The following is a 288,358-nucleotide window of genomic DNA, read 5'->3' as shown; positions in this document are numbered from 1 at the left end:
GGATGAATGCAGCTACAACTGCAACAGCACCAGGATCTTTGTTGAAGTGTTTTGATGGTCATCTTCTGGAATGACTCTTCCAGAGGATGTTGATGTTGGAAGTTCTTCTTCATATCGAATCTTAATTCATTTACTGGGTAGCCAAATTAGGCTTTGATCCTCTGTATAAACACAAACAAACCCTTTGCCCACACTTTGATATGACCTTTATACAATTGTGAAGAACCTATTGGAGATCACCACACAGGAACTGTTTTTTTTTTTTTAAGAGAAAGGAATATTATCAGAAAAATGTACTTCCATAGCTGATCATCTGACACCCTTTAAAAGATCAAAATTAAGGATATATAAAGCATGCATTAATCGTAGACTTGCAGTTAGTTTTATCCTATCAGGGAGTAATCCCCCTTTTCTTTCTCTTTTTTTTTGTTATCATTAATCTACAATTACATGAAGAATATTATGTTTACTATGCTCTCATCTATACCAAGTACCCCACACACACCCCATTACAGTCACTGTCCATCAGCATAACAAAATGTTGTAGAATCACAACTTGTCTTCTCTGTGTTGCACAGCCCTCCCCTTCTCCCACCACCCCATTATGCATGCTAATCATAATACCCCCTTTCTTCTTCCCCCCACTATCCCTCCATACCCACCCATCCTCCCCAGGCCCTTTCCCTTTGGTAACTGTTAGTCCATTCTTGGGTTCTGTGATTCTGCTGCTGTTTTGTTCCTTCAGTTTTTCCTTTGTTCTTATATTCCACAGATGAGTGAAATCATTTGGTATTTCTCTTTCTCCACTTGGCTTATTTCACTGAGCATAATACCCTCCAGCTCCATCCATGTTGTTGCAAATGGTAGGATTTGTTTTCTTCTTATGGCTGAATAATATTCCATTGTGTATTTGTATCACATCTTCTTTATACATTCATCTACAGATGGACACTTAGGTTGCTTCCAATTCTTGGCTATTGTAAATAGTGCAGTGATAAACATAGGGGTGCATCTGTCTTTTTCAAACTAGAGTGCTGCATTCTTAGGGTAAATTAATAGGAGTGGAATTCCTCGGTCAAATGGTAAGTCTATTTTGAGCATTTGGAGGAACCTCCATACTGCTTTCCACAATGGTTGAACTAATTTACATTCCCACCAGCAGTGTAGGAGGGTTCCCCTTTCTCTAGAACCTCGCCAACATTTGTTGTTGTTTGTCTTTTGGATGGTAGCCATCTTTATTGGTGTGAGGTGATATCTCATTGTGGTTTTAATTTGCATTTCTCTGATAATTAGCGATTTGGAGCATCTTTTCATGTGTCTGTTGGCCATCTGAATTTCTTCTTTGGAGAACTGTCTGTTCAGCTCCTCTGCCCATTTTTTAATTGGATTATTTGCTTTTTGTTTGTTGAGGTGCGTGAGCTCTTTATATATTTTGGATATCAAGCCTTTATCAGATCTGTCATTTATGAAAATATTCTCCCATACTGTAGGGTACCTTTTTGTTCTATTGATGGTGTCCTTTGTTGTACAGAAGCTTTTCAGCTTGATATAGTCCCACATGTTCATTTTCGCTTTTGTTTTCGTTGCCCGGCGAGATATGTTCAAGAAGACGTCACTCGTGTTTATGTCTAAGTGATTTTTGCCTATGTTTTTTTCTAAGAGTTTTATGTTTTCATGACTTACATTCAGGTCTTCGATCAATTTCAAATTTACTTTTGTGTATGGGGTTAGACAATGGTCCAGTTTCATTCTCTTACATGTAGCTGCCCATTTCTGCCAGCACCATCTGTTGAAGAGACTGTCATTTCGCCATTGTATGTCCATGGCTCCTTTATCAAATATTAATTGACCATATATGTTTGAGTTAATGTCTGGAGTCTCTAATCTGTTCCACTGGTTGTGGCTCTGTTCTTGTGCCTGTACCAAATTGTCTTGATTACTATGGCTTTGTAGTAGAACTTGAAGTTGGGGAGTGATATCCCCACCACTTTATTCTTCTTTCTCAGGATTGCTTTGGCTATTCGGGGTCTTTGGTGTTTCCATATGAATTTTTGAACTATTTGTTCCAGTTCATTGAAGAATGTTGCTGGTAGTTTCATAGGGATTGCATCAAATCTGTATATTGCTTTGGGAAGGATGGCCATTTTGATGATATTTATTCTTCCTAGCCAAGAGCATGGGATGAGTTTCCATTTGTTAGTGTCCTCTTTAATTTCTTGTAAGAGTGTCTTATAGTTTTCAGGGTATAGGTTTTTCACTTCCTTGGTTAGGTTTATTCCTAGGTATTTTATTCTTTTAGATACTATTGTGAATGGAATTGTTTTCCTGATTTCTTTTTCTATTAGTTCATTGTTAGTGTATAGGAAAGCCACAGATTTCTGTGTGTTAATTTTGTATTCTGCAACTTTGCTCAATTCTGATATTACTTTTAGTAGTTTTGGAGTGGAGTCTTTAGGGTTTTTTATGTACAATATCATGTCATCCGCAAATAGTGACAGTTTAACTTCTTCTTTACCAATCTGGATTCCTTGTATTTCTTTGTTTTGTCTAATTGCCATGGTTAGGACCTCCAGTACTACGTTGAATAACACTGGGGAGAGTGGGCGTCCCTGTCTTGTTCCCGATCTCAGAGTAAAATCTTTCAGCCTGTCGCTGTTCAGTATGATGTTAGCTGTGGATTTGTCATATACCTTTATTATGTTGAGGTACTTGCCCTGTATGCCCATTTTGTTGAGAGTTTTTATCATGAATGGATGTTGAATTTTGTCGAATGCTTTTTCTGCATCTATGGAGATGATCAGGTGGATTTTGTCCTTCTTTTTGTTGATGTGGTGGATGATGTTGATGGATTTTCGAATATTGTACCATCCTTGCATCCCTGGGATGAATCCCACTTGGTCATGGTGTATGATCCTTTTGATATATTTTTGAGTTCGGTTTGCTAATATTTTATTGAATATTTTTGCATCTACATTCATCAGGGATATTGGTCTGTAGTTTTCTTTTTTGGTGGTGTCTTTGCCTGGTTTTGGTATTAGGGTGATGTTGGCTTCATAGAATGAGTTTGGGAGTATTCCCTCCTCTTCTATTTTTTGGAAAACTTTAAGGAGAATAGGTATTATGTCTTCTCTGCATGTCTGATAAAATTCCGAGGTAAATCCGTCTGGCCCAGGGGTTTTGTTCTTGGGTAGTTTTTTGATTACCATTTCAATTTCTTTGCTCGTAATTGGTTTGTTTAACTTTTGTGTTTCTTCCTTGGTCAGTCTTGGAAGGTTGTATTTTTCTACTAATTTGTCCATTTCTTCTAGGTTTTCCAGCTTGTTGGCATATAGGTTTTCATAGTAGTCTTTAATAATTCTTTGTATTTCTGTGGAGTCTGTCATGACATTTCCTTTCTCGTTTCTGATTCTGTTGATGTGTGTTGATTCTCTTTTTCTCTTAATAAGTTTGGCTATAGGCTTATCTATTTTGTTTATTTTCACAAGGAACCAGCTCTTGGTTTCATTGATTTTTTTCTATTGTTTTATTCTTCTCATATTTGTTTATTTCTTCTCTGATCTTTATTATGTCCCTCCTTCTGCTGACTTTAGGCCTCATTTGTTCTTCTTTTTCCAGTTTTGATAATTGTGGTGTTAGACTGTTCATTTGAGATTGTTCTTCCTTCTTTAAGTGTGCCTGGATCGCTATAAACTTGCCTCTTAATACTGCTTTTGCTGCGTCCCACAGAAGTTGGGGCTTTGTGCTGTTGTTGTCATTTGTTTCCATATATTCCTTGATCTCTATTTTAATTTGTTCGTTAATCCACTGATTATTGAGGATCATGTTATTAAGCCTACATGTTTTTGTGAGCCTTTTTGTTTTCTTTGTAGAATTTATTTCTAGTTTTATACCTTTGTGGTCTGAAAAGTTGGTTGGTAGAATTTCAATCTTTTGGAATTTACTGAGGCTCATTTTGTGAGCTAGTATGTGGTCTATTCTGGAGAATGTTCCATGTGCACTTGAGAAGAATGTATATCCTGTTGCTTTTGGATGTAGAGTTCTGTAGATGTCTATTAGGTCCATCTGTTCTAGTGTGTTGTTCAGTGCCTCTGTATCCTTACTTATTTTCTGTCTGGTGGATCTGTCCTTTGGAGTGAGTGGTGTGTTGAAGTCTCCTAAAATTAATGCATTGCACTCTATTTCCTCCTTTAGTTCTGTTAGTATTTGTTTCACATATGCTGGTGCTCCTGTGTTGGGTGCATATATATTTATACTGGTTATATCCTCTTGTTGGACTGAGCCCTTTATCATTATGTAATGTCCTTCTTTATCTCTTTTTACTTTCTTTGCTTTGAAGTCTATTTTGTCTGATACTAGCACTGCAACCCCTGCTTTCTTCTCTCTGTTGTTTGCCTGAAATATCTTTTCCATCCCTTGATTTTTATTCTGTGCATATCATTGGGCTTGAGGTGAGTCTCTTGTAAGCAGCATATAGATGGGTCTTGCTTTTTTATCCATTCTGTTACTCTGTGTCTTTTGATTGGTGCATTCAGTCCATTTACATTTAGGGTGACTATTGAAAGATATGTACTTATTGCCATTGCAGGCTTTAGATTCCTGGTTACCAAATGTTCAAGGTTAGCCTCTTTAGGATCTTACTGCCTAACTTAGGTCGCTTATTGAGCTGTTATGTACACTGTCCAGAGATTCATTTCTTCTCTCCCTTCTTATTTCTCCTACTCCATTCTTCATATGTTGGTTGTTTAATTCTGTGCTCTTTCGTGTTTCCTTTAACTGCTTTTAGTGGGTAGTTGATTTTATTTTTTGCCTTTAGTTAGTATTTGGTTGGTCTGCTTTCTTTGCTGTGATTTTATTTTCTCTGGTGACATCTGTTTAGTTTTAGGAGTTCTCCCATCTAGAACAGTCCCTCTAAAATACCCTGTAGAGGTGGTTTGTGGGAGGCAAATTCCCTCAACTTTTGCTTGGCTCGGAATTGTTTAATCCCTCCTTCATATTTAAACGATAATCGTGCTGGATACAGTATCCTTGGTTCAAGACCCTTCTGTTTCATTGCATTAAATATATCATGCCATTCTCTTCTGGCCTGTAAGTTTTCTGTTGAGAAGTCTGATGATAGCCTGATGGGTTTTCCTTTATAGGTGACCTTTTTCTCTCTAGCTGCCTTTAAAACTCTTTCCTTGTCCTTGATCTTTGCCATTTTAGTAATTATGTCTCTTGGTGTTGTCCTCCTTGGGTCCTTTCTGTTGGAAGTTCTGTGTATTTCCATGGTCTGTTTGATTATTTCCTCCCTGAGTTTGGGGAAGTTTTCAGCAATTATTTCTTCAAAGACACTTTCTATCCCTTTTTCTCTCTCTTCTTCTTCTGGTACCCCTATAATATGGTTATTGTTCCTTTTGATTGGTCACACAGTTCTCTTAATATTGCTTCATTCCTGGAAATCCTTTCATCTCTCTCTGTGTCAGCTTCTATGTGTTCCTGTTCTCTGGTTTCTATTTCATCAATGGCCTCTTGCATCTTATCCATTCTGCTTATACATCCTTCCAGAGTTTGTTTCACTTCTGTGATCTCCTTCCGGATGTCTGTAATCTCCCTCTGGACTTCATCCCTTAGCTCTTATATATTTCTCTGCATCTCCGTCAGCGTGTTTATGATTTTTACTTTGAATTCTTTTTCAGGAAGTCTCATTAGGTCTGTCTCCTTCTCAGGTGTTGTCTCTGTTATCTTGGTCTAATTGAAATTTTGCCTTTTCATGGCAGTAGAGATAGTTTGCAGAGCTGGTACGAGTGATGGCTGGAAGAACTTCCCTTCTTGTTGGTTTGTGGCCCTCCTCTCCTGGGAGAACAGCGCCCTCTAGTGGCTTGTGCTGGGCAGCTCCATGCAGACGGGGCTTCTGATTCTTGCCCGGCAGCTATTGGGTTTATCTCCGCTGTTGCTGTGGGCGTGTCCTGGCTCGGGCTGCTAATCCAATATGGTGGAGTCGCGTTGGAGGGGGAACGGCCGGGAGGCTATTTATCTCCATGAGAGTCCTCCATGCTCCCTGCTGCCAAGGGGGTTAGAGTGTCCAGTGTTCCCCAGATTCCCTGCTGCTGGACTAATTGTCCCAGGATGCTTCCGTCAGGCAGTGGGGTCTCTGGCCCTTTAAGACTTCCAAAAAGCACTCGCTTTTCTTTGTCCCCAGGGCACCGGCTGCAGGGATCTGCTCATAGGTCTTACTGTCCTGTTTCCCTAGTATCCAGGACCCCACACATGCACTGTGTCTCTGCTCCGGTCCGGATGGCTGTGGCTGGGTGTTCAGCAGTCCTTGGCTCCCTCTCCCTCTCTGCTCTGACTCCTCTCCTCCCACCGGGAGCTGGGGTGTGGGGCGCTCAGGTCCCACCAGGCCGGGGCTCGTATCTTACCCCCTTCACGAGGCGCTGTGTTCTCGCAGGTTTGGATGTGGTCTGGATGTTGTCCTTTGTCTTCTGGTCTCTCTTTTAGGAAGAGATGTCTTTGTTGTATTTTCAAAAATATATGTGGTTTTGGGAGGAGATTTTCGCTGCTCTACTCATGCCGCCATCTTGGCTCCACCTCTTGTGAAGGAATTCTTGCAAAATGACAAGTTTCATAGGCCTGCAAAAGTCTTACACTATGTCACATGAAAAAGTTGAAATTTATTTTAGAAATGCCCCTAGATATTTCTTAGGACAAAGGAAGGGAATGAAGCATACTCTTGGAGTGTTGAAGGAAGGGGAACTATCTAGGTGTGTTATGTTTGATTCTTGGAGTAAGAACCAAAGTAAACCTTGGAGCAAGCCACATAGTAAAATAATTTTAGACATTTAAAAAACATGGTGAGTAGGGATATACCTTAATTATAGATGAAGCTACATTTTAAAAAATTCTTTTTGGCCTTAAATATGGTACAGAAATAATAAAGGCAGTCAGAAAATCACAGGGCTTCGCCACCTTCAATAAGGAAGTTTTAGGTTGACTGGAGGAAAGATGCCTTTTTTCCCTTCACAGTTAAAGGATTATACCACATAAATGATCTTTATATGGGTAGAATCCTAAGAAAAAAAACCATATGACCACCTCATTTGATGCAGAAAATGCATCTGACATAATTTTACATGCATTTAGATAAAAATTATCAGAAAACTAGAAAAGAGTATGACTTCTGTGACAAAAGACATCTATGAAAAAGCTATAAATAATGTCATAGTCAATGGTGAAAACTGAATAACTTCCCTCTATCCATATGAAGGCAAGTTTTTCTGCTTGTACCATTCCAACTTAATACCACGCAGAAGACCCTAGCCAAACCAAAAATACAAGATATATCAATTCTTCCAATTTCAAACAGTTCAGTAACAACCCAGTAGGATACTTCGACATTAACAAGGTGATTGATTAATTTTATATGGAAAAGGAAAGTACTAAGAAAGCCAAAGCAGTATTGAAAAACATACAGCAAAGTTGGAAAGCTCACATTTCCTGATTTCAAGAATCAATATAAAGTTAATACAAAAGATAGTAGTTTTGTACAGTTTTGTACAGATGTTTTGTACACATAAATCAGTGAAAAAACAAAAATCAGAAATAGTCATTTTTTTTCCACAAAGTTGTAAAGACAGCTCAAAGGAGAAAGGATAGTCTTTTCAACAAATGGTGCTGGAAAAATTGCATATCCATATGTGTAAAAAAAGGTAAAGAAAAGGAAAAAAAACTAAAACCATATCTTGCATCATATACAAAACTTTAGGTAGAAATAAATCAGAGATAAATGTAAATCCTAAAACCATAAAACTGCTGGAAGAAAAATGAGAAAAAGTGTTTGCTATCCTGTATTTTTCAAAGATGTTTTACATAGGACACAAAAAGCATAAAGCCTAAAAAATATTAAACTTCAACAAAATTAACACTATTGATCTTCAAAAGAATCTTTAAAGAAATGAAAGGACTAGACAAAGATTGAGAAAAATGTTTTTAAAATAAATATTTGATGTAAGACTGGTATCCACAATGCACAGATTACTCTCATAACAAAAATAACAAAAATAACACAAGGCAATCCAATTTTTGAAACAGGCAAAAATTTTGTATACTTAAAAAGAAGCTTTACATATAGCAGAGAAAGACATGAAAAACTGTGTAACATCATTAGCCATGAGGAAAGTATAATTTACAACCATACAGAAATAGCAGTACACACACATTAGGATCAATAAATTTACCAAAAAGAAGTGACAATATCAATTGATGCAACGAATATGAAGCATCTGAAACTCTCAAACCTTCTTGGTCAGAATACAGAATGATAGATCGACGTCTGGCAAAATATTTGGCAGTTTCTTAAAATTTTACAAATCCAGTTACTGTACAACTAATCATATACACTCCTAGATATTTACTCTAGAGAAATGAAACAAATATTCACAACAAAAACCTGTGTGTGAATGGTTATCACTTTTACGTAATTATCAAAACCTGGAATGCCCGTCAGCTGATGAATGAACTGTGGTTCTTACATAACATTATATTCTACTCAGCAACACAAAGGAATGGACTAATGATACATGTAACAACATGGAAGAATATTAAATTAGTTATGTTGTGTGAAAGACAGAACACAAATAACTATTGTCTGATTCTATTTATGTAACATTCTGGAAAGGCAAAACTATAGAGATAGAACACAATGGTTGCAAAGGCAGAGAGTGGGAGCAGAGACTAAAAGCAATGAAAAGTTATAACATTTAAATACTATGCATGACTGAAATATTCAGTGGTATAATCACCTCTGCTAATTTTAGTAAAGGATCATGGCATGAATTACAAGACAGTGGTAGAAATAATTTTTTTAATTAAAAACACTGGTGATGATACCTGATATTTATGTCAAAATATCAAATATAGGTTTCTTGAATAGACCCAAAATAAATAAGTTCAAGGTAAGTATTATTTTATTTATGTTTTGAAATGTCATCATTGCCTCCTGCGAACTGAAGGGGAAAAAAAAGAATATATATATATATATATACACACAAAGTTGTATATAGGGACAAAAATATGATCATGGATAGAAATTATTACAGTAGACCAGGCCAGCAACCATGATGACTTCAAAGAGAGTGAAGCAAAGAGGCCAGATGCAATATTTGTTCTCAGAAGTAGAACTTAAAGATTTACAGATGGATTCTCTGTAAGACCAAAGGACAGGTTTGGATGAAGAATAAATCTGAGATTATAGCTTGAAAACTGGTATATGGTGAAACAACTTATTCATAGTGGTAAAGGTATTGATATTTGTTTTCATGTGTTTCTAGTTTTCTATCTATCTATCTATCTATCTATCTATCTATCTATCTATCTATCTATCTATCTATCTATCTATCTATCTATTGGAGTAGAGGAGTGTGTGGGGAAGAGTATTTCGACAGTTTCATTTTGGACATTATAAATTTGAGATACCAATGGGAAGTGCAGATGCAAATGGAAGTATGCAACATAAAAGGTTCAATTTCAGGTTCAGATTGAAGATGTTTATTTGAAGATCATAAATATAAAGATGTTACTTTAAACTTGATTATGCAAAATATCAATTTAAAAGGTGTAGAAAGAAAAATAGGAGCACTCTGAAATGTGCATATTTAGTAAAACAGAGCAGAAAACCAAAAAAACAGAGAAGCAGGCAAAAGAATATGAGGAACATTGGAAAGATATAGTATTAAAGAATATAAGAAAGAAAAGTGTCAAAAGCCCCTGAGAAATCAAATAATATAACATTAAAAGGGACTTTGCTAGATTAATGATGGCCACAAACCCTTCAGCACTTCCCTGTAAAATAGGCTGATTTCCCATCTGCTGGAATGTGAATGTGCTATTTTAGTGCTGTGACAAAATATTGGTAGAAGCAACATTGTTCCAGTATCTGAGGCTCAAGTCTTTAGGGCCTGGAAAATTCTGCTTCTTATCTTGTAGAACATTTATCCTAAATAAACCAATCATCAGGAAAAAAATGGCAAAAATCTAATTACCCTGCAGCCACCATACTGCGAGGAACCCCAATCTAGCTTTATGAAAGACCACATTAAGAGAAACAGGTTAGTGTAGAAGCCTATCAAATATTCATCTTTCCTGCCATACACTGCAACCATATCAGCAAACCTCAGCAAGAACAGCCCAGAAATATTAAATTATAATAAATTGTTATTTTATGCCACTAAATTATTGACTTAAGAATTAACCCAGTATAGAAGGCAAATTCTCTGTATCTTAATAAGCTTTATAAAAACCATCTTTTTAAACTTAATTTTCTCTATTGGTTGTCAGATTATTTATTTTTTATTAGGAAACTTTATTTTTACTTCTCCCATACTCTGTGGTTAACATCAGAGCATAGGTTATTATCAGATTATTTTTAAGATATATTTTGTCCTAATTTCAATGACATTATGAAGTACTATGCAATTTCTTATTTGATAACATTTATTTTCAAATTTTTCAGTTTCAAACTATTTCCTAACTGTAAAATTGCATTTTATTTCCAACTGTTTGAAATCCTCTGCCTCATATGTTATCTTTTATTTTATAGTCAATATTAAATACAATATAGTATATATTTCTTGCTTATTTTATTTCCTTCTTTATTTCATTATTAATTGCCTATTTGTTAAACTACATACTTTATATGTTCTTTCTGGAAAGGCTGGTGAAAAATCTACCTGGTATGTATTTTTTTTTAATTTGACAACATTACTAAACAAGATTAGTGGATACAAAATTCAAGGCAAAACATGTTACGATTTTCTAAGGCCTTTTTAATCTAGAAATTTGTTTAGGTTTTCTTTTTTTCTAATGAACATTTTCTTGTCTGCTTGTTGGTTATTCTTTTAGATACTATTCTTTGCTTCTTGTAGTTGCTCTCATTTATATTTGAAGTCCTACAGTTTCAGGGTAATGCAATTAGTTATAGGTATGTTTATTTCTGATGTAGGTCAGAGACATGGGACAAGCATCATGATTAACTTTTTCCTGCCTGTAATGAAAAAGGCTGAGATATAAATTGCATAGTAAATAAGAACAAGGGGGACTCCATCTTGAGGCCAAGATTCCATTTTAAAAAGCAGAGCATTCAGAAGTAAGATTCTTAACATATTCTTTTGGTAATTACCAAACAACCTATCTTAAGGCAAGGCCAGCAGTCTTAACTCACCTTTTCCCAGTGCTTGGGAGTAACCACTCTCTTGGAGAGGAATAGCATCAACAAATTTGTCTTGTTAAGTTTATCTTACAGAATTATCTAGAAGACTGCCTGTCCATGAGACATAGCATTCTTCACTGGAGGTAGACATCATGAGATCACATGACAAGCCTACACCCCCGGGCCCTTTACCCTATTCTTGAATATCCTTGAAAGACAGAATCCCCAGCCTTTTAAGTGTGCCTCCTCTCTGAGGTTGCCAGTACTCCCCTTTCTTTAAATGCATACTTTTAAATAAAGCCTTCTCATTGCTTAACTTACTGTGTTTTGTTTCTGTGCTCTTCCAGTAGTAAGCAATTTTGTTACTTCATTATTTCATTCTATTTTCTAGACTTTAGCACAGGGCTTCTCTGTCTCTGTCCTACATCAGCTTCCTTGCTCTCTGCTGCCTGCAAGGCAGCTGCCATTCCCTGCTACTCTCACTTTAATGAATTCCTTCCCTACCTACACTCATCCAACCTGCTTGAGAATTCTTTCTCATTCAGAGTCAAGAACACTCCCCTGTTCAGGTTGAAGTTTCACCTAGTGTACAGGGAGAGACTTCCCCAGATGCAGCTATCCAGCAACATTTCCTATGATTGAAGATCTCATCCAAATTCACTTATTGTTTTTACTTCCCTTTTTTTATAATTTTAAATTTTCCTTAATCTGGAGCAGTTCTTCAACACTTTCATGGCATTACACTTTCATATTTACACTTCAGAAAAGTCGAAGCCACTTGTTAAGTAAATTATCTTTTTAGTTTAGCTTTGACTAATATCTCCTTGTGACTAAGTTCCCATTGTTCATTTTTGGCAGAAATACTATTTTTATAACGTCATGTCTTCACATCAAGAGACAGCACAGGATATTAGTTTGTCCATATTGATTATGTAATTATGATTGCATACTTATAATGGAAGTTCAACCTTATGCCAATATTTCCCCTTGTATGTTTCTATTATCTTATATTGAGATTCTGATTCCATAAGTTTATTTACTCATTTGCTTAATCCTACAACAAAAATTAGTGACTAAACTACTATAACTCATACCACTGTGAAAACAAACCCAAGATGCTAAAAACAAAGAAGTGGCATTTTTTTCTGGATGGAATCTCATGTATGTTGAAAATTATCAGTGTTGCCTCTTATATCCATAGTTGTTTTAAATTACTTGGGTTGCACACAATTAACATTTAAAATAAGCATAGTTTGGAAAAGATGTGCAGAAATGATGAAGAATCTCAGCCAGAACAGTAATCAGGAGTTAATGCCAAACATGACCCATAGTGTTTGGGGACTGTATCTAGTCTCAGAGGTTAATTATTATTTATTTATTTTTTTTTTAATAATTATTTTTTATTGAAGGGTAGTTGACACACAGTATTACATTACATGAGTTTCAAGTGTACAACACAGTGGTAGAACATTTATATACATAATTCTAGGTTCCAGCTATCACCCTACCAGGCTGTTACAATATCTTGACTATATTCCTTATGCTATACATTACATCCTGGTTACTAATTTATTTTACCATTGGAAGTCTGTCCTTTTTTTTTTTTTTTTTTTTTTTTTTGTGAGGGCATCTCTCATATTTATTGATCAAATGGTTGTTAACGACAATAAAATTCTGTATAGGGGAGTCAATGCTCAATGCACAATCATTAATCCACCCCAAGCCTAATTTTTGTCAGTCTCCAATCTTCTGAGGCATAACAAACAAGTTTTTACATGTAGAACAAATTCTTACATAATGAATAAGTTACATAGTGAACAGTACAAGGGCAGTCATCACAGAAACTTTCGGTTTTGCTCATGCATTATGAACTCTAAACAGTCAGTTCAAATATGAATACTCATTTGGTTTTTATACTTGATTTATATGTGGATACCACATTTCTCTCTTTATTATTATTATTTTTAATAAAATGCTGAAGTGGTAGGTAGATACAAGATAAAGGTAGAAAACATAGTTTAGTGTTGTAAGAGAGCACATGTAGATGATCAGGTGTGTGCCTGTAGACTATGTGTTAATCCAAGCTAGACAAGGGCAATAAAACATCCACGTATGCAGACCATTTCTCTCAGAACGGGGGGGTGAGGTTCTAAGCCTCACCTCTGTTGATCCCCAATTTCTCACCTGATGGCCCCCCTGCGACTGTGCCTGTCTTAGCTTGTTCCTCCCTTGAGGAATCTTACCCGTCTCTGGCTAACCAGTCATCTTCCGGGGCCATACAGGGAAATGTGAAGTTGGTAAGTGAGAGAGAAGCCTTATTGTTTGAAAAAGTTAGCTTTTTACTTCTTTGCATATTTATGCCCTGTGGCTTCTATGCCCAGCATTTGTCTTGAGGTATCTTTACCACTTGGAAGAATTATGATACTCGGTAAATTTGATATGAGGCACGAATTCTATTTAAGGGTTGTAATTAGGAAGGAAGAAGAAAAGCTATAGAAGTAGCAGGCGGAAGAAAACATGGGAAGATTGATTATTTCTTTGATATATTTCTTGTAGAGTAACTTCAGCATGTACAGGTTTTAAGCTACTACTTAGATTGCACACACACATTAACATAATAGGAGTATAGTTACATAACCAAAGCATATCTGTAATTACCAGCCATCTCCAGTGAAACCAAGAAAACCAGTTAGGCACCTTAGGCATTTGTGAAAACTTATCTATGATATGGTGGATATTGTCCAACTGAACTTGAACAGTCTGAGAGAAATCAGACAAATTAAAACAACCCATTCCTGGGGACTGTTCACATGCCATATGTTCTTTTAACAGTAAATAGTTTGTAGTTGTAAGACTTTGGAGCGCTACAATTTGCACTTCTCCAAATTCTTGGTTGAGTTCCAACAGTATAGATCCAGTCAAATTTGTTGTTTTACTGTAATCACAGGCCAGCTTAGATATCTCCTTCCTCATTCCCATGGCAAGTCCAGGAACTGGTGGGATGAGTGCATCTACAGCTGTAGCAGTGCGTGGATCTTTGTTGGGGTTTTTTGATGATCATCTTCTGGCATGAGTCTTCCAGAGAGTGCAGATGTTGGAAGTTCTTTTTCATATCGTATCTTAGTTCATTTTCGGGGTAGCCCAATTAGGCTTTGATCCTCTGTATAAACACAAACAGACCCTTTGCCTACACTTTTATATGCCCTTTATACCCTTGTGTAGAACTCGTTGGAGGTTACCACACAGAAACTGCCCTTTTTTTTTTTTCTATCACTAATCTACACTTACATGACGAATATTATGTTTACTAGGCTCTCCCCTATAAACCCCTTTACAGACACTGTCCATCAGCATAGCAAAATGTTGTAGAATCACTACTTGCCTTCTCTGTGTTGTACAGCCCTCCCTTTTCTCCTACCCCCCCATGCATGTTAATCTTAATACCCCCCTACTTCTCCCCCCCTTATCCCTCCCTACCCACCCATCCTCCCCAGTCCCTTTCCCTTTGGTACCTGTTAGTCCATTCTTGAGTTCTGTGATTCTGCTGCTGTTTTGTTCCTTCAGTTTTTCCTTTGTTCTTATATTCCACAGATAAGTGAAATCATTTGGTATTTCTCTTTCTCCGCTTGGCTTGTTTCACTGAGCATAATACCCTCCAGCTCCATCCATGTTGCTGCAAATGATTGGATTTGCCCTTTTCTTATGGCTGAGTAGTATTCCATTGTGTATATGTACCACATCTTCTTTATCCATTCATCTATTGATGGACATTTAGGTTGCTTCCAATTCTTGGCTATTGTAAATAGTGCTGCAATAAACATAGGGGTGCATCTGTCTTTCTCAAACTTGATTGCTGCGTTCTTAGAGTAAATTCCTAGGAGTGGAATTCCTGGGTCAAATGGTAAGTCTGTTTTGAGCATTTTGATGTACCTCCATACAGCTTTCCACAATGGTTGAACTAACTTACATTCCCACCAGCAGTGTACGAGGGTTCCCCTTTCTCCACAGCCTCGCCAACATTTGTTGTTGTTTGTCTTTTGGATGGCAGCCATCCTTACTGGTGTGAGGTGATACCTCATTGTAGTTTTAATTTGCATTTCTTTGATAATTAGCGATGTGGAGCATCTTTTCATGTGTCTGTTGGCCATCTGTATTTCTTTTTTGGAGAACTGTCTCTTCAGTTCCTCTGCCTATTTTTTAATTGGGTAATTTGTTTTTTGTTTGTTGAGGCATGAGAGCTCCTTATATATTCTGGACGTCAAGCCTTTATCGGATGTGTCATTTTCAAATATATTCTCCCATACTGTAGGGATCCTTTTTGTTCTATTGATGGTGTCTTTTGCTGTACAGAAGCTTTTCAGCTTAATATAGTCCCACTTACTCATTTTTGCTGTTGTTTTCCTTGCCCGGGGAGATATGTTCAAGAAGAGGTCACTCATGTTTATGTCTAAGAGGTTTGTGCCTATGTTTTCTTCCAAGAGTTTAATGGTTTCATGGCTTACATTCAGGTCTTTGATCCATTTTGAGTTTACTTTTGTATATGGGGTTAGACAATGGTCCAGTTTCTTCTCCTACATGTAGCTGTCCAGTTTTGCCAGCACCACCTGTTGAAGAGACTGTCATTTTGCCATTGTATGTCCATGGCTCCTTTATCAAATATTAATTGACCATATATGTCTGGGTTAATGTCTGGATTCTCTAGTCTGTTCCATTGGTCTGTGGCTCTGCTCTTGTGCCAGTACCAAATTGTCTTGATTACTATGGCTTTATAGTAGAGCTTGAAGTTGGGGAGTGAGATCCCCCCTACTTTATTCTTCTTTCTCAGGATTGCTTTGGCTATTCGGGGTCTTTGGTGTTTCCATATGAATTTTTGAATTATTTGTTCCAGTTCATTGAAGAATGTTGCTGGTAGTTTCATAGGGATTGCATCAAATCTGTATATTGCTTTGGGCAGGATGGCCATTTTAATGATATTAATTCTTCCTAGCCACGAGCATGGGATGAGTTTCCATCTGTTAGTGTCCCCTTTAATATCTCTTAAGAGTGACTTGTAGTTTTCAGAGTATAAGTCTTTCACTTCTTTGGTTAGGTTTATTCCTAGGTATTTTATTTTTTTTGATGCAATTGTGAATGGAGTTGTTTTCCTGATTTCTCTTTCTGTTGGTTCATTGTTAGTATATAGGAAAGCCACAGATTTCTGTGTGTTGATTTTGTATCCTGCAACTTTGCTGTATTCTGATATCAGTTCTAGTAGTTTTGGGGTGGAGTATTTAGGGTTTTTTATGTACAGTATCATGTCATCTGCAAATAGTGACAGTTTAACTTCTTCTTTACCAATCTGGATTCCTTGTATTTCTTTATTGTGTCTGATTGCCGTAGCTAGGACCTCCAGTACTATGTTAAATAACAGTGGAGAGAGTGGGCATCCCTGTCTAGTTCCCGATCTCAGCGGAAATGCTTTCAGCTTCTCGCTGTTCAATATAATGTTGGCTGTGGGTTTATCATAGATGGCCTTTATTATGTTGAGGTACTTGCCCTCTATTCCCATTTTGCTGAGAGTTTTTATCATGAATGGATGTTGAACTTTGTCAAATGCTTTTTCAGCATCTATGGAGATGATCATGTGGTTTTTGTCTTTCTTTTTGTTGATGTGGTGGATGATGTTGATGGACTTTCGAATGTTGTACCATCCTTGCATCCCTGGGATGAATCCCACTTGGTCATGGTGTATGATCCTTTTGATGTATTTTTGAATTTGGTTTGCTAATATTTTGTTGAGTATTTTTGCATCTACGTTCATCAGGGATATTGGTCTGTAGTTTTCTTTTTTGGTGGGGTCTTTGCCTGGTTTTGGTATTAGAGTGATGTTAGCTTCATAGAATGAGTTTAGGAGTATCCCCTCCTCCTCTATTTTTTGGAAAACTTTAAGGAGAATGGGTATTATGTCTTCCCTGTATGTCTGATAAAATTCCGAGGTAAATCCATCTGGCCCGGGGGTTTTGTTCTTTGGTAGTTTTTTGATTACCTCTTCAATTTCGTTGCTGGTAATTGGTCTGTTTAGATTTTCTGATTCTTCCTGGGTCAATCTTGGAAGGTTATATTTTTCTAGGAAGTTGTCCATTTCTCCTAGGTTTCCCAGCTTGTTAGCATATAGGTTTTCATAGTATTCTCCAATAATTCTTTGCATTTCCGTGGGGTCTGTCATGATTTTTCCTTTCTCGTTTCTGATACTGTTGATTTGTGTTGACTCTCTTTTCTTCTTAAAAAGTCTGGCTAGAGGCTTATCTATTTTGTTTATTTTCTCGAAGAACCAGCTCTTGGTTTCATTGATTTTTGCTATTGTTTTATTCTTCTCAATTTTATTTATTTCTTCTCTGATCTTTATTATGTCCCTCCTTCTGCTGACCTTAGGCCTCATCTGTTCTTCTTTTTCCAATTTCGATAATTGTGACATTAGACCATTCATTTGGGATTGCTCTTCCTTTTCTAAATATGCTTGGATTGCTATATACTTTCCTCTTAAGACTGCTTTTGCTGTGTCCCACAGAAGTTGGGGCTTAGTGTTGTTGTTGTCATTTGTTTCCATATATTGCTGGATCTCCATTTTGATTTGGTCATTGATCCATTGATTATTTAGGAGCGTGTTGTTAAGCCTCCATGTGTTTGTGAGCCTCTTTGCTTTCTTTGTACAGTTTATTTCTAGTTTTATGCCTTTGTGGTCTGAAAAGTTGGTTGGTAGGATTTCAATTTTTTGGAATTTTCTGAGGCTCTTTTTGTGGCCTAGTATGTGGTCTATTCTGGAGAATGTTCCATGTGCACTTGAGAAGAATGTATATCCCGCTGCTTTTGGATGTAGAGTTCTATAGATGTCTATTAGGTCCATCTGCTCTACTGTGTTGTTCAGTGCTTCCGTGTCCTTACTTATTTTCTGCCCAGTGGATCTATCCTTTGGGGTGAGTGGTGTGTTGAAGTCTCCTAGAATGAATGCATTGCAGTCTATATCCCCCTTTAGCTCTGTTAGTATTTGTTTCACATATGCTGGTCCTCCTGTGTTGGGTGCATATATATTTAGAATGGTTATATCCTCTTGTTTGACTGAGCCCTTTATCATTATGTAGTGTCCTTCTTTATCTCTTGTTACTTTCTTTGTTTTGAAGTCTATTTTGTCTGATATTAGTACTGCAACCCCTGCTTTCTTCTCACTGTTGTTTGCTTGAAATATGTTTTTCCATCCCTTGACTTTTAGTCTGTACATGTCTTTGGGTTTGAGGTGAGTTTCTTGTAAGCAGCATATAGATGCGTCTTGCTTTTTTATCCATTCTGTTACTCTGTGTCTTTTGATTGGTGCATTCAACCCATTAACATTTAGGGTGACTATTGAAAGATATGTACTTATTGCCATTGCAGGCTTTAAATTCGTGGTTACCAAAGGTTCAAGGTTAGCCTCTTTAGTATCTTACTGCCTAACTTAGCTCGCTTATTGAGCTGTTATATACACTGTCTGGAGATTATTTTCTTCTCTCCCTTCTTGTTCCTCCTCCTCGATTCTTCATATGTTGGGTGTTTTGTGCTGTGCTCCTTCTAGGAGTGCTCCCATCTAGAGAAGTCCCTGTAAGATGTTCTGTAGAGGTGGTTTGTGGAAAGCAAATTCCCTCAGCTTTTGTTTGTCTGGGAATTGTTTAATCCCACCGTCATATTTGAATGATAGTCGTGCTGGATACAGTATCCTTGGTTCAAGGCCCTTCTGTTTCATTGTATTAAATATATCATGCCATTCTCTTCTGGCCTGTAGGGTTTCTGTTGAGAAATCTGACGTTAGCCTGATGGGTTTCCCTTTATAGGTGACCTTTTTCTCTCTAGCTGCCTTTAACACTCTTTCCTTGTCCTTGATCTTTGCCATTTTAATTATTATGTGTCTTGGTGTTGCCCTTCTTGGATCCTTTCTGTTGGGGGTTCTGTGTATTTCCGTGGTCTGTTTGATTACTTCCTCCCCCAGTGTGGGGAAGTTTTCAGCAATTATTTCTTCTAAGATACTTTCCATCTCTTTGCCTCTCTCTTCTTCTTCTGGGACCCCTATAATACGGATATTGTTCCTTTTAGATTGGTCACACAGTTCTCTTAATATTGTTTCTTTCCTGGAGATCTTTTTGTCTCTCTCTATGTCAGCTTCTATGCGTTCCTGTTCTCTGATTTCAATTCCATCAATGGCCTCTTGCATTCTATCCATTCTGCTTATAAACCCTTCCAGAGTTTGTTTCATTTCTGCGATCTCCTTTCTGGCATCTGTGATCTCTTTCCGGACTTCATCCCACTTTTCTTGCGTATTTCTCTGCATCTCTGTCAGCATGTTTATGATTCTTATTTTGAATTCTTTGTCAGGAAGACTGGTTAGGTCTGTCTCCTTCTCTGGTGTTGTCTCTGTGATCTTTGTCTGCCTGTAGCTTTGCCTTTTCATGGTGATAGGAATAGTCTGCAGAACTGGGACGAGTGACGGCTGGAAGGACTTCCTTTCTTGTTGGTTTGTGGCCCTCCTCTCCTGGGAGAACAGCGGCCTCTAGTGGCTTGTGCTGCGCAGCTGCGCGCAGACAGGGTTTCTGCTTCCTGCCCGGCTGCTATGGAGTTAATCTCCGCTGTTGCTGTGGGCGTGGCCTGGCTCGGGCAGCTACTCCAAAATGGTGGAGTCCCGTTGGAGCAGGAGCTGCTGGGAGGCTATTTATCTCCGTAAGGGGCCTCCCTGCTCCCTGCAGCCCAGGGGTTAGAGTGCCCAGAGATCCCGGATTCCCTACCTCTGGATTAAGTGACCCGCCCTGCCCCTTTAAGACTTCCAAAAAGCACCCGCCAAAACAAAACAACGACCACAAAAAAAAAAAAAGAAAAAACAAGAAAAAAAATTTTTTTAATTAAAAAAAAAAAAAATTTTTAATTAAAAAAAAAAAAGGTGGTCGTTCGTTTTTCTTTATTCTGCGGTGCCAGCCTCAGGCCTCTGCTCACCGGTCTTTCTGCCCTGTTTCCCTAGTATTGGGGTCCCTGTCCCTTTAAGACTTCCAAAAAGCACTCGCCAAAACAAAGCAGCAAAAAAGCAAAAAAAAAAAAAAATGGTCGCGCGCTTTTCTTATGCCCTCTGTCGCCCAGCCTCCAGTGCCTGCTCACTGTTCTTGCTGCCCTGTTTTCCCAGTATCGAGGGCCCTGCACTCTGGCCCGGATGGCTGGGGCTGGGTGTTCGGCAGTCCTGGGCTCCGTCTCCCTCCCGCTCTGCCTGCTCTTCTCCCGCCGGGAGCTGGGGGGAGGGGCGCTCGGCTCCCGCGGGGCCGGGGCTTGTATCTTACCCCCTTCGCGAGGCGCTGGGTTCTCTCAGGTGCGGATGTGGTCTGGATATTGTCCTGTGTCCTCTGGTCTTTATTCTGGGAAGGGTTGTCTTTGTTGTATTTTCATAGATATATGTTGTTTTGGGAGGAGATTTCCGCTGCTCTACTCACGCCGCCATCTTCCGCCCCCAACCTCAGAGGTTAATTTTTTATAATCATGTCTATAAGCACCAGGACATCAAGGTACCCCAAACAAGCTTATTATATAAAGCTAAGAGGAAACTTAGTTCTATTTATCAAACTAGAAAAACAAATCCTACACAATTGCATAGAGATTCAGCATAAAAGCTGGTCATGTACCCCAATTTATGAGTGAATAATGAAGCCATTCACTTGAAAACTAAATTTGAATCATGAACGCTGTAGGACAGAGTTTAAATTCTACAACCCAATCAGGTTGAAAACCGCTGATATGTTAGTGTGAAAATTGGTCTTAAACTGACTGTATATGTAGAAAACTGGCAGAAGCAAAGGAAAAAAAAAAAAAAACCCCAAAACTTCCCTAAAGGGACACTTCCACAGACTAGGGCAAGTGTTACTCTCATAATATACTTCTAAAGATGAGTTCACTCCCAATAATACAGATACGTGAAGAAATAAACTCTTACTTAATAAGTCAGCAGTTGCAACAAACAGGAATATTTCACACCATGAACTAGTGTATAAATAAAATAAATATCATAATCACAAAGCAGTAGGAAAGCATGATTTTTATTGAAACCATGTGGCAGAAGACTGAATTATCAAATAAAAGCTGAGTTCAAGCCCTGTCTTGGTTGTATAAATCACACAGTTTTATACTATGAAGAGGAACAAAACAAAAAGTTTCAGATTTCAAAATATCAGTTATCACATGAATTTGTGTGATATTGCTAGTATTCTGGTTAAAGAGTGGAAAACTTATTTTATTGCCTTTGGGGGAAAAATTATGATAAAAGAGCTTTTGGTATCAACTCAATCGACATGTTTGGATATATAGTATTTTAAAGCAGAGTAAAAGAATTCATTGAATAAAAATTGTGATTTTCTGTTAGAAAGGGCTTTCCTATTTCACTCTGATTTCCATATTCATAGCTTTATTTGCATAAAATATAACTTGTTTACTTTCTCTTATTTGTGGATGCATTTGAAGCTCTTATCAAACTATTTCTACAGAAGCTTTAAGGCAACATTTATTATCAAAAAGAAGGAAATAATAAATATAAAATCACCAGAGTAACCCTGGATCTCCTTAAAGATTTCTCTCTCTAAGTTATCATGTGCATTCCAAGTATGGAACTGACTAGGGCAATATCCAAATATTTGTTGGCCAACTGAAATGTTTTTATATTAGTTTCAATATACAGTAAATGGCCACTCAATTTTGTGTGCTGTTAAAATAAAAAAACAGATGGAGGCCAGCCTTAAAAATTCTCTGAGTAGACAAAACCAGTTTAGTCAAACAAGTAAACTTAATTTAACTTATTTTGCAAGACTAACTTGACCTGGGCCATTTCTTGCTTATGTCTCTGGAAATCATAAGTAGATCTTACATTGTTTCCCAGAATGGATAGGAAGTAACCACTAACCAATTTTCTATCATTTAAGAAAACTCTAATATTATAACAAATCACTCTGAAGAATAAATGCTCACTGCCTCCTCACTATATATGCTGCATTATAAAAATATGCCCCTGAATCTCATTCCATGTTTTGGTTTGAGGGCTCCCAGTTCACAGTTTTTTTGGTGAATACATAATAAACTTTTTCTAATTTCAAATTCAGTGATTCATTGGTTTTATTCCTGGCATTTCTGAGCTTTTGACATTGTTTATGCCAGTCATGCTTCAAAGTTCTACTTAAAATCTAAAACAGTCTCTGGATAAAATTACTAACTTTTCAGATTAACTGGGATAAAACTGATAGTAACTTTTTTCCAATTTGTTTAACTCTAATACTGACATCAGAAATCACAGAGGAAATGGGAGAAAGTGGAGGAAAGTATTTGGAAATCATGTATCTAATTAGCAGTTAATATCCAAAATATATAAAGAATGTATACAACTCAAAAGCCAAAAAAAAAAATTAGAAAATGAGCAGAGGATCTGAATAGACTCTTTTTTCTGTAGACAACATACAGATGGCAAACAGGAGCTGAAAGATGTTCAACATCAAGGAAATACAAATTAAAATCACAATGAGCTATCGCTTCCTACCTGTTAAAATGGCTATTATAAAAAACATACAAGATAACAAGTGTTGGTGAGGATGTGGAGAAAAAGGAGCCCTCCTTCATTGTTTGTGGGAATGTAAATTGGTACAGCCACTATGGACAACAGTATGGAGGTTCCTCAAAATATTAAAAATAGGATTATCATGTGATCCAGCAAACCTACTTCTGGGTACTTAAGAAAATGAAAACACTAATTTTAAAAGATATGTGCACCCCCCTGTTCATTGTAGCATTATTTACAATAGCCAAGATATGGAAACAACCTAAGTGCTATCATGGATGAATGGGTAACGATATGGTATATATACACAACACAATACTATTCAACCAGAAAAAAGAATGAAATCTTACCATTTGCAACAACACAGATGGCCTTGGGGGCATTATGTTATGTGAATTAAATTACACAAAGACAAATACAGTATGATTTCCCCTTATGTGGAATTAAGAAAACAATAACAACACACTCACAGAAAAAGAGAACAGTATTTTGGTGGTTGCTAGAGGCAGGGAGTGGAGGGTGGGTGAAATGAATGAATGGAGTCAAAAGGTTCCAACTCCCAGTTATAAAATAAGTCATGGGGATGTAATGTGCCAAAAGGACCAAAAGAAATCACAGACAGATGAAAGTTAAAATTTTTTAAAAATTTCTTCTGGATCTCTGAAATGGTTATAGTATATGTGATTGTTCTCAATGACTTTTTATATAATGCAAAAATCTCATTCCAATTTTACTTTTCAATATAAGGATAGGATTTTATGAGACCAGTTGTTATAGTCTTACAAAGCCTGATTACATGGACTGCGGAAGAATACGTAGGGATTGCAGTATTTTCCTAATATGAAGGGGAAATCTGTCTTGAATGAAAATGTATTGACACCGAGCAGATGTTAGTAAGTAGCTGCATACAGGGTATATAGTAAAAATCCATTTATTAGATATGGAGATAAGTCCATTCTCATATTTCAGATTTTAGGAGTTGGAATTCAGAAAAAATATTTTTCCCAGTAAAAATGTCTTCATGTTTGTTATCTGAGTAATCTAAGACCTGATTATGTTAGTGAGGTTGCCTTCCCAGAAACTTACCTATGGGTGTTATTATTGCATACACACAGTGGTTTCCAACTATAGGACCAAATTTCTACTTTTCAGTGGTCATATTTTACTGCTTAGTTGTTTATCTCCTTGCCCTAATCCCAGATAATATCTTTTTGTTTTCTTAAAAGTTTTATTTTTGCTATATGTAGTTTCTCCAGTGAGAGTAATAATGGAAACCATACCTTGATGCATACTGATAAATCCATGTACACATATTTAGCACCCAGATCAATTTCCTACAGTGGAAAAAGTCATTTTCTAAATCCATTCAGTAGTGAGCATGCATTTAAGATATAAAACCTGAATGGATTATTTATTTAACTGTATTTAATTTGTGAGGTGACACTGTATTCAAATCATGTAAATTAATCCTATTCCCCAGGAAAAATGAATGAGGATATTTGCTAGCTTGATTTTCTAAAGAGCCACCGAATGAAATTTTAGAATGTCTACTCAGATGGTGTCTCCAAAAGCAGAATATAGCTGCTAAAGACAAAATGAGCAGGTCAGTGTTCTGAGTAGCAATCAGCTCTGCAAGTTCAATGTGTGCAATACATGGGGGTGCAAACCCATTCTGGGCCAGTCAATATCCTTTTCATAAACTTGGAAGACATTAACCTGAGAAATTCAACTTGACTGGAAGGGCCATGATACAGCAGCATAATGTCTCCTACAAAAAGTAAAGTGACTTATCATGGAAACATTTATTGTAAATAACAGAAAAACTTGCAGATTCCAGGATGTAGAGGAAATGTTGGTCTGTGGCATCATTGTCTGGTGCTGATACCTTCTTGAAATGAGATGCACATCTTATATCTTAAATCCTCACATTTTATACTGGTGGGAGTGATTAGAAAAACTTGGGAAGCTCACTTACAATGTGAATCCAGAAAAGTTTTCTTTGTTTTTTAATCTATGCTGAGTCATCAGAAAGTGACTGGTGTCAAGAGTTTTTTAGAGGAGTTGTGGAATGCTCTGCAGACCTTTAAAAGGTAAGATCTCTCCCAATTATGTCTTGAAGTAAGTTTAGGAATCTTTTTAGTAGAGTCTCACTGATGCTTTTTGAGCTGATATGTAGGTTTTCTATTAAGCATTTCACCAACTCTCAGAACAGATTTTTGTTTTCATGTGTCAGTGTTTCATGAGGCTCCAAAGATTTTAGCTTACTTTTTTTTCCCCTAAGAATTCCATTTCTTTTTCTATTGCTCTTGCAATCTGGGATTAAGAAAGACAGCGAGAACTATGTTCTATCAGGAGAAATTTAAGACATCTTGAATAACTTTATAGTATATAAGTGGTATGTCCTCCTCCTGTCCTCAGGGGAGAGATTCAAGGAAACCTAATAAAAAGCTGGATTTTGTATTAACAAGTGAGGCATGGTTAAAATATACCTACAGAATAATTCAGTGTGATGTGTTGTATGTCTGGGATCCTGTTATGTCTGGATAATATTATTAGCCACATAGAAGATACTGACAAAAGAGATCATATCCTTGGTACTCTGACCAGGGTGGCAACAGTTGGAACTTGCCTAACTGATTTGCAGACTTGCTTTATGAAGCAGTCACAAATAGAGAATCATCTCTGGGGTGATCAACAGAAACAGAACAGAATATGAGATTATCAGTATACAGAATTCATATGAACCCAGGGATAAAAACATCAAGTCAAATTTACTTCATGGTCAGAGAGAACAAACAAAACAATGATGGAGAGTTACAAAAGCCCCCTGTAATATGGTCCAAAAAAGTGTTTCCCTTAGCTAAAGGCAGAGAGACATGCTAGCTGTCAATGTCAATAGTCACACACACATGCACAAACTGAAAATTTTTTGAAAAAACAAAAGTATCAGTAAGGATAGAGGCTTGGTTATTGACTTCAGAAATATAGGGGAATACGACCTTAATTATACCTAAGAGATTCTGGAAAAAAATAGATACAACTGCCTCCCAATTTTTTTAATTATGAAAATTATGGCTTTGTAAACACTGGTTCAAATACTACAATGCCCTTTTGTAAAAGTGAATCATTGAAGGTAAAACAACAACTTCCCTCAGAGTGGGTACTGAGGATACTGAGGGTGACAAGTCAGAGGATGTTATGGGACTTATTCCATGAAAACTATTACATCACATAAACAAGAACATTTGAAACAAAATTGATGATAAGCTCAATTGTTTTTTTTCTTCTGCAAGACTATATCTGGAGTTCCAATGGGAAAGTGAATAAATTCTGAGGTACCTCTTCAGTGAAGAAAGGTTTAGATATCACCTCATAATCTAAAAATGACACATTTCAAATGGGTTAAGTGATCACACTAATGTGAATTAGATCACTATGTGAATAAGAAGACATATGTGATGAAATGAATTTAAATGCATTTAGAAGTTTGCAGGTGGAAAAATAAACTATATGGTTAGAAAACATCAGCATGAACAATTTTGGATAAGGGAATTGCAGCATTTTTTATTTTCACAAAAATATAACATTGCTAGCTTCACCATCCTTGAGAAAATAGATTTGATGAGCTACACTTTCACAATGGAAATAGGGCCTTTCTGCTCTAGAAACATGAGTGGCTAAACTGAAGCTTGACTTCTTCAGGCTGCCTTCGCATATATCTAATGATAATAGCATGATTGGCAGTTCTTGTTCATCGTATTTTTGAGAAGTTCTTCAGTAAGAATATTGGCACCCTTGACTTTGTTGTCCTTGCTGCTCAGTGGAAGGACACGATGCAGGAGGAACTGAAAAACCTATTAACTCTTTGATTTTCCTCGCCTCTTTATATCAAACCTCCCTTGTTCTTGGAAGTCCTATATCATCTTCCTCAATGATTTAAGTAGAAATGAGAATTTCACCTATCATTAACTTAGCCTCTTTCTCTTCCATTTGGTAGCATCCTTCACAATGATCTGCTAATTTTGCCGATTTGTCCATGAACTTTGCTAGTCACCTTCTTGGACTATTCCAATAATCTTAAATTGCTTTTGAAATTTGAATAAATGACTGTGGAACAACGGGACCCCTAAATCTCAATCTTTTCAGAATAAAACATTTTGTTGATGACTTCATTAACCTGTCAATTTTTTCTATTTGCTTTCTTAAACAAGTTACTATTTGGGGAGCAGAGTGTAAAGAATTTCTTTATCAATTTATCTTTGTTTCTAGAAATTTCTATACTTCCAAGGGATTAGTTTATTGCTCAATGTACATTGTAAGTACTTTGCAGAATTTGTCTGCTGTTAAAATAACTTTGATTTATTATGATCTGGTCAGTGAGATTTGTAACAAGTCATATGGTTTACCATTCTTCTTGAAAATGTTCAAGGCAGGGTTGTAGGAAATTTGGAGAAAATTTCAGACATGGAGTTTTATAAGTTTGTGGCAGATCATTAATCTGCTGTTAATCTATTGCAGAAAAGTGCATATACCCCTGGGTGTTCATAATGGCTTACCTGAGAGGAGCCTGACTCTTGGCTACAAAGTCTTCCACTAAATAAGCTTTACATTTACTTCTATGTCTGAGGCAAAAACTATTGCACACCCTTTCATGACATACCAGGTGAAGGTAGATTTTGGTGGCCCTGTTTCATCTGTTTCAGAAAATACAAAGCATTAATGTCTGAGTCTTGGAATGAGTCTAGAGCAAATCTTGCAGAGGGTGAGGGCGTCATAAGAAGGAGACCCTCAGATCTCTGAGTGCAGAAATGAAATTGACAGTCCCAGCTGCTACCTGCTGGATGACCATAATTGCATTTCTGCTGAGTCCTTATTTCTTACAGGTTCTTCCCACCCGTGATGGAGACTGGCAGAGATAGTAAAGCCGTCCTGTTCCTAGGAGATGGTAGGCTCATCTAGTAGAACGTTGACTCAAGGATTCCTTACTGGCTTTGCCAAAATTTCCCTTAGAATTGCACAGCAGTCAACCATGAATTCAACCAACCTTACTTTCCTCTCACCTTAAGTCAAGGTCAGATCTTCATGGTCTACTAACAGCTCTCCCAGCCACTCCAAGCTCCTTCTCTACTTTCTCTCAAAGGCAGCCCTCTAATAAATGGATTGTGTATCAAATAGTATTTTGGCATTTGCTTCTCAGAGAACTTGAGCTAAAAAAATGTGTTGGGTAAACCTTTGGGGACATTGTTTTAGAGAAGTGTGGCCCTAACCCAGTTTGTGTGTGTGTGTGTGTGTGTGTGTGTGTGTGTGTGTGTGTGTGTGTGTTGGTTGGTTGTTTTTCCCTTTTCAGGCTAGATCAGCATTTTATATGTAGGGATTAGACTTCTAGCTGGCATGAAATTTTCTTTTCTCCCAAATTCTTTTTTTCTTTTTTTTATGATTTTTTTAGAATCTCCTTTTTTGTTTTTACTTCTGATTCCTTAATTGGAATGTTTATAACAATTCATACAGTTCATACAGTATGACTGATGAAAAACTGGAGTTTTGTCAATAGTTTTCTAATTTATCATGGAGTGGAAACAAACTGTCAAAAATATAAGAACAACAACAGAGGGCACAGCTGGGTTCCAAATACCAATCATCTGTGATGGACCACTGACCAAAATGAGTATGATCTATAATATTCAAAAGCCCCATGAGGCTGACAAGTATTTTTTAATCAATAGGACAGCAAAGAATAGAGCTGCTGGTACTTATTATTTCAGTTATTCAAATCCAAGTTTTTTTAAAAAGTAAAGGTCATTTCTATAGTTATTAAATATGAATCAAGATTAGGAAACTTTACAAGAAATTGTGTTTTTTAAAAATAGTGTATGTTACCCACAATTCAGGCTATAGTATTATTTGCTTATTTATTTTCCCTACATTCTTGAAAAAACACAATTAAAAGCCTCTAGTGGGCAAAAACAAAACATGATTGAGTTTTAGTTATCACTAAAAGGAATTTTAACTGAAGTATGTCCCTTATTTTTGCTTGTTAAAGTCATTGGATCTTTCTTCTGTCAGTTAGAGTTTTTGAAAAGTTGCGTGGTGACTTGATAGCACATCAACCCTGTTATTTAAATGGATAATCACCTATGTTGACACACAATATAAATGAAGGCAATTTCTCATAGTTGTAGCAAAATTACGAATATTCTCACTATCTGTAATAGCTGGCAAGTGTATAGAATAAGGATGGAGGTCAGTCATCAGGTTAAAACAGGTCATGTTCTCTGCTTTTGATTTATGCAATGCAGTTGAATTCATTTAGAAAATAAACAACTTCTAGTTTCATATAACTCAGGATTTAGCAGAAATTTTATATTCTACATTTAGTACATGTGTATATATATATATATATATATATATATATATTAGTATACGCAAATTAATAGAATGGATAGGTAGGTAGAAAAAAAAGAGAGGGAGCGTGAGGGAGGGAAGGAAGATGGAAGGAAGGAAGATGGAAGGAAGGAAGGAAGAAGGAAGGAAGGAAGGAAGGAAGGAAGGGAGGAAGGGAGGAAGGGAGGAAGGGAGGAACGAAGGAAGGAAGGAAGGAAGGAAGGAAGGAGGGAAGGAGGGAAGGAGGGAAGGAGGGAGGGAAGGGAGGAAGGGAGGAAGGGAGGGAGGGAGGGAGGGAGGAAGGAAGGAAGGAAGGAAGGAAGGAAGGAAGGAAGGAAGGAAGGAAGGAAGGAAGGAAGGAAGGAAGGAAGGAAGGAGGGAAGGAGGGAAGGAAGGAAGGAAGGGAGGAAGGAAGGAAGAAGGAAGGAAGGAAGGAAGGAAGGAAGGAAGGAAGGAAGGAAGGGAGGAAGGGAGGGAGGAAGGAAGGAAGGAAGGAAGGAAGGAAGGAAGGAAGGAAGGAAGGAAGGGTATAGTTTTCCACTGTTCAGATTTTCAAAGACTGATAAGGTCATATTGTAATGAGGTAAATAAAAAGATGTTCTGACCAATTCTTCCTAAGCTACCTCCAGGTTTTTTGTTGTTGTTCATACATAGTTTATTAAAAGTTTATCTACATTTACTATTAAATAGATACTGAGGTAAGCTCTGGAGATAAAAAGGTAGATAGGAGTTCCCTTCCCTGGAAGAGCTCATAGGCCAGAAGAGGGGAACATACAAGCACATTCTTGCAATGAATTATAATAACTCTGTGTTTAGAAAGTCTTGATAAACATTTTAGCTATCTCTTTAAATTATTCAAGGCTTAAAGAAATTCAGTAATTCTTTAAGAGTAATTGGCTAAACCTATCTATTCACTTGTGTATTTATCTACTATTTATTTTGTGTATATTTCATACCAGGTACTATGTTTGATGCTATAGATACTCTGGTGCATAAGGCAGAAATTATATCTGCAAAAAGAGGGCACAGAGACCAGAACAGGAAATTGTAATTAATTATAATGACATCTACTGAGAGATTCAGGGAATTACTCGGTATAATGGAGGACACACTGGGAATATCTACTTTAGTTTGGGAATTCATGAAAGAACTCCCAAATTAAAGACTGGAACAATTCCAAGTTTTTCCTACATTGTCGCTTTTATATCATTACTTCAGTGTGATTTATACTATGTGACTTCAACAGACATGTGCCAGAAATTGTGATTCTTAATAGGGACAGCCTTGATTCTATGGATGAGTTTATATGTATACATAACTGATCAGTGTGACCACATTTCTCCATGGTGTTACTTTTGCTTTATTTGAGTTTTAGAATAGCAGCAAATTGTCCAAAATAATTATTCTTGATGATTAATTAAATTTACCAAAAAAAGTTTGGATGTACTAAAATAATGAATAAAGCTTTGATATTTTTTTATTTATATGATTTTCTATTTGCTTGTTTCATGACTGTCAGTGTATGTTAACTACTGTTTCTATATTTTGTTTCTGTATGGAATGGCATTCTTTCAATGCTAATCATTTAACCTTTTTAGGTATCTTTATTTCTTGCCTGTTTTAAAATGTCTCTAGCCCAAAGCATAGTATGTATAACTCAAAAGTACTACAAAGCTATTTTAATACTGAAGAAAATAAGCAATTGATGCTACTATAAACTGTGTAATCTAAAGTCAATGTATTTTAAAAGAGAAGAAGCTTCAACTGTTGAAAAGTTAAATGAAAGTTAGTAACAATTAGAAAATGTTAAGTCTTAAAATGTCCCTTTAGAGAGCAAGCACACTTTTAAAATTACAATTATTAGGTACATATTTGCCTGCATTACCCATGCAGTCCTATCTGGAAAATTAGTTTTCTTAAAGTTGTTAATTTACAATAGAGCTTCTAATTACCTTAATGGTTTTGCTGAATATTGTTTTCAATTAGAACAGTGTAACACATTTAGTGGATAGATGTTATCGCTTCATAAGGTTCATGCTCAACACTATATGCTGCTTTTTATTAGTATAGTGTTAAAGGATCAAAAGAGAAGGGAAAATTGCCTCAAAATCAAATTCAATCTTTTAAAAAAGTTTCTGTTTAAGTTGGATAGGAGCTTACCAAGGCTTTTGTTTTATGTCACTACTTTGTTAGTTTATTTATGGAAACTGAGGAAAAAATAATAGAGTGTGTATTGAAAATGTATTTCTACCAACAATATGGAAACATAATTAAATTAAGCTAAACAATGTGAATCTTATATTTGACTTAATATTTATTAAATATTTAAGGAGCCAATTCTGTAACATATCTTCCCAGGTACAATGGATAAAACCATAATAAAAACATCCTGGCCTATAAGTGGGTACATGTTCTAGCATGGGAGAAAGTACATAAATAAGACAACCTTAGAATATATCTTTTTAATACAGTTTATCAAGACTTTTTAAATTGGGAGTTTTTTTTCTTCATCTTGGTAAAAAGCTAAACAATTTAAAACAAAACCATAAGCTAAAATAAACACTGCAATTATTCACTATGCTATACATTTTAACAATAAAACAGACATATCCATACATGAATTCTTGGTAGAGATAGTTTCTACTTTTTATCCTATCCTTGTATTTGGCATGATAACATTATGTTGAAATGGTACTTGCTGATTTGCAGTTATAAAAAATACAGATTTTAACTTCATTTGCTAAAATACAAATTACTCTCTACTCCCGAAACAATTAGTCTTCCCTACTCTTTTCATAAAAGTCTGTGCTAACTCACGTGTGTGCATGTGCAAACATACACAAGAGAAAGAGTAAAGGAGAGAAAGAGACAAAGAGAGAAACAGAGACAGAAAGACACAGAGCAAGAGACAGAGAGATCGAGAAGGAGAGATCTTTATGACATATATTCTTCACCAGAACTGTGTGTTAAATACAGCTAAGTTGGTGATGTCAATTAGATTTGGGCTTAAAACTGGCCTTGCCTGTGGCTGTACTATTTTTTTTCAAATTTATTACTTAATCAATGGAGCAAAAATATCTCAAAGTGTATGTAGGTATAAGGTATAAGTTATAAAAACCAAGCACCTAGAAGAGTGCCTGGCATACTGGAACTGCACACAGTACATTGTTTATTTAACAAAAGTGCCATTTGGCTACAAGTCTCTTTAAATGATTCAACAAATCATAAAACAGGAAACAGTCTACAATTGTTTTGTGACAAATACAAATTTGTTTTGAAATATTAGAAAGAGTTATTTGAAACAGGAAAACTGGAAATCTTTGTTAAAGAAGATATGATGCAGATTGGAATGTGATGTGAATAGGCTGAGCATTTTCTAGTGGAGAGAGAATCCATTGTAAAAATGGAGTACTGTACAGGCTAATGGCCATTCAAACGATACAGAGACAACTATCAATGGGAAGAAAGATGGCAGAGCCCAAAGTCAAGGGAAGAATAACCAAGAAAACATGTCAGATACAGGAGTGCCCTTTCTCCCTCAGCATCCCCATATCAGATTAAAACAGGTTCTGAAAATGACAGAAAGTGGTATGATGGATTAACTACAAAATTTAGTTGATATTGATAGTTAGAAAAGAAAGAAAAGAGCATTTCTAAGGAATATAGGAATAAAGAGTAAACTACCTTCATGAGAAAACCAAAGGAAGCACCAAATTATTAGTAAAATACCACAGCATTTCCATTAATGCCAAGCAAATAGAAATGAGGTACCCATATTGCAAAAAAAAGTCATTATTTACAGAAATAATTGATGAAAACCAATATGATAAATTATTGCACTGTTGGGTAAGTTAGTGAATCAATAATCTGGCATTAGAGTTCAGCGTAAAAAAAAAATTCAAAATATTTCCAGGCCAATAATAATAAATTGTTAATGTAATGACAAGAAAAACCTTAAAATAACAATAAAACATAAAATACAGTGTATGATAATGTTTTAATCCTACGTTAAAAAAACACGAAATTTTCAGATGATATTTTTTTGTTTTAAAAAATATTTTTTAATTAATTAATTTTATTTTTCTGATTATTAGTTACTTAAAGTGTCATTCCAAAGTTTATTGTCTACATGCATTTTATTTTCTAGGATTTACCTTTTAGAGAAGATATTTTTTTTTTTCCCAGTAGAACTTATCCATTTTGGAGCGTTTTCTTTCAAATGACAGAATAATTTAATGATTTTATTTTTAAGATTTGTAATAATATGAAATAAAATCCAAGTAATTTTTCCTTCTAATATTTTTTCTGAAATGAACTTGGAATTGAGAAGATCAACTGTGCTGCAAAAAATAGGTGTGACTATATGGTAACAAAATATAAAAAATTTAAATGCCATGATTGTACAATTATGAAGGAAGAACACCTTGTTACATAATATATGAGATGCCATCTGCATAGTAGACCAATATTCCCCTCTGGCTTTGTGTAGCACACAAATAAACATAAACAGTGCATATGGCATTTCCTTACAACACATCCATGAGCTTGCATTATGTATTGTATTGGATTGAAAAATTATTAATTATGAAAATGATTGCACTAATCCAGTTTAATATTTTATTTACTTAGGTACACATTTCATTTACCCTGAGTAGCTATTCCTTTACGAGTATTGAGAGTGTCAAATGAATCACACATAATTGTTGCAAATAAAGTCTAAATGAAAATATAATGTTTTTCAGATGTTATATCTTCCAGTTAATAGAAAAATAAGCAGATATTTTAAACTAAATTATGTGCTAAATAGATCTTAGTCCACAAGAGATTCAATTAATCACTTTTATCCTTATTTAATAAAAGTACAATCACCTAAATTTACCAAAATTAAGTTACCTGCTTGATTATTGTCAACATGTAACAAGATTATTGTAAAAGTGTTTTAACAGCAAGGTACCGTAAGTTTATGAAGGTAACAGAATTAAAGAATAAATGATTCTGTGATTTCTGTAATTTATGCTCACAATATTAATAAAAGGCACATCTCTTTATTAATTATTCTACATATTTATAGTAAGGTTTGAACCCAGTAATCTGAAGTATATTATTACAGGCTTATCACCATTCTTTTGTAATTTAATAACATATCACCGATGAGCTATTAAAAATGGATGCACTCTGCACTGAACTACAGAACAACAACTTCTTAGGCACCAAGTTTTTGTGTGAATCAAATTTTAAGGTTGTTAGTATTTCCCAAATTTACAAGTACAAATTATAGTTTAAAAGTATATTACAGCTTTGACAAATATATGAAAGTTTAACAAGGTCCAGATTAGAGACCTTAATTATAGATTACATTCTTTGTCATATTAAGTGGCCATATCTGTTTCAATTAATTGCCATCAGTTCATAGTTGTTTGAAATTAAATTCATAATGCCTACTTTTTTGGTGATTGTTTTAAACCATTTGCCAGATTTGTTATAGCCCATTCGATTTTTTTTTTTTTTTTTTAATAATTATTTTTTATTGAAGGGTAGTTGACACACAGTATTACATTACATGAGTTTCAAGTGTACAACACAGTGGTAGAACATTTATATACATAATTCTAGGTTCCAGCTATCACCCTATCAGGCTGTTACAATATCTTGACTATATTCCTTATGCTATACCATTCGATTTTTAAAAAAAGATTTTCTATTTTTAGAAAGCATTTAAAATAGATTATTTTGACATTTACATCTATTGATATGACACAAATTTAATTTTTGATATAACTGTATTTCATGTTATTGTTAAGTGTGTTTTTTATCATTTATTTATTGCTTTTCTTTTTATATTTTGATCTATACATGATTTTCAAATTTTTGGAAAATGTGTACTTTTTGTCTTATGTTTACTAATATAATATTTTTGTATATTTGGGCAAAAAGTAATCCCTGGTTATATGAGAGTCTCTCTTATAGCTTCTGAAGCCTGAGCTATAAATATTCTGCTCTCATGGAGACAAAAACCATTATACAAATTCACATTCCATCCTACACATTCTTACACATTTTAAAAATTGATTTGAGTTTATACAGAAATAGAAAGCATATAATGTGGAAGAGATTGAGGGGGGTGTTATTTTAGATAGGAGGGCTTCTAAAGAAGACTCATTTAGGAGAGATGAGACAAAGTGGTAAGCGAGTCACAAAACCATCTGTAAGGACAGTGTTGTAGGGAGAGGTAACAGTAAATACATGGGCCTTGAAACACACACACACACACACACACACACACACACACACACACACACACGTTTTCCTCTCCCTTGGGGCAACATGTTCAAGACTAATGAGGGTGGTTTCAAGACCGGAGTAGAGTGAGCTAATGCAAACATGAGAGGAGTTGGGTCAGAATGGTAAATTGGATCCCTATGATGAAGGGGCAAAATATAAAGGCTATTTTAGAGAACTGAGCTTAACTTTAAGGATAACAGAAGGACTTTGGAGAAATTTGATTCTGAAAGTGACAAAATTAAATTCATGATTTAAGACAGACATTCGACTGTTGTGTGGCTAGTAGATCTGGAAGCTGCATTGATAATATGGAAACTATTAGCCACATGTACCTATTTAAGTTTAAATTCCTTTAATTAAAACTAAATAAAATAACAAGTTCACTCCCTTAGTCTCACTAACCACATTTCAAATACTCACAAGGCTTGTAGCTACCATATTGGAGAGTACAGATATATTCATCATTTTCAACATTTTTATCATTACACACAGGTTTATAGGACAACACTATTTCAGAAGGAGAAAATGAAAGTAGAGAAGGTGGTCAAGAGGCTACTACAATAGCTCCATTGAGAGATGATGGTGGATTAATCTAGGGTATTAATGGGAAAAGTGGTGAGAACTGAGGTACAGGTAAGAAATTTAAGAGTTTCCCTTTGAATATAAAAGGTGCGAGTTCCCTACTACATACGTATAAGGTGATTTCTGTGTCAGTTTTATCTACAAATCTGGAACATGGGAAACCAGATGGGGCTGGAGAAATAGTTTGGAGAATCAGAAAAATTATAGCCATGGAATTAGGTGTGAGCCCAGGGAGTGAAGTTAAACAGAAGAAAAGATCTCCATCGAAGAACTATCACTTGTGAACATCAAAGAAGTTCAAGAACTTCAAGAAGCTTCAGAAAGATGTTAGTCATTCTGCTGGAGAGTTAAAAAGCAGCAGCTAGAAATAGAAAAAAAATGGGAAAGTACATATGACACCTTGAAAGCACAAGTTTCATAAAGGAGAGAGGTTACACCTGTTTTAAACGCTGCTTGGATGTGGCCCAGTGGAGACTAAAGGTCACGAAACAAGAGGTGTTTGAAAGGAATAGTACTGCACAAAGTTGATTCCAAAGAGAATGGAGAAGCAGAATTTATGAGTGGAGACAAGGTTCCTCAGCAACAATTCTGAATGTGAAGAAAAGTAGATAAATGAATATAAATGAAGATGCTGAGTGCAGGATCTTTAGACTTTTAAAAATTTTTTTACATATTTCAGTTCAAAGATATTGCAATATTTTTATAAGATGATTAGAATGATCTAACAAAAATGGAATATTGATTGATAATAATGGGAGAAGCAAAGCCCTTGGGTAGGTGAGAGGAAAAGGAAATCAGTGCCTAAAATAAGGAAATAGCAAAAAGGGACAGCACTGGGGTATGGATGCCACAGATTGAAATATTCAGTGATGGGAAATGAACAAATCATACAAGTTTTGCCTTTCAAGTCTTACACAGAACCCAGCTTTAATAACAATTAGCAAAGGATATGAGAGATGTTCTTTAGAAACTCACCTCAATACCTGGGCAGCACCAATGCTAGCACATTCATATCCTGGAACCCCTTTCTCTCACTGGACAGTGTTCCAGATTCAGATATACAAGAACTATGTGCAGGATAAGTTAACTAAGGGAAGCTGCTAAGTTTTAGTGTCTTTAAGTTTATAAATCTCACTAGTCATGTGTTTATAGCACATTAATTACAGGTTTATCCTCAATAAATAACATCAAGGGACTAGGCTTCACCTTTTAAAGCATTCCTAGATCAGTAATTAGTACTTGCTAAGCCCTGTGGGGCACTCATTTATCTTACAGCTACTAAGTTCCATTGGTCAATACTGACAAGGAATTCTGGTGAAGATCAGACTGCCTGGTGTACCTGCCTACTGCTTCCCCATTCCACCCCAGGGCACACTCAGACCCTGTGCAGTATCACTTTGATTCATGTGTCTTGAACATTTTCCTTAACTTGTATTAAAATATTTATGCATTATTTTATAGAAAGCAGTAAACTTTCTACCACGTCAGTGGTCATGAGTATTTGAATTATGTGATAGATGGTGAGAATTCCTTCCAAAAAAAAAAGAGCTGTGAATATTTCTTACTTCACAGGTCTTTTGATAATCTCTTATATTGGAATATTGTTGCATTTATATTAAGAGATACTAGTACATTTTAACATGTTTTCATTGAAGTGTTCTATCCCATGGTAATTTTACTAAGACAATTTGATCTCTTTTTCTGGCTAATTGAGTTCCATGGGTATCACCAGTTGAGAGTTCCAATTCAGTCTTTCCAAGTATTTTCTCAGCCTGGATTTTATCATCTCCATTTATTTGCCTCTGTGAGTAAAATTGCAATATTTCCAGAATCTCTTGCCTGACTTTAGTGCATCTCCATATCAACAGGTGTTTCCAAGGGGCGGAGAGAAGTAGTTCATCTCCATATCAATGGGTAATTACATGGGCCTCGAGGGAGGGCTTATCTGGAAGGGAGAGGTTGGGGGGGGATTTTGCTCACTTCTGCTGCAACAGGAGAGACAGAGACGTGGGATAACTGCTTGTAAACAATAAACGGGTTTTAAACTTTATTTCTCACTTTGACTGATTTTGGTTTCAAAGGTATTTTGCCCCGGGATTTCCCCTCTCTGGAGTTATAGCCGGTAGCAGTTGGCAGGACCTCTAAACCTGAAATATGTCTACATGAGTGCGACCCCTCTGGCAGGCTGCTCTTAGAGAAGGTGGGGAGATGCCCAGAACCCCTGCTGTGGATAGTGGGGAGGCCCTGGTGGCTACAGCGGCAGAGGGTGCATCTTTACCCAGGAGCCCCCTATCTGTGGGGCTTCTAATTTGGGAACCCCTAGTGGGGAACTGGTCTAGGGTAAAGCACCTCCTAGAAGAGTGAAGACATGGGAAGCTGCATAATTAGCCATTCATGAGATAGAAGACTGCTTACAGGCCTTGAGTGGCTGTGTAGCAGCTGGCATTACAGGGACTCTTCCTCGAGATAGTCAAAAATGTTATAGAGGAGAAAGAGAGGGTTATCAAGGAGAAAGAGAGGGTTATCAAGGAGAGAGAGGGACTTTGGCAGGAGAGAGACACACTTCAGCATTGCTTGGAGGGGCTGGGAAATGAACTATGGGATGCCCTTAAGGAAGAGGGACAGTTATTGAGAAAATGGGTCACACTCCTGGAAGATTCCTTAACAGCAGTTAAAAGCTGCACTGCAGGAGGCTGTGGGGGAGGGGGAGGAAAGGGTGGTGCCTTCAGCACTGGAGATGGGGGGGAACTGAGGTGGGAAGATGGGGAGGCAAGGCCATGGGCCATTCTGCTGCCAAAGCCACCACTCAAGGCACCAGACTCTCCTGTATTAAAGGCCCCCCTGGCTGTAATTAAGAAAATAAAAATGAAACAACCATGGGCTCTTCGGGGGTAAGAGCTACCCCCTCCTAGCTTGTGGAGCACTTCATGCTTCACCCCTATACCCAGGATGAACTGGTGGACATGAGCATCTGGTATAGACAGAAGCCATCAGAATCTCTTCGTACATGACTTTTATGTCTCTGGGATATGGGGGAGGAACACATTGTTATGTCAGGTCCTAAAATGAGTAGACTGGCTTCCCTGATGACTCACCCTTCCCTCTGGCAGCAGTTGCAAAGTGCCTGACAAGCTAAAAGAAATCGGGTGCTCCTGGAATGGCTAACTGCTGCCATCAGGGCAGTTTGGCCTAATTAGGGTGATTTACTATATTTACCCACTAGCTGGAAAACATATGTAGAGATCCAACAGGTACTCTGGGAATGGGGCATGAAAAACATCACCTATAATATGGACACCAGGGTCCCGGTGAGGAGTTGTTCACTGTAGGAATGAGAAATCTGGTGCTGCATACAGCCTTCCCCATCTCTCTTTGGGCCCCTAGTGACTGTTCTTGCCTCCCACAGAGAACAACCCATAAGTGAAGCTATGGGTACTTTAGCAGATCTGGGGGAGGGTGAAATAATAAGGGCATGGAAGGAAGTATGGGCCATGACTGAAAGGAGAGGTACAAAAGGCTCCATGAGATCTTGAGGATCCAGATGTGGGTTGATTTGATAAAGGCTGGGGTAGTGAAAGAAAAACTTGATGGGCAGCCCAATAGAATATTGTTAGAACTGTGGCACCAACAAAGCCAAAGCAGCAGTTCCAGCCGCTGAGGTTCAGGACACGGAAGCTTGAGACAAAGTCTCATGCCCTGCCTGTGTCCCTGAAAAACTTCCTGGGGGACAGTACTCAGGATTCACCTGGGACCTCACACCCATAGGAGGATGATTGGGCATTGCGGTTCGACTGAGGGGAGGCTCAAAGCCCCCATCTTGGGGGACATGTCATGGTGGGGACAGGAGGCCACATGTAGAATTAGCAATTCATTGGTCCCTTGTGAATGTACAATGTGTCCTAACGCTGGTGGACACAGGAGCTGAGTGTTCTCTGATTTATGGCAACCCTGAGCATTTTCCTGGGACCCCTGCTGTGATAGATGGCTAACGGGGGAGGGCGAGTAGAGTTAAGTAAGCCCAAATCCTATTGGGGATAGGGTGTTTATCCCCAAAGGAGTATATTGTGTACATTTCTCCCATCCCTGAACATATTTTGGGGGTAGATATCCTGCAGGGCCTGTGGTTACAGACTGCTGCAGGTGAGTTCCAACTGAGGGTATGTGTGGTAAAGGCAGTTCTGAGGGGACATGCTAAGCACCCACCTGTACCTCTGCCTGTACCTCAGTGGGTGACAAATACTAAGCAGTATAAATTACCAGGTGGTACAAGGAAATTGGAGAAACTCTACCAGAGTTGGAGAAGGTAGGCATCAGAAAGCCCACTTTTAATCCTTTTAATTCCCCAGTGTAGTCAATGAAAAAGCCAGATGGCTACTGGCATGTGACCGTGGACTACAGGGAACTGAATAAAGTCACACCCCCCTTGCATGCTGCTCTTTCCTCTATAGCACCCCTATTGACACACTAAGTCATGAATTAGGAGCATGTCATTATGTTGTAGACCTTGCTAATGTTTTCTTCTCTATTGACGTAGCACAGGAAAGTCAGGAATGGTTTGCCTTCAGGTGGGAAGGCCGGCAGTGGATTCACTGTTCTTCCACAGGAATATCTTCACAGTCCCACCATTTGTCACAGAGTTGTAGCCCAGGACTTGGCTCCATAGAAGAAACCACAAGCAGTGCAATTGTATCACTACATTGATGATGATATGCTCACATCTGATTTTCTTTCAGGTTTAGAACTATTGAAAAGATCAGATGTCTGGTACACCCTGATAGAGAAGCAACTGGCTGCTGTGTACCACACCTTGATGGCTACAGAGCCCATCACGGGAACAGCTCTGACCAAGGTAATAACCACCTACCCTACTGCAGGTGGGTGCAATACTGGACCCAAAGGTCATGGAGCGGTGTGGCACAGATACCTACACTGGCCAAATGAGGTGCATATTTACAGCAGTTTAGCACCTTTCTACTAGCCCCTTAAGTTGAGAACTCCAATGCTTATTAGAGCCAGTGACCTATACCAGTGGAAAGAAGGAAGAAGTTGCTTTTGAGCCATTGGTAGCCAAGAGTCCTTATCAGGAGGGAGAAGCCCCTATACCTGGAGATACTTGATATACAAATGGCTCCTGTCAAGGGCAGCTCCCGATGTGGAGGGTTGTGACTTTTTATCCTAAGACAGAGACAATATGGATTGAGGATGGAGAGGGGAAGGGGGCTAAGTTGTGGGCAGGATGGCTTTTGATCACCCAGGAGCCCGCCCCTATAGTTGTCTGCATTGACAGTTGGGTCATCTATTGGGGCTTGACCTTGTGGCTACCGACATGGTCCCATGCACAATGGATGGTTGGTCACCAGCCCGTTTGGGGGCAAGAGTTGTGGAAATACCTATGGGCCTCTAGTCAGACTAAGACCATTACCATATATCATGTGACTGGCCATTTGCCTTTGGTATCCCCAGGGAAGGATGAAGCAGACACATTGGCCCAGGTACATTGGTTAGAATGAAAGCCTGCCTCTGATTTAACACAATGGCCACATCAGCCTTTGTTGCATGCAGGGCAAAAGACAACGTGGGCTGTTGCCATCGTTGGGGCTTGCCATTGACATTTGAAGAAGTCAGCACAGCCCAAGAATGCATTGTGTGTTCTCATAGGAACTTACACTGAGTCCCACAGCAATATGGGACAATAGTAAAGGGGCTGATAACCCTTGTCAGGTGGCAGATAGCCTATATTGGGCCTCTGCCCATATCAGAAGGGTATTGGTATGCCATGACTTGCATGGACACAGCTACTAGACTATTGGTTGCTTTTCTTGTATGTTGTGCAGATCAGCAAACCAGCAAGGGGGTCTAGAGCCTCTCTTTGTAGCCTATGGCCAGCTACAGGTGATTGAGAGCAATCAAGTCATGCACTTTACTGGACATGCATTACATGGATAGGTGCAGCATTAGGAATAAAGTAGAAGTTTCATATACCATATAACCCTACTGTGGCAGGCATTATAGAGAAGTAAAACAGTTTGTTGAAATCTGGCCTGAAGACTGACACCAACAGTCTATGGGGCTGGTCAGTTCTCTTATGGATGCTACGGCATTTGAATGAGGAGCCCAAAAAAGGAGCCTTGAGCCCTGTGGATATGCTAACACAAATTGCTGCCTCTCATATACTACTGTATGTTCAAACCAAAGAGGAGTTATTGAAGTCAGGATATGGCCAGCAGAGCAACATCCTGCTGCCAGCCCCAAATGCATTAAACCCTGGAGACACTGTTGAGTGGATATGGCCTTGAACATTTTGACACATGGACCGGTAATGGCTGGCCCTTCTGGAACCTTGGGGAAAAAGTCTGGAAGCCGGCCTCTGTATATTCCTGGAGTAACAGCAGAATGGTCCCCAAGGTCACGGTAGTGTACCCAAGGTGTCTGGGAGGTAAGAGGATCTTACAGTGAAGTTTTGTCTTTATGGCCAGTGCATGTACCTCCTGTAGCCCTATATATTGACCCATCTGTAACTCCCACAGGGAGGAGGGTGAAAATCTGGTATACTAGACCAGGACGAGAAACCATTCCTTCCACTGTTCTATCACAGGACCACGCTTTTGCATGTATTCTACCTGATGGACAAGATTTGCCTATGCTGGTGTCATTAAAACATGTATCTTATCGCCCTTAAGTTAATTTTCTTCTACAGTCCTTGTGGCCTGGATGTGCCCCCCTAACTGCAGCTGTCTCATGATGCAGCTACTGCCTGCCTGTGAAGTGGGTGAGCTATGGACTTACTCTGCATAGGACTCTGAACCTAGATGAATCCTCTGGCCTGAGGAATATCATGATTTTATTGCTGTTGCTATTCTGTGTCATTAGTCTGGTTACAATGCTCCAGTTTCCTTGCCCAGGGACCATTGCAGAAGATGGAGATCGAGTAGACGGTAGGCAAGGTTTCTGGAGGGGTGGCCTGTGAGTAAAATTGCAATATTTCCAGAATCTCTCACCTAGCTTTAGCACATCTCCATATCAACAGATGTTTCCAAGGGGTGGAGAGAAGTAGTCCATCTCCTATCAATGGGTAACTACATGGGCAAGAGAGGGCTTATCTGGACCGGAGAGATTGGGGGGAGTTTTTCACTCACTTCTGCTGCAGCAGGAGAGAGAGAAAGATGCAGGATGACTACTTGTAAGGAATAAACAGGTTTTAACCTTTATTTCTCCCTTTGACTAATTTCAGTTTCAAAGGTGTTTTGCCCTGGGATTTCCTCTCCCCAGAGTTACAGCTTCTTATTTAATTTTACTAATTAACCTACAAAACCTTTGTTACACTGTGTAGCTATATAAGAGAGATTAATGTTTGACACACAAAAGATTTAAAATCAAAGTATCATTTTTAATTCCTACCCAACAGGAATAACACAATGTCTTTATGGCCACTGCATGTACCTCCTGTAGCCCTATATATTGACCCATCTGTAACTCCCACAGGGAGGAAGGTGAAAATCTGGTATACTAGACCAGGACAAGAAACCTTTCCTACCACTGTTCTATCACAGGACCACTCTCTTGCATGAATCCTACCTAAAGGACAAGATTTGCCTATGCTGGTGTCATTAAAACCTGTATCTTATTGCCCTTAAGTTTATTTTCTTCTACAGTCCTTGTGACCTGGATGTGCCCCCTAGCTGCAGCTTGTGTATTCCTGGAGTAACAGCAGAATGGTCCCCAAAGGTCACGGTAGTATACCCAAGATGTCTGGGAGGTAAGAGCATCTCACAGTGAAGTTTTACCCATTAACTACATAATTACAGTGTTCGGGTTAGTAATTAGAAGATAAGATTCAGTATATTATAGACTTCATCTGGGTGGCAGTCATAAGAATATTCTGGCTAACATAATATAGGTTTTCACCAACAGAAACTTCCAGATATTACTGCAAAACCGTGTCAACTGATTTCACCTAAGGATGCAACCATACTGGCCCAATTTCAACTATTTGAAAGGTAAATTCCCTTTCAAACCATTATGTTATGTCCATTAAAAACATTAATAAAAGCTATACTGCCATAGTTTAATCTTACTATAGGATTTCTATAAACCCTGCTTACCCCACCCCACTCCAATCTCTATATTGCATGGTCACATTAAAATTTCAGTTTCTTTAGTGGTATAGATATTTCTAATACAAGGTAAGGGTGCAAACCCTCGATTTGTTTTGCTGTCTGAAGAGATGTTCCTGAGTGGTGTAATAATCTATCCAATCCACACAAAATTCTTTAGTTACCTTTCCAAACAGTTTTTCAGGCATGACAAGCCTCCTTGAAGAGCTCTGCCTCTAATGTCCATATTTCCATTAGCAAGTCATTTTCATCACAATGCCAAGCTGCTAGAATTGCTACTTTGCCTTTATCTCTATTCCAAGACCAGCCCCAAAGTTCCCTGGTTTGTGTGGCCTATTGAGTCCAGTGCTGTCCAAGTTCCCTTATATATTGCTGCCCTCAGATGCTGATAGCAGGTGTGTAGTTTGTGTAAACAATATTCCACCCAAAGTATATGAAATGTAGGTAGCCACACAAAAATGTCATTTGGCCATATTATATTTCTAAGAATTTGAGTCTGTGTGGGTCAGAAGCCTTTCTATAAGCTGCCTTTTGCAAGTTCCAAGGAATGATTACTAGTGTTGTGCTGCCAAAATACCACCACACTCCTTAGGCAATCCAAGCTCTGCTTTCTGTACATTTGAGCTGTTCACATTCACACTTCATGCAATCAGAAGAGCAGAGTGGATTCTTCCCTACTGCTCAAGTGGCACAAATCTGCTTTCAACTATACTCAGGCAGCTGTCTCAGCAAAGCTTCACCCTGATTCACAGTCAGGAGGATACAGATGTTTGACTCTTCAGCATCTTCTATCCTGAGTGATATAAAGATAATATCTTTCTCAAGTTCCCTGAAAAATAATCATAATGCCAAATATATCCCCAAACTGTGATATAAGTATAGAATAAATTTCCTATCCTCATGCTCCATATGCCAGGAGGTTTCTGATTTCTAAAGTCTGCACTCAAGGATGTCTCTGCTTTAGGACTGAGGACATTAGATACATGCAAACAATCCTTTCTCTTATGACCTACCATCAGCCAATTTCTCATGGGGTCTAACTTTAGAAATTCAAGATGTTCATTTGAGAAGCTTTTTTTTTTTTGAGTTTCCTATTATGCTCTAAAAAATTAACCACCAACTCCATGGCTTAAAAACAACATAAATTAATTTTCATACAGTTCTGAAGATCAGAAGTCTGAAATAAATGTGTCTTACAGGGCTAACACAGTGTTGACAGAGCTGCCTTCCCTCTGGAGGTTCTTACTGCTAGAGGCCGACTTTATTCCTGGACTTATGGTCCTGCTGCCTTCAAAGTCGACAATCACATCACTCCAAAATATGCTTCAGCCATTACATCTTCCTTTCTGGCTCTAACTCTTCCTCTTCATGCCTCCCACTTCTAAAGAACTGTGTGATTAAGAGTAGGCCCCATTTTAAAATCCTTAATTTGATCCCATCTACAAAGGGTCCTTTGCCATGAAACGTAACATATTCACAGGTTCTAAGGATTAGCACATAGAATCTTTAGAGAGACACTATTCTGCCTACCAAAAAAGGTATATTAAAACAATAGGGAAATCCTCATGAGAAGAATTTCTGCCTATCTGTCTCAAAGACAGTTTAATTTAGGACATCTCTTCCCTTCTTTCTAATCATATGGTCTTCACGGAAATGTCAGGGACCTGAGTTACTGCTTACAGTGGCTATTGCTCCTCTCTCTAAACCTGATTGTGTTTCAAAAGGCATTTCCTGAATTTAAACCTTGCTCATTTTTGAAAATAGAAGACAGTATCTGTCTTTAGCTATACCCTTATCGCTGATTTTTTTAATTATTCTTTTGTCTTTTTTCCTAGTTATGAAAATTTAAAGATTAACTTATTTTATTTTACAAGTTGTTTATTTGCATATGTTCTCATTCTGGAAATACCTAGTCAAGTAAAAGTTAAGGTAATAAAAAGAAAAAAAAACTAATGCTTTAAATTTGAGTAAGTAACATTCTGTTTTTGTTTTTCCAAAACTGCAATTGAGAAGTAAATTTAAATATGGCTTTGTTATTAGAATACTAGATAAGGCAAAAAGGCATTGCTCACAAAATAAAAAACATAAACATGATGTAAAAGTCTTTAAAAGACAGAGATATAAGATTAAGAAGTTTATGTAATATACCCGTCATGGTAAATCTTTGATTTAGTTACACCGACACAGTAATTTTCACTTAAAAAAAGTTCCTTTTTCCTGATTTTTACCACGTATAAAAATTATGTCATACTATAATTAGTTTTGTTTTCTTTTACAAGATTAGGATTTTACTTCTCAATATTTATTTTTATAATTTTTTCATTGGCTTTATAATTAATATCCAGATCCTTAGCTAACTTTAAAATACTAGATCTTGATCCAATTGAATTAAGTAAGTATTAATCTGAGGAAATCTGAGTATTTCTGAAGAAGAAAAAACACAAAAAGTTGATCATTTACATTTCTTTAATTTACCCTTCTTGTTCTTACATTGTAGAGTGACTACATATTCATAGGAAATGAAAATATCTTTAGATGATGTTAATATTTCTGTTTATTTTTTACTCAAATTTTATAAATTAATATGAAATATCTGCTCATTGGGAAGAACATTTCAACAGTTCTTGGTTTTCCATCTTCTGTTTTTTTCTTGTGACTGTTATAAATTAAAATTGGTTGCTTTGGTTAAGATGATATATAATATAATGTTGGACATTCTACTAGATGCAATACCTATGAAATCCATAGAGAACATAAATTGGGTCTTTCTGTTTTGTAAAGGAAATATTTCAGTTCGCTGAGATAAAAATACATAATATATAATCTCTACATATTATGCTGATAAAGCTATATTTAAAAGTATAATATTTTAAATGTATCATCTACATTTATAATTATGTACCAGTATACATCTAACCACATATATTTAGAGATATGTTTAGATTAGTAAAAAATAAGAACAACAACTAAAAACCTTGCATACCTTTACATTAATGATACACAGAGGAAACAAAGTAGAATTTGAGTTTCATTCTACATAATGGCTAAGTTATCCTCTGCCAAGAAGACAGTTTGTATTTTATCATGGAACTATTAGGTTAAATGCTTATACTATAGTTACAAAAATTTTAATAGGAATTCCTCAAAACTATTATTTATTGTTCTACATTTTGAAAATATTTATCTATAGATTATCTTTTGCCTCTAAAAGTGTGTTCATCTCTTCTCTTCTCTGCTAACTGTTCCTAATTTTTTGCCTCTCCCAAAAAGTTTTGAAATATAAAATAGCAAAACTGGTAAGATGTATTTTACATATAAATTCTTTATGAGTTCACTGGAATGGCCACGTGACAACATCAAAATTTGTTTGTCATTAATGAAAATACAGAAACTAAAAATAAATACATTTATTTGGTAAACATTTTATGAATAAAATAAAAATAAATTATTTATTATATTATTAAATAAATTTAATTAACTCAATACTATTCTAAGCACTTTTTCACTCCTTTTTAACAAATTTCAGATTAAAATACACTGATTTGACTTCTTGGCTAACTAAGATGGAGTGAATCTACACCAACTTATCTCTCCCTCTGATTACATCTACAAGTCTGGACAGAAAAAAAGCAACAAGAAAGACTCTGAAAACTAAAGAAAAACAGGCAGAGAGGGAGAGAAATCAAAACTGGAGAAACTATATTGTGGTAAATTTATCACTGTTTTTTTTTTTCTTTTTCTTCTTTTCCCCTTGTTTATCTACTGACTCTCACTGTTGAATGGAACAAATCCTGGAACTGACCAGGGAATGCAAATAGCAAAAAATTAGAGAGAAAACTACTTTTGAGCCAGAGGAATAGAAACACGAGTGTATGCATGCATTAGAGTGTGGAAGAGAAATCTTTGTTCTCAGACCAGCATCAAAGCCAGGCCCAAAGGCAAAGGCAGTGTTACTGCATTAATTAAGACTCAGATGTTAAAGGGTACAAACTTGCAGCTAATAGATACGCTCTGGAGATTTACTGTACAACATAATGACTATAGCTAACAATACTGTATTACATACTTCAAAACTGCTAAGAGACAAGATCTTAAACACTCTTACTACAAAAAAGAAATCATAATCATGTGATCTGATAGAATTGTTAGCTATGGTGGTAATATGTTGCAACATATAAATGTATCAAATCAAAATGCTATTAACCTTAAACTCCACAGTGTTATATGGTAATTATGTCTCTCTTAATTTAAGGGGTAAAAAAATACTCAGAGCCTAGCTTTCTAAAAGACAGGGAGACAGGGGCCCCTGTGGTCCCAAAAGTGTGGAGGAAATTGCTGTTTATTTTTTTTCCTTTATTTTCTCCAACTACCTCACCACAGGTCTTTCCACCCAGCCCCCTACCTTCCCACTCCCTTTGCATGCAGCTGCAGACAGTAGCAAGGTGGGGATTGATAAAATTCTGAGAGAACCCTAACTTTCTAGCCAGTAGACCAGGAAAAGGGCCCACAGGCACTAAACATAGAGTCACTGGAGTGAAGACATTAAACTCAAAGAAAACTGACCAGTAACATCATAATCAAACTGTGCAGTCAGGGAACTGATAACTTAGGATTTTATGAAGAGTTATCATATTCATAAGGAATAAAAGTGAAATAAAGACCTTTGGAGACTAAGGAATACAATAAAAATCTGTGTCCAATACAAAAGGAAAGTTTTTTAGGCTGAAGGCAAAACATTCTAGATAGAAATTCAGAACATCAGGACAAAAGGGAAGAACAGAAAAATTGGTAAATATCTGGATAAATATAATAGACTAGATTAGGAAGCAAAAATTATATCATTGTCAAAAGAACTGTAATATATGAAGGTATAGAACATGTGACAACAGTAACAATATTAACTGTTAATGATAATAGAGAAGTGTAAGGGAGGTATATGATTGTAAAGCCTCTAAATTTAGTTTAAGTGGTAAAATATTACCTTTTCAAATAGCCTGTGAAAAATTGGGGATGTAAGCTGTAATTTCAAAGCAAAGGCAATAATAAAAATACAAAAATAGAGATATTCAAAAAACAAATAAATTAAAAATAGAATTAAAAATAATGTAAATTGCCAAAATACACCGATTACAAAACACAGATTATTTATGAGACCAGTTAAAAATACGAGAATTAATTATATGCTACCTACAGGAAATAAAATTTAGTCATAAATTTATCAATAAATTAAAAACTAAAGATGGGAAAGATATACAAAGAAAATAATAAGCAAAATAAAGCTGAAATGGGGTATATTAATGTCATAAAAAATGCACTTCAGAATCAGGAAAAATACCAAGGATAATGAGAGATGTTACACAAATACTAGCAATTCATTTTTGAAAAAAGTGCAAAAGCAAAAATACTATCTTCATTTAGTTACTCATGCATGAAATATGAACCTCAACTTATATTTCCACATTGCACAAAAACTGAACTACAGCATTAAAAGTACCAAATAAAAATATTAAAGATTAGAAGAAAATATAGGGAAAAATTACCCATTCTGCTTAAAGATTTCCAAAAAGTAGAAGAGGAGGGAATACTCCCAAACTCCTTCAGAGGCCAGCATCACTCTAATAACAAAACCAGGTAAAGACACCACAAAAAAAGAAAATTACAAACCAATATTCCTGATGAACATAGATGCAAAAATACTCAACAAAATATTAGCAAACTGAATTCAAAAATACATCAAAAAGATTATCCATCATGCTCAAGTAGGATTTCTTCCAGGGAAGCAAGGATGGTACAACATTCTAAAATCCATAAACATCATCCACCACATCAACAAAAAGAAGGGTGAAAACTATACGATCATCTCTATAGATGCTGAAAAACTATTTGACAAAATTCAAAATCCATTCATGATAAAAACTCTCAACAAAATGGGTATAGAGGGCAAGTACCTCAACATAATAAAGGCCATATATGACAAACCCACAGCCAACATCTTACTTAACAGTGAGAAGCTGAAAGCTTTTTCTCTATTATTGGAAACAAGACAAGAATGCCCACTCTCCCCACATTTATTCAACATAGTACTGGAGGTCCTAGCCTTGGCAATCAGAAAACACAAAGAAATGAAAGGCATCCAGATTGACAAGGAAGAAGTTAAACTGTCCTTGTTTGTGGATGACATGATATTGTATTTAAAAAAGATGAAAGAGTCCACTCCAAAACTATGGGATTTAATATCTGAATTCAGCAAAGTTGCAGGGTAAAAAATTAATATGTAGATATCTATTGCATTCCAATAAACAAATGATGAAACAGCAGAAACAGAAATCAGGAAAACAATTCCATTCACAATTGCAACAAAAAGAATAAAAATACCTAGGAATAAACCTAACCAAGTTTTATATAGGAAGTGAAAGACCTATACTCTGAAAACTACAAGACACTCCTGAGAGAAATTAAAGAAGATACCAACAAATGGAAACACATCCTGTGCCCATGGATAGGAAGAATTAAATTGTCAAAATGGCCATCCTGCCTAAAGCAATGCAGATTCAATGCAATCACTATCAAAATACCAATAGCAATCTTCAATGAACTAGAGAAAATAGTTCTAAAATTCATATGGAAACACAAAAGACCCCAAATAGCCAAAGCAATCCTGAGAAGGAAGAATAAAGCAGGGGGGATTATGCTCCCCAATGTCAAGCTCTACTACAAAGCCACGGTAATCAAGACAATTTGGTACTGGCACAAGAACAGACCCATAGACCAATGGAACAGACTAGAGAGCCCACATATAAACCCAAGCATATATGGTCAATTAATATACAATAAAGGAGCTATGGATATACAGTTGGGAAATAACAGCCTCTTCAACAACTGGTGTTGGCAAAACTGGACAGCTACATGTAAGAGAATGAAACTGGATTATTGTCTAACCCCGTATACAAAAGTAAACTCAAAATGCATCAAAGACATGAATGTAAGTGATGAAATGAAAAACTCTTAGAAGAAAACATAGGCAAAAATCTCTTGAATATAAACATGAGCAACTTTTTCCTGAACACCTCTCCTCAGGCAATGGAAACAAAATAAAAAACGAACAAATGGGACTACATCATGCTAAAAAGCTTCTGTACAGAAAAGAACACCATCAGCAGAACAAAAAGGCATCCTACAGTATGGGAGAATATATTTGTAAATGACCTATCCAACAAGGGGTTAACATCTAAAATATATAAAGACCTTACATGCCTTAACACACAAAAAGCAAAGAACCCTATTAAAAAATGAACAGAGAATATGAACAGACACTTGTCCAAAGAAGGAATTCTGATAGCCAACAGGCACATGAAAAGATCCTCCACATCACTAATTATTAGGGAAATGAAAATTAAAACCACAATGAGATATCACCTCACACCAGTTAGGATGGCCAACATAGAAAAGAATAGGAACAACAAATGCTGGTGAGGATGTGGAGAAAGGGGAACCCTCCTACACTGCTGGTGGTAATGTAAACTAGTTCAAGCATTGTGGAAAGCAGTATGGAGGTTCCTCAAAAAACTAAAAATAGAAATGCCATTTGAACCATGAATTCCACTCCTAGGAATTTACCATAAGAATGAAGCGTCCCAGTTTCAAAAAGACATATGCACGTCTATGTTTATTGCAGCACTATTTACAATAGCCAAGAAATGGAAGCAACCTAAGTGTCCATCAGTAGTAGATGAATGGATATAGAAGATGTGATACATATACACAATGGAATATTATTCAGTGATATGAAGAAAAGAAATCCTACCATTTTCAATAACATGGATGGACCCAGAGTATATTATGCTCAGTGAAATAAGCCAGGCGGAGAAAGACAAGTACCAAATGATTTCACTCATCTTTGGAGCATAAGAACAAAGCCAACCTGAAGGAACAAAATAGTAGCAGACTCACAGAACCCAAGAATGGACTAACAGTTGCCAAAGGGAAAAGGACTGGGGAGGATTGGTAGGAAGGGAGGTATAAGGGGAATAAGGGGCATTATGATTAGGAGATATAACGTGGGTAGTGGGGCACAGGGAAGGCAGTATAGCACAGAAAAGACAAGTAGTGAATCTATAGCATCTTACTATGCTGATGGACAGTGACTGTAATGGGGTATGTGGGGGGCACTTGATAATGGGTGGAATCTAGTAACCACAATGTTGCTCATGTGATTATACATTAATAATGCCAAAATTTAAAAAATGGCACTAAATAAAGAAAATACGTGTCAAAACTAAAGAAAACAAGAAAATATAGGGAATAGCATTAAAGACTTCCTTTAGCAATAAATTCTTAGGTATAACACCAAAATGCTTTAAAAGGAAAAAAAATTATATATCACATTTCATCATCATTTCGGTTTTGCTCTGAAAAACACAAAGCTAAGAGAATGTGAAGACAAGGTAAGAAATAGGAGAAAATGTTTTCAAATGACCTAATGACAAAGGATTTATAGCCCAACTATACAAAGAAAATTCATGATGCAACAATACTAAAACAGCCAATCATACAAAAATGGGGGAAAAAACTGAACTGATATTACATAAAAGAGGACATACAGATAGCAAATATGTCCATGAAAAGATGTTCATCATCACTTATTCAGGAAAGGTAAAATAACACCATAATGAGATATCACTAGGTACTATTAGAAAGGAGAAAGAAAACTTATAATGTTAATTATAATGATGAGGACATAGATTAATAGGAATACTCACACATTGCTAGTGGAAATATAAAAAAGGTATATCAAATTTAGAAAATAGTTTGGAAGTTTCTTATAAACATGTATTATATGCATTATAAACTGCAACTCCAACTCCAGGTATTTACCCAAGTGACATAAAAGTCTCTTTACCCACCACCACACACACAAAATTGGAGTTTACACTGCTTTATTCATAATTACAAAAACTTGAAAAAAAATGAAATGTTCTAAGAAGGGGATAAGTAAAGAGTAGAGGAGATTTGGATTACAAAGATGGAAGCATGACAGTGTCATTGTTATAATTATTGAAATGTTCTCTTTCTTGAAAGTGGTGATGGTTACATTTGTCAAAACTCATGGAACTGTTTACTAAGAGTGAATTTTGAAGTATGTGATTTAAAAATAAACAACTTAAACAATTAAACATACATTTATGTATTTATGTATGATATATATATATATATATACACACACAATTACAAATAAATATATACACAAGTCACAAAAATATATGTCCCCAAAACTACTATAAAAGAATACAGAGACATAGACAAATAAGCTAATGTCTAAATTGAAGTGGAACACTACAAATTTTCAAATAATCCCAAAGGAAGGTGAGAAAGGGGACACAAAAGATCAAAAACAAAGCAGAAAAAATGCAAAACAAAATGATAAACCAAAATCCAACCATATTAAAAGTATTTTAATGAAAATGATCTAAACACACAAGTTAAAAGATTTTCAGTCTAACTATAGGATGTGAATAAGATTAATATTGTAAGAATGAAAATTTTAGTGATAAAAGAACTGAAAGTGATATACTACACAAATATAATGCAAAGAAACCTAGAATGGCTCTATTATATCAACAATGTACTGTCAGTAGAACAAGGAAAATTACCATGAATAAAAAATGATACTAAAAAATAATTTAAAACAGTCAGTTTACCAAGAAGATAAAACAATTTTAAAGATGTATGCAGTGCACTAAGTAAAAACTGCTAGAACTTTGAAAGGAGAAATAGATCTACAAGATAAGCATCTCTTAATAATTAACAGAACGAGTAGAAAGAAGGACAAATAAGATCTCAAAATCTCCAAACAACTTGATCTAAGTGACATGTAACAGCAGTAGCAACTTACCTTTGTTCATTGCATGTTTACAGTACCCCATAGAGAAGATACAAAGCATAGGCTGAAGAAGGCTTTACTGCAATCTGGTCTCGAGGACTAATGGTTATAGCTACATTAGACAGGAGAACAAAGTGTTCTGAGATGCATGTCTTACCAGTATGTGAAAGAAAGTCCTTTTTCTTAGTCCAAGTTCTGAGGTCAGCGATTAGTGCTTTTCCTAGTGTATTCTAAAGGACACACTCAAAGCCAACTGTAAGGACTAGCTGACTAAGTGACTAGCTTAATGGAAATGGAAGATGATTAAAAGTAATAGATAGAAAAAAGTCAGGAAAAACTTACATAACCCAGTTGTGCATAATTTAGAACTGGTCTTGAGTAGATTTTAGAAGCTCTTTCTCTAATGATAGAAACAACAGAGATTCACAATTTTAAATAAAAAAAGAAGGAATTGTGTGTGGAGGGGTGGAGCCAAGATGGCACCATGAGTAGGACAGTGGGAATCTCCTCACAAAAACATATATATTTTTGAAAATACAACAAATACAACTAATCCTAAAAGAGAGACCAGAAGACACAGGACAACAGCCAGACTACATCCACACCTGCGAGAACCCAGTGCCTGGTGAAAGGGGTAAGATACAAGCCGCTGCCCGGCGGGACCCAAAGCGCCCCACCCCAGCTCCCAGCGGGAGAAGAGGAGTCAGAGCGGGCAGGGAGAGGGAGCCCAGGATTGCTAAACACCAAGCCCTAGCCATCTGCACCGGAGCGCAGACACACAGAGCATATGTGGGGTGCTGGAAACTAGGGAAGCAGGACAGTAGGACCTGTGAGTGGGTCCTGCAGCCGGTGCCCCTGAGACAAAGAAAAGCGAGTGCTTTTTGAAAGTCTTAAAGGGACAGGGAATGGCACAGCTGGATAGAAGCATCAAGGGTCACAATCTAGCAGCTGGAAATTCCAGGGAAATCCGGGTGCACTAACCCCCTGGGCAACAGCTCTGAGACCCCTCACGGAGGTAAACAGCCAAACAGCAACCCGTCCATTAACCCTCCAGGGCCCCACCACAGCAGAGCAGTAGCCTGAGGCTGGCCACACCCACTGCAAGGGAGCTGCCTCCATACCCGCCGGGCAAGATACAGAGACACAGTCTACACGTAATTGCCCAACACAAGCCACTAAGGGTCACAGTTGTCCCAGTAAAGAAAGGCCAGGAGCAAGTGGAAAGAGGCTTGGCTGTCCCAGCTAACAGATGAGTCAATAGCATACCACTGCACCTATCAACATGAAAAGGCTAAAAAATTTGATCCAGACAAGACTAACCCAGACAGCTTGGACAACTTCTACATCTTGCCCTGAGAAGGAACCTGGGGAGATAGACTTAACCAGTCTTCCTGAAAAAGAATTCAAAACAAAAGTCATAACGATGCTGACGGACTTGCAGAGAAATATGGAAGAACTAAGGATGGAGAATACAGAAATAAAACAATCTCTGGAAGGACTTCAAAACAGAATGGATGAGCTGCAAGAGACCATTAATGGACTAGAAAACAGAGAACAGGAATGCAGAGAAGCTGATGCAGAGAGAGATAAAAGGATCTCCAGGAAAAAAGAATTTTAAGAGAACTGTGTGACCAATTGAAACAGAACAATATCTGCATTATAGGGGTAACAGAAGAAGAAGAGAGAGAAAAAGGGATAGAAAGTGTCTTTAAAGAAATAATTGCTGAAAACTTCCCCAAACTAGGGGAGGAAATGGCCTCTCAAACCACAGAGGTACAGAGAACTCCCATGACAAGGGATCCAAGGAGGGCAACACCAAGACACATAATAATTAAAATGGCAAAGATCAAAGACAAGGACAAAGTATTAAAGGCAGCCAGAGAGAAAAAAAGGTCACCTACAAAGGAAAACCCATCAGGCTATCATCAGACTTCTCAACAGAAACCCTACAGGCCAGAAGAGAATGGCATGATATACTTAATGCAATGAAAGAAAAGAGCCTCGAACCAAGAATACTGTATCCAGCATGATTATCACTTAAATATGAAGGAGGGATTAAACAATTCCCAGACAAGCAAAAGTTGAAGGAATTTGCCACCCACAAACCACCTCTACAGGGCATCTTACAGGGACTGCTCTAGATCAGAGCACTCCTAAAAAGAGCACAGAACAAAACACCCAACATATGAAAAAGGGAGGAGGAGGAATAAGAAGGGAGAGAAATGAAGAATCATCAGACCGTGTTTATAATAGCTCAATAAGCAAGTTAAGTTACACAGTAAGATAGTAAAGAAGCTAACCTTGAACCTTTGGTAACCACAAACTTAAAGCCTGCAATGGCAATAAGTACATACCTTTCAATAATCACCCTAAATGTAAATGGACTGAATGCACCAATCAAAAGACACAGAGTAATAGAACGGATAAAAAAGCAAGATCCATCCATACACTACTTACAAGAGACTCACCTCAAACCCAAAGACACGCACATACTAAAAGTCCAGGGATGGAAAAAGATATTTCATGAAAACAACAGAGAGAAAAAAGCAGGTGTTTCAATACAAGTATCAGGCAAAACAGACTTCAAAATAAAGAAAGTAACAAATGATAAAGAAGGATATTACATAATGATAAAAGGATCAGTCCAACAAGATGATATAACCATTATAAATATATATGCACCCAATACAGGAGCACCAACATATGTGAAACAAATACTAAGAGAATTAAAGGAGGAAATAGAATGCAATGCATTCATTTTGGGAGACTTCAACACACCACTCACTCCAAAGGACGGATCCACCAGACAGAAAATGAGGACACAGAGGTACTGAACAACACACTGGAACAGATGGATGTACTAGATATCTACAGAACTCTATATCCAAAAGCAACAGGATACACATTCTTCTCAAGTGCACATGGAACATTCTCCAGAATAGACCACATACTAGGCCACAAAAAGAGCCTCAGTAAATTCCAAAAGATTGAAATCCTACCAACAAACTTTTCAGACCACAAAGGCATAAAACTAGAAATAAACTGTACAAAGAAAGCACAAAGGCTCACAAACACATGGAGGCTTAACAACATGCTCCTAAGTAATCAATGGATCAATGACCAAATCAAAATGGAGATCCAGCAATATATGGAAACAAACGACAACAACAACACAAAGCCCCAACTATTGTGGGACACAGCAAAAGCAGTATTAAGAGGAAAGTATATAGCAATCCAGGCATATTTAAAGAAGGAAGAACAATCCCAAATGAATGGTCTAATGTCACAATTACCGAAATTGGAAAAAGAAGAACAAATGAGGCCTAAGGTCAGCAGAAGGAGGGACATAATAAAGATCAGAGAAGAAATAAATAAAATTGAGAAGAATAAAACAATAGCAAAAATCAATGAAACCAAGAGCTGGTTCTTTGAGAAAATAAACAAAATAGATAAGCCTCTAGCCAGACTTATTAAGAGGAAAAGAGAGTCAACACAAATCAACAGAATCAGAAATGAGAAAGAGAAAATCACAACGGACCCCACAGAAATACAAAGAACTATTAGAGGGTACTATGAAAACCTATATGCTAACAAGCTGGGAAACCTAGTAGAAATGGACAACTTCCTAGAAAAATACAACCTTCCAAGACTGACCCAGACAGAAACAGAAAATCTAAACAGACCGATTACCAGCAATGAAATTGAAACGGTAATAGAACAAAACCCCCAGGCCAGATGGATTTACCTCAGAATTTTATCAGACATACAGAGAAGACATAATACCCATTCTCCTTAAAGTTTTCCAAAAAATAGAAGAGGAGGGGATACCCCAAACTCATTCTATGAAGCTAACATCACCCTAATACCAAAACCAGGCAAAGACCCCACCAAAAAAAAAAAACTACAGACCAATATCCCTGATGAATGTAGATGCAAAAATACTCAACAAAATATTAGCAAACCGAATTCAAAAATACATCAAGAGGACCATACACCATGACCAAGTGGGATACATCTAAGGGATGCAAGGATGGTACAACATCCGAAAATCCATCAACATCATTAAACACATCAACAAAAAGAAGGACAAATACCACATGATCATGTCCATAGATGCTGAAAAAGCATTCGACAAAATTCAACATCCATTCATGATAAAAACTCTCAACAAAATGGGCATAGAGTGCAAGTACCTCAACATAATAAAGGCCATATATGATAAACCCACAGGCAACATCATACTGAACAGCGAGAAGCTGAAAGCTTTTCCTCTGCGATCGGGGACATGACAGGGATGCCCACTCTCCCCACTGTTATTCAACGTGGTACTGGAGGTCCTAGCCACGGCAATCAGACAAAACAAAGGAATACAAGGAATCCAGACTGGTAAAGGTGAAGTCAAACTGTCACTATTTGCAGATGACATGATATGGTACATAAAAAACCCTAAAGACTCCACTGCAAAACTACTAGAACTAATATCGGAATTCAGCAAAGTTGCAGGATACAAAATTAACACACAGAAAACTGTGGCTTTCCTATACACTAACAATAAACTAATAGAAAGAGAAATCAGGAAGACAATTCCATTCACAATAGCATCAAAAAGAATAAGATACCTAGGAATAAACCTCGCCAAGGTAGTGAAAAACCTATACCCTGAAAACTGTAAGACACTCTTAAGAGAAATTAAAGAGGTCACTAACAAATGGAAACTCATCCCATGCTCCTGGCTAGGAAGAATTAATATCGTCAAAATGACCATCCTGCCCAAAGCAATATACAGATTCGATGCAATCCCTATCAAATTACCAACAGCTTTCTTCAATGAACTGGAACAAATAGTTAAAAAATTCATATGGAACCATCAAAGACCCCGAATAGCCATGCAATCCTGAGAAGGAAGAATAAAGTGGGGGGGATTTCGCTTCCCAACTTCAAGCTCTACTACAAAGCCATAACAATCAAGACAATTTGGTACTGGCACAAGAACAGAGCCACAGACCAGTGGAACAGAATAGAGACTCCAGACATTAACCCAAACATATATGGCCAATTAATATTTGATAAAGGAGCCATGGACATACAATGGGGAAATGACAGTCTCTTCAACAGATGGTGCTGGCAGAACTGGACAGCTACATGTAGGAGAATGAAACTGGATCACTGTCTAACCCCATACACAAAAGTAAACTCCAAATGGATCAAAGACCTGAATGTAAGTCAAGAAACCATAAAACTCTTAGAAAAAAAATAGGCAAAAATCTCATGGACATAAACATGAGTTACTTCTTCATAAACATATCTCCCCGGGCAAGGGAAACAAAGGCAAAAATGAACAAGCGGGACTATATCAAGCTAAAAAGCTTCTGTACAGCAAAGGACACCATCAACAGAACAAAAAGGTATCCTACAGTATGGGAGAACATATTCATAAATGACAGATCCGATAAAGGATTGACATCTAAAATATATAAAGAGCTCACATGCTTCAACAAACAAAAAGCAAATAATCCAATTAAAAAATGGGCAGAGGAGCTGAATAGACAGTTCTCTAAAGAAGAAATCCAGATGGCCAACAGGCACATGAAAAGATGCTCCACGTCGCTAATTATCAGAGAAATGCAAATTAAAACCACAATGAGGTATCACCTCACACCAGTAAGGATGGCTACCATCCAAAAGACAAACAACAACAAATGTTGGCAAGGTTGTGGAGAAAGGGGAACCCTCCTACACTGCTGGTGGGAATGTAAATTAGTTCAACCACTGTGGATAGCATTATGGAGATTCCTCAAAATGCTCAAAATAGAAACACCATTTGACCCAGGAATTCCACTCCTAGGAATTTACCCTAAGAATGCAGCACTCCAGTTTGAAAAAGACAGATGCACCCCTATGTTTATCGCTGCACTGTTTACAATAGCCAAGATATGGAAACAACCTAAGTGTCCATCAGTAGATGAATGCATAAAGAAGAAGTGGTACATATACACAATGGAATATCATGCAGACATAAGAGAAAAACAGATCCTTCCTTTCACAACAACATGGATGGAGCTCGAGGGTATTATGCTCAGTGAAATAAGCCAAGCGGAGAAGGACAAGTACCAAATGATTTCACTCATATGTGGAGTATAAGAACAAAGGAAAACTGAAGGAACAAAACAGCAGCAGAATCACAGAACCCACGAATGGACTAATAGTTAATAAAGGGAAAGGGACTGGGGAGGATGGGTGGGAGGGGAGGGATAAGGGCGGGGAAGAAGAAAGAGGGCATTAGGATTAGCATGTATAGTGTGTGGGGGACACAGGGAGGGCTGCGCAACACAGAGAAGACAAGTAGTGATTTTATAGCATCTTACTACGCTGATGGACAGTGACTGTAATGGGGTATGTGGGGGGGACTTGGTGAAGGGGGGAGCCTAGTAAACATAATGTCCTTCATGTAATTGTAGATTAATGATACCAAAAAAAAATTAAAAAGAAAAAAGAAGGAATTGATATAATTGTTATGAGACAAAAATTTCCATGTTACGGGGTAATTACAGCAGCAGTATCAAAGAGAGCCTTGCTTTTTATTTTTATTTGTTTAAATCGGACTTACACTTGACACAGACTTAGAAAAAAACAGGATAATAAAACCAATTTAGAAATCTTCTGTATGTGATTGGGCATTTTTTTTTAAAAGCCTTAGAAAGTAAATAAACAAAGTACAAAAGCAAAATTTCCTTTGTGCTTTAAGAATCAGGGACTTGAAGATAAAGACAGTAGTCAATATTACAAATGGGGTCCATTACATGAACTCATGCCAGTTAAAGATAAAAAGGACAGATGTCCAAATGTGTCCAATAATATTTAAGAAAATCATAGGACAAAAACCAAAGCATTGTTTATGAAAACATATGGACAAATGAAGCACTTTCTTTTTATACATACCACTATCATAATCTTGGAAAAATCATACACCTTGGAGTACAAAAACTACTCAAGTAGTGAGAAATTTTAGCAATCCTTGGTCCTTGTCCATGTTCCAACTGTTACTTTGTGGTCATTATTACAGAAATACTTTCTTTTTTATCCTGTGAGAGCCAACCTATGCAATGTAATAGACAGAAATCTATACTGGGAAAGGAATTGCCAGATAAAATCTAATGCAAAATGATTACTTTTCCAAGTGCAAGAAAATTTTCATTGCCATCACAGAGGTGGCCCCATCTCCAACCCTGTCTCTGTAACCCAAACTGATTTTCTTAAGAATTCTTTAAATCTGTACTAAAGCGATACAGCTACAAATTAATAATCCTCTTTTTTGATGCTGTTCTGACTTAATGACTCATAATAAGTAGGTTTCTACTTATTTCTGAAACAAAGCTGATTTTGGTTGCATCACTCTCTACCATATTATATCCTTTTTCTTGATAAAATATCCAATATGCTTACATCATATAATTCATTATTATACTCGAAGACACCATTTCTTCCAGGATTAAAGTCTGGCCTCAGAAACTTTATTCCTGTATCTGGAATCTTAATTCTAAATTCTTGCTTCCTTGATTACATTAGACCATTCTCCCATTGTTATATCCTATTGACTTTTTGTTTTGCCATAACTATTTCAAAACTATTTTATTAACTGTTTGAAGTTGGGTTCTGTCCTCTGCTCTCTGATTTATGGTTTATATTAATAAATTTGGCCCAGACCTATCCCAATTCCAAAATTAAAATGTTACATTCTTCCAATTTTCCTTACCCCATCATAACTACCCCTTATGTGCTGCATAAAATTGAAAAATGTACCTAAGCATTCAAAAGCTTAAAAGGCTAGTTAAATGTAGACATTTTAATTCTAGAAATACATCAACCAAAATAAAGTGTATTTTAAAAATTTCAATCAAGTTTGTAATTTAGAATAAAGGGAGATACCTATAATTCCAAAGGCACAATAAAATTTTGATGTCTGTTTCAAATACGAGTGAAATATTTTCTTCTTTAGGAGAGCTAACTTAACTGAAATCTGTAGATGTGTTAAATAAATAACATCCCCATGTTTTCCCGCTTCTTCTGGTGCTATTGTTTATCTCTTATTTTGAGTGATTGTCATATATCATAAAGCTGTCTGTGACATGTTTCAGTTTTAAGTGAGTAGAATTCTGATTATAAAGATACTTCATATTTGTTTCAATGGATTAGTAAAATGAATTATGCATTCTTTCTTTATTATTCATTGAGAAGTTTGGGTAGAATCACAGATATTCAGACACACTGGTCAAACATTTAATGAAGAGAAGAAATAAATGGCAAGACCTATGCCATCTTTTACTTTTTTCCTCTTGTTAAAGGCAGTAAAACTGGAAATGACTCATTACATTTAGATATAGTTTGGGTAATAAGCAAAAAAAAGAAGTGTTCTATTTTTTTTAATGTTAACTTGAGATTTTCCTTCCATACTAAGATTTCTTGACAAATGTAATTTTTCATGTGTTTCAAATAAAATTTGGATTAAATACACTTCTAATATGTGAACTATGAAATTAAAAGGGAGTTTATTTTAGGAGACAAAGGTATAAATTTGAGATTTGCACCACATGAAAAACCATCATTCTATTTAACCACTGCAATTTACTAAACCTCTGCAAGTTTCAATTTGTTAATCTGTAAAAAGTGATTATTAATAATATAATTCATTATATAGTTATTTTGAGGATTATATCAGCTAATATATGTAAGTTGTTCAATAAAATGCATGGAACTATATCTGAAAGAATATATGTATTATATGGTATTTAGGATGCATTTGATTCCAAGTAAGAAAACACATCATGAAAAAAACCTTTCATAAAAATGAATAAATTATTATCTTATATGACAGGTATACCACAAAATTAAATCAATAATCTAAATAAATGGGGAACTTCGGATAAATCCTATCAGGGAGCAGAGCCCGGGTTCACGTAAATCAAAGGACAAACCTGGTCAACAGATCTAACCTTGGGGCAGGGGAGGAAATTACCTTCATCTGAATCACACAGAGGACAGGAGACCTGAAAGAAAGGAAGGTCTGCTAGCAAGACAGGAGAAGCGGAAATGTATGTCAGACAGGTGAACACCAGTGGTTTCTATATTAAATAAATGGTATTTTGCACATATTTTATTTGATGATATTTCACATCTAATTTAAGTTGCAGAAATACATCTTGATTTCTAATTCAAGTACTTATATCTGTACATATTTACTATATCCTGTCCTAGTGGTATGATTTACCCTGTGTGTACTTTTTATTGCAGACATTTTATTATTAGTACAACAATTGTTTACCTTCTCTAGTGTTTAGCTCTTTCACAGAATTAGGACTCTAAAGTAGATTAAGAAGTATTTCAGAGGGAGAAAATGGAGAGCACTATATCCTTTAAGCTTCATAATACAAGACAAATCTTCCCAATTACTCATGGGTTATGAAAAGTTGATAATCAAAGGTCAAAGCCCTTATGTTTACAAAGGCCCACAGGAAGGAATGAATTGAAACACACAGAGCAAATGGAAAAGCATAGATCTTTTGGCAAGTTGTAATTTGCATATAATTTTTAGACACAAACTTGATTTAATGAATCTCTACAGATTAAGAACTTTCAATACAATATTTAATTTAGATATTCATTAACTTTAAATGATAAATTGTGAAATAAATGCTAATATATTATTTTCCCTATACAGAGAAGAGCTTATCTCTGAAGAAACAACTGAGGGAAAATAAATAAGAATACCAGTATAATTCTCAACTATGTTGCTTGACATGCTTTATTACTTTACATAGAATTTTCCCAAATGAGTTAAGTATATATTATTATTTGTGGAAGTGAACTAATGTATGGTCTAAATTAAGTGAAAGATAAAAATAATACATATAATACAGCTATCATGATATACAGACTAGTTAGTAGAAATCAAATAAAATTTAAGAAAAGTTGCATTATAAAAATTGTCAAAAAAAATCTTCATACTACCACCTCCCACACACTGTCTTTTGTTGTTCAAAGTATTTTTAAAGCAAACCTCAAATATTATGTCATTTCACTCATAAATATTTCAGTGTGGAGCTCTATTTAAAAATGATTTTTTTCATATAACGTTAATGCCATAATCACACTGATATTAATATACTAGTCTTCACTTCTGAATACATACTTTTACATTTTCTCTAATATGTCTTTTCACAGGTGTTTTTTTTTTCAGGGCCATGCTTTGGGTTGGGGTATTCTGTCATTTATTTAAGTTTTCTTTGTTCTATAAGAGTCCTACTTCCTCACTGCTGTATCATAGTATTTGTGCCATTGATTCATTAAGAAAATGATCATATCTCTACAGACTTGTATGGCTGGTAATTTTTCTTACTGTCTTGCAAATTGTTCTTCTACGCTCCATGTTTTTTTTTTGTAATTTGGTAATGAAATACAGAGTTTAATTGGATTAGAGAATAAGTATTGATGCAAAAACATTTTTTAGATTATGCCTTGTATTTCCTAGTTTATTGACTTAGGAGCTAATAACAACTGCTCTTGTTGCCTTTAGTGATGAAAAGATCTTAGTTCCTAATAACATTAATATAGCTAGGGTATATACCAGTTTGCTTTAACTTAAATTATTTCTACAATATATACAAAATATAAACACCAGTATTACTATATTTATAATTCTGCTGAATCTAGTTTCATATTTCTTACTGTCTTTTTTAGTAATGTGTTTTTTTCTTTCCTTTATAAAAAATCATTGTCTTCTACTCTGTCTCATATTGTTTTATCATTTCAGTGTTCATTTTTGAAAATATAAGCAAGTACATTTATATAGTACAGGATCTTTCCTATCATTATTAGTGTTTTTCCACATTCTCTTTTACAGATGCAGAGTGGTGTGTTAGGATCTTACTGTTTATCCAAACTGTCCCCTCAAGATTTACATTTGGGTTGTAGCCTTTACACAAATAATTCCACAATTAATAACACTATGCATATTCATTTTGTATTTTGCCAGTGTATTTTTGGAATACATTTCCTAGAATAGATCATAGGCAAATATATATGTAATTTTAATAGAAGTTGAATATAATCTCTTTTCCTGTAAACTAGCTCTTAATTTCTTTTGCTCATTATTATACTGGAACCTTCTTTTCCCTTCTCAATTTGCTGAAGTTTTTAGATATTAGAGATATTAATCTTCTTTTGTGATATAATGAAGACATGTTTATTTTAGTTTAACATTTTTCTTTGAGAAATTTTTCAACACCCCTAGGTTGAAAATAAATTACCCATGCTTCCTTTAGAACTCATGGGTACATATATGCACACACACACACTCATACACATGTGTGTATGTGTATTTGTTCTTTATATATATGTATGAATATATGTAATACTGGTTTTGAATAAATGTCCTTATATATACATTATGCAATAAATAATTTATTTTTTCTATATAGTTATCCTGGAGTCTCATTGGCATTTATTAAAAATAACATCTCTTCCCTGAAATAAAGATGACAAGGTTATAATATATTTCCAAATATATATAGTTTTAAATTTCTGGGTCTTCTACTCTGTGTCATTTGTTTGTCTTCCTAATAATGCAAGTAATAATATTAATTTTACTCTTTATAATATGTTTTAATATCTGGTAGCTCTAGACCTCCCAAAATGATTTGATTTGATAATGAAAACTATTAAAAACTTTCATAAGTAGTCTACTTTTGGTACATTCAAGAGTAATTTATAGTATTTCCTTCCCCACATTTCTTACATTTATTGATTTGGCAACTATAAATAGATTTTGCCTTCACAGTATACCTGGTTATTGTTTAAATGTATGAAGACTTTTTTATGGTGTTTTAATTTTATATCTTGATCTTAACTAAATTCTCTTATTTTGTAGTAGTTGATTTTGATTCTTAAATGTTTTCCACATATAATCTGCAGATAAAGAATATATGACTTCTTCCAATCCATTACCTTTTTATTATGTCACTAATTTCTTTATTTTGCCCAAGTATTTGATTAATACTGCCAATAAAAAAATTGAATCATGATGGAAAAGAGTGGGTTTTTCATTTCCTATATTTGAAGGAATGCCTCCAGAAAGTAGTATCATATAAGAAAAATGTAAATTACCAATTTATTGATTTCATTTTAAAGCATGAATAGAAGTTAAATTTTGTTAAATAACATAGCATGTGTGAAGATAAACATTTGATATTCCTCAATAGATCTATTGTTATGATGAATGTTGAATTTTCTAATAGCAAATAACTATTTGTTTCCTAGAATAAGTCACACTAAGCAAGGATGCACTTTTTAATAACACTTTACACATTTTCAATTTTCTTAAATATTATGACTAGTAATTTTAATTTGAAAATCACTTCCATGTTTAATTATCAAAATTTTAATTATTTTATATCCAAACTTTTTAAAAAGTTCTTTAAAACAATGTTAGTAACTTAAAGAGATACTTCATTTCAAGTTATTTAACTTTGACACTGTATGTGACATTTAGTACGGTCTTTAAAATTTACTGATTACCTATATTATCTGAGAGGGTTTGTTATCTTTTGGGGGTCTTTTTGGTTTGTTTTTCTTTGTTTTTGGTATGTTTTCTTTTTTTACTACAGATTCTAGGAACCAACTCCAGACTTATTCAATCAAAAAGCATTATTATGAGATTTAAGAGAAACGCTGACCAGAAACACCATTTAGTTTATGTTTTCTGCTGTTCAGTGTACAAGTATCAAGGCAAAGTCAAAAGCTTAAATCAAGATAACATAATGAAAAAAAGCAAGAAAATGTTATTCTAATAATTTATAGAGTGAACAATTTGGGCAGAAATCATCTCTCCTGGGACACTTCATTCTTAACTTAAAAGAAAGTATTATAACTTCATCAGTCTGTGTATGTTTGTGTGTAGGTATGGGTGTTTAATATAAAATTATTTTTCATATAGTTTTCTGAAGTAAATTATCTTTGGTCTTACTTTTCCTCTCCTGTATTGTAAAAATTGAATTTAAAATCAGTTCTAGTAAATTAAAATATCCCCAGTTTCATAGTGTTTGGAATTTTGGGGAAAGAAATAGAAATTACTAAGTCAATTGATTATATTCCATACTTTTCATCATTAAATATAATTTCAGAGCATTTTTCTTTTCTTAAAAATAACATTTAAAAAATATTTTTAAATTCATGACATAGTTTAACGTGTGTTTTAATAAGCCTGTCATTTTACTCTAAGAAGAAAAACAGCTATATTAAGAATTTTGTTTCTACAGAAGAACATAGAATTTTTTACTCAGAAATCCAGTGCTTGGACCACTAAGCTCCTTTTTACACTCAATTCCTTTTCATCATATAATTTCAGTCTATTTAACAGCCTCAATAGATTGTTTCAGTTGTATTTAAAAGAGAATTTAAAACCTCAGGGTTAATGATGAACAAGAACAGAAGCAAAATGACATCCTTTATGCTTTGCTTTGTTAGGTAAGTGGTATACATATTTAAATTAAGTTAAATGTATCTAAATTTGATTTAAACTTATTGATATTTAAATAAAATAAAATTTAAATTATATTTTCAGATTTATCTACATTAAACATTTGAAATTTATTTTATTCTAAATGATCCATTAAACTCTTCTTAGATAATACATTTAATTATAAAATTGAGCTTTTTAAAACACACCTTTATTTTACATTATTATAAAGAAATTTATTTTAAAGCTATCAAATCCTATAAACAATATAGTGCTAAAATGCCATTAACTTTGAACTTCATGCTTTCAGACATGTTGTCTTTTTCAGAGATGTCTCAGACATGTGAAACTTATCTCAAAATGTACAAAATATCGTGTGTATCCATTGATTCATATAACTAACAACACAAAGTTCGAATACCAGTGTATTCGAAGTCCTTTTTTTAATGCATATGTGGGAAAAATTGGAACATTTCCAGAATATCTTACCTGGCTTTAGTATATCTGCATATCAATAGGCATTCAGAAGTGGAAAGAAGTATGGCTTTAGTGCATTTGCATCTTTCCTCAGGGGTGGAGAAGTTCATCTGCATATCAATGGGTGACTACCTGGGCAACAGAGGGATTATCTGTACCTGAGAGGTAAGGCGGAAGGCCGGTGTTGTGGAGAAGAGATGGGGGACTGCAGTTTGTGAGCAATAAATGGGTTTAAACTTTATTTCTCCCTTTGCCTGATTTTGGTTTTTAGAGGTATTTTGCCCTGGGATTTCCTTTTCCCGGACTTACAGTTGGCATAGTATTGGCAGGATTCCTATGAACCCGAAATCTGTCATAATGAGTGTGACCTTTGGGAAGGCCGCCCCTAGAAATGATGGGGAGAAGCAGCGCTCATGCCGAGGGACACATGTCTACACTTGTGTGGTCGTGGAGGCGCCACCACCACTGCTGGCCAATGCTGACCCTGGCCTGTGGCCCAAGCCTAAGGCTACTGCTTCTGCCACTGCTGCTGCTCTTGCTGCCGACCGGAGCCTGGCCACAACCATGGAAAGGAGCAGAGGTCCAGGTCACCTTGATAGAGAAGCAACTGGCTGCTGTATACCAAGCCTTGCTGGCTACAGAGCCCATCACTGGAACAGCTCCGACCAAGGTAATAACCTCCTATCCCATCGCGGGGTGGGTGCAAGACTGGACCCAAAGGCTACAGAGTGGCATGGCACAGACACCTCAAGAGACAATGTGGGCCCATTGGTTTGGATTGTCTTTCACCTTTTGAAGAAGTCAGCTGAGCCTGGAAGGAGTGCCCTGCATGTTGTGCAGATCAGCAAACCACCAAGAGGGGCCTAGAGTGTCTCTCTGCAGCCTATGGTTGGTTGCCAGTTACTGAGAGTGATAGAGGGTCCCATTTTATTGGACATGTATTGCAAGGATGGGTGCAGCAATTAGGAGTAAAATGGACGTGGTCCTGGACATTTCAACACATGGATCGGCGATGGCTGGCTCTTCTGACACCTTGGGGAAAAGGCCTGGAAGCTGGCCTTCTGGGTATTCCTGTAATAACAGCAAATTGGCCCTTGACAATCACGATTATTTGCTTCTATGGTCTTTGTGTCCTGGATGCACCCCCTGGCTGCAGCTGCTGCATGATGGCTGGAATGGACAAGCTTTAGACTTAATCTGCATGGGACTTTGAACCTAGCTGAATCCTATGGCTTGAGAATTATGATTGTGTTGCTGTTGTCAAGAAAATAACATTTAAAGAGAGGCTTGACTTTGTCTAATGTTTGGTAAAAGTTTTGTGAGCAATCTAGCATGATTGTTAGGTGAAGGGCCCCCACCCATAAGATGGCAAAATTCCTGCTTCTCTTCCGGGTCCTCAGTTCCCGCCGGCGCCACCTGAACCCCAACCACCCCTTGCCCCCCTAATCCCAACACCTAGCCAATAGCCACCAGCCCTGTAGAAGTAACACCACAATCACCCAATGCCCCTTCCTATATAACCCAGCACCTTTCCCTAATAAAGCGGAATTCTCCGGTGAATTGCTACTGTGTGTCGCTCCTTTCCTTTCATTGGTGCCGAAACCCGGGAGACAGGGCACCCCAACTGGGCCCCATCTTCCCCCGACACCAGCAGCAGCTTGCCCTCGTCCTCTCTTTCCGGCGCTGGCTCCTCACACTCACCACTCCTCTCAGGCCTTTGGGTAAGTTTTCCCCCGGAGCGGGCCGCTCTTCCCCGAGCTATCGCAGCGCCATTGACCGTGATCGTCCAGCAAGGCCCTGACGCTCGGGGACGAGGAGGGAGGTCTCCCCGCCTCAGGCCTTCACGGCTGCGGCGGACCCTCAGGCCCCTCCTCCAACAGCCATAAACGAGGTGACTCCTTTGCGGACGAGAACGCTCCCTCCCCCCCCCTCCTTCCATTCCTTCCGCCGAAAACTCCTAGTACCAGGTACCTCGGACTCTGGCACTCTGCCTTCTTGGAGAAGTCTGGGTGACGACCCACACTTCCTAAGAAACCGACTCGTATACGAGTTTCCACAGACCACCAAGGGTCATCGGGGACGCCCTTTGTCTCCTTGCCGTCTGCTCCCATTCCGAGGATCTCCGTTCGTCTTCCCCTGTTTGTCTCCTTCTCTGTCCTTTAGCCATGGGTGCCTCCTCATCCCTCCCTGGAAGCTCACCTCTTGAATGCCTGCTCAAGCATCTAGCCACCCTCTCCCTGACGCCTGATATAAAACCAAAACTTCTCCGTAAATACTGCTCCCTAGATTGGCCGACATGCCCCCTAGACAATAACAACCAATGGCCCGCAGGGGGAGCTCTTGATCCTAACATCACTCGCAATCTCTTTAACTACTGCCAGCGCCTGAAAAAATGGAAGGAGATTCCCTATATCGAAGCTTTTTGCCTCCTAGCTCAAAATCCCAGCCTCTGCACAACCTGTTCCCCGCCCCAAGTTCTCCTAGCCTGCAAGCCGTCTCCCTCCCCTCCACACACTCCCAGTCCCTCCTCGATTACCTTTGACCCAGCCAACGAACCCATGCCATACAGGCCTCCCCCTTCAGCCCCTCCCCTCCTACAACCCCTCCGCCCTCTTCCGCCGTCACCGCTGCCTCCCCCTCCTATCCCACAACAGCCCCTCCCCCTTCCTCCACCACCATCTCCTCCCCCACCTCAACCCCCTTGCAGTTCAAGCCTGAGCCTTTCAGCCCCCCTCCAACTAATTTCCAGGAGCCTCCTCTGTCTTTGCCCCCATCACCTGCTACTCCCCCACAGACTGAGCCTGAACCCTTCAGTTCCCCTCAGACTCGGTCCCAAAAGCCTCCCAAAATTATTGCTTCTTTGCCCCCATCACCTGTTTCTCCCCTGCAGACTGAGCCAGAACCCTTCAGTCCTCCTCAGACTCGGTCCCGAGGGCCTCCCAAAATTATTGCCCCCCTCCGAGAAGTAGCAGGATCCGAAGGCATCATGCGCGTTCACGTCCCTTTCTCCTTGGGAGATTTAGCCCAACTTGAGAAACGCCTAGGTTCCTTTTCCACTGATCCCACGACATATATCAGGGAGTTTCAATGGACCCTCTAGTCATACAGCCTCACACATCATGACATTTTCATGCTCCTGGCCAATACCTTCCTTCCTGAAGAGCACAGACGAGTTTGGGACTTCACCCAAACGCACGCCACCGAAACCCACAGGACTGACCCCACCTATCCCCCTGGCCCCACCGCTGTCCCCGAACAAGACCCACACTGGGATTATAACACCACCGTGGGTCTCCGCTCTAGAGATATTTTTGCCTCCTGCTTAATAGCAGGTCTGAAAAAGGCAGCTCGTAAAGTAGTCAATTTTCAAAAGCTCCAAGACATAATTCAAAGGAGGGAGGAAACTCCCTCCGAGTTCTTAGACAGACTCACCCAAGCCCTATCACAGTTACCAGCCTGGACCCAGAAACGCCTGACGGGAGACATGTCCTTATGACATACTTCCTGGCTCAAAGCTACCCCGACATTAAAGCTAAACTCAAAAAGTTATAACAGGGCCCTGCTACCCCACAGACTGAGATCCTAACAGTGGCCTTTAAAGTCTCCCATAACCGGGAGGAGGAGAAAGAACGCCATAAACAAAAGGCTGATCAGGCCAATTTCCAAATGTTGGCCCAGCTGATAAAACCACAACCTGGGCGCCCCTCTACAAACAAGACCTCCCAGGAGCTTGCTTCAAGTGCGGACAAGAAGGACATTGGTCAAGGGTGTGCCCCTCCCCCAGATCTCCTACCACCCCATGCCCCAGATGCCACAAAAAGGGCCACTGGGGGTCTGATTGCCCAGCCACCCGAAGGGGAGGCAGGACGAACAACCCCCATCCTAAGCCCGCCGTAGTGGGGCTGGCAGAAGAAGACTGATGGGGCCCGGGGGCTTCTCACCCGATAATTTCCATCACCAAACGGGACCCCAGGGTTACTTTAATAGTAGACGGTCGCCCCCACCTCCTTCCTCCTAGACACAGGAACCACCTTCTCAGTCTTGCGGGAATACCGGGGCCCTACCACGCCTGCCATTACTCCTATAGTCGGGGTAGGAGGTAAAAAGATTTTCCCATTAAAACCCCCCCTCTTTTATGCACAAACCAAGACAATCCCATACCTTTCTCCCACTTCTTCCTGGTTATGCCCCAGTGTCCCATCCCCTTACTAGTACGAGACTTCCTTTCTCTCCTCCATGTTTCCATAACTATATCCACTCCCACAGCCCCCAGTACTCCCTTTCTGATGGCCCTCATAGCCGACGACCCCCCTCTACCCAATGAAAGCTCCAGTTCTGCCCTCATACACACTGTAAATCCCAAAGTTTGGGACATTACAAGCCCCTCCATGGCTCTATGTCCTCCTGCCTCTATCAAATTACGTGACCCCTCTCAGTTTATCTGTCAGGCCCAATACCCACTAAGCACTTCGGCCCTCATAGGCCTCCAACCCATCATTCAAGATCTTTTAAACAAAAGGAACCTCAGACCCACTCACTCCCTGTTTAATACCCCCATATTAGCTGTTAATAAAACCAAAAAATCTTTCCGCCTTGTCCAAGACCTTCACCTCATTAACATGGCCATTGTCCCTATCCATCCCTTAGTCCCAAATCCATACACCCTTTTATCGCAGATCCCTGCCTCGGCCTCCCACTTCTCAGTCCTAGATCTCAAGGACGCATTTTTTTCTATCCCTCTGGACCCCTCCTCCCAAGATTTTTTTGCTTTCACCTGGACAGACCCATACACAAGACATTCTGAACAACTCACTTGGACAGTTTTGCCATAAGGCTTCCAAGATAGTCCCCATATTTTTGGACAGGTCCTAGCTCAAGACCTCAAACAGTTTCATCATGATCACTCTGAGTCCACCTTATTACAATATGTGGACGATCTTCTACTCTGCAGTCCCTCATGGGAACAGTCTCAACTTGACACTGCCTCCCTACTTAACCTTCTAGCTTCCAGAGCTTACCAAGTATCCCCTGTCAAAGCTCAAATTTCTTCCCCTTCTGTCACTTACCTCGGATGTCTTCTATCTCAACAAAGAAAGTCCATTACCTTAGACAGAAAACGGCTCCTCTCTGATCTCCCCGTTCCCAAAACAAAGACAAAAATCCTTTCCTTTCTAGGCCTGGCTGGGTATTTTAGAGCGTGGATCCCTAACTTCTCCCTGTTGGCAAGACCCCTATACGACCTCAGCAAGGGCCCCCCTGAAGAACCATTATCCTCTTCACCCCAACACTCCTTCATTAAGCTCCGTCAAGCCCTTGTAGAACCCCAGCTCTCCATCTTCCTGATTTGTTGAAGCCCTTCTCATTATACATTCATGAAAGGTCCAGTCAAGCTCTAGGAGTCCTAGGCCAATATTATGGCCCATCCTTTGCCCCAGTAGCTTATCTTTCCAAGCAATTAGACCCCACAGTTCGGGGATGGGCCCCCTGCCTACGGGCATTAGCCGCTGGACAGCTCTTGCAGAAGGAAGCTCATAAACTGACATTCGGGGCGCCCCTTACCATTCTGTCCCCACATCACCTAAAGGATCTCTTAACCTACAAAAGTTTACAGACTCTCCCTCCCTCCAGACTCCTGACCTTACTGTCCTCTTTCCTCCAAAATCCAGACATTTCTTTCCTCCCCTGCCCACCCCTGAATCCGGCCACTCTTCTTCCTCTAGCCTACTCTCCTCATACTCCCTCGCATGATTGCCTGGAAGCCCTTCATAACTTCCTTCTGTGCCACTGCATGATCTCCAAAGAAGCCCTCTCACACTCCGACCTCATCTGGTTTACTGATGGATCCTCCTCTAAACATGAGGGCACCCATTATGCAGGATACGCAGTAGTCTCCCTCGAAGACATCATCGAGGCATGAGCCCTACCCCCCGGTACAACCAATCAACAGGCCGAACTCATTGCAGCCACCAGAGCTTGTACTCTGGCCTGGGACACATCTCTCACACTGTACACTGACTCCAAATATGTATTCCACATTCTCTTGTCTCATGAGGCAGTATGGAAAGAATGAGGCCTCCTCACCACAAAAAGGAATTCCATCACTAATTCAGCCTTGATTACTAAACTTCTAGAGGCTTCACAACTCCCACACTGACTGGGCATAGTCCACTGCAAATCACATCAAAAGGACGACTCCCCCATTAGAAGAGGTAACAATAAAGGTGACAGAGTAGCCCGGTCGATTGCCCTATCAGAAGAAGCACCAGACAGCGATCCGTCTACCCCTGTGGTTTTAGCCTTATCACAAGACACCCTCTGTTCCCAGGACAGAGAGTCTCTCTTCTGCCTCTTACGCGATCTGTTCCATCCTAGCCCCCAATCCTTAATCCATTTTTTACAATCCTTTTTTTCTCTCTCTCCTGAAGACAAAACCCTACTTGACCAAATCACCCGCAGGTGCACCATTTACCAATGCACTAACCCTAATAACCCCCTCAAGGCCCGACCCTTTCTGGCTTATCAAGCACGGGGTAATGTCCCCACCGCAGATTGGCAAATAGACTTCACTAACATGCCCCCCGTACAGCACACCAGATACCTACTCGTGTTAGTAGATACATTTTCAGGATGGGTCGAGGCTTTCCCCACCACTATCAAATGAGCATCTGCAGTTGCCTCTATCCTCCTCACCCAGATCTTTCCTAGGTTCGGGATGCCCACTTCCCTCCAATCAGATAACGGCCCTGAGTTCACTGCCCAAATTATTCAGAACCTCTCCAAGTCGCTCTCACTCTCCTGGCATCTACACTGTCCTTATTGACCACAGGCTTTGGGAAAAGTAGAAAGAGCCAATAGGACTCTAAAAGACATCCTGACCAAACTATCTCTAGAACTACACCTTGACTGGATTCACCTACTTCCCTTAGCTCTACTCCGCATTCGGTCCCTCCCAAAGAAACCTTCCTTCTTGTCACCCTTTGAGATCATGTACAGCTGCCCAATTCTACCCCCAGGGCTCCCTTCCCACAAAGGACCGATTCCTCCCAATATGGCCCTTCTGCTACTCTCTCTCCTCCGCACCGAACTGTGGAAATATCAAGATTGGCTCCTTCCTGATCCATCTGCCTCCCAAAATCCTCCTGTCTTACAGCCTGGCCAACTAGTGTTTTATAAGCTGCCAGAGGATTGGCCCTCTCTCACCCCAAAATGGGAAGGTCCACACCCAGTTATTCTCTGCACCCCCTCAGCCGCCAAGCTCTTACTGCCTGATAACTCTGTCACCCCTTGGATTCATATGTCCAGGTTGAAACCAAACACCCAGGAACCACCTTCTCTGGACACTCAAGACCCATCAGTCACTATCCAAAGTCCTTCGGATACAGCCCAAGACGCTGTCTACTCTACCATGCCTCATCCCTCTGATCCCTTGAAACTCCGCATCTCCCGTTCACCCCGTTTGCCATCCATACCCGAATCATGACTTTTTCCTCCTTTACTGCTCTCTCGCTTTTTTTCCTCATTCCTATTGCCTTCCCAGACACCCCAGCCTCCTTTGTATGGCGATTCAAAGTCAGACAGACTTACACACAGCATCAAACAAAACTTACTACCCTCATTGCCACATCAGACTGCCCTCTGAAAGGCTGCTCCAAACCTTTATACCTCCACTTTCCTCCCTCCACCGAAGTGTTCACTAGCAGCTACCTTTATTCTCCCTACCTCTGCTTCCTCTATGACCAAAAACAAGCCTATTGCAGGTGATGGCCAGACACCTAAGGGGGATGTCCCTACAGGTCTTTCATCATTCACTACATGGGTAACTCCCGGTATGCACAGTATTACTCCTCCAACCGTCTCATAAAATATCCCAACAGCTCATTCTCCTTATTAATCCCAGATCCCTGGAACTCTCGATGGGCCACCGGAGTCACAGCCTCAGTTTACTATGGGGGTTCCTCGACCCCCCACGGTACCCTTCATATCTCTCGAGAGTACGTTCCCTCTCATTCCCGATCTCCAAGTTGCATCCGACATCGGACATTCCGAAAAAGTTATTGTCCAAACTCTTGACGGCGCCTCTTCATCTTCTTACCCCCGCTCCTATTCTTGGTTACAGCTCATCCAAGACACCACCATCTTTCTCAACTACACCCTCAACACCGCCAATTGTTTCTTGTGCGCATCACTACAGCACCCACTGCTGGCCGCCATGCCCCTTAATATTTCCAATTACTCCTTCCATGCAGAAGGACAACCCTTCCGTCCCCTGGCAGACATACCCCTATGGGAACCAGAATACGTAGATAATCTCACCATCCACTACTGTGTAAGCCCAACCCCTCCCCCCTCCAGCGCACTTCACTGTCTCTCTATCTACACCCCTACCTCTGGCTCTAAGACTTTTACACAATCAGGTCACTTCTTTTGGTGCAATGGCAGTCTTTTTAACTCACTGCCTCCCAACTCGAATATACCCTGCATTCTCGTCACCCTAATCCCACAGCTCACACTTTACAGCATGGCAGAATTTCTTGAGCTCCAACCTCCCTTGCCCTCGCGCACAAAAAGGGCTGCTTTCCTTCCCATCATGGTCGGTATCTCTTTGACCACCTCAGCCATTGGGGCAGGGTTTTCGGGAGGGGCCTTGGGTCACTCTCTGTGGGCAATTAGAGATCTCAACGCCAAACTTGAGGGAGCCCTGACATCCACTGCTGATTCCCTGGCCTCTCTCCAAAGACAGGTCACTTCGCTAGCTAAGGTCACCCTTCAAAACCGGCGGGCCTTAGATCTGCTTACAGCCGAGAAGGGCAGCACCTGCATCTTCCTTCGAGAAGAGTGCTGCTATTACATCAACGAATCCGGCATTGTAGAAACTGACATTACCAAACTCACCGACCTTGCCTCCAGCCTCCACTCTGCTTCCAATTCCAACCCATTCTCTTCAATACCAACAAACCCCTCCTTACCTGCCTGTGGCCCATTGCAGGCCCCATAATAATCATTCTCCTCGCCTGTCTCTTTTTGCCTTGCATAATAAAGTTTATCAAATCCCAAGTCAGTAAAATCTCTAATCAAACTTTCAACCAGCTTTTACTTAGGAACTACCAGCTTTTAGCCACAGAAGATCCCTCACCCTCACGTGACCTCCTCACCACACGTTGAGATGGACCCCTCTCTCTGCTGGAAACTGTTCCTGGAAACAATGGCCGAAGACGCCTGGCTTCTGGCACCCATATCCTCTTGGCACCATTGGAATCAACAAGTCCTCGACCTATGGTTATAGGGAACCTTCATTGATTTCCAACCTGAAGAAGTCCACATCTACTCGTCCTTACTGTGGGGAGTCCTATCAACCCTTTCCTCCCGGTCCTCAAGCCCTCACTCCCTTCTCCGCCCCCGTTCAGCAGGAAGCAGTCAGAGAGAAAGCAACGTCCACAACCCCATAGAGGAGAAAGGGGGGAATGAAGGGCCCCCACCCATAAGATGGCGAACCTCCTGCTTCTCTTCTGAGTCCTCAGTTCCCGACGGCGCCACCTGAAGCCCAATCACCCCTCGCCCCCCTCCCACTCCCAGCACCTAGTCAATAGCCACCAGCCCCATAGAAGTAACACCACAATCACCCCATGCCCCTTCCTATATAACCCAGCACCTTTCCCTAATAAAGCGGAATTCTCCGGTGAATTGCTGCTGTGTGTCGCTTCTTTCCTTTCATTAGGAATGAGTAAACAAGTGTAGAAATGTATTTTGTGCTTAGAGATTGTGCTGTAAAGTACATTTACTTGATCTGCATAGGCTTAATCTTCTGGCTTGAGGATTATCAAGATTTTATTGCTCTTGCTATTGCATGTTACTAGATTGGTCAGAAGAGGGGCATCAAGTAAATTTTAAGGCGAGATTTCTGGAAGGGTGGATTGTCAGTAAAATTGAAACATTTCCAGAATATCTCACCTGGCTTTAGTGTACCTGCATATCAATAGGCGTTCAAAAGTGGAAAGAAGTATGGCTTTAGTGCATTTGCATCTTTCCTCAGGGGTGGAGAAGTTCATCTCCATATAAATGGGTGATTACCTGGGCAACAAAGGGCTTATCTGTACCTGAGAGGTGAGGGGAAGGGCCAGTGTTGTGGCTGCTTGAGCAGGAGAAGAGATGGGCCACACTGCAGTTTGTGAGCAATAAACGGATTTTAAACTTTATTTCTCTCTTTGCCTGATTTTGGTTTTTAGGGGTATTTTGCCCGGGATTTCCTTTCCCTGGACTTATATCATACTTCATATATTTGGATTTCTCTTAAACACAGAAATTAGCATGGATGGAATTCTAAAGTCAACATCTCAATGTCTCATTGACTTTTGTTATATAATACAACTTAAGAAAGATTGACTGGAATTTATTATGTGTTTATCTCTATGTTGAGGCATGTCTTACATGTACTGTAATTTAGATAATTACTCCACTGAAAAATTCCCTCTCCATCCAGGAAATATGCATTATGCTCTTTTATCAACTTTTAAGTGTAGCAATTTCAAAAAATTTCAGGTAGTTCTGATATCATCAATACCTCTTTGTGTTTTCAGAATTAATATTTCCTTTGCAATATATTAATGTAAATGTGCATAAAATTATAACCAGACTTGAAAGACACTTAAATACATGGTATTTAATTACAGTCCATATATTATAAGATATATTAAAGGTTATTACTTTTAAACATCAAGCCCTTCACTTTACTAAAATCCCATTATCTTTAACTTTCATCTTCTTGCAGCACTTTAAAATGTATTTTATAAGAATGGTGCAGATCTCTTTCCAAGTCTTCTGTTTTCACTAATCATCATCTCTAGGCTTGTGCTGCATTTTCTGCAAAGTTTTGATCTATGGTTCTTTTCTCCTCTATTTTTTTTCCTGATGCATTCTTACTCATTCACATTCAATTTGTTAGATAATTCCTCTTCTTTACATCTTTTATTTTGAGGACAATGCATTCTCCTTGCAACTGCATTGTCTGCATGTTATCCTCCTGAACATTTTTGATCAGCACTACCTTGTTATGCTGCTTATTGTTTAAATTTACATTTCAAATGAAAGGTTATTTATTAACACTTGTTACATTTGTCTTATAGATAAAGAGATTTAGAAAGGGTGTTTTTCAGACTGCATGCTACTGGAAATTCCAGTCCCCTATGGAAAAAAAAATTCCCTTATACAGTCCTTCCTATTTCTTCACTATCATCCTCCCCCTCCCACCTTTAAACAGGCTTTCTTCAAAGTCTGTTAGAAATCAGACAAATGCTACTTGAGCATGTTCACTTTTTAAAATTTATTGACTAAAAAGATAGGTTACACTTGATGTTAAGCATAATTTATAAGTCTCCACATCTGGCATATTAAAATATTAGTAAACAATAGTTAATATAAGAATCTAATAAGTATTACAGATGGATGGTGGTTTATGTTCTCAAATCCATGCATTTTCAAACATTATGTTTTGTCTGAGTTGGCAAGTCTATAATGTGTAAAAATGGATGAGTCCAGCAAATATATTTACAGAGATTATTTTCACTACTATTAGAACTAATTTCTGCTGATGTGAAAATATTATTTGCTTGATCTAGCAAGTGTGAGAATTTAATGGACTTAGCCAAGCTAAGGCTGTGAACTGGTTATTTGAGTCCTAAACCTCAGAGCTTGGCTAATTCACTGATAGATGTAGCCAGCTCATTTTGCCATTTTATGCCCAAGTACATTGTTAATAAATCGTAACTAATGACACTGGTCTTGCTACATAATAGCCTAGGAAGAAATAGCTAATCAATAGATGCTTCTTGATATTATAAAATGCTATAAATTAACACCCAAACTGCCCCATTCAGAGTCATAAAATTCAGTTATTTATTCCAGCATTTCAGCATTCCAAATGTTAAAAAAAGTGGAGCATTATTTGTTATAAAGGAATCTTAGAAGAAGTAAAGCAGGTGCTATGGTTAATGGTGCTGTAATTCAGCAGATTCCTGTTGGTTCCATCTCAATATATCAGCATAACATTGAATTTATGATTTTTAGAGTCTATTATAAAGCTATGATTTCACAATAAACCTTGGTATAAAGGTTACCCCACCTTCCCACAAACTGTGTGGAGTCAAGCTACTTTCAATCTCTTAAGCAAATAATAAGGCACATTGCTTTTAAATTTAATTGAAAATATATCACTTAAATTAAAATTTTCTTAGAATTGGCAAGATTGACAAATTTCCACTGTAAATTATTTCTAATATTAAGTAAAATAAAATCTAAAATTCTATTCCAAGATCTTATAGTGCAAATATATTGCATTCAGTGAATTTTAATCTAAAAGTGCATTAAGATAGAAATTAGAAAATGTCACAGATGAGTGTTATACTATTTTGAAATAACAAAAAATTAATTCTGAATAAGTTTAACTAAAAAAAATTATTTTAAGTCTACATTTTAAAAGCATTTGCTTCCTTGAAATTGTTATAAACATTTTTTCTCAGATCCATTTTGGAATGATTAAGATCTGATGATTTTTGCTTAATGTTCCTTTTAACTGCAAAACAAATAGAAATGCCAGTGAACATATATCAATTTTCTACTAGAAGGGTATTGTAATATTCTAGTGAGTAAATGAAGAAACATCTATTAATCCATCTAACATTTTATACACACACACTAACACACATATGCACCCATGGAAGGAAATCCCTTATTGTGAAGGAGCTTAGAACAAGCCTCCCCAAAATACACCACTTTGGCATGTGGACTATTCTGAGCTGAAGGCAATTGGGAACTTGCAGGCTCAAGAGAAAATTCCTCCCCTCCTTTAGTGACCTAGAAAAAATTTAAATTGGGGTCTTCCCCCAGTAAGGGTTATTACAAGAACTAAATTTCATCAGAGTGATACAACTGTATGGTGGGCAAACAACTAATTACCAAACATCTGTTTTGCTTATTGCCTTGTGAACTACCCTCCTCCCATCTGAGGCCCCAGGCCCCTATCCTACTCCTTAGCTCAAAATGTGGGAATGTAAATTGGTGCAACAACTATGGAAAACAGTATGGAAATTTCAAAAAACTAAAAATAGAAATACCATACAAACCAGTAATTTCACTTCTGGGCATTTACCTCAAGAAAAAACAAAATCACTAATTCAAAAAGACATACGCATCTCTATGTTTACTGCAGCATTATTTACAACAGCCAATATATGGAAGTGACCCAAATGTCCATCAATATATGAATGGATAAAAAAGATGTGGTATATATATGTATATTTGTGTATGTATATATATATGTACTAGAATATTATTCAGCCATAATAAAGAATGAAATCGTGGCAATTGCCAAAATATGGGTAGACCTACAGTATATTATGCTAAGTGAATAATTTTTCTATATTGTTTGTTGTTTTATTGAAATAGAATGCTTGACTGAGGTGAGTTTTACAAAAAGTACTTATTAAATGTGCAAGGTAGCCATCTAGAAAAATAAAGAGCAAATATGGGCAACATCCTTACTGGAAACTTTGAGGAACATTAAAAAAACTCATATGGCTGGAACATATGAGTAACCCAAAGGGTATTGTTGTCCTACAAGAAGTAATAGGGGCAAGGCAGGGTGGGGGTGCCATGTAATGCTTTCCACCTGAGTGAAGTGAGAAGCTAGTAGAGTGCCTTTGAGTGGAGAAGTACCAAGATCTAATTTATGTTTTAAGAAGATGAATATGGCTGTTTTGCTGAGAAGTTGAAGACAGGCTGAGTGAGAAAAGGAAGAACGATCATAACATGATTAGGGAAGAAGGTGGTGGTTTAAGTAAGGGTAATAGCCAGTGGAATTTTTAAGAAATAGTCAAATCGTGGGTATAGTAAAAGGATGACCACTTCAGGACTTGCTGACAGACAAGATGTATGGAAAACAGAAAAATCAAGGGTAAGTAAAACCCAGGAGTAGGTGTATTTATTAGAAGAATGATGTCACCACTAGCTGTGATGATTGAAGGCTGCAGGAGGAGCAGGGTTGGAGAGATACCACAGAATCTCAGATGGGCACGGTATGTTTGAGATTCCTACTGAGTATCCAAATAGAAATGTCAAGTAGGTAGACACCGATCTGAAGTGCAAAGGAGTTCAGAAGGTTGAAGTCATCCGCACATCAATGCTGTTTAAAACCGGGAGACTGTATAAGGCAAACTAAAAGTGAGTGCAGATAGAAAAATGATCAAAGGGTTGATTGCTAGGGTGATGCAAACATTTATAGTTAGGAAAAATGAGAGGAAACAGAAAGGCCACTAAAGTGGTCATAAATGTAGACAGAAAATGAGCTTCCCAGGAAGTCAAGGGTATGCATTATTCACAAAGGAAAAATAATTGGCTATTCCAGGTGCTTACAGATAGTTTAAGAAGGATGATGGCAGAGCAATTACCATTCCTTTTAGCTAAGTGGAGGTAATTGGTGGCCTTGATCAGAGTGGTTTGGATAGAAAGTTGAAGATGAGATATGTTTTAATGAAGACTAGTTTAGACAAGCCTTTCAAGTAGGAATAACAGAAATAAGAGAGTAGTTGGATGAAGCAAAGACAAAAGATATTTTTATCTTTGTGCACTAATGCTTGTAATTCAGTTTAGAAAGAAAAACATATATATAAGATATTCAGCAGATATGGGAGATTTTCTGGGGGGAAAAGCAAGAGGAGAATCAAATAAAGAACTGCAGAGTTGGGCCCTGTCTAGGATCTCAGAGCTGTAATCTATAATAGGAAAAAGGAAGGGAAAGCACATTTATAACTACAGATGCAAATTGATACCACCAATATATTAATTTTTCTGTAAATTAGGAAGCAAGGTTGTCAGCTGAAACTGAAAGTAGGAGAGATTTCAGAATTTGAAGAAGAAACAACATTCAAACAATGAAAAAGCTAATGGACTAATAAAATTGAGTACGAATATTGGGCAGCCAAAAGACCCACTTAAGATTATTGATCACAATGTGAAGTGAAAACTGTCCACAGGATGATGTGTATGTGTATGTGTGTTTTAACTTTTTTTGTTCTTTGCTTTTGGTAGCCATGAACATCTGTATTAGGCCAGGCACAGGATTAGAAGAGAGGTGAATTTAAACCAGATTATGCTTTATCTAATAAGTACAATCACAAATAATATTTTTTTCTATAAATGAATTCTGTATGTGACTGTTATAGACTCAATTTATTTTTTTTCCCACCCAAATTCATATGTGGAAGACCTAATAAGTCTGTATTTAGAGATAAGGTCTTTAAGGAGAAATTAGGCTTGAATGAAATCATAAGGGTATGACGTTGATACAACAGGACTGGTACTTATAAGAAGAGGAAGAGACACCAGAGAGTTCTCTCTGCCCCCATGCACTCAGAAGCAAGCCAAGGCGAGGACAGAGTGAGAAGGTGGCATCTGTAAGCCTGGAGGAACGGCCTCTCCTGAAACCAATGCTGACAGCACTTTGATGGGGGACTTCCAGCCTGCAGAACTGTGAGAAAATTAATTTCTGTTGTTTAAGCCACGCCATCTGCAGTATTTAACTAGTGTATACTTATATAGGATAATGTATACTTTATTATCTTATATTTAGATCTGGATATTTATATCTAGAGAAGCACAGCTATAGTAAACAATCATTTGTATGTACTTTCAGGTTCAGATGGCTGTACACTGGTATTCTACAAAGGAACATCTGGTTTTGATCCATTCAAAGCTCTACACTGATTTTACTTTGGGGAACTTTTAACTCAGCAGCCATAATTATACTGTCTTTATTTATATATTTTGGATGTTATCCCCTTGTCAGATATGTCATTTACAAATATATTCTCCCATACTGTAGGATGCCTTCTTATTCTGCTGATAATGTCTTTTGCTGTGAAGAAGCTTTTTAGCATGATGTAGTCCATTTGCTCATTTTTAATTTTGTTTCCCTTGCCTGAGGAGATGCGTTCCAGAAAAAGTTGCTCATGTTTATATTCAGGAGATTTTTGCCTATGTTGTCTTCTAAGAGTTTTATCATTTATGACTGACATTCAAGTCTTTGGATCCATTTTGAGATTACTTTTGTGTATGGGGTTAGACAATAATCCAGTTTCATTCTCTTACATGCAGCTGTCCAGTTTTGCCAACACCAGCTGTTGAAGAGGCTGTCATTTCCCCATTGTATGTCCATGGCTCCTTTATCGTATACTAATTGACCATACATGCTTGGGTTAATATATGGACTCTATTATGTTCCAGTGGTCAGTGAGTCTGTTCTTGTGCCAGTACCAAATTGTCTTGATTACTGTGGCTTTGTAGTAGAGCTTGAAATTAGGGAGAATGTATCCTGTTGCTTTTGGATGGAGTGTTCTGTAGATGTCTGTTAGGTCCATCTGTTCTAATACATTGTTCAGTGCCTCTTTCTCTTTACTTATTTTCTGTCTGGTTGATCTGTCCTTTGGAGTGAGTGGTGTGTTGAAGTCTCCTAAAATGAATGCATTGTATTCTATTTCTTCCTTTAGTTCTGTTAGTATTTGTTTCACATATGTAGGTGATCCTGTGTTGGGTGCATAGATATTTATAATAGTTATATCCTCTTGTTGGACTGAGCCCTTTATCATTATGTAATGTCCTTCTTTGTCTCTTGTGACTTTCTTTGTTTTGAAGTCTATTTTGTCTGATACAAGTACTGCAACACCTGTTTTTTTCTCCCTATTAGTTGCATGAAATATATTTTTCCATCCCTTTACTTTCAGTCTGTGTATGTCTTTAGGTTTGAAGTGAGTCTCTTGTAGGCAGCATATAGATGGGTCTTGTTTCCTTATCCATTCAGTAACTCTATATCTTTTGATTGTTGCATCCAGACCATTTACATTTAGGGTGATTATCGATAGGTATGTACTTATTGCCACTGCAGGCTTTAGATTCATGGTTACCAAAGGTTCAAGGGTAATTTAACTCACTTGGTATGCTATTACAAACACAACGTAAAGGTTCTTTTTTTTTTTCCCTTTTTCTTCCTCCCCCATTCTTTATACGTTAGGTATCATATTCTGTACTCTTTGTCTATCCCTTGATTGACTTTGGGGGTAGTTGATTTGATTTTGCATCTGCTTAGTAATTAATTGTTCTACTTTGCTTTGGTTTTCTCTCCCCTATTGACAGCTATTTAACCTTAGGAATACTTGCATCTATAGCAGTTTCTGAAAAATGCACTGTAGAGGTGGTTTGGGGGAGGTTAATTCTCTCAGCTTTTCTTATCTGAAAATTGTTTAATCCCTCCTTCAAATTTAAATGATAACCTTACCGGGTAGACTATTATTAGTTCAAGGCTCTTCTGCTTCATTGCATTAAATATATCATGCCACTCCCTTCTGGCCTGTAAGGTTAATGTTAAGAAATCTGATGATAGCCTCATGGGTATTCCTTTCTATGTGATCTTTTTCTCTCTACAGCTACTTTTAAAAGTCTGTCTTTATCCTTGATCTTTGCCATTTTAGTTATTATATGTCTTGATGCCTTCCTTGGGTCCCTTGTGTTGGGATATCTGTGAACCTTCATGCCTTGAGAGTCTATCTCCTTCCCCAGATTGGGGAAGTTTTCAGCAATTACCTCCTCAATGACACTTTCTATCCATTTTTTCTCTCCTTCTTCTGGTACCCCTATAATGTGAATATTGTTCTGTTTGGATTGGCCCCACATTTCTCTCAATATTCTTTCATTCTTAGAGATCATTTTTCCTCTCTGTGCCTCCTCTTCTTTGTATTCCTCTTCTCTAATTTCTATTCCATTTACCTCTCTTTTACTATATCTAATCTGTTTTTAAATCCTTCAATTGTATGTTTCATTTCAGATATGGAATTTATTAATGATTATAAATCTGTCTTAAATTCATTCCTGAGCTCTTGAATAAATTTCTGTACCTCCATGAGCATGTTTATGATTTTTATTTTGAATTCTCTGTATGGAAGATTGGTGAGTTCAGTTTCATTTGGTCCCTTTTCTGGGATTTGTGAGATTTTGTTCTGGACCAGGTTCCTTTGATGTTTCATATTTCTATATTGTGCCCTCTAGTGCCCAGAAGCTCTAGTCTCTGGAGCTGCTCAGTCCCTGGAGTGAGGTTTGGGATTGCAGGGGAGAGGCACTAGTGCCTGGGGGGAGGAAAGACCTGTTTCCTGCTTTCCAGCTGCAACGCCTGTCTCCACCATCAGAGCCAGTGGGCTAAGCACACAGCTGTAAGCCTCTGTGCTTTCCGTCTCTAGCAGTTGTAGGTGGGGCCTCCATCTGGCTGGCGTGATGCCAGCCCAGTGACTGCTGGTTTGTGAGCTGTGCCAGCAGGCCAGGAGGAAGGCACAATAGGCTGCAAGTCATAGTGGGGGGCCTCAGAGATGGGCAGGCAGCCAGGGGGATTGAGCACCTGAAGTTTCTCAAAGTTCCCAACCTGCTGGGCTGAGTGCACCCAGACAACCTTGTCCACCTATCCCTTCTCCTGCGCAGCAAGCTCTGTGCAAACCCTGCCCCTTTAGCAGCCCTCTAACTGCTAGGAAGCCTCTCAGACTGCCAGCCTTTCCTTTGTCCCAGAGCTGCCAGATGTGGATCCTTGTCCTTCACAAATGACTGGAATCTCAGTCTCTCAAGCACTCCACCTATCTCAGCTCCCCAAGCCCATCAACCTCCAGAGCTCCATACAATGTAGGTTTGTGTTTCAAAGCAGATCTCCAGAGCTGGGTGTTCAGCAGTCCTAGGCTTCTACACCCTCCCACTCTGTTTCTCTTCCTCCCACTGGTGAGCTGGGGTGGGGGAAGGGCCCAGGTCCCGCTGGATCAAAGCTTTGGTATGTTGCCCTGTTTTGTAAGGTCTACTCTGTTCTCCAGGTGTATGCAGTCTGGCGCAGCCTTCTTTCCTGTTGCTCTTTTAGGATTAGTTGTATTAACTATGTTTTCATATTATATGTGGTTTTGGGAGGAGTTCTCTGTCTTACCTCTCATGCTGCCATCTTGAATTGATCTCTCTAGTCACATGTATTATTAACTATAGTCACCATGTCATATGTAAGGTCCCCAGAACTTATCCATCTTATAACTCAAAGTTTGTACCCTTTGTCTAATATCTCCTCATTTCTCTCTCCCTGGGGCATGCTGGCAACCACCATTCTACTCTCTTGTTTTGTGAGTTTGATATTTTTTTATATTCCACATATAAGTGAGATCATGTATTATTTGTCTCTCTGTGTCTGGCTTATTTCACTTAGCATAATGTCCTCCAGACTCATTCATGTCATCACAATAGGCGGGGTTTCCTTCATTTTCATGAATGAGTAATATATATTCATGTATAATATAATATATGTATATACATACATATAACATGTTTTCCTTACCCATTCATCCACTAGCAGGGACTTAGGTTGTGTATATTATTTGACTGGGACTACTGCTTCAATGAATATTGAAGGTGTAGATATCACTTCAAGATCCTGATTTCATTTCCTTTGGATATATACCTGGAAGTGGGACTGCTAAATTGTATGGTAGCTCTATTTCAAAAATTTTAAGGAGCCTCTTTACTGTTTTCCATAAAGGCTATACCAATTTACATTTCCACCAATGTTCAAAGGTTTCCTTTTCTCCACACCTTCACCAACACTTATCTCTTGTCATTTTTATAATAACCATCAACAATATAATGAATTATAAGAAATATATATTTGGTCATTCATGTGACCAAATATATATTTCCCAGGTACATTTGGTCTTCATCCACAGTTTCTGAAAACACTTTGATGAAATGAATGTTCTGTCATGTTAATGAGAGACTCTTGGAACCCCTCCCAAGGGCAGGGGCTGGAGGCTGAATCAGTCAATGGTCAATAATGTAGTCAATCATGACTATACAATGAAGCCCTAAGTGCCTGAGAAGAGCTGATCTTTTCCTGCTGCTCTGCTCTGCTCTGCCTGCTGTGCTCATTGGATCCTGCTTCTTTGTTGGAGGGAGCTTCTGTGCTTCAGGAACCAGAATGCCTTCTTGTGCCACGAGCCAGGTCCCAAGCTCCACGAGGATAGAAGCTCCTTAACTGGGACCTTGCCCTCTGTCTCTCTTCATCTGGCCATTAACTTGTATCCTTTATAAAACTGGTAAACATAATTGTTTTCCTGGGTTCTGTGAACTGCTCTGGCAAAGTAGTCAACCTAAACGGGAGGTTGTGGGAACCTCCAGTCTGTAGCCAGTAGGTCAGAAGCAGAGAACTGCCTGGGGCTTGCAACCTATACCTGGAGTGGGAGCTGGTTGGCAGTCCTCTAGGACAGAGCCCTTAACCTGGGGATCTGGTGCTGTCTCTGGGCAGATAGCATCAGAATTGAGTTGAGTTCTCAGGCAACCTTCTGATGTTCAAGAATAGTTTGGTGTTAGTATGTGTGGGAAGACCTCCCCTCCCACATACTCACCCACATTGGAATCAAATCTGGGAAACAGAATGGAGTTATACTACTATTACTGCTGTGTATAATGTTGTTATTGTTATACATATATGTAGGGAAAAAGACCATCGCATTTGGTGTTGGAGGAGAGGGAATAACACTATCCTAACAAAGCAAGGTGCTATTTCATGGTGGTACTGATTTGCATTTCCCTGCTGAGTGGTGATATTGAGCACCTTTTCTCATAGCCATTAAACAGGCCTGTGTTCTTAACTGAATTCATTAACTCACTGTCTTTAGATACCTAAACTCCACAACGTTTAAGATCACTCCTCAATGCTGTGATCAGTATGTGATCAGACAGGAGTTAAAGCTGATCAACATTTAGGCAGTTGACATAGCAGCATATTTGTGGAGAGAATACTTAAGGAGATCAGCATCTCTGAAAGAAATGGTACACAATGCTGAACTGATCTGGCTGTGCAAAGTCTAATGATATAAGCAGCTTGAAAGATGCCTGTGGCTAACCTAAGGTCAAAGCCACTACTGTGAGCTGAAATCATCAATAAATGAGATTTTTGTATGATATTTTAATTAAGCTCATTCTGTCACAATAAAAATTGTGAAATTGACCTTTAGAATCAGACCAACTTATTATATGTTTTGACATTTCTTCCATGTAAATTTTAAAACACAAATTTAAAGCTGTATACCTCATTCTTTCAAAAGTAGGGTCTTAATTTAGATAGGAAGTTTTGATTTTTATGTATTTTCTTTAAATAGATGAAACTGGAATACTCACTAGAGCATATATAATATGATTTAGAATATGTCCACTATGAGAAATTAAGACAGTAACAAAAATATTTTCCATTTAGAGTTTTAAGTAGTATTCTTCTATCTTATAAAGGAAAAGTGAAGTAACTAGAGACCATTCCTGTAGATACTTGATTCTATATGTGTGTGTGTGTATGTGTGTATAAAAACCATGGAAAGACAATGGAATCTTCAGTGTTCTAAGGAATTTTCTTTTTCTCTACCCTTTAAACCACAGACTTCACTGATCTCTAAAAATATTGAGAGAAAAAAATTATTTGGAATTCTTACCAAGGAGAAAACTCTGTATGTTTTTTTAATGACCAAGAAGCCCCCAGAGATTGTATCATCTGTCCTACCATATATTTTTTTGATGAGGCAAATAAATATTGTTACATAGTGAAGCTAGAATTTCTCTGTAGGAAATCCCCATCTGTTAACTGTATCATTAACATGATGTTGTAGCCAGTTTTAAAATTAATAACCACAGAAAATAATCACATGACTGATGACTATTAAAACCTGTTCATTTTTTGTTTGTCTTCATACTTACTATGTTTTTATAATATAACTACACTTTAAAGAAAATTTCACATTTATTACATTGATATTTTGTTCAAAACTAATAAATTAATTCAGTCAAAATGATGAGACTGCTTATAATATTCATCAGTTCACATTCCTTCCTGGATACTCAGTTTGTTCAATCATGCTTTCATCCATATCCTACATAGTTTATAGAAAAATGAGCCTAGAGCACATTCCTGGAATTCTATCACAATTTGTATTTATTTTTATTGTATCCAAGAACATTTCTTAAATAAGTGTTTCAAACCATGGAGATATCATTATTTTTATTGTATTTCTCTTTATGAGCGCTCCCCCTGTCTAATGGGAACTTTTACAGAATTTATAATTATCAAGCTAACTAATGGAAGCTGAAGAGACAATATATATCATGTCGTGGTAACTTACATACTTCTCGAAACAATTCTACAATATCTAGGTAAAATATATATAAAGTAGGGTTTAAGCACCATCACAAATGCATAGCTGAATCCTCCTTTTCTTGACTATTGTCTTTCCTCCAGTTTTCTCCAACAGACAGTTGGGCTAAATTCATGATGCCTCACAAAAATGTTTTTTTGGCATCAGTTAGTACATTTTTTTTTATTGACTACCTGAGATCTTTATAATGTTCCGTAATTGGTCTACCTGTTCAACTCTACCTTCTTCCTACCAAACCTGTGGCAACCATTGACTTTTTTCTTGTCTCCATAATTTTGCATTCTCCAGAACACTCTGTAGCTGGGATTATAAAGTATATACCTTCTTTTTTTGTATCAGCTTATTTTACTCAGCAATATGCATTTAGACTCCTTTGTCTTCTCATGGCTAGAAAGTTTAAAAAAATTTTATCACTGAATAATTATTTGTTTTATGCATGTACCACATTTTGTTTACTCATTCACCTATTGAGGAACATCTTGGTTGCTTATAACTTTGGCAATTACAAATAAATCTACTACAAAAACAATTTTGGAAGATTTTGTGTGGAAATAAGTTTTAAATGAATTTGGGTAAATACAAAGGAGCATAATTACTGGGTTATATGATAAGAGCATGATTAGTTTTGTAAGAAACTGCCAAACTATTTTGTGATGTAGTTTTTTGGGGTTTTTTTTTTTTTTGTACTCCTACCAGCAGTGAGTAAGAGTTCCTGGTGCTGCACATTCTCACCAGTATTTTGTGTTGTCACTGTTTGGGATTGCAGCAAATCTAATAGGTTAACAGTGGTATCTCTATGTTTTTTTTTATTTGCAAGATATATGGCATTGAGCATCTTTTCATATGCTTATTTGCTAACTATGTACCATCTTGGTAAGGTGTCTATTCAGATTTTTGCACATTTTTTTTACCCAATCTAATTAGTTCTTTTAATGTAAATTTTGGAAAAATAATATTTTTCTGTGAGAAAGGTACTCAGAACAATTACATTTAATTATGACACTATGAGCTGAAAAAGAAGAGATGGGAAATAATTTTAATTTGTGTAACTATTTTGACCTTCACTTATTTCTAATATACATTATCACTTTGTCCCACTCCGTAACCTCCTTTTATTGTCATTGACTTACTTAAAAATCAGAGTTTGTTATTCTAATTTGGTCTTAAGCTATTTTTAATGATACAATCTATTTTCTTGTTTTAGCATGCTAAAATAAAAAGTGACCCACTCAAGCAGCAACAAACTTTGATGAAATTGTTTTAAGTGGCAATCTTTCCTTTCAATATCTAATTTTAACAGTAAATATGTTTCATGATGGCTTTACTAATATGTTTCTACCTGACATATCTGAAACAGTTATGTCGTGGATGACTTCATTGTTCACTGTATTGATATTAACAGTAACACAAAAGCAACAGTCACAGTAGTCAGGCACCATCATATGAGTAAATGTATGGGTTCCAGTGCCACATTGTGTAGATCTGAATCTTAGACATATCATTAAAATTATACATTAAAATACAAACATTGAGTTTGTATTTTAGACATACATTAAAATACAAACATTGAGTGCACAGCTTATGAGAAAATAATTATATCCCTGGCACTGAAAGAAGAGTCGAGTTAAGTATTTTGGGGATTAAAGTTATTGCTGACTTTGATTTCCCCACCATGTAGTAATGATGGCTTATCAAATAGAAAACATGGGTTCTTACTCTGAATTCGCTGACTCTATTAAGCTTTAGTGCTTTTTGTGGGTACTTCACTAGCCTGTAAGACTGGAGTCAGACATACAGAAAAGGCTCTGTAGCAGCAGTAGCCAAAACCACTTTATAAAATTGCTCAACATTTCTCTCATCATAGTCTCAGGAAAACCAAATATGCAGAACAAATAATCCACTCGATTAGAATTCATTATTAAAGAATCTCAGGCAGCACTTCTGCTGAGATGGCACAGAGCCACCTGCCCCAGTGTCTCATCATGGTTTGGAGGGTTTCTTTCTAGCTGTGATGTGGGCCTGTGAAAAGAAGAGGGAATAGTGTACCCTGCAGCGTTTTGACATAAAGAATGCCTGCTATAATGAAGTTTGGAGAAAATCATACTCTATTGTTTATTGCACTAACTATACTGTGAAACACTGGAAAATTCCCAGCACTTGAGAATATCTCAAATACTTCTCCCTCAAACTGACTCAGAGTGACCAGGAGCAGGATGAGTCCTATTAAAGTTACCTGTCCAACAAACCCCTGTGAAACTGCAATGTATACTGACAACAATCGATGTTCAAAATCTATTTCAGCCAACAATTTTCTTTAGAAATACTAATAAGTCACTATTGCTTTATTCTCCTAGTCTTAAGGAGTTCACTCTTTTTTTCTAACACATGGTTGTGTGAAGTTCACTCTGCCATGTCACATTTAGGAAAAAAAGTTTTCTTCAAGAGGGTTTATTATTATCAAAACCTTTCAGATTTACTGTTACAAAATCCATGATGATGTATTACCTGACGTTCATTTAGGTCTAAAGTTGGTCAGAATTTTAGGTACTCTTTGTGTTTTTATAGCTGAAAGTATTTATAATACATTCCCAGATAGATCTTTTACCATCCAAGTGGTATTTTTATATAAAGTCACTTTTATCTCACTTGCCCACTTACATTCCCAGTAGGTCTCACATCAAGATACCCTATCCAATCTGTAGGAAAGTTATGTCCATAATGTGTAGTTTCTGTGCTCATAGGTTTTTCTTCACATCATAGTTTGGCAGTAGGATTATGCAGCCCACAGAGGGCATGAGCAATTGCTTTTCTTTGTGGTACTATAAAAGGGGCCATTTCTGCAGCTACTACAATCTTTCATACACAGTTCTAGGGAAAAAAATAAGCAAAAACAAAACACATAGGACTTAGAAGATATAACTTACTGGAATCAGCAGGGGAAACAAGGATGGATCCTTTCCTTGTTTGGGGATGGACACTGCCAGACACAACTGTGAGACACAGCACACTATGGAAATTAGAGTGGATAACAGTTTTAAAATGTGGAATATATTCTTATTCCAACACATTTGTTTTTGATCTGATACTAAAATTATTATGCATCTATTTTTTCTTTTTTTCCTATACTATTCTGAAATCTGAATATTCTAATTTTAATGATAACCTGCTGTCACAGTGCAACAAATATTCTTAGAAGAAATCACAATTTAGACTGAGGATGCTTACATCATTATGGATTATGTAAATATTGATTATTATAATGATTATGCAACACTTTGCTTTTCATAATTAATAATTACTTTTTATTTGCATAGATTTTATATAAGTAAAAGTATTTTATATCCACTTGCTCCAAAAACCTATCTAATACAGTCATTCTCAGTCTGTGGTCCCTGACCACTAGCATCAGCATGACTTTAGGTTATTTAATAGCATGAAGAAAATGTGATTGTAATGTGTACAGGACAAGTTACCATATTATAGAAATTAACAATTTATCATGTAGGCATTCATGTGAAATAATGCTTTGGAACGGTCATTTTTAAATGTTTCCTCCAAAACCATTGATTTAACTTATATATAGATACAGATGCATATATATGCAAGTATATGTGTCAATCATATTTAATTATTTTGTTAATTAAGCTAAAGAAAGAAAATTTACAAGACAGTAATAAAGGAGAAAAAGGCAACACTTGATGTGTGAAAGTAAAATGTTCCTATTATTACTCAGGTCATGTTCTACCTGGTAAATTCAGTCTCGGACATGTCTTTAAGAATATAAAATAGGAAGGAAAAAAAGTAATAGCAGTTTCTGAATCTGATCATGACCAGAATAGAAGGAAGTTTAAAGAATAAAAGTAGAGGGTAAAAAATCAATAATATCACTCCACTTCTAATGAAATTTTTAATCCCTTAAAGCTTCTCTACTTAATTATGTATTCTTTAACAGTTTTTTTTTAAAATTTTCCTCCTTCCTAACATATTGATCTTGAAGTTTTTCCCTATGTGACTTGGTGTTCACTTTATCAGACTACGCACATATATATATATGTGCGTAGTCTGATAAAGTCTGATAAACATACATACACACACACACACACATATATATAGTTATATCTTTCTATATATTTATATGTGCTGTATCAGAGACCTGTTATTGTTTGATAAATGACCCCAAAACTAGTGACTTAAAATTATAAATATTAATTATATTTCCCACAATTTTGTGGGTTGGCTGCATATCTGGTGATCTTGCCTGGACTCATTACTCTGGCTGCTCAGCTTGGCTGGAGCTAGATATCTAAGATGGTTTGATGCATGTGCCCACGTGTTTGGAGCCTCAGCTAAGATGACTGAGTCTCTTTTTCTATGTGTTCCTTCATTCTGGGTTTCATCATAGCATAATAGCGTCAGAGTTCTGAAAGAAAATGAGGGAGGGGTAGAAGTTTTCCTGACCATGAGACTTAGAAATCACCCAATGTCCTTTCATTGTATTTATCAGAGTGACAGCTCAGATCCAAGAGAGGGAAATAGAGCCTACCAATTAATGCAAGAACCAGCAAAGAATTTGTGGCCATTTTTAATCCACTTCAGTATCTAATTTTTATTATTTATATCTTTTTAAATAAAATTATAATAAAAATGACTATAATCCAAGTTTATTTTTTGTTTTATATAACATATCCATAGTAGTACTAAAAAATATCAGGAATTGATTTTTGTCACATATGGGCTTTATATAAACTATGTTCCAATAAGATTATCTTGTTCAATGTTAGTTTAATTTATTTTGGAAGAGAATCACTGTTTCTATTTAAATCATATGTTGTTTTGATGAAGCTATGAACATTATATAGGCAGGAATATTAGATTTCCCTTTAATCAGATTTATCTATATACACAGTCCTAATGAAGAAGTATCTTATTTTGAATGTGACTAAAAAAAGGTACAGTATATGCACCCTGATAATCTACTTGTAATCAAAGCTAAGAGCAAGATCCAATTTGAAAAAGATAATTAAAATGTAAATTATTGAGAGCTTCTTTTATTTCATTTTCTTTTCTTCTTTCAAATATCATATATGAGTCTTGCCTAGCTAGTAAAGACCACATTAGCACAAATTTAAGTATACTCATTATATATGGGATGATACTTGGAATAACAGAATGACCGTTGTAAGAGACCCTAGTAAAATTAACTTATTCAAAATTAGGTACTATTTAAGTCAACTTTAATTTTTCATGCCCAAATATTTCAAAACAATCTATACCAATAAATGCAGATTTTTTAAATGGCAGTTTCTTAAATGAAGTAATTAATAACAAAACACAGGTCTTTATTTTGTGGTTAACAAGAATTATTTCTTAGCTGTGAATAAGAGTCTCCTACTTTATTCCTAGATTAACTTATGGAGGTTAGCACTAGGAAAATTAGATTGGATGAAGGAAGTGACAGGTTATTTTGATTGTTGAAGGGTTATAAGTAAATATTTAAAGTGAATAATAATTTCATTTATGCACCATAGATACTGCTGACTGGTAGTCTTATGTTATCATTTAAAAATATATTGAACTCTGTTATCACATATGGATATATGAGAAAAGTAAATTTTCATAATCTCCTAAAATATATCACTATATTAATATTTTTTGAGTGCCTAAAATGTACTCTGTATTGTTTTGAGCACTAAGGATATGAAAGAAATGGAGAGAGAAAGATGTTTATATAGTTAAATTTATGATGAATTCATCTTTTTTAGCTATATAAATTAAAACTCAATTTTACTGGTCAAGGAATATAATATAAAGCTATTTCAATAAATGTGGCATAATCTTATCTCCATCATTCACTTACTGGAGATCATGATTCAATTCATAGACATGAAACACCATTAAATGTTCATAGAGAGGGCAGAAAAGTGGAAAGAACATAAATGTTAAAGCAGAAGACTAAGACACAAGTTTTATTCCTAAGTTTCAAAATTTGTCTCAATTCTTGCTATAGACCTAGAGTTTGGATTTAGTGGCACCAAACATTAGCTGCAGAAATCTTAATGGTGACCTTTAAGGAATTTATATCCCATACTTTTATTCAGCAGTTATGAGTACCTACAATGTTCCAGACACTGTATTAGTGTTAGACAGAAAAATAGATATGAGCAGGTGGAGGGAGAATAAGGCCAGTAAAGCCCACTAAATGGGACTCAAAGAGTCAGCCAGATAAAACCAGAGAGCCAGAAAAGACTCAGAGTCAGTGTCCTTTGTAATGTGAGTTCAATCTACATGCTCTGAATCTGGGCTGACCTTGAGATTTGCCCTAGCTAATGCAGGTGAAATAGGGCAGAGACATGAGACAAGCATAACATCATGATAAATTTTTCCTGTTTATGATGAAGAATTGAGACGTGAATAGCATAGTGGGAACAAGAAGGACTTATCTTGAGGCTAAGAGTTGAGAGCTGGGGTGTCAGATTCCTACTATAGTCTTTGGTAATCAGCCAATGACTTATCTTAAAGCAGGTTAAGTAGTCTTAACTGATGTGTTCCTAGTACTTGGGAGTAGCCACTATTTTGGAGAGGAACAAAAAGTTCTACAGAATTATCTAGAGGACTGGCTACAGATAGTGACATATTACCTCTCACTGGAGGCAGACATCATAAGACTGCCTTACAACCCTATGTTCCCCAACCCTTTACCTTCATCCTATTTCTGAAAGCCTTAGAAGACAGAATCCCTGCTTTTGGATGCACCTCGTCCTCTCTGAGGTTGCCCACACTTGCCTTTCTTTGAGTGTGCCACTCTCTGTCCTACTCCAGATAAGTAGGGAGGGGCTGCTGAGAGCTCCGATTTGGGCTTGAAAGTTCCCATTGCCTGGTGATCCAGATGGAACTGCAGCTAAATGATCATGCTCCTTAGTAGCCTGCCTGAAAATCTCCTTTCTTTGCCTTTAGGAAGTTCTCAGAATATAATCTCACCCCATCCAGTACTCTATAGCTGTACCAAATTCTGGGGTGGTAAGGACTTAGTTCCCACACCATACAGATTCAAGTGGACCCTGGATGCCAAGTGACACTGGCTTTAGGAGTTGGCAAGGGATTATGCCCTATGCCGAGCAGCAGTTCAATGAGCTTCCCTTGCTTCCCTCTGTTTTTCCTTCCTATCTGCTTTATTCAAGTAAACCTGCCTTTGTCTATCTTGACTCTAGTCCACTCCTCCCTTGGAGTGTAGTCAAATAAAAATTTCATTCTGCTTCACTACTGTGTCTCTGCCCTTCAATTCTTTGTTGCAGCCGGAACAAGAGCCTAGGAGAACAAATTCAATCCCCTAGGATTAGGAGTTGGAGATACAAAGACAACCAATTCAGTTAATAATCTTTAAGATCTAGTAACATAGTGGGGGAGAGATACAGGTACCACACCTACATACTGATTAGCTCAGACTTTAGAATGAGAAACAAGTGGCATCAAATCTTAGGATTGCCTTGTTTGCCTTTTTCTCTAGTCTTTTGCCTGACCCTTCTGTTACCTGCTTTCAATGAGCCCTTCCCCATACCTCTGTCAGAGTGCTGAGCTTTTCAAATGCAAAAGAGTGGGAGCACAACTCAAGTTCCTGCCCTTCTAAGTGGAATAGTGTCCCTTTCACCTCTTGGCATTAATAACCCTTAAATATCAATCATAAGTAAGCTAAATTATTTCCTCAAGCCAAACGTGACATCTCTGACTTAATTGAATACAACTAACCTAGAACATCTTTAACTAGTTAATCAAATACAACTAACCTAGAACATCTTGAACTTGGTAATGATTGCATGTGGTGATTATTAATATCTTTCTTCTGTATAAGGCTGACTATTGAAGGGCAATAGCTTGAACACAGTACTTTAAACAGACACTAGTGAAATACTTCTGAATTAAGACTCTCCCTATCACTGCTTATTAGTCTTCTCTCACATTAACTGTTCATACCACACAAAAATAATTAAAGGGACATAAAGAAACTCTGAGAAGTTTTGGAATTATCTTTCATCTTGATTGTGGTAAAAGTATCAGGAGTGTTTTCATGTTTCCAAACTCATCAAATTGTACGTACTAAATATATGCAGTTCTTTCGTATCAACTGTACCTCAATAAAGCTATAAAAATGGGCATATGCATACCATACCTTAAATGAATGAGTACTACATTTATTTATTCACTCAAAAATATATATTGTCTCCTATATGTCCAGTGTTCTTATTTTGTTTTGGGCCCTTGGGCTAGAGGAGTTAATGAAATAGACAAAGAACTTGCCCTCACAGAGTACACAACAGAGTACACAACCTGGTGAAGAAGACACACATTAAATAAGCCATCAATGTGAAGTGGTTATAAATGTTTTGAATTCAAATAGTACAGGACCACAAGCTAGTTATGGGAACATGATTTAAAAATGCTCTGTGATTATAATTCTGATGACAGAAATATAATGAATACATATTTTAGTCTGAATAACATAAATAAGTAAATGAAGGTCAGAATCCCCTTGATTTCTTTTGAGAGCTCAATCCTAGAAAATTTGTTTGTATGCTTTTCACTTTTCCAGACACAAATTCTCTCTGGGTTTTTTTTGCCTTGGGAAAGAATGAATCTAACTGGAAATAGCCATGTCAGATTACCATATGCAATCATGACTCATTTCCAGAAAATAGCAAATGCATAGAAACATTCCACATTACAGTCTATAGAATTTTCTCAACAAAATTGGTTTAATTGTTTTTCCTTTTAATTTAAATTCATGATGTTACAAACAACATAGACTTTGAAAAAGACAGTATCCCTTTCGCATTACATGTCAATGTGACAAATCTACATATTATGGGCGAAGAAATTATAGAAAATTGAGAGGGCATGCCAGGAGATGATTTGGATGAGAGACATCATTTACACTCCACTTCCTTCACAACCACTGTTGTTTACTCTTCACTTCCAGAATTAACAATGGAGAGCAGTCTTTCTATGGATGATGGTGGATCTTTAATTAGGGCAAGGCTAAGGTTAAAAGCTCTAAGAAACATTCTAAGTCTGGTTTAATCTTCCTTCCATCCAGGTATACAAATTTCATCAAAATCCATTTATCATGGAAAAGAGTAAGAATACACCCAAATGTTTTGTTTTTTTTTAATCACTAGTCTCCTTGAAAAAAATATATTTTTATAAGGCAATTCTACTGTCAACTATTTTTAACAGAGTTAAAAAGAGAAAGGCATTTTAGAAGTTTGCAATGAATCATCCCTAGTAAAAGAACAACTGATTTCATTTCATTTTTCATAGTTCTTTCTAGCTGTGCAACTAAAACTGCCTCGTGTAAATTAGTATGAGATTTTGGTTGGGAGAAGCACAGCTTGAGGTTATAGAAAACCTCTAACACTTATGTCTTATCAGCAATATGCTTTTCTGTTTTGTGATCACAAGTTTTCTCTCTGTCTCCTTTTTACTGAAAAGTCCTGCTGTTTCTTCCCCACACATAGCTAGTGTTATGTCCCCCTGGGCTACAATACTGAGCATACTGACACACTTGTTTCTGTTCCCTTGATGGTGATTTAGACTGAAGGGAGTTTATTGGATTTTTTTTCCCCCAAGCTTTCCCAGCATAATGTGTTAAGCTTTTAAACATAACAGTATAATTAACATCTATTTAAAAAATACTGAATAATGTGAGAAACAAAATGTTTTTTAACTTTTATTCATACAATTTGTTTAAATTAAATGAGAATTCAACATAACTTTAGCTGCTATTTTGTGATCATAGTTGAAGGAAAATATTGTTCTTAGGATATATACTCAAATATCATAATTTTATAGAACTTTCCAACTAAATGTAATATCAATGTTATTTAAATTAAAATATATTTACATAGTCTCCTTAAAATGTAACTTAAAAGCTTGGATATGACTTACTAAAAATTTTACATAAAAGGAATTTTTTTTATTTCTAGCAAAGGAAACATTTCAATATATGCCAATATATAGCTATAATGTTAAGAAGCATCTAAATTTAGTGATTTTAAATATCTATTTTCACATAAAATATTTTCTTAACACTAATATTTTGTTACCATCCTTAATAATAATATTCATGTGCCTTTATCTTTTTAAATGTAAATTGGTACTAATCGACCTTCACTTAAAGATGGAAAAATTATTTGCAAAAACCTAAACATCCAAAACTTACAGGATTGTACTCAATAATTTAAAGATAAAAATGTAAGGTCTATGAATCTTTTGCACATTGATAATGTTTATAAATGACAACTAAGACTTTTTTTGACCAGTAATCTAAAATATAGTTTCAGATAAAATGATCAGTATTTAGTAATACGAGTTTTATTGACTAAATGGTGATCATTCCACCTGAAAAGCAACATTTCCATAGTAATTTTTTTTAACTAAAATGAAGCAATAGCATGAGAAGACTGAGTTGGTCAACATCAAAAATGTCTGTGGTGTTGGAATTAAAGTTTAACCAGCTTTATCTGTAGTAGTAAAGGGTCAATGGATCTTGTAAAGAATTAGTAGAGTATAATGGTTAAGATCACAGAGCAAAGTGACAGATTGACTGGGTTCAGTCGTCAGCTTCACTGCTGATTATATGGGTATCCTTGGCAGTTTTGCTTAACTTTTTACCTATAAAATGTACTTGCTTCAGAAAGATATTATGAGATTTACATGAGTCCTTAAGACAAAAAGAATGTGCTATGCAAATGTTAGCTATTATTAGTATTTTTATTTAAGAAATATTCCTTTTAAACCAAGAGAACATTTTTTGTTTGCTGTTTTGTTTAATATATATTACTTTTTTAACAGATATGAAATTTGAGATATTAACCCAGGCCAGCCAACTACACCATGGGCCAAATCAGGCTCGCAATCTGTGAAATAAAGTTTTATTGGAACATCCATGCTCACTCATTTATGCATTACGTATGACTGCTCTTGCACTGTAACAGAACTGAGAAGTTATAAAAGAGACTATGTAGCCTACAAAGCATAAAATATTTACTCTCTGGCCCTTCACAGAAAAAGTTTGCAACATCAACAACTAGTATTTATCATTTCCTAGGAAATTTTAGTTTCATTTTTCCTTTATCTTCATAAAACATATGCTTATATTTGATGTTATATAATACCTTGTATTATTTCATTGGGTGTCAGGTACCCAGGTGGAAATGGCTTGGACTTTAGAATCTATGTCCCTTAGTAGATATATGACTTGGATAATCATTGGTCCTCTAAATTTCACTTCTTAATCTGTTAAAGAACCTAATAAGGTGTCTGCAATACACTGGGCTTATTATTGTTTTTTTTGCCTCACATTTATTCTCATAACATATTTATTTGTTAGGCAAGGAAGGAAAGTTTGATGTGTTTGTTTTAAAGGTAAAGAACAAAAGATTGCATATCAAATTAAATTAAATATCATATTAAATTACTTGTTAATTTAGGAAGAAAGAAAAAGAGATGAATAGAGAGATCAGATAGATAGATAAAGGACCTATCATGCAAGTCATTTAAGTAATTTGCTCAAGTTCCCACAGCAAAATTGGCAGATCTGGAATTCACATCAAGGTCTGTCTGCTCCACAATGAAAATCCAGTCTCTCCAATATTTGGTACTCCTATTCCAGTACTCAGAGCCAAGATTCTTTCAACCATACCAGTGTCTATTTGTCTCTGAAGGGTGCTCTATCACTGTCATGTTCCTGCTTCTCTTAGTGTAGCTGTATTTAGACAAGTCAGTGGATAAGAGGAAAGTATATTTAAGCATGAAATACATGTTATATGTCTTTTGTTGTTGAGCTTTATAACATGTCTTTGAAGTAGGTAATTACAGAGAGTTAAAAGTTTTGCCAAAGTCACACACTAAGTGTGGTTTCCAGGCTTTTAAATCCAAGTTGCATGCTTTTTCCAAAAATGCCCTTATATCCTTAAAGCTTACTCTCTATCTTTGAAAAAGAGTCATTTCCCCACACAAATACATGTACATTATATTTTGTATTATATCATATATTTGCACACATAATAAATGTAACATATACTATTAAGGTCTGAAATGCAATGCTTATATACAAGACACATATTTATATATCATAATGCTGATATACACGTGTGTGTGTGTGTGTGTGTGTGTGTGTATATATGTATATATTTATACTTATGTATTATCAGACTATGATAGGCAAAATTACAGCACATCAAAGATGTCCATGTTCTACTCACCAAAACCTGTAATATGTAACCTTGCATGACAAAAGCAACTTTGCAGATGTGATAATCAAACATCAATTATCCTGGATTATCCAAATGGGCCTAATGTAATCACAAGGGTCCTCACAAAAGGAAGTAAGAATCAGATAGAGAAAGTTGAAGATGCTACCCTTTTGTCTTCGAAGGTGGAGGAAGTGGATAAGAGCCAAGGAATACAGGCAACATCTAGAAGCTGGAATAACAGCGGATTCTCCCCTACAGCCTTCAGAAGGAACAGACCCTCTGGATCCATTTTGGAATTCTGGTTTCAGGAATACGTGTTGCTTAAATACAACTAAGTGTTGCTTAAACCCACAAGGTTTGCGGTAACTTGTTAAAACAGCAAAAGGGATCGCAAACAGTTACAGATAATCAAAAACATACAGTTGCTGTTTAGGAAATTTCAGTTAAGAAACTAAACAGATAGTTGAACAAAAAATTTAATGTAATGGGGCAAGTGCTGTGATCATTGTATTATCCTATTTCTTCCCTACCTACTTAACTTCCCCACATAGCATGTATCACCACCTGATACAGTCTGTATTTATATGTTTTTCACTGACAAGAATGGATGCTCCATGGAGGTGAGACATATTTCGCTTTCTTAAGTGTTACATCCCCAACCCAATGTCTAGAACAGTGTGTGACACATGGTAATTTTTCAAAGATTATTTCTTAAATGAATTTTTTTTTGTTTAGATTTATTTAATTTTAAATTCATTAAAAGTTTAATTATTTGTTAAATGAACCTAGTTTATGTGATTATAGCTAAAAGGCACTAAGTGTAGAGAAACCATGAAGAATAGGATCAGGTAATTTCTTATTTGCTAATAAGTTTTTTATCTTCCTGCATCTGTGCTCATGAGGCATTTTGATGAAATACTAAAAAGAGCTGTACTAAGCAGTGATGACTCCATTTTCATTAAGGAAGTGACACTAGTGCTAAACCTTTAGTAGTTAGTTCATTAGTCCATTTGGGCTGCTCTAACAAAATACCATAGACTGGTGAGGACCCAAGATGGTGGCGTGACTAGAGCAGTGGAAATCTCCTCCCAAAAACATATATATTTTTGAAAATGCAACAAATACAACTATCCCTAAAAGAGAGACCAGAAGACACAGGACGACAGCCAGGCTACATCTACACCTGTGAGAACTCAGCGCCTCGTGAAGGGGGTAAGATACAAGCCAAGGCCAGGTGGGACCCGAGTGCACCTCACCTCAGCTCCTGGTGGGAGGAGAGGAGTCAGAGCGGGAGGGAGAGGGAGCCCAGGACTGCTGAACACCCAGCCCTAGCCATCCGGGCCAGGAGCACGGATACACACTGCATGGTGTGCTGGATACAAGGGAAACGGAACAGTAAAACCTGCAAGCGGGTCCCCGCAGCTGGTGCCCCTGGGACAAAGAAAAGCAAGTGCTTTTTGAAAGTCTTAATGGGACAGGGACCCCATAGCTGGACAGAGGTGTCGCGGGACACCCAGCCCAGCAGCTGGGAATCCCGGGGAACTCTGGGCGCACAACCCCCTCTGTGGCAGCACAGCTCTGAGATCCCTCACGGCAATCAACAGCCTCCCACCCATTCCCCCTTCAATGCAGCTCAGCCATAGCGGCGTAGCAGCCTGAGAGCGGCCATGCCCACAGCAACTGCAGAGCTTTCACAGAGGCCGGGCAAGAATTAGAGACCCCATCTGCGCCCAGCACAACCTGCTAGGGGTCGCCAGTCTCCCAGGAGAGGAAGGCCACAAACTGCAAGAAGGGACATTCTCCCAGATGACACACTCACCAGCTCCCCACAACTACCTCTATCGCCATGAAAAGGCAGAAGAATTTGATCCAGACCAAAATCACAGAGACAATTCCTAGAAGGAGCTTGAAGAGATAGGCTTAACCAATCTCCCTGAAAAACAATTCAAAATATAGGTCATTACCATGCTGATGGAGCTGCAGAATTAATGGACATAGTAGGGAGGGAGACTACAGAAATAAAACCATCTCTGGAAGGATTTAAAAGCAGAATGGATGAGATGCAAGAGGCCATTGATGGAATAGATACTAGAGAACAGGAACACACAGAAGCTGATGCAGAGAGAGATAAAAGGATCTCCAGGAATGAAACAATATTAAGAGAACTGTGTGACAAATCCAAAGGGAACACTATCTGCATTATAGGGGTACCAGAAGAAGAAGAGAGAGAAAAAGGGATATAAAGAATATTTGAAGAAATAATTGCTGGAAACTTCCCCAAACTGGGGGAAGAAATAGTCGCTCAGACCACAGAAGTACACAGAACTCCCAACAGAAGGGACCAAGGAGGACAACACCAAGAAACATAAGAATTAAAATGGCAAAGATCAAGGAAAAGGACACAGTTTTAAAGGCACCTAGAGAGAGGAAAAACATCACCTAAAAAGGACAACCATTCAGGCTATCATCAGACTTCTCAACAGAAACCTTACAGGCCAGAAGTGAATGGCATGATATATTCAATGCAATGAAACAGAAGGGCCTTGAACCAAAAATACTGTATCCAGCACGAATATCATTTAAATATGAAGGAGGGATTAAACAACTCCATAACAAGCAAAAGTTGAGGGAATATGCCTCCCACAAACCAACTGTACAGTATATTTTAGAGGGACTGCTCTAGATGGGAACATTCCTAAGGGTAAATAGATGTTACCAGAGAAAAAAATCACAACAATGAAAGCAGACCAAACAAATACTAAATAAAGACAAAAAATAAAATCAAATACCCACAAAAACAGTCAAAGGAAACACAAAACAGCACAAAATAAAATGCTCAACATATAAAGAATGGAGGAGGAGGAATAAGAAGGGAGAGAAATAAAGAATCATCAGACAGTATTTATAATAGCTCAGTAAGTGAGATAAGTTAGACAGTAAGATAGAAAAGAAGGTAAACTTTAATCTTTGGTAACCATGAATTTAAAGCCTGCAATGGCAATTAAGTACTTATCTTTCAATAATCACCCTAAATGTAAATGGACTGAATACACCAATGAAAAGACACAGAGTAACAGAATGGATAAAAAAGCAAGACCCATCTATTTGCTGCTTACAAGAGACACAACTCAAACCCAAAGACATGAACAGACTAAAAGTCAAGGGATGGAAAAGATATTTCATGCAAACAAGGATAAAAAAGCAGGTGTTCTGGTACTAGTATCAGACAAAATAGACTTCAAAACAAAGAAAGTAACAAGAGATAAAGAAGGACATTACATAATGATAAAGGGGTCAGTCCAACAACAGGATATAACCATTTTAAATATATATGCACCCAACACAGGAGCAACAGCATATGTGAAACAAATACTAACAGAACTAAAGGAGGAAAAAGAATGCAATGCATTCATTTTAGGAGACTTCAACATACCACTCACTCCAAAGGATAGATCCACCAGACAGAAAATAAGTAAGGACACAGAGGCACTGAACAACACACTAGAACAGATGGACCTAATAGACATCTATAGAACTCTACATCCAAAAGCAACAGGATACACATTCTTCTCAAGTGCACACGGAACTTTCTCCAGAATAGACCACATACTAGGACATAAAAAGAGCCTCAGTAAATTCAAAAACATTGAAATTCTACCAACAAACTTTTCAGACCACAAAGGTATAACTAGAAATAATTTGTACAAAGAATGCAAAAAGGCTCACAAACACATGGAGGCTTAACAACATGCTCCTAAATAATCAATGGATCAATGACCAAATTAAAATAGAGATCAAGCGACACATGGAAACAAATGACAACAACAACACAAAGCCCCAAGGTCTGTGGGACGCAGTGAAAGCAGTCTTAAAAGGAAAGTGTATAATAATCCAGGCATATTTAAAGAAAGAAGAACACTCCCAAATGAATAGTCTAGCAACACAATTATCAAAATTGGAAAAAGAATAACAAATGAGGCCTTAAGTTAGCAGAAGGAGGGACATAATAAAGATCAGAGAAGAAATAAATAAAATTGAGAAGAATAAAACAATAGAAAAAAATGAAGCTAAGAGCTGGTTCTTTGAGAAAATAAACAAAATAGATAAGCCTCTAGCCAGACTTACTAAGAGAAAAAGAGAATCAACACACATCAACAAAATCAGAAATGAGAAAGGAAAAATCATGACAGACCCCACAGAAATACAAAGAATTATTAGAGAATACTATGAAAACCTATATGCTAATGAGCTGGAAAACCTAGAAGAAATAGACAACTTTTTAGAAAAATACAACCTTCCAGGACTGACCAAGGAAGAAACAGAAAATCTAAACAATCCCATTACCAGCAAAGAAATTGAATCAATAATCAAAACTTACCCAAGAACAAAACCCATGGGCCAGATGGACTTACCTCAGAATTTTATCAAACATACAGAGAAGATATAATACCCATTCTCTTCAAATTTCTCCAAAAAATAGAAGAGGGGGAAATACTCCCAAACTCATTCTCTGAAGCCAACATCACCCTAATACCAAAACCAGGCAAAGACCCAGCCATAAAAGAAAACTATAGACCAATATTCCTGATGAACATAGATGCAAAAATACTCAACAAAATATTAGCAAACCAAATTCAAAAATACATCAAAAGGATCATACACCATGACCAAGTGGGATTCATCCCAGGGATGCAAGGATGGTACAACATTCGAAAATCCATCAACATCGTTCACCACATAAATAAAAAGAATGACAATAACCACATAATCATCTCCATAGATGCTGAAAAAGCATTTGACAAAATTCAACATCGATTCAAGATAAAAACTCTCAACAAAATGGGCATAGAGGGCAAGTACCTCAACATAATAAAGGCCATATATGATAAACCCACAGCTAACATCATACTGAACAGCGAAAGGCTGAAAGCTTTTCCTCTGAGTTTGGGTACAAGACAGGGATGCCCACTCTCCCCACTGTTACTTAACATAGCACTGGAGGTCCTAGCCATGGAAATTAGACAAAACAAAGAAATAAAAGGTCTCCAGATTGGTAAAGAAGAAGTCAAACTGTCACTGTTTGAAGATGACAGGATATTGTACCTAAAAATCCCTAAAGACTCCACTCCAAAACTACTAGGTCTAATATCGGAATACAGCAAAGTTTCAGGATACAAAATTAACACACAGAAATCTGTGACTTTCCTATACACTAACAATGAACTGATAGAAAGAGAAATCAGGAAAACAATTCCTTTCACAATTGCATCAAGAAAAATCAAATACCTAGGAATAAACCTAACCAAGGAAGTGAAAGACCTATACCATGAAAACTATAAGACACTCTTAAGAGAAATTAAAGAGGTCACTAACAGATGGAAACTCATCCCATGCTCGTGGCTAGGAAGAATTAATATCATCAAAATGACCATCCTGCCCAAAGCAACATACAGATTTGATGCAATCCCTACCAAATTACCAACAGCATTCCTCAACGAACTGGAACAAATAGTTCAAAAATTCATATGGAAACACCAAAGACCCCAAATAGCCAAAGCAATCCTGAGAAGGAAGAATAAAGTGGGGGGGATTTTGCTCCCCAACTTCAAGCTCTATTACAAAGCCACAGTAATCAAGACGATTTGGTACTGGAATAAGAACCGTGCCACAGACCAGTGGAATAGAATAGAGACTCCAGACATTAACCCAAACATATATGGCCAATTAATATATGATAAAGGAGCCATGGACATACAATGGGGAAATGACAGCCTCTTCAACAGATGGTGCTGGAAAAACTGGACAGCTACATGTAAGAGAATGAAACTGCATCACTGTCTAACCCCATACACAAAAGTAAATTTGAAATGGATCAAAGACCTGAATGTAAGTCATGAAACCATAAAATTCTTAGAAAAAAACAGAGGCAAAAATCTCTTGGACATAAACATTAGCGACTTCGTCATGAACATATCTCCCTGGGCAAGGGAAACAAAAGCAAAAATGAACAAGTGGGACTATATCAAGCTGAAAACCTTCTGTACAGCAAAGGACACAATCAATAGAACAAAAAGGTACCCTACAGTATGGGAGAATATATTCATAAATGACAGAGACGATAAAGGGATGACATCCAAAATATATAAAGAGCTCACACACCTCAACAAACAAAAAGCAAATAATCCAATTAAAAGTGGGCAGAGGAGCTGAACACTTCTCCAAAGAAGATATTCAGATAGCCAACAGACACATGAAAAGATGCTCCACATCACTTGTCATCAGAGAAATGCAAATTAAAACCACAATGAGATATCACCTCACACCAGTAAGGATCGCCACCATCCAAAAGACAAACAACAACAAATACTGGTGAGTTTGTGGAGAAAGGGGAACCCTCCTACACTGCTGGTGGGAATGTAAATTAGTTCAACCATTGTGGAAAGCAGTATGGAGGTTCCTCAAAATGCTCAAAATAGAAATACCATTTGACCCAGGAATTCCACTTCTAGGAATCTACCCCAAGAATGCAGCACTCCAGTTTGAAAAAGACAGATGCACCCCTATGTTTATCGCTGCACTATTTACAATAGCCAAGATATGGAAGCAACCTAAATGTCCTTCAGTAGATGAATGGATAAAGAAGATGTGATACATATACACAATGGAATATTACTCAGCGATCAAAAAAAAACAGATCCTACCATTCGCAACAACATGGATGGAGCTAGAGGGTATTATGCTCAGTGAAATAAGCCAGTTGGAGAAAGACAAGTACCAAATGATTTCACTCATATGTGGAGTATAAGAAGAAAGCAAAACTGAAGGAACAAAACAGCAGCAGAATCACAGAACCCAAGAAAGGACTATCAGTTACCAAAGGGAAAGGGCCGGGGGAGGATGGGTGGGAAGGGAGGGATAAGGTTGGGAAAAAGAAAGGGGGCATTACGATTAGCTTGTATAATGTGAGGGAGGGTATGGGGAGGGCTGTACAACACAGAGAAGACAAGTAGTGATTCTACAGCATCTTACTGTGCTGATTGACAGTGACTGTAATCGTGTTTGTTGATGGAACTTGGTGAAGGGGGGAGCCTAGTAAACATAATGTTCTTCATGTAATTGTAGATTAATGATAACAAAATAAAAAAATACCATAGACTGGGTGTCTTTCCAGCAACCGAAATTCATTTCTCATTGTTTCTAGAAGCTGGGAAGTCAAAGATCCTGCGTAAGAAGTTGCTCTTTTTGATGATAGCCCACTTCCTAGAGAGCCATCTTTTCACTGTACCTGCCATGGCAGAAACAGGCTGTGGAGCTGCATGTGGACTCTTTTCTAATAGCATTATTCCCATCATGAGGGCTCCATCCTAATGACATAGGCATTGTCCGAAGTCCCCAGCCTCCTAAAACTACAACACAGTTCATTAGGTTTCAAAATATGAATGTTAGAGGAGTACACAAATACTCAATCTGTAGCAGTGAGCATAGGCCCTAATATTTAAGAAGAAAAATACACAGCCGAAAGGGAAAAATAATTCAGAATAGACAAGATGCAGTATTGAATGCTTAGTGCAACAATATCATTAAGGTTCATGCCTGGAGAGTAGAAAATCACTTTTGATAGATATTGTTAGGCCATAGTAAAATAACAAAGGAAAGAATGACATGGAATATGCATATTAAGATAATTATTTGGGATAAAATACCAATGTCATATAACAGGGCTGTATGAGCTTTAGTCAAAATAGACCTATGTTTAACTTGCTGAACTACCACTTGCTATCAAACTATTTTAGTTATTTAAACTCCATCTCATTATTCATCCCTTATAGAATCATTGTGAGGAAAACAAAATACATTAAGCAACGAGGAGATATGTCAAGTGTGTATAAAATGATAATTAATGTCTCCTATACCATTTTGTTTAAACTTTACATCTTATTTTAGAAACCATAACCATGTCCTATATTTGGAAGATGGAGAAATAGTTAATTTCATTGGCATGTGAGGTTAGTGCCTCAAAGGAATGTAAAGCAAAAGGAAATTGCGTAAATTTATCTTTGATCCCTACCCACTTTTTTTTTTCCTACCTCTATCTAATAACCAGTCACCCTCTCTTCTTTCCCTTCCAAGTGATAATGGTCCTGTTTGATACCTGCAATAGTACATTTAGGCATATTATCACACTGGGTCATATTGTGTAGAAACATATGCCTAATCACAGTGCCCTTTACAGAGATGATCAAGAGTATAAAAGCATATGTAGTGGAATGCAACCTATGAAGGATCACTTGCAAATTCAGTATAGTAGAGTAAGTAACAGAAGGCCTCAGGAATGAGCAACACCTCAGAAATGACAACATTATCTTTTATTTTTTTTATTAAGGTATCACTAATATACACTCTTATGAGGGTTTCACAAGAAAAACAATGTGGTTATTACATTCACCCTTATTATCGAGTCCTCCCACCACACCCCATTGCAGTCACTGTCCATCAGTGTAATATATTATTTTTTGTTTAAAATGCACTAAAATATATAAAGAAATAAAATAACTTTTTCCCCAGTTTTTTACAGTGTATCTCCATAGCCCAATTAAATTGTTTTTTATTTCTACCCAATGGCCCCATGACTAACATGCTATAGCAGGTTTTGACTTCTTGGAAGTTGTATTGATTCTGACCCATTTTAACACCTTTCTTTGTAATAAGTTTGCTTCTTCTGGAGATGAATCAAATGTGTTGCTGCCCTGACTAGTTCCCTTCACTGTATGAAAACACCACAGGAAACTGATGTCCCACAAACTTTATACAGCTCTTCTGTGTTCATGTCAAAACCATCTGCTACTACTTTCTACTTCCCATATATCTATTAGAGGGACAGAAACAATGTAATCTGTTGGTGACATTTATTATGAAAAGTGCAACAAATAAATTAAAAAAGGACACAAATGTTGCTTAAATATTTATTATTATTTCTACCCCCACTTTTAACTATTGAATTCAATAAATATGTGTTGAGAGCCTATTATATATACAGGCAGAATGTTGGGTATGTCAGGGAGGAAGAGAATGGTTAAGTTACAGCATGTTTTGAAAAAATCATCCAAATTATTGAAAAAAAGTATTTTAAACCTTTTTCAGGGGCACTGTCTTTGTCATGTCCCTCCACTGCATAATGGGAAAAGGCATAATTATAGGGAGAAAAAGAAATACAATCCATTGTAGTCCAACAGAACTACATAACAATGTCTTTGTGCTATATATTATGTGCTACCAAAGGGATAAAACATTGATAGTTGACAAATGAATGTATACTAATTAATGAAATGCCTTAATTTTGTCATGTCATATCAACACCTCTCTGTACAAAGGAGAGAATCTTTATTTTCTCAGGATTGTTAGAGTTTTATATTTGTATGACATCAGTTGGATATATTAAAAACATATCTTTGTATTGCTAAATGATACACATGAGCATTCTATTTGACCCACAAATCAGTATTCTTTTAGGGGGACTCAAACCAACAGGCTATATTGGAAAAGGTTTAGCAAGTTGTGGCTTAATCTTGATGTTTGAGTCCTGACGTCCGAAAGACACCTTTGATCTCTAAGATCTGGTAACTAAGTTTTGCCAACTCAAGTGTTTGACAAAGGGATATTCAGATAGCCAAAAGACACATGAAAAGATGCTCTTTTCTACCTGGATGCCCTTCTTCTATCTGGAGTCTACCTGACCCTCTACTAGATATATTCCTTGGCATTTGTATTCCCCTTCTTTCACATGGTAGACTTGTGCTGACTGGAGTTGGGTGTGCAGATAAAACCCTAGTACATTAGGCTCTGTGTGACTAGCCTGAGGACAGGCCTCATTAAGAGGCTCCTGCATATTTTTAAATGCTTTCTTTTTCCCTCTCCCTGCTGAAAGCAAGATGGGACTTTTCCCCAATATTTATTGTGAGAATCTGTTGAGTTCCTAAAGGTAAATTTCACAATATTGTTGGGGCCTCCCTTATGACTGGGTACTCCTGAACTTTTAACTCTCAGACTTGTGCACAATCAACCTCCAGCAATTTGTGACTTACAGTTCAAATATTCCTCCCCAGCTCTGGTTCCCATGGTGGTTTTCAGTTGTGGGTCTCTGCTTAGGTAAACCATGATTCCCTGCATTAGATCCCCTGAGTGTCTGTCTCTTCAATCTTGAGGGCAGGTGTTTGCCCTGTGTCATTCCCTCTCTTATGTATCTAAGAAAAATTTTTGATACTTTTACCTGCTAGTATGGAGTGGCAAATTCCAAGCTCCTTACATGCAAAACTGGAAAGTAGAAATTTTGATTAACCTCTTTGGAAAAGAAGTGATGACTTATACTGGATTTCTGTACAAACTAAACATCTGACCCATGGATGTCATATGATTCTCCAGTATGATAGTTCCATGTTGGTGTGGGGTCAAGTCAGACTCAATGACTAACAGGGTAATAAAGAGCCAAGAATCTTCATTTGTCAAATATAAATGTCAAATAAAAAAAATCTAACCTAGGCCCAGTGATGTCTTGGCTTTACATGAAAAAGTGGCAACTATTCTTCAGAGTGTAGTGTGACTCTTCTCCCCAGTCTAAACCTTTAAGCAAATACATTGATTCAACAAAGCTCTCAATTCACAAACGTTCCTCTAAATAGCGAGGATTTGTTCACTGATGACTCAACTAAGTTAAAATCCAACTTAGTGTGTGTGCACTGGGATGCTGTTTATTTTTAATCTCAGTGGTAGCTACGTAGAACTGAAAACAGAGGTGATTGGTCCACTCACTGGGCAAAAATCTCTTAGCTTACTTCAACACTTTGTGAGACGGATTTTTTATATTTTTTGCAGACCTTTGGTTCCTGCCAATGAGCTGTCTGTTCGGTCTGCCACTTGGAAAACCACTGAATGGCAGAGTAAAGGTATCACTCTTTGGGTCTATGAACTCTGCAAACAAGGCATGGATGCCAATCCAATTGTCTGGGTCACTCTGGTAGATCCACAGTAAAGGCTCATTCTCTGATGAGATTGAATAGAACCAAGCTGATGATGGAACTTAAATTTCCTAGAATGTTACCAATGACTATATGGCCCCATAATTGTACCGGACATAGCAAGAGTCAACCATCTCAGACCAGGCACAAAGTAAAGGGCTCTGTGTTTCTGATATGGAAGTTATAACTGAATGCCAAACTTGTAAATCTTGACAGAAGTTGACCCAGTTTTCTTGATAACAGAGATCATATTTCATGATGTATTGCTGTACTCACTCTTGGTAGATCAACTAAAATTTTTGATCCCCTTCTCAAAGTTATTGGTGGTTCCCATAATACCCTTGGTATTGTTGATATTCAAGTTTAATCAGCCATTTGAGGTCCTTGAAACTAATCAATATCATGTGTTTAGCATTCAAGACCATTCTTAGTGTGACACTGATGTACCTTTCAGTACAAGTGTCACTCAACAATGAGATGACAGTCAAGGCATCACCTGGATCTTCCATATACAATGTCTTCTGCAGGCATCTGAATTTCTTGAGCATCCTACCTACTTCCTCAGACATCAACATCACTTATCGTCAGGTAAATATAAATCAAAGCCACAATGAGATATCACCTCACACCTATTAGAATGGCTATTATGACAAAGACAAGAGATAACAAGTATTAGGAAGGATGTGAAAAGGGAACCTTAGTGAGCTGTTGGTGGGAATGTAAATTGGTACAATCACTATGAAAAAAAGTACAGAGGTTCTTGGAAAAAATTTTTTAAAAACTACTATGTAATCCAGCAATTCTACATCTTGATATATAGCTAAAGGCAATAAAATCACTATCTTGAAGAGATATCTGTACCCTCATAGCATTATAGTATCATTTATAATAGTCAAGACATGGAAACAACCTAAGTTCTATGAATGGATGAATGGGTAAAGAAAATGTTTAAACACACACACACACACACACACACACACACACACACACACACACACACAGAGTTGACTCAGGAACAAGTCAAGCATAGGTGTGCCCACCCCCTTGCATGCAAAAATCCATATGTAACTTTTGACTACCCAAAAGCTTAACTACTAATAGTCTACTGTTGATCAGAAGCCTTTACCAGTAACATGAAACAGTCAATTAACACATATTTTGTATGTTATATGTACTATATACTATATTCTTATTCAAGTATGATAGAGAAAAGGAAATGTTAAGAAAATAATAGGGAAGAGAAAATATATTTATAGTACTGTACAGTACTTATTGAAAAAAATCCACATATAAGTGGACCCACACAGTTCAACTCATGCTGTTCAGGGCTCAACTATATATATGTATGTGTATATAAATATATATATATATATATATATATATATATATATATATATATATGTTTACACACACATAAATATTATTCAGCCATAAAAAAGAAGGAAAACTTGCCAATTGTGACAACATGGATGGACCTTGAAGGTGTTATGCTAAGTGAAATAAGTCAAATAGAGAAAGAAAATACGGCATGATTTTTCTCATATGTATAATCTAAAAAAGCCAAACTCAGAGAAACAGAGTAATATGATGGCTGCCAGAGGTTAGGGGATGGGGGAAATGAGGAGATGTTGATCAAAGGGTATCAACTTCCAGTGATAAGATGAGTAAGTTCTGGAAATCTAATATTCAGCATAGTAACTATGGTTAACATTACTTTACTATATACTTGACATTTTCTAAGAGTAATCTTAAATGTTTTCACCAAAAAAAAACAATTGTAATTTTGTGAGGTGATGGATGGATTAACTACCTTATTGTGGTAATCATTTTCCAATATATGCATGTATGAAATCATCACTGTTGTATACCTTAAATTCATACAATATTATCTGTCAAATAGGCATCAAAGAAACTTAAAAAGATCAATTCAAAATGATTTTTATCTCCCTCTCTCAATCCTCAAACCTTTTTAAGGCATTTTGTTCATTGATTGCGTCTGTACCAGAAAGGAATCTTATCCTATCAACATAATAATCTTACTTTGAGTTTCTGTTTAATCAAATTTCATTAACAGGTTATGTGCCCTATGATCTGTCACAGAGCTTTAGACACTTCAAATCATGCATGGGTTGACAACTATTTAGATATCAAATCCTCATTGCATCTATTTTGATCTCTTATTTCTCCCAATGAATCCTGTAGATACTATGTCATTACGTACTTGGGTCTGCAAGACTCTCTCTCTCTGGCTCAACAGTTTAAAGTCTACTTTTTCAATCAGACTCACAAAATTTCAATCTTAGTGAGCACAAAGGTTTGCTAATGATTGGTGAAGCACACTAGAAAAGTACAACCCCATATGCCATGTTGAGAGACTCTTAATCCATCAGGATCGGCTTCCTGAGTCTCCATTTCAATACCAGGATATGTTTTAGGCATGGGGAGACTTAAGTAGTAACTGAGTGCTGAAGGAGTTAGCAAAGAGCTGTGGGATATCTGTTTTATATCTAAATGCTCTACTGTTGATGCATCCTATCACTCCACAAATTGCAATTTATTTACAATAAATAATTTAGACAGAGGAAGTATATTCAGCTAAAACAGTTCCTGGTTTGACATTAAGTAAATGCAAACCTTCCAAACATTCTGACTAGTAAATTTTATCATAATTGTTTGCAAAATATTCTGATTAGAGTCAACACCACCTCAGGCATCTGGGTGAGGGTTAAAGGTCATACATATATGTAAAATTTCATCAATTAATACACTTTAGACCTGTGTCTTTTGTAGGATGTATGCTGTACTTCAGTAAAAAGTAAGCAAGTAGGTAAGTAGGTATAGATAGATGATAGATAGAGAGAGAGATAGACATTCCAACTGTGCCCTATGATCTGTCACAGAGCTTTAGACACTTCAAATCGGTGTGAAAGATGGAAGGCAGGGAAAGAAACGAAGAGAGAAAGAGAAAATGTAAAGCATGGAGACAGAAAAAGAAAATCAGACTTTTCAAAAGGAGACTTTATAGAAAGTTGAAGAATTCCCTGAGCCAAAAGGAGTAACAGCAGCACCTCCCCTCTCCTCCTTCCTCTCCCTATTCTCTATCTATCCTTCTCCCTTTCTTTCTCCCTCTCCCCTCTCTTCTTGCTCCAAAAGTGTTCACAGAGTGTGTGTTTGTGTTTTTCCTATACAACAATAGTATATTATAGCAATAATAATATACAGCAGTATAGCAGTATTATAACTCCTTTTGGGTTCCTGGACCTGATTCCAATGTGTGTAAGTATGTGGGAGGGGGTCTTCCCACACACACACCACCAAGCAGTTCTTGAACACCAGCAGGGTATCCAGAGCTCACCTCAGTTCTGATGCTATCTACCCAGAGACAGCACCAGATTCCCCAGGTTAAGGGCTCCATTCTACAAGACTGCCCTCCACCCACCACTCCAGACACTGGTGGCAAGCCTGAGGCAGTTAACCTGCGCTTCTGACCTACAAGCTACAGATCAGAGGTTCCCACGACCTCCCCATTAGGTACCATTAATTTGCTAGAGCTGCTCACAGAACTCAGAAAAACACATTTATCAGTTGTAGCTCTGGGGGGAAGGGTGTTCCTGGTCTAGGGTGAATCCCCCTATGAAACCAATGAAACCAAAATAAGTCAAGGGGAAGGATAGGTTGGAAGAAACTGTTTTAATTGCTCTCAGTTTGCTCAAATTCGCTAGGTGGGCCCACCCCACCCAGATTCTCCTCCAGCCACCATTTGAGCTCTGCAGTCACTGTGCACTCTACCTTCCACCCACTCCTTTTGGGAGGAACTCCATTGATAGCTCACTGGTGACTGGCAATTATGTACCAGGAATGGAGGGGAGGAGAGAATGGCCCTGATCTCCCCACCCCTTGCCAGGAAGGGTGTGAGAGGCTGCAGCTGCAAACACCTATTGATATGTAAATGACTAAGGCCAGGCAGGAGACTGCAAATTCTGCCATTTAACCACACTAGTTTAATAAAGGACACCATAAAGGATACAAGTTTAACAGCCAGATACAGAGATACATAGGGCAAGTTCCCAAATAAAGGAGTTTCTATCCTCGTGGAGCTTGGGGCCTGGCTCAGTGACATGTAGGAGTGTTCTGGTTCCCCAGGCATGGAAGTTCTCTGACATCCAAGAAAGCAGTAAGCTCTTCTCAATGTTTTTGTGAGGGCTTCATTGCATGGTCATGATTGACTAATTTATTGGCCATTGATTAGCTGATTCAACCTCCACCCCAAAAGTATCTCATTAACATAACAAAACACCCATTTCATCTTTAAGACTCTGCAGTGTCTTCAGGAACTGTGGATAAAAACTAAATGTACCTGGGAAATATACATTTGTTATCTGACCAAATATGTATTTCTTATGACTCATATCACACAGAGTATATAAACTTTTTGAAGACTTGTATTACTGATAATATATTTTTTCCTTCACACTTTAATGTATTTTCACTATAAATAAATTATCTTCTTAAATATTTAAAAGCATTATTTCATGAACAACTTGGGTAGAAGGACAGAGCAAATAACCTAGCTAAAAAGCTTTCCTTATCCCACTACATTTCTCTAGTTTCCATCACTTCAGCTCTGGGAAAAACAAATATCTTCTTTCTCAAGAATCCCACTAAGTTTTACATTAGTTTTTCATATTCTTCCACACACAATCCTTTTCTTATAAGTTATCTTCAGTTTATAGTTCATGGCAGGCATTCAGCAATTCACATTGCTTTTTCTTTTTTCTTTTGGTCAGAAAGTGGAAACATGTTACTTCATTAAAATATCTGAAATGCATGTGGTAAAATGTTAATTTTGGTTTAGACTTAGGAGGAGATATACAGGTATTTCATTTTATTTTTTAACATTTTGTTTTGTTTTAATTATTCTGTCATTTTAAATAAAAATACAAAAATAACTATGCCAATAAGAATGGCAGTGTTTATAAAAACCTGCATATGAGATATAGGTTGGGGAACCAATCAACAAAATATCTTATTGGCTAGATATGGAGGGCAAGAAAAAAAAAAGATAGTTATACATTATATTTTATTTATAAGGGAAACTTATAAGGCTGCTGGCTATACCATTAATCGAATTAGATAATAAAAGAGAAAGGAGAGTCTAAAAATGAGAAAATGACCTCCAATTTTGACATATTTAATATGTGATGCCTGTTGAATATTAAGAATCTCATTTTTGATGGGCAATTAAAATGCTGAATGAAAGCTCTAAAATGGGTAAATGTCAGATGCACAGGCTTTTGGGGTTTTCTTCCCATAAGTTACAGCTAAATTTATCAAGGACAGGTTTTATAGCAAAAGACAAATAACAGAACTTCCCAGTTAAAACTTCAAGTATTTGAGTGAATAACTTTTCTTTTATGCTTATTCTATATTCAGTGTGTCCAGATTGGCAAAACAGCACTGTCATGTCTAGTTTCTTATTTAGATGTAATTTGAGCTGGGTAAGATGCCCAGCTCCTTTTTAAGAGTTTCCTCATTCTCTATTTGTAGTTTGAGGGAAATTCTCTTTTGACTATGATTTCTTTGGAATAATATATAGCTCACTAGAATTCTACACTGAAATAAAGGGGCAAAATTTCCAGCTTGTATCAAAATAGCAATTCTATTTGCTTTTTTCTCCATGTATATTTCTGTTTTAGGAATTTCAGGAGCAAACATAAAATAAAAAGAATAGGAGATGGGCGGAAGACGGCAGCGTGAGTAGAGCAGCGGAAATCTCCTCCCAAAAACACATATATCTATGAAAATATAACAAAGACAACCCTTCCTAGAATAAAGACCAGAGGACACAGGACAATATCTAGACCACATCTGCACCTGAGAGAACCCAGCACCTCACGAAGGGGGTAAGATACACGCCCCGGACCCGCGGGAGATCAGCGCCCATCCCCCCAACTCCGGGTGGGAGAAGAATAGGCAGAGCGGGAGGGAGACGGAACATAGGACTGCCGAACACCCAGCCCCAGCCATCCGGGACAGAGTGCAGGGCCCTAGATACTAGGAAAAAAGGGTAGCAAGAACAGTGAGCGGGCACCGGAGGCCGGGTGCTGGAGGACATAAGAAAAGCGAGCGACCAATTTTTTTTTTCTGTTTTGTTTTGGCGAGCGCTTTTTGGAAGTCTTAAAGGGATAGGGACCCCAATACTAGGGAAACAGGGCAGCAAGAACAGTGAGCGGGCACCGGAGGCCTGGCGCCGGAGGACACCAGAAAAGCGAGTGACCAATTAATTTTATTTTTTATTTTTTTGCAGTTGTTTTGGTGAGCGCTTTTGGGAAGTCTTAAAGGGATAGGGACCCCAATACTAGGGAAACAGGGCAGCAAGACCGGTGAGCAGATGCCTGAGGCTGGCGCTGGAGTAAAAAGAAAAACGAACAGCCACTTTTTCTTTGGTTGTTGTTTGGTTTTGGCGGGTGCTTTTTGGAAGTCTTAAAGGGGCAGGGCGGGACACTTAATCCAGAGGTAGGGAATCCGGGGATCTCTGGGCACCTTAACACCAGGGGTTCAGGGAGCAGGTAGGCCCCTTATGGAGATAAATAGCCTCCAGGCCGCTCACCCTCCAATGCCACTCCACCACTTTGGAGCAGAAGCCCGAGCCAGGCCACGTCCACAGCAACAGTGGAGATAAACTCCATAGCAGCCGGGCAGGAAGCAGAAACCCTGTCTGCGCGCAGCTGCCCAGCACAAGCCACTAGAGGTCGCTGTTCTCCAAGGAGAAGAGGGCCACAAACCAACAAGAAAGGAAGTTCTTCCAGCCGTCACTCGTCCCAGCTCTGCAAACTATTCCTATCACCATGAAAAGGCAAAGCTACAGGCAGACAAAGATCACAGAGACAACACCAGAGAATGAGACAGACCTAACCAGTCTTCCTGACAAAGAATTCAAAATAAGAATCATAAACATGCTGACAGAGATGCAGAGAAATATGCAAGAGAAATGGGATGACGTCCGGGGGGAGATCACAGATGCCAGAGAGGAGATTGCAGAAATGAAACAAACTCTGGAAGGGTTTATAAGCAGAATGGATAGGATGCAAGAGGCCATTGATGGAATTGAAACCAGAGAACAGGAACGCATAGAAGCTGACATAGAGAGAGACAAAAGGATCTCCAGGAATGAAACAATATTAAGAGAACTGTGTGACCAATCCAAAAGGAACAATATCCGTATTATAGGGGTTCCAGAAGAAGAAGAGAGAGGAAAAGAGATGGAAAGTATCTTAGAAGAAATAATTGCTGAAAACTTCCCCAAACTGGGGGAGGAAATAATCGAACAGACCACGGAAACACACAGAACCCCCAACAGAAAGGATCCAAGGAGGACAACACCAAGACACATAATAATTAAAATGGCAAAGATCAAGGACAAGGACAGAGTTTTAAAGGCAGCTAGAGAGAAAAAGGTCACCTATAAAGGAAAACCCATCAGGCTAACATCAGACTTCTCGACAGAAACCCTACAGGCCAGAAGAGAATGGCATGATGTATTTAATACAGTGAAACAGAAGGGCCTTGAACCAAGGATACTGTATCCAGCACGACTATCATTCAAATATGATGGTGGGATTAAACAATTCCCAGACAAACAAAAGATGAGGGAATTTGCTTCCCACAAACCACCTCTACAGAACATCTTACAGGGACTGCTCTAGATGGGAGCATTCCTAGAAAGAGCACAGCACAAAACACCCAACATATGAAGAATCGAAGAGGAGGAATAAGAAGGGAGAGAAGAAAAGAATCTCCAGACAGTGTATATAACAGCTCAATAAGCAAGCTAAGTTAGGCAGTAAGAAACTAAGGAGGCTAACCTTGAACCTTTGGTAACCACGAATTTAAAGCTTGCAATGGCAATAAGTACATATCTTTCAATAGTCACCCTAAATGTTAATGGGTTGAATGCACCAATCAAAAGACATAGAGTAACAGAATGGATAAAAAAGCAATACCCATCTATATGCTGCTTACAAGAAACTCACCTCAAACCCAAAGACATGTACAGACTAAAAGTCAAGGGATGGAAAAACATATTTCAAGCAAACAACAACGAGAAGAAAGCAGGAGTTGCAGTACTAATATCAGACAAAACAGACTTCAAAACAAAGAAAGTAACAAGACATAAAGAAGGACACTACATAATGATAAAGTGCTCAATCCAACAAGAGGATAAAACCACTCTAAATATGTATGCACCCAACACAGGAGCACCAGTATATGTGAAACAAATACTGACAGAACTAAAGGGGGAAATAGACCGCAATGCATTCATTCTAGGAGACTTCAACACACCACTCACCCCAAAGGATAGATCCACCAGGCAGAAAATAAGTAAGGACACGGAAGCACTGAACAACACAGTAGAGCAGATGGACCTAATAGACATCTATAGAACTCTACATCCAAAAGCAACAGAATATACATTCTTCTCAAGTGCACATGGAACATTCTCCAGAATACACCACATACTAGGCCACAAAAAGAGCCTCAGAAAATTCCAAAAGATTGAAATCCTACAAACCAACTTTTCAGACCAAAAAGGCATAAAACGAGAAATAAACCATACAAAGAAAGCAAAAAGGCTCACAAACACAAGGAGGCTTAACAACATGCTCCTAAATAATCAAAGGATCAATGACCAAATCAAAATGGAGATCCAGCAATATATGGAAACAAATGACGACAACAACACTAAGCCCCAGCTTCTGTGGGACACAGCAAAAGCAGTCTTAAGAGGAAAGTATATAGCAATCCAAGCATATTTAAAAAAGGAAGAACAATCCCAAATGAATGGTCTAATGTCACAATTATCGAAATTGGAAAAAGAAGAACAAATGAGGCCTAAGGTCAGCAGAAGGAGGGACATAATAAAGATCAGAGAAGAAATAAATAAAATTGAGAAGAATAAAACAATAGCAAAAATCAATGAAACCAAGAGCTGGTTCTTCGAGAAAATAAACAAATAAGATAAGCCTCTAGCCAGACTTATTAAGAGGAAAAGAGAGTCAACACAAATCAACAGTATCAGAAACGAGAAACGAAAAATCACGACGGGCCCCACAGAAATACAAAGAATTATTAGAGACTACTATGAAAACCTATATGCTAACAAGCTGGGAAACCTAGGAGAAATGTACAACTTCCTAGAAAAATACAACCTTCCAAGACTGACCCAGAAAGAAACAGAAAATCTAAACAGACCAATTACCAGCAACGAAATTGAAATGGTAATCAAAAACTACCAAAGAACAAAACCCCCGGGCCAGATGGATTTACCTCGGAATTTTATCAGACATACAGGGAAGACATAATACCCATTCTCCTTAAAGTTTTCCAAAAAATAGAGGAGGAGGGGATACTCCCAAACTCATTCTATGAAGCTAACATCACCCTAATACCAAAACCAGGCAAAGAACCCACCAAAAAAGAAAACTACAGACCAATATCCCTGATGAATGTAGATGCAAAAATACTCAACAAAATATTAGTAAACCGAATTCAAAAATACATCAAAAGTATCATACACCATGACCAAGTGGGATTCATCCCAGGGATGCAAGGATGGTACAACATTCGAAAGTCCATCAACATCATCCACCACATCAACAAAAAGAAAGACAAAAACCACATGATCATCTCCATAGATGCTGAAAAAGCATTTGACAAAATTCAACATTCATTCATGATAAAAACTCTCAGCAAAATGGGAATAGAGGGCAAGTACCTCAACATAATAAAGGCCATCTATGATAAACCCACAGCCAACATTATATTGAACAGTGAGAAGCTGAAAGCATTTCCTCTGAGATCGGGAACTAGACAGGGATGCCCACTCTCCCCACTGTTATTTAACCTAGTACTGGAGGTCCTAGCCACAGCAATGAGACAAAACAAAGAAATACAAGGAATCCAGATTGGTAAAGAAGAAGTTAAACTGTCACTATTTGCAGATGACATGATACTGTACATAAAAAACCCTAAAGACTCCAACCCAAAACTACCAAAACTGATATCGGAATACAGCAAAGTTGCAGGATACAAAATCAACACACAGAAATCTGTGGCTTTCCTATACACTAACAATGAACCAACAGAAAGAGAAAGCAGGAAAAACAATTCCATTCACAAGTTCATCAAAAAAAATAAAATACCTAGGAACAAACCTAACCAAAGAAGTGAAAGACTTATACTCTGAAAACTACAAGTCACTCTTAAGAGAAATTAAAGGGGACACTAACAGATGGAAACTCATCCCATGCTCGTGGCTAGGAAGAATCAATATCATCAAAATGGCCATCATGCCCAAAGCAATATACAGATTTGATGCAATCCCTATGAAACTACCAGCAACATTCTTCAATGAACTGGAACAAATAATTCAAAAATTCATTTGGAAACACCAAAGACCCTGAATAGCCAAAGCAATCCTGAGAAAGAAGAATAAAGTAGGGGGGATCTCACTCCCCAACTTCAAGCTCTACTATAAAGCCATAGTAATCAAGACAATTTCGTACTAGTACAAGAGCAGAGCCACAGACCAATGGAACAGACTAGAGAATCCAGACGTTAACCCAGACATATATGGTCAATTAATATTTGATAAAGGAGCCATGGACATACAATGGCGAAATGACAGTCTCTTCAACAGATGGTGCTGGCAAAACTGGACAGCTACATGTAGGAGAATGAAACTGGACCATTGTCTAACCACATATACAAAAGTAAACTCAAAATGGATCAAAGACCTGAATGTAAGTCATGAACCTATTAAACTCTTGGAAGAAAACATAGGCAAAACCCTCTTAGACATAAACATGAGTGACCTCTTCTTGAACATATCTCCCCGTGCAAGGAAAACAACATCAAAAATGAGTAAGTGGGACTATATTAAGATGAAAAGCTTCTGTACAGCAAAAGACACCATCAATAGAACAAAAAGGAACCTTACAGTATGGGAGAATATATTTGAAAATGACACATCCGATAAAGGCTTGACATCCCGAATATATAAAGAGCTCACACTCCTCAACAAACAAAAAACAAATAACCCAATTAAAATATGGGCAGAGGAACTGAACAGACAGTTCTCCAAAAAAGAAATACAGATGGCCAACAGACACATGAAAAGATTCTCCACATCGCTAATTGTCAGAGAAATGCAAATTAAAGCTACAATGAGGTATCACCTCACACCAGTAAGGATGGCTGCCATCCAAAAGGCAGAGAACAACAAATGTTGGCGAGGCTGTGGAGAAAGGGGAACCCTCCTACACTGCCGGTGGGAATGTAAGTTAGTTCAACCATTGTGGAAAGCAGTATGGAGGTACATCAAAATGCTCAAAACAGACCTACCATTTGACCCAGGAATTGCACTACTAGGAATTTACCCTAAGAACGCAGCAATCAAGTTTGAGAAAGACAGATGCACCCCTATGTTTATTGCAGCACTATTTACAATAGCCAAGAATTGGAAGCAACCTAAATGTCCATCGATAGATGAATGGATAAAGAAGAAGTGGTACATATACACAATGGAATACTACTCAGCCATAAGAAAAGGGCAAATCCAACCATTTGCAGCAACATGGATGGAGCTGGAGGGTATTATGCTCAGTGAAAGAAGCCAAGCGGAGAAAGAGAAATACCAAATGATTTCACTCATCTGTGGAATATAAGAACAAAGGAAAAACTGAAGGAACAAAACAGCAGCAGAATCACAGAACTCAAGAATGGACTAACAGTTACCAAAGGGAAAGGGACTGGGGAGGATGGGTGGGTAGGGAGGGATAAGGGGGTGGAGAAGTAGGGGAGTATTAAGATTAGCATGCATGGGGGTAGGAGAAAAGGGAGGGCTGTACAACACAGAGAAGGCAAGTAGTGATTCTACAACATTTTGCTATGCTGATGGACAGTGACTGTAAAGGGGTTTATAGGGGGGACCTGGTATAGGGGAGAGCCTAGTAAACATAATATTCGTCATGTAAGTGGAGATTAGTAATACCAAAAAAAAAAAAAAGGGGGGATTTCCTGTGTGGTGACCTCCAATGAGTTCTACACAAGGGTATAAAGGGCATATAAAAGTGTAGGCAAAGGGTCTGTTTGTGTTTATACAGAGGATCAAAGCCTAATTGGGCTACCCAGAAAATGAACTAAGATAGAATATGAAAAAGTACTTCCAACATCAGCACTCTCTGGAAGACTCATGCCAGAAGATGATCATCAAAAAACCCCAACAAAGATCCACACACTGTTACCGCTGTAGATGCACTCTTCCCACCAGTTCCTGGACTTGCCATGGGAATGAAGGAGATATCTAAGCTGGCCTGTGCATACAGTGAAACAACAAATTTGACTGGATCTATACTGTTGGAACTCAACCAAGAATTAGGAGAAGTGCAAATTGTAGCGCTCCAAAATCTTACAACTACAGACTATTTACTGTTAAAAGAACATAAGGGATGTGAACATTCCCCAGGAATGGGTTGTGTTAATTTGCCTGATTTCTCTCAGACTGTTCAAGTTCAGTTGGACAATATCCACCATATCATAGATAAGTTTTCACAAATGTCTAAGGTGCCTAACTGGTTTTCTTGGTTTCACTGGAGATGGCTGGTAATTACAGGTATGCTTTGGTTATGTAACTATACTCCTGTTATGTTAATGTGTGTGTGCAATTTAAGTAGTAGCTTAAATCCTATACATGCTAAAGTTACTCTACAAGAAGATATGTCAAAGAAATAATCAGTCTTCCCATGTTTTCTTCCGCCTGCTACTTCTATAGCTTTTTTTCTTCCTTCCTAATTACAACCCTTAAATAGAATTCTTGCCTCATATCAAATTTACTGAGTATCATAATTCTTCCAAGTGGTAAAGATACCTCAAGACAAATGCTGGGCATAGAAGCTACAGGGCATAAATATGCAAAGAAATAAAAAGCTAACCATTTCAAACAATAAGGCTTCTCTCTCACTTACCAACTTTACGTTTCCCTGTATGGCCCCGGAAGATGACTGGTTAGCCAGAGACGGGTAAGATTCAAGGGAGGAACAACCTAAGACAGGCACAGTTGCAGGGGGGCCATCAGGTGAGATAAAGGGGAATCAACAGAGGTGAGGCTTAGAACCTCCCCCCACCCCGTTCTGAGAGAAATCTTCTGCATACGTGGATGTTTTATTGCCCTTGTCTAGCTTGGATTAACACATAGTCTACAGGCACACACCTGATCATCTACATTTGTTCTCTTACAACTCTAAACTATGTTTTCTACCTTTATCTTGTATCTACCTACCACTTCAGCATTTTATTAAAAATAATAATAATAAAGAGAGAAATGTGGTATCCACATATAAATCAAGTATAAAAATCAAATGAGTATTCATATTTGAACTGACTGTTTATAGTTCATAATGCATGAGCAAAACCAAAGGTTTTTGTGATGGCTGCCCTTGTACTGTTCACCATGTAAGAACTTATTCACTATGTAAGAATTTGTTCCCCATGTAAGAACTTGTTTGTTATGCCTCAGAAGACTGGAGACTGACGAAAATTAGGCTTGGGGTGGATTAATGATTGTGCATTGAGCATTGACTCCCCTATACAGAATTTTATTGTTGTTAACAACCATTTGATCGATAAATATGAGAGATGCCCTCACAAACAAAAAAAAACACAAAAAAACAAAAAACAAAAACAAAAAAAGTACACACTTCCAATGGTAAAATAGTAAGTAACTGGGATGTAATGAATATAGTCAAGATATTGTAACAGCTTGGTATGGTGATAGCTGGTACCTAGAATTGTCATGTATATAAATGTTGAATCACTATGTTGTACACCTGAAACTAATGTAATGTAATACTGTGTGTCAACTACCCTTCAATAAAAAGTAATTATCTACAAAAAAAAATTTTTTTTAATAAAAATAAAAAGCATATACATATTGCCTGATTCTTGCCTCCAAAATGCTCATTGCAGCCTCTTAATATCATCCTAGTTCATTGAAGTTTAATAAATAACAATTATTATTCTGAAGATAATTCAAAAGCTTTTTTATGAAATAAATGAGAGCAAGTAAAGAGAATTGAGCTTATCAGTATACAACCTAGGAAAAGTTGCATCAATGGCTTCACACTGAGCTAGTATTTTCAACTCTAAAAATGAAATATTTATTTCCTGTTTTCAAAACGAGAGAGTAATTTTCTCCAAGTCAACTTTTATTTTCAACTGATCCTAGAACATTGAGGCTATTTAACCACAGACATAGAACTGCAAGTTAATATCCCACTTAATATTTTTGGGAACATAAAGCAATCTATAATGGGAAAGTCCTAGTATTGGGATGTTTCTTTATTAGAAGATATATTTAAAGTCCATCCTACAATATCATTAACACTTTATTACTATGTATAACTGGAGTTTGTACCTTTTGATCACATACTCAATTCCCCAACTTCCCAGGTACACCTCTAGCAACCACAATTTTTTTCTATTTGTGTTTCTATAAGTTTAGTGTTTGAAGATTCCACATATAGTGTGATCATGTTTGTATGAATGAAATAAGTCAGATACAGAGGCAAACATTAAATAACACCACTTATATATGAAATCTAACATAGTCTAACAGTCAATAGTGTTTTGTGGATATTTTTTGGTCTAATTTTTATCATTGGTTGGCCACAGCTATTTACATTTTGTGGTACAAAAACCTGTTGGATACAACCTGAAAACTAGGCAGGGATTATGTTACCTTGCAATCTCATGTCTACTTTCAGGAAATTATATCACCCGGTTTCCCCTTTTGCAAAAGAGATTTGTATAGGACTTAATTCACAAAGCTAAAAAAGTTGACAATAATTTTAGATAAAAAAAATTAAGAACTCATTCCATTTTTTGAACTGCTCTCTTCCATTCTCAAGTTTATTTATTTTCTGCAAGAGAACAGCAAGTTGTGGAATATATTTCATATAGTATAGTTAATAAATCAACATAGGACTAAGTAAGGTTCATAGAGCTGCATGCCCAATGAATTTATGAAATTGGCTTAAATGTACAGAAATTTCTCACTATATGTTTTATGTACTTTCAATGCAGAAGAAAATTACCCAGTAATTGTTGATCATCTATTCATTGATTCTAAGTATTTTCTATTTTTGAAGATTTAGTAGTGTTGATGACTTCTGAGCAGAAAACAAGACATGTGCAAAGAACACTTAGAGAAAAATAGATATTTGAGAAGAATTTTTAATATCTGTGGGCTGTGGCCCCTTTGACAATACTTTAAATACTATGAGTTCCTCAAGCTATTCAGCAATCATTTCTAGTCAAGATGGAATATTAAAATGTAACAATTGCTGTTCAACTTTAACTTCTTATGGTAATTTCCCACAGCTATACTATGTTAATTCTAGTTAATTTAGGAGTTTAAGAGACACTGTGCTACCTTCAAAATAAATAGAATCTTGGTTTTCTTATTTTCATATCAAATATATACTTTAATTAGAAGTCACTGATGATATACTGATTAGATCTGAATATATTTTAAATGACTAGCATATTGTAAATTAAAAAACACAATACACTTTTGAAGTGTAATTTTAAGGTTCTAAAAATGATGCATGTTGTTGTAGATAATATAGTTCAATAAGGAAGTCAATACAAAAGAGAAATCAGCACGATGTTACATAGACTAAATCATTAGTGACAATATTTCGGTCTCATTCCTTCCAATTTTTTTCTATGAAACCTGACCATTCCATTATTAAAATGTGACTACTTCATGCATATGTACATCTTAAAAAAATGTTTGATGACATATAACTGACATATATTTTATTAGTTTTAGATGTGTAACATGATTTAATATATCTACATACTGCAAAATGACTACCACAATAAGCCCAGTTACATCCATCACTATACATAGTTACAAATTGTATATCTTTTTAATAATTTATTATAAACATAGCATTGATTATGATTTATAATAGTTAATTGTATACTAGTTACATGTTATCATGTAACTATCAGCATACTTATACATACCTTTAATGTTGATCATTTTAATTTTTTTTCTAAAATTAACAAATACTTATCAAAATACATATTTAAAGAGTTAAAAAAAAAGCTATGTCTTTTAAGACACTATGTTGGAACTACACATTTTATTCAACTTCAACAGTAAATTTCCTTTTTTCAGTTAACCGTTTTGGCACACAAGAAGTAGGTGTTAAGTATGGCATAGTCCAGGGAAGACAGTATTAAGTTTGGTCTGTCAGTATTGTTAGGCAAAATAACATGGAACTTTCAACCAATAAATTCTGACATATGTTGGTTAGGCAACCATCTTTGTTGGCAGGACAGTGTCTCTTAAACAAAATGAAACATACAAAGATGATTAAAATTTCTTTAAATATATGCTTTATATTAACAAAAAGATAAATTACATGAAGAGCAAGATGTAAATGAGAATAATATTTAATAAACTTGTACTCTGTCAGATTGTGACTTAAGTGACTGTTTTAGAAACATCTCTTTTTAAATAACCACAACACTATTTTATAAATCCTATAATACCATAATTTTCATGAGGAAATTTAATCATAAAAGGATGACTTTATGTCTCATTGTTACACAGCAACTGAGACACTGTCTCAGTGTTACACAGCAATAATTCTAACTCCACAAGTAAAGAACACAAGCAGGAAGGAATATAATGGAGCTAGCAAACAATTGGGCGTAATTTGAAAGTATACAAGATGAGAAAATATATTAGTGTAAACAGAGACTATGAATATTATAGCATACATAAAGAACTGAGACTCACCTATTTGAACTTTTTGCAATAATTTTTTTTTTTTAAATGGAACTGAAACAATATTCAATATTATAATTGGAGAAAGAAAAATAGAAACAATCTTCCTGAAAAGTGAATGAAAATATCTTATCATGTACTGCATAAAACACATAGCACAGACAATGATTTAAAATCACAGCCATAGCAAAATCTCTTGTGTGATGTATCAAGGAGATCTATGATGTTATGTACAAATGGACAAAGACCTTTCTGCTGGTTGCAGACATCCCTTCAGAACTGGGAAAAAAAATTCATTCTCAGAGTTTTCACCAATGGAGAAAGAAATCAAATTCCAAATTAAATGTCATCATACATTAAAATAGCATATAAGATTTTGTTAGATGCTCAGGAAGTTAGAAAGCATACCATTCATTTGCACATATTAATTAAGATTTTTTCTTTTTTTAAGTAACCAACTAATAAATCAAAATATATTCCTCAAAGAAGTAGGTTTTCAGTAATGAAGAACAGGTTGAATGCATTTCAATTGCTAAACATATAATTAAATCTAAATTATTATAAAAATACATTTAGGGGACTCTCTTGTCCCCTCCTGGCCTGAGCCAGGAGCTCTGTCCTCTCACTTTCTTTCTAAATAAAAGCCTCTCCCTGGCTCTCCTACCTCGAGTGTTTGCAAAGTTCATTCTTTGACTCTATGAACAAGAACCCTGACATCATTTTTGGGGGATCATCTGGGATAACTTCAGAGGTAAGTACCGGCATCCAAGCCTGCTTTTTCTTTCACTGTCCTTATAGAAGAAAGCCGTCTATGGCACACAACATCGGGCACTCGTCAGCCCCTTAAATGGGACTAGCCTGGCTGCCAATCTCAAACTCTCCAGCGACAGGTTCCCCTGCATCTTCCTCAGTGAATCCCCCATCTCCCTTGGGAGCTGGTAAAGTCAACTGAGTGAAGGCCAGGATTCCCTTTCCGAGGCATCTCCTTGGATGCGAGGGACTGAGGAAAACCATGGGCAACTGCGAGAGTCTAGGCTGAGGCTGCACTTCGGCAGCTTCTCAAAGGTCCATGTGTCTGGAATCAGACCCCGACAGCCTGACTGGGTAGCCATGAGGAGTGTCTCTCGGACTTCCAGCCTGCTTCTTCAGGATGTCCTGGCCTCTGAGTGAGGCAGGGGCACTCTACTTTCTTTCCATGCTCTGTGTGTGCCTCTAACTTCATCAATTTCATGGAACCTGATGTTCACCACTGCAAGTTAGGAGATCTATGCTTCACTCTTATTCTTGACTAATGCTGTACTTTTTATCTCACAAAAATGTATCTGGGCACCTGTTAGCCACTTGAAAGACAATTAACATCAGCTACCAGTCTTAAGTCTCAAGTGAAAAGTTTCCCATTGTCTGCCACTCCTTGATCTCCAACCTCTGGGTGGGAATGTCAGGGAGTGGCTGAGCCAATTTCCTACTTTCTTATCCTAATTTGCAGACTCTGAGGGCAGACCGGACTAGTGGACAGTGCTCCTTGGATCTCGGCTCCAGGCAACTGATCTGATGGTGCTGAGTTAACTTCTACCTAGGCTGCTGCCTATGCGAGAGTCGCAGATGACCTCCGACCTCTTTGTCTGACAGGTCATATTTCTTATAGTGGGTGACTAGTAGGATAATTCCCAGGCAGTGGCAGAAACTGGTATTTGAGAGTATAGACCAACCCCTTCTTCATAACTGTTCATAGCAGCCTCTGTCTGAATTTTATCATCAGCCTTAGAAAAAGTTCCCCTGCTCCTCATTTGAAGCAGTCTCACTAAATCCAGAGCTCTAAGGAGAAGCCCTAACAGATAAAAGGCCAGATGGGAGCTTCCTCTTCAAGTTTAAAGTCAGACACCCCTCTGGTATGAAAGGAAGAGCACACTGGTAAGGTTCCACTAAATCCAGAGGTCTGAGGCAACACTTGCTTAGTGGGAAAGCGAGAGGAAAATGAAGGAAAGGTACAGGACATGCGATAAGGAGTGTTTAAGTCCAGGTGGCCTGGCAGAGGAGGTGATTGACCACATCACCCAGGCTCCAAGGTGAAGGGACACCCTCACAAAATAAGGCCGACCAGGTGTCACACACCTCTCTTTCTCTCTTCCAAATGGGAGCATCCTCTTCAAGTTTAAAGCCAGACACACCTCTGGCATGCATTCTGAAGAATTGGGAGCAATTTGATCCCCAAACCCTGAAAGAAGTGCCTTATCTTCTGCACACAAGCCTGACCTCAATACAAACTCTCTGATTAGAGAGGCTTGGCCCCTGAGAGAAGTATACAATATAATGAGGTTATACAGCTACATTTATTTTGCCACAAGGAAGGAAAATGGTAAAAAGCCCCATGAACTATTACCAATAAAAAACTGGTTTTCTAAATCCTTTAAGTGGAAACCTATTCTACTTATTGGGTTCATCATTATCCTCAGAAATTGGGAGGTTTTTAAACTAGACTCCCTGAGACAAATTATTATTCTGCAATACAGCCTGGCTTAAATCTTTCAAAAGAAAAAATGTGTAAAGAGAGGCTTAGCTTTGTCATGTTTAGTGAAGGTTTTGTAAATAATCTGCCATGGTTGTTAAAAACAAGTGAACTAAATAAGTGTAGCAACTGAACTTCTTGGTTGCAAGGATGTTGGGTTAAAAACATCCCCCACCCTGCAAACTTCCCAAGCCTCCAACATCGATGGACTAGGAGTGTTTTTCATTGATATGATTACCTAGTCTCCATTTTTATACCATCTCTTGGTTTAGAAGATGTAATTTGGTATATCAAATCTTAACCAATTTTACTCAAAAGGCCTTAATACTAGAGTTAAACTAATGCACCAAGCAGGTATTCAAAATGGAATGGTGCTACACAACTTAACAGCAGCACAGGGTGGGACCTGTCCTATACTTAAAGTTGTGTATTGTGTGTATATTCCAAATTATTCACAAAATGTCTTTTATTCACTCCTGGACCTCCAAAAGCAAGTCCAAGCTATGTCAGGCCCTGAAGTCCCATAGACTACTAAAATATGGAGCTGGTTTTCTAAATCCTTTTGAAGCAATAAAACTGCAAATGGTGATAGAAATGGAACCCAAAATAGAAGTGCCCATCTTCCGAGGCCCTCTCAACTGACCAGTGATAGAGACCTAGCTGCACTCTTTACTGCGCCCCCACTCAGCATGAAGTAGCCAGGCTGGTCATTGTCCCCTTTCCCTAGCAGCAGCTAGGGTCTCCATCTGTAGAGGGGGGAATGAGACAGGGACCATGGGCTTAGACAGAGTAGGGTGAGGGTCTCCAGGGGAAAAAAAAAGCAAGATAATCAATCCATTGTGAGATTTGCTTTGGCCTGCTGGGGTGCCCAGCTTATTTTTCTAAGTTTACCCAGGTGTTGCTTTTCTTCCTCAAGCCCTAAACAAATAATTTGCAACCTGGACGATATAGCAAGCAAGCCCAAAACAATGTATTAAAAACAGGAAGGATGCCATCTTGAAAATCAGATTGCATTTTAAAACCCAATTTGTTAAAAAGTAACTTTCTTAACATACTATTTAACAAACAGACAATAACTCAGTCCACCTTGGGAGCAAAGCAGGCAGTCTTGAGTGATATGCTCCCAGACCAGGAAGCTGCTATCCTGGGAAGAAATCAGAGCAGTAAAATTCTTGTAAATAACCAGGAAGACTAATAACAAACTTAATGTCTCTGTACAGAAACATTTTGGGACCACTTAGCAGGTGTACATGCCCAGCCCTTTATCTCTCAACTGCCAATTAAATGCCTAGACAACACACCACCCCAGGACTGTCTTGTCTCCCTCCTGGTCTGAGCCAGGAGCTCTGTCCTCTCCCTTTCTCTCTAAATAAAAGCCTCTGCCTTGCTCTCCTAAAAAAAAAAGAAATACACTTAACATATGACAAATGAATCTTACTCTTAGATATTACCTAAGAGAAATGAAGACATATAGTCACACAAAGATCTGTAAGTGAATCTTTATAGTAGCTTTGTTTTGAACAGGCCAAAACTAGAAACAAACTAAATGTCCTTCAACTGAGAACAGATAAATAAATGATAGTGCATTTATACAATAAATTATATTTAATAATAATTTAACAAATTAAAGGCTACCAAAACATGTGACAACATAAATGACTCTCCAAAGCACTATACTAAAGTTTTATAAGAGTCTAAATATTTATGTGACATCCTGTACAAGTAAAACTATAAGGAAAAACACACAGGTCATTGCTAACTATGGGCTGGAGTAATTATGAGGAGCACTGAAAGCAAAGGGCATGAAAGTGTTTGGGGAGCCACAGAAATGTCCCATACCTTGGTTTTGGTTATATGACCCTACACATCTGTCAAGATGCATGAAATGTATACCAAAAATGTCAATTTTATTGTAATAAACTTATAACAATAAATATGACTTTAATACAGAAAGACAATTCAAAAAGCAAGAAATAAAAACAACAAGCTAATTTTAAGAAACCACAGGTTTTGAAATCCCGTTAAGAAACAAGTTTCTGTAGGGATTTAGAATTTGTATATATTAGAAAATTAACTGTGGTATTTTTCCAAATACCTGTTACTTCCAAGTCTTCCCCATATCAATAAAAGCATTTCCATCCACACAAGTGGTCCTTCCAGAAATCCAGAATTTACCCTTAGCAACTCATTCTCCTACCCACAAATATGCAACGAACCTTGTCTACTTGATTTCCTAAAGTTATTTTTTTCAGCACCCAAGCCACAGCCACCAGATTGGCTGCATACCACTTCTATTCTACATAGTACTGGAACTCCTAACCAGAGCAATTAGGAAAGAAAAAGAATTAAAATACATCCAAAGAGGAAAGTATGAAGTAAAAATATCTGTTTGTGATGACATGATCTTATATATAGAAAACACTAAAGACTCCATACAACAAAAGCATTAGAACTAATAAATTCAACAAAGTTGCAGGATACAAAACCAACATACAAAAATTAATTTTGCTTCTATACATTAAAAATGAACTTTGTAAAGTGGAAATTGAGAAACAATTCCATTTTCAATAGCAACTAAAAGAAGAAACACCTAGGAATAAATTTAGCCAAGGATGTTAAAGATTTGTATAATGAAAACTAAAAAACTGATTAAAGGAATTAAAGCAGATCAAATAAAAAGGCATCCCATGTTTACGGATTGGCAGAATTGATGTGGTTAAAATATCTTTACTCCCTAAAGGATGTTGTGTGATAGTGATGCGTCAATGAAGTTTCATCAAATGTTAGCGCACATTGCACTCTAGTGAGTGATACTGATAATGGGGAAGGCTATGCCTAAGTGGAGGCAGGACATTAAAGGGAATTCCCTATTCCTTCTTTTCAATTTTGCTGTGAACCTAAAACTGCTCTAAAAATTAGTCTTTTAAAAGAACTCACATGGAACCACAAAAGTCCCCAAATAGCCAAAACAATTCTGAATAAGAACAAAGCTGGAGACATCCCATTTCCTGATTTCAAAATATATTACAAAGCTACAGTAATCATCATAGTATGATACTAGAATAAAAACAGACATATAGAAGAAGGAAACAGAATACAGAGCCTAGAAATAATCCCACAGATATACTGTCAACTGATCTTCAACACAAAAGCTCTGGTATACAATGGAGAAAGGGTGGTTTCTTCAGTATATAGTTTTAGGAAAACTGAATATCCATGTTTTCTTTCTATGCAAAACAATGAAATTGGACCCTTATCTACTACCATTAACAAAAATCAACTCAAAATGGAATCTGAAATGTAAGACCTGAAACTATAAAATTCCAAGAAAACCATGGAGTGTTTCTTGACATCAGCCTTGGCAATGATTTACTGGCTATAAAATCAAAAGCACAGGGAACAAAAGCAAAATGGACAAGTGAGATTACATCAAACTAAAAAGCTTCTGCACAGCAAATGAGATCATCAACAAATGAAAAGCATCCTACAGACATGGAGAAAATATTTTAACACTATCTATTTACTCATTTGCTTCAAGTGTTTTTTAATTGTTCTTTGCACATTATTACCATGGCTGATTTAAAATATTTTTCTAGTAATTGTAACAACTCAGTGATATCGATATTGGTATATTGACTGTCTCTTTTTCACTCCTTTTGGAAATATTCCTGATTATTCATATAACAAGTGATTTTCCGTTGAAGCCTGTACATTTTCAGTTGCTATGAAATTCTGGATTTTATTAAACTTTCTGCTTTAGTTGGCTTTTTTTGATAATGCTCCAGCAGGGGAAAGATGTTTCATTACTGTCAGGTAGAGGTCAAATTCTAGTGTGGTAGAATAGAATAATACCCTCTCCCTCAGGATGCATATGTCGTAAAACCTGGAGCCTGTAAATATGTGTGTTACAAGTCAAGGGGGTATTAAGGGTGTAGGTATAATTAAGGTTTCTAATAGACCACAAGACACTGAGATTACTATGGATAACCTGAGTGTGCCCAAGGTAATCACAAGGGTCCTTATACATGAAGAAGGAGGAGAAATGCTTGAATCAGTGATCTCAAGGTGCTATATTTCTGAATTTGAAGATGGATTAAAGTGCCATGAGCCAAGAAATGTAGGCAGCCCCAGAAGCTGGAGAAGACAAAGAAACAGATTTTCCCACAGAGACTACAGAAGAAATTCAGGCCTGAAAACACCTTGATTTTAGCCCAGCAAGGCCCATTTTACCTTCTGACCTTACAGACTTACCTAATAAACTTGTTTTAAGCCACTATGTTTGTGTTACTTTGCTACATCAGCTATGAGAAACTGATACATCTAAGTTCCCCACTTGGCCCCTATTAGTACATGACGTGACCTTGGTTCCTATTTACTCCTGGGTGGACTTGGGAGTTCCAGCTTCTCAGATGATCTCTAACTAACACTGGGGCTGACCTCATTACTGTGGAGAAATGGTGCAAGTTCTGACTCTCTACTGGTCTCCTCTGATACCACCAAAGTGTGGATGAAGGAGGATGCTTTTTTATAGCCATGTGTGGGTAGAAATCCAGGTTCCCCAAGTGGTCTCCAGTAAAATATATGGGTGCAGTTCATTATGGTGGTAGGCAAGAAAGTCCTGGCTACTTACCTGAATTTCTCTGACACCAGTCCAGCAGGGGTGCTGGGAATTGCAATGGCGTAGGTTTCGGTTATCCATTCAGTTTATCTGGCATTGATGGGGCAAAGCTACCATTATTTATTTGACTGGATTAAAGTAGTCATAGTATGAAACTTTTTCATCTTGTTAGGCTTTCCTTCACTGGTTCTTTAGAAAAAGCAGGCTTTTGTTGAACCCTTTTTTCCCTGTGTTCAAATGATGTTCCCAGTTTTCCAGCTTCTCCACTCCAAGTCTGGGATATGTGAGGCAAAGAGAAGACCCACTGAACCCTCCACCAGTCATTCCTTGTGTTCTGATGGACCCCGCACTGCCAGCCCAGGCTTTAAGAGTCTTCCTTCATTTGTTTTATATATAATAGCTAGAGTTTATAGCTGAAAATAAGTAATAGAGAAAAGTACCTTTACTCCATCTTTCTAGAAACAGAAGCCATCTTCAATTAATTTTTAACTACTGATAGTTAACTTCAAAGCTTAGTAGGCTGCAATCCTGTCCACCAATTCTTTCATAGCAGTACTTCTCAACTTTTTTAATGTAAAATTCTAAATGATGGAATGTATTCAAGAAATCACTAGGGAAGAGGGAGGTTACCCACACAATATAAATGATAAAATTCCACCAAAATGCAATTCTGAATATAAAAATATATATACTCAAAATATATAGATAAAAATTAAACAATGAGAAACTGAAAAAAAAAGCATCATGAGAGATATTAACACACTTCTCTTGATTATTGAAGATCAAGCAGACAAAAACTTTTAAGTATTGAAAAACAATTAATGAAATTCATCAAGTAAGCCTATATAGAATGTTTTTATCCATCTGTTAGAGAACATGCATATTTCTCAAGCACACAGTGGGCACTATGAAACTTGATCATAAAAGTAGTCAATAGTACAATTCTTAGTAAATTAAAAAATTATTATTATGCTGAACATATTACATACGCTGTGATAAAAACACAATTTTATTGAAGTTAAAAAGAAAAACATTTTTTTAAGCCCCCATCTACTTGGAAATTAAGTAAGGCAATTTTATATATCTATGGATCAAAAAGAAATCATAATAAACATTTTAACAATACTTAAAGCTGAATGAAGATTTAAAAACTGTATCCAAAACTTGTAGGATGCAGCAAAATCAGCATTTTGAGGGAAATTTATTACCTTAAACACTTATGTTATAAAAAAAAGTTATTTAAATATACATTGAAAAAGGTACAAAAACAAAAACGCATTCATAGATAATTGGGAAAATGAGAAAAAAATAATTTCAATAGTAAAGAAAGTATTAAATACAGAGAAACAAATGATAATGTTTGATTCTTTGAAGCAGCTAATATATTAGACATTGTAGAAAGAGAAAATAAGGCAGAGAAAGAAGGAGAGAGAGAAAGGGATACATGCATTCTTACAAATGAAGGGAAACAAAGATAAGGAAGAGACTTAAAATAGAGAAATGCTATCTACATCTTCATGCAAATAAATGCTAAAACATGATGTAATAAGAACAATCCTAGGAATGTATAGCCTTCAAAAAGCTTATTGGACCAAAAGCTTATTGGACATTTTTTTCTATGGAAAAATTCAAACTAGTATAATTATTAAGTAATAGTTGATATGCTTCTTAAAGAAACAGCAACACTAAATCGTTTTACAAGTGAATACTGCCATAAATTCTATTCTTAAAACATGGAGTTCTAATCTTAAGGAAAAAATCATTAGAGGAATATAAAATGGAGAAATACTCCAAAATAGGTTAGTATTAGCTGTACTACCAAAATTCAACAAAAATAGAAAGAAAATTACAATCCTACTAATAAATATAGATGAAAAATTCCAAGTAAAATAATAGCAAACCTAATCCAAAATTTATTAAAGAGGAAATTCTTCATGAAAAATGTGAGGTTAGTTCAGGAATACAAGGACAATTTACTATTGGACAATTCATAAAGATTATTCACTGCATTAAAAAAAAAAGAAGAAAAGACATGGCCTATGCATGCTTTTCCACCTGAAAAAATTCACAGTAGGCTGCCCTGTGGAATAACATCAAGACAATGCTCCATCACAACTATCATTCTTCTTGCCCCTCTTAATTAGTCTTCTGAATCATATAGATAACTTTTTAATCTTTGTTTTATAACATATTATCATAATTTTTCCATGTATTGCTGTGGGTAAAATTGCAATATTTCCAGAATCTTTCTCCCGGCCTTAGTGCATCTCTATACCAATAGGTGTTTCCAAGGGGTGGAGAGAAGTAGTCCATCTCTATATAAATAAGTAATTACAAGGGGAGAGAGGGCATATCTGGACCAGGGAGGTTGGGCGGGGTCCCTTTGTGCAGCCAGGTCACGGGAGCCATGGGTGAGCAGAAGTGGACGACTACTTGGAAGCAATAAATGGGTTTCTACCACTTTACTTTTCCCTTTGACTGATTTCAGTTTCAGAGGTAATTTGCCCTGGGCTGGGAAAATATTTCCCACCACCTCAAAGTTACAATGGCCTTTGTTTCATCCCCATACCACTCCTAGAGTAGTAATCAATGAAAATCTTCTGTTAGGAATGCATTTACATACACAGACACACACAAATGTATACATAGTTTTATCAAACAAATAATGTTTCCTTGGCTTGTTTTTCCCTCTTCTCTAGCTCTTGCCACCCATTAACCTTTATTGCTGGAAGAGCTCCCAGAACTCCAGAGTTCTGGTAGAGAGAGGCTTTAAGTCTTTATTGGGAAGAATGCCCACCTTTCCTTCACTGCAGACAATAGACAACAATAGACACACTCACTGTCAGGGCAGGAGAGCAGTTTCAGCTGGTACTTCTTTTCCAGAGCAGGTGGTATGAAACAACCCCCCATGTAGTGGTAGTGACAGATAAACTGAATGGCAGAATTTTGGGGTACCATCAGGGAGATGAACAAGTCTGACTGGATCCCTCCAGAGTTTCCCTTCTTTACATCCCATCCTGAGGGAATGTCAGTGCTGGCAATTGGCTCAGCAAGCGACTCAGGACACTCGGAATGCTACACAAAAGCTCCTGAACATCATCTTTGAATCTGAAGCCAAATATGGAATCCACCACCAGCTCATACAGCATTTTTCTGGGTTCTGTCTTATTTTTTCACCAAATATTAAATTACTGTGAGGTAATACAAAATATCTGTTGCAAATTATTCTTAGAATCTAGTTATTGTAGCTTAGTGTTTAATGTTAACCATTTAAAATTTTTACTGTGACTACATAACTATCACAATAAATGTTTGTGAGAAGCCATGTCACAGTTTATTAGCCAGATGGCTTTTTAATTTGGAAGTAATAATGAAATACTTGAGATGACACAGATTTTAAGGAGCATATGTGAATTAGTTTTAGCCACAAACCACTACTGCAAGCATACCCAGGTCAGAGGGCATGAACTCACTGAAGTCAGTCTACTGGTTAGGACTTAACTCCACGTCTGGCTAATCCCAGAAATAGGAGTTGGCTGATTACATGATAAGCAGTAATGAATGCTCAAAACTGGCTCACATAAAATTTTGAAAGTATAGCGATATTGAGTACATGATAGAGTACAAACATGAAGAAAGATAGTAATGCCAGAATTTTATAAACTAAAATATAAAAGTTAAGTAATTTGAGTAAAGGAGTAAGATCTATCATGAGAAACAAGGCATATGTAAATTTAGTGGTGAGTCAGATATTGAAGCCAATTAATTCTTTGAAAATAAATTATGGAGTTCAGGCAAAGAAAATGTATCTGGTAAATGAATGCTACAAGATGTTGATGTACTCTGTAAAAGAGGAAAGGATGTTTAATCAAGTATTCATTCATTTACAAAATGTAAAGTGAACAACAACCATACACTAGCTTTACAGGTGAATAAATTAGATGAGGTCTGCTTTCCTGATTAGGACACTAGATGAGTAAAGCAACAATACATATACATGTAATAATAACTAAGAATAGGGTGTGTGAGACATTGTAAAGAAAAGGAAAGTTTGTATGAGTGAAGTAGAATACAATTTCTTGAAAAAGTGCTATTTCAGCAGGGCAAAGATAAAGAGAAGAAATGAATCAGAACAGCATTTCAGGCAGAGAGTAAACATAGGTGCAAAGACCTTGAGTCTGGGAAGAGTACAACCTATTGAAAACCACTCTGTATGGAGGATAACAAGAGAAGGGAGAGAGTTGGACAGGATGAGGTTGATGAGACAGAGCTCAGCTCATAAAGTGCTCTAAAGTTAACTTTAAGAAAATCAAGTTTTGCCCCAGGTCCAATGGGAGCCTTGAAAGATTATGATCAGCAAGTGGCATTTGGAGTTCAGCATGTTAGGAAAATGCTCCTGGTTGGTGTGGGGGTAAACAGATTGAAGTGAAGAGACCAATTAGGAAGTTGTTACATTACTTTCCTCTTTAGCAAGACATAGTGACTTGGAGCAAGGTGATGATAATGCTGGTATAGTAAAGATGTGACTAGGATCAGGATGTTTTTGCAAATATATTAAACACCATTTGCTTATGGGCTAGGATATGAAGGGTAAAGCAAGATGATATTAAAAGTGACTTGACGGATTTTATCTTCAGCTGTAGGTGAACTACGTGAAAGAAGTGAGGTCAAGAATGAGAAGGGCATTAAGTACAATTTTGAAAATGTTGCATTTAAGATACCTAAAGATGTCTAGTTGAAGTTTCAAATAAACAGTGATAGATGTCTGAAGAGATGACTAGATCCAATTTCAATTAAACAGTAATTGCTATATGAAAGAAATTTAAGAGCTTGATAATAAACAGAAAAAAATCTTAGGAAAGGAACTAGAAGAGAAGGATTTAGTAAATTAGGAGAAATAGCAGAAAGAGGGAAAAAAAAACAAAAATACAGTGTCCAGGAAGCTATTTGACAAATGGAAGCAGTCATAATAAGGTTGCAGCCAAATGACATGAACTAATCCATGCCAGAGTCAGTGGAAGAGTAAATGTGAGCTGAAGTGGCACTTAGGCACAACAGGCTAGTATCACGCTGAGTGAGATAAGCCAGACAAATAAGACAAATCCTGTATGATCTCACTTCCATGTGGAAATCTAAAAACTGTAACCTTGTAAAAGCAGAGAATAAAATAGTGATTACCAGAGGTTGGGGGTCTGTAGGGGAGATGTTTAAAGGAACAAACTTTCAACAAGGAGTGAATAAATCCTAGAAATCTAATGCACAGTCTAGTGAATACAGACATTATATTACAACCATTAAACTTGCTAAGAGATTAGATCTCAATTATTCCCACCACAAAGAAAAGTGATAATTATGTGACATGACAGAGGTTCTAATTATCGTTACAATGATAATGGTATTACAATATATAAATGTATCAAATCAACTTGTACACCTTAAATTTACAATGTTGTATGTCAAATATATTTTAATGTGACAAAAACATGCTTTAGTGTACCAGATGTATACTAGGTAGAAGGGGATGAGGTCTCTAACAAAAAACCTTAGAAGAGATTTCCTATGGCATATTTATATTTGTGAAAATGTCACAATAGAACAGAAACAATGGAATATTGAGGAAAGAAAGAATGAGAGGTTAAGGCACCATAGTCTATCTTACAGTGACAGTGAATGATGAGTTAATAAGTGAATATTAGAACATGAAATACGCCATCCTTCTCTGCTCAGTTGCTGAAAAATTGTCTTTAAGGAACACTAAAGTTTTAATAAAAATGAGAAGGTTGAAAAAAATTGCAAATAATAAAGGGACTTTGAGAAGTGTACTTAAAGTTGAATTTGGATATCATGGAACCATATAAAAGTTTACATCAAATTAATAGCCTTTATAAAATTGTACTTCTTGTGCCTTATACTATTAATTTATGCTCATTTAATATAATAAATTTAATAAATATAAGATGATTAAATTTGTAAAAACTACAAGGTTCTCAATTCATGGCAAGAATTTAGACAACATATATATATATATTCAGTCTGAAACACACTGACCTCAAAAAGACAGATAAAATTTAGTATTTTGAAGCTCATATTTACAAATATCAAATTTTCTAAAATATTCTAATAAATTGCTATAGAAAGGCCTATATTTGGAATAGTGAGAAATAAGAGTTTATATTGAAACCATTTTTGAAAGACTTAGATTAAATATGGGAAATACTATATGTACTGCTAAACATATTTTAGAACTTTTAATATTCTGAAGAAAGTATTAAGAGAATAGATGAATACAATTTATGAAAGATTGAGAAGTGTTATAAAATGTCACTTATAAATAGTTTATGATATACTTTGCATTATTAAGAAACATTTTTAAAAATTCAGTATTTTGGTATAAATAGAGCATGCATAATACACTTTAAGAAATAACACGGGAGGGAAAGGAGGGATAAGGGCGGGAAAAAAGAAAGGGGGCATTACGATTAACATGTATAGTGGGGGGGGCACGGGGAGGGCTGTGCAACACAGAGAAGACAAGTAGTGATTCTACAGCATCTTACTACGTTGATGGACAGTGACTGTGAACGGGTATGTGGGGGGGACTTGGTGAAGGGGGGAGCCTAGTAAACATAATGTCCTTCATGTAATTGTAGACTAATGATACCAAAATAAAATTAAACAAAAAAAAGAAAAAAGAAATAACTTAACATTTTGTGTCTCTGCATCTATTTGTTGTCTCTGCAGAAACCAAAACACGCTAAATTTCTCCAGAAAATTTTCATATAATTTCTGGTATGGTTCCAAAGGGAATGATATCTATCTTTCCCAAGTATGTAGGAATTTAATTTTAATTTGGAATTATTTGGAATAAGACAATGAAGAGGATATTAAAATTAAACCAATTCAGGTAGGTAATGTTATTATAAATAAGTCTCTCCCTGAGATCTACATTGTATGGTAACTAATCAATAGTTTAGCTAGTGTTCAGGACAGGAATAGAGAGGCAAGTCCAGAAAATTAATGCTATGAAATACTACAAATGAAGAAAAACTATCAACAGGGAACAAGATAATTCAAAAGTAATAACATAAAATTTTTAAAGTTTAAAATTGATTTAGAGGTGAAAATATCATGGCTTTTTTTTTTTAAAGGTAAGTTCTATATTGTATGAACCTTGAAGGACATGCAGCAAACTGCTGGTTCCTACTGTATACTATTCTGGATAGCTACAGTTATGTTGAGGCTTAAAATCAACAACAAAAAAGCCACAGCAAAGCTGCATGGCATTACTTATAAAAAGATTTATTTCTATACTAAGCAAAGTAGGTTGTGACTCCAGATAACTTTCCAGGGCACTTAAAGGATACAGGTTTTTGGCTCTATCTTCTCATTAAGAGGCATCTTACATGATTATTCTAGAGAGACGGGAAGCTTCACATAGGAAAACAGATACTTTGGCCCGGAAATTGTTTGCACTCATAAATAATTAGCCAGAATTTATCATGCAGCCCCACCCAACTGCATTGGTCCTGAGAAACGCAGTGTCCTATATATCCAGCAGGGAAAGAGAATCAGATATTGTAAACAACACAATACCTACAACATACATGAACCAGGTGGATAAGGAGATTTGCTCTCTGTATTCACTCTCTCTGTGAGCACCATACTGTAGTGCATTTTCAAGTGCTTTTGTTCTTTCTCAATCTGGCCTGAAAAAATGTTACCACGATAATAATGATCTTTAATGTAAAGCGAATGGCTGAATAGTATTCTAGCTTATTATACATTGTTTAATTTATTTTACTAATCCCATATTTTGGAGTACAAGTTCCATTTGGAAGTTTCCTATTTTAAACACTGCCATGGTGATCATCTTTACATATGGTGGTTTGCTAGAAATACTTAATTATAAATATGACATTACTAGTTATCTGCAACAAAGCATTTTTTCTATCAATTTAATATCCAAATAAATTGATCTAAGCCTCTATTCTCTCTATTGCAGAAAGTCTAGTGCTCTTACCAGAGTCAATCACTTCTGGCCCAACGTTCCCCACCTCTGAATTCACTGCAATGCTCTTCTCAACTGTTCTACTATCATATTTACACACTGACCCCACCCTAAAGAAATCAAGAATTCAAGCCTGTTATGTGTAATAGAACTTTAAAGTTTTTTGTTCATGACAAAAGTTCCATCATTTTACTGCCTGACACAAAATTGAAGTCACAAAGTTGTCATCTTTACCACTGGAAGGTTTTTTGGACACCCTGATACTGATTGCTGGTTATTCACTGAGCGTATTACTCTCTCTAGAACTTGACCTTGTCACTATAGTTCTAGAGTTTCCCTTCTCATTCCTTCCTACCTATCCACCTTTCCTTTATCCACTTTTAAATTTCTTGTCCTTCAAACTATGCCTGACAGTCATCACTTCTGTACATGCAAAATCATTGCTTCCTAGGTGAATGCATGCAGTGCTCTGAAATTGAGGTTGATTTTTCTTTCTCTTAGGTTCATTTGCCTTCCTTAGAAGTTAGTTCTGGTTTAAAACTATGATTTTGATTAAAAGCAACAATATGTTACAATGTTGGGAGATTTAATTTTGTTCCTAAATAAAAAATGTTTAAGCAGACCCTGGAATAAAACTACACGTTTCATGCTAGTTATTGTTGTTATAAACAAAGAGAATTTCCCCCACACTTGCATTATGTTTTAACTCTTATTCAACCTTTTATCATCTATGAAATTTGTCAAAATGAAATGGTATCTTTTCTCAGATTTAAATGTTTTTATAACAGATTGTATCTTAAGATTCAAAACATCTTATTTTTTTATAATTATCTTAGCACCATTTTTATTAAACTTTCTGTAAATGTTACTATAGTTATTGATATTCTATATTTTATAATTCTTTTCCCCACTGCTGCTGATTCATATCCTGAGGTCTTTAATGATTTCCTAAAGAGATATAGAAATAGCATACTTTCTGACTCTGCATGTCAACAAATGCCCTTCTCTCGTCTTCCTATGTGAAAGACAGGCTGATGGGTTATGTCAAAGAGGGCAAGAAAACTTTTTTTCACATAATGCTGATAATGAGCCCTTGTCTTCTGACATTTAATGTTGCAGAACAGTCTAACGTCAACCTCATTATTTCCCCATTTCTGTCTGCTTGATTGTAGGGTTTCTTCTTTATTCTTTCTTTCTTTTTTTTTTAAAGCGCCAACACCCACCTAATTACAAATTTATCGTCATCAGTGTTACCTATTACCATTAATTTATTGGATCCCTGCACTAAAATCATTTTTCAGATAGGGAACTTACTCTTTCTTAATTTTTCCATCTTCCTTTGTTTTGCTGATTATTGTTTGGTTACCTCTCTTAACACCCTCTCTGTATTTCCATCTGTATCAAACTATTTGATTGTTTCTTGAACACTGCAAACCCATCTTTACCTGAAGGTTCTACATTTACTTTTGCTTTTGTGTGGAACACTGCTCTGTCTGATAGTATGTCCATTTTTCTATCAGTCTTTGCTACAATGCCATTTTCACAAATAACAGATACTTCAGCAAAACTAGCAGATCAACATCCATTCACAGAAACCCCCAGTGCTCTTTACAACCTTGCCTTTCTTAATTTCACAGTACTTCTCACTACCTACTATGTTATATATTTAATTTTAGTTTTTTAACATATTTATCCTCAGATCATCCCTGCCATTGCACACCCAGTATGAACTCCTTAAGAACAGATTTTTTTCCTCAAACTTATTTCACTCTATTTCCAACTCTAAGAGAGGTGTCTGGAATATATAAATATTGTTTGAGAATAAACAGATGGATGAAAGAATGATGGATGGGTGAATAAATTACTTCTTATTTACACCTGACAAATACCTAGCATGACTTTAAGGTCTCTCATCTTTATTCTTCATGTTTCTTTATTTTACTGTCATTAAAAAATGTACTTTTTCTTTTGTGCTTTTGGAGAATAACTCTAACTGGACTTTCTCACTCATTTTTATTCTTCAATTTATGCTATTGCATTTTCATATTTGTATGTTTTTATCTATAAGAAGTTACTGATTATTTAGTCTTAATACTTTTATTCTATTAAATCAATATCTCCTTGAATAAAGTTGAAAATGTTAATGAGATTAAAAGTGAATTCAAGTAGTAAAATGTACAAATTGTTGTTAAACTTTTGCTTTTAGTTTATGGTCTGGCTTTTAGAGGCAGCCACAGTTAATTTACTCAATAAACTTTTCAATATTTCACAAGAATATTCTCAACAACTCACCATGTATTTTGTGCATCAGCAGTGTCATGTTTAAAGTCACAGACACCACACTGACATTCTAATTTTCATAAACTCCAGCATCACGAGCACTTTTAGAAAATTTGATTCATCATTTCAAACAAATTTGACTGTTAACTGCTAATCTGACTATTAAGAATTGTCACTAGTTTCCAATCGATGAATTTCTAAATTTAGCGATTTTGGTGAGCCTCTCAAAGAACTAAAATAGACTTCTCCTGTTGATATGGTACATCATTAGTTGGTTTGAAATTTCCTTACTCTGATCTTGTCATTTTTTTCAAATTGGCAACATAGCCAGATTTAAAATGGAATATGAATGTAAAACTTTTGTAATTAAGAAATGTAATAATTACCATATGTCCGCAACATAACTGGTCAACTTTTAAAGTAGTGGCTGTGGATAAAATAGTAATAATTTTAACAATTATAACAACTAATATGTGTTGGTTCCTAATTAAGTTATGAGCTTTATATATAAGATGAAGTTCACATTTATTTTTGCCTTAAATACTCATAATTCTGAGGAGTGTTTTCTTTTTCTCTATTTTTTTACCTTACAGAAGAGGATAGGTAGGATCATCAAATATAAGTAATGGGTACAAAGCAATATTATATCTGGCAGCACCATACTGTGAATCCCAGTCTGAGAGCAGAGCCCATGCTTTTATTTACTTTTAATTACCCAATTATATCTACTATACTGTTCTATATAATTATTTATTTTGCTTGAGCAAGAATTGCTTCAATATTGATGATATAAAATGATAATTTAAATTTGAATGATTTTCTACCTATGGAGTAGAAAAAAAAATGTAGAATGTGAAAGATTGTTAAAAAAAAAAAAAAGGAATTTAAGTTCCCAAATAGTATGAAGGAGTACTCAGGAAATACAAATAAGTTTCTCAACTGTGTTTCATGTATAAATAACAACAATAACAGCAATAATAGTGATGATGTTTTTTATAGAGAATTCATTATGTGCTACACTTAATCAGTTATTCTATAAACCTTAAATATATTTCCTCTTTTATATAACATACCCTCACAAGGAATTTAACACTTTATAGATCAAGAAATTCAGACACAAATGTGTGCACATGTGTATGTGTGAATTTACATTCACACATGCTCTTGTACTGATTTAAGGGACATATTGAATTTTCTGTTTAAGTTTGCACATGTGTGTGCCAACACTTAGGTGCATGAACTATGAACAACTCAGCAGTTAGTGGAGCGACACATTTTGATGAATGTTTTCTGTTTGCTTTGGCTACAACTAAGAATACATACTGACATAGAGGTACATCAGGGATAGTACTGCACTGACCAGATTGTGTAAAGTGATATACAGTGTAATAAAACTATAAAGCTCATGGCCAGGAACAATGAAATAATGTATGTTATGTAGGACACAGAAAATTTTGTCTGACATAACATCAGGAAGTATAGGCAGGGCAGTATGAAGCTCCAATGTGTGATCACACAAGACTAAAGTACACTTAAACTAAGACTATAATAACCATGAATGTTTTTTAAAATCTATCAATATCATAGTGATTATTACATGTACAGGTTGTTTTTAATATTGTTCTGCATTGTTGTACTCTATTTATAAATGTTTTATTATCTTTGAATATTATGCTAAATTTGTAGCACTCAGGTCAAAAATGATAAAGAAGCTAAAAATGATCATAGTATATAAACCATTCTTGATGAGCTTTGAAGGGGCTCATCAATCTAACAACATGTTAGGTTTGCAAGGAAGTGTCTTAATCCAGAAATTTATAAATTACATCTTAATATTATTAAATTTGTTCATTTTTCTTCAAAGCATTGGATTGGTCCAGAACAGTTACCCTCCTACCGCTTGACTTTCATACTCATATTCCTTACAGAAAATAGAAATGATTTCTTTTGTTATCAACAGAGCCTATAGATTTCATGATCTTTAAATTGTTAAATTCCTTGTGATGATATGCTCATATTAAAGAGGAAATATATTTAAGACTTATAGAATAACTGATGAAGTATAGCATATAATGAATTCTCTATAAGAAACCATCATCACTATTATTGCTGTTATTGTTTTTATTTATATATGATATGTGAGAATGGTGACCAAAGAAATAAAACCATAAATCTGTAACACATTATCTGACTGATGGGCATTACCAAATGATTGAGATAGACCCATACCAGAGACCAATCATATTTGAAAACATGTTGCAACATTCACTTTCTTTCCAACTTAGGGTTCAATGATTAATTCCCACCCACCCAAAAATAATTTCATTTGTTAGGCTTTTACTTTGGATTCTTCCCTGAGTAATCTATTGCCATTCAAACAAATAGAATAGCCAGAAAAATATTTGAAGATATGTTAATGTTCACCTGTGTTGAAATAAGTAATACTCTTTAGAAATTATAGCCTATTAGTCACCTGAGACAACTGCTTTATACATCTGACAACAAAATTAGACTTGTGTATATGAGAAATTTTATCTGAAGAACATGACATGCGATTTTACAACAACTGCTAATAGTAGATCTAGGATGAGTCATCCAAAGTTAATATAATTTCTTGTGAATATTAGTTTTATAAAAGGTATATCTCTAAAATTATAAACTATTTTTTTCTTGAAGGATATTAGTTGATTTCAAGCACATAACATTCTATAATATAAAATACTAGAAATCTTACATTGCATTGGAGAAAAGAGCTAACATTTGGGTAAATGGAATAATATGAGCAGTTTTTATGTACTGATTAAAATCCCAGGATTTGAATTTAAAAAGATTTTGGTTTAATGTGAAGCCATATCATTTTTAATGTCCACATTTAATTCAATTCAGTAATTGAATCTTGTCTCATATCTTCCTGGACTTATAGACAGTCCTTCAGTTTGGCTCAAGTAAAACTTTGTTTTTATTTCAAGGTGATTTTAATTAATTTTTTCATCAACAAATTGTTATTACAGTAATACATTACTAAATTAAACATACACATCCTATACAATATTCATATATGTATTCATTTCCTATTGCTGTTGTACAAATTGCCACAAACTTGTGGCTTAAAACAATGCAATTCTGTTATTTTATAGTTCTGGTGGTCAGGAGTCAAAAATGGGCTTCACTGGCCTAAATCAAGGTGTTAGTAGGGCTATGTTCCTTTCCAGAAGTTATCGATTTGCTTTAGTTTCTAAAGGCCACCTGCATTACTTGATTTGTGGTCCCCTTTCATGGTCACAGTCAGCCATGACAGGCTGAGTCTTTCACACATTGTATCACACTGATACATTGACTCTCTTGCCTCCTTTCACTTATAAGAACTCTTGTGATTACAATTGGGCTCACATGGAATCCAAGTTAATCTCCCCATATCAAGATCAGGTGATTAGCAACCTTAATTCTACCTTTAAGTCTAGTATGTATGATATTATAGGAATATTTCATTATATCTACCTATTTTTAAGATGTAAATAATATATATATTTATATATACTAATATATATAAATAACAGAACACATATATATGTGTTTTAATAACAATAAACAAATCATTCCCTCATTTGTGGAGTATAACAATGAAGCAAATCTGAAAGAACAAAGCAGTAGCAGACTCACAGACTCTAAGAAGGGACTAGCGTTACCAAAGGGGAGGGGTCGGGGGGGAGGGAGAAGGAGATTGAGGGGCATTATGGTTTGTACACATGGTGTGTGGGGGGTCACAGGGAAGACAGTGTAGCACAGAGAAGACAAGTAGTGACTCTGTGGTATCTTACTACACTAATGGACAGTGACTTCAATGGGTTATGTTGGAGACTTGATAATATGGGTGAATGTAGCAACCACAATTTTTTCATGTGAAACCTTCATGAGAGTGTATATCAATGATGCCTTAATAAAAAAAGATTAACAAAAAAAAACAATTAAGTAGCATAGCATAGAAAAAATAATTCAGCTACAAATCCCAGAATCATCAAAAATAAGAACCTAAGTTTTCTCATATCTAACACAGTTGCCAACAGAGCTCTGCTGCTCTTGCTTAAGCTTACTCACATGCTATCAGTGAACTATTTCTGGTCCAATCTAAGAAAGCTTTGGCTGAGACCACTGGGACCACATGTCTATTCTTCACATGCTTTTATTCTCCTTCCAGCTAACCGAAGGAGATGCTTGTAGAGATTCCTAATAAGGAGTAGTGAAAGCAAATCTAATCATGTATATGTCCTCTCTTTATGTCCTGTTTGCTAATATCTCACTGGCCAAAAAAGTCACATAACTGTACCTAGGATCAGATTGAAATGTACTATGAAGTACTATGGCAAGTGGTGGAGAAAAAAAAGGAAGGAAGAATTAGGGTCATTTTGCAATCTATTACTAGGCATTTAGTTATATTAAAGTCTTACTATTAACTTAAAAAGGTAACATACTTAATGCATATATATATATGTGGTAGTAGAGAATCAACTGGGATCTACTTTATCAATATTACTTTATCCACTTTATCAATATTACTTTACTTGGATGATTAAACCATTAGTTTATTAGTGTTCATCTTTTCAAAAGACCAATTTTTGAGCTGGTTGATTTTCTCTATTATATAAAAATGACTTTATTATTCATGGCACAGCAGAGAACATGAGCTTCATGTTATCTTTGTTTTGTTCTGTCCCCAAGTACCTTCAAGGCAATAAAGAAACAGGCCTGGGTGGATATTGAGTACACAGTAGTTTTACATCACAGCTGAGGACTACTCCTTTGTCTAGAAGGAAAACATCTTTACTATGCTTAACTGGAAAACTACAGGAAACAAATCAAATTTCTGCACCCATAGAGAAAAATTATTTTAATTGACCTTCAAAAGTAGAATGCATGAACTATGATATGATCATACAGTAGGATATTATACATTTATGCAAATAAAATAATAAAATATGATGAAACACATTCTTGAAGCTAAGTTAAGGAACATGTCACAAGAGAATATTAGTTTATCAACTATGCCACACATTTTATGTTAAAATAGGCAGAAGTCCAAGCTGTTTACTATCCAAATAAACAAATGGATAGTCCAGAACAAAAACTGATATAAGATATATAGACATACCATGCAGAATTTTCTTCCAACAAAGTGACTGCTCCAATCTTTTATACATTTTTATATTGAGATTCATGTGTTTATATATAGATTTATAATAGTTCCTAGTGTATTATGAATTATTGTACTTTGAAAATTTTGTTGATTTTTTAAATTCCTTTTATGTTTTCCTCTCAAAAAATAAATCCTTGAAGAAAATCTAAGTGAAAACTTTCAGTTATACAGTACCCATTGGGAAGTACATACATTTTTTCATTCAAAGCCCTGGATTTAAATTCTACCTATTATTTTAGAATTTATGGCATATATTTAAAAGCTTTAAGTACTATTTGACAAATTAGACTAGCAACACCTATCTATCAATATTCTTGTTAGGATAAAAGAAGGTAAAATTCAAAAATGCCCCAAACTTTTAAAAAAGTGTTTTAAATACAATTAGAGTCTAGAAAAATTTAGTTTCATTTTTGTAGTTGATTGTTACACATATGGAAGTTGCTACTGTTACACATATAGAACAAATGCCAGAAAACTGCTAGGCACAGATTTGCATAAATGACAACAAATAAGCATCCAGGGTTATTTACAACAATTGATATGTCTAATATCAAATGTGAAATTTTAAAAGAGGGTACTAAATGGAATTTCAGCTCACTTGCTGTTATATTCCTTTTTCTCCTTCATTTCAGACTTTTGTCATGATTAATTTTACACTATCATATTTTTAATTGGAAAATAAAATGATGTTATTTCTGACTCAACCATATACTTGGAATATTATATTCTTTGTTATAAAATTCAGTATTTGTCTCAACATTGTTAAAATTATAAAGGTAGGAAGCTTTATGTACATAATACAATCACAAATTTTTCATGAAAAAACTAGTGGATTTTTATTCATGATTTGTTAAAATGTTTGTGAATGGCAAATATCAAAATTAATCAGTAACTTTGTCTTTTGATAGAGCCATTCCATTTCACCATTTCTTGATAAATATGTAAAGTTCAATAATGTTAACATTTTACTTAGAATAGTTAAACCACTCAGGCTGAAAAAGGGTGAAATGAGCTAGTTTACTTCTGCGCTGAAGGTATGACTATTTTGATTACTTGGCCTTAGAGTAATAATAAACATTTCCAGGAGATAGTGATACATTTTAAAAGTTAAAGTCTTCAGTCATTAACCCACACATCTTGTATTTTAATATAGGTATTGGCTTAATTCAGACATATTAATATCATTGACGGTAGAGGGCCAAATTTAAGTTTAGATAAATAAAAATGTAAAGTAAAATTTAGATATCTGCCATTTCTTGATTTCTTGTTTGAGCTTTTGATTCCAACATGTAGTTACATGTGTTTCCTTTGTATTAGGGGGATGTTTGCAGTAACTCAAACTACAGCCACTTATAAAATATATAATAATGATTATTTGTAGACTTCAATATTATGGGTTTTATTATACTTAATATGGAATTATTATTATACTTTTTTAAAAGATATATCTTTGTTTTGGGTATACCATAAGCTCAAAAACAAAGCTGAAAACATTTTTAGCATCATGGATCAATAACTATGATAAAATTGTAATATAAAATATATATAGCATTCAATACATTTTATAAAGTTGTATTTTAAATCCAGAGAGCAGTGAATTTGCTTTTGAAGGAAACATTTTCTAGATTTTGATGGAATCAGCAACATGCATTCCAACACAAAATGCTAGAATACAGTATCAAAATACAAGTTATATTTCTTCTAACTTTCCAGTATTGAAAAAGTATCTTATAAGAGCACCAAAATGGAATAATAATGTAATACATTTTGAGAATATCCCTGTTTATCTATTTCTACATACATAGATAAAATGATAGCATATGGATACATTTGTATTAAAAATATAATATTTAAAATGATTTAGATTGAAATGATTTCATTTGGAATATATATTATTATAAATCATTATCATGAAATCTTTATAAATTACCTTTAAACTATGTATAATTATCCATGTATTGCTTCCTAGCCAGCAGAACCTCAAAACAACTCTGTAGAGTTTTATGAATACCTAAGACTTGCAAATGATATTAAATGTATTCATCAATTACTTATGATAATTAGCAGATATTATTATTACCTTGTTTGTTCAATGTAACATTAAAATTAATCTGTAACTTAAAAAACCTCAAGTAAACAAACATATGTGCTACTATGGTATTACAAAAATGGACTATAAAAGTTTTCACTATAAAATAATGAAAATGACTGATGAACTAATTAAAATAACTTAGTTTATTAAAATAAAATTTATTCCTTTCAACTTTTGTTATTTCTCTGTGAAAGTAGGAAGCAGTTGATGTAGAACAATAAAAATATAACAATTACTTTACATTTCTAAAATGCATTTACTGCAAATTAAGAGGTCTTCTGATTTTGTTAAAGAAAATGTTTCCTGTATTTTCTTTTTGGTTATATTTATATTATTGTAATTAAATGTGTTAACAAAACTGTTCAGGTCACTTAGTAGTAAGTTTCAACAAAGCAGGAAGAATTTGTGACAGTATCAGAACCCAGTTTGCCTTATTAGATGTGGCCTTCCAGCAATTTCTTTTTTTTTAGATATATCTTCACCCAAAAACAGTTCAAAAGTTAAAAAAAAATACCATTAGCAATGGGACACATGTTATATCATACTTGGGATTTTTCACAGTGATAACTTGGTTAGGACACAGGGCAAAAGACTCAAATTTATTAATTTTGAAGTCTTTATTGGAATACCGTAGAAGCACTGGTACACTGGGGTCCTAGTTCATCAGATTAAAGTTACCTTTAAAGTAAGCCACTCTTCCATCAAAATAATATTTATTGTGGGAAGATGGCAGAGTAGTAAGGATTAGGAATCTGTCTCCCTTCCTAGAAAACACTTGTTCTGGTAGAATCTAAGTAATATAACTACTATGAAACTCTGGAGTCTACTGGAGGCTTGGAACTTCCAGAAAAAGGCTTGGGAGATAAACTGTGGTTAATTTCAATATCATCTCTTAGCACAACAGCAATTACTCATACCCCATCAACAGCCTTGAGACAGGCAGCTGAGCAAATGGTCCTGGAATACACTGCACACAGCTTATGGAAGTGAATGTGAGCAAAAAAGTACCCTGTTCTCCAAATACTGAGGATAAGTGTTATGATCTCTGCTGCTTCTGATCACAAAGGTACAGATGAAATAGTGGACATTTTTGTTGCACCTCCCTCCATTGCTGTAAGTGCTTTCATTCCTGCTGAAGTGGCTTCCAGGGGATTTAAAGAGCTGGTGCCTTGTCCTCCCAATGCAACAATTCAATTATACCTTTTCTCTCTTTTAAAAGTCATACATTAGAAACTAGAACTAGAGAACTGCCTATATAGAGAAATGTAGAAAGTGACTATGCATGCACAGAGAAAGGTACAGGATCAGAAAAAGACTTCCAAATACCTTAAGTTTACACTTCAGGTTGATGTTTTGCATAGAGACAGCTTATAACAATCAATGAAACAAAATCAATAACAAAAAACAGCAAGCCCTGGGGAAATCAGAGAATCTGATTTCCAAAGTTACCATATTATTAGTTTCAAATGCTAAGATTTAGACAAACAAATAAACAAAATAATCACAAGGTATACAAAGAAACAGGAAAGTATGTTATTTAAAGAAATTGTCCCTGTAGGAGACCTGATGGCAAATCTACCAAACACTGAAAAGCAAAGCAAAACAAAACAAAAGCCTGCTTTAAAGATGATTAGAGAACTAAATGAAGAGGTGGATAATGTCAAAGAAATGATGCATGAACAAAATAGAAATATCAATAAAGAGATAGGACACCTAAGGAAACTAAAAAGAAATTCTGTAGCTGAAAAGAATAATCACCAGTGAAAAATTCACTAGATCAAATCAATGGCAGGTTTGACCAGGTAGAAAGAAGAGTCAGCAAACTTGTAGATAGGAAAACAGAAATTATTGAGTCTGAAAACAGAAAGAAAAAAGACTGAACTGAACAGAGATTAAGGGATCTGTGGGAAATCATCAATTGGAGATACATATATTATAGGAGTCCCATTGGAAAAGAGTGAGAAAAAGAGGAAGAGAGAATATTTGAAGAAATAATGAGAGAAAAATTCCCAAATTTTGATCATAAATATCCAAGAAGCTCAGCAAAATCCAACTAAAATTCACCCACACCAAAACACATTATAATCACATTCTCTAAGGCAAACACAAAGAGAATCTTAAAAGCAGCAAGAGAAGCACCCAGCGATTTTCAATAAGGAAATTAGCAGATTTTTCATCAGAAACTTTGGAGACAGAAGGCAGTAGGCCTTGATATATTCAAAATGCTAAAAGAAAAAAATGCAATCAAGATTCCTATGTCTAGGAAAACTGTCCTTTATAAGTGAGGACAAAATTAAGTAATTCTTAGATAAGCAAAAGCTGAGAGTGTTTCTTACCAGTAGAACTGACCTGTAAGAAATGCTTAAGGGAGTCTTGTGGATTGAGATGAAAGGACACTGTACAGTAATTCAAAGCCATGTGAATAATATCGCAATAAAGGTAAATACAGCGGCAATTATGAGAGTATTTTTTAAATGGTTTATAATTGTACTTTTTATTTTCTATATGATTTGAGACATACTTTAAAAAATTATCAATCTAAACACTAGTTTGTAACACTACATTTTGTTCTCAACATTATTGAAGAGTGATGCACCTAAAAGAGTTATTAGTTTATATCTTGGAGCACAAAATGTATAAAAATACAACTTTATGATATCAATAACTGAAGAAGTGGGGATTAATCTGTAAAGGAGCAGAGTTTTAGTGGGTTACTGAAGTTAAACTGGCAATAGCTTAGAGTGTTGTAACTTTAGAATGCTACACATATATCCACTGTAACCACAAATAAAATAGCTATAGGATATACTATACTATACAAAAAGAATTGAGGAATTAAACATTTCACATCAAAAATTCAACTAAGCACAAAAGATTGTAATACATAAAATAAGGGACAAAAAGCTATAAGACAGTTAGAAAACGAATAGCAAAAGACAAAAGTGTAAATGGATTAAACTCTCTAATCAAGACACAGATTAGAAGAATGGATAAAAACACAAAATCCAACTGTACGTCATCTACAAACAACTCACTTCTGAACCAAGAGTACAAACAGATTAAAAGTGAAAGGATGGTAACTGGCATTTCATCCAAATAAAAACTAAAATAGAGCATGGATCAATATACTAATATCAGATGAAACAGATTTTAAATAAAAAATTATTTCAAGAGACAAAGAGGGACATTATATATTAATATAAGGTTTAATACAAGAAGATGAAACAATTATAAATATGACACACCTAATGTCAGACCAATTCATACAAAAGGAAAAACTCACAGAACTGAGGGGAGAAATAAGCAACTCTACAGTATTAGTTAGAGACATCAATATCTCACTTTCAATAATGGATAAAACAACCAGAAAGAAGATGAGTATGATATAGATGACAAAACAAGACAATAAACCAACTAGATCAAACAGACATATAAAGAACACTCTATACAACAATAGATATACATTTTTCTCAAGTGTACATGGGCCATTTTCCAAAATACACCATTATTTAGGCCATAGATTCTCAATAAAATTTTTCCTTAAAAGAGATACCATACAGAGATTCAAGATGGTGGCATGAGAGGTGAGATGGAGAATTCCTCCCAAAACCACAGATAGTATGAAAATGTAGTTAATTGATACAACTAACCCAAAAACAACAACAAGAAAGAAGGCTGAATCAGACTGCATACAGACCTCATGAATAGAGCAGACCTCACAAAACAGGGAAACGTATGAAAGCCTTAATCAGGTGTGACCGAAGCCCTTCTCCCACCCCAGCTCACCAGTGGGAGGAAGAGAAATGGAGCGGGGGAGGGGTGGAAGCCTACAACTCCTAAACACCCAATCCTGGAGGTCTGCTTTCAGAGCAGAAACCTACACTGTATGGTGGTCTGGATGTTGGGCAGCTCAGACAGGTGGAGTGCTTGAGAGACAGATTCCAGCCATTTGTGGAGAAGGGGATTCACAACCGGCCACTTTGAGACAAGGGAAAGGCAGGAGGTCTAAGAGGCTTCCTAGCAGTGAGAGGGATGCTGAAGGAGTCAGGTTTGCACGGAGCTTGTTGCGCACGAAAGGGGAGAGATGGACAAGGTTGTCTGGGTACACTTAACTAGCTGGTTAAGAACTTGGAGGAACTCCAGGTGCCCCATCCCCCTGGCTGCCTGCTCAGCTCTGAGGCCCCCCTCTACTGTGATATGTAGCCTGCTGCGCCTTCCTCCTGGCCTGCCAACACTGGGTCACAAACCGGCAGTCACTGTGCTGGCATCAGGCCAGCCAGACGGAGTCCCTGCCTACAAGAGCTAGAGATGCAAAGCACAGAGGCTTACACCTGTGTGCTTGGCCCACTGGCTCTGACACCGGAGACAGGCACAGCAGACAGGAATCAGGAAACAGATCATTCCTCCCCCCAGGCACCAGCTCTGCTCCCCTATGAACCCCAACCTCACTCTATGGGCTGAGCAGCTATAGAAACTGGAGTTTCTGGGCACTAGTGGGCATCACACAGAAAAATGAAACGTCAAAAGAACATGGTTCAGACCAAAATCTCACAAACCCCAGAAAAAGGGTCAAATGAAACTGAACTCACCAATCTGCCTAAAAGAGAGTTCAAAATAAAAATCATAAACATCACTTTGGAGGTACAAAAAAATATTCAAGAACTCAGGAACAAATGTAAGTCAGAGATTCAATGATTAAGAAATTCCATATCTGAAATGAAACATACAATGGAGGGATTTAAAAGCAGATTAGATTAGTAGAAGAGATGGTAAATGGAATAGAAATTAAGAAGCTGAGGCACAAAGAGAAAAAACAATCTCTAAGAATGAAAGAATATTGAGAGAACTGTGTGACCAATCCAAACTGAACAATATTCATATTATAGGGGTGCCAGAAGAAGAAGAGAGATAAAAAGGAATAGGAAGTGTCATTGAGGAGACAATTACTGAAAACTTCCCCAATCTGGGGAAGGAAATAGTCTCTTAGATCATGGAGATGCACAGACCCCCCAACACAAGGCAAAGAAGACAACATCAAGACATATAATAATTAAAATAGCAAAGATCAAGGATAAAGACAGACTTTTAAAGGCAGCTACAGAGAGAAGAAAGATCACATACAAAGGAAAACCCATCAGGCTATCATCAGACTTCTCAACAGAAACCTTACAGGCCAGAAGGGAGTGGCAAGATATATTTAATGCAATGAAGCAGAAGGGCCTGGAACCAAGAATACTATACCCTGCAAGGTTATCATTTAAATTTGAAGGAGGGATTAAACAATTTTCAGATAAGTAAAAGCTGAGAGAATTTACCTCCAAACCAGCTCTACAGTGGATTTTGGAGGACTCCCATAGATGGAAGTATTCCTAAGGCTAAATACATGTCACCCAAGGTATAGACAAAGAGTACAGAATATGATTCATAACATACAAAGAATGGAGGAGGAAGAAAAAAGAGGAAAAAAAAGAGAACCTTTAGGTTGTGTTTGCAATAGCATACCAAATGAGTTAAATTAGAATGGTAGATAGTAAGGGAATTACCCTTGAAACTTTGGTAACTATGAATCTAAAGCCTGCAGTGACAGTAAGTACATACCGTTCGATAATCACCCTAAATGTAAATGGTCTGAATGCACCAATCAAAAGACATAGAGTCAATGAATGGATTAAAAAAAAAGATCTGTCTATATGCTGCCTACAAGAGACTCATTTCAAATCCAAAGACATAAACTGATGGAAAGTAAAGGGATGGAAAAGATATTTCATGCACCTAACAGGGAGAGAAAAGCAGGAGTTGCAGTACTTCCATCAGACAAAATATACTTCAAAACAAAGAAAGTAACAACAGACAAAGAAGGACATTACATAATGATAAAAGGGTCAGTCCAACAAGAGGATATAACTGTTATAAATATATATGCACCCATCACAGGGTCACCTACATATGTGAAACAACTACTAACAGAATTAAAGGGGGAAATAGAATGCAATGCATCATTTTCGGAGATTTCAACACATCACTCACTTCAAAGGACAGATCAACCAGACAGAAAATAAGTAAAGAGACAGAGGCACTGAACAATGTATTAGAACAGATGGACCTAAGGGACATCTACAGAACACTCCATCCAAAAGCAACAGGATACACATTCTTCTCAAGTGCACATGGAACATTTTCAAGAATACATCATATACTAGGCCACATAAAGAACCTCAATAAATTTAAAAAAGACTGAAATTGTATCAACCAGCTTCTCAGATCACAAAGGTATGAAACTAGAAATAAATTACACAAAGAAAATGAAAAAGTCAACAAACACATGGAGGCTAAATAACATGCTCCTAAATAATCAATGGATCAATGACCAAATAAAAACAAAGATCAAGCAACATATGGAGACAAATGACAGCAATGATTCAACAACACAATATCTGTGGGGTGCAGCAAAGAGGGAAATATACTGCAATACAGACCTACTTCAAGAAAGAAGAACAATCCCAAATGAGCAGTCTAAACACACAATTAATGAAACTACAAAAGGAAGAACAAATGAGGCCCAAAGTCAGTAGAAGAAGGGACATAATAAAGACTAAATCAGAAAGAAAGAAATAAAATTGAGAAGAATAAAATAATAGAAAGAATTAATGAAAGCAGGAGCTGGTTCTTTGAGAAAACAAACAAAATAGATAAACCACTAGCCAGATTTATCAAGAAAAAAAGAGAGTTTGCACATTATTGTCTAACCCCTCACACAAAAGTAAACTCAAAATGGATCAAAGACCTGAATGTAAGTCATGAAACCATAAAACTTTTAGAAAAAAACACAGGCAAAATCTCTTGGACATAAACATGACCAACTTCTTCATGAACATATCTCCCTGGGCAAGGAACACAAAAGCAAAAATGAACGCATGGGATTATATCAAACTAAAAAGCTTCTGTACAGCAAAGGATACCATCAGTAGAACAAAAAGACATCCTACAGTATGGGAGAATATACTCATAAATGACATATCTGATAAGGGGTTGACACCTAAATTATATAAAGAGAACATGCACCTCAACAAACAGAAAACAAATAAGCCAATTAAAAAATGGGCAGAGGAACTGAACAGACAGTTCTCCAAAGAAGAAATTCAGATGGCCAACAGGCACATGAAAAGATGCTCCACATCACTAATCATCAGAGAAATGCAAATTAAAACCACAATGAGATATCACCTCACACCAGTTAGGATGGACAATATCCAGAAGACAAACAACAAATGTTGGCGAGGTTGTGGAGAAAGGGGAACCCTCCTACACTCCTGGTGGGAATGTAAACTAGTTCAACCATTGTGGAAAGCAGTATGGAGGTTCATCAAAAAACTAAAAATAGAAATACCATTTGACCCATGAATTCCACTCCTAGGCATTTACCCTAAGAATGAAGAATCCCAGTTTCAAAAAGACATATGCACTCTTATGTTTATTGTAGCACTATTTATAATAGCCAAGAAATGGAAGCAACCTAGGTGTCCATCAGTAGATGAATGGATAAAGAAGATGTGGTACATATACACAGTGGAATATTATTCAGCCATACAAAGATAAGAAATCCTACCATTTGCAATAACATGGATGGACCTAGAGTGTATTATGCTCAGTGAAATAAGCCAAGCAGAGAAAGACAAGTATTAAATGATTTCACTTATCTGTGGAGTATAACAACAAAGCAAAAATTGAAGGAACAAAATAGCAGCAGACTCCCAGAACCGAAGAATGGACTAACAGTTACCAAAGGGAAAGGGACTGGGGAGGGTGGGTGGGAAGGGAGAGATAAGGGGTAAAATGGGGCATTACGATTAGCACACATAATGGTGGGGGGCGGACATGGGAAAGGCAGTATATACAGAGAAAACAAGTAGTGACTCTATAGCATCTTACTATGCTGATGGACAGTGACTGTAATGGGGTATGTGGGCAGGACTTGAAAATGGGGGAGTCTAGTAAGTATAATGTTGTTCAAGTAATTTGTACATTAATGATATCAAAAAAAAAAAAAACATTCCAGGTAGGATCGGATCCACCTCTACACCAGAGCAAAAGCCATCCTAGCTTAGTGTGGATCATCCAAAGTGATCCCTGTTCTCATTACCATAGTGACTGGACAGGGCAATTCAGTCAGAATGAAGAACAGGACTTGTTTTGGAAAGAGTAGTTCTCAGTTGCTTAAGGCAGTTGTATCTGCAAACATGAGACCTGAGACCTAGAATTACATGAGACATTTTGTTGTCATCTGGTGAAGTAATCTGGTATCAAGTCAAAAGAGAGGAAGATACAGTCAAAGGAAGAACAAAGAAATGGACCTGGGCCTTAATCTATTTTTGATTAAAGTCAGCCATACCTGTGGATTTTCAGTACAGGTTATAGTATCTCCCCATTCTTTGAGATGGGTTATGCTATGTTTCTGTTACTTGTTAAACTAGAAGTCTTAACTGCTTCAGAGAGAGATAATTCTGTCTTATTCAACTACATACTACCAACATCTTTATATAGAATGTGCTTTTCAATGAATGAATTTAATCCAAAAGGATTTTTCATTAATTGAGAATTTAAAAAACAAAGGATGAATTTTGTTTTCCTTTGCATTCTATAGAACTTTCTAAAATAATATTTTATTTGAAGAGTTAGTTCCAAATTTTGTGTTTGGTTCTGTAATGTTGATAATGCTTGGTGTGTAAATGCCATACCAAAGGAGATTGACCTTAGCTTTGCTGCTATTTTCATCTAGTTAATGGAGCTTATTTACCTGTCTCTTGTTTTCATTTCTTAAATTTTTATGTTTCTATTATTTACACATCTCTCCTCTGCACTTTTTCCTTGACCTGTGAACAACCCACTTTGACAATATCTTGATTTTACAATTAATTCTATGGTTCCTTAGTGCAGAGATAGGTCACAAGTGATGATAATGAGTTTGCTTTTTATTGTGCTTGTGTTCTTGTCTCTAGATGCTTAGACATAATTACAAATTTCACTAAAAGAGTTGATGTTTCACCTCCAGTGATAAGCTTTTATGTGTTGAGGTCAACTTCTAGCTTGCTGACATTTTCTTAATTAAAAGGGAAAAAAAAGAGAAAAAGAAAAACTTCTCACCTTAAATGGAGACACCATGACTCATGAACAACACTTTGCTACAAAAGCCCATTAATTTTTCCTGTTTTAGCCAATGAAACCAACTATTACCATTATTATATGTGCATGCTATTTTTACATACTTTGAGTATCCTAACAAGATACTACACATCTCTTTTGTGGTCATATGACTGTACTGGTTCAAACCAGAGATATTCAATAATATTTCTGTATATTTTCCTCACACATTATTTTTTAAAGAAAAACATGTTTTCCATATTGTATCATATGTTTAACAAACCTTCAAGTCCCAAACCCAAATTTATTTATTTTTCTTCATTTATTCAGAATTGAATAGTATCTTTATGAACCTAATTCTATAAGACAAGAAATGATTCAATTATTTGGGTAATTATTTTGACAGAAAATCAATAGTTCACTTTGATATACCTCCTGCTTTTATGTTAAAAATCTTGATTTTTTAACACGTACATATTTCATTTGATTTTTTAAATGTTCAGACAGTAACATGGTATAAATTTATTTGACTACAGAGCCTATCTTTTATATTCTTGTGTTTTTCTTTATCATTTATACATATCTTCTATTGATCAGCCCTTATTTATTTGCTTCTGTCTCCACCCCACAGCACTCTTATCTCTACATAATTACCTTCAAGCTCAAACCTCCATCATTCTAATTTGTTGACTTTTCCAATCCATACTGTGTTGTTGAGTATGACTGTAATTTTTGTAAATAAGTGGCCACTTAACTACTGAACATAATGCAATCATACTATATCTGGTCAGTTGTCTCATTTATTCTCTACAGTAATTATTTAACTCTTCAACACTTTCTCAATCAACATCTTTCTAAGATCCACTTCCATTCAAAAGTTTATTTCAACATTTCACTTCTAACAAAACAACTGTTATATATTATACTGAACTTCACCATAGTTTTAGAACATCTGAACGGTCTAACATCCCCATATTTTCTAAAGATTCCATGAAAGATAAATCAATTCAATTGCTTTTTTATTCAAATGCCCTTATACCATCCTAGAACCCTCACTCAATGAGTTTTCTCATTAATATCTAGTATGTGAAAACACATTCTCTACCTCTATTTTTTCCCATCCAATTTAAATTTGCACAAACTTTCCTATCTTAAGCAATAACAATGTTGTCTTCCACTCAAAACGAAGATTCCTGAGAAAATATCTCATGTAATAATCAACTAACAAAAATGGGTTCTACTAGATCTACTCTCGTCTTTATAGCAACTCTTGCCAAAACCACCAACACCTTGCTGCTAAGTTTAAAAGACAGACCTTTAGGGGAGATTCAAGATGGCGGTGTGAGAGGCAAGACAGAGAACTCCTGCCAAAACCACAAATAGTATGAAAATATAGTTAATTAATACAATTAACCCTAAAACAGCAACAAGAAGGCTGAACCAGATTGCATACAGACCTCATGAATAGAGCAGACCCCGTGAAAGAAGGTAACGTACCAAAGCCTTACTACACTGGGACCCAACCCCTTCCCCCACCCCAGCTGACCTTCAGGAGGAAAAGAAATGGACGAGGGAGGGGGTGGAAGCCTGGGACTGCTGAACACCTAGTCCTGGAGATCTACTTTGTGAGCAGAAACCTACATTGTGTGGTGCTCTGGATGTTATGGAGCTTGGACTGGCAGAGTGCTTGACAGACTGAGATTCTGGCTGTTTGTGGAGGACGGGATCCACATCTGGTTGCTCTGTATCAGAGGAAAGGTAGGCAGTCTGAGAGGCTTCCTGGCAGCAAGAGGGCTGCTGAAGGAGCAGGGTATGCACAGAGCTTGCTGCATAGGAGAAGGGAGAGCTGTACAAGGTTGTTTGGGTGCCCTCTGCCCAACTGGTTGGGAACTTCGAGGAGCTTCAGGCGCTCCATCCCCCTGGCTGTGTACTCAGCTCCGGGGTCCCCCACTATGACACATAGCCTGCTGGGCCTTCCTCTTAGCCTGATGGCACAAGTTCACAAAATGGCAGTCATTGCGCTGGTGTCACACCAGCTGGAGGGAGGCGCTGCATACAACAGCTAGAGACGCAAAGCACAGAGGCTTAAACTTGTGGGCTTTGCCCACTGGCTCTGACACTGGAAACAGGCACTGCAGACAGGAATCAGGAAACAGATCTTTCTTCCCCCCAGGCACCAGCTATGCTCCCCTATGACACCAAACCTCACTCTAGGAGCTGAGCAGCTCCAGAAACTGGAGCTTCTGGTCACTTCAGGGCACAACACAGAAATAAGAAACATCAAAAGAACATGGTTCAGACAAAAATCTCACAAACCCCAGAAAAAGGGCCAAAAGAACCAATCTGCCTGAAAGAGAATTCAAAATAAAAATCATAAACATCACTTTGGAGGTACAAAAAAATATTCAAGAACTCAGGAATGAATTTAAGTCGCCAATTCAATCATCAAGAAATTCCATATCTAAAATGAAACATACAATGGAGAGATTTAAAAGCAGATTAGATGTAGTAGAAGATACAGTAAATGGAATACAAATTAGAGAAGAGGATACAAAGAAACTGAGGAACAGGGAGAAAAAAGGATCTCTAAGAATGAAAGAAAATTGAGAGAAATGTGTGAACAATCCAAAAGGAAAAATATTCACATTATAGGGGTACCAGAAGAAGAAGAGAGAGAAAAAGGGATAGCAAGTGTCATTGAGGAGGTAATTGCTAAAAACTTCCCCAATCTGGGGAAAGAGATAGTTTCTCAGGCCAGGGAGATGTACAGATCTCCCAACACAACAGACCCAGGGAAGAAAACATCAAGACATATAATAATTAAAATGGCAAATATCAAGGATAAAGACAGACTTTTGTAAGCAGTTAGAGAGAGAAAAAAGATCACATACAAAGGAGAACCCACCAGGCTATCATCAGACTTCTCTCAACAGAAACCTCACAAGCCAGAAGGGAGTGGCATGACATATCTAATGCAATGAAGCAGAAGGGTCTAGAACCAAGAATACAATATCCAGCAAGGTAATTATTTAAATTTGATGGAGGAATTAAACAATTTTCAGATTAGCAAAAGCTGAGAGAATTTACCTTAAACAAATCACCTCTACAGTGCATTTTAGAGGGACTCCTATAGATGGAAGTATTCCTAAGGCTAAATACATGTCACCCAAGGGATAGACAAAGAGTACAGAATATATTTCATAACATACAAAGAATGGAGGAGGAAGAAAAAGGAGGAAAAAAAAAGAACCTTTAGGTTGTGTTTGTAATAGCATATGAAGTGAGTTAAATTAGACTGTTATATAGTAAAGGAATTACCCTTGAACCTTTGGTAGCCACAAATCTAAAGCCTGCAGTGGCAATAAGTACATACTTATAGATAATCACCCTAAATGTAAATGGTCTGAATGCACCAAAGACATATAGTCACTGAATAGATTTTAAAAAATGCCCATCTATATGCCGCCTACAAGAGAATCACTTCAAATGTAAAGACATAAACTGAATGAAAGTAAAGTAATGGAAAAAGATATTTCATGCAACTAATAGTGAGAAAAAAGCAAGAGTTGCAGTACTTGTATCAGAAAAAATAGACTTCAAAACAAAGAAAGTAACAAGAGACAAAGAAGGACATTACATAATGATAAAAGGGTCAGTCTGAAAAGAGGATATAACTTTTACAAATATCTATGCACCCAACACAGGATCACCTATATATGTGAAACAAATACTAATAGAATTAAAGGGAAAACACAATGCAATGCATTCATTATAGTAGACTTCAACACACTACTCACTCCAAAGGACAGATCAACCAGACAGAAAATAAGTAAAGAGACAGAGGCACTGAACAACATATTAGAACAGATGGACCTAAGGGACATCTACAGAACACTCCACCCAAAAGCAACAGGATATACATTCTTCTCAAGTGCACATGGAACATTTTCAAGAATACATCATATACAAGGCCATAAAAAGAACCTCAGTAAATTCACAAAGATTGAAACTGTACCAAACAGCTTCTCAGATCACAAAGATATTAAACTAGAAACAAATTGCACAAAGAAAATGAAAAAGCCCACAAACATATGGAGGCTTAATAACATGCACCTAAATAATCAATGGATCAATGACTAAATAAAAGCAGAGATCAAGCAATATATGGAGACAAAGGACAACAGTAATTCAACAACACAAAATCTGTGGGATGCAGCAAAGGCCGTGCAAAGAGGGAAATATATTGCAATACAGACCTACCTCAAGAAAGAAGAGCAATCACAAATGAACCGTCTAAACTCACAATTAATGAAACTACAAAAGGAAGAACAAATGAGGCCCAAAGTCAGTAGAAGGAGGGACATAATAAAGATTAAAGCAGAAATAAATAAAATTGAGAAGAATAAAACAATAGAAAGAATTAATGAAAGCAGAAGCTGGTTCGTCGAGAAAATAAACAAAATAGATAAACCCCCAGCCAGAAGTATTAATATTGTCAAAATGGCCATCCAGCCTAACACAATCTACAGATTCAATGCAATACCTATCAAAATACCTACAGCATTCTTCAATGAACTAGAGCAAATAGTTCTGAAATTCATATGGAACCACAAAAGACCCCGAATAGCCAAAGCAATCCTGAGTCTACAAACATAAACAGAATCAGGAATGAAAAAGGAAAAATCATGAAAGACACCACAGAAATATAAAGACTTATGAGAGAATATTATGAAAAATTATATGGCAACAAACAGGATAATGTAGAAGAAATGGACAACTTTCTAGAAAAATACAACCTTCCAAGGCTGACCCAGTAAGAAAGAGAATATCTCAATAGAGCAATTACCAGCAATGAAATGGAATTGGTAATCAAAAACCTATCTAAGAACAAAACTCCTGGACCAGATGGTTTCACTGTGGAATTATATCAAACATTTGGTGAAGACCTAATACCCATCCTCCTTAAAGTTTTCTAAAATATAGAAGAGTGAATATTCCCAAACTCATTCTATGAGTCCAACATCATTCTAATACCAAAACCAGGCAAAGACACCACAAAAAAAGAAAATTACATACCAATATCACTGATGAGTATAGATGCAAAAATACTCAACAAAATATTAGCAAACTGAATTCAAAAATACATCAAAATGAGCATCTACCATGATCAAGTGGGATTCATTCCAGGGATGCAAGGATGGCACAACATTCAAAAATCCATCAACATCATCCACTATATCAACAAAAATAAGTCAAAAACCACATGATCATCTCCATAGATGCTGAAAAAGCAGTCAACAAAATTCAACATCCATTCATAATAAAAATTCTCAAAAAAATGGGTACAGAGGGCCAGTACCTCAACATAATAAAGGCCATATATGACAAACCCACAACCAACATCATACTTAACAGCAAAAAGCTGAAAGCTTTTCATTTAAGATTAGGAACAAGAGAAGGACGCCCACTCTACCCACTTATATTCAACATAGTACTGGAGGTCCTAGCCACGGCAATCAGACAACACAAAGAAATAAAAGGCATCCACATTGGTAAGGAAGAAGTCAAACTGTCCCTGTTTGTAGATGACATGATACATAAAACCCTAAAGAATCCACTCTGAAACTACTAGATCTAATATCTGAATTCAGCAAAGTTGCAGGATACAAAAGTAATCCACAGAAATCTGTTGCATTCCTATGCACTAACGATGAACTAGCAGAAAGAGAATTCAACAAGGTACTTTTAAGAGAAATTAAAGAGGACACTAATAAATGGAAATTCATCCCATGCTCTTGGCTAGGAAATATTAATATTGTCAAAATGGCCATCCAGCCTAATGCAATCTACAGATTCAATGCAATACCTATCAAAATACCTACAGCATTCTTCAATGAACTAGAGCAAATAGTTCTAAAATTCATATGGAACCACAAAAGACCCCGAATAGCCAAAGCAATCCTGAGAAGGAAGAACTAAAGTGGGGGGAATTATGCTCCCTGACTTCAAGCTCCACTACAAAGCCACAGTAATCAAGACAATTTGGTACTGGCAGAAGAACAGAACCATAGACCAGTGGAACAGAATAGAGAGCCCAGATATAAACCCAAGCATATATGGTCAATTAATATATGAAAAAGGAGCCATGGATATACAATGAAGAAATGACAGCCCCTTCAACAACTTGTGTTTGCAAAACTGGACAGCTACATGCAAGAGGGATTATTGTCTAACTCCGTACATAAAGAAAACTCAAAATGGATCATATACCTGAATGTATATCATGAAACCATAAAACTCTTAGAAAAAAACATAGGCAAAAATCTCTTGGACATAAACATGAGCAACTTCTTCATGAACATATCTCCTTGGGCAAGTGAAGCAAAAGTAAAAATGAACAAGTGGGACTATATCAAACTAAAAACCTTCTGTACAGCAAAGGACACCATCAGTAGAACAAAAAGATCCTACAGTATGGGAGAATATATTCATAAATGACATATCCAATAAAGGTTTGACATCCAAATTATATAAAGAGCTCATGCACCTCAACAAACAAAAAGCAAATAAGCCAATTAAAAAATGGGCAGAGGAGCTGAACAGACACTTCTCCAAAGAAAAAATTCAGATGGCCAACCGGCACATGAAAAGATGCTCCACATCACTAATCATCAGAGAAATGCAAATTAAAACCACAATGAGATATCACCTCATACCAGTTAGGATGGCCAACATACAAAAGACAAACAACAAATGTTGGCGAGGATGTGGAGAAAGGGGAACCCTCCTACACTGCTGGTGGGAATGTAAACTAGTTCAACCATTGTGGAAAGCAGTATGGAGGTTCCTCAAAAAACTCAAAACAGAAATTCCATTTGACCCGGGAATTTCACTCCAAGTAATTTACCCTAAGAATGCAGAAGCCCAGTTTCGAAAAGACATATGCACCCCTATGTTTATCGTAGCACTATTTACAATAGCAAGGAAATGGAAGTAACCTATGTGTCTATCAGTAGATGAATGGATAACACAATGGAATATTATTCAGCCATAAGAAGAAAACAAATCTCACCATTTGCAACAACATGTATGGAGCTAGAGGGCATTATGCTCAGTGAAATAAGCCAGGTGGAGAAAAACAAGTATCAAATGATTTCACTCATCTGTAGAGTGTAAGAACAAAGCAAAAACTGAAGTAACAAAACAGCACCAGATTCACAGAACCCAAGAATGGACTAACAATTACCAGAGGGAAAGGGACTGGGGAGAATGGGTGGTAAAGGAGGGGGATAAGGGTGAAAAGAGGCATTACCATTAGCACACACAGTGTAGTGGGGGTGGGGACATGGGAAAGGCAGTATACACAGAGATGACAAGTAGTGATTCTATAGCATCTTACCATGCTGATAGACAGTGACTGTAATGGGGAATGTGGAGGTGATTTGATAATAGGGGGAGTCTAGTAACCATAATGTTGTTCGAGTAATTGTACATTAACAATACCAAAATGAAAAAATAAAATAAAATAAAGACTTCAGGTCTGCTCTTACTGAAAAATCTGTGGCATTTGACAAATTTTATCAAATACTTATCTTTGAGTAGGCTTTTCCATTAGATGTATGCAGAATAGTATTTCTCTATCACTTTGCTTAAATATGTTATTGTTTGAACTTTTTCTTCCTCAAATCATGGTGAATTTCTATCTTTTTCTAGTTGTGAGCATGTGTTTTATTTGGGAATCTGAAGAAAAGTTATCAGCCCGTCCATATTCCATTTGAGAAAACATGATTTTATTTGAAATGAAGATCTTTGCAGGTAATCAAGTTGAGGTCACTATGTTAGTCCCAGTCAAATACAATTAGTGTTCAAATAAAAAGGGGAAATTTGGATATAGACAAAGACATGAAGAGCAGTAAGACAGCCAAGTGATGACAGATCCAGGCTGGACCAATGATATGCAATCCTAGGATCGCCGGTCACCACCAAAAGTTAGTCTCAAACAGGGTATGGCCCTGCTGATACTGTGATTTCAGGTTTCTATTCTCTAGAACTTTGAGACATAAATTTCTGATGATGTTAACCATCCAGTGTGTGGAACTCTGTTATGCAGCACTAGCAAACTAATACAGATGCTGCTTTGTTGGCCTCTGTCCTTGGCTTTCTTCTGTTCTGAATCTTCATTTTCTCCATGTATCATCTTACCAATCACAGTGGCTTCAATTACCATCAACACCGGGAAAAAATCTTTACATGGCTTTTAATGTTTGTAGGCTTATTTTTTTAAGGTTCGTTGCTTTACATATGCCCCATACTCCACATTATAGGCATGCTAGGCATGCTAGTCTTTTGCACAGGGACTACCAGCATGATATCTCAGATGAGGAACCAGCTCTAAAAGCTAGCTGCCTTTGGCAAAGCCACTAAACTTTTTAAGTTTCAATATCCAGGCCTGTAAAATGAAGTTATAAAAGTACCCAACAATGCTACTCTGTAACTATCCCATCAGTCTCTGACTTGCTCTGTTCTTTTATAGCGCATAACTATGGTTTTCCAGTTCTGGATCTTGGATGTATGGAAAAAAATTCACACTCTAAACCGTGGCAGAAAAAGTTTATTGTGTGCCATGTATTTTCTATTTCTTAATTGCTCTCATTTTGTTCTTTGTAAAGGTCCAGATAAAAATTTGATAAAGTGCCAACACAGCACAAATTGCTAATTAGCCGATTATTTTTTTATTACAAGCAATAATTTTTACATGGAATCATTTAAAATAGGTTTGATTTGTGATTTAATGGTTCACAGTGAACATCAACAATTGAAAAATTTTAATAATCTATTTTAATAGATTTCTACCAAGACACAATTCAATATTTACCATCAACTATGTTAGTACACTTCCTGATTATGATTTACCTTTCCTGCTGATTGTTTAAAAACTGAAAATTCTTTCTTAATATATTTAATTTATTCAGATTTTTGTTGTTGACATTCTGTTTGCATTTGTACTAGTGCTTGCCCACAGGAATTACAAAGTAATTACACAATTTTTTTATGCCCATCTACAGAGTTAAAGAGTTTATGTCGAACTTTTTCCAGGATTTTTAATTAAAGAGTTTATAGTACAAAAATGCATTAATTGAAATCATAAAGTTTACTGGTTCCACCTAGTGGCAATACAAAGCAGTTAAAAATAAAATTAACACTAAAAAATAGTAAAAGGTTCTATATAATGACTTGCAAGTTTAGTTATATGACTTTTCTATAAAGGTGTATATCCAGTGCTTAAAATAAAACCCACTATTTAAAAACTCATAAATGAATTTTGAATTTCTATAATAATTATTGTCTAATAAAATAAGTTGTTTTTCTTATTTTAGAAGAGCTGTCTGAGCAATAAAGAGCTAACTGAAATATAATCTCTTGGTAATTGTAGTTTTCTTTTACTTAACTTTTCTACTAATTAAGCATATGTTTTCCTCCACATATCTATTAAATGCTATTCATTGAGCTTCTGGGATCTGAATATATAGCCATAAGGATGCTTATAAGTGATGCAAAACAAAAACACATAAGTATACAAGATAATGTGGTAATTTTTATATAGAAATCCATCTTTATTCTGAGCTAATAATATACACTAAGTGTTTCAACAACTAACCATTTTATTAGCAAAACCCCTATTATTTTATATGAAATAACATTCAAGTAGATAAAAAATTTTTATAATGACAAAAAAAATACTAAATTATGTTTCCTTTGAATTGCATAATTAGTTATGGTATCCCACCCAAACTTTGTTCATCATTCAGAAGTATGATAAAATAATGATATATGAATAAATTATTTTTTCCAGTAGAAATATCTTTAGAACACCTATCACAGAAAATTATTTTTCTTGCTCTGCTTCAATAGCACTTTTGAGTTTCTTATGAAAGCTATGTCTTACAACTAAATTTATTTTTATTGTCTGCCTGCAAAATTTCAAACTGTACATAGTGTATTTTATCATAGGAAAATCTTTCCAATTTAGTTATGACAGACTGAGTTTTATACGATGTGCCAAAATATCTGATCTGTATATAAAACACACTGCTAAGAAAAAGAACATTTCCACTTAATGTTGGATATCATTAACTAACCTTTTAGATGTTTTAAGAGAAGAAAATAAAAGGAAAATTACAGCTGAGTATTCTTTTCTTTCAGATAGGAATAACATGCTACATTAGGCAAAAGGAATAAAAAATCCTCTGTGTGTCAACTTTTAATCTTGCTTATTTAATTAATTTTACGTATAAAAGCAAATGACTAAAAACCATTTTGTGGTAGCAAATTACCATTTTTACCTTTGCAACCTGCTGTAGATAAGCTAACCACATCCTTTTATAGCTGTCACAACTTTGAGGACTTAATGCTGCAATCATTGAATACCAGAGGAGAAATAAGGGGTACAAAAAATATTATCCTTATAGTCTTACCATAATTTTTTATTAAATTACACTGAATCATGAAGGATGTAATAAGTTATTTGGACTAGTAAAAATATTAATCCAATACACTTAATTATTGTGGGTTGTTTACATTTCAATGTAAATGTGTAAGTGATGCCCATTTTTAAACCTTATTATGTAATCCTATTACTTGATGACAAGGAAAATTACAAATGTAAATATCATGACTATAAAGTAGACATACACAGCAAGATTTATACTGGAAAGTACTCCCTACTCCTCTCTCAGAAGGGAGACCAGAGAGAAAGAGAGAGAACCTATGAAAAATGCCTAGGTTTTAAATAACCATTACCTCTTAGAGAAATTAAATAAGTAGAATTAAACATACCTGAAACATGCAAAATTTCTGCAAAAATAGGTCTTCCTACTTCTTCAGAGAAAAATGTCCACTGTAAAAGGTCTTCTATCTGATGATGTGTTCCAAACCACAGATTAACCTAAATATGAATACAAAGTATAAGTACTTTGAATAATTAATATTCTTCATATTAAAATTAGTTTGTAAAAAGTAGAATCTATTTTTAATTCCAAATTCTCAGAATTTATCAGAGGCATGCTTTTGTCTCAGAGCATTTATATCTCTGTTCCTATGCCTGAATGTCTTTCCCTCAAATGCTCATATGTCTTTTCCCATCATGACCTATAGGAACTTATTCAAATATGTCTGTCTAGTTAGGCCTCCCCTGGTATTTGTATTAAAATTTATGCTTTGAAAGTGAACGAAGACCACAATCTCTCCAATGATGTCCCCAATACTTTTTTTTTATTACGGTATTATTGATATAAACTCTTAAGAGGGTTTCACATGAAAAACAATGAGGTTACTACATTTACCCATATTATTGAGCCCCCCCATACCCCATTGCAGTCACCAACACTCTTGTTTCCTATCTTTATTTCTCTCTATAGCATTAATGACCATCTGAAACTCTACAGAAGTTTTGTGTATACTTAACATATGGTTTGTCCACCTTCACTGAAATAAGCTCACATGAAGCAAGCTCCATGAAGAGCAGAGCTTTTTTAAATACTGGATTGTAGATTATAGAACACTGCTTGTCAGATAGATATATGTTAGCAAATTATGGGCTCTTCAGATAAATAAATGATTTACCTAATGATGTGTTGTAAACAAGCTCCCCAGGGGCTCCTCCTGTACTGATTATAGCTCACATGCAGGAGACTGCAGAGATGCATCCTCTAGAGACTCTCAGAGGCAGTTTCCTTTCATCCTGTCCTTTCCTTTCTCCACTAGGTATGGACCTCCCTCAAAGTCCACACCTTGAATCTCTAAATTTTTCTTTTATTTCACTTTGAAATCTCATCAATTTCCAGAACTTCCAAAACTTCCACAACACCAAGTAAAATGATTCCAATTGACACATGTATGTGCATGTGCGGATACACACACTATACCACAAAATAGTTTTCCAACATTTCAAAATTGACATATAATTCACATAATATAAAATTCACCTTTTAAAGTATGCAATTCAGAGGGTATCAGTATTCTTAGAATTTCCAGTATATTCACAATATTTTTGCAACCATCACTATTATCTAAGTCAGAACATTTTTATCACAGCAAAAAGAAATGCTTTACCCATTATCATTCACTCCCCATCTCCCTTTCTCCTGTCCCTTGGCAACCATAATCTACTTTTTGTCTCTTTGGATTTGCATATTTCAGAAATTTCCTATGAGTGGAATGATACACAGGCCTTTTGTGTCTGGCTTCTTTACCTTAGCATAGTGTTTTCAAGGTTCTCCCATGATGTAGCATGTGCCAGCACTTCATCCCTTTTTGTGGCTAACATTCCATTCTATGGATACAACATATCTGGTTTATATATTCATGGATTCCATTGATGAGAATCTTTGGTGAAACAAGGGGACCCAACAGTAGTTTGTGTCAGGCAGGTCACCAAAACCAATGGCTAAAAGGAGAGTTCATCATGTACTCTCCCTTTGAACCTCTATAATTGATTTACTTTCAAATAAAATGAAAACTTCAAAATAATTTTTTTCTGTTCCACCATGTCATTAACATGGGTGACTGGCATGAAAACAACTGAATGTCCTAGGAATAATCTTAAGAACCCTGCTAATTGTTCTGAGCATAATCAATTAATTTACTTTTAAGTCTTACAAATATCTAGCTGTTAAGAGCATTCTTATCATAACTGACATAACGAATGTCTCGGTTGCCAAAGGGAACTAAGTAATCAAAGAGTCCCTCAAAGAAACAAATCTGAAAATTTGTGAAACCTCTAAAATTTGAATTATCCTAGTTTCTAGCAAGATTTTTAAAAAGCAAATGAGGGGGATCCAGGTTCAAGGAAAGCATCATGTTGAGAATACTAGATTTAGTCTGCTAAATAACTGACTCATTTTCTCCTGTCAATTTCTAGAGGAGACAGAATTTAAAAGCCACTTAGTTATGAGAGCCTCTAATGCTACCAACTGCACTAAGATCCTGCCCAGATATCAAGACATTCACCAAACCTTCCAAGCCAAAAACAAACACACACTCACACACACACTTTCTAAGTCTCCATTTGAGGAAATTTCAACTTTTAGTTTTTTGCCGTTCACAGAAGTATTTTAAATAATAACGGAAAAATTCTAAAAGATATTTTATTAATGAGTTAATAAAAAGAGGGAAAATGAAAACCACTGACAGGAAAAACCGGTGAAAATTTAAGTATGGGTTCCCACATATTAAACTGTGTTTGCTGATAGTTCATTTTATACTGGTTGAATTGATTGTGATAGTATTTTTTTCTCACCAAACATTTTCATTTTAGTATAGTGGCATGACCATTCCTCCTGGAAAATATACTTCTCAATGTGTATTACTGGTTCACCTACATTCCTCATTTATTTGTCCATCTCAGCTCAGAACATTAAAATGACTCAGCTTGCCTGTGAAAATAGAAGCTAAGAGCAAATAAATATCCAAACTAAGTCGTTGACTGCCAATAATTCACTCTGATGCTCTTGGCTCTAAAATTCCTTATTGACAAGCCACATTTATACTACATAACTTTTGGCAACTAGCAAACTAAATTATTAAAAATAATCTAGAATAACTCATTTTGAAATCAATTGCTTTATCTCTAAACAGGCCTCTCACCCTTTCTCTTTCTCTCTCACCTTCCCTCTCTTTTCCCTCTGTTTACTAGTTTATTAACCTTCTTTACAATATAATTTTTTTTAAGTACTCACTCAGTAGTCTCTTCATTTCATGGGAATTATAACTAGAGTACTCTTGGGCTATCACATTCACTGTATAGTATGTACCAATGCAAAACTGCTATGATGAATTTTATTAGCTTGTCATGTTTATGGAAAAAAACCCTGAAGCCCAGGGAATTAAAGAGCAGAAACATAAACAAGATTATAAGATCACTTTATTCCTATCTTCCTTTCATTACATCAAGTGATAGTATAAAAGACAGTGGAAATTTAGAAATTTGGGGAAATGCATAGTAGGGATGACTCAGGTAAATAGAACGTAGTAAGTATAAAAAGCAGGTCACCAAAATAAGTCATGAAACATGTTATTTAAATTCCAAAAACTGTTATAGTTTTTTAACACACATCATAAATACAGCACTGAAAATAAGTGCATATTTATTTCAGATGGATCTTGGAACAATTTGCGGTATCTTGGAAAGACATGCAGCTTAGATACATGTATGAATTTGAATTGAATTCATTTCCTTCAATCAATACACATAAGGCCTTGAAAAAGTTGCTTTAATTTATTGTCCTCAGTTTGCTGGAATATAATGCAGTATTAATTCCTATTTTGCAAGATTATGAGGAGTTAATATCATATGTAAAATACTATAGTACATGGGTCATAGAAGCTATGCAATAAGTATAAGGCCCCTTCTGAGTAATTATTAGTACTTATGTGTATATTAATAATATATGACAGATTAAAATTTGTAGTTACTAAATTTTATTATACAGTGTAGAATTCTACTGATTCTATTTGGTAAGATAAAACATTTATTAAAGGACTACAAATGATTTGAATTAATTTCCATGCTTAGCAGAAAAAAAATTTGTGAATCAAAAAAACCCTTCAAACAGAAAACACTGGGGATAAACACACAGTCTCACAGTCTATGATGAAAGATAAATAGTGAAAATAAATACAAAAAGTCACCACAATTGTTATAATAAGCCACTAAAACCCAAAGAAGTTATGTATAATAAACATACCAACACGTTACATTTATGTAATGCCACTATTTTAAATACAATTGCTTCCTTTTGAATCACATTCTACTTTTTTAAGTATCACAGATGAAAATAGTTTGTATTGTTTTATATTCACATTCTACTTTGATAGCACCTATATCATCCAGGTTGCTGACTAACTTGTTTAGACGTTGTCAGGAAATAAATTTCGTTCTTGGAAATAACCACATCACCGTCAATGAACAAATTTCTCACTACTGAGAAAAATCTAAAGAACATGGATGTATCTACAAAAAGTTGCATCATTCATATATATGACACAATGATATAAAGTTCATAATTTCAACCATCATAAAATACAGAGAAAAAGAATAGTATCTTAAAGCCATGAGTCTAAGTACGATCTAAGCAAATTAACCATGGAATGTAAATATTATAAGAGAAAAAACAGATAATACAGATATATTTTAGAATTTTAAATAAATTGTCCTTGGTAAAAGAATACAAAACTAAAGTTCAAGAATTATTTGTTAATTGTTTTGAAAGAATTATGTAAAAACATTCTCTAAGTAATTTGAGTATAAGAAGCTATATATATATTTCTATATTTGTTTAAATACTTTTTCCCTATGGCATTTATAAAGAAAAAAAATTGCCGTCAATACTTCGATTTAAAGTGAAAAAGTTAACTGTTAAAAGTGAAATGATATGCTCCTGAGATAGCAGCATCAAACTACATAATAACTATGTATATCATAAAATTGTCTTATTAAAAGAAAATACATATGACCACTTAAGTTTTCTCCTCCATTATATTCTGAATTACATAAAACAATCAAGAAATCTAAAAAAATCAACTTTTAATGTTAATAACCTAAGCATGTAGGTGTCTTAGCTATTTTCTTACAAGGAAATCATAGCTGAGAGTGGTATTCAGGAGATTATATTGGTAAAAAGTAGGTAAAAATTGATGAAGTCATTAAATTTTCAAAAGTTATAAATTATCCTGCAAAGCTTCACTGGCTGCAAATTAGCCTGTGCTGTAGCCCTCTGCTAACAATCTATAGATCATTTTATTATTCATGAATTTTGGTAATTTCAGGATACCACAGGTCATCTTATGCTCATTTATTTGCTAAACACCTTGTGCTAGTATGCCTATGCTGAAAAATTGCTACTATTTACTCCCTGTGAGACAAGCAAGCAACAAAGTGCCGATTTTGGCCCCAGACATCCAGTATGCCAGGCTTCACATACATCTTGCTGTCAGTGAAATAAATGAGCCCTTAAATTGGCTGCAAAGCTTTAAGAACTGAAATTTATATGTCTAGTTATCAAACAGAAAGTTCAGAACACCTGCCAATATGAAACATAATTGTGACAAACTATTACATTTTACCTTTAACTTCTCAGTTTTAATGTGGCCACTTTATTATTTAAAAAATCCCACCAAACCTTCCCAAGCCTGCAAAGACACAACAATTATGACTTTCATGTGTATGTGCATACATGCGTGTGTATAATAGCATTACCATTTAAACAACGGGTCATCAATCAGCAGATGAATAACATGTCACAAATAGCCAGAACATCAGAATTTACTTTGAGCAGAAAGTCAGGTCTTGGTGGATTTGTCAACTTCAGTGAGCATTTAGATCTCTTTCCGGATTTACAGCTTCTTTAAAGATTCCTCTAAAATAGCAACAGTAGGGAGGTTAAAGAGGCTCTGTTTCATTTCAGTTTTTAATCATTAGAGATTTTGACAGTTTGAAGGATACTAAATATTATCATTCCCTTTACACCCACTTTCTAAGTGAAGAAACATTCTATAAGGGTTATGTGAGACTACTCTATGAACATAAAGCCATTAACAGAGGGAAAGTCTGAAAAGGAACAGCATCCTTACAACTCTGATTTTCAAGATAGTATAATCTATATATCAATAATAACAGCAACCATGAAAGGCACTTATTAAGTATTTTAAAACACTCTTATATGTGTTATATTTTAAATTCTCACCATGACTCCAATTTTAGTCATGAACAAACAGAGGTGCAGCCAGGAGGAGTGACTTTCTCAAGATGGTCACATACAGGCTGCATGTTGTGGAGTCACGATTCAAATCCCACAGTCTAGCTTTAGGAACTACATAGTTAAACCACTGTGCCCAAACCTGAAGACACAGCAATGAGAAAGTGACTTTATTATATCCAAAGTTCCTCTTTTTTACACTGTCCCACACTGCATAATACTAATTTATACTGTACCACCTTCTAATGTAATTCTCTTTAATGGCATCATAACGTTCAACAAATAGCCACATACAGCCTTCCAAACAATAAAATTCATTCTGGTATGTACTCTTTTGTAAGGCCTGTGTTACATACATGCCTGTGAGCAGGTTTTTATACACAAACTGCAGGAGCGAAGTAAAGGGTGAGACAGGAACACCTTTACCTCTCTACTGGGCTATACATTTTTTTTCCTGTTTGCTCAAGGACAGTCTTTCTTCTACAAAACTGTACAGATCCTTTATGCCTGTAAGGATAGCAGATATTACTCAAATTCATTCCCAAGTAAAGATATATTTAATTTAAACTTTCCAATCTATTTTGAATGTTCAAATCAGAGATTTGTAAAATAATGCAATGTTGTATAACTGTATCCTACTGATCTCACAAAAGAAACTAGGGATTATGTCTTACTCTTCTTATAGATTCATTTTGTGTGGAATTATCAAGGCAATAGAGCAGCTTTAATAATTCTGAAAGAAGAACTATACTTTAAAAATGTATGACACTTTCGCTTTGATTAAGTTTTCTGTGATGCTTTCTTTCAGATGTTGCCTCTCATACTGGTAATAGTCAATGATTTGTCCTCTTGTAAGAGAGGAATGTGATTTGACTGTCATATATTTTGCTAACTGATTTTTCCAAGTCACTCTCTCTTTCATTATATTCATCATATATGCTGCTTCTGCAGCTATCTTAGAAAAATATAAAATTGATTATTTTACATCCAGTTTAACTGCTTTTGTCCAAAATTCAATTCTACTATGTACTTCCTTGAATTTTAACTTGAAACTATAACCAGTGCCACAGACTATTTGAAATGCATAGAGAAGTTCCTGACATGTACTAACTACACAAGATTGAATAAGCTAACATATTTCTAATTATTTACCTATACTGTATCAATCTAATGCCTTATGATGTCAATTTATTATTCTGTTCAGAATTAATTCACCACAACCAACAAGTATATGATGATGATAATTCTAATAATAATTGTGATCACCATCCTGAGCTCTTCTTAAGGGCCAAACACAATTATAGTTGCTTCGCAGGTATTTGAAACTCACAATAAATTTGTTATAAAGAACTAAGGCCTCAGTGTGGAGATTGAGTAAGGCGGCATGAGAGGTGAGACAGAGAACTCCTTCCAAAACTACATATAATATGAAAATACAGTTACTACAACTAATCCTAAAAGAGCAACAGGAAAGAAGGCTGCAACAGACTGCATACACCTGGAGAACAGAGCATACCTCAAGAAACAGGGTACCATACCAAAGCCTTGATCCAGCGGGACCCAAGCCCTTCACCCACATCAGCTCACCAGTGGGAGGAAGAGAAAAGGAGCAGGGAGGGGGTGGAAGCCTAGGACTGCTGAACACTAAGCCCTAGAGATCTGCTTGGGGAGTACAAACCTACATTACATGGTGCTCTGGAGATTAGTGGGGTTGGAAAGCTAAGACAGGCAGAATACTTGGAGAGACTGAAATTCCAGCCTTTTGGGGAGAACAGGGATCCACACTCAGCTGCTCTGGGACAAAGGAATGGTGGGCAGTCTGAGAGGTTTCCTAGCAGCTAGACGACTGCTGAAGGGGCGGTGTTTGCACAGAGGTTGTTGTGCGGGTGAAGGGATAGGTGGACAAGGTTGTGTGGGTGTGGTCTGCCCAGCAGGTTGGGAACCTTCAGGAGCTTCAGGCACTCCATCCCCCTGGATGGCTACTCAGCTCAGAGGCCCCCACTGTGATACGCAGCATGCTGCGCCTTCCTCCTGGCCTGCCAGCACTGGCTCGCAAATAGGCAGTCCCTGTCCTGGCATTAGGCCAGCTAGAGGGAGCCCCGCCAATGGCGGCTACAGACGCAAAGCACAGAGGCTTACACCTCTGTGTTCCGCCCACTGGTTCTGACAGTGGAGACAGGAAATGCAGACAGGAAGCAGGAAACAGCTCTTTGCTCACACCAGGTACAAGCCCTGCTCCCCTGCAGCCCCTGACATCACTCCAGGGACTGAGCGGCACCAGAGAGTAGAGCTTCTGGGTACTAGAGGGCACCACATAGAAATATGAAACATCAAATGAACCTAGATCAAAAATCTCACAAACACCATTAAATGGACCAAATGAAAGTGAACTCACCAGTCTTCATGAAAGATACTTCAAAATAAAAATCATAAACATGTTCACAGAGGTATAGAAAAATATTAAAGAACTCAGGGACAAATTCAGGATGGAGATTCAATCATTAAGAAATTCCATATCTGAAATGTAACATACAATGGAGGGATTTAAAACAGATTAGATGTAGCAGAAGAGATGGTAAATGGAATGGAAATTAAAGAAGAGGAATACAAAGAAGCTGAGGCACAGAGAGAAAACAGGATCTCTAAGAATGAAAGAATATTGAGAGAACTGTGTGACCAATCCAAACAGAACAATATTCACATTATATGAGTACCAGAAGAAGAAGAGAGAGAAAAAGGGATAGAAAGGGTCTTTGAGGAGGTAATTGCTGAAAACTTCCCCAATCTGGGGAAGGAGATAGTCTCTCAGGCTATGGAGGTGCATAGATCTCCCAACACAAGTGACCCAAGGAAGACAACACCAAGACACATAGTAATTAAAATGGGAAAGATCAAGAATAAGGACAGACTATTAAAAGCATCCAGAGAGGGAAATAAGATCAGATTCAAAGGAAAACACATCAGGCTATTATCAGACTTCTCAACAGAAACTTTACAAGACAGAAGAAAGTGGCATGATATATTTAATGCAATGAAGCAGAAGGGCTTTAAATCAAGAATATTCTACTGGCAAGATTATCTTAAAGGAGGGCTTAAACAATCTTCAGATAAGCAAAAGATGAGAGAATTTCACTCCCATAAACCACCTCTACAGTGCATTTTGGAGTGATTGCCATAGAAGGAAGTACACTTAAGGCTAAATAGCTATAATCAGGGAAAATAGAACCACAGTAAAGAAAACAGAACAATTAATTACTAAGCAGATGCAAATTCAAATCAACTACTCTCAAAGTCAACCAAGAGATACAAAAAGAGTACACAATATGATATCTAATATTTAATGAATGGAGGAGGAAGAAAAAGAAGGAAAAAAAAGAAATAAACCTTTAAGTTATGTTTGTAATAGCATACCAAGTGAGTTAAATTAGAATGTTAGATAGAAAAGGAATTACCCTTTAACCTTTGGTAACCACAAGTCTAAAGCCTGCAATGGCAATAAGTACATACCTATTAATAATCACCCTAAATGTAAATGGTCTGAATGCACAAATCAAAAGACATGGAGTCACTGAACAGATAAAAAAACAACACCCATCTATATGCTGCCTACAAGAGACTCACTTGAAACCCAAAGGCATACACGGACTGAAAGTAAAGAGATGGAAAAAGGTATTTCTTGCAACTAATAGGGAGAAAAAAACAGGAGTTGAAGTACTTGTATCAGACAAAATATACTTCAAAACAAAGAAAGAAAAAAGAGACAAAGAAAGACATTACATAAAGATAAAGGGGTCAGCCCAACAGGAGGATGTAACTACTAGAATTATCTATGTACCCAAAGGATCACCTACATATGTGAAACAAATACTAACAGAATTAAGGGGAAAATAGAATGCAGTGCATTCATTTTAGGAGAGTTCAACACACTACTCACTCCAATGGGCAGATCAACAAGACAAAAAACAGGTAAGGAGACAGAGGCACTGAACAACGTATTAGAAAAGATGGACCTAGAGGACATCTACAGAACACTCCATCCAAAAACAACATGATACACATTCTTCTCAAGTGGACATGGAACATTTTCAAGCATAGATCATATATTAGGCCTCAAAAATAGCCTCAGTAAATTCAAAAAGATTGAAATTGCATCAACCATCTTCTCAGATCACAAAGGTATGAAACTAGAAATGAATTACACATAGAAAATGAAAATGTCCACAAACACATAGAGGCTATAACATGCTGCTAAATAATCAATGGATCACAGAGCAAATAAAAACAGAGATTAAGCAATATCTGGAGACAAATGACAACAATAATTGAACACCGCAAAATCTGTGATGCAGCAAAGGCTGTGCTAAGAGGGAAGTATATTGCAAAACAGGCCTACCTAGGAAAGAAGAGCAATCCTACATGAAAAATCTAAATTAACAAAACTAGAAAAAGAAGAACAAATGAGGCACAAAGTCAGTAGAAGGAGGGACAAAATAAAGATTAAAGCAGAAATAAATAAAACTGAGAAGAATAAAACAATAGAAAGAACCAATGAAAGAAGGAGCTGGTTCTTTGAGAAAATAAACAAAATATATAAAACCCTAGCAAGACTTAACAAGAAAAGAAGAGAGTCTACACACATAAACAGAATCAGAAATGAGAAAGGAAAAATCACTAGACACCATAGAAATACAAGAATAATAATACAATACTATAAATAATTATATGCTAACAAACTGGATTACTTAGAAGAAATGGAGGACTTTCCAGGAAAATACAACGTTCAAAGGCTGACGCAGGAAGAAATGGAAAATCTGAATAGATCAATTACCAGTAATAAAATTAAATTGGATATCAAAAAACTACCTAAGAACAAAACTGCTGGACCAGATGGTTTCACTGCTGAATTTTATCAAATATTTAGTGAAGACCTAATACCCATCCTCAAAGTTTTCTAAAACATAGAAGAGAAAGGAATACTCCCAAACTCATTCTACAAGGCCAGCATAATTCTAATACTAGAACCAGGCAATGACACCACAAAAAAAGAAAATTACAGACCAATACCCACGATTAACATAGATGCAAAAATATACAACAAAGTATTAGCAAACTAAATTCAAAAACACATCAAGAAGATCATCCACCATGATCAAGCAGGATTTATTCCAGGGATGCCAGGATGGTACAACATTCAAAAATCCACCAGCATCATCCACCACTTCAACAAAAAGAAGACAAAAACCACCTAATCATCTTCATAGATGGTGGAAAAGCATTTGACAAAATTCAACATCCATTCATGATAAAAACTCTCAACAAAATGGGTACTGAGGGCAAGTACCTCAACATAATAAAGGGCATATATGACAAACCCACAGCCAACATCATATTTGACAGCAAGAATCTGAAAGATTTCCTTTAAGATTGGGAACAAGATAAGGATTCCCACTTTCCCACTTTTATTCAACATAGTTCTAGAGGTCCTAGCCATGGCAATCAGACAACACAAAGAAATAAAGGGCATCCAGATTGGTAAGGAAGAATTTAAACTGTCCCTGTTTGTAGATGACATGCAATTGTACATAAAGAACCCTAAAAGACTCACTACAAAACTACTAGATTTACTATTTTAATTCAGCAAAGTTGCAGGTTACAAAGCTCATACACAGAAATTTGTTGCATTCCTATACACTAATGATAAACTAGCAGAAAGAGAAATCAGGAAAACAATTCCATTTACAACTGCATCAAAAAGAATAAAATACTGGGGATTAAAGATGGTGGCATGAGAGGAGAAACAGAGGCTTCCTCCTAATACTGGTTACAATTAGAAATTTTAATTGGCACAACTAATCCTGAGAGAGCAACAGGAGAGAAGATGGCATCAGACTGCACACACCTGCAGAAAAGAGCAGACCTCACCGAATAGGGTAATGTACCAGAGCTGTGGCTCTGCAGAACCCGAGCCCTTCCCCCACCTCAGCTTAACGGCGGGAGGAAGAGAAACAGAGCAGGGAGGGAGTGGAAGGCTTGGGACTGCTGAATACCTAACTCCGGAGATCTGCTCTGGGAGCCCAAACCTACATTTCATGGTGCTTTCATGAGACTCACATGACTACCGGGATGGAAAGTTAATGGAGGCAGAGATCCTGGACAGACTGGGATTCAGGCTACTTCTAGAAAGCAGGGATCCATATCCAGCTGCTCTGGGACAAAAACTTATACCTGTGTGACCGGCCCACTGGCTCAGGCAGTGGAGACAGGCACAGCAGCTGGGAGGCGAGAAACAGCTCTTTCCTCCCCCCAGGCACCAGTACCGCTCCCCTGCGACCCTCCCACATTGCTTCAGGGGCTGAGCAGCTCCAGAATAGAGCTTCTGGACACTAGAGGGCGCCATATACAAACATGAAATGCCTAAGGAACCTTGTCAAGACTAAAATTCTTAACACAAGTCCTGAGAAATATTTAAGTGATATGGACCTCGTGACTCTCCCAGAAAGGGACTTCAAAATGAAAATCATCAACATTCTAATGGAGGTATGGAAAGACATCCAAGAAATCAGCAATGAATTCAGGTTGGAGATCCAATCGTTGAAGAACACGATGGAGGGTATTAAAAGCAGGTTGGATATGGTGGAGGAGAAGATAAATGAAATAGAAACTAGAGAAGAGGATTACAAAGAAGCTGAGGCACAGAGAGAAAAAAGCATCTCTAAAAATGAAAGAATATTGAGAGAACTGTGTGACCAATCTAAGCAGAACAATATTCGCATTACAGGGATACCAGAAGAAGAAGAGAGAGAGAAAGGGATAGAAAGGGTCTTTGAGGAGGTAGTTGCTGAAAACCTCCCCAATCTGGGGAAGGAGATAATCACTCAGGCCATGGAGATCCACAGATCTCCCAACACAAGGGACCCAAGGAAGACAACACCAAGACACATTGTAATTAAAATGGGAAAGATCAAGGATAAGGACAGACTGTTAAAAGCAGCCAGAGGCCAAAATAAGATTACATACAAAGGAAAGCCCATCAGGCTAACATCAGACTTATCAACAGAAACCTTACAGGACAGAAGGGAGTGGCAAGATGCATTTAATGCCATGAAGCAGAATGGCCTGGAACCAAGATTACTTTATCCGGCAAGATTATCATTTAAATTTGAAGGAGGGATTAAACAATTTCCAGATAAGCAAAAGCTGAGAGAGTTTACCTCCCCCAAACCATCTCTGCAGTCTATTTTGGAGGGACTGCTATAGATGGAAGTGTTCCTAAGGTTGGATAGCTGTCACCAGAGGTAGTAAAATCACGGTAGGGAAGGTGGAGAAGCTGACTGCAAGGCAAATGCAAAATTAAATTGACTAGCCCCAAGGTCAATCAACGGATAGACAAAAAGTACAGAATTTGATACCTAATATATAAAGAATGAGGAGAAAGAAAAAGGAGGAGAAATAGAAAAGAACCTTTAGAGTGTGTTCGTAACAGCATACAAAGTGAGTTAAGTTAGACTCTTAGATAGTAAGGAAAGTAACCTGGAACCTTTGGTAACCACGAATCTAAAGCCTGAAATGGCAATAAGTACATACCTATCAATAATCACCCTAAATGTAAATGGACTGAATGCACCAATCAAAAGACATAGAGTCACTGAATGGATAAAAAAACAAGACCCATCTATATGCTGCTTACAAGAGACTCACCTCAAACCCAAAGAAATACACAGACTTAAAGTCAAGGGATGGAAAAAGATATTTCATGCAAACAATAAGGAGAAAAAAGCAGGTGTTGCAGTACTAGTATCAGACAAAATAGACTTCAAAACAAAGAAAGTAACAAGAGATAAAGAAGGACATTACATAATGATAAAGGGCTAAGTCCAGCAAGAGGATATAACCATTATAAATATATATGCACCCAACACAGAAGCACCAGCATATGTGAAACAAATACTAAAAGAACTAAAGGAGGAAACAGAATGCAATGCATTCATTCTGGGAGACTTCAACACATCATTCACTCCAAAGGACAGATCCAACAGACAGAAAATAAGTAAGGACACAGAGGCACTGAACAACACACTAGAACAGATGGGCAAAATAGACATCTATAGAACTCTACACCGAAAAGCAACAGGATACACATTCTTCTCAAGTGCACATGGAACATTCTCCAGACTAGACCACATACTAGGCCACAAAAAGAGCCTCACTAAATTCCAAAAGTTTGAAATTCTACCAACCAAATTTTCAGACAACAAAGGTATAAAACTAGAAATAAATTGTACAAAGAAAGCAGAAAGGCTGACAATCACATGGAGGCTTAACAACATGCTTCTAAATAATCAATGGATCAACGACCAGTTTAAAATGGAGATCCAGCAATATATGGAAATAAATGACAACAACAACACAAAGCCTCAACTTCTGTGGGATGCAGCAAAAGCAGTCTTAAGAGGAAAGTATATAGCAAGCCAGGCATATTTAAAGAAGGAAGAACAAACCCAAATGAATAGTCTAATGTCACAATTATCAAAATTGGAAAAAGAAGAACAAATGAGGCCTAAAGTCAGCAGAAGGAGGGACATAAAAAAGATCAGAGAAGAAATAAATAAAATTGGGAAGAATAAAATAATAGAAAAAAATCAATAAAACCAAGAGCTGGTTCTTTGAGAAAATAAACAAAATAGATAAGCCTCTAGCCAGACTTATTAAGAAAAAAAGAGAATCAACATACATCAACAGAATCAGAAATGAGAAAGGAAACATCACAACGAACCCAACAGAAATACAAAGAATTATTAGATACTATGAAAACCTATATGCTAAGATGCTGGAAAACCTAGAAGAAATGGACAACTTCCTAGAAAAATACAATCTTCCAAGACTGACCAAAGAAGAAACACAAAATCTAAACAAACCAATTACCAGCAAAGAAATTGAAGTGGTAATCAAAAAACTACCCAAGAAAAAAAACCTCGGGCCAGATGGATTTACCTCAGAATTTTATCTGACATACAGAGAAGATATGCTATCCATTCTCCTTAAAGTTTTCCAAAAAACAGACAAGGAGGGAATACTCCCAAACTCATTCTATGAAGCCAAAATCACCCTAATTCCAAAACCAGGCAAAGACCCTACCAAAAAAGAAAATTATAGACCAATATCCCTGATGAACATAGATGCAAAAATACTCAATAAAATATTAGCAAACTGAATTCAAAAATATATCAAAAGGATCATACACCACAACCACGTGGGATTCATCCCAGGGATGCAACGATGGTACAACATTCAAAAATCCATCAACATCATCCACCACATAAACAAAAAGAAAGACAAAAACCACATGATCATCTCCATAGATTCTGAAAAAGCCTTCGACAAAATGCAACATCCATTCATGATAAAAACTCTCAGCAAAATGCGTATAGAGCTGAAAATCTTCTGTACAGCAAAGGACACCATCAATAGAACAAATAGGTACCCTACAGTAAAGAAGAATATATTCATAAATGACAGATCCGATAGAGGGTTGACATCCAAAATATATAAAGAGCTCATGCACCTCAGCAAACAAAACGCAAATAATCCAATTAAAAAATGGGCAGAGGAGCGGAACAGACAGTTCTCCAAAGAAGAAATTCAGACGGCCAACAGATACATGAACAGGTGCTCCACATCGCTAGTTATCAGAGAAATGCAAATTAAAACCACAATGAGATATCACCTCACACCAGTAAGGATGGCTACCATCCAAAAGACAAACAACAACAAATGTTGGTGAGGTTGTGGAGAAAGGGGAACCCTCCTACACTGCTGGTGGGAATGTAAATTAGTTCAACCATTGTGGAAAGCAGTATGGAGGTTCCTCCAAATGCTCAAAATAGACTTACCATTTGACCAAGGAATTCCACTCCTATTAATTTACCCTAAGAATGCAGCACTCCAGTTTGAAAAAGACAGATGCACCCCTATGTTTATCGCAGCACTATTTACAATAGCCAAGAATTGGAAGCAACCTAAGTGTCCATCAGTAGATGAATGGATAAAGATGTGGTACATATACACAATGGAATATTATTCAGCCATAAGAAGAAAACAAATCCTACAATTTGCAACAACATGGATGGAGCTAGAGGGTATTATGCTCAGTGAAATAAGCAAGGCAGAGAAAGACAAGTATCAAATGATTTCACGCATCTGTGGAGTATAAGAACAAAGGAAAAACTGAAGGAACAAAGCAGCAGCAGAATCACAGAACCCAAGAATGGCCTAATAGTTATCGAAGGGAAAGAGACTGGGGAGAATGGGAGGGTAGGGAGGCATAAGGGTGGGAAGAAAGGGGGTATTATGATTAGCATGTATAATGTGGGGGTGGGGGAAAGGGGAGGGCTGTGCAATATAGAGAAGACAAGTAATGATTCTACAACATCTTACTATGCTGATGGACAGTGACTGTAATGGGGTTTGTGGGGGTGACTTGGGTAGGGGAGAGCCTAGTTAACATAATGTTCTTCATGTAATTGTAGATTACTGATAAAAAATTTTTAAAAAAGAATAAAATACCTAGGAATAACCCTAACCAAGGAAGTGAAAGACTTATACTCTGAAAAGTACAAGACACTCATGAGAGAAATTAAAAAAAGATACTAACAAATGGCAACACATCCTGTGCTCATGGATAGGAAGAATTACTATTGTCAAAATGGCCATCCTGCCTAAAGCAATCTACAGATTCAATGCAATTCCTATTAAAATACCAACAGCATTCTTCAATTAACTAGAGCAAATAGTTCTAAAATTGATATGGATTCAGAAAATACACTGAATAGCCAAAGCAATTCTGAGAAAGAAGAATAAAGCTGGGGGGATTTTACTCCCTGACTTCAAGCTTACTGCAAAGCCACAGTAATCAAGACAATTTGGTACTGGCACAAGAACAGACCCATAGACCAATGGAACAGAGTAGAGAGCTGAGATATTAACCCACACATACATGGCCAATTAATATATGATAAAGGAGCCATGAATATACATTGGGGAAATGACAGCCTCTTTCTTCAACAGCTGATGTTGGCAAAATTGGACAGCTACATGAAAGAGAATGAATCTGGATTACTGTCTAACCCCATACACAAAAGTAAACCCAAAATGGATCAAAGACCTGAATGTAAGTCATGAAATGATAAAATTCTTAGAAGAAAACATAGGCAAAAATCTCTTGAATACAAACATGAGCAACTTTTCCTGAACACATCTCCTCAGACAAGGGAAAGAAAATAAAAAATGAATAAATGGGACTCCATCATGCTAAAAAGCTTATGTACAGAAAAAGACACCAACAAAAAGGCATCCTACAATATGCGAGAATATATTTATAAAGGGTTAACAAGGGGTTAACATCCAAAATATATAAAGAACTCACATGCCTCAATACCTAAAAAGCAAAAACCCTATTAAGAAATGGGCAGAGGATTTGAACAGATACTTCTACAAAGAAGAAATTCAGATGATCAACAGGCACATGAAAAGATGCTCCACATCGCTAATTATCAGGGAAATGCAAATTAAAACCACAATGAGATATCACCTCACACCAGTAAGGATGGCCATCATTGAAAAGACAAAGAACCACAAATGCTGGCGAGGACGCAGAGAAAGAAGAACCCTCCTACACTGCTGGTGGAAATGTAAGCTAGTTCAACCATTGTGGAAAGCAATATGGAGGTTCCTCAAGAAACTAAAAATAGATATACCATTTGACCCGGGAATTCCACTCCTAGGAATTTAACCAAAGAATACAAGTTCTCAGATTCAGAAAGACATACACCCCCTTATGTTTATCGCAGCACTATTTATAAAAGCGAAGATATGGAAGCAACCTAAATGTCCATCAGTAGATGAATAGATAAACCAGAGATGGTACATATACACAATGGAATACTATTCAGCCATAAGGAACAAACAAATCCTATCATTTGCAACAACATGGATGGAGCCAGAGGGTATTATCCTCAGTGAAATAAGTAAGGCAGAGAAAAGACAAGTGCCAAATGACTTCCCTCATTTGTGGAGTATAACAAAGAAACAAAACTGAAAGAACAAAAAAGCGGTAGACTCACTGACTCCACTGACTAGTGGTTACCAAAGGGGAGGCGTTAGGGAGGGGTGGGAGAGGGTGGGTGGGGAGAGAGGGAAAAGGGGATTGTAGGATATCATGATTGGTGCACATGGTGTGTATGGGGTCACAGGAAGACAATGTAGCTCAGAAAGGACAAATAGGGATTCTGTGGCATCTTACTACACTGATGGACAGTGACTACAATTGGATATGGGGAAGACTTAAAAATAAGGGGAATATAATAACCACATTGTTTTTCTTCTGAAACCTTCATAAGAGTGTATATCAATGATACCTTAATAAAATAAAATAAAAAAGAACTAAGGCCTCAAAGAAGTTAAGTAAATTGCCCAGGTCACAGTATTAAGAGTTGGAGCTGTTGAGCACCTATAGACAGGTAGAGAGAAGGTCAGCAGTGAAGTAGTGAAATGGGCTGTGTGTCTTTCTGCTTCCTCAATGCTGAGAGCTGGATGCTGACTGAGTCTAAGTGAATGTGACATTCCCAAGTTTCTACCAGTTGGCCCTCTTCACCCACAGATTGGTCCATGTCCAAATTTGCTGCATCATCTGGCCTCTTTAGGGCTAGCTTCAAGAATAGATTCACCCCCTTCTTTCTCATTCCTCTGCCCTAATTTACCTGTCATGGCATACTTTTGGTTTCCATCCACTCTATTCAGAACTATTCAACTTATTACTAAATTTGAGTGTGTTTTCTGTTTCTTGCTTTAACGTCATGTATTTAGTGATAATTTACTATGATACTTGCATGTTCTCAGATATGACAGCATGAACCTGAAGAAATTATGTTAACTTGTTCAAGTTCAATAATTTGGTGAAACTAAATTTTGAGGATACAGAGTGATGTTTATTCTGTGTAAATTTACAAATGGTAGTTCTAGAAAAATTTTCCTTTTTATCCACTTTCATAGAATCTGAGAAGAAACAAGGAAATTATGAAATGAGAGTCAGCATAACAATAGCATGGAAATTTGCTGGATGTTATAAACGGAAATGTAATGGAAGAAATGTGATAATTATGAAATCAATAAGAACAAAGTAATCTTAAACAAGAGTGTATTGGGTGATCACTATTGCTTCCATTAGCAGTTACTCCTATACCACCATAGAAAGGTAAATACATAGATGTATTCATACATATTCAATCTGCAGAGGATATGTGACATACTTTCAGTCTATTATAATACTTACAGTGAAAAGTGCTTCTCTTTTGTGTTTTACGCTCCTCTGGAGAGTCATAGTCCCTATTTCTCTTCCATTTACTCTATCCTTTCAGTACTGCCACCTTACTGCTTTGAGTTTTCTTAGTTCCTTTTTACAATATCTGGATGGCCACTTCATTTTTTTAAAGTATTTTTTCTTTTCTGTTGAAATGTTGTGGTTGGAAAAATAAGGCTCCCCAAAGTGCCTATATCCTAATGCCCTAAATCTACGAATGTTTCAGGTTACATGGCAAAGGAAAATTATGTCTGCAGACAAAGTAAGATTGCTGATCAGCTGACCTTAATTTAGGGAGAGTATCCTGGATACCATCTAGTGGGCCCAGTGTAATCACAAGCATCTTTAAAAGTAGAAGAGGGAATAGGAAGAGTCAGAAATTAGCAGTTTGAGGACTCAGACCAATCTTGCTGGCACTGTGGATGTGAGCCAAGGAAAGCAAGTGGCCTCTGGAAGCTGGGAAAGACAAGGAAATGGATTCTCCCATAGAATCCCCAGAAAGTGATGCAACCCTGCTAACATGTAGAGTTTATCCCACATCAGGCTTCTGACTTGCAGAACTATTAAGATAATAAATTTCTGCTGTTTTAAGCCACTGAGTTTATGGTAATTTTTTGTAGCAGCAATAGGGAACTAAGGCAAAATAAAGGGAAAATTTAAGTAACTTATTATTTCTCAATATATAACATATTAAATATTTTATTATATTTTCTATTAAAAATCTGCATATTAAGTTTCTAAAACTTTCTCTATTTTTTATAATAGTCCCAGAATAGTTATATATGACTGACATCACCTAGTTGAATTAGAATACTTTTGTCCATTAATACCTTCAAAGATGACAAATATTTTGAAAGACATATTATATATTTAATATGATAAACAGTTCACTATTTTTGAACTTTCTAAAAAATTAAGGAAAAAAGATGTAATCTCATATCATTTGTGCAATTTGTTAGAAATTTATGACATTCCAGCACATAAGAAAAATACAATGAACCTTGCAATATTTCTCTCTCCCTATCTTTCTGACATAAATATATATTAATATTTATATTTGAATATATGTATTTGAATAGCCTCATATTCATTACATAAGTTAAATTTGAAGTTAAAAATCTTCCCATATTTTAAAGTTGATATTCTGATTACATAACTTCACTGTGAATTATAACAAAAGTAATAGAGAAATATTGCCAATTCTTCACAATCTCCCTAAAAAATAAGAGTCTGGAGCCCATCTTAAGTTAATTTATGAGGCTAAAAGTATGAAAATACAAAAGTCATAAAAAAAGATATTATAAGAAAAAACTATGTAAGAATATAGGAATAATTCCTTAAACAAAGTATTAGCAAATCAATCCAGGATTAAACTGCAAACTCTCACCAAACAAGTAGAGGGCACTTACTCAATTTAATAAAGTCCATCTGTAAGAAACCTACACTTTACATGTTACTTAACTGACCTCCTACTACAATTGACTGAGACCAAGGAAAGGATATGCAATCATCACTCATCTTAATATTTTTTGGAGGTGTTAGCTAGCACAATAAAATGAGAAAATCATTAGAAAGCATGGAGGTTGAAAAGAAAGAAATATTATTGTTTACATGTAAACAATTACAATGACAGGAAAATTCCAAAGAATGCACAAAGAGCTAATAACCATAATAAGTGACAATAGCAATTTTGAAAACTATCCCAATAAAACAGTGTGAAATTAGTGTAAGGCTAAACAAATAGATTGATAAAACAAAATATAAAGCCTAGAAATAGACCTACACATATATTGTCAATTGGTGGGTGACAAAAGCATCAATTTAACTCAATGCAAAGAGATTTCTTTTTAACAACTTATACTAGAGCACCTGGATAAGTGTAGGCCAAAAATAAGAATCAACCTCCACTTTAAAAATCAATTTGATGATTTATAGATCTAAATTTAACATCTGAAAAAATAATATTTTGAAAAAACAAGATATGATCGTTCTTGCCTGGATTAAAGATTTTGTAGGTAGAACTAAAAGTATGAAATGTAGAGGAAAATAATGATAAATTGGACTTCATGAAAAATAAAAACTGCTCTTCAAACACCTTGTTAGGGAAATGCATAAACAGACCATGGACTAGACAAAAGTTCAGAACTCTTATCTGAGAAAGCACAGATGCCCACTACATAAAGTACAACAAGCTAAAAAGAAAAATGACATAATTTTAAAAATGATCAAAAATATTTAATAAAATATTTTAAATGGCTGAAAGATCTGATTAAACAGCAATGACAACTAAACTAAGCACATGAAAAGATGCGCAACATTATTAGTGGTTTGGGAAATAAAAATTTAAAAGCACTACGATACCATTTCATAGCTATTAGTTTGGGAAAAATCAAAACCAAAAACAAAGTTGAACAGAAGTAAAATCTAACATAATAATAAAAAGGGATGACAATGACATTTAGCAAAGGGAACTCTCATATACTGAGGATTAGAATGCAAAGTGATTCACCTACTTGAAAGAGAATTTGATAGTCTCTTAAATTATAGGCACTCTTATTATATGACCCAGCAATCCCAGTCTTAGGTATGTGTCCAAGAGAAACAAACATTCATGATCACAACAAGATTTCTGTTCCAATATATTTGTAGTGGCTTCATTCTCAATAGCCACTATTTGAAAGAGTCCAAATATCCATTAACTGATGAATGATTAATACACTGTAGTATGTCATTTCAATGGGAGAATAAATATAATAAAAATAAATGCAACACTGGTGAATTTCAAGGCATTTTGCTAATTGAAATAAGACAGACATGTGAAACTACTGATTATATGGTTCCATTCTTATGGAAATGAATTCATATGCCATTGTGCACACATCAGAAATACAGAAATAAAAATCACATAAATGGTTGCAAGTCCGCAGGTTGAGAATCACTGACTACAAAGAATCACAAAGGAAACTGTGATTAGGGAAATTTTCTGTACCTTTATTTTGGTTGTGGATTATAGACATTTACCAAAACTCATCAATTAGAATATACAAATTTTAAATCAAAAAATATGGCAAAAATGGTCAGGTAAAAATTAACATGAGCATAAAACACTATGTTGATTTCTTAAAATTGTTATCTTGAGATTTCTATAAGTTAGAGGATGAATCTTTCTCCTTTCCCTTTCTATTCCTAGCAATGAGTCTGAAGAATAATTTATTAGATATTAAATAAAGATATGTCAAATGACAAACTTGACCTATCCAGTAGATAATCCTCGTACATAATCAATATAACAAGCACATTGAGTCAGTGTGATGGGAAAGGAAAATGGAGGAAATAAAAAATAATTTGGAACTGTTTGGTCGGGATCTCCAGCAAGAGATATTACAACCAGTGGATATGCAGGAAGAGTTTCAAGTGGAATATGTGTCCCTATTAGGTGGTAGGGACTTAAGAGGTAGTTAGGATTAGATAAGGTCATGAGGTTGGAGCCCTCATTAATGGGATTAGTGCCTTTCGAAGAGTCAGGAGAGAGTCGGCTTGCTCTCTTTTTCTGCCATGTGAAGCTGCATGAGAAGTCGGTCCTTTGCAGCCCAGAAGAGAGCTTTCACCATAACCCAATAATGCTGGTACCATGATTTTGGATTTTCAGCCTCAAGAACTATGAGGAACAAATTTTTGTACTTGATAAGCCATGCAATTTATGGCACTTTGTTATAGCAGCCTGAGCTGACTGAAACAGGGTATTTTTAGATCTTATTTAACCAGATAACTTATCAAGAATTCTTAAAATTTACTGGCTAAAAAGAAATGTAACAGAAAATTATGTTATTTTTAGAAATGTGTACAATTATGATAACTTTTTATTTTTTGTCTGCCACTCTGTTGTACAATTTACATGAATTACCCTATCAAATATCCACTGCCAACCCATGAGTCAGGTGCTAGTGATGTACTCATTTCCATGTACAAAGGAAGCGACTTGCTCAAGGACACAGAGTATGGAGCCTGAGGCTGGAGCCTCGGGGCTATCAAACTCCATTTTTGACATTTGTGATATGCTGCCTTCAAATGGTATATTGCCTTATCAGTGTTAAGAATGAAAAGAAAGAGGGCTTAGTAACTAGGTAATGTTGAACTAAAAACTCTCATAAAAACTCTTCAACAAATAGGCTCAGATTTAGAGCACTATATTGAAACTTGTGGGGTAGCACATTCATATAAGCCACACATTCAGTCCTTCATAGGATGTTAGAATTCTTCACAGAAGCAGAATCTGAGTAATTTGATTGCACTACAGTAATTGGAATGGATGGAATAGTATTCTGAGAAGGAGAGAATGATCTTAATGTAATTAAAATATTGTTTCTTGCACTTATGTATCTGAGACAGCAAGTAAACTGTCTCATACTGCATTATGGCACATATGTATCTGAGACTTCATAGTAAACTGCTGTAAAAACTGTCTTCTTTGCTCTTTGAGAACTTGTCTATACGTAACATTTTATTAAGTAGGTTAAAGGCTAAGCTACTGTAACAAAGAGCTCCCAAAATACAGTGGGTTAAGGAAAATAAGAATTTATCTTCCTCATATCAGTACTGTGTAAGAGGTCCAGCTTGGTGAAGGAAGCTCTGCTCCATGTATTCATTCAGAAACCAAGATCTTTACCACCTTGTTGCTCTGCAATCTCACAGGGCCTTAGCCTTATCTGATGTATCAAATTGAATTTCCTACTGCCCATTTTCAGGGTTGTGGAAAGGTATGGACAGTAAACAACTAACGTTTTCAGGTTTAGACCCAAAGTTGTCATACATAATTTAGCTCAATTATTACACCTCACAGCAAACAGACTGGGAAATAGAGTGACTATTAGATGGCCATATCTCCAGTGATAATTCTGTAACAATAGAACAAAGGAAGATTGAATTTTGGTGAATTACCAAATGACTTCACATCTTGCTAGAATTAGTCAATTTGGGTTTATGCAAGTCATGGTACAGCTGCATGTACCTTCAAAGCACCAAAATTAATAAACTCTTTATGACAGTGCATTAGTTTAAGGAATATAATGATGAGATAATGTTGTTCTGATTTCCACTGCTCAATTATAACATTTAAATTTTTTCTTTCCATTCATATAACAGACTGACCTTTGATCCCTTATACTGAGATAACTACATTCTACTTTACAGATAATCAAAAGTTCTTTCAGAAGCATAACTCATGCACTACATATATTTTAAACCCAGATTTATGGTGTAACACAAGATAGTACAAATAAGAAACATAAAAACATTACTTTTGAAATTAAGATGCAATTTGAAAGTTATGCATTGTTTTGTGTAACTTTGAAAATATCAATTTTCACACACTCTATTTCAATTCAGAAAACTGGGTTCACAAAATAAGCACTTTCTAATTTGAGACCTCCTTAAAATGTGCTTCCAATTGACTTTACATTACCACCAAAATCATGATGAAATAATACACTTTTTAATTTAAGAAAGTACCTTAAAGTTTTCCTCCATTAAATATAAATATGTTTCCTAAGAAGAATGAGCACTTTAGCACTCATGCACCCGTAATCTCCTTTCCCATCCTTTGAGGATCAGCCTCATGCAGATTATCACTTTTTCCATAGACATTTAATGCAGGCCAGAAGTACAAGACAAATATGTAATTTAAAACTTTCTAGAAGCATTTTAAAAAGTTGAAATTTTATTTAACCCTTTTATCTAAAATGTTTTCATTTTAATATGTAACCAACATATAAATATTAATCACAGAGTTTACATTATTTTTTTACTAAGTTTTTGAAACCCGGTTTGCATTTCACACTTACAGCACACATTAACCTGAATATCAAAAGGATTGCTACATGTGGCCAGCGGCTACTGTATTGAATGGAGCAGTTATAAAATACAGAGGGAAAACTGGAGGATTTTTAAAACATATTTTAGGGTGAGATAATAAATAATAAAAACAACTTTTTAAAGTTAAAAGGATTTAGAAGATAAAAAATCTAATTAAAATAGCATAGAAAGAAGCAGTGACAACTACACAAATGTAGAAACAAGGGAGTTAAACACATGACATCAAAACAAAAAATATTTCAGGCACACAGAATCCACAATGAAAATGACTGAAAATGAAATTCCAGCTATATTTTAGGAACAGTAAGAAGGACAGTTGCTTAAAGCTGTGTGAGCAAGGCATGAAGTCTAGGAATCGAAACAGGGGATCTAACAAGAACCAGACCAAATATAGCCCTGCAGAAATTTTTTAATGTAATGGATTTTATTATAAGAGAACTGTGGACACACTAGAGCATTCTGAGCACAAAGGGATAAGATCTGGGATGTATTTTAAAATATCACTCAAATCTGTTAAGAATATGTTATGAGTGATGAGGAAAATATTCAACACAGCCGTCAAGGTCAGCAAACGGCTTTTTCCTCCAGTTGGCAAAGCCCCCCCAGCTCCCCCCTCCCCTCCTCCAGGCTCCTCTTCTGCCCTGTGCATGCCAAAATGCCACGTGTCAAAATAATATAAATTTCTCCCCTTGCTAGTGCTCAGGGCTGAGACCTTGGGAGATTACTCCTCTCTGAGCCCACCGGTGTGAAATAAAACCTCAACACTCCAAGACCTCCGAGTGCTGCTTGGTTCTTCCATCAGGGACCCAGTCCAAGTTTTCCAGTATTTTCCGTAACATGAGGACAAAGGATCTTTCTACTCTTTTGTTGAGACTGAACTGAAATTGGATGTATTAGCTTCCAAGAGCTGCACTAACAAACCACCGAGTGGCTTAAAATAATGGGAAGCTATTCTCTGACAGTTCTGAGGATAGCAGTCTGAAATCAAACTGTTGGCAGGGAAATGTTTTCTCTGAAATCCTTAAGGGAGGATCCTTCCTTGCTTTTTCCTAGCTCCTGGTGGCTGTCTGAAAGCAGTGATGTTCCTTGACTTGGTGCACCACTCCAATCTCTGCCTCAGTGTTCATATGGCAGTCTCCCTGTGTGTCTCTGAATTCAAATTTCCTTTCTCTTCCGCCAACCATTACATTAGGGATCATGTTAACCCAGCATGACTTAATCTTAACTTGATTATATCCTCAAACACGCTATTCCCAAATGAGGTCACATTCACATTTACCCATATCAATGGTTTAGGACTTGAACCTATCATTTTTGGGGGACACATTCAACCTCCAACAGGGAACAATGGTGGAGCAGTTAAGAAGGTATTTTAGTAACACAGAGGAGAGATTGCCCTGAGTGAAGACAGGCAGTAAAAATTACTGGACTTAGGATAGAATTTCTGTGCCTTCTTTGTGGGGAAGAAGATAAATGCTTGTTGTGTTTCTTGTTTCCAGTCATGAATATACTTTTCTCTGTCATTCTTTAAGCATGACTAGGATGATAAATAAGAACACTAGTGACTATTAATATATTAATGTATTAATGATTAATGGTATTAATGTATGAATAATAAAGCAGGAGGCATTCTGAAGTCATGGAGTTATATGATGGCATTGAGAGACATAAAGGGTAAGACAGCAGGGTATGTATGTATGTGTGTGCTGTGTGTGTGTGTGTGTGTGTGCATGCTTGAGTGGGGAAGAACAGAAGAGGAGGAAATAAAGTGCTAAATTAATTTGAAAATTGTGGTCAAAGTAAATACTTTCAAAGGCCAACATTTTAGACAGGACTCTTGGTTAATAAGCTTCTCCTTCAAATATAGAATAAGGCTATTAATTAGCTATTCATTTGAATAAAGGGAGTAAGGATAGCTTAAGAAATGAAAGTCTAATGGTTTTAGCCTCTTAAAAATTATCAAGATGCTATCAGACAGTAAACTTAACCATATTTCTAATACTAATTAAATATATTTGTAACTTCACAGGAAGTTGAAGAGTATAATCTTAGTTTTCAGAACAAAGGATGCTAATGTTTTATCTTTCATCTTCTTTGAGCTCAAAGTTAACTGCATTTAAAAATTTAAGGTCTTAAGGGATTTTAATCTAAAAACTAGAATATTTAAAGAGCTCCTACCTAGAATTTAAAACTAGTAATTGTTTAATAACTTTCCATCATCATTGATCACACATTTTTTGCAAAGAGTTTCAGGTTTAATAACTCAATTGATTATTGCAAGAGCACAATATTAATTAACTATCTTTAGTAGTTCTACCGAAATTTAAAATATATTTTATATTCATAACTTTCACTTCTGAATAGGGCAATTTACTCTCAAAACGGGAGAGATTTTAGCAGAACATATTACTAAGATGGATAACTACTGAGTTGGCACAAACTTCAGAGTAACTACCCTGCATGAAATAGTGCAATAATGAATCAGCAATTGAAGTGTAATGCCAATAATGATGGCTTCTGAATTGTATGATTTCTCCAATTTGGCAATCTCTTTGATTATTCCTCACAGAAGAACTGCAATATCTCTAGGTATGCTTAAATCAAGTACTCTGTGTAAGGAAAATAATTTATAGCTTTTGAAGATTAACAATTTGGAAAACAAAAATAATACATAAATAAGAAGAAGATAAAATTGAGTAGGTTTTAAGTAGAATTTCAAAGTCTTTTATGCTTTTAAAATATTCCAGCGGAACTACAATTTAACTTTGTAACTCTGGTTATTTTTTCAGATTACTGTTCAGGATAAAAAATTTTTTTCTTTATTTTTATTGCATAGTTGTTACGAGTTTTTATTAATTAGCCAGAGTACAGCTTTCAGATCACAGAGCCCTTAAATAGCAAATTAGACTCCAGAATTTGACTGTGATATACATTGATTACTGATTAGCAAAACTGCAGAATTTTAGTCAATAGTGTTAGAACCAACAATTACATTTTAATTAATATTTATTATTAATTAAAATAATATTTAATCAAAATAATTATTCCTAACATTTACAAATAATTACTTTTTAATTTATTGTATTACATTTGTTTAAACCACAATAGAACACTACACTTTAAAAATGTTTCTCATAACATACATATGTATTATGAAGTAGCATGAGAATGAAACATGCATGTTTTATTATGAATTAAAATTATATAAATTTTCTATACATTAGTTTAATAGAATTTTCTTAGAAATTAGTTTCTGATATCAGTTTCTGAATCTTCTTCACTAGGAATTGGCTATAACCATTAATTAATTTTGGATAAGGGAAATGTTCTGAGAAAGATATACCAGTTTGTGTCAAGATACCTGCTTGCTTATGGTCCTTTACACCTAAGATTTTAGTATTTTTGTGCTACTTTAACTATGTACTTGGTAAACATCTTGTTTTTATTTATTAAAATGTTTACTATCCCCTTCTACTCACAATTGTCCACATGACTTACACATCCTTTCTTCCTCACTGCCACAGGTAATGGTAACCAACTGTGACTATACTTTCATTGTTAAACATTTATAGTGAAGAGCAAGTAGAGGAGTGAAATCATCAAAACAGTCACGTAGGAGTTTTCTATGGTCTTCCCTGCAGAGTCTTCTCCTCAAATAACACCAATTTTGACAATCACCCACAGATGAGAGAGCTTCTGTGGAAGTCTAGGAGTCTAACAGAGAAGTACTATCACACAGTTGGAGCAAAAACATCTGATACTGAATGCACTAAAGAGGTTAAGAGAGAGTTTCACTTTATTTGCATCATCTCTCTGTAAAGGTGGTATAGCTCAGTACGAGCAGTGACCACCTCAACCAGTGGTTTCTCCCACAGGGGAAAGTGAGAGCTTGTAAGTGAGCACCCAGTTTCTTCAGTTGTGCAGATGGCTGACAAATCCATATGTTTCTCACCCGATCCAGAATAACGAGTCATGGAACTGAACTGCATAACCAGTTGGAGGAAAGCATCCAGACTCAAAATGATGCATATCAAAGTGGCATGGATCCTACTAACTGCTTCACAGACTACATCAGGAAGCCAGCCCGGGAACCACTGGGTATGCTTCACCTGCAGATCCTCTTAAACACTCCATGTGCTTCACCCCCACACACTGCTCCCCACAACATGGCTAGATCCATGTATATATCCCCAATAGCAGCAAGAGTTAGCCTTAACAACAGCTAGTGAGCACACACAGAAAGCTAACCCCACTTTACAGAATAGGGAGAAAGTACACAAACCTTAGCATTAAGCACCACCTTGGGGAGAGCAAATGAGATACTGTCAGCACCAACCAGGCTTTATAGCCATATAATCTTAAGAATTTCCCCTAAAGAAGAATTAAGAAGTGTGGAACAGGTGCATCTATGGAAAAGGTCTGAGAATGCCTCAAAATCACTGACAGACAGAAGGAAGGTATCTCTCCTGAAGCCAGTCAGCAAAGAATAGAAGAGGCAACTATTTCTTCTATGTAGATACAGCAAAACAAGGCTTCAAAGTATATGAAAACTCATGGAAACATGATACCACCAAAGGAACATGATAATTTTCCAGTAATCAATGTCAAAGAAATGAAGATCCACATTTGATAAATAGTCCAAAACAAGTTTTATCCAGGAACCTCAGTAAGCAACAAGAAAACACAGATTTTAGACATTTAAACAAACTCAGGAAAACAATACATGAAAAAAAATGAGAAATCTGACCGATAAAAATAATAAAAAATAGCTGAATAGAAATTCTTAGAAGAAAGTTTATAGAGATAAATGCCTACATTAAGGAAAAAGAAAGCCCTTTAAAAACAACCTAATTTTTTACCTTCAGCAAATAGTAAAAAAAGAACTAATCCCTACATGAGTAGAAGGAAAGAAACAACAAAAATCAGAGCATAAATAAATGAAATAGAGAACAGAAAAACAATTAAAAAAAAAATCAACCAAACTAAGAACTGGTTCTTTGGAAAGATAAAAAAAAATTGACAAATCTTCAGCAACAGTAACTAAAAAAAAAAAAGAAGACTCAAATAAAATCAGAAATGAAAAAATACATTTTGATATAACAAAAATACAAAGGATCACAGAAGACAAATATTAACAATTATATGCCAAAAAATTAGACAACCTAGAAGAAATGCATAAATTCCTAGAAACACAACCTAGTGTAAGACTAAATCATTAAGAAATTAAATCTCAACAGAGCAATTATGAGAAAGGAGGTAAAATCAATAACCAAAAAAATCTTCCACCAAATGCTAGGACCAGAGAAATTCACTAGTGAATTCTACCAAATATTTAAACAAGAATTAATACCAAACCTTCTTAAATTCAACCAAAAGTCTGAAGAGGAGGGAACACTCCCAAGCTCATTTTATGACACCAGCATTACATTGATATCAAAGCCAGACAAGAGCACTACAAGAAAACTATAGGCAAATATCCTTGATGAATACAGATGCAAATACTCTTAAAAATATGTAGACACAAAATTCTCAAATCAAATTCAATGGCAAATTAAATGGACTATATACATGTTCAAGTGGGATTTATTTCTGGGATGCAAGGATGATTGAATACATGCAATTCAATCAAAGTGGGATATAGTACATTAATAAAATGAAAAGTAAAAACTATATAATCATTTCAATATATGTAGAGAAGGCATCCTAAAACCTTTCATGATAAAAGAAAACCCTCAACAAATTGAGTATATAAGGAATGTACTTCAATATAATAAAGACCATATATGACAAGCCAATAGCTAACATCACATACATGGTGAAAGGCTGAAAGTATTCCAAGATCAAGAAGATGACAAGGGTGTTATTTCTCACAATCTATTCAACATAAGACTGGAAGTTCTAGTCAGAGCAATTAGGCAAGCAGGAAATAAAAGACATCTAATTTGGAAAGGAAGAAGTAAACCTTTCTCTGTTTTCACATGATATGACATTATATAGAGACAACCCTAAAGACTCCACAAAAAACTGTTAGAAGTTGCAGGATACAAAATCAACATACAAAAATCATTTATGTCTCTATACACTAACAATGAACTATCTGAAAAATAAATACAGCAAACAACCCCATACAAGAGCATCAAAAATAATAAAAAAGGAATAAATTTAGTGAAGAAGGTGAAAAACCTATACACTGAAGACTGTAATAGATGGATGAAAGAAATCAAAAAAGGCACAAAAAAATGTAAAGATATTTTGTGTTTCTGGATTGAAAGAATACTGTTAAAATGCCCCTACCACTTAGACCCATTTATGGATACAAAGAAGTACCTATCAAAATTCCAATGGCATTTTCAAGGAAATAGAAAAAAAACTATTCTAAAACTCATATGGAACCACAAAATACCACACATAACTAAAGCAATTATAGGAAAGAAGAACAAAGCTAGAGGCATCACACTTGCTCATTTCATCTTATATTACAAAGCTATGATAGCCAAAACTGCATGGTACAAGCATTAAAAACAGATACACAGACCAATGTAAGATAATTTAGAGCCCATTTAGAAACAAACCCATGCATTTATGGTCAACTATATTTGAAAAGGGAGCCAAGAATACTTGATGGGGAAAATAATCTCTTCAATGAATGGTGCTGGCAAAATTGGACATCCATATACAGAAGAATGAAGTTGGACCTCCACATTATACCACTCACAAAATAAACTAAAAATGGGTTAAAGACTAAATTAAAGTGCAAAAACCTAAAGCTCCCAGAAGAAAACACAGGGGGAAAAATCTCCTTGACATTGGTCTTGGCAATGATTTTTCTTTTAATATGACACAAAAAGCAAAAGAAACAAAAGGAAAAATAAACAAGTGAAACTAAATCAAACTGAAAATTTCTGCACAGGAAAGGAAACAATCAACAAAATGAAAAGGCAACTTATGGAATGGGAGAAAATATTTGCAAACCACATACCTGATAAGGAGTTAATGTCCAAAAGTATAAGAAATACACACAACTCAGTAACAAAAAAGACAAATAATTACAAAATTGGCAGAGAATCTGAATCAATTATTTTTGCAAAGAAGACATCTAAATGGACAATTGGTACATGGAAAGATGTTCAACATCACTAATCATCAGGGAATGCAAATCAAAACCATGAGGTATCACCTCAAGCTGTCAGACTGACATTATCAAAACGAGAATAACAAGTGTGGCATTGTGTCTGCAGGTTTTTTCATATTGTTGCAAATCTCCACAATTTCTTAACATATTTATATATGGACCTGTGCAGTTCAAAGCTGTGCTGCTCCATGGTCAACTGTATACACACACACACACACACACATAATGGATTATTCAGACATAAAAGAATGAAATCTTTTAATATGTGACAATATGTCCAAGAAGTACAAATACTGCATAATCTTGCTTATATGTGAAATTTAGAAAAGCAAAACTCAGAGAAATAGAGAATATAATGGTGGTTGCTAGTTGCTGGGTGGTGGAAGAAATGGGGAGGTATGGTCCAAGGAACAAACTTTCAGTTAAAAGATAAGTAAGTTGACACTTGAAACTCATGTAATGTAATACTGTGTGTCAACTACCCTTCAATAAAAAATAATTATTAAAAAAAAAAAAAAAAAAAAAAAGATAAGTAAGTTGAGAGATCTAATGCACAGCACAGTGACTATAACTAACAATACTATATTACATATTCAAAAGTTGTTGAACTAGTGAATCTCAAATGTTCTCACATACAAAAAAAAAAGGTAATTATGTGAAGTGGTGATGTGTTAACTAACCTTATGTGACACGAAAAACATTTCTTAAAATATATGTGTTTCAATCATTATATTCATCATTATATTGTATACTTTAAATTTATACAATGTTATATGTCAATTATACCTCAATAAGGTATAATTGGAAGGGGGAGGGAATACACTAAAGAAAAAAACTACACATAAAATATATGCATATGTGAAAGCAAGTATGGATAAACTAATATATGAAGTTTTTATGCTTTATATAATAAGGATATATAATGTATGGCATGTTTTGTATTTGATATGCAAATGTAGCATGATTTATATTTTGTATTTATACTGCTTCTCAGAGACTAAATTACACATGAGCTCACAATTATATGGAATAAGGTTTTTTAGTGAATTAGTCTAGTCCAGCTTATCTGTAAATAAAATATTCTCAAATGTGACTGATTTAATGTTGAATGAATCATAAGAGCAAAAGATAATACAAGGTATTCCAACTAAAAATGCTATTTCTACTTGATTTTCTTAACTATCATTAGGTGGTTTTTCAAGGGACACAAGCATATTAAAATAAAATATTCACTGTCCAATAATAATCATCTAACAACTGTTTTAGGATAGTTTTATGTATTCAACAATAATAACAGATAAAACACAAGGAAAACAATTTTGAGTGAAGCCACGTCTTTTTCTCTTTATGCACATAAAATAGTCTCCAGTCCATTTTTACAACAATACTCTTACTTACATTCTACTATAGCTTTGTCACACAACTGATTCCCTTACTTCCAGGCTGTTTGATGCCAATCAATATTACAGATATCTCGTTCACAACTATATTCAGGCAGACATTGTGCCAGCCACATTTTCTAACAACTGTGAGTTTCTAAGGAGATTTATTACACTAAATATCCAAGCAAAATATGTCATGGTATGTCCCAAGTAGCAGTATAGATATTATTAATGAAAGATAAGTGTTGTGGAGCTCTAACTCTTACATGATTGAGTTTGTTAAGGACTATTTATCTCCACAACAGATGCCAGTCAATACCAAGCTTATGGGTCTTCACACAGCTTTGACTAGGTTTCCACCCTGTCAAATACAGAATAAACTGTAACTTTTGTCTAGCTCAGGTTGCTTCACAGAACAGGTTAGCACTGAATGAGTATCACAACTGAAATTCATGTGGAGTTGCTGTTCAATGGGTATACAGGTTCACTTATGTTTGATGAATACGTTCTGAAGATGTATTGTATAACATTGTGCCTGTAGTTAAAAATACGGTATTGTACATTTTAAAAATAGGATAAATCTCATGATAAATTTTCTTACCCTTATTTTAAAAAGAAACAACAATGTCTTATTGCCCCAAGGTTGAAGTCAATGATGTAAAAAGAGAAAAATTCATTTCATTTTCATGGAGTATTCAAGATTTTTTTGTCTACAAAATATATATGAGTAGTTTGCTAAGCTATGGATTTCAGCCTTATCTGTCCAGACTATCGCCCATTAAATGGAAGATCAGGCCATAAACCTACATTTTATGCAAGCAGTCTGGGGAAATCTGAGGTAGGACATTAATGGAAAAAAATTTGAGACACATTGATATAAAATTATTTAAACCAATTTCAGATAGCATGTTTTTATATTAGTCATGATGTCTCTCTAATGCTAATGAAATATATGGTTCTTCTCTCCAGAAAAATGATCTAACTATATACACATTTTATCTTATTAATGGTCTTTGAAGACCTACAATTGACACCAAATTAAGTATATCTGGGTTTAGAATAACTAGTGGTAGATTTATTATTCACTCCTACCATAATCTATATGATAGGCATTTTAGAATCCTTTCATTAAAAGACACACAACTACTGAGCCTTGCAATACCAATGGTGATATAGAGTGAGTGTGCTTACAGAACCACAAATGAGTAACAGGAACTTTCCTAAATATAATTTCATTAACATTAAAACTGGGAGGTCATTCAAAATCTAAACCTGTTCTATGATTAATGCACTGGTGGTTAAATTCTTGAAACTGTTCTCGATTTTCAATTAATATTGTGCATGCCATTTTATACATGTCTGCTACTCTTGCTCTCTTGCTCACTCTCTCTCTTCTTCTCCCCTCCAATCAGGCTCTTTCTAGCACTTACTCTTGAAGAAAAAGGTGGCTTACTAAATAATTTTTACTCATTTCAACTTAACAAGTCCATTCGTGGATCAAGGTCAGTCCAGACTTGCCACCTGGATTCAGATAACGGACCTTAGTCCCATCAGCTGTATCCTGGGTACAGACAATAGACACATACATATTCCTTTTCATTAAAGACCCTAGTGCCCCAGTAGAGCAGGCAGTGGAGTAACTTCTCTTAGAAGAGAAAAACTCTTGGTGCATTTAAAGTGATTAAAATCTTCAAGACATCTGGAAAATTAACTCAAACTCACTGAAGATGATTACTTTATGTGAAAAATATGAGGGTAGAGTGGATTTTTTTGTTACCTCATGCTTTAATATTCACAGAACCATACAAATAGCTTTGTTAGCAGGCATATAAAAGAACATTATGCATATCTTATAATAATTTAAATTCCCTAAGAAATATCAAAATAAATATTTATCTAACCAGACCACAAACACTGTCAAAGGTAAAATGTTAATACTAAATAACTGTAGCAAGGCATGACTATTTTCAAAAATAGAATTCTGTATAGCCAAAGAAATCATTACATTCTTATGTTTAATTAGAGATTATATATACAGAATAGTACATATATGCTTTATATTACATGGGCATACACATATCTGTGTAATAATTGTATAAATAGTAACTTTCTTCTAATTTTTCATTATATATAAAAACTGCTGCACACTCTAGCAGCAATTCTGAAATTAATTGAATTTCTTGAACTTCTTCCACTCTCTAAAGAATAGATTTTAATTGTTTCATGATACAAGAATTTTACCATATACTGAAAATGAAATACAAACTAATATTTGAAAATTTTCATTAAAGGACCTAAATTGAAATTAGCTTAAAAACACTGTGGATTCAGTATAAAAATTACTTTAAAATGTATACACTAAACTGGTGATTTTCAGACTCTACTATGCCTAAGAATCACATGGAAACCTTCTTAAAAGAATTTCCAGACTCAGGCCTAGATATTCAGGTTCTGTATGTCAAAGTAGAGGCCACAAATCTACATTTCTAACATGTTTACAAATGATACTGATGTTGTTAGCTTAAGGAACCACTCTTCTAAAACTCTAAATATTCTCTCAAGATTTTGAGCAGGTATTAGGGAGAAAAACAGTGATTGAAAGATAAAACAACAGATATTCCTTGGCTATTTTTCTTTCAAATTAATAGCAAAACAAAAAGTTTTTTTACTATACTGATGAAAATAAAAGATTATAATTCAAAATTAGAAAAGAAAGTATGAATCACACCTAGATTTTAATACCATCTCTATCAGTGATATAGTTTGTGACTCTGAGTTACTGAAATTTCTCTGACTCAGTCTCTCTCTTCAATTTGTCTCTATTGAAATATACAATACTGTGAAGAAAAGCAAATAACTCGTTGGGAAATTGCTTTGCTAAAACTAATCCTTGATATATGCCTTGGCACAGATATTACTTTGTAAAAGAATATTTTAATGAACTAAAGTCTGTCTCTAAAAGCCATTGTTGAGCTTTATTTATTCATGAATTTTATAGGATTATATTAAGGAATTAGAGTTCTCAATTTCTTCTCTAATTTTCATTAATATTTAAGTAGGAAACTTTGGTCAATCTGTTTAACTCTGTATTTAACAATTTAACATATTGCCATGTAGAAGTAAAATGACATCAAAATTATTTATCCTAACAAATCATGATATTTAATAGAAATATTTCTGGAAATTTAGATGTCAAATTAACTATTTGTATTTACCTGCACCAGGATTAAAGTTTTTATGGAAATGTAGGTAGGCAGAATGATTAAATTCCTAGATTTATAATTTATTAACTATAAAATGCCTTTCTCAACTTTATTCCCTTCATTTTCAATATAATATTTAAAATACCACCTTAAACTTTGACTTCTAAATGAGAGACATTATTAGTCTAAACCCATCATCTTTTTATATTATTCAATCACTAATAACAAGATATATGCCAAACTGGATGAGTCCAAGGATAATTCTATAGAATTCTGGAACAGATTTTATTCAAGATAAAAATATATTAAAATAAAGGAGACTAGTCCTGTAAGAAAAAGTCATTTATGCCTGTGTCTCCCTTTTAGATGAAACTGTGTGATAGGATGCTTGGAACTGCAACAACCCTCTTATAAACAACAGCCTTTCTTGTAAAAGAAAGGAAGACAACATGCTTCCTTTCTCCAACAGATATTATATAATATGAGATAATGGAGTATCTTGAGTGAGTGGCCAACTGTTAGTCCAATACTCTTCTACTTTGCTGCTATAATTTCATAACATAGGATGTCAAATTTATTTTAACAGCTTTCTAAAAAAAGAAAAGAAAAATTGTTGAAATAAAATAGTCTAATAAAAATATGACATGCACATATAAGGTATGCAAGATATATGGAGTAGCATTTCACTGAATTGGTCTGTATGAACACTGCCATACTATGTCAGAAACTTATGGAAGAAAAATGACTTAAACAACATAATAAACCAAATTGATCTGATAGACACATACAGGAGACACTACACGACAACAATGCAATATATATATTCCTTGAAAAATAAGGAAATCCTGCCATTTGCAACAATATGGATGAACTTGGAAGACAATATGATACATGAAATAACCAGTTATAGAGGGAAACACACTGCATGATCCCACTTAGAATAGGTATTTAAAAATAGTCAATACTATCATCAGACTTCTCAACAGAAACCCTACAGGCCAGAAGAGAATGGCATGATATACTTAATGCAATGAAACAGAAGGGCCTCGAACCAAGACTACAATATCCAGTACGATTATCATTTAAATAAGAAGGAGGGATTAAACAATTCCCAGAAAAGCAAAAGTTGAGGGAATTTGCCTCCCACAAACCACCTATACAGGGCATCTTACAGGGACTGCTCTAGATGGGAGCACTTCTAAAAAGAGCACAGAACAAAACACCCAACATATGAAGAAGGGAGGAGGAGAAATAAGAAGGGAGAGAAAAAAAGAATCATCAGACCATGTTCATAATAGCTCAATAAGCAAGTTAAGTTAGACAGTAAGATAGTAAAGAAGCTAAACCTGAACCTCTGGTAACCACAAACTTAAAGCCTGCAATGGCAATAAGTACATACCTTTCAATAATCCCATAAATGTAAATGGACTGAATGCACCAATCAAAAGACACAGAGTAATAGAATGGATAAAAAAGCAAGACCCATCTATATGCTGCTTACAAAAGACTCACCTCAAACGCAAAAACATGCAGAGATTAAAAGTCAAGGGTTGGAGAAAGATATTTCATGCAAACAACAAAGAGAAAAAAGTAGGTGTTGCAATACTAGTATCAAACAAAACAGACTTCAAAATAAAGAAAGTAACAAAAGATAAAGAAGGACATTACATATTGATAAAGGGCTCAGTCCAACAAGAGGACATAACCATTATAAATATATATGAACCCAACAAAAGGAGCACAAACATATCTGAAACAAATACTAACAGAATTAAAGGAGGAAATAGAATGCAATGCATTCATTCTGGGAGACTTCAACACACCACTCACTCCAAAGGACAGATCCACCAGACAGAAAATAAGTAAGGACACAGAGGCACTGAACAACACACTAGAACAGATGGACCTAATAGACATCTACAGAACTCTACATCCAAAAGCAACAGGATACACATTCTTCTCAAGTGCACATGGAACATTCTCCAGAATAGACCACATACTAGCTCACAAAAAGAGCCTCAGTAAATTCCAAAAGATTGAAATTCTACCAACCAACTTTTCAGACCACAAAGGTATAAAACTAGAAATAAACTGTACAAAGAAAGCAAAAAGGCTCACAAATACATGGAGGCTTAACAACACGCTCCTAAATAATCAATGGATCACTGACCAAATCAAAATGGAGATCCAGCAATATATGGAAACAAACGACAACAACAACACAAAGCTACAACTACTGTGGGATACAGCAAAAGCAGTCTTAAGAGGAAAGTATATAGCAATCCAGGCATATTTAAAGAAGGAAGAACAATCCCAAATGAATGGTCTAATGTCACAATTATCGAAATTGGAAAAAGAAGAACAAATGAGGCCTAAGGTCAGCAGAAGGAGGGACATAATAAAGATCAGAGAAGAAATAAATAAAATTGAGAAGAATAAAACAATAGAAAAAATCAATGAAACCAAGAGCTGGTTCTTTGAGAAAATAAACAAAATAGATAAGCCTCTAGCCAGACTTATTAAGAGGAAAAGAGAGTCAACACAAATCAACAGTATCAGAAACAAGAAAGAAAAAATCACGACGGACCCCACAGAAACACAAAGAATTATTAGAGAATACTATGAAAACCTATATGCTAACAAGCTGGGAAACCTAGGAGAAATGGACAACTTCCTAGAAAAATACAACCTTCCAAGACTGACCCAGAAAGAAACAGAAAATCTAAACAGACCAATTACCAGCAACGAAATTGAAGTGTAATCAAAAAACTACCAAAGAACAAAACCCCTGGGCCAGATGGATTTACCTCCGAATTTTATCAGACATACAGGGAAGACATAATACCCATTCTCCTTAAAGTTTTCCAAAAAATAGAAGAGGAGGGAATACTCCCAAACTCATTCTATGACGCCAACATCACCCTAATATGAAAACCAGGCAAAGACCCCACCAAAAAAGAAAACTACAGACTAATATCCCTGATGAATGTAGATGCAAAAATACTCAACAAAATATTAGCAAACCGAATTCAAAAATACATCAAAAGGATCGTACACCATGACCAGGTGAGATTCATCCCAGGGATGCAAGGATGGTACAACATTCGAAAATCCATCAACATCATCCACCACATCAACAAAAAGAAAGACAAAAACCACACGATCATCTCCATAGATGCTGAAAAATCATTCAATAAAATTCAACATCCATTCATGATAAAAACTCTCAACAAAATGGGTATAGAGGGCAAGTACCTCAACATAATAAAGGCCATATATGAAAAACCCACAGCCAACATCATACTGAACAGCGAAAAGCTAAAAGCTTTTCCTCTGCGATCGGGAACAAAACAGAGATGCCCACTATCCCCACTGTTATTCAACATAGTACTGGAGGTCCTAGCCACAGCAATTAGACAAAACAAAGAAATACAAGGAATCCAGATTGGTAAAGAAGAAGTTAAACTATGGTGATATTGTACATATTGTACAAGTAAATTCGAAATGGATCAAAGACTTGAATGTAAGTCATGAAACCATAAAACTCTTAGAAAAAAACATAGGCAAACATCTCTTAGACATAAACATGTGTGACCTCTTCTTGAACCCTATCTCCCCGGGCAAGGGAAGCAAATGCAAAAATGAACAAATGGGACTATATCAAGCTGAAAAGCTTCTGTACAGCAAAGGACACCATCAATAGAACAAAAAGGTATCCTACAGTATGGGAGAATATATTCAAAAATGACAGATCTAATAAAGGGTTGACATCCAAAATATATAAAGAGCTCACACACCTCAGCAAACAGAAAGCAAATAATCCAATTAAAAAATGGGCAGAGGAGCTGAATAGACAGTTCTCTAAAGAAGAAATTCAGATGGCCAACAGACACATGAAAAGATGCTCCACATCCCTAGTTATCAGAGAAATGCAAATTAAAACCACAATGCGATATCATCTCACACCAGTAAGGATCGCCACCATCCAAAAGACAAACAACAACAAATGTTGGCGAGGTTGTGGAGAAAGGGGAACCCTCCTGCACTGCTGGTGGGAATGTAAATTAGTTCAACCATTATGGAAAGCAGTATGGAGGTTCCTCAAAATGCTCGAAATAGAAATACCATTTGACCCAGGAATTCCACTTCTAGGAATTTACCCTAAGAATGCAGCACTCCAGTTTGAAAAAGACAGATGCACCCCTATGTTTATCACTGCACTATTTACAATAGCCAAGATATGGAAGCAACCTTCCATATCCATCAGTAGATGATTGGATAAAGAAGAGGTGGTACATATACACAATGGAATATTACTCAGCCCTAAAAAAACAAATCCTACCATTTGCAACAACATGGATGGAGCTAGAGGGTATTATGCTCAGTGAAATAAGCCAGGCGGAGAAAGACAAGTACCAAATGATCTCACTCATATGTGGAGTATAAGAACAAAAGAAAACTGAAGGAACAAAATAGCAGCAGAAGCACAGAACCCAAGAATGGACTAATAGTTACCAAAGGGAAAGGAACTGGAGAGGACGGGTGGGAAGGGAGGGATAAGGGCGGGAAGAAAAGAAAGGGCACATCACGATTAGCATGTATAGAGTTGGGGGGGCACGGGGAGGGCTGTGCAACACAGAGAAGACAAGTAGTGAATCTACAGCATCTTACTATGTTGAAGGACAGTGACTGTGAACTTGGTGACAAGTAGTGATTTTACAGCATCTTACTATTTTGATGGACAGTGACTGTGAACGGGGATGTGGGGGGGACTTGGTGAAGGGGGGAGCCTTGTAAACATAATGTCCTTCATGTAATTGTAGATTAATGGTACCAAAATTTTAAAAAAATAGTCAATAAATGGAAACAGAATTCCTGGGTGGAGGTAGAAATGAGAAATTGCTGTTCAGTATGTACAGAGTTTCAGTTAATAAGATGAATAAGAGATCTATGTACAACATTATGTCTATATACTTTATTATGTACTTAACATTTTTTTAATAAGACAGATCTCATATTAAGTCTTCTTACAAGTAAAAGAGAAATGGGTTAGTTGTGTTCCTAATGCCTTAACCACAAGAAAGAATTGGTAATTATGTGACGTGATGGAGTTATAAGCTAACACCAATGTATTCGTCATATTGTGCTGTATAAATTTATCAAGTTAACAGTTGGTACAACTTAAGAATGGTTTTAAATTTTCAATGGCTGAATAAAAAAATTAAATGGAGAATAATATTTCAAGGTATGTGGAAGTTACATGAAATTAAAATTTCAATATCCAAAAATATATTTTTAGGTACACAACTAACCCCTTTCTCTTTTACTTGTGGTAAGAAGACTTAATATGAGATCTGTCTTATTAAAAATATGCAGTACATAATAAAGTATATAGACATAATGTTGTACATAGATCTCTTATTCATCTTATTAACTGAAACTCTGTACATACTGAACAGCAATTTCTTATTTCTACCTCTACCCAGAAACTGTTTTGATTTGTTTGACTATTTTTAAATACCTATTCTAAGTGGGATCATGCAGTATGTTTCCCTCTATAACTGGTTATTTCATGTATCATAATGTCTTCCAGGTTCATCCATATTGTTGCAAATGGCAGGATTTCCTTATTTTTCAAGGAATATATATTGCATTGTTGTCAGTGTAGTGTCTCCTGTATGTGTCTATCAGATCAAGTTGGTTTATTATGTTGTTTAAGTCTTCTAATCCTTACTTATCTCCTGTCTGGTTGTTCTATACATTGTAGTAGTAGTAGTAGTGATAGTAGGGTATTGAAGTTTCCACCTATTACTGTAGAACTGTCTATTTTGCCATTTCTGCCAATTTTTCATTCATATATTTTGATCATGTTATTAGGTGCATAAATGTTTATAACTGTCATATCATCCTCTTATATTAAATATTTTATTAATATGCAATATCCTTCTTTGCCTCTTATAAACTTTTGTATATAAAGTCTATTTTATATGATATTAACATAGCCATTCCTACTCTCTTATATTTGCATGGAGTATCATTTTCCATACATTCACATTCAAGTTACTTGTGTCTTTGAATCTAAAGTGAGACTACAGACAACATATAGTTGAATTATAGTTTTTATTTTTTAATGTATTTTGCCAATCTGTCTTTTGCTTGGGAGTTTAATCCATTTATATTTAAAATGATTACAGATAAGGAGATTTTGTCATTTTGCTATTTGTTTTTTATATGTCTTACAGATTTTTGTTCCTCATTTCTTGAATTACTGTCTTCTTTTCAGTTGATTTTTTATAGTGAAATGTTTGAGTTCCTTTTTCATTTCCTTTTGTGTATATTCTATAGCTTGTGTGTGTGTATATTTGTGTGTGAGTGGTTACCATGGAAATTATATTTAACATCCTAAAGTTATAACATTCTAATCTTAATTCATATCATCTTAATTTTATTAACATTAAAATTATGGCCCTTTATAGCTAGTAATTGTTTTCTTAAGTATTAGTCTCTTAAATTATGTAGAAAACAAAACACGTTACAAACCGAAGTTACAATAACAGTGATTTTAAAATTGCCCATGAATTTCCCTCTACTGCAAGCTTTATATCTTCATATTGCTTTGAATTACTATCGTGTGTCCTTTCATTTAAACCTACAGGACTCCCTTCAGCATTCCTGCAAGGCATATCTAGTGCTGATAAACAAAAGCAGAGGTAGTCTATCTGTAAAGTTTTAATTTCTCCCTCGCTTGTGAAGAATACCTTTTCTGGATACAAGATCCTTGGTTGACACTCTAAATATATCAGCCCACTAGCTTCTGCCCTCCAAAGTTCCTCATGAGAAATTGTTAATCTTACTGAGGATCCTTGTATGTGATGAGTCACTTTTCTCTTGACACTTTCAAGATAGTCACTTTGGCTTTTGACACTTTGATTATAATATGTATTGGTGTGGTCTGAGTTCATTCTATTGGAAGTTTGTTGACCTTCTTAGAAGTTTGTATTAATATACTTCATCAAACTTGGAAAGGTGCCATTATTCTTTGAAATATTCTCTCTTCACCTCTGACACTCCCACAATGTGCATGTTGATACATTCGATGGTGTCCCACTGGTCCTTTAAAAACTGTTTACTTTCCTTCAATCATTCTTCTTTATGTTCTTCAGAATCAATAATTTCAATTGTCCCTGTCATGGTCCCTGATTCTTTTCTCTGCCAGTTCATATAAGCCTGTGAATCCCTCTAGTGAATTTTTCATTTGTTATTGTACTTTTCAACTTCAGAATTTTTTTCTTTCTTTTTAGGTTCTCTAACTCCTTATTGATATTTCCATTTGATTCATGCAATGTTTTTTTGACATTCTCCAACTTTTCCTTTAGTTCTTTGAGCATCCTCAAGACAGTTGTTTTCAACTTCTGTTTAGTAGTTTTGCCATCAGGTTTTTCTCATATATAATTTCTTTTTTTTTTTCCTTTGAATGGTACCTACTTTCCCATTTTTCTCTGTATGCCTTGTGAATTTTTAAATTGAAAATTAGACATTTGAAACAATATAACTCCATAAATAATCTCCCTTTCCCAGGATTTGCTGGGTTTTGTTTTGTTTTGTTTTAATTGAGGTAGGCTGTTTCTGTGCTGATGATCAATTTAAGGTGTCTTGTCAGAGCCTGCACCTTTCCCTGGGCATGCATAGTGACTCTCTCATTTATTTCTCCCACATATGCAGTTGCTTTTGAATGTCCTAGTCTTTAATGTCTGGCTCCCAATAAGGGTATAAAAATGAAGGAAAAAAGTGCTGGCCCTTTACGACCCCTGTATATTACTTCAGCTGGAGGGGGAGGGGCTTGCAACAATAAGGAAAGATGCAGCAGCCATCACTCCATGCCTCTTTGTCGGTACTTCTGAAGAGCAATAAGGACACTGATTCCTAACAGAGAACAGGGACCTTTTTACACACCCTGTCCTCCATAGCCTGTGAGCAAACTGCTCCAGGAACACATGCAGAGCTGTCTGACACAGGACTGGAGGATTGGTTATGGGTGCCCACTGCTGATTTGTTTGGGTGAGGAGGAGTCAGATTCCTGCAGCTTTCTACTTCACCATCTTCCTATAATCCAATAATAGAATATTTTTGATGTAAAAGTGAAATCAATCTGAATTCTTATCAGTAAAGGAATAGTTATGAAACTGTAAAGTATCCATTCAATGGAATATAAGTCAATCGCAAGAAAAATTCTTAGCTCTATTATAATTATATTGAAAAAGTTCCAAGCATATACACATTATTTATCTTATAATCTATACATATATAAAAATACATTTAAATGTATTCATATATACTACTCAAACTAAATTAGGTAACCTTACCATTAACTCAATAAATTTAAAATGCATGTACAGCAGAGACAAAGATGGCAGAGGATGGCAAGGCAGAAACCTCCCAAAAACACGTAAAAGAAGAAAATACAGCAAATACAACAAAACCTAAAAATGAACTGAAGACTGCAGAACAAACTACCTACACCAGGAGACTAAAAGACCACACAGACAAGGTAAAGTGTCAAAGCTCTGACTGGGCAGGACCAAAGTCCCCCTAACAAACCCAGACTTCAGGCGGGAAAAAACAGAAACAGAGTGGGATGGAGATTGGAGCCCAGGATGGCTGCACACCTGGCCATGGAGATCTGCTCCAGGTGCACAAGCCCACATTACATTGGGTTCTGGTGATTAGTGGGGCTGGACACCAGGGACAGGTGGAACACTCTGGGAGGCAGAGACTCCAGCTGCTTGTGGAGAAAAGGCAAGTTCCACCAGTCCCCCAAGACAAAAGTAGAGGCGGCAGTTTGAACGACATGCCAACAGTGGAAGGGGTGCCAGAGAGGTCAGATGGGGATAGAGTTCTCTACTTAGGAGGAAAGGAAGGTAGATGATACCTCCCTAGCCCTCCCTTGGCCCAACAGTTCAGGAACTCTCAGGATCTCCTGATGCTCCACCCTGCTCACTGGCAATATAGCCCTAAGCTGTCTCCCTGTGTGCCCTGCTGACAAGCCAACCCAATAGGCCCAGTGGCAGCATCAGATTCGGCTGCCTGACAAGCAGAGGGAGACTCTCCCAGCTTTCTTAGTTCCATTTCAGCCCAACTGGGGATGTGCCTGCAGGAGAAAGTCCCAAGAGCTCCTTTCTCTCTGCAGGTGTCCAAGCCCTGTGCTGCATCCAGCCGGGGAAGGGCCACACCCACCCCATTAACCCAACAACCAGCCATTGCTTCTGGGGCAGGCAAAGGGTAGCCCCACCCATAGCAAACCTAGCAGAGACTTCTGCTTGGATAAGAAAGAAATGGCTGAAGCAAACTGCCAGTGCAGTCTCAGATTACTACTGAAGACAGACAGAAACACAGACCCACCTACTGCACACTAACAACAGCTGGGGCTCCCACAAAGTAGAACTAGACACTGGAAAGTATAGTCTTGAGCTTCTGGGCACGATAGGATTCCTCCTTCATAAAGCTATTACTATAGGGCAGGAAGCACAGCAGAGCCATCAAATTCAAAGGAAGAACACAGAAACCCTGACCAAATGAGAAAGCAAAGGAATATGGTCCAAACAAAACTACAGGACAAGACACCAGAAAGGGGGCTAAATGAAATGGAGACCACCAATCTTTTTGATAAGGATTTCAAAGTGAAAGTCATAAACATGCTCACTGATTTACAGAAAAATATTGAAAATCTCAGGGAGGACCACAACAAAGAAACAGAAGCTCTGAGATGAAACAAACAATGGAGGGATATAAGATTAGATTATTGCAAATAGAAGAGACAGTGAATGAGATGGAAATTAGAGACCAGAAACACAATGAAACTAAGGAACAGAGAGAAAAAAAGGATCTCTAGGAATGAAAGAATGGTAAGAGAGCTGTGTGATGAATCCAAATAAAACAATATTCACATCATAGGGGTACCAGAAGGAGAAGAGAGAGACAAAGGGATAGAAAGTCTCTTTGAGGAAATAATTGCTGAAAACCTCCTCAATCTGGGTAAGGAAATAGAAGTCAAATCATGGAAGCATTAAGAAACCTTAACAAATGTAACCCCAACAAGACAACAGCAGGACATATAATAATTAAAATGGCAAAGACCAAAGATAAGGAGTGTTGAAAGCAGCAAGAGAGAGAAAAAAGATTACTTGTAAAGGAAATCCCACCTGGCTATCAGCAGACTTCTCAACAGAAACTCTACAGGCCAAAAGAGAATGACATGATAGATTTAATATACTGAAACAGAAGGACCTCCAAGCAAGAACCCTCTACCCAGCAAGATCATCATTGAAATTTGAAGCAGGTTTTAAACAATGTCCAGATAAACAAAAGTTGAAGGAATTCACCACCATTAAGCCAGGCTTACAGGGTATGTTAAGGGGAATGCTATAGATAGAAATGTTCCTATACTGATGAAGACTAAATAGCTTTCACCAGTGAAAATAAACCCACAGTATAGGTAGTGGACCAATTAATTACCAACCAAGTAAGAAATTAAAATGAAACAAAAGCAAAATCAACTATATATAAAAATCAGTCAAGGGATACACAAAAAGTTCAGATTATGACATCTAACACATAAAGTGTGGAGAAGGAAAAATGTACCTTTAGACTGTGTTTGAAATAGAGTGATCAGCAACTTAATGATAGACTGTTATATAGTAAGAAAGCTACCACCATTGAACTTTGGTAACTACAAAACTAAAGCCTATAATAGATACACAAAAAAATATTAAAAAAGAGAAATCCAATCACAACACTAAAGAAAATCAAATAACAAGAGTATAAGAGATGAATAAAGGAACAGAGAGGAGACACAAAAAACCAGTAAACAATTAATAAAGTGGCAATAAGTACATATCTATCAATAATTACCTTAAATGTAAATGTAATGAATGCACCACTCAAAAGACATGGAGTGGCAGAATGGATAAAGAAATAAGACCTATATAGTGCCTACTGAGACCAATTTCAGACCCCAAGACATACACAGACTAAAAGTGAAGGGATGGAAAAAGATATTTCATGCAAATAATAGGGATAAAAAAGCAGGAGTAGGAGTACTTATTTCAGCAAAATAGATTTTTTTTTTTTTGAGAGATGAAATTTTTTTATTAAGGTATCATTGATATACACTTTTACAAAGGTTTCACAAGAAAAACAATGTGGTTATTATGTTCACCCTTATTATTGAGTCATCCCCCAACCCCACTGCAGTCACTGTCCATCAGTGTAGTAAGATGCCAGAGTCCCTATGTGTCTTCTCTGAGCTACACTGTCTTCCCCGTGATCCCACACACACCATGTGCACCAATCATGATTTCCCACAATCCCCTTCTTCCTCCCTCACCACCCACCCTCCCCCACCCCTCCCCTCTAGTAACGACTAGACAAAATAGATTTTAAAACAAAGAAAATAACAAGAGACAAAGAAGGAAATTACATAATGATAAAGGAATCAGCCCAACAAAAGGATATAACCATTATAAATATCTATGCTCCAAACATATGAACACCTAAATATGAAAAACAAATACTAATAGAATTAAAGGAGGAAATAGATCATAACACATTCATTTTAGGAGACATTAACACACCACTCACAGCAACAGACAGATCAACCAGATGGAAAGTAAACAGAGTCATTGAATGACACATTAGACCAGATGAACTTAACAGATATCTACAGAACATTCCACCCAAAAGCAGCAGGATACACATTTTTCTCAAGTATACATGGAATGTTCTCCAGAATAGATCACATACTAGGCCACAAAAAGAGGCTCAATAAATTAAAAAAGATTGTATCAAGCAGCTTCTCAGACCACAATGGTAGGAAACTAGAAATAAATCACACAAACAAAAAAGCCTATAATCACATGGGGGCCAAACAACATGCTTGTAAATAATCAATGGAAAAAAGAAGAAATTAAAACATAAGCCAAGCAATAATATGGAGGCAAATGAAAACAAAAATTCAATAGCCCAAAATCTGTGGGACACTGCGAAAGCAGGTCTAAGAGGAAAGTGCAGAGCATAAAGGGTTACTTCAAGAAACAAGAACAAGCCCAAATCCTCAACAAAATATTAGCAAACAAAATTCAAAAATACATTGAAAAAATCACCCATCGTGACCAAGTAGAATTTATTATAGGGATGCAAGGATGGTACAGTATTCATAAATCAATCAATACCACATACTACATCAACAAAAAGGATTAAAAGCCACATGATCATCTCATCAGATGCTGAAAAATAATTTGATAAAATTCAACATCCATTCATGATAAGAACTCTCAACAAAATGGGTATAGAGGGCACATACCTCAATATAGTAAAGGCCATATATGACAAACCCACAGCCAACATCATACCTAATAACAAAAAGCTAAAAGCTTTTCCTCTAATATCAGGAACAAGACAGGGATATCCACTCTCTCCACCTTTATTCAACATTGTACTGGCGGTCCTAGTCATGACAATTAAAGAAGACAAAAAGATAAAAGGCATCCAAATTGGTAAGGAAGAAGTTAAACTGTCACGATTTGGAGATGACACAATATTATACATAGAAAACTCTAAAGACCCCACCAAAAAACTATTAGAACTAACAAGTGAAATCAGCAATGTTGTAGGATACAAAATTAATACACAGAAATTATGTTGCAGTCCTATATACTAATAACAAATTAGCAGAAAGAGAAATAAGGAAAACAATTCCATTGACAATTGCATCAAAAATAATAAAATACCTAGCAATAAACTTAACAAAGGAGGTGAAAGACCTGTACTCTGAAAACTATAGGACACTTATGAAAGAAATTAAAGATACAGTGAAATGGAAATCTATCCCATGCTCATGGATAGGATAAATTAATATTTCAAAATGGCCATCCTGCCCAAAGAAATTTACAGATGCAATGCAATCCCTATCACAATACCAAAAGCATTCTTCAATGAACTAGAACAAATAGTTCTAAAATGCATATGGAACCACAAAAGACCCCGAATAGCCAAAGCAATCCTGGAAAAGAAGAACACAGCTGGGAGCATTAAGCTCCCTGACTTCAAGCTCTAGTAGAGAAATCAAAACAGTTTGGTACTGGCACAAGAATGGAGCCATTGATCAATGAAACAGAATAGAGAGCCTAGATATAAACCCACACATACATGCTCAATTAATATATGATAAAAGAGCTATGAATATACAATGGGAAAAAACAGCCCTTTCAACAACTGGCATTAGAGAATGAAACTAGATCATTGCCTGACTCCAAACATGTTAGAGAATGAAACTGGATCATTGCCTGACTCCAAACACCAAAGTAAACTTAAAATGGATCAAAGTGGTGAATGTAAGTTATTAAACCATAAACCTCTTAGAAGGAAAGATAGCCAAAAATCTCTTGAACATTAGTATGACAATATTTTTCCTGGATACATCTCCTCATGCAAGGGACAGAAAATAAAAATGAACAAGTGGAACTACATCAAATTAAAAAGCTTCTGTACTGCAAAGGACACCATCAGCAGAACAAAAAGGCATCCTATAGTATGGAGGAATATTATTTGTAAATGACTCATCTGATAAAGGTTGACATCCAAAATATATAAAGAACTCATATGCCTCAAGACCCAAAAAACAAATAACCTGATTAAAAAATGGGCAGAGGGCCTGAACACACATTTTTCCAAAGAAGAAATACAAATGGCCAACAGGCAAATGAAAAGGTGCTTCACATCACTAATCATCAGGGAAGTGCAAGTCAAAACCACAATGAGATATTACCTCCCACAAGTTAGGCTATCCACTGTCCAAAAGAGAAGAAATAACAAATGTTGGTAAGAATGCAGGGAAATGTGAATCCTCCTACACTGTCGGTGGGAATATAAATTGGTACAGCTATTATGGAAAGCAGTATGGCAGTTCCTCAAAAAACTAAAAATAGAGACACCATTCAATCCAATATCGAATATATCTTGCTATAGCCAAGATATGGAAGCAATCCATGCATCCATCAATAGATGAATGCATAAAGAAGATGTAGTACATAGTCACAATGGAATATTATTCAGCCACAGAAAGAAAAGAAACCCTGCCATTTGCAACATGGATGGATCTATAGGGTATTACGGTCAGTTAAATAAGCTATATGGAGAAAGACAAATAACATATGATTTCAATTATTTGTGGAATATAAAAATAAAGCAAAACAGAAGGAACAAAACAGCAGTAGACTCATAGACACTGAGAAGTGACTAGTGGTTACCAAGGGAGAAAGCCTGGGGTAGTTGAATGGGCAGGGTGAGGGGAACAAGGGAGCACAATAGTTCACTGTATCACAATATAAGTTGGTCACATGGACGGTAGTCCAGCATGGAGGACATAGTGATTCTGTAATATCTTTCTACATTGATAGATAATAACTGCACTAGAAGGGGTGAGAATTTAATAAAAGGGATAACTGTTGAACCACTGTTTCATACATTCGAAACCAATATAAGATTGTATATCAGGGGTACTTAAAAAAAAACAAAGGAGAAAAAATGTATGTAAAGCAATATGAACTTACTTTCTTAACTTTCTATTTTGCACATATTATTGCAAATGGACATACAGTGAACTTAAAGTATATATTTTTTAATTAAACACTATCTAAATGACAATTTTAATGTTTCATATATAATCCTAAAATCACTTGGATAGGAAATATCTCCAACATAGAAATAGTATTCACTGGAGACATTTTAAGTTGTCAGTTATTTGTACTTGCAAAACCTTGTATCATATATTGTATTTCTTGTTGAATGCATGTTTTTAAACATTTAAATGAATTAAGTAGTATTTCCTAGACCAAAAGATATCCTATTCCAATTTTTTTGTCCATTCCCTTATCAATATGCTCTGTAGCAAGCACTGCTGAGGCTGTGTGGTTGTAGAGGGATGGTGTATTAGATACTTTGCTTTCAATTGATAAGCTATGAGAAAGCTAGCTCTCTAGAGAAGCTAATGCTTGCCAATTTGAAAAACTTCTAAGGAAATTCTGCAGCTCATTTAAAATTTTTTTCATAGAATAAAAAACCAAATTAGCTAGTAATAATATCCATAAGTAATCAAATTTAAATAAAACCAACTACATAAACAACTGGTGTATTTTAAATGATATTATAATAGTATTGCTGTGTATTTCAATTCTTGAAATTCTAATGTAAAAATCCACCCATATTTCCTACAAATATATTTACATAAGAATCTGAAAAATTCTTGGGAAGTTTTAGTTTTCCTTTACCATTTCCATAATTTCTTTTTCTTTTATTCTTTGAAATGAAACAGAAGCATCTTAAAATGTCATGTAGTCCATGTCTTTGTCTCCTAAATTATTCAGCAATATAAATATCAATTCAGCCAACAAAATTATGTTGCTGTATGTTAGTATAAAGGGAAAAAAATAGAACAGCAAGTTACAAAAATGTACATATTTTGGAGACTACCTGAGGAAAGTGTTGTGTTTAATCCACTTCAACACTACTATTTATCTGGCAACTCAACTGATGTTACAGCTATGAAATGACATTTCGTTTCCTTCTACTTGGACTACAGTTTTAGGTTTTTCTTGCCCAGGCTAAGTGATTTTCATTCCAGTTGGGAACCCATTTAAAATAATCATGCATTACACAAAAAGTTTAGGGAAATTGCTAAAGGTAAAGTATTTGTCACAGCTCAAATTTCATCCATTCTTTTTTTTTTATTCAATAACCATGGATTGATTTAGCAACATGCTGACAATAAGAAAACAATGACAATGAAACTTAGGTCCTCAACTCCAGGAAAATAGAGTAGAGGTATTATAATAGTAATGGGGTACAGAATGTACACAAATAAGTAAATTTACTAAATTATCAAAGAGGCTATAATAAAAGTTTTCATAGTTGAAATCAATAACAGCAAGCAGTCATGTCTGTAAGAATAATTTTGCTGTTTTATAATACATTTATTAAGTGCATGTGCATGTATTGAATATTTGTAACTCAAGGCATGTACAAACATAAATAAGCCATATGAAAATAGAATTCTCCAAGGGGGAGCTATATGATATTCACAACAGAATTTTTGGATTGCTAACAAACATGGGCAAGAAAGCAGCTGTCATTTCCATACTGGCATTATTTTTTAATTACTAGTGCTAAATTAAATGCCAGGGTAAATTGCTGAAGAAAAGATTAATAGATATGCTTTAATCAAAATGACAATAGAATTTTAATGCACTTCCCCACTGCGCTGTTGTATCCTTTCTTCTATAAAGTAGTATTTTTTCTTGCACTCTACTTGTGATCTCTTCCATCATGATTATCTTGCCTATTCCCATTTAATTTGACATTTTTCTAATCCTTAATTTATCATATTAATCTAGTTAATCTCTCTTTTTCTTGTGATTTCTGCCTTAGCCTGTCATTTTCCAAAACCCATGAGTAGAAATATGTTAAATTCAGCACTTAAAAATAATTCCACTAATACTGTAAACAAATGAGAGCAGCACCAGCTACAGTTCTATTAGAAAACAATTGCCTTCAGTTAGAAACTGTCACAGGGATAAAGAAGAACTTTATATATGACAAAAGGGCCAATTCACCAGGAAGATAAAACAATTATAAACATATATGGACAACATCAGAGCACCTAAATATATAAAGAAGTTATTGACAGAGTGTAGGGACAAACAGATAGCCATCCGAGGAGACTACAATACCTTACTTTCAATAATGCACAGACCATCCAGGTAGAAAATCAGTAAGGAAATCATAGACTTGAACAACATTATAGACCCAAATGAACCTAAAAGGCATATTCAGAACATTCTACCAAATAGCAGGGGAATATGCATTGCTTTTAAGCAAACATAGAATATACTTCAATATAGATGACATGTTAGGTTAAAAAAAAATAAAAACCTAACAAATTTAAGAAGATTGAAATCATAGCAAAAATCTTTTCCAACCACCACCAAATGAAGCTAGAAATCAACAGAAAGAAAACTTGAAAATTCAAAAACATGTGAAAATTAAGTCACACACTCTTGAACAACTGGTGGGTCAAAGAAGAAATCACAAGGAATGCAGTAAAAGCAGTACTAAGGGGAAAGTTTATAGTGATAAATGTCCACATTAAAAAAGAAAAAAACCCATAAATTTATACCTCAAGGAACTAAAGAATAAACCAAGCCCAAAATTAACAGAAGGAAGGAAATAATAAAGATTAGAGTATTTATAAACAAAATACAGAATAGAAAAACAATTTTAAAAATCAATCTAAGTTCATTTTTCTTGAAAAAATTTCTTAAGTCTTTAACTGAGAAAAAGAGTAAAAACTCAAATACATAATATCAGAAACTAATTGGAAGTATTACAACTATGCCACAGACATAAAAAAGAAACATAAGAGACTACTATGAACAACTGTGTACCAATAAATTGATAACTTAAAAGAAATTGATAAATTCCTAGAAACACACAACCTATCAAGGCTGAATTTTGAAGAAATGGAAAAATTATACAGCTCAGTAATTAGTCAAGAAAGTGAATCAGTAATCAAAAACCTCCCAACAAAGAAAATCCTCTATGCTGAATTCTACCAAACTTTTAATAGAAGAATAAATGCCAATCCTTCTATAAATCCTGCCAAAAAAAAAAAAAATTAAAAAGGGAACATTTTGAAACTCATTTTATAAGGCCAGATTTACCTTGATACAAAAGCCAGACAAAGAAACTACAAAAAAAGGAAAAAGTCACAGTCCCTAAGAAAAATTCAAAAATCCTCAGCAAACTATTAGCAAATCAAATTCACCAACACTTTATAATGATCACACCCTATTACCAAATAGAATTTATCTCATAATGCAAGCATGTTTCAACATAAGCAAATTGTAAATGTGATATGCTACATTAACAGAATGAAGGATAAAAATACATGATCAGAACTTCAATAGATGCAAAAAAAAGTATTTGAGAAAATTCAACACCTTTTCATAAGATTGCTCGACAAACAAGGAACAGAAGAAACTGAAACAAAATAATAAAGCCCACAGCTAACATCATACTCACTGTTGAAAAATAAACATTTCTTCTAAAATCAAGAATAAGACAAAGATGCCTCTTTTACCTAATTCTAGTCTACACAGTATTAGAATCCCTAGCCAGAGCAACTGGGCAAGAAAAATAAATAAAAGACATTTTATTCAGAAAGCAAAAAGCTAAATTATTTGTTTGCAGAAGACATGAATTTATACATAGAAAAGTCCTAAAGACCACCAAAAAACTGTTCCAACTAATAACATAATTCAGTAAAACTTCAGGATACACTGTCAACATATAAAAAAATAGTTTTATTTCTATAAAACAAACTATCGAAAGCAATATTATGGAAAAAATCCCATTTACAACATCATCAAAATGAATAATACTTCAGGGTAACTATAAGGCAGTAAAATATTTATACTGTGAAATTATAATGTTGCTGAAAGAAATTAAAGAAGACCAAATAAATAAGAGAATATCCCCAAATCAAGGGTTGGCCCTGAAACGAAGCATGCATATACTGCCAAAGTATATTTGAGGAGGGTGCCAGGAATCCACAACAGAAAATGATGGTCTCTTCAAGAAGTGGTGCTGAGAAAAGTGGATATCCATATGCAAAAGAATGAAATTGATGCCTTATCTAACAACATAAATATAATTAATTAAAAAATGGAGTAAAGACTTAAACATAAAACCCATAACTATATTATTTCTAGAAGAAAACATGCAAAATCTTTATGACATTGGTCTTGGCAACAATTTCTTGGATTTGACAATAAAAGAAAAGACATAAGAAAAAAATAGACAAGTGGGACTATATCAAACTAAAAAGCTTCTGTATGGAAAAGAATCAACAGAGTGAAAGGGCAACCTATGGGAGAAAATACTAGCAAACCATGTGTCTTGCCAATGGGTTTCAACCCCAGGCAAGTTCAGTAGGGATTCAGTGTGACCAAAGAAATCGACAGCAAAACGTTCTTGGGGTGAAAGGGTTTATTACCTGGCTTGGTCTCCGGCGGTAGGTCAAGCACAAGAGTCTCTGCCTTCGCCCAGAGCACTGGGACGAGCTCTCTCTATAGCACAATAATAGCTTATTGCCTACAGGTGTGGCAGTGGCAGCCCAACAACAGACAAGTTACATTATCAGGTGGGAGGATCCTGGCCATAGGAACCCCAATTTCCCCCACACTAAACCCCTCCAGGATTCTCACCTTACAATCTACATGCTTTCAATCTTCCGCAATGGTCCCTGTGCGAGAAAGCTGGAGCACTGTAACCAGATTTCACAGTAGCAACAGAGGAAAACAACTTAGAGGAAACAAAAATTAAGATACAGCAAGATTTTGGTACAAAAATTATAATAATCCTCAAGCCAGAGGAGGTTCCTAATAACAAAAATTATAATAATTCTCAAGCCAGAGGAAGTTACCAATCCACAAAGACTTCAGGGGCGATAAGATACATGTTTTAATGCCACCAATATAGGCAAATCTTGTCCATCAGGTAGGATGCATGCAAGAGAGTGGTCCTGTGATAGGACTGTAGCAGGAAGGGAGTCCCTTCCAGGTCTAGTATACCATACGTTTACTCCTTTCCAGGTGGGGGGTACTGAAGCATTTATATATAGTGTTACAGGAGGTGCATACACTGGACATAATGATAAAACAAAACTCCCCAGTAAGATGCTCTTACCTTCTGGCCATTCAGGATATACTACTGTGACCTTTGGTGGCCACTCTGCTGCTATTCCAGGAATACACAGGAGGCCAGCTTCCAGACCTTGTCCCCAAGGTGCCAGGAGAGCCAGCCATCATTTGTCCATGTGTCAAAAGGTCTAAGGCCACGTCCACTCAATGGAGTCTCTGGGATTCAGTGCAGTTGGTGCTGGGCAGCAAGATGTTATTCTGGTGGCCAAACCTCGGCTTCAGTGATTCTTCCTTGGTTTGTACTAGCAGATGCATGGGGAAGGCAGCCATATATGTTAATATGTCTACAGAGCTCAAAGCTCCCTTTTGGGGTCTCTCATTCAAACACTGTAGTACGGTCCATAAGTGGACTGACCATCCCCGCAGACTACTGGCATCTGACTTTAGTCCGGATTTTAACAAGCCATTGTGCCTCTCTGTCATGCCTGCTGTGGTAGGATTGTATGGCACATGAAACTTCCACTTGATTCCCAGCTGTCATACCTATTCTTGCAGTGTATGTCCAGTAAAATGGGTTCCCTGATCTCTCTCAATCACCTGTGGGTGGCCATAGGCAGCAAAGAGATGCTTCAGGCCTCTTTTGGTTGCCTTCTGGTCTGCACACTGGGTAGGAAAAGCAACCAGAAGTCCAGTAGCTGTGTCCACACAAGTCATCGCATACCGATATCCTTCTGACACAGGTAGAGGCCCAATATAGTCTATCTGCCACCTGATGAGGGGTATAGGTCCCTTACCTATTGTTCCATGCTGCTGTGGAACTGGGTGTAAGTCTCTTGGAGCACATGACACACTCCTGCCGGGCTCTACTAACTTCTTCGAAGGTCAAAGGCAAGCCCCACGGATGGGCTACAGCCCACATTGTCTTTTGCCCTGCATGCAACAAACGCTGATGTAACCATTGGGCTACATCAGAGGCAGGCTTTCCTTCTAACCAATGTATCTGGGCCAATTTATCTGCCTCATCATTTCCTGGGGATGCCAGTGGCAAATGACCTGTCACATGGTATACTGTAATTATTTTGGTCTGACCACCTGCCCATAAGTCTTGCCATAATTCTTGCCCCCAAAGGGGTTAGTGACCAACCAGCCAGTTGGCATGGTACCAGGTTAGTAGCCACAGGGTCAAGCCCTGATAGACAGCCCAGCTGTCAGTACAAACAACTGTAGGAGAGGGTTCCTGGCTGATCACAAGCCACACAGCCTGCAACTCTGCCCATTGGCTGCTCTTCCCCTCAGCATCTTCCATTCATACTGTCTCAGTCTTAGGATGGAAAGCTACAGCCCTCCATTTTGGGGGCTGCCCATGGCTGGAGCCATCTGTATACCATGCATCTTCAGGTATAGGGACTCATCCCTCCAATAGAGACTCTCTGCTACTAATGGTTCAAAAGCAAGTTCTTCCTGCTTTTCACTAGTATATGTCACTGGCCCCAATAAGCATTGGAGTTCTTCACTCAAGGGCTACTAGAGCGGGCACTATGCTGCTGTAGATAAGCACCCCACCTGGCTACTGTGGGCATTTATGCCACACCACTCCTTGGCTTTTGGGTCCAGTCTCGTACCCACCCCAAGATGGGATAGGTGGTTATTACCTTTATCAGGCCATTCCAGTGATGGGTTCTGTAGCCAGCAAGGTGTGATACACAGCAGCCAGTTGCTTTTCTATCAAAGTGCCTCTTTTCTATCAAAGTACCTCTGCCCCCTTCCAGAGTTGTGACCAGAATCCAATGAGTTGGCGAGTTCATTCAAGCCGCTGCCAGAGACCCCAGCCATAACCATCTTCAGTGACATAAACATCCAGCTCACAGGGCCTTGATGGGTCTATCACACTCAAGGCCTGCACAGCCTTGATTGCCCATTTTGCTGTAGTAAAGGCACATGCACATGTCTCATCCCAGTCCCACCTGACACCCTTTCATACCAACCAGTATAACGTCTTCAGAATTTGCACCAAGTGCGGTATAAACACTCTCCAATAGCCTAGAAGACCCAGAAATTCCTGTAGCAATGTTACAGTTGTGGGGGTATGAAAGGCCTGAACTTTGTCTATAACTGCTTCTGATATAACTTTGGTCTTACCCAACCAGACAACCCCGAAGAATTTAAAAGACAAACCAGGTCCCTGAACCTTGTTACTGTTCATAGCCCATCCTTTCTCCTGTAAATGCTGCAGCAGTCTAGGTGCTGCACCTTCTAGATCTGAAAGAGAATCAGATGTGAGCATGACATCATCAATATAATGGTACAGCCGCACCACTGGTGGTTTCTCCCATGTAGCCAACTCCTGGGCTACAAGTCCATGACAGATGGTGGGGCTGTGGAGGTATCCCTGTGGGAGGATGGTGAAAGTCCACTGCCGTCCTTCCCACATGAAAGCAAACTGTTCCTGACTTTTTTGCTCAATGTCAATGGAAAACAAGGCATTAGCAAGATCTACCACATAACTGTATGTTCCTAGTTCATGGCTGAGGGTATCCATCAAGCCTGCAATAGAGGGGACAGCAGCATGCATAGGGGGTATGACTGTATTCAGTTCTCTATAATGCACAGTCATACACCAGGAGCCACCTGGATTTTTTACAGGCCACACTGGGGAATTGAAAAGACTATGGGTGGGCTTTATAATATCCACCTTTTCCAGCTCCTGGAGAGTCTCTGCAATCTCTTTATGCCCTCCAGGCAGTTTGTATTGTTTGGTATTAGTCACCTGCCGAGGCACAGGCAAAGCTATGGGTGGGTGCCTAGCATGTCCCCTCAGAACTGCCTTCACCACATGTACTCTCAGTCTGAACTCACCTGCAGTGGTCTGCAACCATAGACCCTGCAGAATATCAATCCCCAAAATATACTCAGAAATAGGAGATATATACACAGTATACTCTTTTGGGGTAGATGCCCTATTCCCCAAGGGATTTGGGTTTTCACTCTGATAGCCTTCCCCCCGTATTCATCTATGATAGTGGGGGTCCTGGGAACTGCTCTGGGTTACCATGAATCAGTGAACATTCAGCCCCTGTGTCCACCAGAGCCAGGACATGTATGTTCACTGGGGACCAATGGATATCTATTTCAACATGTGGCCTCCGGTCCCTTCCTGGTCCCTCAGGGCAGATACCTTGACCTTTCCCTCAATCAAACTGTGTTCCCCAATCATCTTCCTGTGTGGGCTCAAGTGAGTCTGGTTTCAGCTGTTGCCATAGCTCTAGTAAGATCCTATTTGACTTCCCATCTAATTTCCTTCCATCTGCTCCTGCCTGTATTAAATCAACCTACATCTGGGTCCTTGTAACCTTCATAGGGCCCTGTAAATTCTTCTTGTGAGTAACAGGTCTTATTTCTTTCTGGATTCGTGTTGCTTCTGCCTCTCCTAAGTCTGCTACTGTAGTGTCACCTCGCTTATGGGCTGCCCTATGTGAGGGGAAAGAATGGCCACTAGAGACCCAAATATGGATCCATTTGAAGTACAATATTTCTCATCCCATAGTGAAAATCTCATTACCTGGGCCATAATTCTCTGCACTATAGATGGCATTTCTTATGCCTAGCTCTCAAAGCACCTGTTGGAGCTCAGCATATGTCTGCCATCTAACAGGAGAGGATGGTAGATCACCCTGATTAGGCCACACAGCACAAAATGCAGCCATAAGCCAATCGAGGAGGGAGTGACTCCCTGGGGTCCGATGTGCATTTTGTAATCGCTGCCTCAAGCCTGGCTGCGCTGTCAGGGAAGACAGCTTTCCAATCTGTGATCCCGACAGAACAATTCCATCCACCCCTAAGTCCCACAGACGCAGAATCCAAGCTGAAATTGACTCCGAGGGCTTCTGTCTAAACCGGGAGCCCAAATCCACCAGCTCAGTCTGAGTATAGGGGCAGATCATACAGTGCTCCACAACCTGGGGAGGCGGCTGCTCCTCTCTTTGGGGAACTTTCAGCTGCTGTGTTTTTCTTTTCTTTACAACCACTGGGCGTGCTTTCAATACAGGAGGCGCCAGTGCCTCCAGCACCACCCCGTCATCCTTCCCCAGCTCCTCTATTTCCGGGCCTGATGGCACCTTTCTCTCCCCTCCCCCGAGTGCCTCCTTTGCTACAACCTTTACTTTTTCTACTGCACCTTGCAGCAATGCTACCTCTGTCTTCAGAAGCTCTTTTACCTTCAGCTCAATGCTGCGCAGCTGATGTTCTCGTGCCACCTCCGCCTGTGCTTCCCTCAGGAGTTTGTCCTTTTCCTTGATGGCCTCTTCCTCCTTCTGAACACCTGGCAGCGCTGCTGTCTCGTCTCCAATGGCTCCTTGCTGCCGGCGCTCTCGTGCTGCCTCCTCCCGCATCAAGGCCACCTCCTTCCTCAGGGAACCCACAGAAGTTTGCAGCTCGTGTTTTCGCGCCGCCATTTCTTGGGTCTCCTCTACACCTTTTTAAGACTGTGAGAAGCAGCCAACCCACAGTCCCCACTGCCTCACGAGCACTCTGCTTCTCAAAGGATCTGCTTACTATATCAAGGGCCACCCCTACTGCCTCAGGTGTCACCTCCACTTGCCTCCAGTCCTGGGGTGGGGCCCAGCCTTCTATAAGGCAAGCCACCTCAGACCACATACCCATTGGGGGACGATCCACTGTCTCCCCATTCACAGGGGCAGCCCGCTGACGTGCCCCTCCCATAAGGGCAGCCTGTCTTTTCCTTGGTCAACAGTGAACCCTGCAGACTTTCGCCAATTGTCTTGCCAATGGGTTTCAGCCCCAGGCAAGTTCGCTATGGATTCAATGTGACCAAAGAAATTGACAGCAAAACGTTCTTGGGGTGACAGGGTTTATTACCTGGCTTGTTCTCCAGCAGTAGGTGGAACACTAGCGTCTCTGCCTCCGCCCAGAGCACTGGGCCGAGCTCTCTATATAGAGCAATAATAGCTTATTGCCTAAAGGTGTGGAAGCGGCAGCCCAGCAACAGGTCAGTTACATCATCAAGTGGTTTAAGTTCAGTGAGGATCCTGGACATAGGAACCCCAACTTCCCCACAGCATGTATCTGATAAGGGGTTAATGTTCAAAGTATTTAAGGAAATCCTTTAACTCAACAGAAAAAAAAAGGACAAACTCCACAAAACAACAAACAAAAGCAACCAAATAACCTGGTTAAACAATGAACCAAGGACTTTAATAGACATTTCTCCACAGAAGACATACAAATGGTTAAAAGGTATATTTTTAAAAGCTCAATATTACTAATCAGCAATGCAAATCAACATGAGATATCACCTCACATGTTAGAATGGTTATTATAAAAAAAAAACAAAAACAGAAGATAACAAGTGTTGCCAAGAATGTGGAGAAATTGTAACCCTACACACTGGTGTTAGGTATAAAGTGCTGAAACCACTATGGTATTTCCTCAAAAAATTAAAAATAGAACTATCATATGATCTAGCAATCACACTGCTGGGTATGTATCCAAAATATTTTAAATCAGCATCTGTATTCCCATAGTCATTGTGGCATTATTCACAACAGCCAAGATATGGAAATGACCTAAATATATGTTAAAATTAAAAACAAATGGAGACCAGCCTTGCAAATTGCCTGAGTAGACAAAACCAGTTTAGTCATACAAAGCTCAATTTAACTTATTTTGCAAGACTAACTTGACCTAGTCATTTATTTATGCCTCTGAAAGTCCTAAGCAAAACTTAAACTGTTTCCCAAAGTTGATATGAAGCATCTACTGACCAACTCCCTATCATTTAAGAAATCTCTACTATGATAACCAATCTCTGCGAAGAACAGTCACTGCTGCCTCATTAAGTAAACTGCTTTATAACAATATGCCCCTGGGATTCATTCCATGTTCTAGTTCGAGTGCTCCTGGTCCCAAATCGGCTTTGCATGGGTGGACAATACATTTTTTTTACTAATTACTACTTTGGTGATTCACTGGTTTTACTTCTGCTATTTCTGAACTTCTGACATCACCAAGGGATGAACAGATAAAGAAAATGTGTTTATATGCAATAGAATATTATTCAGCCTTAAAACAGAAGGAAACCCTGCCCTTGTAACATGGATGAACCTGTAGGCCGTTATGCTAAGTGAAATAAACTAGTCACAGAAGAACAAATACCACATGATTCCACTTACAGGTGGTACTAATATAGTCAAACTCAGAAACAGAGACAAGAGTGGTTTCTAGGGGCTGGAGGGAGACGAATAGGGAGAGTTGCTGTTCAAAGAGTAGAGTTTTCAAATGCAAGATAAAAAAGTTCTGGAGATCTGGTGTATAATGTTATGGCTACAGTCAATGCTATGCTGCACACGCAAACATTAAGAGGGTAGACCTCATGTTTTCTTCAATAAGAAGAAAATAAACTATCAAAAATTGAAATAGCAATACCTACTTCAAGATAACGTAAGAGTTCCGCAGTCAGGAGGAGGTGACTCCGGAGCAGAAAGCTGGGGCGTGGGGCCGCCAGCCCGCCCTCCGCGGCCTCCCTTCACCAAGCAGAGGCCACCAGCCGCCAGCCGCGCCTGGATTTCCCGCCCAGAGGGCCGCGAGTCAGCCGCGCGCGCGCGGGGGGGGGGGGGCGGCGGCGGCCGGGAGCGCGCGCGCCTGGCGCGGAGGGAAGCGGCTCGCAGCGTCGGCCTCCGGGGCCGCGGCCTCAGCGTGGAGCAGCGACTACAGCGGGCACGCGGCCAAGGAGGACCTCAGAAAAAAAAAAAAAAAGCAATCGAACATACTGATGAAGTACAAAGTGAAATAGACTTAGTGAACGAGCCAGTGCGGACTTTTTCAAAATACAACAGAATATAACAAACTCCACCAACCAAATTTTCAGAAGTTTGGCATTGATCTCCAAAACCCAGATGTGTCAACCATCCACAAGTGTCTGCATTCCTTGCGGAGGAGGATTATTTGAAAAGAATTTTAGTGACAGAATTTGAAAATACTTAATCAAGTCCCAGAATAGGTTTTTTTTTGATGAAATAAAACATTACTTTGATAAGAAAGTTCTTGCCAAAGAATTTCATATGAGTAAGAATGGTGATCCATCTTCAAAGGCTGCTGAAATGACATGGAAATCTGGAAAGGATTTGACAAAATGTCCAAGCAAACAGAATAAAGCCGGCAGGAGGAGACAGCATCAGAAACTGAGAGCTTCTTTACCCGGTTTATTGGCCTCCCTGATGCAGGTGCAGATGGGTTAGGAGAAGTCACCGATGATGATATTTGCCCAAATCCATTACAATACTGCTTGCTTCCTGACGTGGATAATGAAGAGAAGAAGATGTTGCTGCTGCTGATGATGATGAAGGGGATGAAGATGAAAGTAAGATAATGATGAGGGGGAGGAAGGACAAGATGACTGCTGGAACACTGATGGATTTAAACCTTCCTTTTTAAATTTTCTGCAGTTCACGGTAGCAAGTAGCAGTCTTCTTTTTCCCTCTGTGCTCATGAAAGTAATTCAAAAATTATACTGTGCCCCAGGTGGCTTAGAAAGTACTAATCCACTTACAATAGTTTAAAAAGTATGTAATGTTGGTTCTCATCGTATCTACTTTGATTCATCAATCTGAATCCCGTAGAAATAGGGTGGACACTGGAGGATGAATATAGGCCATTAATTGTAGTCCAAATCTCAAATTAGCTGAAATTTAATATAGCTTCAGTCATAGGATATGTGACCACTGATTTGGAAAATGTGTTCTTTTCTATCTCTATAAGAAAAGATAATTGAAACCAGTTCACATTCACATGGAATAAACAAGGAAACAAAAATGCAAGCACAGTTTTGTTCCTGTGCTATGTTAACTCTTCCATCTCTGTCATAATTTAGTCAGAAGAAACATGGGCAATCTGAATATTCTATAACCATAACTAATGTGACCCACTGATACACAAGTGAAATGGTACATCCGGAATACATTACAATTAGAGACAAAGTACACGAGTCAGACACATATGCAAGAAACCTCTATTTCCAAGACACCATCATTGCTGCACCAGTGTCCCTTCTCTAAGACATTCTCTCATGTCCAAGGAAATCCCTTATGACCAGATGAAAGAGGAGAGGAAATCATTAATTTAGCTTATTTGTTTGTCTTGATATGACAGTGCAAGTCAAAATCAGTAGCAACTGCAATATACTACCGCAACTGTTGGTCTTGAAAAATAGTGACAAGTGAAAATCTTCCCAATGGGCATAACTTTAGACTGTGAACTTTGTATGGACAAAGTAGGGCCCAAGGAGAAAATAAAAAGAGTCATGGTTAGTTGTTCAGAATCCTGGAAGGAAAGAAATATTGCAACAGTGAAGATAAAGAAGTGTAGCATACAGGCATATAAATGTGCCAGGTCTTATGTTTAATTAAAATGCATCCATTTCTGGAGAAGGACCAATCCACCGAGAAGCCAAATGACCCAGCAAGCCTCTGTAATTGGCAACGGCCAGCATGGCATAATGGGTACATGAATGAAGTGGCCATAGGGCGGCCATGAAGGCAATGCCAGGGGCCAACAGCACTGGTTCACACTACTAATGCTAGTCTGGCTGCTGCTACAGCCCAGGGTTCAGCCTGCCAATAACAGAAACCAGGGGCGGGCTGTGGAACTATCCCTTGAGGAAATCAACAGCAGCTTTGGTGATGAGGGACCAGTGGTTTGACCACTGGTATGTGCTGGGGTATATGTATATCTTTACTATATGCACAACCTTAGTATATCTGAGGACTCATCTGACTTATGGTATCATATTATACTTTAGTTTTCATTCGTGTGGGGTCTTATTTTACAGAAAAACATATATAGGAATGGACTCAAGATCATGAATTCACTGATTTTATACTTCCAGGCTTGTTAGCTATTCCAAGAAAAATCCTTTTCATTCCAACACACACCTTTTCATCTGAAAGGATAATTGTGCTGAAGAGTGGCTACAAAACCATCACAGGACCTAGTTTCAGGTAACCCCAAATATAAACCGGTATATAAATATTTAGTGAGTGGAAGAGCTGTTTAGGAAAATGTGAACCTTTTCTAACTGTTTTTTTCATCCCTCATTAGGCCTTTTGTTTTTTTAAAAGAGGGAAAAACATTCATTTTATAGTTAGCAACAACATGTTGCATGCCTACTGTAAATTAGGCAGTGTGATAATATCTGGAGAAAAAAGGAACACATGAGCCCGTATCTCTAATATCTCAGAAACTAGTGGGCTCATATCTCCATTTGTTAATACCTGTAGCTGGTAACCTTAATTACATACTGTTCAGTGGCCTGCTTACTTGCGTACTTTAGAGGAGAGTCTTACCCAAAGTTCTAATCCTCTGGGTGTTAATCTGTCACTGGAAACACTTTCAACCTTAATTTTCTCACTTTTGATCATGACTCACCCATATAACTCAGTATAATTTAGTCTGTAAAATTATATATAAAACTCATATAATTTAGTCTGTAAAAAGGAGTTGCAATATGTATATTCATGAGTAGCATCAGGGCAGAGGAACATTTTAAACAATTTTGGAACCCAAAGGGATTTTAAAATTGTCACTGTGATGAGTTGGGTTTAAAATTCAGTGGCCTATAGTAAAATAAAGTCTTATGACAACACAGTTCCTGCTTTAGGCATCTCAAAATCAATACAGTTTGGTATATCAGAAATTCTGGAAAAGACAAATTATATTACATTTTCATATAATAATACTGAATATTCTATTACTTCTCATTCCTACAACCACTGTCCCATTTCAAGTCCTACTTGTCGCTTGTCTGTGCGATGTCAACAGCTCAGATGGTCTCTGTTACTAGGACTCCCTCCTTTCCTAGATGACGTTCTGATGAAACAATATTTACTTTATGTGACTTGACTTTTTCAGAATCACATCAGTTCCTCATATCTACTCAGTAGTTGTAAAATATTTTTAAATATACACTTTTATTCCACAAAGGCATTATTACAGAAAATTTTTTATTATTGAAAAAATAGACACTTTACTTCTGACTATGATGGAATAATTAGTACTGGAATAACTCTCCACCGATCAACAAATATGCAACTGAAAAAAATATATGAAGCAACTGATTTTAGGCACTGGACAGTGGGTGGCACAATAATGTAATCTCAGAAAGTTTTTGATTGAGTAACTACTACACTATCTGTAAATACCTAACAGCATTGTGTCATTTTACTCTAATAAAATGTACATAGAGATTTATATGGTCCTTCATAAATTCATCTTTTAATTATGTATCTCCTTAGACACATATAAATGAATTGTTAGCCATTTCTACTTTGAAGAAAATATTTTTATAACAATTGTCTATCATTTTATTTTATATTTGAGTATAATGAAATTTCTATTTTTATTTTAAAAATATTTTTATCTTAAAATATTTTTTATTTTAATCCCTCCAAACAAAACTTTCATGAGATTTGCCTGCCCTGTATTCTTCTATATCTGTATTTCACAGTCAAATGCCTGGTACTTTGTAGGTATTCAATATATATATATATGCTGAGTTTATGAAGAAAGCGTAATAGATTTCTTCTCAAATAAGCACCCAGTACAATGTTCTGGATTAAATGGTTTTCCTATGAAGATACTTTAGGAAGTATGTTAATCAAAATCACCAATCTATCTATCTATCTATATATATAGTATAATTATATATATTTCCTAGACTTACTGTACTATATTTACAGTTCTATATCTAATATTTACAATACTATTTATAAATGTGTGTATATTGAAGTTATGATAAAGATTATAAATTACTTGGCCATATATACTATTATTTATATTTAAGAAAACTATGTTAGCCATTTAGTTTTTTGCAGAGTTTGTGGGCAGATAAGTATTAAAAATTAAGTCAAGGAAAAGGAAAACAAGGCACTAAACATACAATTATTTTATGGAACAAGACATTATGATAGATGCAAGTTATACAAATAAGAATTAGGACTACAAATGTAAACTTTTCCTATAATACATATAAATGAGTATTATATTTCACATCAGCATTCATTCAATAAATATTCTGTAAGTACCCATCTATGCCAGAAACTGTAGAAAGCACTTAGCCTGTATCTGTGAACAAGGTAGACAAAACACTCTGCCGCCATGGAGCTTATCTTCCTCTAGTGGGAAATACATAAAAGCAATAAGCAAAATGGATACAATAAATTAAATATTATGCTGAAGATGTTAAGTATCTTGGAAGAAAAGGTGCAGAGAAAGTATTGGAGAGAAGAGCAAGTTGCAATTATAAATACAGTATTGGAGGTAGAGTTAAATTTCAGCCATCAGAGAATATTTGAAAAAAGACTGAAACAGCTGAATTTGGGCCACATTACCATTTTAATAAGGAACATTTTAAGAAAGAGAAAAACCTGTACAAAGTCCCTAATACTTTGATAAGGAATATTTTAAGAAAGAGAAAAACCTGTGCAAAGTCCCTAAGATACAAGTAAATTTGGTTTGTTCAAGAATCAGCAATGAAGTCAAAGAGAATGCAGAAAGTGATGGAAGACAGAAGAGTAGATAAGGAAGCAAAAATAGTGGTATTTTACAAAGATATTTCATATTCAGAATTTATTACATATTTAGCAAAGGATTACATATATACGATTAACTTTAAGATTTGAAAATTTAAACCTAAAAGAATAAATTATTACAGTTAAGAAAATTTAGTCTCACAGGAATAATAATGGAAGGTGTACTGTTTCTTGTTCAGCTGAAAATATAGAATCAGAGGATAATAGAAAAATTCAGGTGTCCTTATTCAGATTTTATGTAAGACAACTTCATCTCTTGTGGTCTCTGGTGTCAAAACAGGATGTTACAAATAACATAGCCCCTTTAGGTACTTTTCAAAAAAGTCTGTTTTATGTAGGGCACCAATAGCCCACAACCCATAGCTGGTGGCAGAAGTTAGGATTTCTTTTTTTTTTATCCAAATCTTTAATCCCTCGTAGTACTTATAAAAGAAAGAGCAATTGGAGTTTTTGGCTTTGTGAAAGTGAAAGCCCCATATCCTTTTATTTAGTAACAAGTGGCTCTTCACATTTGATCTGTTGCACTATAAAAGAATAGAACTTCAATATGAACATCACACAAACACCTCACTATTCATTCTTTTGTTCCATGTGGCCTCTGCTTTCAGTTCTTAAAAGCTCTTCTTCCACATCTTCTGAAGTTGGTACCTTTACTGAAAAGAATTTCTAACTGTCCAGGAATTTTGGAACTACTATAAATCAGGTGAAAATTTAGCAGTAGAGATCTGAAAATGTTGCTTTGCTTTTAGTTTTTCTTTAAAAAATATCAAATACCAGAATAAAATAATACTATAACCTAGTGAATATACCAGGAAAATTATATAAACATTTGAATATTCAGGATACAATCAGTGATTATATTTTAAATTCATAATTGTCTATATCAGATAGTATAAAACAGCTGAAAATACATAAAGTTGTTTCATGTTTTGTAGCTCTAATGTTTGGTGTGTACACATATAGAATAGCTATGCACTCCTGGAAGGTTGTTCCTTTCATTGTAATATTATATCCCTTAATGTCTGTGGTAATTTTATTTGCTCTGAAGACTATTTTATTTGAAGACCATCTAAGCTTTTTTAAAATTAATATTTTCAGGATATATCTTTCTCCATCATTTTACTTTCAATATGATATATCATTACATTTGAAGTGAATTAATTTTGTTAGATAGGTTATGTTCAAATTTACTCTGCCTATTTCTTTCCCTTATTTGGTGTATTTAGAAAATTTACATTTAATGTAGAGTTGTACCTCAGAGAGATTGTGAGTTCACTTCCAAACCACTGCAATAAATTGACAAATGGGGATTGCAATAAAGGAGTTTAAATAAATTTCTTAGTTTCCCAGTGCATGTAAAAGTTGTTTATACTGTAGTCTATTGTGTGTAATGCCATTACATCTAAAAAACAATAAGTATATCTTAATTAAAAATACTTTATTGCAAAAAAAATGCTAACCATCATCTGGCTTTCAGCAGATCATAATCATTTTGCTGGTGGAAAGTTTTGCCTTGATGTTGATGGCTGCTGACTGATCAGTATGATGATAGTCGCTGAAGGCTGGGGTAGTCTTATTTGAAGTGTCTTAAAATAAGATAACATTGAAGTTTACTGCACTGACTCTTCCTTTCATGAATGACTTTTCCAGCATGTGAGGCAGTTTGATAACATTTTACCACACCCAGTAGAACTTTCAAGATTGGAGTTAATCCTCTCAAACCCTGCTGCTGCTTTATCAACTAAGTTTATGAAATATTCTAAATCCTTTGTTCTAATTTCAGCAATGTTCATAGCATCTTCATCAGCAGTAGACTCCATCTAAAGAAACCACTTTCTTTGCTCACCCATAAGAAGCAACTCCTCACTAAAGTTTTATCATGATACTGCAGCAATTCAGTCCCATCTTCAGGCTCAACTTCTGATTCTAGTTATTTTTCTTTTTCCAACACATCTGCAGTTACTTCCTCCACTGAAGTCTTGAACCCCTCAAAGTCATCCATGGGGGTTAGAATTGACTTCTTCCAAATTCCTGTAAATGTTGATCTTGTACTTCTTCCCATGAATCATTAATGTTCTTAATGGCATCTAGAATGCTGAATCCTTTCCAGCAAGTTTTCAATTGACTTTGTCCAGATCATCAACAGCATCACTATCTATGGTACCTGTAACCTTCCAAAATGTATTTCTTAAATAATAAGACTTGAAAATCAAAATGACTCCATGGTCTCTGGGCTGCAGAATGGATGTCATGTTAGCAGCCATGAAAACAGCATTAATGTTATTGTACATGTCCATCAGAGCTTGTGGGTGACCAGGTGCACTGTGAAAGAGCAATCATAATTTGAAAAGAATAGTTTTTTTATGAGCAGTAGGTCTCAGCAGAGGGTTTAAGAAATTTAAAAAACCATGTTGTAAACAGACATGTTTCATCCAGGCTTAGTTTTTCCATTTTTAGAGCATAGGCAGAGTGTATTTAGCATAACTCTTAGGGGCCCTAGAATTTTTTGAATGGTAAATGAGCTTTGATTTCCACTTAAAGTCACCAGCTTCATTAGCCCCTTACAAGACAGTCAACCTGTCCTTTGCATGTTTAGTGTAGCCTCCTTCGTTATTACCACATAGTTATCTTACCTAGATTATCTGGATAACTTGCTGCAGCTTCTACATCAGCACTTGCTGCTTCTCCATGCATTTTTATTTTATGGAGGTAGTGTCTTTCCTTAGACCATATGAATCAACCTGTGGTAGCTTCAAACTTCTCCTGCAGCTCCCTCACCTCTCTCAGCTTCACAGAATTAAAGAGAACTAGGGCCTTGCTATGGATTAGGCATTGGCTTAAGCGGATATTGTGGCTGGTTTGATCTATTATCCAGACCTCTAATACATTCTCCATAGCAGCAGTAAGGCTATTTCACTTTATCAGCCGTGTCTTCACTGGAAAAGCACTTTTAATTTCCTTCAAGGAACTTCTCCTTTGCATTCACAACTAGGCTAATTGTTAAGTGCAATAAGCTTAGCTTTCAGCCTATCTCAGCTTTCAAAATACCTTCCACACTAAACTTAATCATTTCTTGCTTTTGATTTAAAATAAAAGACATGACACTCTTCCTTTCACTTGAACACTTACAGACCATTGTAGAGTTACTAATTGACCTAATTTCAATATTATGTCTCAGGGAATAGAGGGGCCTGAGGTGAGGGAGAGAGACAGGGAACACACACACTATTTACTGATTATTTTCACAGTCTTATGTGGGTGTGGTCCATGGCACTCCTAAACAATCACAATATTAATGTCAAATATCACTGATCACAGATCACCATAACAAATATAGTAATAAAAAGTTTGAAACTTTGCAAAAATTACCAAAATGTGATGCAGAAACATGAAGTGAGCAGTTGCTGTTGAAAATATACTGACAGACTTGCTCAGTGCAGTTACCACAAACCTTCAATTTCCAGAAAGCAAAATATCTGCAAAGTTCAATAAAGAGTGTATCTAACTCCTAAAAAGAGCATCATTCAATATGCAAACTTATGTGGAATTCCACAATTGAACAATATAGCAAAAAGTGAAGAAGATTTAAAAGATTCTCAGATGCAATTACAAGATTAACATTCTCAAATTAGATATTCATTTATCACTTATTCAACAGTGTATGTTAAATGAATAGAGTAAATGGGTTACTATTAAAATTTTTTAGTATAATTGTGAAAATGTTGCTTCATAAAAAGAATAGCTAGATAATGAATAAAGAATACAGGTTATGGCTATAAAGTGATTGTTTTGTACAAAAGGATTTGAGAGTAACCGCAAAACTTGCTCACCTATTTTATATTAAGAGCATTATTTTGTATGGAAAATCTTTTTCCTTCATGTTATATTATAAATGATAAGCAGTTATTTTCTCTAGTATCAAGGATTTAACTTTACTTGTGCTATTTCAAATTTTATTTAATACATTTCTAGATAATGTACTTATATAAACTTGAAAAAACAGTAAGAGTAATAAGATTATCTACAGATCAACTAACACCTTGATATTTATTAGCAAGCTTCTTAATTGCTGTCAGTCTGTTATATAAGCATATCTCATTTTGGTCTTAATTTGCATTTTCATGATTACTAATGAGGTGTAGCACACTTTCTTGTGTTTATATAAGCCATTATGTTTATAGAAGCCACTCATAATTATTCTTGTATAAAATCTTATCACTTATACTTTTGGAGTAACCTATGATTTCTTAATAACAATTAGTACTTACCTATGCAGTTGACTTTTGAATATCATGGTGGTTAGAGGCAAGAACCTCACACAAAATCCACATATAACTACTGACTCCCCAAAAGTTCAACTAACAATAGCCTACTGTTGCCTGGAGACCTTGATAACATAAACAGTCAATTAATATATATTTTGTATGTTGTATGTATTACAAACTGTATTCTTATAATAAAATAGAGAAAAGAATGTTTTTTTCAAACTGTTATAATTCTAAAAGATTTTCAAGTATATTTATTGAAAAAAAATTCACATATAAGTGGACCCGTGCAGTTCAAACCCATGTTGTTCAAGAATCAACTATGTTCTGTTTCTGTATGTAAGTCCGTGAAGAGGAAATCCCAGGGAAAAATACCTCTAAAAACCAAAATCAGTCAGAGGGAGAAATAAAGTTTAAAACCCGTTTATTGCTTACAAACTGCAGTCCAGTGCTGTCTCTCTCCTCTGATCCTGAAGAAGCAAGCAAGCAAGCAAACCAGCCCCTCCCTTTAAACTCTCAGGTTCGGACACGCCCTGGGTTGCCCAGGTAATACCCATTGACATGGAGATGAACTTCTCTCCACCCCTCAGAATATGCAAATGTACTAAAGTCAGGAGAGATGCTCTGGAAATGTTACAATTTTACCCACACTGTAGTAGAGTAAAAATATTTTAACAGCTCTAATGTTACATATGTGTGGCCCAAATTCAAGCATATTTCTTTTGGAACATACAGCTGTTTTTGTCTTCCCATTCAAATATTTTGTTGGCTAGCCATATGAACAAAAAAAGTACATATATACCCACCATTTATAAATGAGTATGTTTTTGTTTGGTTGAGCATTTAGACTGGCAGCTTGCTTAGAAACTGTAAACTATGTAACAATATGCCCTTTATTGGTCCCAATATGTGACCATGCTTTCTGCGAACATAAGATTTATTTCACTGTGTTCCAAAGTAACACTTTTCATTTCTATATATTTATATCATTCTAGCTATATTCACATAGGTAAGTAGGTACTATATATATTTTCTGCTCTAAAGATTTTATTAACAGATATGAAGAAAGTGAAGGTTCCTATGGCCAGGACTCTCACCTGGCACTTGGCTTGCTCACTACATGTGTGTGGGCAATACATTATTAACTATGTATGAAGAGCTCTGCCCCATGCTCTGGGCTGCACAGCTTCAGGACAGCAAGACTTGCCACCATGGGAATAAAGTTGGGTATAAACCCTTTCATCCATGAATGCTCCACTGTCATTTTTTAGTTTCATTGAAGCCCCAGTATGGACAAAGTAAAGGTTCCTGTGGCCAAGATTCTCACCTGGCCCTGGTTGGCTAGCTCACTACACATTTGAATACATCATTATTGACTCTATACAGAGAGCTTTGTCCAGTGCTCTGGGTGACATGGTGGCATGGGTGCAGGAGAGCAGAGACAAGACTGAAGTGGTGGCAGCACCGAGACCAGACACTGAGATGGCTGTGGGGGCAGAGAGGCCCAGAGGCAGAGACTGGCTTGCTGCATGCAGACTTGCTCCGAGTGGACAGGATTCTAGTGATTGACCTGTCACCCATGGAAATAAATCAGGTATAACCCTTTCACCCCAAGAATGTTCCACTGTCATTTCTTTGGTCTCATTGAATCCAGAGTGATCTTGTCTGGGGCTAAAACCCATTGGCAAGACACCCTGGTAAGTTCATTATGGATTCAGTGAAACTGAGGAATGACAATGGAATGTTCTTGGGGTAAAAGGGTTTATTAGCTTGTTCTCCTGGTGATAGGTCGAGCACTGCAGAATTATATCTGCATCCAAGTAATCTTCCGTTGTCTCTGCCTCCACCCAGAGCACTGGTCAGAGGATTTTATATAGTGACTCATTCAGTAATAGCTCATTGCCTAGGGTGTGGAAGCAGTAGCCTAGCAGTAGGCCAGTTACATCATCAAGTAGTTTAGGTTAAGGTGAGGATTCTCACCATAGGAATTTCCATTTTCCCTACACAACACATAACTGTGCAGTGATTTGACAACAGAAACAGAATGGTTACTGATCTAAACAGTGTTTTTCATAAATGCAATTGGAAAGAGTAATAGTGTTATGAAAGTATGACACTTAAGAAGAAAAATATCATAAAGAAAAATTCTTCTCTGTGTGTGTGTGCGCGCATAAGTAATTCATGTAAATGGTTGTAGTCTCCTCCAATTTAAACTGGCACCATCCCTGCACATCCAGCTCTCTAATCAACATAAATGGAATGTAGCTGTCTGAGAGTATACCATTCCTGGAGTAAAAATATTTCAACAAGAACAATTACCAAAATAGAGATATTTCATAGATTCTTTGATCCACTCTGTGAGAATTCAAGCCTTAGTTAAATTCCACACAAATAACACTGAGAATCCCAAAGAGTGCTCTGAAGATTGGTATCTAGACTACTCTGTGCCCAGCAGCCCTCTGCATCCTCTGCTGCTCCAGATGACTAGCAGATCTCATGTTCTAGCTGATGCCCAAATAGCATCTAACATGTGATGTGCCTTTTAAAAATATACTTTAATTAATGTGCAAGATAAAGATTATTGATATCTTTTGTGTTTGTGGATTTCACTAGTGTTGCAATAGTCATGATACTTATGTTGTTGACTGGTATCATCACTGTAGTCTGCTTCAAAATATATTTTCATTTTATTTGTTATTTTAGAAATACCTCCTTGCTTTAGTGTGGGAAAAATTGAAGTTCCTATGTCCAGGATCCTCACCTGAACCTAAATTACTTGATATAACTGGCCTACTGCTAAGCTACTGTTTCCAAACCCACAGGCCATAAGTTATATTGACTAAGTCAATAAATAAAGAGCTCTGCCCAGTCCTCTGGGCAGAGGCAAAAATGAAGGAGGATTGCACACATAATTCTAGTGCTTGACGTATCACTGGGAGAACAAAGTCGGGTAATAAACCCTTTTACCCTGAGAATGTTCCATTGTCATCCCTTGGTATTACTGAATTCACAGTGAACTTGCCCAGGGCTGACACCCATTGGCAAGACACTTAGGAATATTTAAGCACAGGTGTATATGATCAAGATAGGCATTCATGGTGCAGGGAGGTAAGGAGGAGAACTGTGGATAAAGTGAAGGTTCCTATGGCCAGGATTCACACCTGGCCCTGGTTGGCTAGCTCACCAAACACGTGTGGTCAATACATTGTTAAGTCAGGGGAGAGGAAATCGCAGGGCAAAATACCTCTAAAAACTGAAATCAGTCAAAGCAAGAAATAAAGTTTAAAACTCATTTATTGCTTACAAAACTGCAGTCCAGGGCCATCTTTCTCCTTTGCTCTGGAAGAAACAAGCAAGCAAGCAAGCCCCTCCCTTTACACTCTCAGGTTCAAACACACTCTCAGTTGCCCAGCTAATTACCCATTGATATGCAGAAGAACTTCTCTCTACCCTGAGGATATGCAAATGCACTAAAGCCAGGTGAGATATTCTGGAAATGGTACAATTTTACCCACAAGTTGTTATTGATTATATAGAAAGAGCTCTGCCCAGTACTCTGGGTGACATGGTGGCATGGTTGCAAGGCTGCAGGAGAGCAGAGACTGAAGTGGTGGCAGCACTGAGGACAGAGAGTGAGATGGCTGAGGGGACAGAGAGACTCAGAGGCAGAGACCAGCTTGCTGCATGCAGACTTGCTCTGAGTGGAAAGGATTCTAGTGTTTGACGTGCCACCATGGAAATGAAGTTCGATATAGCCCTTTCACGGCAAGAATGTTCCACTGTCATTTCTTTGTTCTCACTGAATTCATAGTGAACTTATCCAGGGCTGAAACCCATTGGCAAGTGTTGGTAATATTGTAACATTTCCAGAATATGTCACCTGGCTTTAGTGCATTTGCATCATTTCTCAGGGGTGGAGAGAAGTTCATCTCCATATCAATGGGTAATTACCTGGGCAACGGAAGGCCTGTCTGAACCTGAGAGGTTAAGAGGAGGAGGCTGGCCTGCTTGCTGGCTTGCTTTCTTCCAGAGTAGAGGAGAGAGACAGTCCTGGACGGCAGTTTGTAAGCAATAAATGGGTTTTAAACTTTATTTCTGCTTTTGATTGATTTCGGTTTTTAGAGGTATTTTGCCCCAGGATTTCCTCTCCCTGGACTTACAGCAAGACAGGAACGATGGAAGCTGAGTGACAGACACCATGTTTTTTATTTACCGAATGAGAAGAGATAAGCCTTGTAGGGAAAAATGAAAGTTCCCATGGCCAGGATCCTCACCCGACTGTAATCTACTTGATGATATAATTGGCTTACTGTTAGGCTAATGCTTACATGCCTATTGGAAATAAGCCAATGTTGCTATATAAGGTGTATTGTGTGTATTGCTATATAAAGAGATCCACCCAATGCTTGGGACAGAGCAGAGAATGGAAGCTAAGGCAGAACCTGGAGCAGAGGCAGAGCCTAAAGAAGAGAGCAAGGGAGAGCCAGGAGCAGAGGCAAGGGCTATGAAGCAGTGGAGAAGCCCCCAGGCAGAGATTGGCTTGCTGCCTGCAGACTTGTCCTGAGGTGACAGGATTTTAGAGCTTGACCTGCCATCACAAGAGTAAAGTTGGGTATAAACCCTTTTACCCACAATTTTCCCTGTCATTTTTCAGTCTCAGAGAATCCAGAAGGAACCTTCCCAGGGCTGAAACCCTCAGGCAAAACCAACCTACTGTAAAAGCATATTTGTTTAAAAACTGAAGTGTTTCACTACTGTTATTGGAAACAGTATTCTTTTTATATTTTAACAAATATTTATTAAGTCCCACTGTATTCCAGGTAGTGTGCTGTGGATTCAGTCTTCTCTATTAGACCCACTTCATGTTCTTCAAGATTCTTATAAATTTAAACTCTTTAAAAAAATTAAAAGGAGTTTTAATTTCAGGAGTAAAAGGTTTCCTTTACCCTTTGTGGATAAAATTGCACTATTTCTAGAATCTCTTGCATGGCCTTAGTGCATCTCCATATCAATAAGTGTTTCCAAGGGGTGGAAAGAGGTAGTCCATCTCCATATCACTAGGTGATCACAGTGGGAGCAAGGGCATACCTGACCTGGACAGGTTGGATGGGGCCCTTTCTGCAGTAGTGTCATGAGAGACACTGGTGAGCAGAAGTGGACAACTGCTTGTAAGTGATAAATAGGTTTCTCCCACTCTATTTCTCGCTTTGCCTGATTTTGGCTTCAAAGGTAATTATCCCCAGGCTGGGAACATATTTCACACCCACTGTCCTTCACCCCTGGAGTTACGCTATTTAAGGTTCTTCTAGTTGGTCTAAGAATTAAATTAGCATAGGACAGATTAACAAGAAAAAAAGTAATTATGTGTACATGGAGGCCTAATAATGAAATTGAGACCTAGAGGAAACGGCCAAGGCAGACAGTTTATATACTTTTTAAACAAAGAGAACAATAAATATGTGAGGAATTGACAAGATAAAGAAAACTTATGTTCAGGAACCTCCGTTAATAAGGAAATCTAAACAGAATTTGGGCTGGGGTAGAAAATTAGTAAAAGTAACAAGTTTTGTTTATACAGCATTCTAGACTCTGAATTCCCTATCTATGGTGATAAGGATTTCTCTTTACCTCCTCATACAGATAGGAGAGTTATTTCTTGCTTTCTGGAGACAAAGTGGGATTGGAGAGTTCTTCTTGCACTGGCTATTTTTAAGTAATTTTAACTCAAAATAAACAATATGCCAAAGTGGCACATTTTGGGGTTGCTTACCCTTGTCCCTTACAATACCTAAAATGAAAATAAACTCTTTGTTCAGTGGAGTTGAATGTTGGAGAATGGGGAAAAAACAGGCTGCTCTGCTCACTGTATGCAATGGTGAAGCAGTTAGAATTTAGGAACAGGATTATATAGTCCCAGGGCAGAACAAAAATGAAACTTCATATCTGCAGAGGAGAAAGTCTTATGATGGAGGCTTGCAGGTCAGAAAAAACTGAGGGAAGAATTTAGGAAGTTTAAGATAAAATTAGATCTAGAAAAATACAGAAACTCGGTCCTGTCCTTAATATAACTCTTCCTGTAATGCCTGCTAAGTTTTCTATAAAATGTCTAAACTTACAAAAAGCTGAATGACTGAAACTATTGTAGATATTAGGGAGTATGACTATCATGGTGTTTGGGTCTGACTGGCAGCAGAACTGGTATCAACTAGCTCATTGCAAGGGAAATGACTCAAAGAGAACAAATCTGAGAGGGATATACAGTAGATAAAATCACTCCAACAGGGCCAACCTTGGGAAAATTGATGTAAATGTAAAATGGCCCTTCCCTAATTTTTTAATTAATATTTTAATGAATCCATAGACAGTTTTCTTATTTTGCCATTTCTCATCAATATTTGATCACTCTTTCTTCTTGAAAACGTCCCTTCTCTTGATTTCCATGGTAATAATCTCTACTGCTTTTTTATTTGTTCCTATTTGGCAGAAGGAACATTAAAGTTTGGATTTGACAGTAGAGGGATAGGAACAGCAGGGTAGTCAAATTTTGGCTTTCTGGCTCCTGGCAGCAGAAAGTGCAGAGAGCTCCCATTATGAAGAAAATCTGTTGGAGAGGCTGGACCATCTTCTTATTTTCCTCCCCTCTGTCCACAACTTTCATATTGGCGATCTGTAACATTTGTCTATATGCTCTCATTTCTTCCTATTTTATATGTTCTCACATGATAATCATATTAACTCCATTAATTTAAATTAATCCTTCCATTACAGCAGTCCCCAAATCTGCCTCATTGCAATAAGCAGCATTCCTTTAAATTGTATGCATCCAAAATAGATACTGTCAATCAGATGATATACTCAAAGCTGATATTCAACATGCCTAATATTTCAGTTCATCAATTCTTCTGGGAGAATTATAACAAAGATGTTAAAATGCTAGGGCAATTAAAACTTCTATGATTATTTGAATTTAGCAAAGAAGGAAGTGTTTTCATTCTTTCTACATTCACTTATACCATTTATGCATTCACATATGGTAACTGATTTTGCCTATATGCCAGGTAATCATCTAAGTAGGGATAGATATTCAGAATGAGCATGCAGTCCTTACTTTACGGAGCTTACATTCCTATCATCAAGAGAAAAAAGTTCCTAGGAACAAATACGTATGGAACAAATGTGAGTCAATTAAAATTTCCAAGAATTAAGGTAAGGTGTGTTAAGGAAGTAGAGAGTGATGGAGAGGGATGTTTACATGCAAATGTGAAAAAGATCTCTGAGAGAGTAGCATTTGAAGAGAGACCTGGAAAAAGTGAGGAAGGAAGTTGTATCTAGTTTTATGGGAAGAATAAGAAACATTTCCCTAAGCAAGTGCATTTCCCAATTTAATAGCAAATTACTTTGTTGTCCAGATAATTATTTTTAATTCAAACTGAGGAGAACTGGGCATGAGTATTTTCTTGTGAGAACATAAGTCCTGAATTTAATGTAAACTAGACATTGGCTCAAGAAAATGAAATTATGATTACATGAAAAAAGTAAGATATGAAAGAATTAATGAGTGGTATCACTAAAATAACCGATTAAATCAACATTGCCTTAGCTAAGTTAAATATTCACCTTAAAATAGCTTGTTTTTTTAAAAAGTAATAAGCATAGGGAAGAACAATTTATGAACTTGTAAAATAAATCAAGTTTCAATCTTGACTTGGTAGGTAGGAAAATTCATTTGTCATTCTTTAAAGTATCAAGTTCATGTAATTTATCTATTTTCTGCAAATACATCATAGACATCATAGATAACTATTTACATTAATTGTCATAGTTAATGCTATCAGTTATAAAGATGAGCTGCAGGATAGCTATCTTTATGTGATGTAAGAACTAGGGAACCAAGCCTATCTATTAGGATATGATTATAGTCTTACTTTGTTGAAAGTATTGACACTTAGTGACAAATGACCTATTCATATGTCCCCAAATAGTGTAAAAGTTGCCAGAAAGTCTGAGGAATTGTGACATCTTAGGAGCCATAAAATCTTTCTATCACAAGTACTGGGATATGGTACAAAAAAATAAAAAAAGTAACAAAATGTTAACTGATTGCCTGGATATCTAATTATTAGTTTTGAGAATTTGAATTAACATTATGATTATGAAATTTTGATAAATAAACAAAACTATTTATTTACAGATGACAAGTGAAATAAATTGAATGCCAGCTTTAAAACTGTATCATTTTATTAAGTTTACATTTGGAGGTGCTTTGTATTAAAAATAAACACATGAATTTGATTTGCAATTTTAGGATTCAAAATTATATTTTTGTATTACAATCCATTGCACTTGTTTTGGTATTAGTAGTTTGAGTCAAATTTTGTATGCGTTCCATTTATTTCAAGGGGCAATTTTCTTGAAATATTTTATGGAAATCAGATTTTATATACTAAATAATATTTAAAAAGTTATGTTTTGAGAAAGAACATATGATTTTTCTGATAAAGCAACATATTCTTTCACATCTGTATCAAAACTCTGAAAATAGAGTAAAATAGAATTTGTTAAAAAATAAAAAATGCTCCTTAATGTGGAATGTAATCTAAGTATTTTAATTTGATTTATAATTTTAAGAAATTTTCTCTCCTTATATGTCATTTTTTTCTATGAAGTTAAAATACAGTTTTAATTTGAAAATTATGGTATCCTTTTAGTTGTGTTTTCTTATACAATACTATTACAAATTCAGTGTTATGTTGAATCAGTGGAAATTGATACGGGGAAAACATAGAACTTGGTTACAGGTTCTGCCAATGACAGCTTGGAGGGCCAACTACTGATGAAAGACATATAGCTCTAAAAAAACTGGTTTATCCACTCTTCCTGAAATAATATTCACATTGTCTTTATTTCTCCAAAGGTCTTTAACATTTTACAAGATTATAGATTTAATTTTAACAGGAAAGCATTGTGTAATTAAAAGTTTAAATGAATTATTAATTCTAATTAGGTTTATGGTGATACTTATTTTACAGATGATATGCCATTTTAAAAGACACTGCTTCCAAATACAAATAAGGTGTTTCAGACATACTGTAGTCAAATCCATATTTGTATTATCTCTTTTTGAGGAGTAGGAGGTATATTTCAAATGCAAGCACTCAAAGATAAGGTAAGATTGTATCTTTAAATAACAAGTTTCAAAGAGAAACTGACATTCCCTAAGCAAAATTTTAATGAAAACTACTTGGGTATGATACCAGCTTTGCTCTTAAGGCATTCCTTATCACATCTCATTATAATAAATTATTATTAGAAGTTGCATATATTACACATAAATAAGAAATTTCATACACTGTCAGCATAGTATATTCTTATGTAAAATGTTATGATTTTATACACTTAGAATTTCAAAACAGGAGTATGTTGCAGACATTTTTAGATTTTATTTCAGAATATTAAAATACATGCTTTAGTTTTTCAGGTTTTACACAAATATCATTATCAGATGATACATCACTAATTTATAATCCATCTATACTTAAAATTCTCAAACTTCCTTGTTCATTTGAAGATCGTTATTACTCTATAGGGAATTACATTGTGACTGTGTTGTTTCTTTACCTCTATTTACTTTCATTTTATACTTTCACAGATCATCTTGGTAAACTTTCTGAAATTTTTCACTATAAATGATTTTTCCTATGACTAGTTTTTTTCATAGCCATAGGAAAATAAACATAGTTGTTAATTAACATAGAGATAGCTATCCTGCATCTCACCTTTATAACTGATAGCATTAACTATGATAATTAATACAAATAGTTGTCTATGATGTTATGCAGAAAACATAAATTACATGAACTTGATACTTCAAAGAATGACAAATGAATTTTCCTACCTACCAAGTGAAGATTGAAACCTGATTCATTTGCAAGTCCATAAATTATTATTCCCGGTACTTACTACTTTTTAAAAAACAAGCTCTGCTATTGTAAGGTGAATATTTAACTTAGTTAAGGTAATGTTGATTTAATTGGTTATTTTAGTGATTCCACTCATTAATTCTCTCATATCTGTCTTACTTTTTCATGTAACCATAATTCCACTGTCTACATTAAATTCAGGACTTATATCCTCACAAGAAAATACTTATGCACAGGTCTTCTCAGTGTGAATTAAAAATAATTATCTGCACAATAAAGTAATTCTGCTATTAAATTGGAAAATGCACTTGCTTAGGAAAATGTTTCTTACTCTTCCCATAAAACTTAATACAGCTTCTTTCCTCACTTTATCCTGGTCTCTTTTTAAATGCTACACTCTCAGAAATCTTTCTTCACATTTGCATATAAAACATCCATCTCCAGGAGACAGAACAGGGAGGGAGAGGGAACCAAGGACTGCTAAATACCCAGCCATAGCCATCCGCACCAGAGTGCAGACACAGTGCATGCGTGGGGAGCTGGAAACTAGGGAAACAGGATAGTAAGACGTTTGAGCGGGTCCCGAAGTCTGCGACGCTCTGACAAAGAAAAGCGAGTGCTTTTGAAAGTCTTAAAGAGACAGGGATGCCACAGCTGGACGGAAGCTTCCCAGGTCACAGTCCAGCAGCTGGAAATTCCAGGGAACCGCAGACACACTAACCCCCTGGGCAACAGCTGTGAGACCCCTCACGGAGGTAAACAGCCAAACAGCCCTCCGTCCATTACCCCTCCGGGGCCACGCCATAGCAGAGCAGCAGCCTGATGCTGGCCACACCAACGACAAGGGAGCTTCCTCCATACCAGCCGGGTAAGATACAGAGACCCAGTCTACACACAATTGCCCAACACAAGCCACTAGAGGTCACAGTTGTCCCAGTAAAGAAAGGCCAGGAGCTAGTGGAAAGCCTTGGCCCTCCCAGCTGACAGAAAGTCAATAGCTCACCATTGCACCTATCAACATGAAAAGGCAAAACAATTTGATGCAGACAAGAATAACCCAGACAGCTTCGACATCTGCTATATCTTCCCCTGAGAAGGAACCTGGGGAGATAGATTTAACCAGTCTTCCTGAAAAAGAATTCAAAACAAAAGTCATAACCATGCTGATGGACTTGCAGAGAAATATGCAAGAAATAAGGAGGGAGAATACAGAAATAAAACAAGCCCAGAAAGGACTTCAAAACAGAATGGACGAGATGCAAGAGACCATTAATGGACTAGAAAATAGAGAACAGGAATGCAGAGAAGCTGATGCAGAGAGAGATAAAAGGATCTCCAGAAAAGAAAGAATTTTAAGGGAACTGTGTGACCAATGGAAATGGAACAATATCCGCATTATAGCAGTACCAGAAGAAGAGAGAGAAAAAGGGATAGAAAGTGTCTTTGAAGAAATAATTGCCAAAAACTTCCCCAAAATAGGGGAGGAAATGGAATCTGAGACCACAGAGGTACACAGAACTCCCATGACAAGGGATGCAAGGAGGGCAACACCAAGTCACATAATAATTAAAATGGCAAAGATCAAAGACAAGGACAAAGTATTAAAGGCAGCCAGAGAGAAAAAAAAGGTCACCTACAAAGGAAAACCCATCAGGCTATCATCAGACTTCTCAACAGAAACCCTACAGGCCAGAAGAGTATAGCATGACATACTTAATGCAATGAAACGGAAGGGCATCAAACCAAGAATACTGTATCCAGCACGATTATCATTTAAATATGAAGGAGGGATTAAACAATTCCCAGAAAAGCAAAAGCTGAGGGAATTTGCCTCCCACAAACAACCTGTTCAGGGCATCTTAAAGGGACTGCTCTAGATGGGAGCATGCCTAAAAAGAGCACAGAACAAACCACCCAACATATTAAGAAGGGAGGAGGAATTAGAAGGGAGATAAATAAAGATCCATCACACCATGTTTGTAATAGCTCAGTAAGTGAGTTAAGTTAGATGGTAAGATAGTAAAGAAGCTAACCTTGAACCTTTGGTAACCACAAACTTAAAGCCTGCAATGGGAATAAGTATATATCTTTCAATAATCACCATAAATGTAAATGGACTGAATGCACCAATCAAAAGACACAGAGTAATAGAATGGAAAAAAAAGCAAGACCAATCCATATGCCGCTTACAAGAGACTCACCTCAAACCCAAAGACATGCACAGACTTAAAGTCAAGGGATGGAAAAAGATATTTCATGCAAAAAGCAAAGAGAAGAAAGCAGGTGTTGCAATTCTGTTATCAGACAAAACAGACTTCAAAATAAAGAAAGTAACAAAAGACAAAGAAGGACATTACATAACGATAAAGGGCTCATTCCAACAAGAGGATATAACCATTATAAATATATATGCACCCAATACAGGAGCACCAACATACCTGAAACAAATATTAACAGAAATAAAGGAGGAAATAGAATGCAATGCATTCATTCTAGGAGACTTCAACACACCACTCACTCCAAAGGACAGATCCACCAGACAGAAAATAAGTAAGGACACAGAGGCACTGAACAACACACTAGAACAGATGGACCTAATAGACATCTACAGAACTCTACATCCAAAAGCAACAGGATACACATTCTTCTCAAGTGAACATGGAACATTGTCCAGAATAGACCACATACTAGGACACAAAAAGAGCCTCAGTAAATTCCAAAAGATTGAAATCCTACCAACGAACTTTTCAGACCACAAGGGCATAAAACTAGAAATAAACTGTACAAAGAAAGCAAAAAGGCTCACAAACACATGGAGGCTTAAAAACACGCTCCTAAATAATCAATGGATCAATGACCAAATCAAAATGGAGATCCAGCATTATATGGAAACAAATGACAACAACAACACTAAGCCCCAACTTCTGTGGGACACAGCAAAAACAGTCTTAAGAGGAAACTATATAGCAATCCAAGCATATTTAAAAAAGGAAGAACAATCCCAAATGAATGGTCTAATGTCACAATTATCGAAATTGGAAAAAGAAGAACAAATGAGGCCTAAGGTCAGCAGAAGGAGGGACATAATAAAGATCAGAGAAGAAATAAATAAAATTGAGAAGAATAAAACAATAGCAAAAATCAATGAAACCAAGAGCTGGTTCTTCGAGAAAATAAACAAAATAGATAAGCCTCTAGCCAGACTTATTAAGAGGAAAAGAGAGTCAACACAAATCAACAGTATCAGAAATGAGAAAGGAAAAATCACGACGGACCCCGCAGAAATACAAAGAATTATTAGAGAATACTATGAAAACCTATATGCTAACAAGCTGGGAAACCTAGGAGAAATGGACAACTTCCTAGAAAAATACAACCTTCCAAGATTGACCAAGGAAGAAACAGAAAATCTAAACAGACCAATTACCAGCAACGAAATTGAAGCGGTAATCAAAAAACTACCAAAGAACAAAACTCCCGGGCCAGATGGATTTACCTCGGAATTTTATCAGACATACAGGGAAGACATAATACCCATTCTCCTTAGAGTTTTCCAAAAAATAGAGGAGGAGGGGATACTCCCAAACTCATTCTATGAAGCTAACATCACCCTAATACCAAAACCAGGCAAAGACCCCACCAAAAAAGAAAACTACAGACCAATATCCCTGATGAACGTAGATGCAAAAATACTCAACAAAATATTAGCAAACCGAATTCAAAAATACATCAAAAGGATCATACACCACAACCACGTGGGATTCATCCCAGGGATGCAAGGATGGTACAACATTCGAAAGTTCATCAACATCATCCACCACATCAACAAAAAGAAAGACAAAAACCACATGATCATCTCCATAGATGTTGAAAAAGCATTTGACAAAGTTCAACATCCATTCATGATAAAAACTCTCAGCAAAATGGGAATAGAGGGCAAGTACCTCAACATTATAAAAGCCATCTATGGAAAACCCACAGCCAACATGATATTGAACAGTGAGAAGCTGAAACCTTTTCCTCTGAGATCGGGAACTAGACAGGGATGCCCACTCTCCCCACTGTTATTTAACATACTACTGAAGGTCCTAGCCACGGCAATCAGACAAAACAAAAAAATACAAGGAATCCAGATTGGTAAAGAAGAAGTTAAACTGTCATTATTTGCAGATGACATGATACTGTACATAAAATACCCTAAAGGCTCCACCCCAAAACTACTAGAACTGATATCGGAATATCAGAATACAGCAAAGTTGCAGGATACAAAATCAACACACAGAAATCTGTGGCTTTCCTATACACTAACAATGAACCAACAGAAAGAGAAATCAGGAAAACAACTCCATTCACAATTGCATAAAAAAAAATAAAATACCTAGGAATAAACCTAACCAAAGAAGTGAAAGACTTACACTCTGAAAACTACAAGTCACTCTTAAGAGAAATTAAAGGGGACACTAACAGATGGAAACGCATCCCATGCTCGTGGCTAGGAAGAATTAATATCGTCAAAATGGCCATCCTGCCCAAAGCAATATACAGATTTGATGCAATCCCTATGAAACTACCAGCAACATTCTTCAATGAACTGGAAAAAAGAATTCAAAAATTCATATGGAAACACCAAAGACCCCGAATAGCCAAAGCAATCCTGAGATAGAAGAATAAAGTAGGGGGGATCTCACTCCCCAACTTCAAGCTCTATTATAAAGCCATAGTAATCAAGACAATTTGGTACTGGCACAAGAACAGAGCCACAGACCAATGGAACAGACTAGAGAATCCAGACATTAACCCAGACATATATGGTCAAGTAATATTTGATAAAGGAGCCATGGACATACAATGGGGAAATGACAGTCTCTTCAACAGATGGTGCTGGCAAAACTGGACAGCTACATGTAGGAGAATGAAACTGGACCATTGTCTAACCACATATAAAAAAGTAAACTCAAAATGGATCAAATACCTGAATGTAAGTCATGAAACCATTAAACTCTTGGAAAAAAACACAGGCAAAAACCTCTTAGACATAAATATGAGTGACCTCTTCTTGAACATATCTCCCCGGGCAAGGAAAACAACAGCAAAAATGAACAAGAGGGCCTATATTAAGCTGAAAAGCTTCTGTACAGCAAAAGACAAAATCAATAGAACAAAAAGGAACCCTACAGTATGGGAGAATATATTTGAAAATGACACATCCGATAAAGGCTTGACATCCAGAATATATAAAGAGCTCACACACCTCAACAAACAGAAAACAAATAACCCAATTAAAAATGTGCAGAGGAACTGAACAGACTGTTTTCCAAAAAAGAATTACAGATGGCCAACAGACACAGGAAAAGATGCTCCACATCGCTAATTATCAGAGAAATGCAAATTAAAACTACAATGAGTATCACCTCACACCAGTAAGGATGGCTGCCATCCAAAAGACAAACAACAACAAATGTTGGCAAGGCTGTGGAGAAAGGGGAACCCTCCTACACTGCTGGTGGGAATGTAAATTAGTTCAACCATTGTGGAAAGCAGTATGGAGGTACATCAAAATGCTCAAAACAGACTTACCATTTGGCCCAGGAATTGCACTCCTAGGAATTTTCCCTAAGAATACAGCAATCAAGTATGAGAAAGACCAATGCACCCCTATGTTTATTGCAGCACTATTTACAATAGTCAAGAATTGGAAGCAACCTAAATGTCCAGCTATAGATGAATGGATAAAGAAGAAGTGGTACATATACACAATGGAATACTACTCAGCCATAAGAAAAGGGCAAATCCTACCATTTGCAGCAACATGGATGGAGCTGGAGGGAATTATGCTCAGTGAAACAAGCCAAGCAGAGAAAGAGAAATACCAAATGATTTCACTCATCTGTGGAGTATAAGAACAAAGGAAAAACTGAAGGAACAAAACAGCAGCAGAATCACAGAACTCAAGAATGGACTAACAGGTACCAAAGGGAAAGGGACTGGGGAGGATGGGTGGGTAGGGAGGAATAAGCGGGGGGGAGAAAAAGGGGCGTATTAAGATTAGCATGCATGGGGGGGTGCGAGAAAGGGGAGGGCTGTACAACACAGAGAAGACAAGTAGTGATTCTACCACATTTTGCTACGCTGATGGACAGTGACTGTAAAGGGGTTTATAGGGGGGACCTGGTATAGGGGAGAGCCTAGTAAACAAAATATTCATCATGTAAGTGTAGATTAATGATAAAAAAAAAATGCAGTTACTGTGTGGTGATCTCCAATGAGTTCTATACAATGATATAAAGGGCATATAAAAGTGTAGGCAAAGGGTCTGTTTGTGTTTATACAGAGGATCAAAGCCTAATTGGGCTACCCCGAAAATGAACTAAGATATGATATGAAAAAGAATTTCCAACATCAGCACTCTCGGGAAGACTCATGCCAGAAGATGATCATCAAAAAACCCCAACAAAGATCCACGCACTGCTACAGCTGTAGATGCACTCATCCCACCAGTTCCTGGACTTGCCATGGGAATGAGGAAGGAGATATCTAAGCTGGCCTGTGCATACAGTAAAACAACAAATTTGACTGGATCTATACTGTTGGAACTCAACCAAGAATTAGGAGAACTGCAAATTGTAGCGCTCCAAAATCTTACAGCTACAGACTATTTACTGTTAAAAGAACATATGGGATGTGAACAGTCCCCAGGAATGGACTGTTTTAATTTGTCTGATTTCTCTCAGACTGTTCAAGTTCAGTTGGACAATATCCACCATATCATAGATAAGTTTTCACAAATGCCTAAGGTGCCTAACTGGTTTTCTTGGTTTCACTGGAGATGGCTGGTAATTACAGGTATGCTTTGGTTATGTAACTATACTCCTATTATGTTAATGTGTGTGCGCAATTTAAGTAGTAGCTTAAAACCTATACATGCTGAAGTTACTCTACAAGAAGTTATGTCAAAGAAATAATCAATCTTCCCATGTATTCTGACGCCTGCTACTTCTATAGCTTTTCTTCTTCCTTCCTAATTACAACCCTTAAATAGAATTCATGCCTCATATCGAATTTACCAAGTATCATAATTCTTCCAAGTGGTAAAGACACCTCAAGACAAATGCTGGGCATAGAAGCCACAGGGCATAAATATGCAAAGAAGTAAAAAGCTGACCTTTTCAAACTATAAGGCTTCTCTCTCACTTACCAACTTAACATCTCCCTGTATGGCCCCGGAAGATGACTGGTTAGCCAGAGACGGGTAAGATTCCTCAAGGGAGGAACAACCTAAGACAGTCACAGTTGCAGGGGGGCCATCAGGTGAGATAAAGGGGAATCAACAGAGGTGAGGCTTAGAACCTCACCCCCCCGTTCTGAGAGAAATCTTTTGCATACGTGGATGTTTTATGGCCCTTGTCTATCTTGGATTAACACATAGTCTACAGGCACACACCTGATCATCTACATTTGCTCTCTTACAACACTAAACTATGTTTTCTACCTTTATCTTGTATCTACCTACCACTTCAGCATTTTATTAAGAATAATAATAATAAAGAGAGAAATGTGGTATCCACATATAAATCAAGTATAAAAATCAAATGAGTATTCATATTTGAACTGACTGTTTATAGTTCATAATGCATGAGCAAAACCGAAAGTTTCTGTGATGACTGCCCTTGTACTGTTCACCATGTAACTTATTCACTATGTAAGAATTTGTTCTCCATTTAAGAACTAGTTTGTTATGCTTCAGAAGATTGGAGACTGATGAAAATTAGGCTTGGGGTGGATTAATGATTGTGTATTGAGCATTGACCCCCTATACAGAATTTTATTGTTGTTAACAACCATTTGATCATTAAATATGAGAGATGCCCTCACAACAAAAAAAAAATATACACACTTCCAATTGTAAAATAAATAAGTTACCGGGATGTAATGTATAGCATAAGGAATATAGTCAAAATATTGTAACAACTTGGAATGGTGATAGCTGGTACCTAGAATTATCACGAATATAAATGTTGAATCACTTTGTTGTACACCTGAAACTAATGTAATACTGTGTGTCAACTATCCTTCAATAAAAAATAATTATCTAAAAAAAAAAATGTCCATCAGTAGATGAATGGATTAAGAAGATTTGGTACATATACACAATGGAATATTACTCAGCCATAAGAAGAAAACAAATCCTACCATTCGCAACAACATGGATGGAGCTAGAGGGTATTATGCTCAGTGAAATAAGCCCGGTGGAGAAAGACAAGTACCAAATGATTTCACTCATATGTGGAGTATAAGTACAAAGGAAACTGAAGGAACAAAACAGCAGCAGAAGCACAGAACCCAAGAAGTGACTAATAGTTACCAAAGGGAAAGGGACTGGGGAGGATGGCTGGGTAGGGAGGGAAGAAAAGAAAGGGGGCATTACGATTAGCATGTATAGTGTTGGGGGTCACAGTGAGGGCTGTGCAACACAGAGAACAAAAGTAGTGATTCTACAGCATCTTACTATTTTGATGGACAGTGACTGTGAATGGGGATATGCGGGGTACTTGGTGAAGGGGGGAGCCTAGTAGACATAATGTCCTTCATGTAATTGTAGATTAATGATACCAAAATAAAAATAATAAAAATAAAAATAAACCCATCCCTCTCCATCACTCTCTACTTCCTTAACATACTTAGTTCTTAGAAATGTCAATTGGCTCACATTTGTTACTAAGTTAAATATTCACCTTGAAATAGCAGAGCTTATTTTTAAAAAAGAAGTATAGGGCAAAATAATTTATGAATCCATTCTGAGCTGGAGAGTCATTGTGAAGCTCTCTCTCTTTCCATCTGTCCTTCTCTGATTTCTGGTCTAAGTCTCAATAACTGATCATCCTTTAGAGACTGGTTTCTCTGCTATTTTAATGGCTCAAACGAAGTCCATTATGATCACAGAAAAGAGGTAACCTCAGTCTTTGGAACTTATTTATCGTCCTGTTCAGTGATGTACAGTTACCTGTCTTTGTGCACAAGTTCAGTACATTTACGAAACTGACTCTAATTGTTCTGCATTGGGCCAAATATGCAACCAGATTTCCATGAAGAGTAGACGTCCAAGCTATTTCAGATCCCCTATTCTGAGATCGTGAATAAGGCTTATTCTCCAAGAAAAAAATAATGTTTATGAGAGAACTAAAATTTTAACACCTCTTTTATCTTAAAATCTCTCAGGCTGGCTAGAATTTATAAATTTTTATTTCACAACTGATACATTAAAAACTATGTTTATTTCTCAATGGTTAATCCCGCTGAAAATAGCAAATGTATTTTGAAAATGTCTCTTAATTTATGTTAATATATATATATATATATATATACTCATATGCTTTCAGTCCTTTTATATCATCGCTTATAATTGCTAGATGTTAATTTTATTTTAATGTTTATATACATTTTAATTCTCCAGCCTTCTCTAGTTGTAACTGGCTGCCATGGAATGGAATTAGTTGTGCTGTCTGTAGTACAACCTTGCCAAGAGAATTGGACAAAATATTAGGTTCTACAATGTGCAAATAAGGAAAATGGAAAATAATTTTATATAAACCACTTATTAAGCACATACAACCCTCTGGCAGAGTCTCAGTTTTTTAAGTATTATTCAAATTTTTGGTATGAATCATTGACCAAATTGACTTGTAATACCTAGTATGGTGTTACAACTCTGGGGATTTTCAAATCCATAAATGGGATTAATGTATATATCAAAGAATTACCACTTTATGAACTGTTTGATTTTTGAAATGAGAGAATGTGATCAATGGTATAGCCTGAATATTGGGGATACAAAGCCCCTATTTTTACATTCTATCAAGAATTAAAATTGAAGCATAGCTGTTATAATTGAGTAAAATGTTTAAAAATTATATTGAGTAAATGGGAAAACTGTATCTTATAAAATTAAAAACATAATAAATGTAAATATAATAGAGTCCACTAGCATGAAATAAATGACATTTAACATAGCATCAAATATAGGTATTTCTTGACATTCTTTTTAGCTTGGTTTTCACCATGGCTATGTATTCAATTAAATATGATGTATGTCATGAATACTTATTCATATTAATAAAAATCACAAATGAGAATTTACAGAACAATAGTGCTTAAAGTAGGATTGTGTTAATACAAGTAATTCACAATAGCAGGTGAGTCTCCCCAGAGATCTACTACTTACTCTCCACAGAGAATGAATTAAAGACATTTAGTTACCTTCATCAGAAAGTTACAAGCTCAAGGGAATGACTTTCATTATAAGCAAATGTTTGAAAATGTGTTATTTATTATAAAAAATTGAAGCCTAAATGGGTTAATAAGGACATTAACTATATAGACAATTAGCTGTTGTTTTAGAATTGCATAAGATGGTTTCATTAAAATAATTTTAATAAATATATGGATTTTGTTGCCATTTCCACTCAAAATATGCTCGTATGGTTTATATTGAATATTGGAAGAAATACACAGAAGAAATGTCCAATTTTTATGAGAATTATTTGTCTTAATAAATTGTTTTTAATCCAAATGTCAATGCTGCAGTTTGAAACACACTGCACTGGCATGATCATTAATAGTGAAGGAAGCTTATGACAACAAAATGAAATATTCTTTGGGATATTTGAAACTATTTGGAATGATAGCTTCAAAATATTTGAATAATTATTGAGGTTTCTTTCTGATCTAAATTTTAAAATATATTCAGAAATTTGCTTGTTTGGCATATGGATAGATCCACTTGACTAATTGACAGCTATTTTTAAATGAATACGTTCTATTTATTGCACTTGCCTAGGAGACATCAAAACTGACCAGTGTGTTTCTACCTAACCAGCTAGAGCAGATAAAGAGAATCCTACTCAGCAAACAATGGGACAGTTTAAACCTTCTTTGTATAAATCTATAGATTCATTTTGGTCTCTAGTTTTAAATGCATAAATAACAAAACCTCCACAAACTCCCTTAAAGCCCCTGATCATTCCCCCTCAGTGAACAACACAGAGAATTTCTTCTGCAGCATGATTTATCTTTCTTAGATATTTATGAGACCAGACTTCTAAATATTATCTATAGAAGATTTTTTCCTTATTCTTTAATAGTATGTCCATTTTTTCCTATTTTTAAAATTTTCATATTTCTAATATGTAAGACTATGGCTAAGTGATTTTACTCTTCTGCAATGTGGGCATTACAACAACTGTTTCTGAAATATAAAAAGTGATCATAGACAAATGAAAGAAACATGTAGACAAAATTGGTATGTCCTGGTACATTAGCAGTGTGGTGTCATAAAGACTTCTCACCTTAAATAGGAAACAGTATGGTCTAGATCATACTTTTTATTTTACTGATATCCTTTATGTCTACAACTGAATCTCTGTCCCTAAGAACTATAGATTTCATGGTAAGGAAAGAAATAAAGAAAAATGTAAGTCTGGAAAAAGAAAATAGGTTTATATACTCTCAATAGCCTAGAATAACATTTATCTTAGATTCTCCATCTCAATATAATGAAGGAAGGTATGACTTTCTAGCAAGAAATACATGAAATACTTAATGCTTAACATTCCAGATGGCAGAGAAAAAGAAGTCAAGCAATCATAAAGAAAGTTAGAAGCAGGTAAGTAGAGAGGATACTCTAAATATGCTTGGCCTTCACCTGTGACATCAGCATTTCTTCTCCTGGCTGTTATGAGAAGGAAGAAAGGTGAGAACAGAAAAACTTTCATATGACAACAATCCTAAGAGTAAAGTATTTGGTGTGGATTCATAAATGGTAGCAAAACTTTTAATACATATTGTAGGCAAATATAATAGATAAATAAATCAGAATCCAAACCACATCTTGTGATATTGTTCTCTGATAAATATTATGAGATCAGTTACAGTTATCTAAATAGCCTTCATTTATAAGGTTATGCAATTAACAATATAAGCTTATTTTACAAAATATGTTACCATTATTAATATTTTAATAAAACATTTTGACAAAAAGGTGCACATAGTCTACCCTTCTACATCTGATACCAGAAAAATAAATAATTGTTAATACCCTTTATATCTGACAAACAGTTAAATAAAGGATCACATATGTCCTAAAAAATAAATAAATACAGCTATAGATCTATTAAAATACTTCAAATAATTCTTAAGATTAAAGTTAATAGTGAAAAATCTAAATATAAAACGTGTTTTAGGGTGGGACTGCCCATAAAAGTTATCATGAAAATTGGAATCTAATGAGTTCAAGTATTTAAAAGTATGATCATTTGTCTGTGTATCAAGAAGAAATTCTTATATAGTACTATAAATAAGAAGATTCCTAATACACATATATGTAATAAAATCTGAAATAAGTAAAGATGTACATTATATGATTTATGATTCTTCAAATCAGGCAGATAATAGATAATGTTTTAAAATATAATGCAGCTGGAAATGCACATCAAAATACACATAAAAATAGTGCAATATGTAGAAGTATATATTATCCATTGGTAGAAAAAAGTAAACATTCAATCAAGAAGTCATTATTCTTTTAAAATTTGTACCTGAGAAGATAAAAATATCTCTGGTTTTCTTTCTTTTACTGAAGTGAAAATGTATCCTCTGAAACTCTTCTCAGATCAAGTACTATGGGATCATACAAAATCAAGGATTCATACAGATCTGCCCCTATCATGCCACCACAAATTGCCAGTCCCTGATGAAACGGCTGTCATTAAATCAGTGTGTTTTCCAAAACCTCCTTTTAAAATTAAATTTTAAGCTTGAGATAATTGTAGATTCACATTACATTGTAAGAAAAAACACAGGAAGGTCCCTATCCCCTTAACCCAGTTGCCCTCAATGGTATCATTTTGCAAAATTATGGTGCAATATCACAGCAAGTATATAGACATTGGAACAGGCAAGATACATAAAGAGCCACATCACCTGTAGGATCATTTATGTTCTGCTGTGCCACTTTTATGGACAATCTCAATCCATTTTGCAAATGTTTCAATAATTGGATCTCCAACAGACAATTTTTCTTTTCTATAGATCCAGCTGCTTCAGAATTGTTGTGTAGATCACAAAATTTTAGAGTCTTTCCTTTTGTAAATGATTCCACATCTTTGATTATTGCATTATAAACTGAATATATTGACCAGAAACTGTATTTGTGATACAAAAATACAATGGTGTTGGCAGAAGTATGAGGCAAGAAAATAAATCCAAATTCAGACTGTGTCATTTTTATTCAGGTTTATCCTACCCTCCACATGACAAAATTGTGTGAGTATAAATTTATTTGAATGAAATCCGGTTTAAATAAATTAGGCATTTTATTTTTCTTAGGTAAAAGAAAGCCAGCATATTTATTTATTTATTTATTATTAAGGTACTATTGATACACACTCTTATGAAGGTTTCACATGAAAAACAATGTGGCTACTACATTCACCCATATTATCAAGTCCCCCCCATACCCCATTGCAGTCACTGTCCATCACGTAGTAAGATGAAGGCCAGCATATTTAGAGAAACCCCCTTTACTACAAAAATCTGGGATTCTATATAAAATTATATTTAACTATCTTTTGCCTGCAGTTTGTGACCTCACAGTATTAGCTAGGCTCTTCCACTTCAGTATTACATCTATTTTCCACACCTGGAGAAGTTCAGAATGGTACATGCCAGGCAATTTTGTGATATTTAAGGAAGATTAAGAAAAACCTCATCCAGTGAATTTTACTTTTATTTCTTTGGCATAAATGTGTCACTTGGCTACTCTTAGCAATAAATGAACTGGTGGATATATATATATATATTCTAAGCTGGATATATTGTTGCCTCTTAAAAACTCAGATTCTTTCCTAGGGAAGGAGAAAATATATCCTCCAGCATTATCTGTGAATTCCACATGGTTCTACTGCATTCATCTGCCATTGCACATACACTGGTATAAAGCCTTATTTTATGTCACCATTCCTTCTAGGCAAATGATCAGTGAAGATGTTCTGATCAGTCTCTCCACTGGGAAAAATGTCTTCCCTCATGATACTTCAGAGACACCCCTTTGTAGGATAAGTATAGTCTGAAGAGCAATATATAAACCACACCAGAACTTTTTACTGCCCATTCAAGCAGACATAGTGGACTTCCTATTAGAGAACAAGTTAGGATCCTCTAAAGGGACCTGATGATGAAGGGCTGCTAGGGATGCCCATCTCTACACTATGCAGTTACAAGGGATCCCATGATATTGATATAAAGACCAAGGATTGTTTCCCAAAAAGTTAATGGTCAAAGCTCAAAGAGAATAAAGATTTCCTCAAAAGTTAAATGTACATGGTTTATGGTTAACTCTGATTAAATTCAAACCATTCCTAATATGTTAAATCATTTGTTCTGTGTAAAAAGTCCCGTATGAAAGCTCTAAATAGTCAAATTTAAGTCAGAAGCTCAAGCTGTACATTTTAAGAAGTAGAAGAAAAATATTTGGCTTTTCTGACTCCCAATATATGAAGAATAGTCCTTCCATCCAAAAAGACTTGCCCAGTGATGTATTTCCTAGATATGAGTGGAATTGCAATATTGGCAAACAAAGAGGAATGACAAATGTCCAGTATAGAAAAATAACTATCTCACACTAGTCAGAATGGCCACTGTCCAAAAGACAAGAAATGACAAGTATTGACAAGAACATGGAGAAAAGAGAACCCTCTTGCACTGTTGGTGGGAATGTAAATTGGTGCAAAGTGGAAAACAGTAAGGAGGTTCCTCAAAAAACTAAAAATAGAAATTCTATTTGATCCAGTAATTCTACTCCTAGGAATTTATCCAAGGAAAACAAAATCTCTGATTTGAAAAGATACATGCACCCCTATGTTTACTGCCACATTATTTACAGTAGCCAAGATATGGAAGCAACCAAAGTGTACATCAATAGATGAATGGAAAAAGAAGAAGTGGTACATATACACAATGGATTATTATTCAGCCATTAAAAAGAAAGAAATCCTGCCATTTGTGACAACTTAGATGGACCTAGAGGGTGTTATGTTAAGTGAAATAAGCCAGGTGGAAAAAGAAAAATACCATATGATTTCACTTACATGTGAAAACTAAATACAAAACAAAACAAAATGAACAAAATAGCAATAGAGACACTGAGAAGTGACTGGTGGTTATCATAGGGGAGGGATTGGTGTAGGTTGGTGAAATAGGTGAAGTGAATAAAGGGGCACAAAATCTCATTCATATAAATTTGTCACAGGGATTAAAGTACAGCATAGAGAATATAGTCAATTGTTCTGTAACATCCTTCTATGTTGATAGTAACTACACTAGTTGGGGTGAGGATTTAATGTATATAACTGGAGAATCACTCTATATACTTGAAATCAATATAATATTGCATATCAATTATACTTCAAGAAATAAAACTAAAAAAAAGAACAGGTATTACATTTGTTCAAGATGAATTTTAGGCTACCATATTGTAAAATCATGTTAACTAAAAATAAAGCAAATGACAAGGCACTTGATGATTTGAGAAATAGTATTAACACTGCTCACTTATGGTTGATTTTTCAGTAAGTCAATGGACAGCTTGAGGTGTCTGAAGGATTAGCCTCTCTGTATAGTCTACAAGAAAAACTACAGGTGAGAATACTTTGAACAAGTCAAGAAATCACTAATTTAGTACATCTAGAAATGGGATTTATGACAGTGAATTACAAATGATGATAGTAAAAACATGCAGTAGAAAAAACTCAGTTGTACAAATTTATAAAGGTTGTGAAAATACAAGGTGTTGAAAATCTATAATTATTCATTGTGCTACTCATCAGCTTATATTTATTGAAACTTTTAAACCTATCATATGTTTTTGAACCAGTAGTGTGAATGGTGAATTTTATTCACTCTCATGGACTTAACCATTGTCAATCCCATGAATTTTTGACAGCAACAGAAGCTAATTATCCTGACATACTACAAAATGGTTAGTTCACTTAGGAGTGGTGAAGTTTTATAGTAATTATTTGAGCTGATAGCTGAGATTGAAATTATTCTGAGTAAGAACCAAACCCAAGCACTACACTGAATGGCTTTGAAATTAGCTTTTGCTGTTTTGTGCAGATAATATTTCTAAATGAATTCATCTGAAAATTACAAAGCAAAATAGTGCTTATATGCAAAAGTTGTACTGCTGTAATGTTATTTCAAAAACAAAATTTTGAGTCATTTAACTAATGTCAAGCCTGTTGAACACTTTCTCTGCTGCCAAGTTAAACAAGAAGCATATTTTCTATTACCTCACAAATTAGCAGCAGATACATTTTCTGTGAATTCAAACTACAATTCCAGTACTGGTTTTTGAAGTTTTATTTAAATGTAAAGCAAGTTTCTATATTTCAAAATCCATTTGACTGTACAATTGAGGATCTTCCACCTAATCTTCATTTGGGATTGATTATTCTGCAAGATATGCTAAAAAGCAAATATCAAGGGAAAAATCTAATAGAATATTATAAATGCCTTCCAAGTGTTGCACATGCTCAATTAAAATAATATGCTTGTGGATTGATATCAATATTTGTCAGTATCTCTCTGTGTTACATTTTTCAGAGATGCAATATGTAAAATCTCATTACAGATGAATATTAACAGATGAGTATTTGTAATCAATTTTGATGATAGGTAAAACAAACTGAATCCTAATTAAGTAAAATGTTACACCTCAATAAAAATTTCCATTGTTTTTATTAGAAGACCTGTAGTACAAAATCTATTATTATGTATTTTGTTTTTCGTCAATAAAAATCTGAGGAAATGTGCCATCTCACTTGTTATATAAGCACTTGCTTAATATTCTCAATTTCTCCTCTTGGCCCACAGAGTCTATATAACTTTTGTTATCTGATCCTTTATAGAACAACAAAACAACAACAAATTGCACCAATCTTTGTTAGTAACCATTTATCATAAATTATCAACTCAAGTATTCCTTACTAGGAAAATTTTACATAGCCTTCCACTCAGGTCCAAGCAACCAGGAACTTTTGGAGCAATTATCAAATGCCAGTTATGATTTGTGTACCTTTTGAACATTGTGTCAGACTTACAAAAACATCTAAACATTTTCCTATTGTCTGTATGTCTCTTGATTAACTATATTTTGCCTACTTTTCTGATTTTGCACCACTTACCCACTATTGCTTCCATTGCGCTCTCATTTTTACTTTAAACACTAATTCATCCTTACCTTACAGCCTTTGCCCTGGTTTCTGTCTGATCACTTACCTTCCGGTTTTTCAAAAGTCTGGCTATTTCTCATAATTTAAACCTCAAAAGTATTATTAGATCCTCAAAAATACTTTTTCTGGGAGAGAGCTTCCATTCCACCAGTCTGCAAATATCTCCATATTTAAATGTTCTTCAAAATACTTATTGCAATGTTAAATAAATGTGTTTTAGTTGTGTATTTATTAACAATTGGCCTCCAATTTTTCATATGATAATACCTTTTAAAAACACAATAATTCTTTTTTCAATTAATGGATGAATTAATGTATCTCATGATGGATTATACCTTCTGAATATAAGGACTAATGCATGCTTTTGGCACCGTGATTAACACATATTTAATGATGATCAATTACATTCTACTTGTTGCTCAAACTTGCAAGTCAGAAAAAGAGACTAATACTTCTGTACTTAAAAGGTAAAAAAAAAATTCAACTTGAATTTACTCACAGTATCGCTTTATCATGCACTTTTCAATTTCTTTTTCGCTTTGGTTTTTTTCTTTTTGTTCCCTCTTTAATTCATTTTATTTATTAATCCTGTTCAAGCTACCAAAAATGTCATGGGAAGATGACAACATATTTTGAGAATAACCTTCTATAAAAAATAGAGTTTTTATTTTAATTGCCTATTACTGCAAACTCAAAATCTACTTTTGTAAATCTATAACCTGACATTAGTTATTCTCCTCAATTTGAACTTAGCTAAGGTTTCCATAATAAATAGAATTATAACTGGTATTTTGCTTTTAATTTAGCTACCCCAGGCTTGTCCTTTTTGACCTTCATCCATGGTTTTAACTAACCATTTATCTAGCCTGTCAAGATCATGACAAATGCCCTAAGAGTATACTGTGATTGAATGTGAAATTTTTGCAGTGAGAAGAATCCCCTGGGCAAGTGTTAAGAGAGACACCGGGAAACTATGACCCTTAAATTCAAGTCTACTTGGTTTTCCCATTAATCTAGAAAGCTTAAAGATAAAAAGCAATGTGCCACCTTTATATGTATAGACGCAGAATGTGCCAATAAATGGAGAATCTAGTAATGTGTATCAGACAAAAAAATAACCAGGAAAAGAAACTTCAGATCATGTACTGCCTTTAAAAACAAAAACAAATTTAAAAATATATAGAATTATATTTTTAAAGATACATATGTGAGTGTCAATCAAAAATAAAATTAGAAGAACCATTTTCAAACTAGGCATTTAGAATGTAGTTTTTCTATTGATTTTCAAATTAAAGTGTATGTGTAAAAAATTACTGCATCTTTTAATATGCCCTTTCTTTTATGTTCAGTATATTTAAAAAAATAAAATATTGATATTTTCAAATAGGTTTTAGGGTATTCATTTGTGATAGAAAGTTCAGGTTTACTGTTTGTACAATATTGGTTCCTCCCTAAAATTAAATCAGGTAAGAAAAACATGCACAATTAAAATTAAAATGTGAATCACATAAGTTTTGCATAATTGAACTTGAAACAAAACAAACACTTCCATTAATTGCATTCTACATGGTATTAACGTGTTAAATGGTAAAATGCTCAGGAGAATGATTAAATGCATACAATCTGTGCGATCTAATAGTCTTTTTCACCATCTGTGACCTAAGGAGAAATTAAGTTATTGAACAGTATCAAAACCTATATTCCATTTTGATATCAAATATTAGATGTGACTTAGAAACTCAGGAAAATGACAAAGTAGAAAGCGACTTTACAATGAACCTTCATGTGTACAGCTTTGTGTTTTAGGAGATGTAGAACAACCTATGAACTTTTGTTTATAAAATCTATTTCAGACAGCTTAGGTTCAAAACTCTCAGTAGATGATTTTAGGCAAATTACTACATGCTACCTCAGTTTCCTTATTTTCAAAATAACAATAATAATTAAATTGCTCTTAGTGTTATTGTGAAGAATAAATGAGTTAGTTAATGCCTAATACATAATAAGCTCTGTAAAATAGTTATTCTTTTTAGGTATTATTAGACTAATTCTATAATTGACAATTTTTCCTAATTCAACATAAGTTTCAGATACATTAAAAAGCAATGTATTTTTCAATTGATGTCCTCTAACTTAATGAGAAAAATTTGGCTTTATTCTCCTGTGAGAAATAAATGGTGTAAACAAATGAAAAATTTAGAGGGGATTGAAATTGCTATCAGCTCCAACAGAGAGACACAGAGCCACCTTGTGGAATTATGGCCCATGTACTGAAGATGTCTAGATACAAGATGGTTTCTATCTAACAAGACATAAAACCACCACGGACAATTACTTGAAATGAATTACAAAAATCCTCTTGATGATAGCCCCGCTAGTGAGGACTATGCTTAGTGTAAAAGAAAAATACAAAGGTTAAATATATATTTCTTCTCTATGTTGCTGCACATCAACACTTCCCCCTCCCATCCCCGCCACCTCCATTAATGAAGCCAGAGTTAACAGTTTAGGGTCATCATCACTGCAATCAGTTACTAGTTTCTTATCCCACTGAGTTATGAAAAAGTGTGTCACATGGAAACAAAAATCAACAAAATAAACCATGCACAATGTTCAAAATTTTAAAGTTGTCATCCTTAGATGCCACTATTGTGAAAAAGTAAAATATTTATAGCATATCGTTCTTAGTCAATTATACACCACAAGATGATGAAGGCATGCCAGGCTGGCAGGTTGCTCTGCCTTTAGGGATGATCTGATGCTGCCTCCATATTACATTGCAGCATTGTTCCCTTTGACTTCACTAAACTGAGACAGGCTCCTTCCTATCTCTCACACCCTACCTCCCTTTCCTTAGATCATTTACTTCAGAATATTTGTAGTTATAAATTCTTTCTCTTCCATTTTAAAATGTAAATCTCCTCCCACCTTCTTGCCAGTTTTACAACCCAGGATACCTTTCTGAAGGCAGCAGAGCCATCTCCTTGGAATGTAAGGGTTAGTGCCCATGTCTCCCAGTTTCTATGCAAGGGTTGTCCTGAGTCAAGTTGTAAAACTACCTCCTGTCATGAAGATACAAGAGAAAATCATTACTTTTTCAGTAAAGCCAATTAGCAACCACAGATGTTCTATGGCCACTTCACTCCAGCTCTTACAACCTCCAGCCCTTTCAGTGAAGTTGATGTTATACCGAATTCTAGCCTCTCTCACTTATTGCAACAGTCTTGAATAAATTCTCCCCTGTCTGTTTCTAGTGCAATATTTGCTTTGACACTGTTCATTTGGTATAGAAATTAAGGACAAAAATTTGGCTTTTTAAAATCTAGAAATGTGATTGTTTTTATAACTTTTTATGTGTCTTATTTTTAATGTGGCTCAAAAATTTAGGTTCATCAGTACATTGTAAAACAGTGTATTCCTTTCCTTTCCTTTTTCAGACTCTTACAGCAGTCTCGAATACTCATCTTTCAGAGTAAGGGTTATCAGACTGTATTCTTCTGTACAGTAGATTCAGAGTTGGACACTTCACTGCACAGCAATATCACCAAGTATTAAATATTCTATTAAGAATTCGCAGCCTTTCTTTTTCTTAACAATGTTACTGAAATATCTTCGACATATAAAATTTTTATATATTTAAGGTCACAGATTGATGTTTAGATACATGTATACAATGTTTAAAGATCACCACAATCAAGCTAAATAACTTATCCATCATCTCTACATAGTTACCATTGTGTGTGTGTGTGTGTGTGTGTGTGTGTGTGTGTGACAGCCATTCTTTTAATACGATAAACTTTTAGTTTTAGCTCTAGGTTTTCAAATCTGTTCATGGTATAAATTCGCAAATTGCCTAGACGTTCTCAAATCACAAATGAGCCCCATATACAGCAGATATGATACACTGAAATCACAGAATGCAGGAGTGCATTAAATGCAACTTTCCTTATTCTCCTTTACAAAATGTGGTTTCTGTCTCTAGCCCCTATTTTTCCAATTGACAAGAATTTACTCTATTCTATTGTATGAATTTCATTTCTCACATCAGATTTTTTTCAGCAATTTCAAATTTAACCTTGACAATTCAAGTTTTTCACCTTTATCCTTATTTTGTCCTTTATCCTAATTCTACACTGGCAAGAATGTGGTGAGGAGTTTGGCTTCTGCAATGTGGTGGCAACACTGAACACTCTTCTCTTCCCCTTGCAGTGTGTTTCTCTCTGATAACACCTGGTCTTTGTGGTCACCAGCAGTCAAATCATTTAATCATTCATTTATTCAACAAATTTTTTTTTTATTCCTTCAACAAATTTATTGAACATTATCTCTGATTTTGGATGATACAGAATATAAATAACACACCTCTGAGCTCATGGAGCTTTCAGTCTTACAGTGAATGAGAAGCAATGATATAATTAACATGTTAGATATACATAAAATGAACAAAAATAAAGTAGAGATATAGCAGTGCTAATGGCTGCAGTTTTACATAGGGAATTAAGGGAAGAGCTCAATAAAAGATACTATTGATCAAAAACTGACTGTGATGAGGGGATGGGTGAGGAAGAATAATGCAGGAAGGAACAACAGTAAGCAGAAAGGTCCTAAAAAAGGAGTAGATTTACTCTGAACAGTAAACAATATACTTAGAGTTTAGTTGTAAGAGCCACCCTATTAAATTTCAGGGAAATATAAGGATGTCATTTTTATTCTACTATAAGCCAAGAAATAATGAAGAGGTTTAACTAATGCAAAAGGAGTGAGAAATAAACAATAAATTAAACAGATGCAAGTAAGCACAAATAGAGTTTATGATGGTTGGTGGTTAATATGTAGGGTGTCAATAAGTTATCAAATCAATCAATAACTAGTTATAATGTATAATTTGAAAATCACAAAACAGCCAGAAGAAGGAATATAGCAAGTATATGTCAGATTTCCAGCATGTAAATTTTAAATTTTTCTAAAGGAAGAAACAAAGTATTTATATGACTAGAAGTATCTAATATTTTTCAACTTCTTACTATATTAAAATATAAATCATTTCTAAATGAACCAGCGCATAAAACAATTAAATCAAATTATCTAAATTCAGTAGCAATGGTGAAAAGTTTTTCTAGATTTAATATAACAGAGTGCTAATATTAGAAAATAATATTTTGCAAAGTAAAATGATGAGAATTATTTTGATTCTATTGAAGAATTTAAAAACATATAAAGACACTGAGTCAAAACTATAAGGAATTTTGAGATTTTTGGCCAACAATGCCATTGAGATCTGTGACAGCTATGATACTGGTATGGATATCTCTCGATTGCAAAGCCAGACAGTTAAAAGCAAAGTAAAAATAATTTTCAGAAGTAAAATGTACTTTAGGTATTGCTTATTAAAATATCTGTACATAAGGGAAAACAACTAGTTTCAAATTCTCAGTGTAAGGAAGCTGGAGCAAACTATTCATTTAAAGTTTGTGGTAATATTTATTGGGACTGATATTTAGAGTGTACATAACTATTAGGATTTCCGTGGACCACATCTTTATTCAAAGAACAGTTTAGTTTGAAGATGAATACCTATGTCTAGCCACTATCACCTGGATATCTCTGCCTTGCTTAGGCTAACAATCTTGAGCTTCAAGAAAATATCCTAATTAGGGAGCATGCTGTGACAATCTGTTAGCTAAGCCACTCCATGCAGACCAATTTCATTATTTTTAATGTTACGTACCCTTGTCTATAACTACATGATTTCCATTTTACTCCTGTCTCATCAAGCTAAGGTATAAACCCATGAAAAAGCAACCCAGATGCCTCAGAATGATTTAAACCTGATTGTAGTTTTGCGTTTATAAACTTTTCTTTGGCTTTACATTTGCAATTGAATTTGTTGATAAGCACCTGGGACATCTTTTTTATATTATGATTAGTAAAGCTTCCTTTAACAATGAGCAACAATGATAGCTGTTATCTGTCCATTATCCTTTATTTTGCACATGAAATAATTTGTGAGAAGCTCATTTTCTTATACCTCTCTACTTTAATACAAATAGATCATCAAAGGAAAGGAAACACTGCATTTACACTAACCTAATTTTAACAAACAACTCTTCACAGAATTGTCATTAGTTTCTCTGCTTTTAACCTTTAAAAACCTGGAATTTCAAAATGATGAACTTCCTGGGCATTCAGGATCTAGAGAAGAGTCAATGTTTATATGACAAAAATCATTTACCAATATCTAAACCAGTGGTGGTCAAATTATTATTATTTTTTATTTTGGTATCATTAATCTACAATTACAGAAAGAACATTATGTTTACTAGGTTCCCCCCTTCACCAAGTCCCCCCCACATACTCCTTCACAGTCACTGTCCATCAGCATAGTAAGATGCTGTAAAATCACTACTTGTCTTCTCTGTGTCGCGCAGCCCTCCCCGTGCCCCCCACGCACTATACATGCTAATCGTAATGCCCCCTTTCTTTTTCCCTGCCCTTATCCCTCCCTTCCCTCCCATCATCCCCAGTCCCTTTCTCTTTGGTAACTATTAGTCCAGTCTTGGGTTCTGTGATTCTGCTGCTGTTTGTTCCTTCAGTTTTCCTTTGTGCTTATACTCTACATATGAGTGAAATCATTTGGTACTTGTCTTTCTCTGCCTGGCTTATTTCACTGAGCATAATACCCTCTAGCTCCATCCAGGTTGTTGCGAATGGTAGGATCTGGGTTTTTTTTATGGCTGAGTAATATTCCATTGTGTATATGTACCAACTCTTGTTTATTCATTCATCTACTGATGGACATTTAGGTTGCTTCCATATCTTGGCTATTCTAAACAGTGCAGCGTAAACATAGGGGTGCATCTGTCTTTTTCAAACTGGAGTGCAGCATTCTTGGGGTAAATTCCTAGAAGTGGAATTCCTGGGTCAAATGGTATTTCTATTTTGAGAATTCTGAGGAACCTCGATACTGCTTTCCACAATGGTTGAACTAGTTTACATTCCCACCAGCAGTGTAGGAGGGTTCCCTTTTCTCCGCAACCTCGCCAACATTTGTTGTTGTTTGTCTTTTTGATGATGGCAATCCTTACTGGTGTGAGGTGATATCTCATTGTGGTTTTAATTTGCATTTCTCTGATGTTAGTGATGTGGAGCATCTTTTCATGTGCCTGTTGGCCATCTGGATTTCTTCTTTAGAGAACTGTCTATTCAGCTCCTCTGCCCGATTTTAATTGGATTATTTGCTTTTTGTTTGTTGAGGCATGTGAGCTCTTTGTATATTTTGGATGTCAATCCTTTATCGGATCTGTCATTTATGAATATGTTCTCCCATACTGTAGGATAACTTTTTGTTCTATTGATGGTGTCCTTTGCTGTACAGAAGCTCTTTAGCTTGATATAGTCCCACTTGTTCATTTTTGCCTTTGTTTCCCTTGCCTGGGGAGATATGTTCATGAAGAAGTCACTCATGTTTATGTCCATGAGATTTTTGCTTATGTTCTTTTCTAAGAGTTTTATGGTTTCATAGCTTACATTCAGTTCTTTGATCCATTTGGAGTTTACTTTTGTGTATGGGGTTAGACAGTGATCCAGTTTCATTCTCTTACATGTAGCTGTCCAATTTTGCCAGCACCATCTGTTGAAGAGACTGTCATTTCCCCATTGTATGTCCATGGCTCCTTTATCGTATATTAATTGGCCATATATGTTTGGGTTAATGTCTGGAGTCTCTATTCTGTTCCACTGGTCCGTGGCTCTGTTCTTGTGCCAGTACGAAATTGTCTTGATTACTGTGGCTTTGTAGTAGAGCTTGAAGTTGGGGAGCAAGATCGCCCCCACTTTATTCTTCCTTCTCAGGATTGCATTGGCTATTCGGGGTCTTTGATGGTTCCATATGAATTTTTGAACTATTTGTTCCAGTTCATTGAAGAATGCTGTTGGTAATTTGATAGGGATTGCATTGAATCTGTATATTGCTTTGGGCAGGATGGCCATTTTGACGATATTAATTCTTCCTAGCCAGGAGCATGGGATGAGTTTCCATTTTTTAGTGACGTCTTTAATTTCTCTTAAGAGTGTCTCGTAGTTTTCAGGGTATAGGTCTTTCAGTTCCTTGGTTAGGTTTATTCCTAGGTATTTTATTCTTTTTGATGCTATTGTGAATGGAATTGTTTTCCTGATTTCTCTTTCTATTAGTTCATTGTTAGTGTATAGGAAAGCCACAGATTTCTGTGTGTTAATTTTGTATCCTGCAACTTTGCTGAATTCTGATATTAGTTCTAGTAGTTTTGCAGTGGAGTCTTTAGGGGTTTTTATGTACAATATCATGTAATCTGCAAATAGTGAGAGTTTGACTTCTTCTTTACCAATCTGGATTCCTTGTATTTCTTTGTTCTGTCTGAATGCTGTGGCTAGGACCTCCAGTACCTTGTTGAATAACAGTGGGGAGAGTGGGCATCCCTGTCTTGTTCCTGATCTCAGAGGAAAAGCTTTCAGCCTCTCGTTGTTTAGTATGATGTTATCTGTGGGTTTATAATATATGGCCATTATTACGTTGTGATACTTGCCCTCTATGCCCATTTTGTTGAGAGTTTTTATCATGAATGGATGTTGAATTTTGTTGAATGCTTTTTCAGCATCTATGGAGATGATCATGTGGTTTTTGTCCTTCTTTTTGTTGATGTGGTGGATGATGTTGATGGATTTTCGAATGTTGTGCCATCCTTGCATCCCTGGGATGAATCCCACTTGGTCATGGTGTATGATCCTCTTGAAGTATTTTTGATTTCGGTTTGCAAATATTTTGTTTAGTATTTTTGCATCTACCTTCATCAGGGATATTGGTCTGTAGTTTTCTTTTTTGTTGGGGTCTTTGCCTGGTTTTGGTATTAGGGTGATATTGGCCTCATAGAATGAGTTTGGGAGTATTCCCTCCTCTCCTATTTTTTGGAAAACTTTAAGGAGAATGGGTATTATGTCTTCTCTGTATGTCTGATAAAATTCCGAGGTAAATCCATCTGGCCCGGGGGTTTTGTTCTCGGATAGTTTTTTTATTACTGCTTCAATTTCTTTGCTGGTAAGTGGTTTGCTTTGATTTTGTGTTTCTTCCTTGGTCAGTCTTGGAGGGTTGCATTTTTCTAGGAAGTTGTCCATTTTTTCTAGGTTTTCCAGCTTGCTGGCATATAGGTTTTCATAGTACTCTCTAATAATTATTTGTATTTCTGTGGGGTCTGTCGTGATGTTTCCTTTCTCATTTCTAATTCTGTTGATGTGTGTTTTCTCTTAATAAGTCTGGCTAGAGGCTTATTTATTTATTTTTTTTCTCTAAGAACCAGCTCTTGGTTTCATTGATTTTTGCTATTGTTTTATTCTTCTCAATTTTATTTATTTCTTCTCTGATCTTTATTATGTCCCTCCATCTGCTGACCTTAGGCCTCATTTGTTCTTCTTTTTCCAATTTCGATAATTGTGACATTAGACCATTCATTTGGGATTGTTCTTCTTTCTTTAAATATGCCTGGATTGCTATATACTTTCCTCTTAAGACTGCTTTTGCTGCGTCCCACAGAATTTGGGGCTTTGTGCTATTGTTGTCATTTGTTTCCATATATTGCTGGATCTCCATTTTAATTTGGTCATTGGTCCATTGATTATTTAGGAGCATGTTGTTAATCCTCCATGTGTTTGTGAACCTTTTTTTCTTTCTTTGTACAATTTATTTCTAGCTTTATACCTTAGATGTCTGAAAAGTTGGCTGGTAGGATTTCAATCTTTTGGAATTTACTGAGGTTCTTTTTGTGGTCTAGTATGTGGTCTATTCTGTAGAATGTTCCATGTGCACTTGAGAAGAATGTGTATCCTGTTGCTTTTGGTTGTAGAGTTCTATAGATGTCTATTAGGTCCATCTGTTCTAGCGTGTTGTTCAATGCCTCTTTGTCCTTACTTATTTTCTGACTGGTGGATCTGTCCTTCTAGTGAGTGGTGTGTTAAAGTCTCCCATAATGAGTGCATTGCATTCTATTTCCTCCTTTAATTCTGTTAGTATTTGTTTCACATATATTGGTGCTCCTGTATTGGGTGCATATATGTTTATAATGGTTATATCCTCTTGTTGGACTGAGCCCTTTATCATTATGTAATGTCCTTCTTTATCTCTTGTTACTTTCTTTATTTTGAAGTTTATTTTGTCTGATACTAGTATTGCAACACCTGCTTTTTTCTCTCTGTTGTTTGCATGAAATATCTTTCTCCAACCCTTGACTTTTAATCTCTGCATGTTTTTGGGTTTGAGGTGAGTCTCTTGTAAGCAGCATATAGATGGGTCTTGCTTTTTTATCCATTCTATTACTCTGTGTCTTTTGATTTTTGCATTCAGTCCATTTACATTTAGGGTGATTATTGAAAGATATGTACTTATTGGCATTGCAGGCTTTACATTTGTGGTTACCAAAGGTTCAAGGTTAACTTGTTTACTACCTTACTGTCTGACCTCACTCACTTATTGAGCTGTTATAAACACAGTCTGATGATTATTTCTTTCCCTTCTTTTTCCTCCTCCTCTATTCTTCTTATGTTGGGTGTTTTGTTCTGTGCTCTTTTTAGGAGTGCTCCCATCTAGAGCAGTCCCTCTAAGATACTCTGTAGAGGTGGTTTGTGGGAGGCAAATTCCCTCAACTTTTGCTTGTCTGGGAATTGTTTATTCCCTCCTTCATATTTAAATGATATTCGTGCTGGATACAGTATCCTTGGTTCAAGGCCCTTCTGTTTCATTTCATTAAATATATCATGCCAGTCTCTTCTGGCCTGTAAGGTTTCTGTTGAGAAGTCTTATGATAGCCTGATGGGTTTTCCTTTGTAGGTGACCTTTTTACTCTCTCTGGCTGCCTTTAATACCCTGTCCCTATCCTTGATCTTTGCTATTTTAATTATTATGTGTCTTTGTGTTGTCCTCTTTGGATCCTGTCTCTCAGGAGTTCTGTGTGCCTCTGTAGTCTGAGCAACTATTTCCTCCCCTAGTTTGGGGAAGTTCTCAGCAACTACCTCCTCAAAGACACTTTCTATCCCTTTTTCTCTCTCTTCTTCCTCTGGTACCCCTATAATGTGGATATTGTTCCTTTTGGATTTGTCACACAGTTCTTTTAATATTGTTTCATTCCTGGAGATCCTCTTATCTCTCTCTGCATCAGCTTCTATGCATTCCTGGTTCTCTGGTTTCTAGTCCATCAATGGCCTCTTGAATCTTATCCATTCTGTTTATAAATCCTTCCAGAGTTTGTTTCACTTATGTAATCTCCTTCCGGATGTCTGTAATCTCCTTCTGGACATCTGTAATCTCCCTCTGGACTTCATACCTGAGCTCTTGCATATTTCTCTGCAGCTCTGTAAGCATGTTTATGATTTTTATTTTGAATTCTTTTTAGGGAGACTGGTTAGGTCTGCTTCTGCAGATCCTTTCTCAGGTGTAACTATCTTGGGCTGAACCAGATTTTTTTGTCTTTTTATTGTGATAGCAGTGGCTGTAGGCAGGTTGCGGTTGTGTCAGCTGAGACAAGAAAGTCCTTTCCTGCCTGCTGGATGCCTTGCCCTTCTCTGCTGCCTATGATGGCTACCTGCACTCCTGGAGCAGCCACCGGGATAATCTCCTAAGCTGCTGTGGGCGGGGTGTCTGTCAGAGCAGCACAGAGCCCTGCGGGGAGTGGCAGGCAAGCCAGGTGTGCTCCTCTGTGCTAGTGGTGACCCTGTCAGGCAGCTGTGTGGCAGCAGTGACCTTTGGGTCTGGCCCAGGCGGCTGTGCGTTGGGCTGGGATTCCGGTTGGCTCCTGGGAGCACACCTACTCCCTCTGGCTCCTCTGTAGGTGCCCGTGGGGCTCTTCCACGCAGGCTTCTACCAGATTCTGGCTTCACTGCCACCAGTGCATGTGAGCCGTGCCTGGGATGTTTGGTCACGCTGCTGTGAGCTAGCACAAGCCTCTCCTGCAGCTCACAGATCTGCTCTCGGTTCCTTCCGGCACTGCTGTCCCCGGCGCACGCTGCTACTGGGCCCCTGTGTCAGGGTCTGTGCCAGTTGGAGGAACGACTGGCAGGCTGCCTTGTGCTGTGAGGGGCTTCAGAGCTGCACTGCCTCCATTTAGGGTTTCTAAGTTTCCCTGGTATTCCCAGCTGTCGGGACAACTTCGTCCAGCTATGGGGTCCCTGTCTCTTTAAGACTTGCAGAAAGCACTCGCTTTTCTTTTGTCTTAGGGGCACCGGTTGCGGGGACCTGCCCACAGGTTTTGCTTTTCTGTTTCTCTAATATCCAGCACCCCGTGCACCTTGTGTCTGCATTCTGGGTGCGGATTTCTAGAGCTGGTTGTTTAGCAGTCCTGGGCTTTCACTCCCTCCCCGTTCCGACTCCTTTCTTCCCACTGGGTTTTGCGGTGGGGAAACGTTTGAGTCCCGCCTGGCCGCCACTTGTATCTTACCCCCTTCATGTGATGCTGAGTTCTTGCAGATGTAGATGTATCCTGGCTGTTGTACTGCATCCACTGGTGTCTGTTTTAGGAATAGTTGTATTTATTGTATTTTCATAAGTATATATGTTTTGAGGAGTAGATTTCCGCTGAACTACTCATGCCGCCATCTTCCCGTCTCAAATTTTTTTTGACAGAGATGCATGCTAAGAAATCCAGTTCACACCTAAATATACAATAGCAGTTCCCTTAAATACAACAAAACTGTTTTGTTTCATTACAACTGAGTCTAAATAGCTTTAGCTGATAAAATCCCATGGATTCAGTGACCTGAATTTACTTATTAAACCAAACTAAGAATAGTTTCCTGGCTAGAGACAGAACATGAATCCACTTCATTTTATTCAATATGCTAGCTTCAGCACTTAATTAGCACAACTACCATGAACTCACCCTCTTTTTTTAATCACTTATAAAGCCATAATTATCCACCTCAGCAACTTAGTACAATTCTTAACTGGTATGTGTTCCCTTGGTTTGCAAGGTAATAGATTCAGCTTTGTAATTATTACTATTACTAGTAGTAATTCTTTAGCTCTGGTCTTTGTTTCATTCGTAGACATTCTAGGAGTTCCACCAAAATTATCTTGCTGGCCTAGATCCCTGGTGCCAATGTTGGACTTCTGAACAGAAATTGTGTGCTTACTTGTGTTGGTGCTCAATTTGGGTCTTCAGTGAACTTGTGCTGTGGGTGAGAATTGTAGCAGTGACTGACTGAGGTCTGACTTCTTTTTGAACCCTCAGTAAATTTATTTCATTTACCAAGGTACTCCTTGCTTGAGGTACTCTAACCGTGAGTTATGATATAGCTCATGACTTATTTTATAATTTTGACCATCAGCCACTGAGCTTTCAGTCTTACTGTAGTTCCTCTGTTCTGCACTTGTTTTGGAAAAGAGAATCCATTACTCTTTTTTTTGGGTGGGAGCATTCTTGTATTTACCTTTTGACTGAAAAGAAATCACTTCTTGGTCTGTTGTATGGTGAACACAGGCACTGCAATGTTGAAATCATTATTACTGCTGTGGTCTTATCCACAGTGACTATTTCATTTCTACACAGTATACAGTATACATTTCTGACTGGTTTTAAAATCTGACATTATATATGAACACTGTAGAAATATCTTGTCCAGGTTTATGTAA

The 288,358-nt window shown here is 36.4% G+C and overlaps 1 long non-coding RNA gene and 1 pseudogene across 1 annotated transcript; one reads left to right on the top strand and one right to left on the bottom strand.

Annotated features, from left to right (window-relative positions):
- Nucleotides 1-109,785: 109,785 nt before the first annotated feature.
- LOC130681407 (uncharacterized) lies at nt 109,786-238,200 on the bottom strand. Its single transcript, XR_008994536.1, has 3 exons — nt 238,086-238,200; nt 175,030-175,138; nt 109,786-109,893 (listed from the first exon to the last, which is right to left on the bottom strand). It is a non-coding gene; the product is annotated as an uncharacterized LOC130681407 (long non-coding RNA).
- A 151-nt stretch (nt 238,201-238,351) lies between these two features.
- On the top strand, nt 238,352-239,214 carry LOC118916558 (protein SET-like; annotated as a pseudogene).
- Nucleotides 239,215-288,358: the final 49,144 nt, after the last annotated feature.

Source organism: Manis pentadactyla, chromosome 17 (assembly GCF_030020395.1).
Source record: "Manis pentadactyla isolate mManPen7 chromosome 17, mManPen7.hap1, whole genome shotgun sequence".
In the NCBI taxonomy this organism is placed as follows: Eukaryota; Metazoa; Chordata; class Mammalia; order Pholidota; family Manidae; genus Manis; species Manis pentadactyla.
This window is presented reverse-complemented; position numbering and strand designations above follow the sequence as displayed.